The 288358-nt window shown below is 42.3% G+C and overlaps 2 protein-coding genes across 30 annotated transcripts in view; both read left to right on the top strand.

Annotated features, from left to right (window-relative positions):
• ate1 (arginyltransferase 1) overlaps window positions 1–93115 on the top strand; it is a 186290-nt gene extending 93175 nt beyond the window's left edge. For all 4 annotated transcript variants that reach the window (XM_036980814.2, XM_036980807.2, XM_036980801.2 and 1 more), the window contains 4 exons: window positions 12591–12772; window positions 25387–25486; window positions 55525–55645; window positions 86246–93115. In XM_036980814.2, the coding sequence (XP_036836709.1) occupies window positions 12591–12772; window positions 25387–25486; window positions 55525–55645; window positions 86246–86424 (582 nt within the window). In that variant the 3' untranslated portion in view covers window positions 86425–93115. The remainder of the gene's footprint in view (window positions 1–12590; window positions 12773–25386; window positions 25487–55524; window positions 55646–86245) is intronic.
• A 63632-nt stretch (window positions 93116–156747) lies between these two features.
• On the top strand, window positions 156748–274577 carry LOC110525582 (fibroblast growth factor receptor 2). Of its 26 annotated transcripts, none has more exons than XM_021605840.3 (18): window positions 156751–157527; window positions 160028–160304; window positions 187353–187622; window positions 188205–188279; window positions 200697–200866; window positions 205231–205354; window positions 208278–208468; window positions 209941–210085; window positions 218300–218499; window positions 219490–219632; window positions 226280–226401; window positions 226995–227105; window positions 232542–232732; window positions 233553–233675; window positions 247496–247566; window positions 265270–265407; window positions 266016–266121; window positions 271080–274577. In XM_021605840.3, exons 2-18 carry the CDS (start codon window positions 160115–160117, stop codon window positions 271242–271244), a joined length of 2535 nt encoding a protein of 844 aa, XP_021461515.1. In that variant the 5' UTR covers window positions 156751–157527; window positions 160028–160114; the 3' UTR covers window positions 271245–274577. The 26 variants fall into 26 exon arrangements, with proteins under 26 accessions (XP_090091397.1, XP_021461515.1, XP_090091315.1 ...); XM_090235189.1 differs by having other exon boundaries at window positions 218300–218506; window positions 219491–219632; XM_021605847.3 differs by lacking the exon at window positions 209941–210085 and adding an exon at window positions 208916–209054.
• Window positions 274578–288358: the final 13781 nt, after the last annotated feature.

The raw sequence follows: 288358 nt of genomic DNA, 5'->3' as shown, positions 1-288358 counted from the left end.
CTAATTTTACATTGGCGCGTTACTTTCAGTAGTTCTAAAACATGCGGTGATTGTGCAGAGAGCCACATCTATTTACAGAAATACTCATTATAAATGTTGATGAAAATACAACTGTTATACATGGAATTAGAGATATACTTCTCCTTAATGCAACCGCTGTGTTAGATTTCAAAAAAGCTTTACGGAAAAAGCAAACCATGCAATAATCTGAGTACAGCGTTCAGACAACAAAGCAGCCAAAAAGATATCCGCCGTATTGGGTGGTCGACATTAGTCAGGAATGGCATTATAAATATTCACTTACCTTTGATCTTCATCAGAATGCACTCCCAGGAATTGCAGTTCCACAATAAATGTTTGTTTTGTTCGATAATGTCCAAATAGCTTCTTTTGTTAGGACGTTTGGTAAACAAATCCAAAAGCGCGTTCAGGTCCAGCCGAACGTCGGACGAAAGGTTCCGTTACAGCCCGTAGAAACTTGTCAAGCTAAGTATAGAATCAATCTTTAGGATGTTTTTATCATAAATCTTCAATAATGTTCCAACCGGAGAATTCCTCTGTCTGTAGAAAAGCAATGGAACGAGAGCTAACTCTCGTGACCGCTCCTCAGAGCCTGTGGAAATCTGCCAGACACCTGGCTCATTCCTCTCTCGTTCAGTTCCACTTCACAGTAGAATCCTCAAAGTTCTAACGACAGTTGACATCTAGTGGAAGCCTTAGGAAGTGCAACATAACCAATATCCCACTGCATCTTCAATAGGGGCTGAGTTAAAAACTACAAGCCTCAGATTTCCCACTTCCTGGTTGGATTTTTCTCAGGTTTTCGCCTGCCATATGAGTTCTGTTATACTCACAGACATGATTCAAACAATTTTAGAAACTTCAGTGTTTTCTATCCAAATCTACTAATAATATGCATATCTTATCTTCTGGGGATGAGTAGCAGGCAGTTGAATTTGGGAATGCATTTCATCCGGATGTGAAAATACTGCCCCCTGTCACCATTTTTAAAGTAACTAGTGTTCCATTTATTAAGGTGGCCAATGATATCAAATCTGTAGGTAGGTAGCCGCTTCTGTGTTAGTGGTGTCTGTTTAACAATCTGATGGCCTTGAGATAGAAGCTGTTTTTCAATCTCTCGGTTCCAGATTTGATGCACCTGTACTGACCTCACCTTCTGTATGGAAGCGGGGAGAACAGGCAGTGGCTCGGGTGGTTATTGTCCTTGATGATCTTTTTTGCCTCTGGAGAGCACTGCAGTTATGGGCGGTGCAGTTGCCGTACCAGGTGTTGATACAACCCGACAGGATGCTTTCAACTGTGCACCTGTAAAAGTTTGAATGTGCAAATTTTTTTTCAGCCTCCTGAGGTTGAAGAGGCGGTGTTCTGCTTTATTCACCACACTGTCTGTGTTGGTGGACCATTTCAGTTTGTCCGTGATGTGTACACCGAGGAACTTAACTTTCCACCGTCTCCACTGCTATCCCGTCGATGTGGATAGGGGGGTGCTTCCTTTGCTGTTTCCTGACACCACACTCCGAGGGCCCTCACCACCTCCCTGTAGGCTGTCTCGTCGTTGTTCGTAATCAAGCCTACCATTGTGGTCGTCTGCAAACTTGGCGATTTGAGTTGGAGGTGTACATGGAGGTGTACCACGCAGTCGTGGGTGAACAGGGAGTACAGGGGGGAGCTAAGAATGTGCCCCAGTGTTGAGGATCAGCAGAGTGGAGATATTGTTTCCTACCTTCACCACCTGTGGGTGGCCCGTCAGGAAGTCCAGGACCCAGTTTCACAGGGTGGGGTCAAGACCCATGGATGCTGAGCTGTAGCCAATGAACAGCATTCTTACGTAGGTATTCCTGTTGTCCAGGTGGGATATGGCAGTGTGATAGCGATTGCATCGTCGGTGGACCTATTGGGGAGGTAAGCAAATTTAAGTTGGTCGAAGGTGGCAGGTAAGGTCTAGTTGAAATTATCCTTGACTAGTCTCTCAAAGCACTTCATGATGACAGAAGTGAGTGCTACGGGCCATCTTAAAGCATGTGGGGACAGCAGACTGGGTTAGGGATTGATTTAATTTGTCCGTAAACACACCAGCATGCTCTGAGGACGCAGCTAGGGATGCCGTCAGGGCTGGCAGCCTTGCGAGGGTTAACACATTTAAATGTTTTACTCACGTCGGCCACGAAGAAGGAGAGCCCACAGTCTTTGGTAGCGGTTCGCGTCGGTGGCACTGTGTTGTCCTCAAAACGCGCAAAGAAGTTGTTTAATTTGTCTGGGAGTAAGACGTCGATATCCGCGACGGCTGGTTTTCTTTTTGTAATCCGTATTGTCTGGAGACCCTGCAACATACGTCTCATCTTTGAGCTGTTGTATTGCGACTCCACTTTGTCAATATACTGACACTCTTTCTTGTTTATTTTCGGCCATATTCCCAGTTGCCTTGCCACGATTCAATATCGGGGTACGTTAAGTTTTCCTATTGGTCAGACCTATTGGATAGACCTAAGTACGGGCACTTCCTGTTTTAGTTTCTGCCTAAAGCAGCGTTTCTTAAGCTTTTTCAGTCTGGGACCTAAATTAGAAATTCTGTTTTCCTGGGACTCAAGCTTATGAAAACATGCAACTATATGTATAACAAATAAAGACAAATAACAATGAAATTAAATATAAATAGCTATTTCATGTTTATTTTTCCCAGTTAAAAGCACTGTCTAGGTTGGAACTGTTGCTGTTAAAATATAATAAATTATTTTAATTCTGAACTGGAATCAACTGATTCATCACATCAGATAGATGTAAACCAGAACACAAACACAAAGCACTAATGAGGGGCGGCAGGGTAGCCTAGTGGTTAGAGCATTGGACTAGCAACTGAAAGGTTGCAAGTTCATATTGCAAGTTCATCTCCCCGAGCCGACAAGGCAGTTAACCCACTGTTCCTAGACTCATAGATATGTGGTGCCAAACTGGATCAGAACATCTACCTCTTTTTCAGTCAAGCAGGAGACCACTTCCTGTTGTAGATGAGCAATCCAGAACTGCTTGAGTGTTTTCCTCAAAAACATTTTGGTTCAATCTGTTTATTCCAGTTCAGAATACATTGTTTTACTCTATTTTAACAGCAATAGTTCCAACCTATACTTGTTTTCTTCAATAATTTCTATAGTAAGATGTACAGTAGAGTAGGCCTGCTCATTTTTCATCTTCATATGTACTGTTACTTTGGGTTGCACTTTCAGTAGCTAGCTAGCTTGCTTTGGCTAAATTTACCTTGCTAGCTGTTAGCTATTAAGGGGATTGTTTTACTATTATGAGAGATAGTGCTCCCCTATTTCTGCTGTGATCATCACCTGTTATAAAATAACAATGCCTTGCTTGCTGACTAACTATTCCACTGTCAAAAAACTGTTTCCTGAGGCATTCTGCCCTGTTCTGAAATAACTCCCTGTGTTTACTGTCATGTTCAGTGTTGCCAGATCCATCTAAAATTTCTAGCCCAATGACCTCTGAAAACCTGCACACAAGGCCTGAAAACTAGCCCCCAAAAAATGTTTTCGCAGCAAGAGAGGAGTTGACGCATTTATCCATGAAACCCTTTTTCCATAACGTTATCGAGCGAATTAAGGAATTTCTACATGCTTTTTAACGACGAAGAAGCTAAATGAGTTTTTCCATCAAAATAATAAATCTTGAACGTTTAAGAATGTCGCAAGACAAAAAATCAATCACCCTTAAACTCTCCAGATCATTTTCTATCAATGGATGTCAATTTAACTGGTTTTGACTGCTATGATTAAACAATAAATCCCTAGGAGGTGTGGTATATGGCAAATTTACCACAGTTAATGGCTGTACTTTGGACATAGCCCTTATTAGCCATGGTATATTGGCCATACACCACAAAACCCTGAGGAGCCTTATTGCTATTATAAACTGGATAACAATGTAATTAGAGCATACTCCTGAGTGGCACAGCGGTCTGAGGCACTGCATCTCAGTGCAGGAGGCGTCACTATTGAACCTGGTTCGAATCCAGGCTGGATCACATCTGGCTGTGATTGGGAGTCCCATAGGGCGACGCACAATTGGCCCAGCGTCGTCTGTCATTATGAATTTGTTCTTAATTGACTTGTCTAGTTAAATATATAAAAAAATATCTATATTCTATATGGTACAATCTAGTTAGCGGACACAAGCACAGGTCTAATAACAGTTCGGTAGGCAATCAGAGCTTTAGTATTGTTTATAGGCTACCTGCATCTTGCTGAGCTAGATGCAGGTAGTCTATAGCCCCTGAAAAGGCCAACATCTAATTTCAGCGAAAAGTCCACAATGAAACTAACATTAAATGTGGAGAATGATACATTCACGATAGTGCTGTGACCATGATCACAATTGACAACTTCCCATTTTCCCCATAACAGATGCATGTGAGGGAGTTCCATAACATCCATTTTAAATTTCCACTCGCTTAGCGCTCCAGTACCTTAGAACTGAGCACGAGTAAAACACTTTGCTTGATACGGTTATCCATTAGAAGTCGACATTTGAATGCCGTTTACTTTAAACCACCTGTGAGCAAACGTATCTAAAGAGCTGTAGTGCGCCAACAGTCCTTTTCCAATGCCTTATCGCAGTTATCAGTTCTTGGCGTTAATGTTTTACGGAAAAGGGGTGTCTTCATAATGACCAATATAAATAGCCTACCTACAAATGGTAAAAGGTTGTCACCATGTGCGCGTGTGCTGCTAGTAGCAACCTGCTCACTGCCTGGTAGTCAGCAGCAGCAGGCTATAGTTAAATATATATTATTATTATTTTTAAAGAGAAATACCGGGGTGGCGCTGTGTGATTTAGAAGTAGGCCCAAAACCCGCCACCAATACATTTTCACCCACAACATCGTTTTCAAAGTTGCCCAATTTTGCGAGAGAACCGCAAACATGGTAACTCTGGTCATGCTGTGGATGTTTGGCCAGGACGTGTCTTTTTAATTTGTTCGTTTTGAGTGACTCATTACTAAACACTCACCCACACAAAACACATTGTGGGTGCTCCTCATTATTTCTCAAAGCTTGGATGAAACAAAGAGAAACTCATCGCTGTATTTGTGTTTCAGGGCAATTGACCTGAGCAGAATTGAGCAGAATTTAGACAACGGCGAGTGGGAATGACAAGTCATTGGCTGTCATTCGCTGCAGCATTTAGGTTGCGGAGTGATCTTAAAAAGATCTGGTAAACCGCGAAGCACATGCATCTCCCTCCGACACGCTCAGCTGCCAAACTGACACGGCTGCTAATCAGAGAGCGCTGTTGCACTTGGAGGCGCACAATACCTTGGAGTGGCCATCATCATTTGTTGTCCTTAAGCCATTTTGCCACAACTTTGGAAGTATGCTTGGGGTCATTGTCCATTTGGAAGACCCATTTACGACCAAGCGTTAGCTTCCTGACTGATGTCTTGAGATGTTGCTTCAATATATCCACATAATTTTCCTGCCTCATGATGCCATCTATTTTGTGAAGTCCACCAGTCCCTCCTGCAGCAAAGCACCCTGACAACATGATGCCTCCACCCCCGTGCTTCACGGTTTAGATGGTGTTCTTCGGCTTGCAAGCCTCCCCCTTTCTCCTCCAAACATAATGATGGTCATCATGGCCAAACAGTTATATTTTTGTTTCATCAGACTAGAGGACATTTCTCCAAAAAGTACGAACTTTGTCCCCATGTGCAGTTGCAAACCGTAGTCTGGCTTTTTTTTAATGGCGGTTTCAACCACATTAGGTGTCAGAGCCTCGTATTAGAGGACCTGTTCTTCATAAATCCTACTTGGTATGATATGGTATGATATCCTACTTGTTTTATATTAGGTAGGCCTTCTCTAAGCGTATCGCAAAGGTCTTAGTAAGAATCTTACAATCCACATTGAGGAGGCTGATGGCTCTAACATTCCCAGGTTCTGTCATATCTCTGTCCTTTTCAGGGATCAACGACATCAAACCCTCATTAAAGGTGTACGGAAGGGAGGCATTTTTAAATGGTACAATAATGTCAATATACTTTTTAGAATATTCTACAGGAAGGTCATCCAGACCAGGTGACTTCCCTACGTTCATAGATAAAATGGTGGCTCTAACCTCTTCTGTTACAGAACAGTCTAAGTCCTCTACCTAGTTATCTGATCATCTAGGTAATTCTATAACAAGCAAAAAAGTATGGGGCCCGCTGAACATTAGGCTGCATAGAAATCTTCATAAAAATGCTGAAACACAGTTTCTCTTTGGATAAGGTTAGATTTGGATTACATTAGAAGGGTTCTGCATTTTTTGTGTTGCTCGTAGCCTGCCTGTATTCTCACCTTCCTCATTAAAACGTGTTCTAATCCTAAACAGTGCATGTTCTGCCATTTTTGTTATACATTTCATGCAACTGAAATTTCTGTTTGCAGGCAGTTTGAAATGTGTTATCTGTGAAAAAAAGGATCTAAGATCATCTGCTACTGATTTGACTCAATATCTCATCTTGTAATGGCATGGTGTTTAGTCTAAATCTACCCTTCCTCAGATATTCAGAGTTTATATCAACATGTAACTACTGTAGCATGATCTGTGTGGGCCATGGGCCAAATCTTGCAATCAATCACATTATTAACCATGAAATTAGATATCAAGAAGAAATCTGTTCTCTAGTGTGTCTTATGACAGTGGGAGAAAAATATATATTCTCTGTCATTAGGATGGATTAATCTCTCAACCAGCTTCACCTGTATCTCCATGACATATGCTAGCAGATGATATAGGCCTTGCAGACATACAGGTGAAACTGGTTGAGAGAATGCCAAGTGCAAAGCTGTCAAGGCAAATGGTGGCTACTTTGAAGAATCTCAAATATAAACTTTTTAGATTTTTTTTTTACACTTTTTTTGCTTATGTGATTCCATATGTGTTATTTCATAGTTCTCTCAACCTTTGACTGTATATAATTTTCTTATTCTATTAAAACGGTTATGGCGTTTTGTTTTATTTTCATGACTGTGTTCATCCATAATCGTCAGTTACACGATTATACAATTACCGTGCCAGACTGTGTGTCTGCCCAGATTGCTCTTCTCTTCCCCAAACCAGACCATGAGCAGCAACCTAATGAGTGCTCCACTCCACTTTGGCCACGGAGCCTTCTGAAAACTCATGGAGCACTCAGGCAGGAATTCAATCAAACCTGCCATAGCAATGTTTATGCAGTGTCGTTGTTTATAGAAACCGCACAGACTTCTTATTCTGAAAAGTGAAAGCATACCTGTGAGGGGAGTCTACCTGGTAGTAGTTGTTGCTAGGTTTTTCATCTCAGATTTTATTTGACCATAGGGAACAGTTGCTCCTACTCCAATACTGCAATGTGCATTTGTTTGAGTTAAGAAATTACACTTTTACTCCCCTGCACTAGACCAGAGGGGGAGAGCGTGGAGAAGGGGGAAGGAAAGGGGGAGTTTGGAGGCCCATCAGAGGGATTTGGGCCCCTTTTGAGGCCTCAGAGGCAGTTTACTGTTTAGCGGTAGAGAATGTTTACGTTGTTGTCATTGTGGCAAGGACACAGCCATTAGGCTGACCTGGGAGGTGACGCGCAGGTTAGAGTGAGACAAGATCTACCTCTTAAACGTGTCTGCTGCATAAACACACACAAGTGCACACATACATACCCGTGTGTAAACGCACACGCATATGAGTGCACACACATACCGAAAGTAAATAGACACTCAACCATTCACTGACAGACACTCATGGCCATGCTCAGAGGGGGTAAGAAAAATCACTCTCGCACACATATGGAGACCCACTCTCTCACTTCTGACTAAATTCTAAGTGAACCTAGGCTCTGACAAAGACTCCAGTGTTTGCTGCCAGAGCCTGTACCAAGAAATTTACAGGCTGCATGCCTTCCACTGACGGGCATTTTCCCCAGCCCCAGACAGACTGCCACAGCTCAGGGGCCCCACCCAGCCTCCAGATGTGGTGCCCACTAGGAGCCCCAGAGGTATACTACCAGTTCTGTGTTTTAAAAGTTTTAGAACACCTACTCATTCAAGGTTTTTCATAATTTGTACTATTTTCTACATTGTAGAATAATAGTGAAGACATCAAAACTATGAAATAACCAAACGTTTTAAACGAATCAAAATATATTTGATTCTTCAAATAGCCACTCTTTGCCTTGACAGCTTTGCACAGTCTTGGCATTCTCTCAACCAGCTTCACCTGGAATCCTTTTCCAACAGTCTTGAAGGAGTTCCCACATATGCTGAGCACTTGTTAGCTGCTTTTCCTTAACTCTGCGGTCCGCCTCATCCCAAACCATCTCAATTTGGGTTGAGGTCGGTGGATTGTGGAGGCCAAGTCATATGATGCTGCACGCCATCACTCTCCTTTTTGGTAAAATAGCCTTTACACAGCCTCGAGGTGTGTTGGATCAGTGTCCTGTTGAGACATATGATAGTCCCACTAAGCCAATACCCAGAAGAGATGGTGTATCGCTGCAGAATGCTGTGGTAGCAATGCTGGTGATGTGTGCCTTGAATTCTAAATATATCACAGATAGTGTCGCCAGCAAAGCACCATAACACTTTCTCCTCCATGCTTCACGGTGGGAAATACACATGCGGAGATCATCTGTTCACCCATGGTATTTGCGACCGCACTTGAAGAAACTTTCAAAGTTCTTGAAATGTTCCGTATTGACTGACCTTCATATCTTAAAGTAATGATGGACTGTCGTTTCTCTTTGCTTATTTGAGCTGTTCTTGCCATAATATGGACTTGGTCTTTTACCAAACAGGGCTATCTTCTGTATACCACCCCCACTTTGTCACAACACAACTGAATGGCTCAAACGCATTAACCTTTCTGATCTCCCCATCCCGGATCCGGGTTCGTGAATACAGACTCAAGCTCATTACCATAACGCAACGTTAACTATTCATGAAAATCGCAAATGAAATGAAATAAATATGCTAGCTCTCAAGCTTAGCCTTTTGTTAACAACACTGTCATCTCAGATTTTCAAAATATGCTTCTCAACCATTGCAAAACAAGCATTTGTGTAACAGTATTGATGGCTAACGTAGCATTTAGCATTAACATTCAGCTGGCAACATTTACACAAAAAAACAGAAAAGCATTCAAAAAAATCATTTACCTTTGAAGAACTTCAGATGTTTTCAATGAGGAGACTCTCAGATAGCAAATGTTCAGTTTTTCCTGAAAGATTATTTGTTTAGGACAAATCGCTCCGTTTTCTGCGTCACGTTTAGCTATGAAAAAAACCCTGTATCCAGGATTGTGTAAATCTATCAGCAAGCTCATTAGCATAACACAACGTTAACTATTTATGAAAATCGCAAATGAAATGAAATAAATATGCCATCTCTCAAGCTTAGCCTTTTGTAAACAACACTGTCATCTCAGATTTTCAAAATATGCTTCTCAACCATAGGAAAACAATAATTTGTGTAAAAGTAGCTAGCTAGAGTTAGCATTTCGCGTTAGCATTTAGCGTTAGCATTAGCGTTAGCATCCAGCACGCAACATTAACAAAAACATAAAAGCCTTCAAATAAAATCATTTACCTTTGAAGAACTTCTGATGTTTTCAATGAGGATACTCTCAGTTAGATAGCAGATGCTCAGTTTTTCCAAAAAGATTCCTTGTGTATTAGAAATAGCTCTGTTTTATACATCACATTTGGCCACCAAAAAAAATCCATAAATTCAGTCCTCAAAACGCAAACTTTTTTCCAAATTAACTCCATAATATCGACTGAAAACATGGCAAACGTTGTTTAGAATCAATCATCAAGGTGTTTTTCACATATCTCTTCATTGATACATCGTTCTTGGACACATGCTTTCTCCCCTGAATCAAATGGTAAAGTGGAAGCAGCTGGCAATTGCGCACCGAATTCGACGCAGGACACCAGGCGGACACTTGGGAAATGTAGTCTCTTATGGTCAATCTTCCAATGATATGCCTACAAATACGTCACAATGCTGCTAAGACCTTGGGCGAACGACAGAAAGTGTAGGCTCATTCGTTGCGCAATCACAGCCATATAAGGAGAGAATGGAAAACAGAGCTTCAGAAATTCTGCTAATTCCTGGGTGATGCATCATCTTGGTTTCGCCTGTAGAATGAGTTCTGGGGCACTTACAGACAAAATCTTTGCAGATTCTGAAACTTCAGAGTGTTTTCTTTCCAAAACTGTCAAGAATATGCATAGTCGAGCATCTTTTCGTGACAAAATATCGCGCTTAAAACGGGAACGTTTTTTATCCAAAAATGAAATAGCGCCCCTAGAGCTCTAAGAGGTTAAGGAAGTAAATTCCACAAATTCCAGGTGACTACCTCATGAAGCTGGTTGAGAAAATGCCAAGAGTGTGCAAAGCTGTCATCCAGGCATATTCTGCAATGTAGAAAATAGAAAACATAAAGAAAAACCCTTGAATGAGGAGTCGTTCTAAACCTTTTGACTGGTAGTGTAGCTAATACAGCCACCAACCAGACCCCCCCCCCAATTCCACCTCCACTCTCCCAGCTTAACACTCTCCATTTTACCCCCGGCCTCCCTCTCACTCACTCCCATCTGCTGAAAGTCTGCCCCATGCTAGTCCTCCTCTAGTCTTCTCTCCTCTAGTCTGCTCACCACACACAAACACTTCACCCCCTAGCCCACATAGTGAACGGATACCCCTGTCCCCGTCTCCAATGCTCTGTTGTGTCGCCCAGGTAATCAGCTAGCGTTTGGTAACACAGCAGCCCGGCGCTGGAGCAAATTTGCCTTTCTTTTTACGGTAAGCTTCACCTAACACAGCTCCGCCAAGGGGGTACAAGAGGAATGTGGAGCCCAGGACCGGTGGAGGTCTTCTGGGAAAGATAGCTGTGAGTTTGTAGGGGTCCTGGAGGTCCAATTATAGGTATTGGGAGGAGGGGGGGGGGTTATATTTAGACAGGTTTAATTGTGTCAAGGTGGTTGTTGCTGGTCAGTGGCCAAGCAGCATTCTGGGGGTTTTCACACTGTTGGATTAACAACGGCAGCTCTCTCTGTGTTGTGATAACAAGCGGCGTCTGCCCCGGGCCCAGATGGGCCGTGGGGAAGGATCCTGTTTCAACCGTTCTTTCACACATGCACATACACCAGTCCACCTCAGGCTTAATATGCCCCCTAGCCCCACTAGCTGTCTAAAGTATGTGTGATGTAAAGCAGTTAAGCCAGTTGATTTGAAAAACCCAGCATGCAATCTGTTGGGTACTAAACAGGAGTTGTATTGCACACACACATCCAAGAGTAAGCTTGGCCACATTCCACACCCTGCCTGGCGAGATGGATTTCATACAGGGTCTTTTATTAAAAGGCGTCCCCCATGTGTTTCGGTGGCTAGCACACACAGCTCTACCTACACCCCAGCCTGATCCCCCTCCACATTTGGGAGCTATTAGCGGGCTGAGTGCGGGCTACTGTACACCCCTGTGCATTTATTTATTTAATGGAACCTTTCTTTTGACATGGAGTCAAAGCTGAGCCCTGTATGAAACTATACACAGCAAAATACACATCGAACTTCACATTCATATAGACAATATACACAAATCAAAACACAATCAATCATAAAAAACAAACATTCTCCTTGAGTGAAAAGGTCCCCTAACAGCTGTCTGAAATGCCCTGGACGTTAGCACAAGAAGGCCTTATAAACAAAAAGAGAGCAGTGTATTGATCTACGAGACTTGAGAGGACCTGCCTACTTTCTGATACAGAATGCATTGATGTGTAATGAACCTATCGTCCAATGGTTTAAATAGTGGCATCTGCATTCATATAGACTATATCGCCATAATCTAAAGCCGAAATGAATGTCGACTAAATTATTTGTTTTCTGCTATTTAACGAAAGGCATTCCTGTTTTTAGGAAGCCCATTTTTATTCTTACCCTCTTAACTAACTCATCAGTATGCTTTTTGAAAGAGCTTTTTCCATCAATCCAGATACCCAGATATTTATAAGCAGGGACACGATAAATGTGGGCACCATCCAATGTCTCACTGAGCTCGAGCTGTTTTGCAAGGAGGAATGGGAAGAAATTTCAGTCTCTCGATGTGAAAAACTGATAGAGACATACCCCAAGCGACTTACAGCTGTAATCGCAGCAAAAGGTGGCGCTACAAAGTATTAACTTAAGGGGGCTGAATAATTTTGCACGCCCAATTTTTCAGTTTTTGATTTGTTAAAAAAGTTTGAAATATCCAATAAATGTCGTTCCACTTCATGATTGTGTCCCACTTGTTGTTGATTCTTCACAAAAAAATACAGTTTTATATCTTTATGTTTGAAGCCTGAAATGTGGCAAAAGGTCGCAAAGTTCAAGGGGGCCGAATACTTTCGCAATGCACTGTAAATGTGTGTGTGTGTGTGTGTGTGTGTGAAACCTGCTAATGCCAAAGCACTAACAGGGGATTCATATGATTCAGTCACTAGGTCAATTCCATTTTTCCAGTTTGTATTTGTGTTTGTACTATTGTGATCTATAACCTCTCTCTCAGATGGAGACGCCTCCGGATGGACCAGCGGCGGGCTACGGTTCCTTCCACCAACAGTACTGGCTGGATGGCCGCATCGTGGCAGTGGGAGTAGTGGACATCCTGCCCACCTGCGTGTCCTCTGTCTACCTGTACTACCACCCCGACTTCGCCTCTCTGTCGCTGGGCTCCTATTCTGCACTCAGGTCAGTAGGACTGGAGGGGCTAAGGATCGAGCTTCGCATTTGGCAGTGTTTCCATTGCGCCGCTTTTTGTTGTAGTGCAGAGGTGCACAATTGGCGGACCTCGTGTCCAGGTCCGGACCGAGTGAAGGTCCTATCTGGACCTCGACACATTTCTCATAAATAATTTTAAAGTTAAATACTGATGAAGCAACTGTTTTTTTCAATGTACACATACTGTACTGGCTCAGCACAGCTGGGAATGTCCAGACAGCATTCCATACTACTGTGTGTTGTCCAATCACATGCGTTATTTAAATCACTTCACGAAACTCAGCCAATCAAAGCGAATGTTTACAATGCATGTTAGGAGACTGATGTTGTCAGAGAGAGACAGCGAGAGAAGCAAAGCCGGAGCGAGAGGCGAAATTTATAGAATGGCGTGTGCAAAAGTCAGGAAAGTTGATACAGAAAATCAAGCTTTCAAAGAGGAGTGGACAGACAAATATGCCTTTATCCTCCCGCAGTGAGTGTCAAACCACTCTGCCTGATATGTTCAGAGACCGTGGCTCTAATAAAAAGTGCCAACATGAAGAGTGCCACTACGAAACAAAGCACACATCTTTTGAGCAAACATATCCACAGCAGTCTGAGGTGAGGTCACGCAAAATATACAAACTCAAAGCCCAGTATGATCGGTCCACCAGTGTCCTCTCCCATGCATTCGCTACCCAACAACGTGCAAACGAATGTTCACTAAAAATAGCTTGGATTTTGGGTCAACACCAAAAGCCATTTACTGACGGGAATGGAGTGCATGAATGCTGTTGCTGAAACTTTACTTGACGGTAAACAAAAAGACGAGCTGTGAAAAGATCAAGCAAATCCCAATGTCACATAACACAACCGCAAGAAAGAGTGAAATACTAACAGAAGATGTATTAACACCGCGGGATGAAGCTATTCGGAGTGCGCCCTGCATAGCACTAGCTGTTCATGAATCTACTGATGTGAGTGATAATGCCCAGCTTCTGGTGTATGTTAGATTTTACCACACAGAGAAGGAATTCTGTGAAGACCTGTCAGGTGTAACACCACTTCGAGACACATGCAAGAGGAAAGGACATATACATGGCCATAGAGGAGATGCTGAGAGAGGGGGATAGATCTAAAACAAGTGGTCTCTATAGAGAGAGAGGTGCTGTGGCAAGACAACCCTGATCTCACAGCTTACCACTGCATCGTTCATCAGTCTGTCCCGTGCGCCAATCTGTCAGAAGAGTATGCTGAAGTGTGAATATAATGATGAAACTTATCAACTTCCTCAGGGCATCCTCATCTCATCAACATTGCCTGCTGACAGAATTCCTGAAAGAAGTTGAGGCAAAAATCAAATGACCTATTGCTATCGAAAGGAAATAACAGCTTTCCTAGTACAGCTCAAGAGTCAGAAGGCGACACAGTTTTCACTTTTTTTGCAAGACGAGAGCAAAATGGATTTGTTGCTTTTTTGGTAGACATCACACCTTAACAATCTCAACGTGAAATAACAGGGCAATTCAGTTAGGTTTGATGACATCTATCTGCTCCTTCCAGAGAACTGGAAATTGTCATGGAATATCTTCAAGGAAACTGTGCACACTTCCGAAAGTGTAGGAACAGATTCAGGCTGAGAGAGATGTTTCTCCTCATGTGGACTTCATAGATAAGCTGATTGGAAACTTCAGACATCGATTTGACAGCTTCAGGCTTGGACAGCAGCTCCTTCTAATTGAGAATCCGTTCCTCATCACAGATGTCAGAGGATTTTCAAAAGGAGATGACACAGACCTTCAAGTGGGCACATGGTGGGTCTCTACAGATGGAACTGATTGATCTGCGAGCAAATGTTGCACCAAGAGAGCACTTTCAACTAACTGATCATGACGCTTTCTGGCTGCAGGCTGTGTCTTGAGACCGTTTTCCCTGGTCTAACCAAAGTAGCACTACACACCTTGACCATGCGTGGCTCCACATACAGTTGTGAATCTTCTTTCTCCACTATGAACATCATTAAAAATAAGTACCGTTCTAGACTCAACAATGAGCACCTACATATGTGTATGAGAATGGCACGGATTCCATTCCAGCCAAGGTTCAAATTAGTGACTGGGCAAGCAAAAGACAACTTCTCTCGCTAAGAAGAGATATGGAGAAGTGACGTGGGAGAGAGTAGGACAGATAAATATTGTCTGTCGTTTCTTATTTGTTCAAAAATCAAAGCACTTTTTTCAGAAACAGGCACTTGTTATTTTTTTGAAGATGCAGTCTTGTTTTGCTTGAAATGAGAACATTTGTAATTGGCCTACTTTTATTTATGATTAGGATGCATATTTATTTTGCCTCATATGTAAGGTGGCTGCATTGAAAATTTGCAATAAATATTGTTGAAATGTAGTACTTTGTTTATTAGCTATACATATACAAGAACTACATATGCCCCCAAATCATAGCGCACGTTAGACATTTTAATGGTTTGGACCTTTTGGGAGGAGAAAATGTTAGTCACTGGACCTCTTTGAATTCTATTTGTTGTAGCGGATGTTCATGGGCTGGAACATAATTACAAATAATTTGTAGACTGCAAAAATCCTTTATAAATATGTTTGACTAAAACATAATAATTTCAAATCTTCCTCACATTTATGTACAATCATGTGTGTCTCTCTTATGCGTGTGAATAGTTGTAAACAGATTTCTTAAACTAAAATCACCTGGAGCAGATTTTCTGTTGATTTTAGTCTTCTGTCAAAGAATGAAAATTCCAAATTCCAAATTTTTTTTAACTTCCAAGCCCGCGGGTCGCCAGTTGGGGTACCCTGGCCTAGATGATATCCAAAACAGCTAACACACTCAATTCATACATTTTAAGTCATTTTAATTGTGTCATGTCTTTCTACTCGATACCACAAGTAATTTTACCAATCTGGTGAAGTCATATAAAAAATGAAGTATTCAATAATTTAGCTGTGCATTTCAGATGGAAGCAAGGTCTTTAGAATGTTCCAAACGCCACAAAATAGAGCTTGTTCTGAAGAAAAAAAGAAGAAAAAAATCCTCCACAGCCTGGAAACTCCCTGGCTGGTTACTTTTTCTATTTGGCTGGCCACTTTACTTGCAGAAAACACAATCTTTTCACTTTTTGTTCTCTCTTTCGCTCCTATGTTTTTTTCTTTACCTCCCTCATCCCCATCTCTCTCTTCTCTCATTTCTCTTTATTTTTTCTCTCTTCTTTCAGGTTCTTCTTCCCTAATTAACCTTTACACTCTCTCTCTGTTTCTCTCAATCTCTCTTGATTTTCCCACCTCTGTGGGCAGTAGAGGTACAGTATAGGTAATACCTAAGGACTGGGTAGGTAAATACTGCTCATCTGTCAGTATTGGATGAGGCAGTGGGGTGTTTGTGGTGCGGCTGACGACAGCACTGTTTGCTGGTATGAAATAAGAGATCACACACACGTAGCACGCACATACACACACATCTGACGCTTCCTGTAAAGTGTAACCCAATAATGTGAGAAAGCGTTTAAGTATTTCTGCACAGATGTTGAAGGACTGGGTGATTTACAGAGTTGGCCGTGTGTATGCATGCATGTGAGAGACTACAGATTGTGTGTGTGTGACTAGTAGAGAATGTGCAGTTTGTACATTTGCGCTCACACACACAAGCCTGAACAGACCCTGGTCTGCATTTCTTATATTATTATTGCAAGAGTCTGTCTCCAAGAGTAACAGTACTCCCTGTATAGATAAAGCCCAGACGAGGTTATTTGATTAGGTTTGATTTGATTTTATAAGACTTCCTCTGTCAGATATACACATTTTCTGCCATACACCTTCTGAAGCGTGTGTGTGAGGGGGAGGGGGTGTTGTGTAAGAGTGAGTGAGTGAGCTAGAGAGAAACTTGGTGTTCCATGGGGAGTGTGTGTAGGTGTGATTCTGTGCTAAGAACAGGAGAGGGAGATGTTGAGATGTTCTGAAGAGGGGCCCCAAGGAGAGGGGGATAAAGAGGGATTGGAGGACTGGACATTGCGCCAGAGGCACTGTTATCCAAAAAGCAGCTGGTGTCCGGCATTGGAGTAGTTTTGTGTGTGCGTTAGGGGTGGGCGATATTACGATAGCATCGTCTATCAACGATGATTGACAGCCATCGTCGATGGTGACGACATCGTGATGTGACAGTCTCTCGCAGGGCAGCACAAGTGACATTCCAAGTAATTTGCCTATTCCTATTTGCTAAAGCCTATTTCAATACATACTGTGTGTGATGCAGAACTCGAGAGGAATATAGGCCAGATAGTGGAGAATTCCACCAAAGCAGCACAAAATGTCCAGTCAGAAAATATTGTTTCTTTCTCTGTTTCTGTCAGCTGCATGGGCTTTAGGCTATTCATTTTTTATGTAGTCTATATTTTCTGCTCTCTCCATTCGGTAGGCAGTTATGATTATGACTGTATGCATGGTTTTCTCCCGATCAAACAATGAATGTAACCAAGTTCAATTTCAAAAGGTTATTATGAATAGCCTTAAACTTAAAGTAGCCAGGTGACTAATAATGAGAGAACAAACAATACCAATAGTCTATAGAAAAATTTAATGTAAAGTTGAATCAAGTTTAAGCTTATTAAGAGAAATTATCCATGCGGGCCAAGAAAGTACCTAATTTTTTAAATGTTTATTAAATTTTTTTAACCCCATTGATACCAAGTTCTCATTCACAATTGTTAACATTCCAAATAAAACAAGGAACAATTTCAATACTACAACTGCATACTCAATTATTTAATACCAGAGTCCTAAACTGACCTACCGGCACCAGTGAATCAAGGAATTTTGCACGTTATTCCAACAATAGGGTGTTCACTAAAACAAAAAAAAGGATTTACCCTGCAACTGGGTTTGGTAGCTCATTCTTTTATACTTTAGCAACAAATCAAATCAAAGTGTATTTGTCAAGTGCACTGAATACAACCTTAGTGAAATGCTTACTTACAGGCTCTAACCAATAGTGCAAAAAATGTATTAGGTGAACAATAGGTAGGTAAAGAAATAAAGTAACAGTAAAAATACTATAGGCTATATACAGTAGCGAGGCTATAAAAGTGGCGAGGCTTCATACAGACACCGGTTAGTCAGGCAGATTGAGGTAGTATGTACATGTAGATATGATGAACCGAGAGTAGCAGTAGCGTAAAAGAGGGGTTGGTGGGTGGGACACAACGCAGATAGGCCGGTTAGCCAATGTGCGGGAGCACTGGTTGGTCAGCCCAATTGAGGTAGTATGTACATGAATGTATAGTTAAAGTGACTGCATATATGATAAACAGAGTAGCAGCAGCGTAAAAAGAGGGGTTGGGCACACAATGCAAATAGTCCGGGTAGCCATTTGATTACCTGTTCAGGAGTCTTATGGCTTGGGGGTAAAAACTGTTGAGAAGCCTTTTTGTCCTAGACTTGGCACTCCGGTACCGCTGGCCATTCGGTAGTACAGAGAACAGTCTATGACTGGGGTCTTTGACAATTTTTTTGGGCCTTCCTCTGACACTGCCTGGTGTAGTGGTCCTGGATGGCAGGCAGCTTAGCCCCAGTGATGTACTGGGCCATACGCACTACCCACTGTAGTGCCTTGCGGTCAGAGGCTGAGCTATTGCCATACCAGGCAGTGATGTAACTAGTCAGGATGCTCTCAATGTTGCAGATGTAGAACCTTTTGAGGATCTCAGGACCCATGCCAAATCTTTTTAGTTTCCTGATTGGGAATAGGCTTTGTCGTGCCCTCTTCACGACTGTCTTGGTGTGTTTGGACCATTCTAGTTTGTTATTGATGTGGACACCAAGGAACTTGAAGCTCTCAACCTGCCCCACTACAGCCCCGTCGATGAGAATGGGGGCGTGCTCGGTCCTCCTTTTTCTATAGTCAACAATCATCTCCTTAGTCTTGGTTACGTTGAGGGATAGGTTGTTATTCTGGCACCACCCGGCCAGGTCTCTGACATCTCTATAGGCTGTCTCGTCGGTGTCGGTGATCAGGCCTACCACTTGTGTTGTCTGCAAACTTAATGATGGTGTTGGAGTCATGCCTGGCCATGCAGTTGTGGGTGAACGGAGTACAGGAGTGGACTGAGCACGCACCCCTGGAGAGCTGCAGTGTTGAGGATCAGCGTGGCAGATGTGTTGCTACCTACCCTCACCACCTGAGGGTGGCCCGTCAGGAAGTCCAGGATCCATTTGCAGAGGGAGGTGTTTAGTCCCAGGATCCTAAGCTTAATGATGCACTTTGAGGGTACTATGGTGTTGAACACTGAGCTGTAGTCAATGAATAGCATTCTCACATGAGTGTTCCTTTTGGCCAGGTGGGAAGCGGCAGTGTGGAGTGCAATAGGGACGTTGGAAGCTTGTGTAGTAGTGCTTTGTAAACAAAGATGGCGCTGTGTTAGACGGCATCCAAAAGTTTAAGAGTAGTGGCTGCTGCAATTTGGTAAATGGTGTCCCCATAGTCAAAAACTGCCAGGAAAATGTGTGCTGTACAATATGCTTCCTGCTATTTAGGGAGAGGCAGGATCTTTAAAAAATGATAATAAGCCCATGTTAAAGCTTAGCGTTTTAACCAGCTCATTCGTATGTTTTTTTTTTTAAACATTCAAACTTTGTCAGTCTACATGCCCAGATGTTTACAGGCAGGAAACCTATCGATGGGAGAACCATCCAATTAATACATATGTAGTCCATCAGATTTTAGTTTTTTGAGAATTAGAGAGCAACATGTATTTAATCTTGCCCGTATTCATTTTTAAACTAACCAGGGCTTTCTGTAAGGCAACATAGTCAGATTGCAGCTCTATGGGGCAATGGCATACATGCCAGAATGATTACCACCCTGTAGCACTCACTTATGTAATCATGAAGTGCTTTGAGAGACTGGTTATGGCACACATTAACTCCGCCACCCTTGACCCACTCCAATTTGCATACCGCCCCAACAGATCCATAGACGACACAATCTCAATTGCTTTCCGCACTGCACCAATCTTAGATAAGAGGAATACCTATGTAAGAATGCTGTTCATTGACTACAGCGCAACGTTCAACACCATTGTCCCCTTCATGCTTGTCACCAAGCTTAGGACTCAGGGTTCTGAACATCTTCCTCTGCAGCTGGATCCTGGACTTCCTGACGGGCCGGCTTGGATGGTTCTCCCATAGCCACAGAGGAACTCTGGAGCTCTGTCAGTGACCATCGGGTTCTTGGTCACCTCCCTGACCAAGGCCAATCTCTCCCGATTGCTCAGTTTGGCCGGGCGTTCAGCCCTAGGAAGAGTTTTGGTGGTTCCAAACTTCCATTTAAGAAGGATTGGAGACTTTCAATGCTGCAAACATTTTTTGGTACCCTTCCTCAGATCTGTGCCTCAACACAATGCTGTCTGGAGCTCTACGGACAATTCTTCGACCTCATAGCTTGTTTTTAGTCAACTGTGGGACATTATATAGACCGGCGTGTTCCTTTCCAAATAATGTCCAATCAATTGAATTTAGCACAGGCTGACTCCCAAGTTGAAGAAAGATCTCAAGGGAATCAATGGAAACAGGATGCACTTGAGCTAAATTTCGAGTCTCATAGCAAAGGGTCGGAATACTTACTTGACACTTTTTCAGTTCTGCCCACAAATGTTCTATGGGATTGAGGACAGGGCTTTGTGATGACCACTCCCATACCTTGGAGTGGCCATCATCATTTGTTGTCCTTAAGCCATTTTGCCACAACTTTGGAAGTATGCTTGGGGTCCTTGTCCATTTGGAAGACCCATTTGCGACCATGTGTTAACTTCCTGACTGATGTCTTGAGATGTTGCTTCAATATGTCCAGATAATTTCCTGCCTCGTGATGCCGTCTATTTTGTGAAGTGCACCAGTCCCTCCTGCATCAAAGCACCCCGACAACATGATGCTGCCACCCCCGTGCTTCACGGTTGGGATGGTGTTCTTCGGCTTGCAAGCCTCCCCCTTTTTCATCCAAACATATAACAATGGACATTATTTCCAAACAGTTCTATTTTTGTTTCATCAGACCAGAGGACATTTCTCTCAAAAGTACGATCTGTGTCCCCTTGTGCAGTTGCAATCCGTAGTCTGGCTTTTTTATGGCGGTTTTGGAGCAGTGGCTTCTTTCTTGCTGAGTGACCTTTCAGGTTATGTCGATATAGGACTCGATTTACTGTGGATATAGATACTTTTGTACCCGTTTCCGCCATTATCTTCACAAGGTCCTTTGCTGTTGTTCTGGGATTGATTTGCACTTTTCGCACCAAAGTACGTTTATCTCTAGGAGACAGAATGCGTCTCCTTCCTGTGCGGTATGATGACTGCATGGTCCCATGGTGTTTATACTTGCGTACTCTTGTTTGTACAGATTAATGTGGTACCTTCAGGCATTTGGAAATTACTCCTAATGATGAACCAGACTTGTGGAGGTCTACAATTTTTTTCTGAGGTCTTGGCTGATATCTTTTGATTTTTTTTCTGCCATGATGTCAAGCAAAGAGGCACTGAGTTTGAAGGTAGGCCTTGAAATACATCCACAGGTACATCTCCAAATGACTCAATTAGCCTGTCATGGCTTTAGAAGCTTCTGATATCATTTTCTGGAATTTTCCAAGCTGTTTAAAGGCACAGTTAACTTAGTGTATGCAAAATTCTTACCCACTGGAATTGTGATACATTGAATTATAAGTGAAATAATCTGTCTGTAAACAGTTGTTGGAAAAATTACTTGTCATTCACAAAGTATATGTCCTAACCGACTTGCCAAAACTATAGTTTGTTAACAAGAAATTTGTGGAGCGGTTGAAATATGAATTTTAATGACTCCAACCTAGGTGTATATAAAGTTCTGACTTCAACTGGAAGTAAATAAGGTTTTTCTCTTTTATATTTTGAATATTTAGCAACAATGTCTAATCCTGTTTTTGCATTGTCCATTATGTGGTATTGTGTTTAGATTGATGAAGAAAAAATATTTAATCAAATTTGTAGTAAGGCTGTAACGTAACACAATGTGGAATAAATCAAGGGGTCTGAATACTTTCCGAATGCACCGTAAGCTGCATGTGCACACACGTGCATGTTTAGCATATGACAACAACAAGATCATATTAAGGATAACATCACAAATGAATACATAAATACCACTTGCATCTTGACAATGAGCTGATCATTTGAATCAGCTGTGTAGTTCTAAGGCAAAAACAAAAATGTGCACCCCTTTGAGTCCCCAGAACTGAGAACCACTGCTCTTCATTGTGACCTCTTCATTTGCAGACAGGCTTTCACAGCTCTCTGTATCTGAGGACAGAAAAATATCACAAGAAAAAGGCTCAATTATACTCAAATACTGAAATGTTATGTTACTATTATCTCTGTGCTCACTTCTAGGGACTTGAACTACACAAAAGTACCTACCTTATAAGGAATAGCTTACTCTCTCACTTTGACAGGGGGTTGCCATCCTTTCACCCTCTTCTTTGGGTGTTAGCTAGCGAACTACAAATGCATTTGGAGTTTGTTTTTTACATTGATGAATACATCAATATAGCTAGCTAATATGAACTTAGATAGCTGGGGATATATGTAAAGCTAGCTAGCTAGCTACGTCAGCAGCTCATTTGATTTAGCCTGTACGTTATCTAGTTTGCTAATATTATTAATTTTTTAAAAACATTTTCAAAATATATTTACTTACTTGAATAAGTTCTCCCAGCCATGTGGACGATTGGAAACAGGGCAGCAAAGTTTGTCACCAGAGAGGTTGAGAGCATATTACTATTTACTTGTGAATAAATTTGTGAAATGGAGAATGGATTAAACTATTAACCCATTTAATAACCAGAGCTGTGCTGTGCAAAACCTGCTGTGCTGAATTCCTTATACACAATCTAACACAATCTAATATGTGACTGACCGGCTCAAATCGGTCTTATGTAGCAAAATTAAAAATTGTGTTTTTTACGTTGGATAAAAGTAGAGACTCAGAGCTACAAAATGGTATATCATACACTGCATTTGAGGAACATTAGGGAAATTAATTTTGCTTTGAAAGTAAACTTGTAAACTCACTTTTGAGAAAATGGCCTTGAATGTTTTGGTACTACTATTGCAGAGCCCTTCTTTGTATACACCCATTCAGCATTGTTCACATCCTCTTAAGCTTTAGCCCCACCCATCTCTTTAAGGGTTAATCCGAATGTACTAACCGCAGTCAAGCGCCAAAGCTAACTTGCTAGCTACTTCCAGACACATCTGAGCGAGAGCAGCTCACTGAACATTACTCGCCCTAGCAGAGCTGGTTAGGCTGTTATGTTATCCAGAGCGTTGTTGACTGCAACTGTGCTGTCAGATTGTCCGTTTGTAAATTCAGAGCATTTCACATTCAATTTAACAATTGTTTTTGTATTTACAGATGGCATACAAGTTTTGTTATTAAGGCACATGAAAGTTCACATGTAAAAAAAAATAAATACATTTTTTTTTTTTAAACGCATTTTGATTTAAAAAAATATTTTATTCAAATGGCTCTCCTGTGAAGTAGTGACCCGCGACATATGCCTAGTTTCCTGAAATGGGTTACATATGCTGCCAGCATACCCACAAGTGAGCCACTCTGGTAGTGGCACGTGGCAATTTACTGCTTACACAAGCTGTAAGGGTGGGTATTGGGATTAAGCCTTTATTTTATGCACTCCTTAGCCTTATTGTCTACCTCCCCTCTCTGCTCAATATTTCAATGTTTTTATCCAATGTAATGTGAACACTGGGGAAACGAACTGCGCACTATAAGTTAGTTGTTGGTTGCTTCCTAAATGGCACTCTATTCCCTACAGTACATAGTGTACTATATATAGCGAATACTGTGCCATTTGGCATCTAGATGTTTACTTTCTTGTTTTATAAATGCCAGTTGGTTTTACTACTCTGAAATAGTCATATGATTATAGGGCCTATGTGATTATAGTATGTTATGATTATACTATGATAAGTGATTGGCTAAAATTACTCTTCTTTGCAGCAGATTTCTAAAACATTTATACAATATTACAGATGAGACTCATGTTCTGTGTAGTACAGCTGTTTATTAAAACCTTTTAGGTCAAACAATACATATTTAATTAATATAGTGTTCTATATCATTATTATATGGGTAAAGGACTTTGCTGAAGAGTTCATACTATAAGATGGGTATTGAACCAGCAACCTGCTCAGGGATCTGTCATGCCACTCCACTGTCCCCAGACCCTCAAGGGCATTCTGACTACCTGTACTAAACTCACAGAATTAAATCCAATTGATATTACTTCATTGTAAATCTTTGTGAGAAACAGACAGGCAAAAAACTACTATCACAATAGAAAACTATTATACCGTATCTGCATTACTGCCTGGACTAAGCTCACAGAATTAAATAGGACAAAATAGATACTTTTGGTCATGTAGTGTATGTGGACACCTGCTTGTCGAATGTCTTATTCAAAAATCATGAGCGTACATTTGGAGTTGGTCCCCTCTTTGCTGCTATAACAGTAATTAGGCCTGGCTCACAGTCAGTGTTCGTATTCATCCCAAAGATGTTTGATCGGGTTGAGGTCAGGGCTTTGTGCAGGCCAGTCAAGTTTTTCCACGCTGATCTCGACAAACCATTTCTGTATGGACCTCGCTTTGTACACTGGGGCATTGTCATGCTGAAACAGGAAAAAGGTCCTTCCACCAAACTGTTGGCACAAAATTGGAAGCACAGAATTGTCTAGAATGTCATTTGTATGCTGTAGCGTTAAGATTTCCCTTCACTGAAACGAAGGGGCCTAGCCTGACCCATGAAAACAGCTCAGACCATTATTCCATCTCCACTAAACTTTACAGTTGGCACTATGCATTCAAGCAGGTAGCGTTCTCCTGGCCAAACCAGATTTGCCCTTTGGAATACCAGATGGTGAAGTGTGATTCATCACTCCAAATAAAGCGTTTCCACTGCTCCAGAGTCCAATGGCGGCGAGCTTTACACCACTCCAGCTGACACTTGGCATTGCGCATGGTGATCTTAGCCATGCGCTGCTCGGACATGGAAACCCATTTCATTAAGCTCCCGACTAGCAGTTCTTGTGCTGACGTTGCTTCGTGGCAGTTTGGAACTCAGTAGTGAGTGTTGCAACCTAGCACAGACCATTTTTACATGCTTCAGCACTCTCCGGTGCCGTTCTGTAAGCTTGTGTGGCCTACCACTTCATGGCTAAGCCGTTGTTTCTCCTAGACGTTCCCACTTCACATTATAACAGCCCTTACAGTTGACCGGGGCAGCTCTAGCAGGCCAGAAATTTGACGAACTGACTTGTTGGAAAGGTGGCATCCTATGACGGTGCCAGGTTGAAACTCACTGAGCTCTTTAGTAAGGCTGCTCAACTGCCAATGTTTGTCTGTGGAGATTACATGGCAGTGTGGGTGTGGCTGAAATAACCAAAATGCACTAAATTGAAGGGGTGTCACATGCTTTTGTATAAATAGTGTACTTTATTATATTGTCTGTCTGGGACTAAATCCTCTATCTCTTTTCTCCAGGGAGGTTGCCTTCACCAGGCAGCTGCAGAAACAGTCCCCCAAGCTGTGCTTCTACTACCTGGGCTTCTACATCCACTCCTGCAACAAGATGCGATACAAGGTACGATAATGACAGATACTTTGTTCTGTTATACTCTGCTCTACTTGACTTCTCTACTGTACTCGGCTGAATTGTATACTGTTGTACTCTACCCAACTATATTCACCCTAGTAGGATGCCAATAACTTCTCCAAAATAGTAGAGAATATTTCACGACAGTATTTCTATTATTCTGTATGATATCAAACAGAGAACTGGAGTTTTGCCCCGCTCCTTAACATGTCAGTGTGATTAATGGCTGAGGCTTTGATGTGAGCGCAGTGTTTTCCCTATTCTATGTGTTTGTTATTTTCATCTCTGTGCCTCACCTCCATAAAGACATTTGTGTGCAGTGCACTTGGTGGAGGGACAGATTGGGATGGATGTCTCCTCATCTATGTTCCAAATTGCACCCTGTTCCATATAGTGCACTACTTTTGACCAGGGCTCTGGGCTTCGGTCAAAAGTAGTGCATTATGTACGAAACAGGGTGTCATTTGGGTTGCACACCTTTTCTCTTACGGAGAATAGGGTGAGAAATTATTCGATTTTTAAAAAAAATATTATCATCATCATCATCATTTGGAACCGTGTAAAATGGTGTTGATGCCCCCTTAGACTCCACTTCACCCTCCCCCCGCCTAACCTCTCCGACTGGTGGCTACGGCGTGGCTACGGCGATGTCTCTCATTGAAACCCCAGTACATTCAGAGCGCCACGTTCCTAAAACCCTATCTGGCCCTCATGGAGAGCTCTCCCTCCTCTCCTTTTTCCCCCTCTCCCTCTTTTCCTGTCTTTCCCTCTGTGTTATTCTAGGTGCAAGGGTATCAACAGGGAGACCAGTCGGAACTAGTGCTCTGGCTCTCTCTCCTTCTCATTTTCACTCATTAGCTCCTACTCCTCTGTCTCTGTGGGCCCCTGTACTAAGGAGTAAGGCTCTGGTCCAGAGCCATAGCTTTGCTCTAGTCTATACATTATGTAACAACAGCCCACTGAGAGCTGTGTTCTCTTACTGAATGTGCTGTTACTGTTCTCACTCAGTGTGCAGTTTTTCTACTGCACTGTAGCTTCAGACAGCCAGTGTAGAACCCTTATGCCCCAACAACTCCCAGTTGAGGTAGAATCATTGACGTCCAGGCCTAGGTTGGCATTCAACTCAAACCCATAATCAGTCTATTTTGAGCTGGGCAACGGAGAGACCAGAGGGTTGTGGGTTTGAGACCAGGGCCCAGGGCATCTTCGGGACATAAACAGACATGTCAGCCATTCCATTGGTAAAGTGTGTGCGCGTTAAGAGATGTTTAATTAAAATGAAGCCAGGGGGATTCTGAATGGTTAATTCTCACATTCTCAACACTAATGGTTATGCTTTATCCAACACTCTTAAGGCCTGGCTGCCTGACATTTGGGACTGTTTAAAGCTGGTTCTAATCCTTCCCTATGGTAGCCTGCTATGACATGGTGAAGCACTGGAAAGGAGGTTTATAAGAGATGGAGCACATATACACAAATACAAACACACATACACACACACACACACACTGTTCTGCTCTTAGAGCAGAACAGCTGATTCATATACAGTAAAACTGTAGGGAGGGGAAGAATGTCAATAAAAGTGATGGACTGAAAGAGTAAGGGAGAGCAGACTGGGCTGCTAGAACCATAAGCAGTTGAGGATAGGTCACAGTGGAGATGGCCATTGTAAATCAGCAACACTAGGAGTGTGTGTGACACACACCCACTAACGCATGGAAACATACACACAATCATCTCGCACACACAGAACCATCTGTCTTTCGCATACACACACATACTGGGGACATCCACATAACATTGACTAAGACTGGATGGTTTTGAGGAGGTTGGGTGAAAGTAAGCAGCCTTTCCAAGTCTATTAGATTGGGCGAGAAATGTCTCGTTAATCCCCCCTTTCTCTCATTCATTTCTTCATTGCCTCCGTATTTCATTATCTAATTCCTCTATTCCCCCATTGGTTCATTCATCCATGTCTTATTTCATTCAGGTATTCCTCCCAACTTTTCCCTTTCTGTCGAAGACATTGTGATGTCTTGTTGAGGATTATGGCAACATGCCATTTTCACACTCCTTCCTCCCCCCCAGCATTTATTATAGGTCCGCTTGATGGATCTTCCATTTTCTGTGTGTGTGTGTTTGGTTGCCTCTGCAATGTTGTATATACGTAGAATCCTAAACACACTGGTGTCTGTTGCCACAGTTTCCTGCCCCTTCACCATTGGTATTTATCCCCCCCCCTATATCTGATGGGGGGATACCCATTCACTACCTTATTTACCTCGCCCCATTTTATCCCCGGGAGAAACGGAGCTGGGGTGAGAAGGTTGCCCAGTTCCCACCTTCTTGCGCGCTCACTCACTCTCTCTCACTCACACTCACACGCACACTCACACACACACACATACATGCCCACAGTGTCCCATTACGAGCTTATTTGCATATGTGACCAAACTAGCTAATTAATGCGTAGACGCGCTGTGCGCTTGTTCTGGTCACAAAATGTCCCCGTTTGGAGTCCCAGCAGGATAATGATGTATTGGAGGCCCCCTGTGTTCTGGGACTTAGTGAGGGCCTCTCAGTCCTAACCCTCTCTCACAACATGACCACTTGAACTCTGCTGGACACCTCTCGGCAGTGAGCGGTCTCAAACCCCTCTCTCTATCGCTCTCTCTCCTCTTTTATTGGTGAATATCTGGAACAATTTGTACTGTCTACGAGTGTCAGTGAAAAGAAACCTAGAACACTTTATAACACTGAAGTTCCTTGTGGAATTTAACTTTTTTAGCACAGTTAATGTAATTCCAGCAGTAGTCCCTGTGAACTTTTTTGAAGCATTTTGTTTCGCTAATTGTTTGTTTGGACTTCTGGAAATGGATTGTATCTCGGTGGAGTCTAGAACATAGCCTCATCAAATGTTATTTGTCACATGCCAAATACAAAGGTGTAGACTTTTCCTTGAAATACTTACTTACAAATGCTTTCCAAAAATGCAGAGTGAAAAAGTAAGACAATTTGCAAAAAAAATAAATAATTGGAATCACAATAAATAACAAATACAAGACTATATACAGTGGTGACTCCTTTAAAAGTTGAGAGCTTGCGCCACGGGATTTAGAGGTACCCAGCGTCATGGCTTTATAGCTCCAGACCACCGCGGGGGGGGGGGGGGGGGGGTTAGAGCACTCATTATGCATTTGGGTCCCAAGGTTTTTATATGACCAATCATGTCAAGTGGTTCCAATGAAGAATTTGACATTATGCCACTCGTCGCTGGTGACTTTCTTCAGCAAAGATGTCTGACAAAAACATAAAATGTAAGTAATTATAACGTCATAACGAGTCAAAGAAAAAAAATACAATTCCACCATAATTTGCAAATAAATTCATAAAAAATCCTACAATGTGATTTTCTGGATTTTTTTTCCCTCATTTTGTCTGTCATAGCTGAAGTGTACCTATGATGAAAATTACACAATTTGCACAATTGGTGGCTGACTAAATACTTTTTTGCCCCACTGTATCTCTTGATGATTTCTTCCTCAAAGAAATCTCGAGCCTTGATGCCTGAAAAAGTAGGCAAGAGTGCATTATTGTGGAACACAAAACAGTCCGTGAGTTGTAGGCTTCAATATTTTATGTACCTTTTGCTTTGTAAATAGCCAAACTTACCATCAATAATCAAATATGGGCCTGGTCCCTGGTGAGAAATTGCCCCCCCACACATGGAGTTTGAACAGATGCTTTGGACCCGGCTTGCTTGATTTTCTTCCTTTTTTTTCTGTAGCAGTTTTCAGCAAATTGCTCAAGGGCCACGGTTGAATCGTCTTTGAAGATGACGTCATTGAATGTCTCGTACGCATGCCTGGGCCTGCAGGACTCAAAGTTCTTTGTTTGTCAGACGAATCATTCGGTCGAAACTACAGAACAGTACAAAACAAGCGAACACACATGGTTAATGTTCTAAGAATGAAAAAATAATAATATATAATTAAATAAAACTTTTCTTACCGAGCCTTTCCATAAGTCCACTCAAGTTTCTTCAACTGTCTTCTGACTGTGATTTAGAGTGACTGTTGCAACCCAAAAAAGCTTTAAAGACAGAGTTAATGAGGTCACCGAGAAAGTCTGGACATGGCCTGCTCTCCCTTGTACGGAATTAGGCACTTTCCCGTGTTTACTACAGTATGTACTGTAGGCTGTTTACTTGTCAGACTGCACAGTAGCGTAATAAACAAATGCAGGTGCCTTATATCTTCTAAATGCTTTATTATCCAAATGTAAAAGCATATACTGTACAGTACTGTATTTCTTCACCAGCATCTTTATGGTTTCGTTAATAAAATAATGATTTAAAATACTCTTTCAAAATGCTAATGTTTATTTAGTCATAACGAATTACTATGGGAATAAATATCACTGAATTACAGAAATATTGGAACAAAGTTTTCTAAGGAAGGTAAACTAATTTAGAATCCTCCAATCCTATTATGCTGTAGCCTAGCCCTGATCGTCACGTTGTACAGCGCCATATTTTCCATTCCATCCTAACGGAGACCCTGAGGTTTTCATTTCTCTTCAAATAGAAATATCATAATATTAATAAAATAGTGCATTAACAGAAAAAATGTCTGACAATTAAATAACGTGCCACAGAATGCTGCAGCAGCCCGCAATGTATGCTGCAGTATGACATAACATTTAAAGGAGGAACCACTGTACAAGGAGTACCGGTACCCAGTCAATATGCAGGGGTACAAGGTAATTGAATTAGTATGTACATGTAGGTAGGGGTAAAAGTAACTAGGCAATCAGGATAGCATGTAACAGAGTAGTGGCAGCACAGTGTGAAATTGTGTGTTTTTATGTGGCGTCAAAGGGTAATTGTAATAGTCAGGGTAGCCATTTGATTAACTGTTCAGCAGTCTTATGGCTTGGAGGTAGAAGCTGTTCAGGTTCCTTTATGCAGATACTGCATGTAATTCATGGCTTTTGGTTAGGGTACATAGTCACTGTGGGGACGACATCGTCGATGCACTTATTAATGAAGCACGTGACTGATGTGGTAAACTCAATGTTATCCGATGAACCCCGGATCATATTCCAGTCTGTGCTAGTGAAGCAGTCTCGTAGCTTAGTGTCCGCTACATCTGACCAGTTCCGTACTGAGCGCATTACTGGTACTATGTATTGTAGTTTTTGCTTGTAAACAGAAAGCAGGAGGATGGAGTCATGGTCTGATTTGCTGAAGGGAGGGCGAAGGAGGGCCTTGTATGCGTTTCTGTGGATAGAGTAAAGGTGGTCCAGAGTGTTAGCGCCCAGTGGCGCAGGAGACGTGTTAGTAAAACGCATTTCAGTCTCCCCACATGAAGGTTTCCTCCCACTATAAATGCTGCATCTGGGTGTGTTTCTTCTTGTTTATTTATGGCCCTGTACAGCTCGTTGAGTGCCTGCTTAGTGCAATTCTGGTTTTGGGGTGGGATGTAGACCGCCGTGATGATTACATATGAAAATTATCTGAGTATATTAAAAAAGGTCTGCAATTTACCATGAGGTATTCTATTTGAGATGAGCAAAAAAGCTTGATATCCATCGCACCAGATGTTGTTTACAAAGAGACACACCCCTCCCCGATTGGTTTTGCCTGAGTCCGCTGTCCAGTTGGGACGAAGCATGGAGAAACCCCTCGAGTTTCATGTCCATATCGACCGTCGGCAAAGTTTCTGAAAAGCATAGAATATTACAGATTTTCACGTCCCTTTGGTAGTAAACTCTCGTACGGATGTCGTCCATGTTGTTCTCAAGTGACTGGACATTTGCCGATAAAACGGAAGGGGAATGCCGAACAATCTTCTCTACATCTGAGTCTAACAAAGACTCCTCTTGCATCTTCTCTTGCGGTGCTTCGGGAGCCCGAAAAATGGAGTTGGGCCCGGTGTAAGCAAGGGAACAGCTGAGTCAGAGTTGAAGTAGAAGCCAAAATCAAGGTTGAATGTGAGGTTAGTAGCTGTCGACTTGTAGTTCAAAAATACTTCAGTCATAGATGATAATGGTGTGAGCTTTCTGGAGGAAAAAAAGTGAAGATAAACACGAAAAAGTCACTAAGTAGCAAAATCGGGTTGGAGCACGTAAGATGTCAACCGTCTCCGTCTGCACCATCTTATCTCCAGCCTGGTCCCTGGTCTGTTTGTTGTAATGTGGTCATTGTTTGGCATGACAAATCATACATTCTCTAAAGAAACAAATGGCTGTAAGTTGATACTTTAACTCTGACAGTATCAACATTTCAGTTTCCATTTTTATATTTCATACCACTGTCTATTTGAAGACTGTTTGGTAGTACTGATTTACAATTTTGTTGCTGATTTGGTGAAGGACTGTGTACAGTGCATTCGGAAAGTATTCAGACCCCCTTTTCCACGTTTTGTTACGTTACATCCTTATTCTAAAATTGATTCAATTATTTTTTTTACCTCAATCTACACACAATACCACAATGTTTTTAAAAAAATGTAACAAACGTATAAAAAAAACAAATAAGATACCTTATCTATCTCTCGAAATTGCGCTCCGGTGCATCATGTTTCCATTGATCATCCTTGATGTTTCTACAACTTGATTGGAGTCCACCTGTGGTAAATTCGATTGATTGGACATTATTTGGAATGGCAAACACCTGTCTATATAAGGTCCCACAGTTAATTAACAGTAAATGTCAGAGCAAAAACCAACCACTGAGGTTGAAGGAATTGTCCATCGAGTGGAGCGGGTCGAGAGTTTCAAGTTCCTTGGTGTCCACATCACCAACGAACTATCATGGTCCAAACACACCAACACATTCATTACGAGGGCACGACAAAACCTTTTCCCCTCAGGAGACTGAAAAGATTTGGCATGGTTCCTCAGATCCTCAAAAAGTTCAACAGCTGCACCGTTGAGAGCATCCTGAACGGTTACATCACCGCCTAGTATGGCAACTGCTCCGCATCTGACCATAAGGCTCTACAGAGGGTAGTGCGTACGGCCCAGTACATCACTGGGGCCAAGCTTCCTGCCATCCAGGACCTATATAATAGGCGGTGTCAGAGGAAAACCCATAAAGTTGTCAGAGACTCCAGTCACACAAGTCATAGACTGTTTTCTCTGCTACCGCACAGCAAGCGGTACCGGAGCGCCAAGTCTAGGACCAAAATGCTCCTTAACAGCATCTACCCCCAAGCCATAAGACTGCTGAACAATTAATCAAATGGTCACCAGATATTACATTACAGGACCTCAGACAGAGGTGAAGGTTCATCTTCCAACAGTACAATGACCCTAAGCACACAGCCAAGACAACGCAGGAGTAGCTTTGGGAATGTCTCTGAATGTCCTTGAGTGTCCCAGCCAGAGCACAGACTTGAACCCGATCGAACATGTCAACTCTGGAGAGACCTGAAAATACAGTGCCTTGCGAAAGTATTCGGCCCCCTTGAACTTTGCGACCTTTTGCCACATTTCAGGCTTCAAACATAAAGATATAAAACTCAGTGAGGTTGGATGGAGAGCATTTGTGAACAGCAGTTTTCAGTTCTTTCCACAGATTCTCGATTGGATTCAGGTCTGGACTTTGACTTGGCCATTCTAACACCTGGATATGTTTATTTTTGAACCATTCCATTGTAGATTTTGCTTTATGTTTTGGATCATTGTCTTGTTGGAAGACAAATCTCCGTCCCAGTCTCAGGTCTTTTGCAGACTCCATCAGGTTTTCTTCCAGAATGGTCCTGTATTTGGCTCCATCCATCTTCCCATCAATTTTAACCATCTTCCCTGTCCCTGCTGAAGAAAAGCAGGCCCAAACCATGATGCTGCCACCACCATGTTTGACAGTGGGGATGGTGTGTTCAGCTGTGTTGCTTTTACGCCAAACATAACATTTTGCATTGTTGCCAAAAAGTTCAATTTTGGTTTCATCTGACCAGAGCACCTTCTTCCACATGTTTGGTGTGTCTCCCAGGTGGCTTGTGGCAAACTTTAAACGACACTTTTTATGGATATCTTTAAGAAATGGCTTTCTTCTTGCCACTCTTCCATAAAGGCCAGATTTGTGCAATATACGACTGATTGTTGTCCTATGGACAGAGTCTCCCACCTCAGCTGTAGATCTCTGCAGTTCATCCAGAGTGATCATGGGCCTCTTGGCTGCATCTCTGATCAGTCTTCTCCTTGTATGAGCTGAAAGTTTAGAGGGACGGCCAGGTCTTGGTAGATTTGCAGTGGTCTGATACTCCTTCCATTTCAATATTATCACTTGCACAGTGCTCCTTGGGCTGTTTAAAGCTTGGGAAATCTTTTTGTATCCAAATCCGGCTTTAAACTTCTTCACAACAGTATCTCGGACCTGCCTGGTGTGTTCCTTGTTCTTCATGATGCTCTCTGCGCTTTTAACGGACTTCTGAGACTATCACAGTGCAGGTGCATTTATACGGAGACTTGATTACACACAGGTGGATTGTATTTATCATCATTAGTCATTTAGGTCAACATTGGATCATTCAGAGATCCTCACTGACCTTCTGGAGAGAGTTTGCTGCACTGAAAGTAAAGGGGCTGAATAATTTTGCACGCCCAATTTTTCAGTTTTTGATTTGTTAAAAAAGTTTGAAATATCCAATAAATGTCGTTCCACTTCATGATTGTGTCCCACTTGTTGTTGATTCTTCACAAAAAAATACAGTTTTATATCTTTATGTGTGAAGCCTGAAATGTGGCAAAAGGTCGCAAAGTTCAAGGGGGCCGAATACTTTCGCAAGGCACTGTAGCTATGTAGCAACACTCCACATCCAACCTGACACAGCTTGAGATGATCTGCAGCGAAGAATGGGAGCAAATCAAATTGTATTGCTACCAATGACTTGAACGAACTACAAAAATCTCTGAAACTGGAAACACTTATCTCCCTCACTAGCTTTAAGCACCAGCTGTCAGAGCAGCTCACAGATTACTGCACCTGTACATAGCCCATCTATAATTTAGCCCAAACAACTACCTCTTCCCCTACTGTTTTTATGTATTTATTTATTTTGCTCCTTTGCACCCCATTATTTCTACTTTGCACATTCTTTCACTGCAAATCTACCATTCCAATGTTTTACTTGCTATATTGTATTTACCTCACCACCATGGCCTTTTTTTGCCTTTACCTCCCTTATCTCACCACATTTGCTCACATTGTATATAGACTTATTTTTCTACTGTATTATTGACGGTGTGTTTGTTTTACTCCATGTGTAACTCTGTTGTTGTATGTGTCGAACTGCTTTGCTTTATCTTGGCCAGGTCGCAAGTGTAATTGAGAACTTGTTCTCAACTTGCCTACCTGGTTAAATAAAGGTAAAATAAAAACATGCACCAAATACAACAGGTAGACCTTGGAGTGAAATGCTTCCAAGCCCTTAACCAACAATGCAGTTTGAAGAAACAAGTGTTAAAGTATTTACTAAAATAAACTGAAGGAGAAAGAAAATCAAGAAGAACTAATAGTAAAAATTAAAATTGACTAGGGTTTCTGAAGTCTGGCAAATTTTTTGGGCTTTTCTTTGACTCCACCTGGTATAGAGGTCCTGGATGGCAGGATGCTTGGCCCCAGTGATGTGCTGGGCCGTACGCACTGCCCTCGGTAGTGCCTTGCGGTCAGAGGCTGAGCAGTTGCCATACCAGGCGGTGATACAACCAGCCTGGATGCTCTCTGATGAATCCCAATCCTCTTCACGACTGTCTTGATGTGTTTGGACCATGATAATTTGTTGATGTGGAACACTAAGGAACTTGAAGCTCTCAACCTGCTCCACTACAGCCCCATCGATGGGAATGGGAATGGGGGGGGAGGGGACTGGGCACGCACCCCTGAGGGCCCCAGTGTTGAGGATCAGTTTTAGCAGATGTGTTGTTACCTACCCTTGCCACCTGGGGGTGGTCCGTCAGGAAGTTCAGGATCCAGTTGCAGAGGGAGGTGTTTAGTCCCAGGGTCCTTAGCTTAGTGATGAGCTTTGAGGGCACTATTGTGTTGAACGCTGAGCTGTAGTCAATGAATAGCATTCTCACGTAGGTGTTCCTTTTGTCTAGGTGGGAAAGGGCAGTGTGGAGTGCAAAAGAGACTGTACCATCTGTGGATCTATTAGGTCGGTATGCAATTTGGAGTTGGTCTCGGGTTTCTGGGATGGTTGTGTTGTGAGCCATGGCCAGCCTTTCAAAGCACTTCATGGCTACAGATGTGAGTGCTTCGGGTCAGTAGTCATTTAGGCTGGTTACCTTGGTGTTCTTGGGCACAGCGACTATGGTGGTCTGCTTGAAACATGTTGGTATTAGACTCGGTCAGGGACAGGTTGAAACTTGCCAGTTGGTCAGCGCATGCTCAGAGTACACTTCCTGGGAGTCCTTCTGTGAATTCTGTCCTGTTTAAAGGTCTTACTCACATCGGCTACGGAGAGCGTGATCACAGTCTTCTGGAACAGCTGATGCTCTCATGCATGCTTCAGTGTTGCTCCCCAAATACAGGTGTGCCAGGCTTGTAGTGTCATACCAAAGACGACTCGAGGCTATAATCTCTTCCAAAGGTAAAATGTTTACATATGTAAATGTGATTTCAGGTTTTTCTATTTAGTACATTTGCAAAAATTTCTAAACCTGTTTTTGCTTTGTCATTATGGGTAATTGTGTGTAGATTGGGGGGGGGGGGGGGATAATTTAATCAATTTTAGAGTGAGGCGAAAATGTAACGAAATGTGGAAAAAGACAAGAGTTCTGAAATCTTTCAGAATGCACTGTATCATCTCAGCATCCTGCCTACACAGCCCATGAGGAGACAGACAGGAGCAAGACCTTCTGCATTTTCTCTAGTCTCCACTGATGATGAGCAAAAGGACAGATTAGGCAATAAAAAAGTTAGGGAACAAGGGAGTGAGGAAAAGGTGTGTGGTCAGGTGGTGAGATCAGAGCTGAGATGACTGAACACTTCTCTGGCACAGAGCGAGAAGGAGCGAGGGCACGTCGTTAGCCTCCCCTGGATTACCCAAGACTCCCTCCCCCCAACCTATCTTGCTACTTCCACTCCATTAGAGCGGTTCCCAAGGCTGTGGGCCACATGGCCAGTCAGTGGGGCTGGCAGAGGATGAACCCTAACTGACCATGGCCAGGCTCGGGCAGGATGTCACATCCAGACCAGCCAAGCAAACAGCCTCTGTGAGATGCTCAGTCCCAGTTCCAAGCCCAGCTCTGCACAATTGAGTTGGCTGACACTCAACAGCCAGCTCCCTGGACCAGCTCCAGTCTATAGCTTCTTAGCAGGGCTATTGCAAAGGTCCTTTAGAGGGACTCCGGTCTGGTGTGAGGGTGTGGAAGCTACGGCACATAGAGAGGCCTTTTGGACAGGCTGAGGTGTGACTTGGCATGGACTGTCTCAGACTGGGGACAGGACCTTCTGGCTGCCACCTCACGACTCACGCTGTATCCTTTCACCTTCCACCACCCGCAGACAGAGATGAGTATTGTAGATATTGGTGTTTGATGGTGGTGGATGAGGTGAATTTCCCTTTTTACTATGTAAAGCACTTTGAGTTCTGCAAAAGCACTATATGAATTCAGTCGATTTTTATTATAAGCCTAGATGTTGAAGAGCCTTCTTTCCCCTCACCATCTCTCTTACCAAGAGCAGCACTTTAAGCAATAACCAGATGGTAAAGAATTCCATAGACACACTTCATTCCAGATAGCCTTGTCCCAGATCTGTCCATTGGTGCTGTTTAGCCAAACACCTACTCTAATACTGAGAAGTCTGTGGAAAGGTAACTCTAGTGGTAATGGAGGGGAATTGCAGCCTGTCTGTTTTCTAAAGTATTTGGGTTCAACAAGTTGCCTCAGTACTCTCAGAAAGGTGGAGCCTGAACCACACTGACTGACTGATCATAGAAGTCTGGCATCGCTAATACTCTTACCACAGATCTCAATGTGGTAATAATAAAGATTCACAACTTCAAGCATTGAGTTGATTTGTGCAAACATGTTTTTATCTCTTTAGTTGCAAAACTAAAGCGGTTTCTCCGCTCTCTTTCTCCCTCTTCTCTCTCTCGCACAACAAACCTACATACAATTTCATTTACTACTGTTGTTTTTAGAATTTTGTACAGACAGGAAAGCTAAAAAAAACACTGGTCCGTGTTTCTGTAACTTTCCATTTCTTTTGAAGAGGTGTGGAGGTTATTTTTAAAGATTGACTAAGCAAGCAGACATTTGAAGGTGGTGATGATGATAAAGTTAAAGTACATAAATGAGGCAGTTGGTTACTTGGCTCGAGTTAATTTCCACAAGACCTGGGCTCGTAGGACCTGACAGAGAGCGCTTGTTTTCAAGGCCCCTTATTTCAGCAAACTAACACACAAATGTATGCACGCGCGCATAGACGGGAAAGACAAACATACACACACACCGGTTCCCAGTGGGGGAGGGAGGTAGTGAGAGTTGCTTAAAGTGGCACTTACTTTTGTTGTTATTGTTCCGTCTGAAATAATGTCTCGAACTGAGCCCAGGAAACCATTAAAGTTCCACAGAAAGGAAGAAAGAGCGAGTGAGTGAAATGAGTGAAATAGGAAGGGACAGATGGAGAGCAAAGCAGAGGGTGACAAAACGGTTGCCAATGACAAAAGGGAAGACGATAAAAAGAAGTAAGGAATATTTGTTGCTTGGGCTGGTAGTTGACGACAGCCTTTTTAAGGACTTTTTAGTAGCAGCTGTAGTTACCTACCTCCCCTCAGTCTCATTCAGCTCAGTTCTTAGTCTTGAAATACAAAAGCACACAGTCCGAGAGCAAGCCATCATCCATCACTAGTCAATAACAATCAATCTTCAACGTTGCCTTGGTGTGTGTGCATGTTAAGTAGGCATTTAAGTAGAAAGCTGAACACTGTAGAATTAAGTATAGAAAGTTGTTATATCGCTGACTTGCAGAAATTGAGAACATAAAAATGATCAGACATTTAACCAAAACTGGTTATAATACAGGACAAATGGAGAAAGTACATGATACAGTATGTCTTTGTGAGTAAGTAGAGTAGAATCTAAACTCAGCAAAAAAAACATTTCAGGACCTTGTCTTTCAAAAGATAATTTGTAAAAATCCAAATCGTTTCACAGATCTTCATTGTAAAGGGTTGAAACACTGTTTCCCATGCTTGTTCAATGAACCATAAACAATTAATGAACATGCACTTGTGGAACGGTCATTAAGACACTAACAGCTTACGGACTGGAGGCAATTAACCTCTCTGGGACGCTAGCGTCCCACCTGGCCAAAAGCCAGGGAAAATGCAGAGCGCCAAATAAATTACTATAAAAATCAAACTCATGAAATCACAACTCATGAAATCACACATGCAAGATAGCAAATTAAAGCTACACCTGTTGTGAATCCAGCCAACATGTCAGATTTCAAAAAGGCTTTTCAGCGAAAGCAGACGTTGCTATTATCTGAGGATAGCACCTCTGTAAACAAAGAGAAACCATATTTCAACACTGCAGGCGCGACACAAAATGCAGAAATAAAAATATAATTCATGCCTTACCTATGACGAGCTTCTTTTGTTGGCACTCCAATATGTCCCATAAACATCACAAATGGTCCTTTTTGTTCGATTAATTCCGTCGATATATATCCAAAATGTCTGATCCAGTTTGATCCAGAAAAACACTGGTTCCAACTTTCTCAACGTGACTACAAAATATTTCAAAAGTTACCTGTGCACTTTGCCAAAACATTTCAAACTACTTTTGTAATACAACTTTAAGTATTTTTGTTACGTAAATAATCGATAAAATTGAAGACAGGATGATCTGTGTTCAATACAGGAAGAAGACAAACTGAAGCTAGCTTTCTGGTCACGCGCCTCTATCTAACAGTACACTTCAAGTGACCCTCGTTCAAGATGGCCGTACTTCATTACACAAAGGAATAACCTCAACCAATATCTAAAGACTGTTGACATCCAGTGGTAGCGATAGCAACTGCAAGAAGGTCCCTTAGAAATCTGGATTCCCAATGAAAACTCATTGAAAAGAGCGTGACCTCAACAAACAAAAAAATCGGGATGGTTTGTTCTCTGGGTTTCGCCTGCTGAATAAGTTCTGTTATACTCAGACATGATTCAAACAGTTTTAGAAACTTCAGAGTGTTTTCTATCCAAATCTACTAATAATATGCATATTGGTGGAAGAGTGGGTTAACATCTCACAGCAAGAACAGGCAAATCTGGTGCAGTCATGAGCAGGAGATGCACTGCAGTACTTCATGCAGCTGGTGGCCACCAGATACTGACTTCCTTTTGATTTTGACCCCTCCTTTGTTCAGGGACACATTATTCCATTTCTGTTAGTCACATGTCTGTGGAACTTGTTCAGTTCGTCTCAGTTGCTGAATCTTATGTTCATACAAATATTTACACGTTAAGTTTGTTGAAAATAAGCGCAGCTGACAGTGAGAGGACATTTATTTTTTGCTGAGTTTATAAAACCGATGCATTCCTGTGTGATGGAGATCCCTGCTCTAATCCCTCTATGACTACCTCTAAGGTTTCGGTAATATAGGTCATTCTGTTCACTCTTGAGATTCTTAAAAGTTCAACAGGACAGAGGAGCAATACCCTCTCTCCGAGGAGACTAGCGAGCACACATACAATGCAGCCATAGTATATAAATCATCGCTCTTTTACTCCATTACCCCTCCCCACCATCCGTGTTCTAGACCCATCCACCTCATCAGTACAGGGGGGGGGGGGGGGGGGGTGGAGGTGCCGGAAGGTGGGTGACAGTTGTTTTCATAGGGCTGACAGGGTCCATAATGCATTGATTAAGGTACAGGAGGCGCCTGGACATGGCAAAGCCTCTCATTGTGCTTTCACTCACCGATAGAGCGGTTGAGAGAGAGGGAGGTGGGGACAAGCCCAGCACCATTAGATAGTTCAGAGTGTTCCATTATGAATTGAAACTATCCCGGATTTTTTTTCTCCATGCAATTTATTATTTTGCTGTACATGAAAATGTTTTGTTACATAGAATTTAAGTATTTCATTGTCTTCGTTTGCGGGACTTTCATTTTTACTGTCCCTTAAACATCTGCTTCTCCCATCTCTAGAAGGAGCAGTCCAGTCTTGTCTTTTTTTCAGTCCTTCCCTATCCTCTACTGTGTGTGTTCCTCCCCTTCCATCTCTCTGTGTATAACTCAAGGTATGCAGTGGCAGGTAGAAACATGCTTAGCAGTGCAACTCTCACGACTCAGCTTGTCCTACTCTTTCATTGTTTTTCACATGTGACTTCACACTCTGTGTCACTTAGATGTGCATCTCTCTGCCCAGATTAAGTGACTGTGAGTTTGAGGTATTCGTAGGCGGTCATTGGCTTTTTTTTCGGGGGGCTTATGCTGGTGTAGTGTTTGAGCATTGGACATGGTCCAAATGGCTTGTAGCCTGTATTGCTTATCAGGACTAAGTTTATTGCTGGTGATGTAATTCAAAGCATTAACTAGCCCTACTTTATGGCCCATCTACATTACCATCCATGTTGTATTCTTGCGCTCAGGAACTCGTTTGATCTCAGACCTGCTCTATAGCATCTATTTACCATTAACAGAAGTATACCTGATCCCAGACCTGCTGTTTAAAGTGGATGTGTCACATATCCAAAGTGACCTACAGTCATGCGTGCATACAGTTTGCATGTATAGGTGGCCCCGGGGATCAAACCCACTATCCTGGTGTTGCAAGAGCCTTGCTCTATCAACTGAGCTCTATGCTAGCTCTATGCTATTTATCATAAACAACTGTAGATATTATGTAGCAGCACTATGTGCTTATGTCTCATCAGCTCAACAGGTCTGGGCACAGCAACGTGTCCTTTCTTTTTCTCCCTCCTTTCTTTCTTTGTACTATGACCAACTGTGCAAAGAAAGCAGCCACCATGCAGGTTTGGATTAAAGGATGGATGGAGGGGGTGGGGAAAGAAGCTATTCAATGAATTTGATTATTTTAAGGAGAGATAAACTAGGGCCCTATAACATCTGTGATATGGACGCAATCACGGAATCCATACATTAAAACGGATTTCAATTCAACAATATAAGACATTTTATTGAGCTTAGTAGGAAATTGCTGGGCTATATTATTCTGTTGTGTGTTGATGACAGGATTTCTTATTGATCTGTTCTTTCTCAAATCTTTTATTCTCTCCCCAATGCTCTGCCTTAGTTGGCTCATTTCTGTACTGGCTAGACTGATTGTTCTGTTATGTGGGTGGAATACTGTGCTGCTGGCCCAGTGGCATACCCCCTAACCCCCCTCTCTTTCAGACGCCCCTGTCAGAGAACCTTTGGCCATCAAAACGAGATCAAACCAGCCCAGACCCATTTTCACCCTCTCTGTGAAGTTTATAAGCTAAACGCTCCCCCCTTCACCCCTTTCCCTTCCCTCTCTCCCCTAAATTGCAGCCTTTCTTTCTGGCAGTTAATTGTTGTTTGATTTAAGCTCAGCGAGAGACCACCAACAGTGTGCCTCACAGTAGAAACATTTGTATAACATTTTCAGTCATTTCTTTCTCGCTTTTGTCTCACAATCATCCTCTGTTTTCATTTTTTTTTATTAGTTTGCCCTGCTTACGTTTTCAACAAATCATTAACAGCCATGGTGTGGTGCCGCAGTCTGGGGCTAATTCATTCTCCCAGCCACTGACAGGGTTGACGGGTCAGGTGTTAGGGTTCACGAGGTTGGGTCAGATGATTGGCTCGTTGAGTCTTGCTGGGCGTGGATGAGGGGGGTGGAGGGAATAGATAGATTGAGACAGAAGGGGTGTGTGTGTTGTGGGGGTGAAAGGAAGGGAGTGTTCAAGTTTTATTAGTAACTCATCAAAAAAATAAACGTCCTCTCACTGTCATCTGTTTATTTTCAGCAAACTTAAATATACATAACAAGATTCAACACCTGAGACATGAACTGAAAAAGTTCCGCAGGCATGCGACTAACATAAATGGAATAATGTGTCCCTGAACAAAGGGTCAAAATCAAAAGTAACTATCAGTATATGGTGTGGCCACCAGCTGCATTAAGTACTGCAGTGCATCTCCTCCTCATGGACTGCACCAGATTTGCCTGTTCTTGCTGTGAGATGTCACCCGACAAGAATTGACTACAGCTCAGCATTCAAAACCGTAGGGCCCTCCAAGCTCATCATTAAGCTTAAGGCCCTGGTTCTCAACCCTGCACAGTGCAATTGGGTCTTGGACTTCCTGACGGCCCACACCCAGGTGGTGAATGTAGGAAACAACATCTCCACTCTCTGATCCTCAACACTGGGGCCCCACTGGTGCCCTCTTGACGAGTGGTGGTGTTGTCGGTCCATGACATGTCCTTCGTGATGTGGACGCAGAGGAACTTAAAACTTGTGACTCTACTGCAGTCACTCTGATGTGGATCGGGGCATGTTTCCTTTTTTTCTCTGCTTTCTGAAGTCAAAAATCAACTATTTTGTTTTGCTGACATTTGAAGGAGAATTTATTTTCATTACACCATAATGCCAGTTCATTTACCTCCTCCCTATAGGCTGCTGTGTCGTTGTTGGTGTTAGGAATATTATGAATAAATTACTAAACAATATCCTCATTTTAAATAGAACTGTAACTAAGTAAACTTTATACTCTGTTTTATTGTATCTGATTAACAATATGAGTTCATAAGAAGGGATTATGTGGCATGAACAAGGAGTAATTAAATATAACGAACACCATTCCTAACTAGTCTGGAGAGGAATGGGTTGTGGGTTAAGTAAGCAGATAGGTTAACGACCCTATGGTTGAACCGACAACTTAGCTCTGGGGTGTTTTAGATAAGACAGTGAGTGCATTCCTAGGTTTTCTGTTAATTAGAACTGTCAGCTAAGTGGTGATCAATAATGGTGAGGGTTCAAGAGTTAATTCAGTTATATTGTGTGTCCTGTGTGTGTGTTAGTGAGTTGGAATTCACTTTTAAACTCACTTAATTCTCGGTCGAAAGAAGGAGATTCATTCTAGAAGCAATGAAATGACGTCATGTTATTGTATATAAACTGTTGCTTGTGGTAACGTGGCAGCTCGCTCCGAGAATAAATTCTGTTACCTATTATTGACTGGTCTCCGTCTATTTTATGAAAACAAGAATCTTACAAATTCTCATAACATTTGTAATTAATGAAAACATATTGGAATAATTAAATTACAGTAACAGTTGGTTATCAGGCCTACAACCATGGTTTCATCAGAACTTTAAGTTGGTGTTGCGAAAAGCCATGCAGTCGTGGGTGAACAGGGAATACAGCAGAGGACTGATGACAGCCTTGGGGGGGCCCCTGTGTTATGAGTCAGTGTGGAGGGGTTGTTGCCTATCCTCTCAGCCTGTGGTTTGCCTGTCAAGATGTCCAGGATCGTTGCAGAGGGTGGTGTCCAGACCCAGGGCTCTGAGCTTTGTGTTGAGCTTGAAGGGAACTATAGTATTGAATGTTGAACTGTTGTCAATGAACAGCATTCTCAGATATGTGTACCTATTGTCCAGATGCGTTACGGTCATGTGAATAGCGACGGAAATGGCGTCTTCCGTTGATCTGTTGGAGCATTAGACAAATTGGTGTGGGTCCAGTGTGCCTGACATGAGTTTGGACGTGTTTGCCTTGCCATTTAACTCAGACTGGTTTATTTTTCAAAACAGTGGCTGCACCACTTGGTCTGAATTTTCTGAGACATGCAAGGCTTTTTTCTAGGGAGAGAAGGGGGATTCCAGAAAACCGATCAGCACTACTCGCAGAACGAGTTGGGGCCATAACATAATGGCTAAGTCATACTCATTCATGCAGAGCAGGCTGGGGGCTCAGGTGGCTGGGACTTGGGCAGTATATGTTTGTGTCTGTACTGTTTTCCTGCCCATAAAAGATCTTGGGCAATATAGAGAAGGCTGGGACTGTATGTCAGTGGCCCGGGTTGGTGCTGTATGTCTGTCTTTAACAGATAACATACAGCCATACTCCCACAGATGTGCTGGGGCTGGTCCTGTATGTCTGTAGCTGTCTGTGCTGCCTCCCTGCCCATAAAGACCTGGAGAGTTGAGGAGATAAAAGGGCCCTGTGAGTCTTGATGCCTGTAAAGCTGCTCGCTGCCTTCGGTCTGTCGGGCTCTATCGAAATAAGATCCTGTAAAAATATTTTCTCGTCATTAACCTGTCGCCCATGGAGCACTGATGCAGAGCCGTGCAGGGGCAGAAGGGGTGGGGCAAACCCTGGGAGTGGGGGTGAGGGTGTTTCAATTTGTGTGTGTGTTTGTCCATGTTTGTGTGTCCGTACCATGTGAGCGACAAAACAACTTGGAGTTTAGTTTGTTTGCATCTTTCATTGGTGCCATACCCCTCTTTCCGCCTCCAACAGCCTTCACCATTCTCACCCTGAACACTGATGTGTAGGTAGGTCTGTGTGTTAGTGTGACCCAGTCTGTTTACGTGTCATTCAGCAATGCATGGCAGGGACCCCCTCAGTCCTGTATATCTGTGGATCATGTGAATGTGTTTAAGACTCTGAGAGACAGAATGAGAGTGGGGTCATTGTGAACTGTGTGTGTTATAATTGGGAGGGACAGATAGGGTCTTTATTTGTCTTTGGCTGTGAGTGACACACACATCCAATTTGCTAGGTGATTGTGACCCTGTGTCAGAGCTGGCCTGGGTCTGAGTCATACTAAGCCCTCTGTGTCCAGTGTCAGTTCAGACACACCTGAGTTGTGTTAATTTGGGCATAATGTAGCAAAACACTTTGTAATGGAGAACTGGTGTTTCTTATTAGATAAGTTCGAGTAGTCCCTCCTTGCCAAATTAAATTGTATTTTAGTTGCGAAATGTATTCCTAGCTCCGACAGTGCAGTAATATCTTAACAATACACACATCTAAAAAGTAAAAAAAATTGAATTAAGAAATATGGAAAATATTAGGACAAGCAGTGTTGGAATCTGGAGTGTGTGTGTGTGTGTGTATATACTGTGTATTCAGACCCCTTGACTCAAGGACAGCCATCTGCTGCACTCCACCAATCAGGCCTTTATGGTAAAGTGGCCAGATGGAAGCCACTCCTCAGTAAAAGGCACATGATGGCCCCCTTGGAGTTTGCCAAAAGACACCTAAAGACTCTGACCATGAGAAACAAGATTCTCTGGTCTGATGAAACCAAGATTGAACTCTTTGGCCTGAATGCGAAGTGTCACGTCTGGAGGAAACCTGGCACCATCCCTACGGTGAAGTGTGGTGGCGGCAGCATCATGCTGTGAGGATGTTTTTCAGTGGCTTGGACAGGGAGACTAGTCAGGATCGAGGGAAAGATGATCAGAGCAAAGTACAGCAAGATCCTTGATGATAACCTGCTCAGGACCTCGGACTGAGGTGAATGTTCACCTTCCAGCAGGACAACGACCCTAAGCACGCAGTCCAGACAAGTCTCAATGTCCTTGAGTGGCCCAGCCAGACCCTGGACTTGAACCCGATCGGACATCTCTGGAGAGACATGAAAATATTTGTGCAGTAATTAGAGGTCGACCGATTATGATTTTTCAACGCTGATACCGATTATTGGAGGACCAAAAAAGCCGATACCGATTAATCGGAAGTTTTTGGGGAATTTTATTTGTAATAATGACAATTACAACAATACTGAATGAACACTTTTATTTTAACTTAATATAATACATCAATAAAATCAATTTAGCCTCAAATAAATAATGAAATATGTTCAATTTGGTTTAAATAATGCAAAAACAAAGTGTTGGAGAAGAAAGTAAAAGTGCAATATGTGCCATGTAAAAAAAGCTAACGTTTAAGTTCCTTGCTCAGAACATGAAAACATATGAAAGCTAGTGGTTTCTTTTAACATGAGTCTCCAATATTCTCAGGTAAGAAGTTTTAGGTTGTAGTTATTATAGGACTATTTCTCTCTATACCATTTGTATTTCATTAACCTTTGACTATTGGATGTTCTTATAGGCACTTTAGTATTGCCAGTGTAAAAGTATAGCTTCCGTCCTTCTCCTCGCCTGGGCTCGAACCAGGAAGACATCGACAACAGCCACCCTCGAAGCATTATTACCCATCGCTCCACAAAAGCCGCGGCCCTTGCAGAGCAAGGGGAACAACTACTTCAAGGTCTCAAAGCGAGTTACGTCACCGATTGAAACGCTATTAGTGCGCGCCCAGCTAACTAGCTAGCCATTTCACATCGGTTACACCAGAATAATCACGGGAGTTGATAGGCTTGAAGTCATAAACAGCTCAATGCTTGAAGCACAAAAGTGCTGTTTGAATGAATGCTTACAAGCCTGCTGCTGCCTACCACCGCTCAGACTGCTCTATCAAATATCAAATCACAGACTTAATTATAACATAATAACACACAAATACGAGCCTTAGGTCATTAATATGGTCAAATCCGGAAACTCATTTAGAAAAGAAAACGTTTATTCTTTCAGTGAAATACGGAACCGTTCCGTATTTTATCTAACGGGTGGCATCCAAGTCTAAATATTCCTGTTGCATTGTACAACCTTCAATGTTATGTCATAATTACGTAACTTCCTAAGGCTTCCACTAGATGTCACCCGTCTTTAGAAACTTGTTTGAGGCTCCTACTGTGAAGGGGGGCTGAGTGAGAGGGGAGTGAGTCAGAGGTCTGCCAGCAGCCACGAGCTGGTCACGTGCATTCACGAGAGGTAGCTCTTTTCTGAAGACAAAGGAATTCTCCGGTTGGAACATTATTGAAGATTTATGTTAAAAACATCCTAAAGAATGATTCTATACATCGTTTGACATGTTTCTACGGACTGTAACGGAACTTCTTGACATTTCGTCTGCAACTAGTGAACGCGCTTCGTGAGTTTTGATTTGTTTACCAAACGCACTAAGGAAAGTAGCTATTTGGACATAAATGATGGACATTATCGAACAAATCAAACATTTATTGTGGAACTGGGATTCCTGGAAGATCATCAAAGGTAAGTGTATATTTATCATGTCATTTCTGACTTCTGTTGACTCTACAATATGGCAGATATCTTTTTGGCTTGTTGGTTCTCTGAGCGCCGTACTCAGATTATTGCATGGTTTGCTTTTTCTGTAAAGCTTTTTTGAAATCTGACACAGCGGTTGCATTAACCTGTAGTGACACCCCTACCCAGTGAACGGGACCGTTGTCATCATCTGACACTAATTAGCATAACGCAACGGACAAATCTTCCTAGAAAATATTCCTGTTCATGAAAATCACAAGTGAAATATATTGGAACACAGTTTAGCCTTTTGTTAATCACCCTGTAATCTCAGATTTTCAAAATATGCATTTGTCTAAGTTTATCATAGCCTAGCATAGCATTATGTTTTGCTAGCAGCAGGCAAACTTGTCACGGAAATCAGAAAAGCAATCAAAATAAATCGTTTACCTTTGAACTTTGGCTGTCTACCAGGTTAAAACATCCAAAGTTAATTTTTTTTTCTCCCAAAAATATTATTTTTGTAGGCGAAATAGCTTTGTTTGTTCTTCACGTTTGGCTGAGAAATCGCCCGGAAATTGCGGTCACCACAACGCCGAAAAAATATTCCAAATTAGCTCCATAGTATCGACAGAAACATGGCAAACGTTGTTTAGAATCCATCCTCAAGGTGTTTTTCTAATATCTATTCGATAATATATCCGTCGGGACAATTCGTTTTTCACTAGGACCGATTGGAATAATGGCTACCTCCTGTATTTTACGCGAGAATCTCTCTCGGAGCCACCATGTGACCACTTACGCAATGTGGCTGCCTACGGCTAATCTTCAACAGAAATGCGTAAAACTACGTCACAATGCTGTAGACATCTTGGGGAATACGTAGAAAGCGTAAGCTTGTTGATGGTACATTCACAGCTGAATAGGGAGTCATTGGAACGCAACGCTTTCAAAACCTGGGGCACTTCCGGATTGGATTTTTCTCAGGCTTTCGCCTGCAACATCAGTTCTGTTATACTCACAGACAATATCTTTACAGTTTTGGAAACGTTAGTGTTTTCTATCCAAAGCTGTCAATTATATGCATATTCTAGCATCTTTTCCTGACAAAATATCCTGTTTAAAACGGGAACATTTTTTTTCCCAAAAATGAAAATACTGCCCCCTAACACCAAGAGGTTAAGGATAAGTTTATCTATATTTCCATGTATTTTCATCAACATTTATAATGAGTATTTCTGTAAATTGATGTGGCTCTGCAAAATCACCAGATGTTTTTGGAACTACTGAATATAACGTGCCAATGTATACTGAGATTTTTTTATATGAACTTTATTGAACAAAACATACATGTATTGTGTAACATGAAGTCCTATGAGTGTCATCTGATGAAAATCATCAAAGTTTAGTGATTAATTCTATCTCTATTTCTGATTTTTGTGACTCCTCTTTGGCTGGAAAAATTGCTTTTTTTCTGTGACTTGGCTCTGACCTAACATAATCGTTTGTGGTGCTTTCACTGTAAAGCCTATTTGAAATCGGACACTGTGGTGGGATTAAAGATTACCTTTAAAATGGTGTAAGATACTTGTATGTTTGAGGAATTTTAATTATGAGATTTGTTGTTTTGAATTTGGCGCCCTGCACTTTCACTGGCTGTTGTCATATCGATCCCGTTAATGGGATTTCAGCCCTAAGTTTAACTAAATATGCAGGTTTAAAAAATATACCTCTGTGTATTAATTTTAAGAAAGGCATTGATGTTTATGGTTAGGTACATTCATGCAACGATTGTGCTTGTTTCACAAATGCGCTTTTGTTAAATCATCCCCCGTTTGGCGAAGTTGCTCTTCACACAGTTTGCAACGAGCCAGGTGGCCCAAACTGCTGCATATAGCCTGACTCTGTTGCACAGAACGCAAGAGAAGTGACACAATTTCACTAGTTAAAATAAATTAATGTTAGCCGGCAATATTAACTAAATATGCAGGTTTAAAAATATATACTTGTGTATTGATTTTAAGAAAGGCATTGATGTTTATGGTTAGGTACACATTGGTGCAACGACAGTGCTTTTTTCACGAATGCAATGGTTAAATAACCGTTTGAAGTAGGCTATGATTCAATGATAAATTAACATGCACCGCATCGATTATATGCAACGCAGGACAAGCTAGATAAACTAGTAATATCATCAACCATGTGTAGTTAACTAGTGATTATGTTAAGATTGATTGTTTTTATAAGATACGTTTAATGCTAGCTAGCACCTTACCTTGGCTCCTTGCTGCACTCGCAAAACAGGTAGTCAGCTTGCCACGTAGTCTCCTCGTGGAGTACAACGTAATCGGCCGTGATCGGTGTCCAAAAATGCCGATTACCGATTTGTTGTGAAAACTTGAAATTGGCCATTCCGATTAATCAGTCGACCTCTGTGTTCAGCAATACTTAAGTAGGACTGGCCTTGACTAGAATACAGTATATACATATGAAGTGAGTTAAACCGTATGTAAACTGTATATTATTTAAATTGACCAGTGTTCCATGACTAGGTGTACATGGGGCAGCAGCCTCTGAGGTGCATGGTAGAGTAACTGGGTGGTGGCCGTCTAGTGACAATGACTAAAGTTCAGGGCCGGGTACCTGGCTGGGGCTGGTTATTTAACAGTCCGATGGCCTTGAGATAGAAGCTGTTTCTCAGTCTCTCATTACCAGCTTTGATGCACCTGTACTGACCTCGCCTTCTGGATGGTAACAGGGTAAACAGGCCGTAGCTTGTGGTGATTGAATTGTTGTTGCCTACCTTTACCACCTGGGGGCGGCCAGTCAGGAATTCCAGGACCCAGTTGCCCAGGGCGGGGTTCAAACCCAGGGCCCGAGCTTAATGATGAGCTTGGAAGGTACTCTATTGTTGAAGGCTGAGCTGTATTCATTGAACAGCATTCTGAGATAGGTATTCCTTTTGTCCAGTTGGGATCGGGCAGTGTGCATTGCGATGTAGATTGCCTCATTCGTGGGTCTATTGGGGCGAAATGCTAATTGCAGTGGGTCTAGGGTGCCGGGTAAGGTGGAGGTGATATTATCCTTAACTAGCCTCTCAAAGCACTTCATGATGACAGAAGGGAGTAGTAGTAGTCATTTAGTTCAGTTACCTTCACTTTTTTGGGTACATGAAGCAACTGGGGACAACAGACTGGAATAGGGAGAGATTGAAAATGTCCGTCAACACTCCAGGCAGCTGGTCTGCGCATGCTCTCAGGACGCGGCTTCGGATGGCATCTGGGCCGGGAGCCTTACAAGGGTTAACACGTTTAAATGTCTTACTCACGACCGCCACGGGGAACGAGAGCTCGCAGTCCACGTAGCATGTGGTGGCCAGTGTTGGCGGCACTGTGTTTCCCTCAAGGCGGTGAAGGTGTTTAGCTTGTCCAGGAGCAAGACGTTGGTGTCCCCGGCTGGTTTTCCCTTTATAATCCGATTGTCTGGAATCCCTGCTACCTGCGTCTCGTGTCTGAGCAGTTGATTTGTGACGCCACTTTGTCTCTCTACTGAGGTTTTGCAGTTGTTCGCATTTTCAGTTTTGCGTGAATGCTGCCATCTATCCACGGTTTTTGGTTTGGATAGGTTTTAAATGTCAAAGTAAGGACATTTCCTGATTAACTCAGTCACTATGCCAGTGTATACGTCAATGTTATTCTCAATCTGGAACATATCCCAGTTCGCGTGATCAAAACAATCTTGAAGATACCGATTGATCAGGCCAGTGTTGACCTGACCTTACCACGGGTACTTCCTGTTTGCATTTCTGCCTATAGGAAGGGGTGTGATTTGATTTGCCAAAGTGAGGGCTTTGTAGCTGTCCCAGAAGGTAGAGTAGCAATGGTCTAGAGTTTTTTTTTGAAGCACGAGTGGCGCAGGCGATGTTGATATAACATCGCCAGCTACAATAAATGTGGCCTCAGGATATGTGGTTTGTACAACGTCCAGTGTAGTCGTGGTATCGGCTTGAGGGGGAATATGCACGGCTGTGACGTTGACCGAATTCTCTCGGGAGGTAATGCGGTCAGCATTTGATTGTGAGGTATTTCCAGGTCAGATGAACAAAATTACTTGACTTCCTGTACATTACCACAATCACACCATGAGTAGTTTATCATGAAACACACTCCTCCGCCTTTCTTTTTTACAGAGAGTGCTTTATTCCTGTCTGTGCAACGTACTGAGAACCCAGCTGGCTGTATGGACTCTGACAATATATCCGGTAAGAGCCATGATTCCGTGAGGTAGTTTTACTCTCCCTGATGTCTATCTGGAAGGAGATCCTCACCCTGAGCTTGTCTACTTTATTGTCCAGCGATTGTTCATTAGCGAGTAATATTCTCTGAAAGTGGGTGGTATGCACGCCTCATGAGTCGGACTAAAATTCCACTCTGAATATCTCTTCTCAGCTGGCAGCGTCTTGCAGCAGTCTCTGGGATAGGTAGACTTGCCTTGGGGGGGGCATGAACAAAGGATCCAAATTAGGAAAGTCATATTTCTGGTCGAAATGGTGGTGAGTTACCGCTGATCTAACATACATTTTTTCCTGCTGTATGTAATAATGCAAAGGACGTTATGAGCTAATAAGGTGAAAAATAGAACAATACTGCAAAGTTGCTTAGACCATGTCTATCGGCGGCATATTGCTTCAGTCTGTTGTCTTCCATTTGTTGCTCTTTGAACACCACCCTGTACTAGGGTCAGCCTCACTTTGTGTGCTCAAGAGCCGACATAGCTGGAGGCTGCCATTTTTGTCTGTTTATACGAATGTAGCCTAAGTCCGTGTGATAGTGTGTAATTGTATTTTTCAATTGTTTACTTGCCCAAACTAATTTTCCTGAAGTTCCCTGACTGTTTATTTTAATATTTTTGCAATACACTTCAATATACTCATTAAGCAAAGACCTATTCATAGCGCCAGAATGACATTAGTGATCCAGACAGTTTTGTAGTCATTGGTGGAGCCAGTCAGTCCAGCATTGTAAGGGAATAGATTACTAACAAACTTCTGAGCAATAGTTAGCCCTAGCTGTGCAGCTAAAACATGCAGTACTATGACGGTAATTGAATAACGGTGTAACTGACGGTTTTGGATGAAGACTGTTGTGAAAATAAAGTAACCGTCAATACCGTTTAAATCGGCCTGCATTCATTTTTATCGATGGCAATTTGAATGCATAGAGATACTGTGACGAAATCTTGAGGCCCATTTCGTGACATTAATCCGCCGCCATCACCTTATGTTTCAGCATGATAATGCCGCATGTCGCAAGGATCTGTACGCAATTCCTAGAAGCTGAAAATGTCCCAGTTCTTCCATGGCCTGCACACTCACCAGACATGTCACCCATTGAGCATGTTTGGAATGCTCTGAGTGTGTACGACAGCGTGTTCCAGGTACCGCCAAATCCAACAACTTCACCCAGCCATTGAAGAGTGGGACAACATTCCACAGGCCACAATCATCAGCCTGACCAACTTTTTGTGAATGAGATGTCACACTGCATGAGGCAAATGGTGGTCACACCAATGCATCCCTGGCATATCTGCTGGCCAGGCAAACTCTGTAAAAGTAATTTGTAACTGAGGTAAGAGAGAGCCTTAAAGCCAACCTAGGAAAGCTGTAGAGGAGAGAGAAGACACTGAGGATGGGGGGGAAAGAGTGACAGTGAAAAATAATGAGGGTTAGATGAGAGGGAGTGAGGAAGGAGAAGAGAAACACCTTGTGGTGGTGAGCTCAGGCCAACACTCCAGTCCAATAAGGAAAGGGAACAGACTCACAGATAGTGGCCAGACCTCTCTCTCTGACTCACAGATAGTGGCCAGACCTCTCTCTCTCGCGCTCTCACACACACCGGTGTTCTATTCCTCCTTTTTCCTTTTTGGATAAGTGCTGAGTTCTCTGACTGGGCTATGAGCCTCCTGTCTCCTGTTATTTTTGGTTATATAGGCCCTCTACATCTTTTACCTTTTTTTCATCACACAAATCTTTAAAGGCACAGGCATGTTATTCTGGGCTAAGGTTTGGACTGGGGCATAGAAATAGGCCTAAAATACTCTACTAATGGTCTGCTTTCCAAATGGCACCCTATTCCCGATATAGTCCACTATATAGGAAAGATATTGTGCTAATTGGGACACAGACATAGACCTTTTTATATTGCCCTGCATAAATTCCATGTCATTCTGTGTCTGTTTCTTGCCATGGTATAGGAGAGTACAGAGAGAAGCCTGTCCTTACACGTTGGTTCACTCTCTCTCTGATTAGGAAGTATTCTGGTGCTACAGAGTGTAACTGTGGCTTACTCACTCTATCTATGACTCACTCCATCCCATCCCTCTCTCCTCGTGTCCCTTCACTCATCCGTGCCCACGGCTGTTTTCAAGAGGTCCAGTGTTGGGGTGAAGGTGTGTGTGCATGTGAGAGAAACATGTGGAGGTGTGCTTTTGCTGAGCGATGATGAGGGAACCCATAGAGTAGTTGTGGTGAAGTGTAAGAATGTCTGTGACGGTTGACAGTCAGAGAATGTCAGTGGGTGTGTAGCGTGTCCACTGCAATGCCACTACCACTCTATTCATCTGTTGGCACCAGGATAAGTTAACTCCCTAACACATCCCCTTCAGCTGGCCCTGGTGACCCTGTTTGTCCCCATCGTGGGTTACGTGTCCGGGGTTGTATTCATTTGGCACCAAATGGAGGCTGTGTGTGTGTGTGTGTGCGAACGTGTGTGTGCGAACGTGTGTGTGCGAACGTGTGTGTGCGAACGTGTGTGTGCGAACGTGTGTGCGAACGTGTGTGCGTACGTGTGTGACAGAACGTGTGTGTGACAGAGAACGTGTGCGTACGTGTGTGACAGAACGTGTGTGCGTACGTGTGTGACAGAGAACGTGTGTGCGTACGTGTGTGACAGAGAACGTGTGTGCGTACGTGTGTGACAGAGAACGTGTGTGCGTACGTGTGTGACAGAGAACGTGTGTGCGTACGTGTGTGACAGAGAACGTGTGTGCGTACGTGTGTGACAGAGAACGTGTGTGCGTACGTGTGTGACAGAACGTGTGGGACAGAGAACGTGTGTGACAGAACGTGTGGGACAGAGAACGTGTGTGACAGAACGTGTGGGACAGAGAACGTGTGTGCGTACGTGTGTGACAGAGAACGTGTGTGCGTACGTGTGTGACAGAGAACGTGTGTGCGTGCGTGTGTGACAGAGAACGTGTGTGCGAAGTGTGACAAAGAATGTGTGTGTGTGTGAGAGAACGTGTGTGTGTGTGTGTGTGTGTGTGCGCGTCCGTGTTTTGAGATGTGGCAGAAGGCCTCATGGAGGCGCCTGCTTTTTTATTGCATAATCTCTTGTTTGTGTGTTTATCAATATATGTGTGTCTTTGGTTTGAGCATGTGTGTGTACAATGTGACTGTGTAAGACAGTGCAGCATGCCTGTTGGAGACGCCTTCTTGTTTACAGTGTAATCTGTGTGTTTGTTTGGAGCCATGTGATCAATTCAAGGCCTTTGATAACAGGCCAAAGGGCTAAGGTTCTGCTGCACTCTCCTCTTTCCCCCTGTTCCCGATTTCTTTCTCTTCAGCCTTTTCCTCTACATCCGTCTTTCCCGATGATCACTGTCTAGTTCAGTTTATAACGATGTCTAACACTCAAAATATTGTCGCAACTTCATCAAGATGTTCAGATCTCTTGTAGTAACTTATTAAGTAAGGTGTTGGGTAGATATTTGCTGCACCCTGATTCCAGTCCCGGTTCCAGTCCCCAAATTTGCCGCAATATTATGTTTGTTTGTGTCTTTTGGCGTAACGGCTAAGGCTAACATTTTATGGACCAGGGTTTGAGTCCCGGTTGGGACCACCCCCAAAATTTGCTGCAATGTTATGTATTGTAAAATAACAACCCCTTTCTCTGTCGCTCTCTCTAGGGGCAGTACCAGCCTTCAGACCTCCTGTGCCCAGAGACATATGTCTTTGTGCCCATAGAATGCTGCATCCCCAGCCTGGAGCAGACCCACTACGCACGCTTCAACCAGGACCCCGACGCAGGTACTGAAAACAACACCGCAACCTACAGTACACTATGAACGCTATACTACGGCACACTGACCTATATCAGTCATTCTTGTGGTCAGCAGTAGCCTCAAGTTTACAGAATTGGGCCAGTAGAAGGGTTGCTGCTTCCAATCCTCGGGGGGAAAATGTGACTGCAGTGAGACGGCAACCGGAGGGTTTCTGTCATCAAAATCTCAACTACCATTTACTGCCGTTGTGCCTGTGTGCGAGGCACTTAACCGCTACAACTGGTTCGGTTTGGGAATAACATGAAGCAAAAAAATAATAATAATTCCAATTGACATTGGACAACAATGTTTCGATTGTATTCACAAGCTGTTATGGATGAGTGTGTGCTCAGATGAACCTGTGTGTGTGAGCCGAACCAAACTAATCCGAGTCTGATCGTGCAGTATGTTGAAACCTCTGGCTTAGCTCCAGACATCGAGCTTTCCCTGAACCCAGGTCAGTTTGTGTGCTGGCTCCACTGTGGTCAGACACTGTCATTATGGAAGACTCGGGGCTGCATCCCAAATGGCACCCTGTTCCCTACATAATGCACTACTGGGCCCTGGTCAGAAGTAGTGCACTATGTAGGGAAAAGGGTGTCATTTGCGATGCAGATGCTGTTATTATTACCAGAATAATGATATCAGTGATAATAGCTGGGCCGACCAGCAGACGCCACAGCTGGGAGGGAGAGAGTGGAGAGGAGGACAAGGAGGAGAGGGAGAGAAAGAGGTTTCATTGCGGATAACTGCTGAGTGGGGTACTTGAAAGTACTCTCTCGCTCTTACTCACACATAATGATACACACACACTCCCCTCCCTCTCCCTGTTCTATCTATGTCCCGCTCTGCTGACTGTTCAGTTCTCTGTTAGAGTTCTATATCAGCACACACACTCCTTTAAACTGTTTTTACCTCACCCCACACTTCTACCCCCACTGCCGTGTCTATAGTAATCCTCTCCAAAACTATTTAGCTCTTCCAAGATGAGCCTGGCTCCGTTTAGGCGAGCCTCACCTCTACTCACTGATCTGGCTAAGTAAACAACAGGCTAATATGTACAACTACCAGATCTTGAGATGGAGAGAAAATCCTCTAGAAACCATTCAGAAGAGTTTAAGTATTTGTCTCCAGTGTGTATGGCAGCCTGCAAGCTGAGAGAAAGAGAATCGCTGCATTTTCACACACACACACACAGACAGTTGATTTGGCTGTTTCCAGTGTCTAACACACTAATAGTGTGGCGCAAGCGGTCACATTGGTCTTGGTAGGCAGAGGTGTGCGTAGTTTCAGGTGTTTGGTGTGTGTGTGCGGTGCGCACGCAACGGTCTGTGTGACTGTGACTGTGTGCCAGGGTTTCCTTTAACTGATCATTGTCAGCTTTTGGCAAGAAAAAAAAAGAAATTTTATAAAAGATTGCCGCCGGTCAAATTCTTTGGGAGAAATTATGGAAATACCAGTCGATGTAAATACATTTTATCGGTCGATTAGGTTAATTTGCATAATTTTGTGGCATTAAATTGGTTTGTGTCTATTTTTGTTAGTCGTCATTTATTTTATCACACACGCACAGCATATGCTACAGAGTCTAGTAGGCTATGAGCGGTATAAAATTAACTTCCTTCAAACTGCACGCAGACATAAATGGTACCCAAGAGTTCGTCTGATTCTGGGGAAGTAGATGAAGGGCGTCATTGACAAAATCCCAAGGCATCCCTTTGAAGGACAATTTGTAAATAAGTCATTTTGACTGAACATATGGACTTATTACACAGTAAGTCTGACCCCTCAAATGTCAATCATTGGCAAAGGTCATTTAAAAAATGTATATATACAGTTGAAGTCAGAAGTTTGTATGATGGCAATTTGCATACAGTGGGGAGAACAAGTATTTGATACACTGCCGATTTTGCAGGTTTTCCCACTTACAAAGCATGTAGAGGTCTGTAATTTTTATCATAGGTACACTTCAACTGTGAGAGACAGAATCAAAAATCCAGAAAATCACATTGTATGATTTTTAAGTAATTAATTTGCATTTTATTGCATGACATAATTATTTGATCACCTACCAACCAGTAAGAATTCCGGCTCACAGACCTGTTAGTTTTTCTTTAAGAAGCCCTCCTGTTCTCTACTCATTACCTGAATTAAATGCACCTGTTTGAACTTGTTACCTGTATAAAAGACACCTGTCCACACACTCAATCAAACAGACTCCAACCTCTCCACAATGGCCAAGAGCAGAGAGCTGTGTAAGGACATCAGGGAAAAATTGTAGACCTGCACAAGGCTGGGATATGCTACAGGACAATAGGCAAGCAGCTTGGTGAGAAGGCAACAACTGTTGGCACAATTATTAGAAAATGGCAGAAGTTCAAGATGACGGTCAATCACCCTCGGTCTGGGGCTCCATGCAAGATCTCAACTCGTGGGGCATCAATGATCATGAGGAAGGTGAGGGATCAGCCCAGAACTACACGGCAGGACCTGGTCAATGACCTGAAGAGAGCTGGGACCACAGTCTCAAAGAAAGCCATTGGTAACACACTATGCCATCATGGATTAAAATCCTTCAGCGCACGCAAGGTCCCCCTGCTCAAGCCAGCGCATGTCCAGGTCCGTCTGAATTCTGCCAATGACCATCTGGATGATCCAGAGGAGGGATGGGAGAAGGCCATGTGGTCTGATGAGACAAAAATTGGGCTTTTTGGTCTAAACTCCACTCACCGTGTTTGGAGGAAGAAGAAAGATGAGTACAACCCCAAGAACACCATCCCAACCATGAAGCATGGAGGTGGAAACATCATTCTTTGGGGATGCTTTTCTGCAAAGGCGACAGGACGACTGCAAACCTGGTCAATAACTACAGGAAACGTATGATCTCTGTAATTGCAAACAAAGGTTTCTGTACCAAATATTAAGTTCTGCTTTTCTGATGTATCAAATACTTATGTCATGCAATAAAATGCAAATTAATTACTTAAAAATCATACAATGTGATTTTCTGGATTTTTGTTTTAGATTCCGTCTCTCACAGTTGAAGTGTACCTCTAATTAAAAAAATGACAGACCTCTACATGCTTTGTAAGTAGGAAACACTGGTGATTTTGCAGGTTATCAAATACTTGTTCTCCCCACTGTATGCAAATTTGATTTGGGGCATCTGGAAAAAAAACTACTCCCATCCAGGAACAGTTTGGTGACGAACAATGCCTTTTCGAGCATGATGGAGCACGTTGCCATAATGCAAAAGTGATAACTAAGTGGCTCTTGGAACAAAACATTGATATTTTGGGTCCATGGCCAGGAAATTCCCCAGACCTTAATCCCATTGAGAACTTGTGGTCATTCCTCATTAGGCGTGTGGACTAACAAAAACCCACAAATTCTGAACATCTCCAAGCATGGATTATGCAAGAATGGGCTGCCATCAGTCAGGATGTGGCCCAGAAGTTAATTGACAGCATGCCAAGGCGGATTGCAGAGGTCTTGAAAAAGAAGGGTCAACACTGCAAATATTGACTTTTTGCATCAACTTCATTGTCATTAAAAGCCTTTGACACTTATGAAAGCCTTGTAATTATACTTCAGTATTCCATAGTAACATCTGACAAAAATATCTAAAACACTGAAGCAGCAAACTTTGGAAATTAATATTTGTGTCATTCTCAAAACTTTTCCATTCACCTACTCTGTGTCTCAGACACGGCGGTTGTAACCAAAAATTTCACATTTTAACAAAGGACAGATTTTCACCGGTCTAATGTCCATTGCTCATGTTTCTTGGCCCAAGCAAGTCTCTTATTGGTTTCCTCTAGTCGTGGTTTCTTTTCAGCAATTCAGCAGTTTCATCATAGCGCTTGATGGTTTGTGCGACTACACTTGAAGAAACTTTAAAAGTTCTTGATGTTCCGGATTGACTGACCTTCATGTCTTAAAGCAATGATGGACTGTCGTTTCTCTTTGCTTATTTGAGCTGTTCTTGCCATAATATGGACTTGGTCTTTTACCAATTAGGGCCATCTTCTGTATACCACCCCTACCTTTCCACAACGCAACTGATTGGCTCAAACGCATTATGGAAAGAAATTCCACAAATGAACTTTTAACAAGGCACACCTGTTAATTGAAATGCATTCCAGGTGACTAACTCATGAAGCTGGTTGAGAGAATGCAAAGAGTGTGCAAAGCTGTCATCAAGGCAAAGGGTTTAAAGAATCTCAAATATAAAATATATATTTTTTAAATAAGTGCATTTTTCCCCAAAAAATGTTTTTATGAATATCGCTGGCAACAGAATAAACAAAACAGTAGAAAAGCTGAATTTCTTATTTCTTTATTCCTCAGCTAGTAATATGGGCTCCCGAGTGGCGCAGCGGTCTAAGGTACTGCATCTCATTGCTAGAGGTGTCACTGCAGACCCTGGCTCGATTCCAGGCTTTATCACAACTTACCGTGATTGGGAGTCCCATAGGGCGGCACACAATTGGTCCAGCGTTGTCCGGGTTACGGTTTTGCCGGTGTAGGCCGTCATTGTAAATTTCAATTTGTTTTTAACTGACTTGCCTAGTTAAATAAAGGTTAATTAAAACAATTTTGAGAATATTACACTAATTGGAGCCAATTACACTCACTGGAGTATCTGACATAGGATTTGAAAAATCACTCAGGAATACGTTACCAGTGCAGCAAGTGCAACTTGCTTACTGCTGCTGGTAAGCTTTCTTGACTTAGTTTTATTTTGGTCACACTTTGTTTGGGTAGTCGATCTGTAGATGGACTACAGATGGTCATACTATCTGTTGATAAGCAAGGTTTAGGGTTAGTAGATAGTTACTGATAGTCCATTTGTAGATGCTCTACAGACTATCCAAATAAAGTGTTACCATTCATTTTTGCTGACCTTAAAACAAAGGTCCAATGCAGCCACTTTTATCTCAATATCAAATAATTTCTTGGTAAATTGGGTCGCCAATTTGCATGGGAGGGGGTCCCTGGGCAAGAAAAGACTTGAAGACCCTTGCACCGAATTACACTGAACAAACGTGACCGACTGCCTCGATTTGGTATTATGTAGCAACATTTGAAATTGTGTTTTTTTTACGTTGAATAAAAGTAGTCTCAGGGCTAGAAAATGGTATATAATATACTACAGTTGAGGAACATTAGGAAAGTAAGCAGCTTGGTTTGCTTTTAAAATTGATAAACTTGTAACCCCACTTGAAAAAATGGCCCTTGAGTGTTTTGGTACACCTACTGTAGAGCTCTTATTTGTCGACACCCATTCAGCATGCTTCACAACCTCTTAAACCTTAGTCCCACCCATCTTTTTAAGGAATCACATGTAAGGCCATGTGGCAAACACACACTTTATCAAATCTATGTTTATTTGTCAAATGCACAGTATACAGGTGTAAACGGTACAGTGATAGTACTTGCATAGGAGCAATATCAAAAACAGAAAGTGTCCAGATAAAATTTTAAAAAATTGTTATTAGATGACACCCAACACACTTGTCTAAATTGATGGGCCATGTGAAGGAAATGCTATAACCATCCCTCACTGTCTGGGTCCCTATTGTCTAGACATGTACACATGTTCATGAAATACAATCGATGGCTGTAAATCACCCCCAGACACACCAGCTAATTTGATGGATCATGTAATAATCCTGCCGAAGTGGAGTCTTTTTAGATATGTAGCTAGCTAAACAATGAACCGGCATAACCCCAACTCATACTACTACCAATACAAACATTGCCATAGCTGTATGACAGTATGTAACGCCAGTATGTAACTATCTCTTGACATTTTTAGTAGCCTACAGCATAACTCTTATAGACAGATATGACTTGTTTCACCCGTGCACATTACCATTAACCCCTTCATTATAGTGACGATGAAATGTTCACCAAACGTCACCCCAATCCGTTAAGCAGTTCTTTCATATAAATAGGATAAATAATTTGCAAATTTGTCAACCGTGACACTCGAATCACAGAGTCAGATTCATTATGACCTTGAACCCCCATTTGAATACTCAAGAAAGGTGTTGATATACTTAAAACCAGTAGCAGGTAATAAGCTGAGTTTGCTCTAAAACTTAGGGTAGGGCTGCTCATCGGAATTTCCTGTCTTTTTTTTGTCTATTGCCTACACAAAACATGTCACTTAAAATGTTTTTGTATTTAATACACAGTAGCTACATGTACTCCCTTGTAGAGCAGTCAAGTGGACTATTTAGGGCCCTGGCCTCACCTTGGGGGTTAGAGGATAGCTGCTGGGGGCGGTCTCTGGTTGTCAGGATGAGGAGGCTGGAGGCCCTGTCTTAATGAGGTGTGTGTGGTGTGCTAATCTATACATTTATGCTGACGTGTCGAAAAACAAGGGCGCACACGGGTTACATGCCTCCCGCGGAAAGCCTAGGCCTCTCTCTGACCTCAGGCACGTTTTAAACACTGGCTCATTCACGCGCATGCACACACACATACACTTTGTCACAATCTGTTTGATTGACATAGACATAGGAGAATTGCCCTCTCCACAGGGTAAACGCTTATGCTGCAGCCAGGCGCCAACACACTCCTCTCTACCTACACACGAATACACGCACACACTTCTCTCTCTCCCCACCCAGTGTATGTGGTCTTGCTGTAACTGGTGCTGTTTATTGAAAGTGTGTGTTTGGGTAGTAAAGCCAGGCGATATGGTGCTAAGTCGCTAGGAGAGACTGAGGCCTTCTATTCTCTTCCATCTTTACAAGTCCCAGTCTGACAGCACCCATAATAACAGATTCCCTCTGGAATAACACGTACACACATTTGCACGCACACGCACAGAACTACACTCATGTAAGGGATAGTTGATTGGTGCTGTGATTAATGCGATAACGATTATTTTATCAAATCAATTAACTATGTTTAATTATTACGATGATTAAATGAATCATATAACAATTAGTTAAGTAGTAATCTGGGGCACCATTGGAAAAGTTTATTTAACGAGTTACTGTTTCCCAAATTAACTAAAAAATATCAGAATATCTTGATACACTATCTGTCATCCATCAATCATTTGCTCCTATTTCATTCTAATTCTGAACGTCGTAATATCCTATAAATCTGCACGAACCCTAGTCTCCATGATGAATCAGCAATACACAAATTTGCTTATTTATTTACTAACTACACTGCTCAAAAAAATAAAGGGAACACTTAAACAACACAATGTAACTCCAAGTCAATCACACTTCTGTGAAATCAAACTGTCCACTTAGGAAGCAACACTGATTGACAATAAATTTCACATGCTGTTGTGCAAATGGAGTAGACAACAGGTGGAAATTATAGGCAATTAGCAAGACACCCCCAATAAAGGAGTGGTTCTGCAGGGGGTGACCACAGACCACTTCTCAGTTCCTATGCTTCCTGGCTGATGTTTTGGTCACTTTTGAATGCTGGCGGTGCTTTCACTCGTGGTAGCATGAGACAGAGTCTACAACCCACGCAAGTGGCTCAGGTAGTGCAGCTCATCCAGGATGGCACATCAATGCGAGCTGTGGCAAGAAGGTTGGCTGTGTCTGTCAGCGTAGTGTCCAGAGCATGGAGGTGCTACCAGGAGACAGGCCAGTACATCAGGAGTTGTGGAGGAGGCCTTTAGGAGGGCAACAACCCAGCAGCAAGACCGCTACCTCCACCTTTGTGCAAGGAGGAGCAGGAGGAGCACTGCCAGGGCCCTGCAAAATGACCTCCAGCAGGCCACAAATGTGCATGTGTCTGCTCAAACGGTCAGAAACAGACTCCATGAGGGTGGTATGAGGGCCCGACGTCCACAGGTGGGGGTTGTGCTTACAGCCCAACACCGTGCAGGACGTTTGGCATTTGCCAGAGAACACCAGATTGGCAAATTCGCCACTGGCGCCCTGTGCTCTTCACAGATTAAAGCAGGTTCACACTGAGCACATGTGACAGACGTAACAGAGTCTGGAAACGCCGTGGAGAACGTTCTGCTGCCTGCAACATCTTCCAGCATGACCGGTTTGGCGGTGGGTCAGTCATGGTGTGGGGTGGCATTTCTTTTTGGGGGCCGCACAGTCCTCCATGTGCTTGCCAGAGGTAGCCTGACTGCCATTAGGTACCGAGATGAGATCCTCAGACCCCTTGTGAGACCATATGCTGGTGCGGTTGGCCCTGGGTTCCTCCTAATGCAAGATAATGCTAGACCTCATGTGGCTGGACTGTGTCAGCAGTTCCTGCAAGAGGAAGGCATTGATGCTATGGACTGGCCCACCTGTTCCCCAGACCTGAATCCAATTGAGCACATATGGGACATCATGTCTCGCTCCATCCACCAACGCCACGTTGCACTACAGACTGTCCAGAAGTTGGCGGATGCTTTAGTCCAGGTCTGGGAGGAGATCCCTCAGGAGACCATCCTCCACCTCATCAGGAGCATGCCCAGGCGTTGTAGGGAGGTCATACAGACACGTGGAGGCCACACACACTACTGAGCCACATTTTGACTTGTTTTAAAGACATTACATCAAAGTTGGATCAGCCTGTAGTGTGGTTTTCCACTTTAATTTTGAGTGTGACTCCAAATCCAGACCTCCATGGGTTGATAAATTTGATTTCCATTGATACATTTTTGTGTGATTTTGTTGTCAGCACATTCAACTATGTAAAGAAAAAAGTATTTAATAAGAATATTTCATTCATTCAGATCTAGGATGTGTTATTTTAGTGTTCCCTTTATTTTTTTGAGCAGTGTAAATAATCACACAGAATTACATAAACACACACACAGGATAGATTATACATTGGTTACTAACATATGATGAAATGAAAAGTCCCTAGTGGACTAACCCGATATGACTGCTTGTTACACAATGAAAAGGGAGGTGGGGGGAGAAGGGACACAGGAATACAACTATCGTACATACAGTTAAATAATAAGCTCAACGTAAATATGGATATATAGCACTACTATCAACCGCTCACTCGGATTTAGAAATACAATGTACATATTTATGCTTGTATGTCTTTGTTGTCTCTCTCTGGTGAAATCACTCGATCCATCTACTCGATCCAAGTCTCTGGTTGTGTAATTCTCTGCTTTGTCCACCAGAGGTCACCATGTCCTTTGTAGTCATAGCTTCTTGATCTCGGAGTGTCTGTTAGAGTGAATCTTCATTCTGGAAGTGTTCGTTAGAATGGGTCCTTCAAAGTACTACCCGGTGGTTCTCGGTCGAGTTTACTAGACTAAAGTACTTAAACAGCTGCAGACTGATGTTCCTGTGTTGTCTTCTTTGAGAGAGAGTTTCAGAGTTTCTAACCATTTCGTATCTTTCAGCTCATGCTGTCGGTCACACTGGTCTTTAGTTTTAAACCATTGCTCAGCCGTGTATCCACCGCTTCACACTGTCTGGTCTCTATAGAGATTTAAATTCCTACCATTTCAACGTACAGCCACCGCTCCACGTTTTTCTGGTCTTTATTGTCTAACCATTCGTGACGTCCTGCTTACCGTCCGCCTACTTGGTCTAATGTAAATTCTTCAGCGAGTCCTTTTAAACACTTTCGGGAGAAGGGCATTCCCTCCTTTTGTCAAAATGTCTGTGCTCACATGGGCATGGTTACTGACTTACAGTGGCTTGCGAAAGTATTCACCCCCCTTGGCATTTTTCCTATTTTGTTGCCTTACAATCTGGAATTAAAATAGATGTTTGGGGGTTTGTATGATTTGATTTACACAACATGCCTACCACTTTGAAGATGCAAAATATTTTGTATTGTGAAACAAACAATGAATAAGACAAAAAAAAACAGAACTTGAGTCAATACTTTGTAGAGACCTTTTTCAGCAATTACAACTGCAAATCTATTGGGGTATGTCTCTATAAGCTTGGCACATCCAGCCACTGGGATTTTTGCCCATTCTTCAAGGCAAAACTGCTCCACCTCCTTCAAGTTGGATGGGTTCCGCTGGTGTACAGCAATCTTTAAATCATACCACAGATTCTCAATTGGATTGAGGTCTGGGCTTTGACTAGGCCATTCCAAGACATTAAAATGTTTCCCTTTAAACCACTCGAGTGTTGCTTTAGCAGTATACATTGTCCTGCTTGAAGGTGAACCTCTGTCCCAGTCTCAAATCTCTGGAAGACTGGAACAGGTTTTTCTCAAGAATTTCCTTGTATGGGGCCTCCCGGGTGGCGCAGTGGTTAAGGGCGCTTTACTGCAGCGCCAGCTGTGCCATCAGAGTCCCTGGGTTCGCGCACAGGCTCTGTCGTAACCGGCCGCGACCGGGAGGTCCGTGGGGCGACGCACAATTGGCCTAGCGTCGCCCGGGTTAGGGAGGGCTTGGTCAGTAGGGGTGTCCTTGTCTCATCGCTCACCAGCGACTCCTGTGGCGGGCTGGGCGCAGTGTGCGCTAACCAAGGTGGCCAGGTGCACGGTGTTTCCTCCGGCGCATTGGTGCGGCTGACTTCCGGGTTGGATGTGCGCTGTGTTAAGAAGCAGTGCGGCTTGGTTGGGTTGTGTATCGAAGGACGCACGACTTTCAACCTTCGTCTCTCCCGTGCCCGTACGGGAGTTGTAGCGATGAGACAAGATACAACAATTGCTGTAGGTACTACAGCAATTGGATACCACGAAATCGGGGAGAAAAAGGGGTAAAAATTTTTTTTTTAATTTTAAATTATTTTTCCCTGTATTTAGCGCCATCCATCATTCCTTCAATTGTGATCAGTTTCCCAGTCCCTGCCGATGGAAAAACATCCCCAAAACATGATGCTGCCACCACCATGCTTCACTGTGGGGATGGTGTTCTTAGGGTGATGAGAGGTTTTGGGTTTACGCCAGACATAGCTTTTTCTTTGATGGCCAAAAAGCTCAATTTTAGTCTCATCTGACCAGAGTACCTTCTTCCACATGTTTGGGAAGTCTTCGCCTTTTGGCGAACAACAAACATGTTTGCTTATTTTTTTTCTGGACACTCTTCCTTAAAGCCCAGCTCTGTGGAGTGTACGGTTTAAAGTGGTCCTATGGACAGATAGGCCAATCTCCGCTGTGGATCTTTGCCGCTCCTTCAGGGTTATCTGTGGTCTCTTTGTTGCCTCTCTGATTAATGCCCTCTTTGCATTGTCCATGAGTTTTTGTGGGCGGCACTTTCGTGGCAGGTTTGTTGTGGTGCCATATTTTTTCCATTTTTAATGGAATAATAATAATGGATTTATTGGTGCTCCGTGGGATGTTCAAAGTTTCTGATATTTTTTTATAACCCAACCCTGATCTGTACTTCTCCACAACTTTGTCCCTGACCTGTTTGTAAGCTTTTTGGTCTTCATTGTGCCGCTTTCTTGGTGGTGCCCCTTGCTTAGTGGTGTTGCAGACTCTGTGGCCTTTCAGTACAGGTGTGTATATATACTGAGATCATGTGACACTTAGACGGCACACAGGTGGACTTTATTTAATTAATTATGTGACTTCTGAAGGGAATTGGTTGCATCAGATCTTATTTAGGGGCATCATAGCAAAGGGGGTGAATACATATGCACGCACCACTTTTCGTTTGTTTATTTTTTAGAATTTGAAACAAGTTTAAAAAAATAAAATAAAAACATTTCACTTCACCATTTTGGACTATTTTGTTATTGTCCATTACATGAAATCCAAATAAAAATCCATTTAAATTACATGTTGTAATGCAACAAAATAGGAAAACTGCCAAAGGGGATGAATACTTTTGCAAGGCACTGTATCAAAAGACTATATGAAAACCCATTATCTCATTTAGAAGGCTAAAAATCACATTTCATCTTCTCACAAATTGTTTCATTTTTAATCATATGAGCCACAACATTTAGATGTAAATCTGATAAACTGTATCTCTGAATGTGTATATTTCTCAGTTATGTTCTACTGTCCTTAGTTCCATCACAAATTAGAAACTTATTTGACATGATTGTTTAGAGCCACACGAACTATTCACCACATTTGTTAGAAATGTCCAAACTTTTGATGTTACAGTACCGCAAAGTCTCTCTGTGGTAACAAAGGGATTTTTAACTTCCATTTCTGAAGAGTGGGAGAGGAGTTCCTGCAAGGTATTTATGACCTGGTTGTTAAGTCATAAAACTCATGAGAGAGGGGGGGCGCTGATCTGCCAACTATGATTCTTACCCAAGAGGGCAAGTCATGACATTGGTCAAGATCACTGTCTCTCCGCTGACCCAGTCAATCAGTAAACAGAACAAAGATGTTCTAAGATTCAATAAACCACCTTGTTATTCAGAAGAGGTAGGACTAACAACCACATTCTACACGATGCGGAAGAAAAGGACAGAAATAAATTGCCTGTTTGAATATAGAGCCTCTCCTAGGCAATTAGTACAGGGAGGTGTGCTCGCCACCTCTGCTAGGCAATTTGTGTTAGCTCTTCAGGCTCCCCTGGTTTCTCAGCGGCAGCTGTTTATCGGCAGTCGTATCAGTGACGGTTTGTCGCAAAACTAAGACTCACCGAAACAAAGACTGTTCTGCCGAGTTGTTCGAGGAAGGAAAGAGAGGAGGGCTTCACACCACTCTCACTTGAGTATCTTACCTAGTTGTTTACAGTGGAACTAATTTAGCTATTTTGTTGCTTTGTCAACTGTGTGTGTTTTCTTTACCTGTTTGCACCTCTCCCTGTAGGCTTTACAGACACTCCCCAAACCTTTGTTGCAACCCTTCTAATTTAGTGTAGCCTGCATGCACAACCCATGTAGAATTCCAGGTCTCTGGCAGCGTTTGGAACTGCCGATCTGCAGTCAAGAACGCTGAGTTAATTTCAGCCGATGCTACCCTTCAGTCCCTTGACTTTTTCGCCCTGACGAGCACTGCTTCTCCAGCTGCTTTTCATCTGACTGTTTTCTCTTATAGTCTGAGAGCATCTGGTCGTGGTGGTGGTGGCACAGGTCTACTAATTTCTCCTAAATTGAGATTTTCTCCCTCTCATCTGTCCATCTACTCATTTAAATGCCATACTGTCACTTGCCCACTCAAGCTTAACATTGTCATCTATCGCCCACCAGGTACCCCTGGAGAATTCCTCAACGAGCTCCCTTCCAACTCACAAGGCAGGCAATATGCTTGACCTCATCTTTACCAAGAGGCTGCTCGCCTACTACTCTCACTGCAACACCCCTCCAGGTCTCTGATCACTACTTAGTTTCCTTTTCGGTCTGCCTTTCTCCCAACCCTAACCACTCAGCCCCTATCCAGATGGTCACCCACCGTCACAATCTTCGCACTTCTCCTCTTCTATCCTATAATCTCTCCCTTCTGCTAAATCAAATAAAATGTATTTATATAGCCCTTCGTACATCAGCTGATATCTCAAAGTGCTGTACAGAAACCCAGTCTAAAACCCCAAACAGCAAGCAATGCAGGTGTAGAAGCACGGTGGCTAGGAAAAACTCCCTAGAAAGGCTAAAACCTAGGAAGAAACCTAGAGAGGAACCAGGCTATGTGGGGTGGCCAGTCCTCTTCTGGCTGTGCCGGGTGGAGATTATAACAGATCATGGCCAAGATGTTCAAATGTTCATAAATGACCAGCATGGTCAAATAATAATAAGGCAGAACAGTTGAAACTGGAGCAGCAGCACGGCCAGGTGAACTGGGGACAGCAAGGAGTCATCATGTCAGGTAGTCCTGAGGCATGGTCCTAGGGCTCAGGTCCTCCGAGAGAGAGAAAGAAAGAGAGAGCGAAATAGAGAGGGCATACTTACATTCACACAGGACACCGGATAGGACAGGAGAAGTACTCCAGATACAACAAACTGACCCTAGCCCCCCGACACATAAACTACTGCAGCATAAATACTGGAGGATTCTCCCTTTTGTCTTATGATTCTGCCTCTTCGACCCTACTCTCCTCCCTTTCCGCATCCTACGACTCTTACTGTCTCCTTTCTTCCAGGCCGGATCGGCCTTCCACTCCTGCTCCGTGGCTGAGTGACTCATTGCGAGCCTACAGAACAGGGTTGTGGGCAGCTGAGTGAAATGGAGGAAAACTAAACTTTTAAAGAACCTTCTCTTCCTCTATCAGCTGCTAAAGCCACTTTCTACCATGCTAAATTTCAAACTTCTGCCTAACCCTAGGAAACACTTTTCCACCTTCTACCTCCTTAATCATCCACCCCTTCCCTCCTCCCTCTGCGGACGACTTTGTCAACCACTTTGAAAAAAAAGTTGACAACATCCGCTACTCATTCACTCAGCCGATTGAGTCCACTGGTCTCACTCACACAGAACTACCCTACGCCTTGACCTCTTTCTCCCCTCTCCAGATGACATGCTGCGACTGGTGGGTCTGGCCATCCGACAACTTGCCTGCTCAATCCCATCCCCTCCTCCTTCTCCAGATTATCTCTGGAGACCTTCTCCCATTCCTCACTTCCCTCATCAAATCCTCCCTGACCACTGGCTGCGTCCCCTCTGACTTTAATTTATTTTCTTTCCAAAACACTTGAGCGTGCTGTCTGATCAACTTTCTCGTTATCTTTCTCAGAACAATCTTCTTGACCCTAACCAGTCAGGCTTCAAGACGGGTCACTCAGCTGAGACTGCTCTTCTCTGTGTCACGGAGGCTCTCCGCAATGTGCGCGCTCTCTCTCTCTCGCTCTCTCTCTCTCGCTCTCTCTCTCTCGCTCTCTCTCTCTCGCTCTCTCTCGCTCTCTCTCTCTCGCTCTCTCGCTCTCTCACTCACTCACTCACTCACTCACTCACTCACTCACACACATCCTCCTAGATTTATCCGCTGCCTTTGACACCGTGAACCATCAGATCCTCCTCTCCACCCTCTCAGGGCTGGACGTCTCAGGCTATGCACACTCTTGGATTGCATCCTACCAGGCATGCCGCGCCTACCAGGTGACGTGGAGAGGATCTGTGTCTGCACCACGTACTCTCTCTACTGGTGTCCCCCAGGGCTGGTTCTTAGGCCTCTTCTCTCTATACATCAAGTCACTCGGCTCCGTCATATCCTCACATGGCGTCTCCTATCATTGCTATGCGGATGACACTCAACAACCTTTCTCATCCCCCCCCCTTCTGACACCCATGTGGTGACACGCATCTCTGCGTGCGTGGCAGATATCTTAACTTGGATGTCGGCCTACCACCTCAAGCTACACCTCGACAAGATGGAATTGCTCTTCCTCCCGGGGAAAGCCTATCCACTCAAAGACCTCCATCACGGTTGACAACTCCAGTGTCACCCTCCCAGAGTTCAAAGAACCTTGGCGTGACCCTGGACAACACTGTGTCGTTCTCTACAAACATCAAAGCAGTGACTCACTCCTGCAGGTTCATCCTCTACAACATCTGTAGAGTACGACACTACCTCACACAGGAAGTGCCACAGGTTCTAATCCAGGCACTTGTCCTCTCCCGTCTAGCCTACTGCAACTCGCTGTTGGCTGGGCTCGCCGCTTGTGCCATCAAACCCCTTCAACTTATCCAGAACGCAGCAGCACGCCTGGTTTTCAACTTTCCCAAGTTCTCTCATGTCACCCCGCTCCTCCGCACACTCGTCTAGCTGAAGCCCGCATCCACAACAAGACCACGGTGCTTACCTACGGAACAGCAGGAGGAACTGCCCCTCCCTACCTTCAGCTATGCTCAAACCCTACACCCCAATCCGAGTACTCCAATCTGCCACCTCAGGTCTCTTGGCCCTCCCACCCCTAAGGGAGGGCAGCTCCCACTCAGCCAAGTCCAAGCTCTTCTCTGTCCTGGCACCCCAATTGGGGAACCATCTTCCTGCTGAAGCTAGGACAGCAGAGTCCCTGCCCATCTTCCAAAAACATCTGAAACCCTACCTCTTCAAACAGTATCTTAAATAATTATCCTCCTCACCTCGACCCACCCCCAAAATACAAATTAAATAAACACAACCTGCACTTGACCCCCACCCCCCTTCTAGGTCTGACTCTACTGACAGCTACATTATTGAGGAACAGTTTACTTTCTATGCCTGTGATATGTGGTTGTCCCACCTAGCTATCTATTTTAAGATGAACGCACTAACTGTAAGTCGCTCTGGATAGGTGTTTCTCAGTGACTCTTAAAGAAAGAACATTATTCTCTCTCTCTCATGGGATTAAAGAGTTCCATGAAGAGAGCGGAAAGACATTGTCATTGAAGACAGTTTTGTGCTCGAGTCGCTTGTTTATTTAGATAAACGCGACTGAATTGAAACAACTTTTCTTTTGACAGTGTTATCCGTGACCTAGTTGCAGGTTATCTGATCATCAAAGGTTGATTATCCACAAGGTCATGGTTTGATGACTATTTGATTATTTCACCAACTTGTATTGAATTATTCTGGTATTAGTTATTGAAGGTCTGTGTGAGAAATACTTTGTTACACCTTGCTGAGTACTGTATGTGGTTTTGAGAAGGCTGCTGTTGTATTTGAGTGTTATAATGCTGATTGTTTGGGAAACCAATCCACTGCTCTTTATTATTTTCTTTGAGTGTTATCAGTCTGAAGCTATATCACAGTGAGTGATTGTAGATATTGACTATTGAGACACCATACTGTTGCTTTTTTGTTTTGCTGTGTTGACTGTCAAGACTCAACCATACCACTGCTCCTAGTAGATGCAGACTGTTCATGTGAAACATTCTATAATTATAAAATAATAATTAAAGAAACTGGTACACTTCATGTGAATTGATGGAATTACATCAAACAATCCTAAATGTTTATCTGGACTCACCGTGTGGATTGATTTAATAGAGAACGTACCATTGTACTCACACACACACACACACACATGATAATCCCCCTCTCTCGCTCTCCATGTGTCTGACTTCCTATGTGTCTGGCTCACGTCCTCTTATCAGTCTCTGTCTCTGACTGGTTGTCAGAGGTACTTTAGTTGTGTTCATCACAAGTGCCACTAACTAGGTCTGGCTCTAACACTAATGCTCTCCTCCTGAGTGGATCATTATATCCTTCTGTTCTGAGAGAGATCACTCCACCTCTTCTTTCCTCTTCTCTCCAAATCCCCTGTTAGAGCTGAGATGAGAGGGATAGAGAGGAAAGATGGAAGTAGTTAGTGAATTAGGCTTAGAGGTGTTTTAATGAGTGAGACATTTGGTTTTAGTCTGAATCTGTGGCACCTCTGCCTTATTGACATCCCTATAGATGCATCATGTTGTATTGATCAATGTTGATGAAACCACATGAAACAGACCACACTGGATCCACAAATCAATTCTGTATGCTGCTTTCTTGGCCAGGGCTCACTCGAAAGAGATGCCAATCTCAGTGACTTCCCTGGTTAAATAAAGAATACATGAATAAACACGGTTGTCAAAGCCCTGGAGCCCCTCGTCTCGGTCCTGACCCTCTCACTCCAGAGACACTACCCAATTTACCTCTGACCTGGAAGAAGTTTGCCCTCTCCGCAGACCCATGTCAGTGGACGTCCGGTGGTCCTGACGGACCGTGGGGGTCTGGAGCCGCTCACCAGGCAGGAGCCCTGGAGGAGAGAGGGATGGATGTAGGGAATGAGTGAGCGAACGTGGGAAGGAGGACTGGGGATGGATTTGTTTATAAGGGGAGCGGATGTTTGGATTGTCTGACGGAGGAAGGGGGAGAAGGAGAGACCTGGTCTCCTCTCGTGACAGCTCTGCTCAGTGTTATTGGCAAGGTTAATTGGGCAGCTAAAATCCTCAGCCTCTCTGTCCTCCAGCTCTGTTGGACTGTCTGGATGCGTCCCAAATGGCACCATATTCCCTACAGTGACTATATAGGTAATAGGGTACCATTTGGGATGCAAACGCTGTTTAATAGTCCCTCTGTTTTTGCTCTCCACTGGGGGGAAATAGCGTGTAGGCTCCATTCTGCTGTCAACTCTGTGATGGACATGCTCAGGAATGTCTGTGTCCCTCCTAACAGAGCTCCGTTCTTCTTTTCACTGCCAGATAGCATGATGCTAACAGAGCTCCATTCCGCTTTACACTGCCAGATAGCATGATGCTACCAGAGCTCCATTCTGCTTTACACTGCCAGATGGCATGATGCTAACAGAGCTCCGTTCTTCTTTTCACTGCCAGATAGCATGATGCTAACAGAGCTCCATTCCGCTTTTCACTGCCAGATAGCATGATGCTAACAGAGCTCCATTCCGCTTTACACTGCCAGATAGCATGATGCTACCAGAGCTCCATTCTGCTTTTCACTGCCAGATAGCAGATGCTAACAGAGCTCCATTCCGCTTTTCACTGCCAGATAGCATGATGCTAACAGAGCTCCATTCTGCTTTTCACTGCCAGATAGCATGATGCTAACAGAGCTCCATTCCGCTTTTCACTGGCAGATAGCATGATGCTAACAGAGCTCCATTCTGCTTTTCACTGCCAGATAGCATGATGCTAACAGAGCTCCATTCCGCTTTTCACTGCCAGATAGCATGATGCTAACAGAGCTCCATTCCGCTTTTCACTGCCAGATAGCATGATGCTAACAGAGCTCCATTCCGCTTTTCACTGCCAGATAGCAGATAGCTCTAACCTGTCCCCAAGACCAAAAAAAAGAGTGCTCATTTAGGATCACCCCACACACACACACACACACACACACACACACACACACACACACACACACACACACACACACACACACACACACACACACACACACACACACACACACAAATTCAGGACTTTATGTCCTGAATACAAAGCGTTATGTTTGGGGCAAATCCAACATAACGCATCACTGAATAGCAGTCTTCATATTTTTGATGTATGGTGGTGGCTGTATGCCAAGAGTGTGCAAAGCTGTCTTCAAGGCAATGGGTGGCTATTTTGAAGAATCTAAATATGTTTTATATTTGGGTGGCTACTTTGAAGAATCTGAATTTGTTTAACACGTATTTTTGGTTACTACATGATGCCGTATGTGTAATTTCATAGTTTTGATGTCTTCACTATTATTCTACAATGTAGAAAATGGTAAAAAATAAAGAAAATCCCTTAAATGAGTAGGTGTCCAAACTTTTGACTGGTACTGTATGTCAGCTTAAATCTATGTATGGCTGTGTAGCAATGATCAATAACCAACTTGACAGAGCTTGAAAACATTTGCAAATATTGTACAATCTTGGTGTGCAATGCTCTTAGACTTACGCAGTAATCACTGCCAAAGGTGATTCTATCATGTATTGACTCTTGAATACTTATGTAAATGAGATATTTCTGTATTTCTAAACATTTCTAAAAACACTTTCACTTTTTTGTTATGGGGAATTGTGTGTAGATGGGTGAAGAAAATATGGAAGTCAAGTGTTATGAATACTTGTTTACTCTTGTGAAGCCACAGGCGTAAATATTCAAGTTTTGAGATATTGCTGATTTTGTTTTTCGTTTCAAAAGATGAAACTGATACAGTGCCTTGCGAAAGTATTCGGCCCCCTTGAACTTTGCGACCTTTTGCCACATTTCAGGCTTCAAACATAAAGATATAAAACTGTATTTTTTTGTGAATAATCAACAACAAGTGGGACACAATCATGAAGTGGAACGACATTTATTGGATATTTCAAACTTTTTTAACAAATCAAAAACTGAAAAATTGGGCGTGCAAAATTATTCAGCCCCTTTACTTTCAGTGCAGCAAACTCTCTCCAGAAGTTCAGTGAGGATCTCTGAATGATCCAATGTTGACCTAAATGACTAATGATGATAAATACAATTCACCTGTGTGTAATCAAGTCTCCGTATAAATGCACCTGCACTGTGATAGTCTCAGAGGTCCGTTAAAAGCGCAGAGAGCATCATGAAGAACAAGGAACACACCAGGCAGGTCCGAGATACTGTTGTGAAGAAGTTTAAAGCCGGTTTCCCAAGCTTTAAACATCCCAAGGAGCACTGTGCAAGCGATAATATTGAAATGGAAGGAGTATCAGACCACTGCAAATCTACCAAGACCTGGCCGTCCCTCTAAACTTTCAGCTCATACAAGGAGAAGACTGATCAGAGATGCAGCCAAGAGGCCCATGATCACTCTGGATGAACTGCAGAGATCTACAGCTGAGGTGGGAGACTCTGTCCATAGGACAACAATCAGTCGTATATTGCACAAATCTGGCCTTTATGGAAGAGTGGCAAGAAGAAAGCCATTTCTTAAAGATATCCATAAAAAGTGTCGTTTAAAGTTTGCCACAAGCCACCTGGGAGACACACCAAACATGTGGAAGAAGGTGCTCTGGTCAGATGAAACCAAAATTGAACTTTTTGGCAACAATGCAAAACGTTGTTTGGCGTAAAAGCAACACAGCTGAACACACCATCCCCACTGTCAAACATGGTGGTGGCAGCATCATGGTTTGGGCCTGCTTTTCTTCAGCAGGGACAGGGAAGATGGTTAAAATTGATGGGAAGATGGATGGAGCCAAATACAGGACCATTCTGGAAGAAAACCTGATGGAGTCTGCAAAAGTCCTGAGACTGGGACGGAGATTTGTCTTCCAACAAGACAATGATCCAAAACATAAAGCAAAATCTACAATGGAATGGTTCAAAAATAAACATATCCAGGTGTTAGAATGGCCAAGTCAAAGTCCAGACCTGAATCCAATCGAGAATCTGTGGAAAGAACTGAAAACTGCTGTTCACAAATGCTCTCCATCCAACCTCACTGAGCTCGAGCTGTTTTGCAAGGAGGAATGGGAAAAAATGTCAGTCTCTCGATGTGCAAAACTGATAGAGACATACCCCAAGCGACTTACAGCTGTAATCGCAGCAAAAGGTGGCGCTACAAAGTATTAACTTAAGGGGGCTGAATAATTTTGCACGCCCAATTTTTCAGTTTTTGATTTGTTAAAATGGTTTGAAATATCCAATAAATGTCGTTCCACTTCATGATTGTGTCCCACTTTTTGTTGATTCTTCACAAAAAAATACAGTTTTATATCTTTATGTTTGAAGCCTGAAATGTGGCAAAAGGTCGCAAAGTTCAAGGGGGCCGAATACTTTCGCAAGGCACTGTATGTAATAGATTTCACAAATCAGCATTTTTAGAAGAAATGAAAACAACTTAGTGTTTAAATAAAACATGATGCAAAACTGTGGATTCAATAATATCTCACTCAAAATATACATATCCCCTTGTAGTAGAGGAAGAGAGTGAGGGAGAGGGAAAGAAAGAAGTTGGGAGCCCAAGGGCATTTTCCAATTCCTCCCTTTTTCTCATTAAACCCACGTGGAAATATTATTTAATAAAATGTTGTGCTGAGCTGTGGAAGAAACAAATCTTGACCAAAGTCAGAAACCATCTAGAGTGGGTCATTATTGGCCACACTATATTCGTGCATTCGGTTCCCTCTCTACTCCTCATCTTCCTCTTCTCTGCGCCTTTAATAATGAACATGAAGACTGGATTTGAAGCATTAACTATATCATATTGGTTGACTAAGGTGGTCCCCTCTCTCTTCCTTCTCCTCGTCCTCCTTAGCTCCGCTTCTTTATCATTTTCATCATGGAGTGTGAATGGATCTGAAGCATTGTTAGGGTTCTCTGTCTGGATCACGTTGGTACACTAATGCCCTACAAGTGGAGAAGTGGGCAGTTTATCAAAAGCTAACTCCGTCAGTCGTCGTTGTGGGAACAGAGCAACGGAATGTAGAAAGTAAAAGTCGAGAGGCAGAAGTGCCGTGATGCATGGTCAAGTCAACACTATATAATAATAGTACTGTCTGTCTGTTTTGTCTCTCTCCCTCTGTCTCATCTCGTCTCATAACTCTTCAGCTGGAGAGCAGAGACGGGCTTAGTTGGGTGAATATTTGTGTGAGTTCATTTAAAATTGGAACAATAAGAGGAAACACACAGTCCATACACCACCCTCAGCTGGGTACCACATGTGCCTAGCTCTAGTTTGGAGAGTAACGTAATGAAGAGTGGGCGGGAGCCTTTTTTGTCTATTAATAACAATCATAACTCTCCTCCTGTTTCGCTCATTTCTCGCCACGTGGCTGCACTGCCTGTGTGGAATCACCCTGTTTATTTTCTCCCTCCTGGCTGACCCTACAGTGCGTGGCTGGATGGTCAGTCTACCTCACGTCCTGATAGGGAAACGGCCATTGGTGTTCTACTGATTTGATAGACAGATTTGGGCCCTCAAAGTGTACGGGTTGTATTGTATTGACCTGATTCCTACTAGAGATACAGTAAGCGTGCACAATTCAGACTTTCACGTTCATTGATGTCAAAGGGAGACATGCCACAGGTGTAAAAACAAGTTGGGCTTTTAAGTCAGAGTATGGCCCTTAATGTGTATGTAGAAAGGTAAACCCAGGTGACAATGCCCTGTATGCCCTGTACCGCCTCTCTGACTGTTGGCACTATTGTGTACTAGCTGGCACGGCTCTTCACCGCTGGAGAATGGATTGTGCCTCGAGGTGTGTGGACCAGGGGTTACCTACCTCTTCACCCTTTTTTCCACCCAAATCTGCGAGGACCATTTTTAGTGCTTCACTGCTCTTCGGGAACTCACTGTCAGCCTTTATGACTGAGCAACTAGTTTCGCAAAGCCGGGCCAGGAGTGAGGCCTTATAAACAACCGAATGTCAGACCAACACACCTCCATTGCTCTAGGTTAGGGGAATTGGGGCGGGAGATGATGATGATGATGATGATGATAATACATGGGATACTGTACAGCAAGAGTAAAAAAACAAGCATAACAACAAAATCCAAATTTTATTACGTTACAGCCTTGTTCTAAAATGTATTAAATATTTTTTTTCCCTAATCAATCTACACACACTACTCCATAATGACAAAGCAAAAACAGGTTTGTTGAAGCACCTTTGGCAGTGACAGCCTCAAGCCTTTTTTGGTATGAAACTACATGCTTGGCATACCTGTATTTGGGGAGTTTCTCCAATTTCTTCTCTGCAGATCCTCTCAAGCTCTGTCAGGTTGGATACGGAGCGTTGCTGTACATCTATTTTCAGGTCTCTCCAACGATGTTTGGGCTCTGGCTGAGACACTCAAGGACATTTAGAGACATGTCCCGAAGCCACTACTGCGTTTTCTTGGCTGTGTGCTTAGGGTTGTTGTCCCGTTGTGGAAGGTGAGTCTTCGCCCCAGTCTGAGGTCCTGAGCACTCTGGAGCAGGTTTTTATCAAGGATCTCTCTGTACTTTGCTCTGTTCATCTTTGCCTCGATCCTGACTAGTCTCCTAGTCCCTGCCACTGAAAACAATCCCCACAGCATGATGCTGCCACCACCATGCTTCACTGTAGGGATGGTGCCAGGTTTCCTCCAGAAGTGACGCTTGTCATTCAGGCCAAAGAGTTCAATATTGGTTACATCAGACCAGATAATGTTTTTTATCATGGCCTGAGTTTTTAGGTGCCTTTTGACAAACTGGAAGTGTGCTGCCATGTGCCTTTTTACTGAGGATTGGCTTCCATCTGGCCACTCTAAAGGCCTGATTGGTGGACTGCTACATAAATGTTTGTCCTTCTTGAAGGTTCTCCCATCTCCACAGGGACTCTAGAGCTCTGTCAGAGTGAACCATCGAGTTCTTTGTCACCTCCCTGACCAAGGCTCTTCTCTGGGCAGCCAATTCTAGGATGAGTATTGGTGGTTCCAAACTTCTTCCATTTAAGAATTATGGCCAGTGTGTTCTTGGGGACCTTCAAAGCTGCAGAAATAGTTTGGTACCCTTCCCCAGATCTGTGCCTCGACACAATCCTGTCTCGGAGCTCTACGGATAATTCCTTTGTCCTCATGGCTTGGTTTTTGCTCTGACATGCACTGTGGGACTTCATACAGATGTGCCATATATACAGATGTGCCTTTCCAAATCATGTCCAATCAATTGAATTTACCTCAGGTGGATTCCAATCAAGTTGTAGAAACATCTCCAGGATGGTCAATGGAAACAGGATGCACCTGAGCTCAAATTTGAGTCTCATAGCAAAGGGTCTGAATACTTTTGTAAACAAGGTATTTGTGTAGATTGAGGATTTTTACTTAATCCGGTTTTGAACAAGTCTGTAACATCACAAAATGTGGAAAGGGTAAGGGTTTCTGAATACTTCCCGAATGCACTGTAGTTAAGCTAATCAGCTTTTTATTTATTTTTAAATTAACAAGAGCTGAGGAAGGCTGAGCTAAGCTGAGGGGAAATCCAGACGGTACCCGTGGTATTTGAGTGTTTTTGAAAGTAGCTTTAGAGTCAGAGTTGTGGGTGACTGGGGGGAGAGAGTTTGGAGGCAGGGGTGCAGAATGCAGTCTTGTTTTTGGGATGGTTAGTAATCCAGTCAGAGTCAGAGTATAGACAGCGGGAGGGTGTGTGTATGTGGAGGATGTCTGAGTGGTATGAGGGGGTAAGGCCATGGAGGGTGAGGAGTAGGATCTTATAGGTGACGTGGAATTTGACTGGGAGCCAGTGAAGTTGGTGCAGAGTGCAGGTGATGTGTTCTCAGTGTGTGAGAACACTGGCAGTGGCGTACTGGAACCTATCCAGGGCTTTGCTAGACACCCCAAATAGGACTCCATTGCAGTAGTCAAGACATGATGTGACAAAGGCATGTAAGGGTCTCTACTACCGGATTTTTGAGGGATGGTCGGAGTTATGTATGTGTTTGGTTCCTGTATTCCTTTAACAATTGTCCATGCTCTAACAACCTGTCCATGCCAACAGAAGTATACGAGAACGAATGTGTTATGTCTACGTTTATATATGTCTTGTGATTGGATTGAGCCTTACCCTGGGGCCTGTTCATAAGGATGTAACAGAACGTTACAGTTCCACTTTAAACAGGTAGGGTAGGGCCTCCCGGGTTCTGGGTTCGAGCCCAGGCTCTGCCGCAGCCGGCCATGACTGGGAGGCTCATGGGGCGACACACAATTGGCCCAGCGTCATCCGTGTTAGGGAGTGTTTGGCCGGCAGGGATATCCTTGTCTCATCGCACACTAGCGACTCCTGTGGCGGGCCGGGCGCAGTGCAGGCTGACCAGGTCGCTAGGTGTACGGTGTAGAGGTCGACCGATTAACCGGAATGGCCGATTAATTAGGGCTGATTTCAAGTTTTCATAACAATCGGAAATCTGTATTTTTGGGTGCCGATTTGCCTATTTTTTTATTATTATTATTTTTTTTACAACTTTATTTAACTTGGCAAGTCAGTTAAGAACACATTCTTATTTTCAATGATGGCCTAGAAACGGTGGGTTAACTGCCTCGTTCAGGGGCAGAACGACAGATTTTCACCTTGTCAGCTCGGGGGATCCAATCTTTCAACCTTACAGTTAACTAGTCCAACGCAATAACGACCTGCCACTCTCCCGTTGCACTCCACAAGGAGACTGCCTGTTACGCAAATGCAGTAAGCCATGGTAAGTTGCTAGCTAGCAATAAACTTATCTTGTAAAAAACAATCAATCATAATCACTAGTTAAAACCTCTCTGATCTCCCCATCCCGGATCCGGGATCGTGAATACAGACTCAAGCTCATTACCATAACGCAACGTTAACTATTCATGAAAATCGCAAATGAAATGAAATAAATATGCCATCTCTCAAGCTTAGCCTTTTGTAAACAACACTGTCATCTCAGATTTTCAAAATATGCTTCTCAACCATAGGAAAACAATCATTTGTGTAAAAGTAGCTAGCTAGCGTAGCATTTAGCGTTAGCATTAGCGTTAGCATCCAGCACGCAACATTTCAACAAAAACATAAAAGCCTTCAAATAAAATAATTTACCTTTGAAGAACTTCGGATGTTTTCAATGAGGAGATAGCAAATGCTCAGTTTTTCCAAAAAGATTCTTTGTGTATTAGAAATAGCTCCGTTTTGTACATCACATTTGGCTACCAAAAAAACCCGAAAATTCAGTCCTCAAAACGCAAACTTTTTTCCAAATTAACTCCATAAATTCGACTGAAAACATGGCAAACGTTGTTTAGAATCAATCCTCAAGGTGTTTTTCACATATCTCTTCGATGATATATCGTTCGTGGAAGCATGGTTTCTCCTCTCAATCAAATGGAAAAATACTTGCACCTGGCTTTGCGCACCAATTTCGACGCAGGACACCAGGCGGACACTTGGAAAATGTAGTTTCTTATGGTCAATCTTCCAATGATATGCCTACAAATACGTCACAATGCTGCCGACATCTTGGGGAAACGGCAGAAGGTCTAAGCTTATTCCTTTCGCATTCACAGCCATATAAGGAGACATTAGAAAACAGAGCTTCAGAAATTCTGCTCATTTCCTGTTTGACGTTTCATCTTGGTTTCGCCTGTAGAATGAGTTCTGGGGCACTTACAGACAATATCTTTGCAGATTCTGAAACTTCAGAGTGTTTTCTTTCCAAAACTATAGTCTAGTCAACTAGTCAATAATATGCTAGTCAATAATATGTCAATAATAGTCAATAATATGCATAGTCGAGCATCTTTTCGTGACAAAATATTGCGCTTAAAACGGGAACGTTTTTTATCCAAAAATGAAATAGCGCCTCTATAGATCCAACAGATTAACTACACATGGTTCATGATATTATCTAGCATGTCCTGCGTTGCATATAATCTGACTGAGCATACAAGCATACTTCGATACTTGTATCTGACTGAGCGGTGGTAGGCAGATGCAGGCGCGTAAACATTCATTCAAACAGCACTCTTGTGCGTTTTGCCAGCGTCTCTTCGTTGTGCATCAAGCATTGCGCTGTTTATGACTTCAAGCCTATCAACTCCCGAGATGAGGCTGGTGTAACCGAAGTGAAATGGCTGGCTAATAGCGTTTCAAACTTCTCTCGCTCTGAGCCTTGGGGTGGTTGTTTCCCTTGCTCTGCATAGGTAACCCTGCTTCGATGTGGTGGCTGTTGTCGTTGTGTAGCTGGTTCGAGCCCAGGGAGCAGCGAGGAGAGGGACGGAAGCTATACTGTTACACTGGCAATACTAAAGTGACTATAAGAACATCCAATAGTCAACGGTTAATTAAATACAAATGGTATAGAGGGAAATATTCCTATAATAACTACAACCTAAAACTTCTTACCTGGGAATATTGAACATATGAATAACATATGTTCTCATGTTCTGAGCAAGGAACTGAAACTTTAGCTTTCTTACAAAGCACATATTGCACTTTTACTTTCTTCTCCAACACTTTGTTTTTGCATTATTTAAACCAAATTGAACATGTTTCATTATTTACTTGAGGCTAAATTGATTTTATTGATGTATTATATTATGTTAAATAAGTGTTCATTCAGTATTGTTGTAATTGTCAATATTACAAATAAATAAAATTTTAAAAATTTTTTAAAAACGGCCGATTTAATCGGTATCAGCCTTTTTGGTCCTTCAATAATCGGTATCGGCGTTGAAAAATCATAATCGGTCGACCTCTAGTACGGTGTTTCCTCCGACACATTGGTGCGGCTGGCTTTCGGGTTGGATGTGCGTTGTCAAGAAGCAGTGAGGCTTGGTTGGGTTGTGTTTCGGAGGACGCATGGCTCTCAACCTTCGCCTCTCCCGAGTCCGTATGGGAGTTGCAGCAATGAGACAAGACAGTAACTACTACCAATTGGATACCACGAAAAAGGGGTGAAATATATTTTTTTAATAATTAAAAAAATTAATGTATCTGGTAGGTCAGATAGGATTGTCTGTCAGGTATAGCGTTTAATAGCGGGAACCGGGTTACCGAAATTTGCTGCGACAACCAACTCCTGTTTCCCGTGAGATTAACTGCGAGAAACAAGTCAATGATCAGCATTATCAGCATTACGTGAAATTGAACTGTTAAATTATATCCAATGCCTTCTCTGCTCTATCTGCATGATCAATCAACACTCAGGGTGGGCGGCATCTCAGTATGGTGCACAGTTCACAATGCATGCATCATCTCATCAGCTGGTAACTTTTTTCCTTCTGACAGGTATACTACAGTAAATTAGGCCTAATACATCTGAATGATAGACTAATATAAATGTGTGTCTAATTTACACATTTCCATCTGGCTTTCGGGGGTTACCTTATTTTTTCATTGTGAAGATCATAAACAGTATCACTCGAATATTGTTACTTTAAATCAGTGTGCACACAAGCACTCTGTCTTTCTCCCTCTCCATCAATTGCATTCAAATTGCATTTAAAAATATAAATGCAACATGCAACAATTTCAATAAATTTACTGAGTTACAGTTCATATCAGGAAATGTCAATTGAAATAGATTCAGTAAACTCTAATCTATGGATTTCAAATGACTGGGAATACAAATATGCGTCTGTTGGTCACAGGTACTCTACCTTAAAATAAAAGGCAGGGGCGTGGATCAGAAAACCAGTTAGTATCTGGTGTTACCACCATTTGCCTCATGCAGTGTGATACATCTTCTTCACATGGAGTTGATCAGGCTGTTGATTGTGGCCTGTGGAATGTTGTCCCATTCTTTTAATGGCTCGAACTAGAACAAACTGTCGCACACAATCAATCCAGAGCATCCCAAACATGCTCAATTTGTGACATGTCTGGTGAGTATGCAGGCCATGGAAGAACTGGGACATTTTCAGCCTCCAGGAATTGTGTACAGATCTTTGTGACATGGGGTCGAGCGTTATCATGCTAAAACATAGGGTAGTGGCTGTAGATGAATGGCACGACGATGGTCCTCAGTATCTTGTCATGGTATCTCTGCAGCCAAATTGCCATTGCCGTAGCTTATTCCTGCCCATATTCATAACCCCACCGCCACCATGGGGCAATCTGTTCGCACCATTGACATCAGCCAACCGCTAGCCAACACAACGCCATACACGTTGATTAATCCGCGAAGAGCACGGTTCTCCAGCGTGCCAGTGGTCATCGAATGTGAAACATTTGCCCACTGAAGTCGGTTACGATCCCGAACTAAAGTCCGGTCATGACCCTGGTGAGGACAAAGATCATGCAGATGAACCTCCTTGAGATGGTTTCTGACAGTTTGTGCAGAAAGTCTTTGGTTGTGTAAATCCACAGTTTCATCAGCTGTCTGGGTGGCTGGTCTCAGACAGTCCCGCAGGTGAAGAATCCGCATATGGCGGTCCTGGGCTGGCGTGGTTGCACGTGGTGTGAGGTTGTGTTGCTGGTTGAACGTACTGCCAAATTCTCTAAAATGATGTTGGAGGTGTTTTTTTGAAGAGAAGTTAACATTCAGTTTTCTGGCAACAGCTCTGGTGGACATTCTTGCAGTCAGCATGCCAATTGCATGCGCCCTCAAAACTTCAGACATCTTTGGCATTGTGGTGTGTGACAAAATGGCACACTTAGAGTGGCCTTTCATTGTCCCCAGCACAAGGAACACCTGAAATAAGCTTTTTATGCTTATGGACAATTTCTGGGATCTTTTATTTCAGCTGAAACATGGGACCGACACTTTACATGTTGAGTTTATATATTTTTGTTCAGTTTAGATAATCCTGTTCAAGATTGTTGGACAGTTCACTGTTTTCTTGCGCATTTATGCATCTGCTCTGCACTGGCCCCTCTCCTCCTTAGCTCCTAGAATAGCTTGTTGGAAATTTGAGCGTTTCTTATACTAATAGACTATTCGAGGAGGGATGCAAGTTTGCTCTTGTTTGTTGAACGTTAAATGAAGCAGCCAAAAGAGTTTGAAAGAAGAGAGAGCGTGCGATGGTGAAAGGCTAAAGCAAGTAAGCTATTCATTCAGACCCATGAACATTCAATCCTCGTGAAGAGAAGCCATCTGCATCTTTTTCTAGTCTTATATTATTCAAGCATGTAATTACAATGAAGATAAGGACACGGAAACATATTTAATTTAACGGTTGAGAGCGAAGAAGGAATAAAGGAACAATAGATGGAAGAGTAGGTAATACGCACAACATGGTTATTCCAGTCCATATAATACAGTATATTACAATACAGTAGGCCTACAGTAATAGTCCACACTCAAAAAGGTTACTGAAGCTTGTTTAATTTATTTTTCCCATAGGCTACATCTATGGGCTTTTATGTTTTTCTGTTGTGCGGTATAGCTGTTATATGTAGCCTATTAGATGATGGCACAATCATTTGGGATATTTTGGGCTCATCTCGCTCAGGAAGCATCAGGCTCTTATCCAAACATATTTCAAATGTCCTGCCCACGGGCCCTGCTCCTTTCCCCTGGCGCTATCAGGACCACATCAGACTATGATTTGCTAGTTGGGCCATGGGGTGGGGGGCGTTTCAATGGGTTGGTTCTGGTGGTGTGGAACTAAATCTGATGGTTGTCTGACTCTGCTGTATATAATTTGAACTTTAGAATGGCACACGATTCTGTCCGATGGTTTTATATGCTTTAGAATGACACGTCCGGTTTTGGCTGGAAATACCAGGGAGGAAAGTGATAGATTTATTCTCTGGATGAAACAATTGTAAAACACCGGGAAAATATTCAACCTGTAGTCAGATAGAATATGGAATCAATCATCTCGGCTCAATTCAGTCTATTTCTATCTGCAATGTTCAGAACGTTTCACATCACTGAATTCACCACTTGTCTGTCTTTCTGTCCAGGTGACACACACGTACTGAAGGACCTGGGTCGTGCTCTGGTGCTGTACAGACGGACGGTCATGCCCTACGCCGCCTACGCCCGCAAACGCAAGTGCTCCAACGACGAGATGGAGGTGGCGCAGTACGCTGGCCTGGTGGGCCAGGTCTGTGCTGAGAGGATCCTGCTATACCGGGCGTAACCCACTGGGGGCGCCACCGCCACCCTGCACCTTGATCCGCTCGTGTCTCTGTCTGTCCCGCTGTCTTTGTAAGTGCTTTCCACTGCTTCACTCTACAATAGCCTCACCAAGTTTAGCTCTACTACACATAGGCCGAACCAACACATTCAAGTATGTACCTGCTTTCAGGAAGAATTCACACCCCTTCACTTTTTTTCACATTCTGTTGTGTTACAGCCTGTATTTTAAATGGATTAAATTGAGATTGTGTCACTGGCCTAAACATAATACCCCAGAATGGAATTATGTTTTAATAAATGTTTAGAAATTAATTAAAAATGAAATCTGAAATGTCTTTGAGTATTCAACCCCTTTGTTATAGCAAGCCTAAATAAGTTTAGAAGTAGAAATGTGCATAACAAGTCACATACTCATTTGCATAGACTCTGCATAGACGCTGGGCCTGGAGGGACCAATTTTCAAGCTAATGAGCAGTCATTCTGACTGCAACATTCTAACAGTATAATGAATACATTTCATATACAGTACGCTATCGCAAAAATAATAATTTTGGTTGCCTTTAAGAAGGCTTTGGGGGAAAAAAAACACAATAGCATTTTGATTAGTTTGTTACTGTAGGACAGTCAAGATCACTTTCGCAGCCAAAAAGCAAGCGGCGATCTACTGCTCAGAATTTTCTTAAAACATAACTTAAGACATGAACCTAATAAAAACAGTTGTGTAGGAATGAAGTCTGTGCAGTAGGTCTAGTACATTATCACAGCATATAGGCTATATGCCTGGCCTGCCAATATTGTTCTTCTCAGACCATATTATATTTCAAAACTCAAGCTTTGATAACAAAATAAATCAGTTGGTGTAGCAAGGCACATCTGAGCATGAATTTAAATATATTTTTCAAATAATTCGCTTTTTTATTTTACCAAGAGTATGTGGACACCTGCTCATCGACCATCTCATTTCAAAATAATGGGGATTAATATGAAGTTGGTCCCCACTTTGCGTCTATAACAGCCTCCACTATTCAGGGAAGGCCTTCCACTAGATGTTGGAACATTGCTGTGAGGACTTTCTTCCATTCAGCCACAAGAGAATTAGTGATGTCGGGCACTGATGTTGGGTGGTTAGGACTGGCTCTCAGTCGGCGTTCCAATTCATCCCAAAGGTGTTCGATGGGGTTGAGGTCAGGGCTCTGTGCAGGCCAGTCAAGTTCTTCCACACCGATCTCGACAAACCATTTCTGTATGGACCTTGCTTTGTGCATGGGGGCATTGTCATTCTGAAACAGGAATGGGCCTACCCCAAACTGTTGCCACAAAGTTGCCAGCACAGAATTGTTTAGAATGTCATTGTATGCTGTAGCGTTAAGATTTTTCTTCACTGGACCTAGGCGGACCATGAAAAACATTATTCCTCCACCAAACTTTAGTTGGCACTATGGATTTAGGCAGCTATTGTTCTCTTGGCATCTACAAAAATCAAGATTAATTTGTCAGACTGCCAGATGGTGAAGCGTGATTCATCACTCCAGAGAACGCGTTTCCACTGCTCCAGAGTCCAATAGCAGCAGGTTTAACCACTTCAGCCGACGCTTGTTATTGCGCATGGTGATCTTAGGCTTGTGTGGAAACCGTTCTTGTGCGGACGTTGCTTCCAGAGGCAGTTTGGAACTCAGTAGTGAGTGTTGCAACCGAGGACAGGCGATTTTTACGTGCTTCAGCACTCGGCGGTCCCGTTCTGTGAGCTTGTGTGGCCTACCATTTCACGGCTGAGCTTTTGTTGCTCCTAGATGTTTCCACTTCACAATAACAGCATTTACAGTTGACCAGGGACAGAAATTTGATGAACTGACTTGTTGGAAAGATGACATCCTATGACGGTGCCAGGTTGAAAGTCACTGAGCTCTTTAGTAGTAAGGCCATTTTACTGTCAATGTTTATTTATGGAGAGCTGTGTGCTCAATTTTATACACTTGTCAGCAACGAGTGTGGCTGAAATAGCCAAATCCACTAATTTGAAGGGGTGTCCACATACTTCTGTATATATAGTGTGCCTGCATCTAATTGTAATGGTGCTTTCAAGACTCTTGGAACTCTGGAAAAAAACGAGGCAAATCATGACGTCATTTAACTTCAAGTCGGAAAGTCGGCTCTAGAAAGTTGTCAGAGTTTCCGAGGTGTAAGACCAGTATATATTCAGTTGAAGTCAGAAGTTTACATACACCATAGCCAAATACATTTAAACTCAGTTTTTCACAATTCCTGACATTTAAACCTAGTAAAATTTCCATGTCTTAGATCAGTTAGGATCACCACTTTTATTTTATGAATGTAAAATGTCAGAATAATAGTAGTGATTTTATTTCAGCTTTTATTTCCTTCATCACATTCCCAGTGGGTCAGAAGTTTACATACGCTCAATTAGTATTTGGTAGCATTGCCTTTAAATTGTTTAACTTGGGTCAAATGTTTCGGGTAGTCTTCCACAAGCTTTTGGCCCATTCCTCCTGACAGAGCTGGTGTAACTGGGTAAGGTTCGTAAGCCTCCTTGCTCGCGCACTCTTTTTTCAGTTCTGCCACTCCAATACCTTGACTTTGTTGTCCTTAAGCCATTTTGCCACAACTTTGGAAGTATGCTTGGGGTCATTATTCATTTGGAAGAACCATTTGCGACCAAGCTTTAACTTCCTGAGTGTTGTCTTGAGATGTTGCTTCAATATAGCCACATAATTTTCCATCCTCATGATGCCATCTATTTTGTGAAGACCACCAGTCCCTCCTGCAGCAAAGCACCCCCACAACATGATGCTGCCACTCCGTGCTTCACGGTTGGGATGGTGTTCTTCGGCTTGCAAGCATCCCGCCTTTTTCCTCCAAACGATGGTAATTATGGCCAAACAGTTCTATTTTTGTTTCATCAGACTAGAGGACATTTCCCCAAAAAGTACGATGTGCAGTTGCAAACTGTAGTCTGGCTTTTTTTATGGCAGTTTTGGAGCAGTGACTTCTTCCTTGCTGAATGGCCTTTCAGGTTATGTTGATATAGGGCTCGTTTTACTGTGGATATAGATACTTTTGTAGCTGTTTCCTCCAGCATCTTCACAAGGTCCTTTGCTGTTCTTGGATTGATTTTCACTTTTCGCACCAAAGTACGTTCATCTCTAGGAGACAGAACGTTGTCTCCTTCCTGAGCGGTATGACGGCTGCGTACTATTGTTTGTACAGATGAACGTGGTACCTTCAAGCGTTTAGAAATTGCTCCCAAGGATGAACCAGACTTGTGGAGTTGTGATTTATTTTTATTTTCCCAATGTCAAGTAAAGAGGCACTGAGTTTGAAGGTAGGCCTTGAAATACATCCACAGGTACAATTGACTCAAATGATGTCAATTGGCCTATCAGAAGCTTCTAAAGCCATTACATAATTTTCTGGAATTTTCCAAGCTGTTTAAAGGCACAGTCAACTTAGTGTATGTAAACGTCTGACCCACTGGAATTGTGATACAGTGAAATAATCTGTCTGTAAACAATTGTTGGAAAAATTGCTTGTAGATTACAAAGTACATGGCCTAACCGACTTGCCAAAACTATAGTTTGTTAACAAGAAATGTGTGGAGTGGTTGAAAAAACGAGTTTTAATGACTCCAGCTGTGTTGTTTTTTTTAGGAGTTCCCAATTGTCTTGAACATGGTATCAGTCTCAGCGGAGGGAGGGAGATAGCAGCAGAGGGTCCGCCTCTCACGGTCCCTCTTTCTTTGCGTTCCTCCGATGTGACTGACCATTTAGAGGGGACACAGTCTTCCACTTGATTGTGCCTCGGGCACAAATTCAAATTCCAGAAAAAGTTAAATACTCTGCGATATTGAAATGGACAACGAGCTGCTAATAATTATAAAACGCAGGGCTATCGATACACTTGACTACTCATTCAATGCAACTGCAGTGCGAGTGGAAGTAGAGAGAAGTGCTTTATGTTTTGTAATAGTGTTGAATTAAAACAGTGTTGACAGTGCTGAATAAAACTTCGACATGAACTCACTCATAAAAACAGCAGCTATTTGCTGTATTATTTGACAGTATCTCTAATGGTAATGGTTTTAAAAGTTATAACATCTTACCTAAGCTAGTATCAATCTTTGCTGTGGTTGGGGTCGTGGAAGCTGTAGGTAGGCACAGTGATTTGAGCTATCTGATTGGCCAGCGCAGTATGCACACTCGTTTTAGCCACAGATCTCCATGTCTGCCGGGTAGGCAAAGTTTGTCTTTTCAGACAAATTCAATGATTCCAAATGGATACATTTTGCCTACCTGGTGCGCAAGGACTTCTGAAAAAAAGAGGCATCTACCGCCAACAGCACAAAACAAAAAAAAAACACATGCCTCTGACTTTATCGTTGGCTTCTACAGAAATGTTTGGTGATCGACTAACATGCTGACCAGACCAGACACGTCGGGTGCGCGAGCGTCGCAAAATACATTTTGAAATTTGTGTTATTCAATTATTGCACCCACACTGCTTGCGCGCGCCAAAGAGTGTCTGCGATGCCAAGGGCTAAAATATAACTTTCTATTTCTGACGCAGATCGCGCTGAAAGTCCTGCCTCTCCCATTTCCTCATTGGTTATTCCCACGTGGGTGATTGAAAGAGCAACTTTGTTTCCGGTTGTCGTGGTAATACTATGAAAGTGATCACCATATAAGTTCAAAGATGAAAAAGCCTGGAAGGAGGAGAGATGACTAGAAACAATTTGGTTGGCCGTTTTATGTGTGGATTAATTGTCGGAGTAGAGGTCCATTTTTTGTGCATTTCAGGTAAAATAACAACTCAATGTTTATATCCCATGACAAATTAGCTAGCAACAGCAAGCTAGCTAAATAGGACAAATTAACACATACAATTAATTATCTGTAAGGTCCCTCGAGCAGTCGAGCAGTGAATTTCAAACACAGTTTCAACCGCAAAGACCAGGGAGGTTTTCCAATGCCTCGCAAAGAGCACCTATTGGTAGATGGGGGGGGGGAGAGAAACCAGATATTGAATATCCCTTTAAACATGGTGAAATTATTAATTACACTTTGGATGGTGTATCAATACACACAAATATACAGGCCTCCTTCCTAACTTAGTTGCCGGAAAGGAAAGAAACCACTCAGGGATTTCACCATAAGGCGAATGGTGACTTAAACTACTTGTTTTAAAGACCTGTGATAGAAGACTGAGGATGGATCAGCAACGTAGTTTCTGCACAATACTAACCTAAATGAAGGAAGCCTGTACAGAATAAAAATATTCCAAAACATGCATGTTTGCGATAAGGCACTAAAGTAAAACTGCAAAGAATGTGGCACAGAAATGTACTTTATGTCCTGAGTACGAAGTGTCATGTTTGGAACAAATCCAACACAACACATCACTAATTACCACTTCATATTTCCAAGCATGGTGGTGGCTGCATCATGTTATGGGTATGCTTGTCATCGGCAAGGACTAGGGATTTTTTGAGGGGGGATAAAAAAATAAATGGAATAGAGCTAAGCACAGGCAAAATCCTAGAGGAAAACCTGGTTTATTGTGCTTTTCAACAGACACTGGGAGACACTCACCTTTCAGCAGGACAATATCAAATCAAATTGTATTAGTCACATGCTCCGAATATTAAACATTAAACACAAGGTCAAACATACACTGGAGGTGCTTACCAAGACTACATTGAATATTTCTGAGTGGCTTAGTTACAGTTTTGACTTAAATTGTCTTGAAAACGGCTGTCTAGCAATGATCAACAACCAACTTGACAGAGCTTGAAGAATTTGAAAAATAATATGCAAATATTGTACAATCCAGTGTGCAAAGCTCTTAGACTTACCCAGAAATACTCACAGCCTTAATAGTTGCCAAGAATGATTCATAACATGTATTGACTCGGGTGTGAATACTTACGTAAATTAGACATTTCTGTGTTTCATTTTCACTACATTTGCAAAAATGTCTAAAAACATGTTTATACTTTGTCGTTATGGGTTGAGAGATGGATGGATGAGAGGGAAACATATTTAATCCATTTTGAATTCCAGCTGTAACGCAATAAAATGTGAAATAAATCTAAAAGTATGAATGCTTTCTGAAGGCATATTGCACTCACCTGGCGGCCTCGTCTATGATATTATATCTGAATCACGTTTGGTAGATGTCAGTTTTATCCATAATACGCAAGGTTTCAGTTTAACAAAGTATGTTGTCTATTTAGTTCACAACTATCAATCCAGTTGATTAAGACTCAGAAATATTGGTTACTGGGAACATTAATGTCAGTGTAATTTTGATTTCATAATGTTTGACTTTCACCCCACGGAAAGCAGCAGTAGCCATCATCTTCACCCTAACCCAGCACAAGTCATGGTTCTCCTCTGTACTGATATGGGATCAGACTATTTACTGATCTAGAATCAGTGAAGTTGAGGAGAATCTGAAAGTTGCTGCTTCACTCTGAGGATTGGGCTCATACACGCCACACCCACAAACCACACTGAAATAAACATGATCTGGTTGTATTCCTGTGACGCAAACATTTGTGTGTGTGTGTGCTGTATGCTTGTTTGTCTGTCACTGATATTTATAGCTTTATTTGCTCCTTTATTATTGATACTATTATTTTGTTTCAAACAAATAAAGGGATGAAATATCCAAATGCTTATTTATGTTTGTGGTTTTCTCTCTATGCAAATCATGTACAGGCCAGCCTGCAAGGGATCGTGAGAATGGGGTTTTAGAGGTATTTCCTTGAATGGACGGACAGGCACATGCAGGAGGACAGGCGCATGCACGATCCATTCCAAAGTGCACACAAGCACAAATAAAAGTGTACATTTGCACAGACAGACACTGTATAAAACTAACACACACAATGATGTGGTCGAGGCTTGTTTGAGTTGGGCAAGACGACAGGTGTCATATGTGAGCTGGCAGAACATGAATGCAATTGGCCCTCTGTGCTTCCAAAAGAGTGTCAACGGCAGGCAGCTCCAGAGCAGAGCCAGGCCAGACCCACGTCAACAGGCTAGCCTCCAGCTCTGAGCTAGGCGCTAGGCTAACACTGGGTCAGGCTTGTTTTCGTTAAGGCACATAAAAAAAATTTGCAATGGAAAATTACAAATAAGGTACCTCTTATTGGAAGAATCCAGATAGTCGATCCCAGCATCGGTCCTTTTTCTTTTCTGTTAATTTCGTGCCTAATGAACACTACCCAAGTCTGCGCTATCCCACGATACACATGCAGGGCCAAAGGTCTAATCAAAGTGAAAATTCAATTAGAAGGCAGATGTGTTAAAGCCATTCCTAATGCTGGGACAGTTGGTAATTTCTGTTGTGCCTTTAACCGAAAGCAACGACTGTGTGGCCCTCCTATAAACCAAGGAGCTTCAGCTAGCCTTGGGTTAAACTAATACACACTCGCAAACACATACACAAACACACACTCTTAGTACAGTTGTGTTTTAACCACAGACAGAGCTACAGCCAGCCTCGGGTTAGAGCAACACACAAAGAACAGTTGTGTTTTAACCACAGACTCTGGGAGTGAGTTAGTGAGTTTGACCCTGGACAGTATCTATCTGTCTAGCAGGCCTGCTCAGCGCTCTGCTGTTTTCCAGAGGCTGTTTCTGCAGCCAAGTTTGAAAAGCAACCAGCTCACTGAAAGTAAAAGGAACAAACCTATCCTGGTTCCAGGTCTATTTGTGTTGTCTTGCCAACTTCTATGGCCATTGCAATGAAATGACTAAGGAGTTGTCAAGATGGCACAAACATATCTGGAACTAGGCTAGAACATACTCTTGGGGGGGGGGAAACACTTTCTTTAAGACCTGTCTATTTGTGTCCCAAATGGCACCCTATCCCATAGTGCACTAATCTTGACCAGAGCCGTATGGTCAAAAGTAGTGCACTATAAAGGGTTAAGGGTTCCATTTGGGAGACAGCCACAGAAATGGTTTATAGAGTGACAGGCAAATTATCCAGGAAGAAAACACTGGCACTGACTGGAGCTATATTGGATCCAGTGTTCCTCTCCCATATTAGCCACGTTTTTCCCCCGGACCTCAGTCGCACAATCGTCCATCCCCTGTGTGTGTGTGTGGTTTTTGGAGTAAAGGCAGTTTTTGTTATATTTGGACCACTTACATTTGATCCTGTCTTACCATAGGCTACACTATAGATATCCTCCTTCTATAGATATAGGGTCTATAAAACATATCTATAACTACCTGGGTCAATAACCTTAATTTGGATCTCATTTACATGCTACATTTTTATCACGTAACGAAATCGGTCCATTCGACAGACCTGGGTTTTTTCCCCTATTCCAAGTTTATATTTATTTGATACTGTATGTCAGTGTTACACGGCTGCCTACTATTGTTTATTTCGCCGTAGAATCAAAAAGACGATACCGAGCCAGCATACCTTGTGTCGTAGTTTAGAATACGGGTTCACATCTTTTCAAAATAAAAGTACATTTGAGTGGTCACAAGTGTCTGAGGTCAGAACTGAGATTGTAGGATACTGCGTCATCAACCAGTATGGTCCTATGACACGTGCATCTACCCACAAACTGTGTACACAGTATGAAAGTCAACCTGGAAATTCCATGGAACATCTGAATAATCTGCTAAATAAAGGCTTTCTTTTCACTGTTTATGTTGCAAATGACACCCGTTTCTCTACATAGTGCATTACTTTTGACCAGAACGCAATACTTTTACATAGAGCCCTATGGGACCGAGTCAGAAGTAGTGCACTATATTGGGAATAGGGTGCCATTTGGGACGCATACACTGTCTTCCTGTTTGTTAATGGTATGTCTCTGTCACAATACTGTTTGATCTCTTTTTTTTCTGTCCTCTGAGTTTATTTTTACTCTATTCAGACTTTGTCACTGACTGCGGGGACAGTGAGTGTGTGTGTTGTTTACTCACTCTGGCCCTTGTGTAAATGGTAAAAGCTTGTAGCTTGTTTTGATTGGCCACATTAGGACACTATCAATGCACAAGTGTTTGTGTGTCTGTCTGCATGTTTGTGTGTGTGCCTGTGTATGCCTGCCTGTGCATTTGCACGTACACACATGTGCACAACTATGTGTATGTATACAGTGTTTGTTCAATCTCGGCCTCTGTGGACGTGTTGTTCATGGTTGTAGCATGTTTGTACTGGCAACCCATGCCAGCCCCCAGCCACCCAGCGGAAGTTCCCAGGCCAGAGGAAGTGCTGGGCTCCTTTGTGAACAAGGCCCCCGGATTAAGCGTATCGCAGCCTAAATGCAGGCCCTTTCTGCTGAGGATTAACAGAGGGACAGAGGGGCGCCCACTCCCACTGGGTACTGTCACACAGATTCAACACACCACTACCAGCAGCCCCGGAGCCCGTGGACTACGGAGCTTGCTGCCTCTATCTCTCACTCCAGGGCACAGGACATGATGATTGGCCGTATTGTACAGAAAGAGACCGTGTTTAGTCAAAGTGATTACAGAAGCATGGCGAATGTGCTTTGACATGGTGGAGACTATATATGCAAAAGTATGTGGACACCCCTTCAAATTAGTGGATTCGTCTATTTCAGCCACACTCGTTGCTGACAGTTGTATAAAATCAAGCACAATCTCCATAACAAGTCAGTTCTTCAGATATCTGTCCCTGGTCAACTGTAAGTGCTGTTACTGTGAAGTGAAAGGTCTAGGAGCAATAACAGCTCAGCCACCTGAGTGGTAGGCCACACAAGCTCACAGAACAGGACCGCTGAAGATGCCTCTGGGAGCAACATCAGCACAATGACTGTTCGTCGGAAGCTTCATGAAATGGGTTTCCATGGCTGAGCAGCCACACACAAGCCTAAGATCAACATGCGCAATGCCAAGCGTCGGCTGGAATGGTGTAAAGCTCGCCGCCAATGGACTCTGGAGCAGAGGAAACGCGTTCTCTGGAGTGATGAATCATGCTTTACCAGTCCGAGGGACAAATCTGGGTTTGGTGGTTGCCATGAGAATGCTACCTGCTCCAATGCATAGTGCTAACTGTAGGAGGAATAATGATCTGGGGCTGTTTTTCATGGGTCGGGCTAAGCCCCTTAGTTCCAGTGACGGGAAATCTTGACGCTACACCATACAATGACATTCTAGACAATTCTGAGATCCCCAAAGATTGGAAAGCTGCCGCGGACATCCCCCTCTTCAAAGGGGGAGACGCTCTAGACCAAACTGCTACAGACCTATATCTATCCTACCCTGCCTTTCTAAGGTCTTCGAAAGCCAAGTTAGCAAACAGATTTATGACACTTTCGAATCACCCCGTACCTTCTCCGCTATGCAATCTAGTTTCAGAGCTGGTCATGGGTGTACCTCAGCCACGCTCAAGGTCCTAAATGATATCATAACCACCATTGATAAAAGACATTACTGTGCAGCCGTATTCATCGACCTGGCCAAGGCTTTCGACTCTGTCAATCACCACAGACTCAACAGCCTTGGTTTCTCAAATGATTGCCTCGCCTGGTTCACCAACTACTTCTCTGATAGAGTTCAGTGTGTCAAATCGGAAGGCCTGTTGTCCGGACCTCGGGTAGTCTCTATGGGGGTGCCACAGGGTTCAATTCCCAGGCCGACTCTTCTCTGTAAACATCAATGATGTCGCTCTTGCTGCTGGTGATTCTCTGATCCACCTCTACGCAGACGACACTATTCTATATACTTCTGGCCCTTCTTTGGACACTGTGTTAACCTGTTATGGCTGCATCCCTTTGTTCTCAATTTCTGCCTGAAGACATACCCAAATCTAACTGCCTGTAACTCAGCCCCAGAGGCAAGGATATGCATATTCTTGGTATCATTTGAATGGAAACATTCTGAAGTTTGTGGAAATGTTAATTGAATGTAGGAGAATATAACACGGTAGATCTGGTGGAAGAAAAGAGAAAGAAAGAGCATACGTTTTCTGTTTTTTGTTGTAGTATCATCTTTCACATGTACTAGCCACACAGTCAGAGGATGCTGGAGATACTTTTGATGGATAACACAAGAGGGCAACTGTATGTGTGTAAAGTTTCAGACTGACAACTTCAGGAATGGGTGAGCTACATGACATTTAGCATGAAGTCACCCAGGTGTCCCACACAAGTTGCCCAAATGTACCCAAGTGGCCGAATTGGTGAAATGACCTATAACTATATACAGCAGTGCAAATAACTATATACAACACATCAAAAAGCAATTCTAACACACACACAAAAAAAAACGTTTAAAAAATATTAAATAAATATAGAAAAAAAAAGTACACCCCTTGGAAATCCTCGTCACAGTATTTCGCTGCCTGTGCCCTGTCCCATAGCAGTCTCTTTCTGATGTAAAGCAGAGGCAAACTGAACAAGTGGTGCATTTCATGCAACACAGAACACAACGACGCCTCCATGCTGTGCCCTTTTGGCCCTGAGGCACAGTCATGCCTGCAGTAATGAACTGTGGCATATCAACACCACTGGGGGCACAGGTAGAGCGGGCAGCTTGGCACTGGGGCCTCCCAGTCGGAGTTGCTATCACTGTGAAAGAAAACATTAAAAACATATTTGTATTGTATGAGCCTTTTATCATCACATAAAGTAAACAGATATGTATTGATTGTATAGAGCAGAGGGCACAGTCACTAAGGTGTTCCATTCAACTCCGGCCATTGTTTTATATATATATACACACACACACACACACACACAAAAACAAACGACACATTTCATTGTAAAAATGTTTTTTTTTAAATTATATATAATATATATGTATATTTTTATATTTCAGAAAACGGCATTAGCACTTACCCGTCCAGAAGTACGTCCTGTCCTTGCAGAAACAGCTCCTCTGTTCGTTTGAATCATAACACTCCAAGATTCCTCAAACAAAAAATCTCTCACTTTCACTTTTACTTTAGAGTTTGACTTCGCTTTACATGATGTAATTCGCCAGGATATCTTCATTGAAATCGTTGAAACTACAACTTTCCGAAATACAGCTGCGCGTAAAAAGCCTTACAGCAACTGCTCTGATCGTCAAGGCAAAAATGGAGTTCCCTGCGCGTGCGATTACAACCAAGGAATTGTGGTCCAACCCCAAACCATTACATACTGGCGTTTACCTCAGCTCATTGGCTATCTACCCAGCTAGATTTCAAGAAGATCAGTGGTCATTGGGCAGAAATATAGTCAATCAATGAAGCTTCGCTAAAATTATTGGTGCGTAAGGTAGTCATTGATCCTTGTCTTCAAATCAGCTCACTTCGGTCAATTCTCCCTGCAAAAAAACCAATGATGTTTGACTGTGTTGCAAACATCCAGAGGAATGCACTGAAACCCACCATGACTATATAAACGATTGTTTACATGGGCGAATCACGCCGAATGCTCCGTAAAAAAATGATAGAGATGGAATTCACGGCACAAATAGTTTACAAAATGTTTAGATTTAGGCTATAAAAATGGATTTTATCAAAGAAAACGGCACTTCATTTGATCAATGGGATACTCAGGAAGAGAAATAAGAGCAAGATATCAGAATGTAAGTCATAATTTTACCTTCAGATGTAAAAGTCTAAAAACTGTCATGGCGGAAAATGTTTCTGTTCTTGATTGCTCTTCTCAAACAAAAGCATGGGATTTGTTCTCTGTAATAGCTATTTTAAATTGGAAAACATAGTTTGATTACCAAGATTCTAATCTTTTGAAGGGTGTAAACATTTCAAGAATGTTTAATGTTACGAAATTGTATTTTTAGTTGTCACTGAAATTTCCCCTGATGTTGGTCCCTGTACGGGGACAGCAGCCATAACAGGTTTTAACAACCCTCCAGACGATCTTCAATGCCATACAACTCTCCTTCTGTGGCCTCCAACTGCTCTTAAATGCAAGTAAAACTAAATGCATGCTCTTCAACCGATCGCTGCCCGCACCCACCCACCCGTCCAGCATCACTACTCTGGACGGCTCTGACCTGGAATATGTGGATAACTACAAATACGCGCACCAACGACTCCTGTGGCGGGCCGGGAGTGCGCGCTAACCAAGCTTGCCAGGTGCACGGTGTTTCCTCCGACACATTGGTGCGGCTGGCTTCCGGGTTGGATGCGCGCTGTGTTAAGAAGCAGTGCGGCTTGGTTGGGTTGTGTATCGGAGGACGCATGACTTCCAACCTTCGTCTCTCCCGAGCCCGTATGGGAGTTGTAGCGATGAGACAAGATAGTAGCTACTAACAATTGGATACTACGAAATTGGGGAGAAAAAAGGGGTAAAAATAAATAAAAAACAAATTGGATGTAGTCTATCACAGTGCCATCAGTTTTGTCACCACAGCCCCATATACTACCCACCACTGCGACCTGTACAGTCGTGGCCAAAAGTTGAGAATGACACAAATATTAATTTTCACAAAGTTTGCTACTTCAGTGTGTTTAGATATTTTGGTCAGATGTTACTATGGAATACTGAAATATAATTACAAGCATTTCATAAATATCAAAGGCTTTTATTGACAATTACATGAAGTTGATACAGAGAGTCAATATTTGCAGTGTTGACCCTTCTTTTTTAAGACCTCTGCAATGCGCCTTGGAATGCTGTCAATTAACTTCTGGGCCACATCCTGACTGATGGCAGCCCATTTTTGCATAATCAATGCTTGGAGTTTGTCAGAATTTGTGGGTTTTTGGTTGTCCACCCGCCTCTCAAGTTCTCAATCGGATTAATGTCTGGGGAGTTTCCTAGCCATGGACCCAAAATATTGATGTTTTGTTCCCCAAGCCACTGTTGCCTTATGGCAAGGTACTCCATCATGCTGGAAAAGGCATTGTTCGTCACCAAACTGTTCCTGGATGGTTTGGAGAAGTTGCTCTCGGAGGATGTGTTGGTACCATTCTTTATTCCATTCTGTGTTCTTAGGCAAAATTGTGAGTGAGCCCACTCCCTTGGCTGAGAAGCAACCCCACATGAATGGTCTCAGGATGCCTAACTGTTGGTATGACACATGACTGATGGTAGCGCTCACCTGGTCTTCTCCGGACAAGCTTTTTTCCAGATGCCCCAAACAATCAGAAAGGGGATTCATCAGAGAAAATTACTTTACCCCAGTCCTCAGCAGTCCAATCCCTGTACCTTTTGCAGAATATCAGTCTGTCCCTGATGTTTTTCATTGAGAGAAGTGGCCTCTTTGCTGCCCTTCTTGACACCAGGCCATCCTCCAAAAGTCTTCACTTCACTGTGGGTGCAGCAAAAAACACTGAGGCAGGAGACTCATATCTCCCTCACTAGCTTTAAGCACCAGCTGTCAGAGCAGCTCACAGGTCACTGCACCTGTACATAGCCCATCTGTAAATAGCCCATCCACTACCTCATCCCCATACTGTATTTATTTATTTATCTTGCTCCTTTGCACCCCAGTATCTCTACTTGCACATTCATCTTCTGCACATCTACCATTCCAGTGTGTAATTGCTATATTGTAATTACTTTGCCACCATGGCCTATTTGTCTTACCCCCCTTATCATCCTACCTCATTTGCACATACTGTATATAGACTTCTTCTATTGTATTATTGACTGTATGTTTGTTTATTCCATGTGTAACTGTGTTGAACTGCTTTTCTTTATCTTGGCCAGGTCGCAGTTGCAAATGACAACTTGTTCTCAACTAGCCTACCTGGTTAAATAAAGGTGGGGAAAAAAAGAGCCGTGTTGAGCAGCTTGACCGTATGATACGTAAGAAGTGCCCTTCAAGCAATCCAACTTGTGGGGAGGTGCTTCAGGAAGCGTGGGGTGAAATCTCTTCAGATTACCTCAACAAAGGCAACTAGAATGCCAAAGGTCTGCAAGGCTGTAATTGCTGCAAATGGAGGTTTCTTTGAGGAAAGCAAAGTTTGAAGTACACAATTATTATTTATAACCTTGTCAACATCTTAACTATATTTCCTATTCATTTTGCAACTCATTTCATGTATGTTTTCATGGAAAACAAGGACATTTCTAAGTGACCCCAACCTTTTGAACGGTATTGTATGTGCCCTGGATTGCCTTTTTAAGAACCTCAGGTAGAGGTGAAGCTATCCTCCCAGCCTCTCCCTCTCCTTCTCACCGCCTCATCCCCCCTGAACCCATGAAATGGAGCTCCTAAATCTTGGCCTAGTGAATGATGCTGTTGTTGTAGAGGGAGTGCTTGGCATTTCAACGGTAACCTGCTGGGTCTGAGGGGGAGCTGGGCCAGGGAAGAGAACACTAAAATGTCTGTATAAATAAATATAGAAAAATATGCCGATGTTTACAGCTTGCCCAGGCTTACACGGGCTCGGCAGGGTGGGTTAACTTTTAGTAACACACTGAGTGATTCAGATGACTGTTTTTCTATGAGTGTTTTTTTTTTACCTGACCCGGTACCGCATCCATCGAGTTTTATCAGAAAATAGAACGTGACATAATTTGAAAGCTACAGTCCTTGTCTTTTTGGAAATCTAACTAAAAACTTAGTGCTGGCAATGTCATAACAAAATATATATCTTTAGGAACAGCAATATTTACATTTTATTTGTATTCCCTAATATGAAACAGGGTCGTACACAGGTAGGAAAACAGGCAGGTGAATCAAAACTAGGACTTAAGGCTTTAACTGGTTCTCACAAACGAGCTAGGAAAAGGCCTAGTAGAGTCAAAACGAACAATACCTCACAAAGGCACAAACAGAATGAACTGAACTAAATAAGGAGCTGATGTGACCAGGTGACTAACACAGGTGAAATCAATGAACAAAAATGAAAGACTGCTACTTTCAAGAACACAAGGTTGACTAAGAAAATAAATACAGAACCTTACGTATGACTTGTAATTTTGAAATGTACTTTTGGTGCCACGTTGCCAACAAAGGGTGTCAGGTAGAGGTGACTGATGTTTTTCTTTGTCTCAGAAAAAACACCCGACACAATTTTACTGTATCCTTTTTAATGCAGCAAACATTTAATTCTCAATGACTGTTTGTAATGTATTTTTGTGTTGTTTTGCAAGGTCCTGTGGATGTTTACATTTATATAATTGCCTTCATTGTAAAAAGCAACAAGCGTACAACTGTTCACTTCTATAAATTTCCTTTGTCTACTAAAGACTTACCTCAGCCCTCACTCTCTCAATTTTCTCCCATATTCACACTTCATTTAATGTTGTAAATTCAGCTGGCTCTCATATCTATCCAATAAAGTGTACATTTTCCCCACTAATAGCCTATAATAACTTAATAAACAGTTTTTCCTAAAGGCAGCTATTGTTCTACAGATTATGTTTCACTTAAGTCGTTTTACAGTATGTACCTTTGTAAATGTAATCCCAAAAAAAAAGAATCTGGAAAGGCAACTCTGGAAATAACCAGAAAATTAATAGTTATATACAATATTCTATATCATTGTCATTGTATCATATCTGCCTTCATCATAGAGGAACTATAACCATTTGTACAGTATGCAGGCCAAGAAAGGGAATGAGAATATAATGCATCTAGAGTGGCCAAAGGACACGTCATTGGTGCTTATGGTTTTGGAATATTTTGTTCAACAAATTTCATGATCATGAATGTTCTGAAAGTGTTGAGTTTACTAACCACTAATATACCCATCAAAAGACATGTTGGCCTATTTAATGATATAAACATATTTATTCTGTAGTAAACCTATAAGATACCCCCCTCTCTCGATCTCAATCACTCTTTCCATCTCTCGCTCCCTCTTTCTTTCCCACTTAGAGAATCCCACAGATGTAAATTGTCATTCCTGATTAACCACACATTTGACATATGTTTCATGCACTGTCTCAGCTCTAGGCCTCTAGTCTGACATTTTATAGGAGTTAGAAAGGCCAATGATCTTTGGCTTCGAGTTCACAGAGGAGTGTGTGCATGACATGGGCATTGTTTGTTTAGCATGTGAATCTAAGCTTGGACCCATAAAGATAAATTCATATATGCTTGTACCCACCTTTTCACTTACTTTGCTCTGTATTGACTAGAAGACCTGCACCCCAGTTGATTAACACCCAGCAATGGTCCTATGGGCAATTTGCAGAAACACTTAGCAAGATAAATATTTTCATTTCTGGCTAACGCCCGCTAGGCACCCCAATGCCCCGGCTCTCAGCAACAGAAGAGGGTGTGGTTATGGCCAGTCTGCCTGGCATGTGCGAGTGGGGGGCAGCTGGGATGGAACCACGCCCTCATCCAAGGGCCTCATCCAAGACCACCACAAAATGGACGCCAATGGAAGCCAGTTCACTTTGGGCTGTGAATAGTACCATCATCACTCCTTGTTTGTATACCATGAAATCAGTTCATTACTGACTGAGCAGGGAGGGAAACATGGTCCAAAGGGGCCTGGCCACCTCAAGTGTTTAGGAATTAGTGGGCTATGTTACGATTGCTGGTATAGTAACGCCCAATAAGCACACTGATTACACCTCAAATGGGTTCCTAGGTGTGGTTCACTTGAGGAGGGAAAGAGTTCACATCTGTTTTATGAGTTCTGTGGTTACCACTCTGCTCCCATAAATCCAACCAAATAAGGAGCACCAAACCACATTTCAGATATAAGGGGAGATTCAGTGAACCCAGAAACCCTAGTCGGCATGCAGCTTAGCCTGCCCTGCTTTCCCCTCTGTCTCTCCTTCAGCCTCCAGCTAGTGTGGCTCTTGGATCAAGGCCCATCAGTGGCTATGAGACCCGATTAGGTGGAGACGAGACTACTTTCTCTCCCCCGTCCGTTCTGGGTTCGCAGTGTGTGCATGAGCTGACAGGTTTAATGCCACTTCCAGAAGCGTATTACTATGTATTCCAAAGCAAATCCCTTGGCTCACATACCAACCACTCACTGCCCTACCTGCTTTGATTCCACCTCCTTTGTTGTCTTTTTCTACTCCCTTGCCCATATAAGATTTCCAATGATGTTGCAAAAACAAATGTAGGATTGACAGCTACTTTAGTCCAATAGTGTGGGTGGTAGCCATTTGCGAAATAATCAATATTTGCTTTCACTGAGTTGTGAAGGCCTGAGTACAGAGGGCCTTCACTACAGTGGCTGCATTCCTAAATGCTTTCAGGCAGCCATATTGTTACGAGGGGTCGCTGCAAGACAAAGACGGCAGCAAGTGAGTGAGTAGGTTTAGCAACCGATTGCTTAGGTCAGTATACGAGGCCGCAGCAACACAGAAAGCTGTTGGCAAGAGCGGTTTCCCTGAAAATATTCCCATCCGCTGGTGAGCAAGCAACACCAGCCAAAAATCCCTGCCTTGGACAGAGAACGTTCTGAATGTGCAAAAATAAAAAAGGGGGAGCAGACCAAAAAAATGTAGAAAAAATATAGTTGGCTGCCATGCAAATTAAATGCAGATTCTGTGTATATTACTTTTTTCATGTCACAAGTCAAAAAAAGGGAAAGATTAAAAATGTAGAGCAATAAAGTGGGGCTGGCAGGGGCCCTTGTTTCGTTTGGCGGAAATGATCCCAGTACGGTTACAGCCCGATCATTATCCAGGAATCCAGGGAAACACAGAAACAACCCCAACGCCTTTCTCTCCTTCTCCTCCTTCACTATTATTTATTTATCTTCCTCATTATTTTTCTCTTCTCCTTCTCACTCTGTCATTCTCTCTTCCTCTCTTTCTTTATCCCTCTTTCTCTCCCCCCCTCACTCTCTCCCTCTCTCATTCTCGCTCTCCCCTCTCTAACTCAAATCAAATCACATTGTATTTGTCACGTGCGCCGAATACAACAGGTGTAGACTTTACTGTGAAATGATGCTTGCTTAAGAGCCCTTCCCAACAATGCAGAGTAAAAAAATACAAAATATTGTAACACGAGGAATAAAAGACTCAAGAATGAAGCTATATACAAGGAGTACCAGTGCCTGATCTATCTGCAGGGGTATGATGTGTTTGAGGTAGATACAGTGCCTTCAGAAAGTATTCACACTCCTTGACTTTTTCCACATAATACCCCATAATGTCAAAGTGGATTTGTGTTTTTCAAAATTTCTACAAATGAATTAACAATGAAAAGCTGAAATGTCTTGAGTCAATGAGTGTTCAACTTCTTTGTTATGGCAAGCCTAAATAAGTTCAGGAGTAAACATTTGCTAAACAAGTCACATAATAAGTTGCATGGACTGTGTGCAATAAGTGTTTTTAACGTGATTTTTGAATGACTACCTCATCTCTGTACCCCATACATACAATTATCTGTAAGGTCCCTCACTTTCAGAAGACCTTAATTGGTAGATGGGTACAAATCTTAAAAAGACATACATTGAATATCTCTTTGAGTATGGTGAAGTTATTAATTACACTTTGAATGTTTTACTCTATCAATAAAAACAGACCTCAAAGATACAGGTGTCCTTCCTTACTCAGTTGCCAGAGAGGAAGGAAACCGCTCAGGGATTTCACCATGAGGGCAATGGTGACTTTAAAACAGTTCGAGTTTAATAGCTGTGGTAGAAGAAAACTGAGGACGGATCAACATTGTAGTTACTCCACAATACTAACCTAATTGAAATGAAGGAAGCCTGTACAGAATACAAATATTCCAAATAATGCATCCTGTTTGCAATAAGTCACTAAAGTAATACTGCAAAAAATGTGTCAAAGCAATTCACTTTTTGTCCTGAATACAAAGTGTTGTGTTGTATTGGATTTGCCCCAAACATATTACCACTCTCCATATATTCAAGCACAGTGGTGGCTGCATCATGTTATGGGTATGCTTGTAAGCGTTCAGGACTGAGGCGATTAAAAAATAAACAGAATAGAGCTAAGGACAGACACAATCCTAGAGGAAAACCCGGTTCAGTCTGCTTTTCACCATACACTGGGTGATAAATTAATCTTTCAGCAGGACAATAACCTAACACACAAGGTCAAATCTACATTGGAGTTGCTTACCAAGAGACAGTGAATGTTCCTGAGTGTCCGAGTTACAGTTTTGACTTTAATCTACTTGAAAATCTATGGCTAGACCTAAAAATGGTTGTCTAGCAATGATCAACAACCAATTTGACAGAAATGTAAGAATTTTTTAAGAAGAATAATGGACAACTGTTGCGCAATCCAGGTGTGAAAAGCTCTTAGAGACTTACCCAGAAATACTCACAGCTGTAATCGCTGCCAAATGTTTTTTCTACAAAGTATTGACTCAGGGGTGTGAATACTTGTATAATTAGACATTTCTGTATTTCATTTTCAATCATTTCTGTTTTCACTGTCATTTTGGGGTATTGTATGTAGATGGGTGAGAAAAAAAGTTATTTAAATCATTTTGAATTCAAGCTGTAACACAACAAAATGTGGAATAAATCAAGGGGTATGAATAGTTTCTGAAGGCACTGTATGTACAGTACCAGTCAAAAGTTTGGAGACACCTACTCATTCAAGGGTTTTTCTTAATTTTTACTATTTTCTACATTGTACAATAGTAGTGAATACATAGGAAATAACACATATGGAATCACGTAGTAACCAAAAAAGTGTTAAACAAATCAAAATATATTTTCTATTTGAGATTCTTCAAAGTAGACACCCTTTGCCTTGATGACAGCTTTGCACACTCTTGGCATTGTCTCAAGGCACACACCTGTCTAAATAAGGTCCCTCAGTTGACAGTGCATGTCAGAGCAAAAACCAAGGCATGAGGTTGGAATGTGTCGAGGCATAGATCTAGTGAAGAATACAAATAAAAAAACATTTCAGCAGCATTGAAGGTCCCCAGGAACACAGTGGCCTCCATCATTCTTAAATGTAAGAAGTTTGGAACCACCAAGACTCTCCCTAGAGCTGGCTGCCCGGCCAAACTGAGCAATCGTGGGGAGAAAGGCCTTGGTCAGGGGGGTGACCAAGAACCTGATAGTCACTCTGACAGAGCTCCAGAGTTCCTCTGAGGAGATAGGAGAACCTTCCAGTAGGACGACCATCTCTGCAGCACTCCACAAATCAGGCCTTTATGGTAGAGTGGTCAAACGGAAGCCACTCCTGACAGCCCGCTTGGAGTTTGCCAAAAGGCACCTAAAAGACTCAGACCATGAGAAACAAGAATCTCTGGTCTGGTGAAACCAAGATTAAACTCTTTGGCCTGAATGCAAAGCATCACGTCTGGAGGACACCGGGCACCGCTCACCACCTGGCCAATACCATTGCTACGGTGAAGCATGGTGGTGACAGCATCATATTGTGGGGATGTTTTTCAGCAGCAGGGACTGGTAGACTACAAACCCTTAACCAACCATGCAGTTCAAGAAATAGAGTTAAGAAAATATTTACAAAATAAAAAGTAACACAATAAAATAACAATGCAAGCCTATATACAGGGTACCGGTACAGAGTCAATGTGCGGGGGTACAGGTTAGTCACGGTAATGTGTACATATAGGTAGGGGTAAAGTGACTATGCATACATAATAAACAGCGAGTAGCATCAGTGTAAAAACACTGGGCCATACGCATATAAGGCGGTGATGCAACCGGTTAGGATGCTCTCAGTGGTACAGCTGTAGAACTCTTTGAGGATCTGGGGACCCATGCCAAATCTTTTCAGTCTCCTGAGTGGGAAAATGTTTTGTCAAGTCCTCTTCACGACTGTGTGTTTGGACCATGATAGTTTGTTGGTGATATGGACACCAAGAACTCAACTCGACCCACTCAACTACAGCCCCGTCAATGTGAATGGGGGCGTGTTCTTCCCTCCTTTTCCTGTAGCCCACGATTAGCTCCTTTGTCTTGCTTAGGTTGAAGGAGAGGTTATTGTCCTGGCACCACACTGCCAGGTCTCTGACCTTCCTATAGGCTGTCTCATCGTTGTCTGTGATCAGGCCGACCACTGTTGTGTCATCAGCAAACTGGTGTTGGAGTCGTGTTTGGCCACGCAGTCGTGGGTGAACAGGGAGTAAAGGACGGGACTAAGCACGTAACCCTGAGGGGCCCCGGTGTTGAGGATCAGCCTGGCAGATGTGTTGTTACCTACCCTTACCACCTGGGGCTGGCCCATCAGGAAGTCCAGGATCCTGTTGCAGAGGTAGGGTTTAGTCCCAGGGTCCTTAGCTTAGTGATGAGCTTTGTGGGCACTATGGTGTTGAACGCTGAGCTGTAGTCAATTAACAGCATTCTCACATAGGTGTTCCTTTTGTCCAGGTAGGAAAGGGCAGTGTGGAGTGAGATTGAGATTGCATCATCTGTGAATCTGTTGGGGCGTTTTGCGAATTGGAGTGGGTCTAGGGTTTCCTGGGATTATGGTGTTGACATGAGCCATGACCAGCCTTTCAGGTTAGAGGGAAAGATGAACGGCTCAAAGTACAGAGCGATCCTTGACGAAAACCTGCTCCAGAGTGCTCAGACTATGTTGAAGGTTCATTTTCCAACAGGACAACGACCCTAAGCACACAGCCAAGACAACGCAGGAGTGGCTTTGGGACAAGTCTCTGAATGTCATTGAGTGGCCCAGCCAGAGCCGGACAAGAACCCAATCAAACATCTCTGGAGAGAGCTGAAAATAGGTGTGCAGCAACGCTCCCCATCCAACCTGACAGAGCTTGAGAGGATCTTCATAGAAGAATGGGAGAAACTCCCCATATACAGGTGTGCCAAGCTTGTAGCGTCATACCCAAGAAGACTCAAGCCTGTAATCGCTGCCAAGGTACTTCAACAAAGTACTCAGTAAAGGAGCTGAATAATTATTTAAATTATTTACACTACTGATCAAAAGTTTTAGAACACATACTCATTCAAGGGTTTTTCTTTATTTTGTACTATTTTCTACATTGTAGAATAATAGTGAAGACTTCAAAAACTATGAAATAACACACATGGAATCACGTAGTAACCCAGAAAGTGTTTAACAAATCTAAATATATTTTAGATTTTAGATTCTTCAAATAGCCACCCTTTGCCTTGATGCAAATGCTTGGCATTCTCTCAACCAGCTTCACCTGGAATGCTTTTGCAGATGGCGTTCCCATATATGCTCAGCACTTGTTGGCTGCTTTTCCTTCACTCTGCGGCCCGACTCATCACAAACCATAGACATTTGGTTGAGGTTGGGGGATTGTGGAGCCCATGTCATCTGATGCAGCAATTCATTACTCTCCTTCTTGGTAAAATAGCCCTTACACAGCCCAGAGGTGTGTTTTGGGTCATTGTCCTGTTGAAAAAACAATTTTAGTCCTACTAAGCCCAAACCAGATGGGATGGCGTATCGCTGCAGAATGCTGTGGTAGCCATGCTGGTGAAGTGTGCATTGAATTATAAATAAAGCAGACAGTCACCAGCAAAGCACCCCCGCACCACAACACCTCCTCCTCCTCCATGTTTTACAGTGGGAAATTCCCACTGGTCTAATGTTCATTGCTCGTGTTTATTGGCCCAAGCAAGTCTCTACTTCTTATTGGTGTCCTTTAGGAGATTTGACCATGAAGGACCAATTTGGACCCATTTGACCATGAAGGCCTGATTCACACAGTCTCCTCTGAACAGTTAATGTTGAGATGTGTCTGTTACTTGAACTCTGTGAAGCATTTACAGTGGGGCAAAAAAGTATTTAGTCAGCCACCAATTGTGCAAGTTCTCCCACTTAAAAAGATGAGAGAGGCCTGTAATTTTTATCATAGGTACACTTCAACTATGACAGACAAAATGAGAGAGAAAAAATCCAGAAAATCACATTGTAGGTTTTCCATTCATGTGGCGATCCTCATGAGAGCCAGTCTCATCATAGCGCTTGATGGTTTTTGCGACTGCACTTGAAGAAACTTCAAGAAGAAGAAGAAGTTCTTGAAATGTTCCATATTGACTGACCTTCATGTCTTAAAGTAATGATGTACTGTCGTTTCTATTTGCTTATTTGAGCTGTTCTTGCCATAATATGGACTTGGTCTTTTACCAAATAGGGCTATCTTCTGTATACCGCCCTACCTTGTCACAACACAACTGATTGGATCAAACACATTAAGAAGGAAAGAAATTCTACAAATGGACTTTTAAGGCTGCACACCTGTTCATTGAAATGCATTCCAATAACGAGCATATGTTGGGTTAACATCTCATGAAGCTGGTTGAGAGAATGCCAAGTGTGTGCAAAGCTGTCATCAAGGCAAAGGGTGGCTATTTGAAGAATCTCAAATAGAAAATATATTTTTGATAGGTTTAACACATTTTTGGTTACTACGTGATTCCATATGTGTTATTTCATAGTTTTGATGTCATCACTATTATTTTACAATGTAGAAAATAGTAAAAATAAAGAAAAACCCTTGAATGAGTAGGTGTTCTAAAAATTTTGACCGTGAGTGTACATTTGCACAACATTTTTTTTTACCTGTTTTTGCTTTGTCATTATTTTGTGTAGTTTGATCTGATTGTAGATTGTTGAGGGAAAAAACGATTAATCAATTTTAGAATAAGGCTGTGCATAGAGTCAGTGTAAGATTTGGTCAATGCAGATAGTCCGGGTAACCATTTAATAATCTATTTTGCAATCTCATGGATACGTCTTGGGGTCTTACGTCTTGGGGGCAGAAGCCTGTTGGTCCGAGAGTTCTTGCTCCGGTACTGTTTTCAGGACGGCAGCAGAGCGAACACTCTATGTCTTGGATGGCTGAAGTCTTTGCCAATTTCTGGGGCGTCCTCTGATACTTGCTCTCCCACTCTCTTTTTCTGGGGTAGTTTAAAGGCAATTCGAATTCACTTACATGTCTCTAAAAGAACCACGGTGTGGTGCAGCGGGGGACTTTTTGGCGGTTTGAGTAAAGCTGCTGGTGTAAGGTCGGACGCTAAGAGTTTTTAAATTAGCCCCCCCCTCATAATAATAAGCGACCAGAACTGAAAGAGCTTCCTTTCCCGCAATAATGCAGATCAGCTTTAAGACAACAGAGATGGCACTCTGTTGTCTTAAAGCTGATCTGCATTATTGCGGGAAAGGTAGCTCTTTCAGTCCTGGTCGCTTATTATTATGATTTCTAGATGAACAGGGGGAATTCTGAGGGAATGTGGTGATTTAGTATGGCCCCATGGTGGTCTGGGGCTTTACAGTAAACAGGAAAGGGGAGATGGGCTCTTACAGCACAAACCACATATGAATTTAACCAAAACCCATGTGGTTGAATTAAAACAGGAAAAGTCCCCAAGTACAGTACTCGCTTTACCACTTTATTTAATCTAAACCGTAGTAGCCGTTTAGACTGTAGAGTAGTCAAAACTGTAGGGTAATCAGAATGTAAAATCAATGGGGTGTCTAGAGAAAGACTGGTTGTCCTGTGCCACCAAGTCCACACAGCAAGCATTTGGGTGTATCTGTAAAAATAACAAGTGGGTCTGGTCCCTTTTTTTTCCTGTGGCATAACATGGACACACACACACACCAGAGGAAGGCGTATCTCCACCCCCAGTAGTGTGTGAGGTAATGTCTCCACTGCCTGCCTGGCCCAGTGCTGCCTGAAGGGCACTGGCTGAATCCCAAATGGAACCCTATTCCCTATATCCTGCACTACTTTAAACTGGGCCCATTATAAGGCTCTGGTCAAAAGTAGTGCACTATGTAGGTAATATGGTGCCATTTAGGTGGCATCCACTGAGACATTTGGTTCCTTTTTCCAACACGTGCTTCCTGCATTATAACTGCATCTATTATCTTTAATTCGTAACACTGGAATTCATCTATCATTACTGATGAGGGCAAACTAGTTCTAACTGCTGATTATTATATATTATATTATTCATGGCAAAGAAAACATAAATCATAAGATAATAAAAACCCTAAGCGGCTTATATCCAAAATAACCAAAACATTGCATGATGATTTTTATTTTTGTATTTTTTACCCAGTGAACCTGAGTTTGTGTTTTTAAAGCTGTCCCCCTCCTTTATATTATCTAATCTCCTGTCAAAGAGCCTTCTGTCTCCTCCTCAGTCTACTCTTAATTTTTCTCAGCTCTTTAATGCATCTGGACTTAGAAAGAGAGCTGAGGTTCTGGCCTCTGCTGTAGCATCAGACCATCACCCTGATGGCTGTCTGGAGCCGGGCCCTGCCTCAGCTTGCTGGGAGGCCCAGAACTAGGCCTGTTCTTTGTGCTGGGAGATTGGGCTGAAAAGCCATTGGCCTGGAGGTGGGGATTGGTGTCTGGAGCCAGACCCTGCCTCTTCTAGCTGTGAGGCCCAGGACCAGACCTCATCTTAGGGATGAGAGCCGCGGTTGTGGTGCCATGGGCCTGGAAGTGAGGATAGGAAGTAGGGAGGTGTTGGAAATGGCCTTGATGAGTAGTGCTACTCTTACGGAAAAAGCACATGATTTCACGTGCAAAATCACGTTTTGCACATGTAAAATGGTATTTCACGTGAAATTTCACACAACAAAGTATTTATAACCATGTGCTTTTGAAACACTTCAATCTGATGATATTTCACATGACGTTTCACATGTGAAACCATGTGGTTTTGGAAGTCTTCACGTGATGATATTTCAAATTTTCACATGTGAATATCTTTCACATGAGATTTCACAGGTGATGCCCTGCAAACAAAAATGGGTCGTTTAGGATGACCCCTTACATGTTGTCAAGTTACATTAACTTAAGATCACTTGAAAAACATGATTAAATGTGATGTGGTTTCTCCATAAGGGTATAATAACCTTCAACCTCGAAGAGGAAGGAGATGTGAAGCTTGAACAATGGCTGTTTCTCAACTAATCATTACTCAATTCCTGGAGGCTCCTCAGAGGAGGAAGGGGAGACCCATCCCCCACAGTGAATTTCATAAAAATTTAAATTGTAAAACCGTAAAAAAGTTATCCTTTTTAGACAAAAATATACTAGATATATTCACAATACCAAATAATTTATTTAAAACACGCTGTTTTGCAATGGAAGTCTACAGTAGCTTCAACATAACTCTATAGCGTAGGACCATGGTGTAGCCAGAGGACAGCTAGCTTCCATCCTCCTCTGGGTACATTGACTTCAATACAAAACCAATCATACACCCGCAATAACAAATGCTAAACACATGTATGTGACCAATAAACATTTATTTAGGAGGCTCATGGTTCTCACCCCCTTCCATAGACTTACACAGTAATTATGAGAACAAAAATGGGAGAGAGAGAGATTTTATTAAAGAAAATCTGTTTCACTAGCAAATGAAGCTAGCTAGTTTAGCCTACTCAAACACCGTGCTCAAACAGAGGGATGCTATGTTAGCTACAGTAGCTGGCTATGACTATCCAACACAACACTGGAACTTCCAATATATATTTTTTTATTTAACCTTTATTTAACAAGTCAGTTAAGAACAAATTCTTATTTTACAATGACGGCCTACCCCAGCCAAACCCTCCCCTAACCTGGACGAAGCTGGGCCAATTGTGCGCCACCCTATCGGACTCCCAATCACGGCCGATTGTGATACAGCCTGGTATCGAACGAGGGTCTGTTGTGACGCCTCTAGCACTGAGATGCAGTGCCTTAGACCGCTGCGCCACTCGGGAGCCACTTACAAGGTAAGCTTTTGGTTTAACTAATTTATTGCCACTGGGGCCAGCCGGTGTAACTGCTAAACTGCTTACTGACTATACACTGTAACGTTACTGCATGATTGTCCACAAACAAAGGGAAAAGGGGAGAGAACATAGATGCGAGAAGGAATATGACGTGGCTGCTATGAGAGTAAACTGTGTTTACACGTGATAAGGTGTGTATTCATTCTGCCGATTCTGTTGCAAAAGGTTTCTTAAACGGAAGCGGAACGAAACAGAGATAAACATACCTGAATTTTTCCAATAGCAACTCTTGTTTGCAACTGTTGGACTAATGATTACACCTTAGGTCAGCTAGATGCAGGCAAGAGTGTTTGTCCATGTATCACTGTCTGTCACCTCACAGTTTTCTCTTGACCCGTGTGCACCTATGTTGTAAACTTTCATTCATAGGCAAGGTTGTGGCAACCTCATGATGGGTATAGGGGAAATTACAGTATCATGTAGTAGCCTAAACCTATCGGTGTTACATTGAACTGGGTGAATGGAATATGAATGACAGTCATCCAATATGCTATAATAGAAATAAGGCCATGCTCATGAAAATAAAAATGTGTCCTCCCTCATCTTAAACGGCACAACTGCCACTGAATTCCTTGTATCCTCTGTCCTCGCCTCCTTGAACCTTCTGATAAGGAGGCGAGGAGATAGGATGTGAAGAATTGCAGAAAGATAAATTGAGAAACAGCCCCTGACCTTGTGTGACTAAATACGTTTCCCTTCTGCTGTGAAGTGAGTGACACACAGAGGGTTGACAGATAGTTTGAGAGAGATACATGAATTGTTTTTCTATACCCAGGATGTCACCCAAACAGAGTTTTCAATGGTCCATAATACTGGGTGGACCTTGCCAGGCTTGCCAGGAGCATCTGTGTTATTGTGCCAGGGGGAGGGTGACATCCGGGTGGCATTAGTGTTGCCCCTTTCAGACTGTCTGCCAGCCTCTATGGGCAGATTTTGCATGGTGCATTCTTCTGTTTCAAAGAGTGTCTGCACAGAGAGAGAGAGAGAGAGAGGGATAGACCCTGGTTCTGATGGGACAGACAGGGTGGGATCACTGGGCTCCACGCCCATCCCTTCTCCCTCCACTGACAGCCTGTCAACTGTGCAGGGTGGGGGGGCAGGGTGGGGGAACTACAGGGTTTGGGGTTGGAGGTTTTGTCAGTCAAGAAGAGAATGACAGGGCAGTGTGAGGGTGGGCTGATTAGTGTGTGCGTGCGTGCACACTTTCTTGCTTGCGGATGCTTTTGCCTGCCTGCGTGCATGCATGAGAGGGGTGTTTAGAGGGGTCAGGGAAAGGGTGACTGTTGTCAGTTAGTAAGAGTGACAGACAGGCGGGCTGTGGGAACCAGTGACAGGGGCCATCAGGGGCCTTCATGGTGTAACGTGGATGCTTTATGTGTTTATCAAACTGCTGACCTCATCCGCCCCATAGACAGGAAGCACACTGGCAGAGGGAGGAGGGGTAAGCAGGGGTGTAGAAGGGGGGGTGGAAAGGATGGGGGTACAGCATGGCTTTGGGGTGAAGGCGGAAAGGGGAATGAAGGGTTGGGAGTCTGGAGTCTAGCCAGTGGAGAGGGAGGCCAGGGGCCCGTCTGGGTTAGGTGCCCTCCCCTATCTGGGACCAGGCTTATTTACGACCTGAACAGGCCCAGTCCAAAAAGAGGGAGAGATGGAGGAGAGATGGAGAGTACATACCCGTCTAGTGTATTATCTACACACTCACACACATGCTGCTGATAAGGCAGAGATGGAAAGATCTCTCGTGATCTCATATCACAAGTCCATGCTTGAGCGTAGGCTGCGTCATTTTCCCCCTGACTGCTACTCGCTCCTCATCTTGCTCTCTCCTTCTCTCTCCCTCATTCTCTCTCTCTCTCTCTCTCTCCAGCGCTGTAACCCTAGCCTTCTGTAACAGGCTTATTACAGCTCTCTGTTATATAACACCCTTCTTTTATGACTGAAAATCCCTCTTTTATTTCCATAATAACTCTGCCCCTAAACCTCTATGACCGACCCCTGCGTAGAACTGAGGAATCATACGCTGTCAATTATACAGGAAGTTAAAGAGTTATAGAGAATATCATATGATGTCAGCGATCCTTATCTGAAATAGGGGACGCTGGCGCTTGCTTCCATGACATGGTGTGGGTTCAAAGGGGATGCTGTTTGTTGAGTGTAGTCATGTGTGATTGTGGAGTGTGTGTGTGCGTGTCTTTTCATCTTTCTTCACATATGGAGATGGAAAGTCCTATCTATCTTCTTACATCACTGTTCATTTATCTCTGTATTGCTAGGGAATAGGTTACAGTAGGTAGTTTAGACAGCACACTACCAATTCCACACTCCATTCCTCCAGGGGGCAGCAGCAACCTTGTCCAGGTGCTGAGCCTGATGGATAAGCACATCAGGTGCTTGGACTATCCGACCAAGAGGTCAAGATAGACATACATGTAGCTAGCCCTGTACCAAGGTAAGGTTGCTGTCTCCCTGGACACATGTACATTCAACACCTAGGCGCATAAGCCGATTTCTCACATACAGTAGATGCATGTCTTAAATCAGGTTACATACACCAGTTAACTAGGCCTACAACACCCTAGACTTAGCAAGTGCAACAATATTAGTAGGCCAGTTAATCAGTTATGCATGTGAATTCTCAAATACAGTGGCGTGCCTGGGGCCTGGGCCTTCAGTGAGGTCCTACACAGTCCCACCCGAATTAATCCACCTCTAATTACCATCATTATGATGCCATGGCTCTAGACACTATACATTTAGACAGAAACGCAGTATAACCAGGCGTTGCGTCACCTTGAAATTGCCATTTTTATTCAGAGAATTGCAGGGGAAGAGTACAATACCTTTTCATTGTGCAGCTCCCGTTGCCCTGCGCGCTTGTTCGTTGAGCTGTAGATCCACTCGGGTGTCCCCAAAAGTTTTCAAAAGCACCATTGCTTGTAAGTGCCCAGCAGTACTTTGGTATCTCGTTGCTGCCTTGGTTAGACAACTCAAGTTTGCAAAGCCAGTGTGGCTCCAAACACCAAATCGATCACTTGCATATAATAGGGATTCCCAGCAGTACAGTTTGCAATGCTTCTCAGAGCCTGTGAGCCATTGATAGCGCTCGTAGTTGGAACTTTGAAAGTGGCGAACGGACCCCTTTCCCGCCTGTGACAGGCTTTGTAGCGTCGGCGTCGGGCGACCTCTCCTGACGATGTCTAATTTTTCTTGAAAAGTTTGTCTTGAGAATGGTGTTATAATTATATCCTCGACCAAATCGATATCTTCTCCTCCTTCCGCCATTGTGGGTTGAAAAAACAGCTTAGTAGTACGCAAATTAATTTGATTATCAAATTCAGTTTCCTAGTTCTGAGGTTCTGCATAGACCTGCGCATATAGGACCTGCCTCTCAATATTGGTAATCCAACCAAAAGACGTGCACGCACTACGCCTGCTAGCTGGCTCCTGTGTATCACTGGAGCCAGCCAGCAGGCGTACAATAGCCAACTCTAAAGCTGATTGGTTGACACTCAATTTTCATTTCCATTCACTTTAAGCTACAAGTGCCCGCACTGTTGATTCTGAAGGCCTGAGGGGCAGATTTTAGACCCCTGGCAACACATGATGGCTGAATATGATTCCAGCCCTCCAAATCTCAACCTGGGGCTGGAAGCAGTGTAACCAAGAGGAAAGCTATGAAATGAAGAGTATAACTCTTACTCTGGGGAATCATTTAATACATATTTGTGGGAAAATATATATATTTTTTAATTATATTCTGATGATGTTTAGGCCAGCAGAGAAGGCCTTGTAGGCCCTGACGGCCCACCACTGCTCAAATACCATTGTGGCTCTATGCTAGTGACAAAAAGGCCCATATGCCTGCCTCAGTGCCTCCACTGTGTCAGCCAGGCCAAAGCATCACAACAACAGGTGGGGTGCGAGAAAGTGAGTGCAATCTTTTTACCTTTTAAACATTGGCCTTTTCAGACATGTTAAAGAGAAGGGGATGAGTAATAGGGACGGGAGGCCACTGTTGCACCTCGCTTTTCATTCAGTCATTTGACCCCCTTTTTTTGTGGTTAAATTCTGTGGAAAATTGGATGGCTAGGCATAATCGAGGTGGATGTTTTCCCCGGAATGGAGCGGAGTGCAGATGAAGCACATTCCTTGGGAAAGCTGTGTAAATCCCTTCATTGATTTGGGGGGAGAACCTCCTGACCTCTGGAATACATTATCAGATTAGCAGGGGAGCCCATGAGCAAACACACACATGGGCCTGCGAACATAGACGTATATAGAAGCACAAATGCACACATTCACAAACACACACACGCACCAATGACTTTTAGCTCAGCCACTTGCTATTCACACACCGCACCAGGAGCACTCACATCACAGGCCACAAATCCAGCACCCAACTATCAGGGGCATATGGACTGGCACTCACAAACTCGCCTTACAGACTCAATTATCAGTGTGTGTGTGTATTTCATTAATAGTTGCACGTTTTCCTATTTCTGTATGCTGTTGTACATTTCAGACATGAATTCTGACACTCTTGCACTTCAAGGCCCAGATTCACAAAACCGTCTTAAAAATAAATGTAATCCTTAAATGCCATTTTTTCCTTGACTATATACTTATGAAGAAAGTTAAGCAAAGTTGCTATTCCTCAAAAAGGTTATTGGAAATTTTCTTGCACTATTTCTTATGTTTCTCCTTAAGCAAAAAGTGAAGAAGAAATTAGATTCTTGAAAATAAAGTTTTGGGATTTGTTTTTAATTTCAAGGTAGCTAAAATCCTGCGTGTTATTACATACAGCCGGGAAGAACTATTGGATATAAAAGCTATGTCAACTTACCAACATTACGACCAGGAATACGTCTTTCCCGAAGCGGATCCTTTGTTTGGATCTCCACCCGGACATGGGATCTTATCCTAGAAGCCGATCCAAAACAACCCGGTCGCCGCAGGAGAGGCAGACGGAGCAGCCTACTGGTCAGAATCAGAAGGTGATCACGCCATCCACCACTTCCGAGCATATTACTTGCCAATGTCCAATCTCTAGATAACAAGGTGGACGAAATTAGGGCACGAGTTGCCTACCAGAAATACATCTAAGATTGTAACATTCTGTTTCACGGAAACATGGCTCACTCGGATATGTTGTCAAAGTCGGTACAGCCACCCGGTTTCTTCATGCATCGCGCAGACAGAAACAAACATCTCTCTGGTAAGAAGAAGGGCGGGGGTGTATGCCTTATGATTAACAACTCATGGTGTAATCACAACAACATTCAGGAACTCAAGTCCTTTTGTTCACCTGACCTAAAATTCCTGAAATCAAATGCCGACCGCATTATCTACCAAGATAATTCTCTTTGATTATAGTCACAGCCGTGTCTATCCCCTACAAACATCGGCCCTGAAAGAACTTCACTGGACTCTATGTAAAACGCTTTTTTTGGAAACCATACATCCTGAGGCTGCATTTATTGTAGCTGGGGATTTTAACAAAGCTAACCTGAGAACGAGACTTCCTAAATTCTATCAGCATGTCGAATGCGCAACACAAGCTGGTAGCATTCTGGATCACTCCTAATCTAACTTCCACGATGCATACAAAGCCCTCCCCGACTCTGCCAGCTACCATAGATTGATGGCAGCATTCGCGCAAAATTGAAAGCGCGAACCACCGCTTTTAGTCATGGCAAGGCGACTGGAAACATGACCGAATACAAACGGTGCAGCTATTCCCTCCACAAGGCAATCAAACAAGCAAAGCGTTAGTATAGAGACAAAGTAGAGTCGCAATTCAACGGCTCAAACACGAGACGTATGTGTCAGGGTCTACAGTCAATCACGGATTACAAAAAGAAAACCAGCCCTGTCACGGACATCAACATCTTGCTTCCAGACAAATGAACCTGTTTGGGGTAGGGTGCAGCATTTTCACTTTTGGATAAATAGCGTGCCCAAACTGAACAGCCTCCTACTCTGTCCCAGATCCTAATATATGCATATTATTATTAGTATTGGATAGAAAACACTCTGAAGTTTCTACAACTGTTTGAATCATGTCTGTGAGTATAACAGAACTTATTTGGCGAAACCCCGAGGACAAACCATTTAGAATTTTTTTTTTTTAAGTCACTGTCTTTTCAATATGTTTTCATGGGGAATCTAGAATTCTAATCAACTTTCCTACAGTTCCTACCACTTCCACTGGATGTCACCAGTTTGTAGAAATTGGTTGGGGTTTTTCCTTTGAGTAATGAAGAAATACCATAGCTCAGAACGAACGTCACTTCATGTGTACCTTTTGATAGAGGCGCGGAACCAGAAAAGTAGCATCAGTTTGTTTTGCTCCTGTATTGAACACAGATCATCCCGTCTTCAATTTGATTGATTATATACGTTTAGAAATACCTTAAGTTGTATTACAAAAGTTGTTTGAAATGTTTTGGCAAAGTTTACAGGTAACTTTTGAGATATTTTGTAGCGACGTTGCGTAAGTTGGAAGCGGTGTTTTTCTGGATCAGACGCGCCAAATAAATGGACATTTTGGAGGTATATTAACTGAATTAATCGAACAAAAGGACCATTTGCGTGCGATGTTTATGGGACATATACGAGTGCCAACAAAAGAAGCTTGTCAAAGGTAAGGCATGATTTATATTTTATTTCTACGTTTTGTGTAGCACCTGCAGAGTTGAAATATGCTACTCTCTCATTGTTTACTGTTGTGCTATCATCAGATAATAGCATATTATGCTTTCGCCGAAAAGCCTTTTTGAAATCTGACATATTGGCTGGATTCACAACGAGTGTAGCTTTAATTTGCTATCTTGCATGTGTAATTTAATGAAAGTTAGATTTTTATAGAAATGTATTTGAATTTGGTGCTCTGCATTTTCCCTGGCTATTGGTCATGTGGGATGCAAGCGTCCCGCTACCCCCAGAGAGGTTAAACAACTTCTTTGCTCACTTCGAGGACAATGCAGTGCCACTGACACTGCCCGCTACCGAAGCCTGTGGGCTCTCCTTCTCCGTGGCCAACTTGAGTAAAACATTTAAACGTGTTAACCCTCGCAAGGCAGATTGCATCCCTAGCCGCTTCTTCAGAGCATGCACAGACCAACTGGCTGTTGTGTTTACGGACATGCTCAATCAATTCTTATCCAAGTCTGCTGTCCCCACATGCTTCAAGATGGCCACTATTGTCCTGTTCCCAAGAAAGCTGAGGTAACTGATCTAAATGACTCACTTGAGTCATCATGAAGTGCTTTGAGAGACTAGTCAAGGATCATATCACCTCCACCCTACCTGATACCCTAGACTCACTCCAATTTGCTTACCGCCCCAATAGGTCCACAGACGATGCAATCGCCATCACACTGCACACTGCCCTATCCCATCTGGACAAGAAGAATACCTATGTAAGAATTAAGTTCATTGACTACAGCTCAGAATTTAACACCAAAGTACCCTCCAAATGAGTCTATAAGCTTGAGACTCTGAGTCTCGACCCCGCAAACTTAACATGTGTAAATATTTGTATGAACATAACAAGATTCAACAATTGAGACAAACTGAACAAGTTCCACAGACATGTGACTAACAGAAATTGAATAATGTATCCCTGAACAAAGGGGGGGTCCAAATCAAAAGTAACAGTCAGTATCTGCTGTGGCCACGAGCTGCATTAAGTACACACTGCCCCAGACCATGACGGACCCTCCACCTCCAAATCGATCCCGCTCCAGAGTTCAGGCCTCGGTGTAATGCTCATTCCTTCGATGATAAACGCGAATCCGACGATCACCCCTGGTGAGACAAAACCGCGACTCGTCAGTGAAGAGCACTTTTTGCCAGTCCAGCGACGGTGGATTTGTGCCCATAGGCGACGTTGTTGCCAGTGATGTCTGGTGAGGACCTGCCTACAACAGGCCTACAAGCCCTCATTCCAGCCTCTCACGGACAGTCAGCACTGATGGAGGGATTGTGCGTTCCTGGTGTAACTCGGGTAGTTGTTGTTGCCATGCTGTACCTGTCCCGCAGGTGTGATGTTTGGATGTACCGATCCTGTGCAGGTGGTGTTGCACATGGTCTGCCACTGCGAGGACGATCAGCCGTCCTGTCTCCCTGTAGCGCTGTCTTAGGCGTCTCACAGTACGGACATTGCAATTTATTGAACATGGCCGTATTCCGCTGGACCAACTCTCTGAGCTCTTGTCGTTGGGTCGGGCTGAAGTCTTCCCCCATTGCAACTTCGACCAAGGGCGGGCCCTGCTGTGGCCGGGTCCACGTTACACACAGCACCTTGTGTGCTTGACATTTCTTCAGTAAGTTCACATGGTAAAGCTGGAGGGGTTTTCTCCGCCCCAGTTGGTGGACCTTCTGGTTGACGTTGCCTACCCACTCAACGATGTCGTAGGGCCCAGGCCACATAGCCAGGAATTGACTCTCCGTTGTATGAGTAATTGAGTAAGTATGTAATTCAATAAAGGCTCATGGTTACAAATGATTTTCTGCACTGTAGATCATAGCATGAGTATCAATTAATAACACATGAGGTGTTTGTGTGTGTGTGTGTGTGTGTGTGTGTGTGTGTGTGTGTGTGTGTGTGTGTGTGTGTGTGTGTGTGTGTGTGTGTGTGTGTGTGTGTGTGTGTGTGTGTCTGTGTGTCTGTGTGTGTGTGTGAGATCAAGTGTCTGGAATGGGAGGTTGAGGGTAACAGTCCTCATGGTCACGGACTGCAGAGCCCACCAAGACCCCCTTGGTGGAGACACATGGCCCCACACCTCCCGACAGATCTCCACACCACAGGGTTACCTTACCCATCAGCCAGCCTGCCTGACACCCAGATGGAAGCTGCTCACACACGCGCATGCACACACACACACACACACACACACACACACACACACACACACACACACACACACAATGGCCAAAAAAGCCAAAAACATATCCATCCTATTACTAAATCACTTTACCAACATAAAACAACATTTCCCATGGGGATAATAAAGTCAGCACTACTTATCGGTAATCAATGGGGTCAGCCACATTGAACACATTGCAAAACACTAGTCAAAATATTGTGAGCCTAGTTGATTCTATTGACGTTCATTCTATTCACCATGGTCACTGAGGAATTAGCTGACATGCAGAATGCAGTATCATTAATCAGTCCCAGAACAACCTTGTTTTCTTTAACTCCAGAGGAGTTGTATAGGATTTCTGTTGACAGTGAAAACACACAGTGCACATCATACACATTCTATTTCACTAAAACAATGACAATAAGTACAATCAGAGGACGACTATGTGTCCTGTGATCACCACCTCCACTTTTGGTCAGTGTTTGGTCCAGTGGCGGTCGGTGCCGTTTAAGATGAGGGAGGATGATAATTTTTTAATGAGCATGGCCTTATTTCTATTTTAGCATATTGGATGACTGTCATTCATATTCCATTCACCCAGATCAATGTAACATCGATAGGTTTAGACATGATACTCAAATGTTCCCTATACCCATCATCAGGTTGCTACAACCTAGCCCGTGAATGAAAGTATACAACATAGGTGCACAGCTTGAGAGACATTTCAGTAATAAATGTGACAGACAGTGACACATTCAATACATCTAGCTGATCTATGGTGTTGTCATTAGTCCAACAGTTGCAAACTAGAGTTTATTTTGGGCAAATTCAGGTATGTTTATCCCTGTTTCGTTTCGTTTGGTTCAGTTTAGAATGTTTTTCACACACAAACATGGTTAACTTTTTATTGCAGCCACATACAAACAGCATGATCACTTTGATCATTGTAGCTATAATTCCTTATTGCATCTACGTGCTTTCCCTCCTCTTACCTTCTCCCTTTGCTTGTGGACTTCAGTGCACAACACAAAACCTTTCCAAGCCAATCCTTCATATCATAACCACTAACCGCTACACACAACCTACATCATTGTCACCATTATTAGCTAACGTCATAGTCAACATAGCTACTAGAACTAATGTGTTAGTAAACCTGACTACAATCATGCAGTACAGTGTACAGTCAGCAAGAAGTTTATCAGTTCCACCAGCGGGCCCTGTGGCAGTAAATTATTAAAACAAAGATTTTACCTTGACTTGGAAGGGTTCCAATGTTGGATAGCCATAGCCAGCTAGCTAACATAACATCTATCTCTGTTTGAGCTGGGTGTTTGAGTAGGCTAAACTAGCTAGCTACATTCGTTAGCTAAGTGAATGTGAAAAAATACAATGAAATAGAGCTAGCTCTCTCTTTCTTTTGCTTAATTTTGAAGAAATTCATTTGTTAACTGTTTGTTCAACTATTGTTTTTCTCTCTATTTGAGTCAACTACTCACCACATGTTATGCACTGCAGTTCTAGCTAGCTGTTGCTTATGCTTTCATGGTAGATTAAAAAAACATTCCCTGCCTGGCCGCCCATGCCAAGTGTGAGTGAATCCACACTTCAACCTGGTTAATGTTTACAGGTTTATTGATTTGGGCTCTTCGGTGTAATGTTAGACAAACAACAGATCAATATCATTAGCACATCAAACATTGAAAGTCCCCCTGCCTCGTGAGAGAATCATTTGTCCACTTCAATTTTAAAACACAAAAGGGAACCCGAAGGTGCCATGTTTCACGCCATCTTTGATTTACAGTATGTCGCCTCTCTCCTTTTAAACCTGATGTCACGTTCCGCTAGCTTTCTCTCTTTCCCTTCCTTTCTCATTAAAATTATTCTCCTTTCAGTAACTTGTGGCACAGTGGTCTAAGGCACTGCATCTCAGTGCTTGAGGCGTCACTACAAACACCCAGGTTCGAATCCAGGCTGTATCACATCCGGCCTGTAATTGGGAGTCCCATAGGGCGGTGCACAATTGGCCCAGTGTCATCCGGGTTTGGCCAAAGTAGGCCATCATTGTAAATAAGAATTTGTTCTTAACTGACTTGCCTAGTTAAATACAGGTTGAATAATTTTAAAAAATGTTTTAACTTTCTTGGCTTCTCTTGAAGTGTTGATTCACCCTTTTCCCCCCTGAACTTTTTGGGCGTCTACTTTCAGTAATTTCTCTCCGTGGGATGGACATTGCGCCTCACACTTTTACAAAAACAAGCAGGGAGAATTCCACTTGAGAAGGGATGTGAAACCTAAACTGCAACCCTCCTACCACTCTCTATTCTCTACTTCACCCGGAGGTCAAAGACTTACGGCTCCTCAACCTATTATCTCTCTGACAGGACCAAGATGATTCTCAGCCCCTCTAAGTCTTTTAAAATAATTAGAACCATAAAAATATTAACCGGTAAGAGGTTACGGCAACTTCACCCAATAATTTACAAGACAGAGCAAAACCAAGCAGAGCAGTGCAACTGGAAACAATAAACGGAAAGAAAAAATGAAAGTGAGCTTTTTAAAGGCCCATCTTAGAGGAAGTTACCACACCCATTTTGAGTAATTCCCAGTGGTGTAGTACTTAAGTAAAACTACTTAGGTTGTTTTTTGGGGTATCTGTACTTTACTTTACTATTTACTATTTTGACTACTTTTACTTTCACTCCACCACATGGGCGACAGGGTAGCCTAGTGGTTAGAGCGTTGGACTAGTAACCGGAAGGTTGCGAGTTCAAACCCCCGAGCTGACAAGGTACAAATCTGTCGTTCTGCCCCTGAACAGGCAGTTAACCCACTGTTCCCAGGCCGTCATTGAAAATAAGAATTTGTTCTTAACTGACTTGCCTGGTTAAATAAAGGTAAAATAAATAAAAATAAATAAAAATTCCTAAAGAAAATATGTACTATTTACTCCCATACATTTTCCCTCAAACCCAAAAGTACTCATTACATTTGGAATGCTCAGGCAGGACAGAAAAATTGTCAAATTCACGCACCGATCAATTTAACATGTTGTCATCCCTACTGCCTCTGGTCTGTTGGACTCACTTAACACAAATACTGTGTTTGTAAATTATGTCTGAGTGTTGGAGTGTTCCCGTCTGTCCGTGAATAAAAAATAAAAAATTGTGCCGTCTGGTTTGCTAAATATAAGGAATTTGATGTATAGAATCTCCTCTTACTTTTTAGTTTTACTCAAGTAGTTACTTTTATACTTTTACTCAAGTACTATTTTACTGGGTGACTCTCACTTTTACTTGAGAAATTTTCGGTTAAGGTATCTTTGCTTTTACTCAAGTATGACAATTGAGTACTTTTTCTACCACTGGTAATTCCTGTTCTAGAGTGGAAGTAGAGAAGTAAATACAAATAAGTCACTGACTGACAGCTGTCAGTGTAATTCGCTAGAATGCTAACCTTAGCTAGCTAAGTAAAGTTAGGTGAGCACCATTTCAGTTAATACAGGTATACTGTAAATCAAGTGGGAAAATTATTATTTTAGAAAAAGACTACCATCCTACCTGTCAAAAGATGAGTCTCGGCTAAACCGTGCCAATACGAGCTGTTGACATGACTTTTGATAATTACAGTGAAACTGTGTTGGATTGCAGATGTCATTAACATTTGGACATGCACATGGACATGATAGCTATATTCTTTGTGCTCTCGATCATTTCAGCAAGCTAGCTATACACTGAGTGAGAACACCTTCCTAATATTGAGTTGCACCCCCTTTTTCCTTCAGAACAGCCTCAATTTGTTGGAGCATGGACTCTGCAAGGTGTCAAAAGCGTTCCACAGGGATGCTGGCCCATGTGGATGCCAATGCTTCCCACAGTTGTGTCAAGTTGGCTGGATATCCTTGGGTGGTGGACCATTCTTGATACACACAGGAAACTGTTGAGTGTGAAAAACCCAGCAGCGTTGCACTTCTTGACACACTCAAACCAGTGCACCTGGCACCTACTACCGTACCCCTTTCAAAGGCACTTAAATCTTTTGTCTTGCCCATTCACCCTCTGAATGGCACACATGTCCCCATGTCTTAATTGTCTCAAAGCTTTAAAATCCTTCTTTAACCTGTCTCCTCCCCTTCATCTACACTGATTTGAAGTGGATTTAACATGTGACATCAATAAGGGATCGTAGCTTTCACCTGGATTTACCTGGTCAGTCTATGTCATGGTCTTGGCCAGGGGAAGATGGGTGTTGGGATGAGCGTTAAATAGACCAGCACTTAAATGTTTTTTCAATGGTAAACAGCCTTAGTGAACTATCTTCATTTATCCACCATATTTGCTGCCAATGATGATCTATACTGAACAAAAATATAAATACAACATGTAAAGTGTGAAATAAAAGATCCCAGAAATGTTCCATGTGCACATAAAACGTATTTCTCTCCAATTTTGTGCACAAATTTGTTTACATCCGTTAGTGAGCGTTTCTCCTTTGCCAAGATAATCCGTCCACATGACAGGTGTGGCATATCAAGAAACTGATTAAGCAGCATGATCATTATACAGGTGTACCTTGTGCTGCGGACAATAAGAAGCCACTCTAAAATGTGCCGATTTGTCATGAAACAATATGCCAAAGATGTCTCAAGTTTTGAGGGAGCGCGCAATTGGCATGCTAACTGCAGGAATGTCCACCAGAGCTGTTGCCAGTGAATTGAGCAGTACGTCTAACCGGCCTCACAACTGCAGACCATGTGTAACCACACCAGCCAAGGACCTCCACATCCGGCTTCTTCACCTGCAGGATTGTCTGAGACAAGCCACCCAGATAGCAGATGAAACTGAGGAGTATAAAGTTCTTATGTGGGGAAAAAGGCCCACCCATGGCTGCGCACTTGCCGAATCATGTGAAATGCATAGATTAGGGCCACATTTATTTCAATTGACTGATGTCTTTTTTTCAGTATATTAGATTGTTTGACTCAGTCGTGACTCGCAAACTTTGAGGGTCTTTCTCATTAATAAATAATGCCATACTGGTGGATGGTACCATTCAAATAAAACCCAGCCATGAAACAAAATGTAAGTGAAAAATCATTTACACATCATTTCATAGGAAAAGACACGTCTTTGGCATGAATTTGCACGAATCGGCAGTTTGTGTCACTTCAAGCCAAATATATCATACTCTGACTAAAACGATGACTTCAACGTGCAACATCATGGGTAAGCTCTGGCGATCATCTTTCAGCTCAAAAAAAGTGGCTTCTTCTGCTGTGGGCGTGTAACACACAAATACACACACTGGTGTGGGCAGTTGTTTGTTGTCACAGTAAATTACGGTGACACACTGGAGGAGTGACAGCTCTCGCTGGGTGGGTCTTGGCCAGGGGAAGATGGGTGTTGGGATGAGCGAGGGGGAGTGGTGCTTTCGAGACATTAACTGCAGGGAGGCCAGCGGGGAGGGGGAAGGGAGAGAGAGTCTGTCAATGTGAACATCACTGTTCTCAGGGACTCATTTACAAGGTGTGTCTCCTTGACTTTCACTGCCTACTGTAATTACTAGTGTAAACCCTGTACTTTTCCCACATTGGTAGAATGACTCCTATAGGATTTATGTGTATTCATTACAGTAAGGATTAGGTGACATCATATGAATGAAAGTTATAGATATACCATAATCACACTGTATGTCAGCTGTAAGATGTATGTTATCCATAGAAATAGACATTCCGAATGTATGACAAAATGTAACGCTTTATATGGCCTTCTTTTATTCTGTTATCAGTAACAATAATAATATGATGTACATATATGCAGGTGCTTTTATCCAAAGTGACAATGAGCGCTTACAATTTAATAAGTGATCCCTGCAGGAATTGAACACACAATCTTGGTGTTGCTAGTGGCACACTCTTAGTTCAGCATTGGTTAGCCAAAGCAGGAGAGTTTGAGTGAGTGAATGTGGGTCCAAATCCTTGTCTTTCCTCAAGTGAGTAGATTTAATATCACTTTATTGTCCAACCAGTTATTAGGTGAGTCTCATGTAATCTCCTGACCCATTTTGAGAAGAGAACAGTTGAAATACACAACAGTCAACTCATCCATCTACCATACACCTCTGACTCAAGAGCTTCAGCGTTTACCTACCACTGTTTATAAAATAGTCAAGGACTAAAATACTGTGAAGTCTGGAAACAATGTTTATGCAGCCGGAAAGATCAAGTTCAGTGTATTGGCCAGGTTCTGTGTTTCCAACGTGATTCCTCCATGATTGATGGAATATTCCCTAAAATGGCAGCTTGTAGTTCTTAACTTGCTTAATTTATTTATCCAGCACAGTTTTTCAAAAAGGGATGACTGGAGTGTACCTGCACACGTTTAGCCTTCACATGAAGAAAATCGTGCCAGAGGAGTGATTTCCCTGGGGAGACTACAGGCCTCTACCAGTGGAGGGATATTCCATTGTATATCCAATCAGTCAATACTTCTTTAGTCTACAAGTGTGTTTGGTATTGCAGCACCCAATGTTTCCCCAACCCATGTGATAAATGCCTTACTAAGTACTTGACTCCAGTTGCTCCATAACACAGTGACTTAATAGTCTGAGTTTTATTCAACGATTCTCAGCTTGTGTACCATGGCCATGGGCATGACTGGAGACAGAGAGGATGGTACACACACACAAACTGCTGCGAGATTGTCTTTTCAAGAGCTGCCATTGCTCAACAGCAGGGTAATTAAGACAAGCAAGTGCAGAACGCTGGGGCAGACAACAATGTAAATCTGTCAGTCTGTGCTCTGGAGGTATGCATGCTGCAACGTGAAGCCCCGCAGCAACCTGACCTACCTTACACACAGACACCCTTTTGTTACTGAGTGGTGTTGAGAGCTGGAGACCGTATAAACAGAGGTACAAAAGCACACACACACACACACACACACACACACAAAGTCTGTCTCTTAAATGCTGGATTTAACAAACAACAAGCCTAATACATACAGTATACACTTTAATTTAGACTCTCATGAAGTTAGAGAGAAACACAGACATACTAGTGTCTTGTTTAACTGACCTTGTGGACACACACAATTGATTCCCATTCAAAATCCTAAACCCTAACCCAAACCCCCCAATGAACATCAGCACTATAGACAACTCCCACAATCAAAATCCACATGCACATACCTCCAGTCCTATCCCACAACGTATGGCCATTTAGAGAACCAACATTGTCTATGCCATAACATGAATACTATGTGACAACATTTATATAGGAGAAACCAGCCACACCGTATTGACACTCCGTAAACAACACCTCTGCACAATAAAAAAAATAAAAACACACTACAAATACACGCCACAACTTCTCTCCGCATCACCGTTCTGGAGATGAAAGCCTCCTGAACCATATCCCAAAGAAGAGCGGCTGAATCCAGGTGGATAGCCAAACATAAGACCTTGGCTCCACTTGTCTTGAATGGTAAAGAATAGTATATAGACCCAATTGTGAGAGCCAGAGGAGTTTTATTAAATGTTTTCTTTTATTAAGCACTTTAACATAGCACTTCTTTTTGCAGCTCTTAATCCCTTTATCCATTGTTGTGATTTTTCATTATTTACTATATTATATACTTATTTATCTATTAATTTATTGATCCAGCTTGCATGCTTTATTGATTATTATTATATTTTCTAATTGCTTACCCTCATAATTTAATCAATCTCTTGTCTTCCTCTCATTGTTGTCTTCCTAACCCCACTGAGCTCTTGGCCCCCATTGAACTCTTGGGCAAATAACCGTCCAATGTTCTCCCACCCTCTCCAGACCAGACTGACTTGTAACATGCAGACAGAGCAGGAAGTTGCAATAGGCCCATGAAACACAAGGTTTGATACCTGCACAAACAGAAACCCTCTTAAACCTAACCTTATCCTAACCCAAAACCTTAAATTCTAAGATTTACACTAATTCTAACCTTAACCCAAAACTCCCTAGAGCCAGAGAGGCCACCAACACGAGGAGGAAGTTCAGGTTTGTTTTTTATTTGTGCCGTCTTGTTTTGTCCATTACATAGATTATTTCTTATATAAAGCACCTTAACAGAGCACTAATTTTTGCTACTCTTAATCCCCAAATCCCTTTATCTCTTGGCGTGAATTTTCAATCATTACTTTATTATTTACTTATTCAATTATGTATCTATCAATTTATTGATCCAGTGTGCATGATTTTTTATTTTTTATTATTGTATTTTCTCATTATTTACCCTCAGAACTTAATCAATTCATTGTCCCCTCCTCTCATTGTTGTCTTGATCTCATTGAACCATTGCAGGGGACCCCTCTGAGCTCTCGGCCTCCATTGATCTCTCAGGAAAATAACCTGCCAATGTTCTCCTACCCCCTCTAGACCAGACTTGCGCCGGAGAGGATGGCTGCTCCTTTATGGGCTCCTGTCCAACTGTGCTATTCTGTTTGTTTTTTTGCATTGTTTGTAACTTTTTTTTCAACTTATTTTGTACATAATGTTGCTGCTACCGTCTCTTGTAACCGAAATAACTTCTGGACATCAGAACAGCGATTACTCACCTCGAACTGGACGAAGATTTTTTTCTTTAACGAGTCCGACACAGAGGATATACTGCTTTCTCGTGAAGGGGCGGAGAAAAAGGGGGCGGTGGTCTTGCTGCCTTCTGAGAATTCATAAGCGAGTGAGTAAACCTCCACTACCATCCTTTCTATTGGCCAATGTGCAATCACTGGAAAACAAAATGGATGATATACGATCAAGACTATCCTACCAACAGGACATTAAAAACTGTAGTATCTTATGTTTCACCGAATCGTGGCTGAACAACGACACGGGTAATATAGAGCTGGCGGCATTTTCCATGCATTGGCAGGACAGAGAAGCTACATCTGGTAAGACTAGGGGTGCTAGTGTGTGTCTATTTCTCAATAACAGCTGGTGCACAATGTCTAATATAAAATAAGTCTCAAGGTATTGCTCACCTGAGATAGTGTGGTCTACAGTTTATCATAAGGTACTCTATCTACCAAGAGAGTTCTCATTTATATTATTCGTAGCCGTCTATTTACCACTATTTACAAACCGATGCCGGCACTGAGACCGCACTCAACGAGCTGTATAAGGACATAAGCAAACAAGAAAATGCTATTTTTTTATTTAACCTTTATTTAACCAGGTAGGCCAGTTGAGAACAAGATCTCATTTAGAACTGCGACCTGGCCAAGATAAAGAAAAGCAGTGCGACACAAACAACACATGGGATAAACAAACATACAGTCAATAACACAATAGAAAAATCTATGTACAGTGTGTGCAAATGGAGTAAGATTAGAGAGGTAAGGAAATTTAAAAAAATTACAATTTGAAATAAGAATATGGGGATGAGGTAGTTGGGTGGGCAATTTACAGATGGGCTGTGGACAGTACAGGTGCAATGATCGGTAATCTACTCTGACAGCTGGTGCTTAAAGTTAGTGAGGGAGATATAAGACTCCAGCTTCAGTGATTTTTGCAATTCGTTCCAGTCATTGGCAGCAAAGAACTGGAAGGAAAGGAGGAGTTGGCTTTGGGAATGACCAGTGAAATATACCTGCTGGAGCGCGTGCTACGGGTAGGTGCTGCTATGGTGACCAGTGAGCTGAGATAAGGAGGGGCTTTACCTAGCAAAGACTTATAGGTGACCTGGAGTCAGTGGGTTTGGTGACGAATATGAAGCGAGGGCCAGCCAACGAGAGCATACAGGTCGCAGTGGTGGGTGGTATATGGGGTTTTGGTGCCAAAATAGATGGCACTGTGATAGACTACATCCAATTTGTTGCGTAGAGTGTTGGAGGCTATTTTGTAAATTATATCGCTGAAGTCAATGATCGGTAGGATAGTCAGTTTTAAGAGGGTATATTTGGCAGCATGAGTGAAGGAGGTCTTGTTGCGAAATAGGAAGCCGATTCTAGATTTAATAATAGATTGGAGATACTTAATGTGAGTCTGGAATGAGAGTTTACAGTCTAACCAGACACCTAGGTATTTGTAGCTGTCCACATATTCTAAGTCAGAACCGTCCAGAGTAGTGATGCTAGATGGATGAGCGGGTGCGAGCAACGATCGGTTGAAGAGCATGCATTTAGTTGTACTTGCATTTAAGAGCAGTTGGAGGCCACAGAAGGAGAGTTGTATGGCATTGAAGCTCGCCTGGAGGTTAGTTAACACCGTGTCCAAAGAAGGGCCAGAAGTATACAGAATTATGTTGTCTGCATAGATGTGGATCAGAGAATCACCAGCAGCAAGAGCGACATCATTGATATATACAGAGAAAAGAGTCTTCCCAAGAATTGAACCCTGTGGCACCCCCATAGAGACTGCCAGAGGTCCGGACAACAGGCCTTCCGATTTGACACACTGATCTCTATCTGAGAAGTAGTTGGTGAACCAGGCAAGGGAGTCAATTGAGAAACCAAGGCTGTTGAGTCTGCCGATAAGAATGTGGTGATTGACAGAGTCGAGAAAGCCTTGGCCAGGTCGATGAAAACTGCTGCACAGTATTGTCTCTTATCGATGGCGGTTCTGATATCATTTAGGACCTTGAGCGTGGCTGTGGTGCACCCATGACCAGCTCGGAAACCAGATTGCCTAGCGGAGAAAGTACGATAGGATTCGAAATGGTCAGTGATCTGTTTGTTAACTTGACTTTCGAAGACCTTAGAAAGGCAGGGTGGATAGATATAGGTACCAGTTTGGGCCTAGAGTGTCTCCCCCTTTGAATAGGGGGGTGACCGTGGCAACTTTCCAATCTTTAGGGATCTCAGACGATATGAATGAGAGGTTGAAAAGGCTAGTAATAGTGGTTGCAAAAATTGCGGTGGATAATTTTAGAAAGAAAGGGTCCAGATTGTCTCGCCCAGCTAATTTGTAAGGGTCCAGATTTTGCAGCTCTTTCAGAGCATCAGCTATCTGGATTTGGGTGAAGGAGAAGTGGGGGAGACTTGGGCAAGTTGCTGTGGGGGGTGCCTGGCTGTTGATTGGGGTAGGGGTAGCCAGGTGGAAAGCATGGCCAGCCGTAGAAAAATTGAAATTCTCGATTATCGTAGGTTTATCGGTGGTGACAGTGTTTCCTAGCCTCAGTGCAGTGGACAGCTGGGAGGAGGTGCTCTTATTCTCCATGGACTTTCCAGTGTCCCAGAACTTTTTGGAGTTTGTGCAACAGGATGCAAGGATCTTAACTTCCCTGAAAAGTTGCATATTGCGGGGGCTATTCGATGTTAATGCAGTACGCCACAGGATGTTTTTGTGCTTGTCAAGGGCAGTCAAGTCTGGAGTGAACAAGGGCTATATCTGTTCTTAGTTCTACATGTTCTGAATGGGGCATGATTATTTAAGATGGTGAGCAAAGCACTTTTAAAGAGTAACCAGGCATCCTCTACTGACGGAATGAGGTCAATATCCTTCCAGGATACTAGTGTGATATATAGTGTGTACAGCCCAGTACATTACTCGGGCCAAGCTTCCTGCCATCCAGGACATATATACTAGGTGGAGTCAGAGGAAAGCCCATAAAATTGTCAAAGACTCAAGTCACCCAAGTCATAGACTGTTCTCTCTCCTACCGCGGTACCGGAGCGGAGCTAGGACCAAAAGTCTCCTTAACAGCTTCTACCCCCAAGCTATAAGACTGCTGAACAATTAATCAAATGGCCACCCGGACTATTTACATTGACCCCCCCCATTTGTTTTTACACTGCTGTTACTCGCTGTTTATTGTCTATGCATAGTCACTTTACCCCTACCTGTATGTACAAATGACCTCGACTAACCTGTACCCCCTCACATTGGCTCGGTACCAGTACGCCCTGTATACTGTATAGCCTCGTTATTTTATTGTGTTACTTTTTATTATTTTTACTTTAGATTATTTCCTCGGGTGGCAGGGTAGCGTAGTGGTTAGAGCGTTGGACTAGTAACCGAAAGGTTGCAAGTTCATATCCCGAGCTGACAAGGTACAAATCTGTCGTTCTGCCCCTGAACAGGCAGTTAACCCACTGTTCTTAGGCCGCCATTGAAAATAAGAATTTGTTCTTAACTGACTTGCCTAGTTAAATAAAGGTAAAAAATATATATATATTTGGTAAATATTTTCTTAACTCTCTCTTAAACTGGATTGTTGGTTAAGGGCTTCTAAGTAAGCATTTCATGGTATGGTCTACACATGTTGTATTCGGCGCATGTGACAAATAAAGTTTGATTTGATGTGCAATATGCAGACAGAGCAGGAAGTTGCAATAGGCCCATGCAACCCAAAGTTTGATACCAGCACAAAATAAACCCTATTAGACCTAAACCTCTAAGCCTAAAATAGCTGTTTTCCTTGTGGGGAACAGCGAAATGTCCCCACTTGTCAGAATTGTCCTTGTTGTACTATCCTTGTGAGGACTTCTGGTCCCCACAAAGATAGTAAAACTAAACATACATACACATACACACACACACACACACACACACACACAGTGTTTAACTTTCACCCACCTTCCATCTCTAGATGTAGTGCAGAGGCGGGCGGAGAGGTTAAGGGTCAATGTCTATGGTGAAGAGGTTACACTTCAACAGACAGCTCGGCTGAAATTAGGCTTTAAATTTGTAGTCCATGGTCAAAATATTTAACCCCCGCTCACCTCATGGTCTCCTAAGAAAACATATGCTTTGTCTCAACGACCAGCCCCAGTCGCGGTTATCACACACAGAAGTACAAACACACACCTTTATAGATGTTCACTTAGACATACAGTACCAGTCAAAATTGTGGACAAACCTACTCATTCAAGGGGTTTTCTTTGTTTGTCCTATTTTCTGCATTGTAGAATAAAAGTGAAGACATCAACTATGAAATAACACACATGAAATCATGTCGTAACCCAAAACGTGTTAAACAAATCAAAATATATTTTATATTTGAGATTCTTCAAAGTGGCCACCCTTTGCCTTGATGACAGCTTTGCATGCTCTTGGCATTCTCTCAACCAGCTTCATGAGGTAGTCACCTGGAATGCATTTCATTTAACAGGTGTGCCTTGTTAAAAGTACATTTGTGGAATTTCTTTCCTTAATGCGTTTGAGCCAATCAGTGTTGTTGTGACAAGGTAGGGGTGGTATACAGAAGATAGCCCTACCTTTTAAAAGACCAAGTCCAGATTATGGCAAGAACAGCTCAAATAAGCAAAGAGAAACGACAGTCCATCATTACTTTAAGACATGAAGGTCAGTCAATCCGGAACATCAGGAACTTTGAAAGTTTCTTCAACTGCAGTCGGAAAAAAAACATCAAGCGCTATGACGAAACTGGCTCTCATGAGGACCACCACCGGCAGCTCAGCTCAAATTACCTTGACTAACCTGTACCCCCGAACATTGGCAGGGATACCCCCTGTATATAGCCTCGTACCGGTACCCCCTGTATAAAGCCTCGTACCGGTACCCCCTGTATATAGCCTCGTACCGGTACCCCCTGTATATAGCCTCGTACCGGTACCCCCTGTATATAGCCTCGTACCGGTACCCCCTGTATATAGCCTCGTACCGGTACCCCCTGTATATAGCCTCATACCGGTACCCCCTGTATAAAGCCTCGTACCGGAACCCCCTGTATAAAGCCTCATACCGGTACCAACCGTATATAGCCTCGTACCGGTACCCCCTGTATAAAGCCTCATACCGGGAACCCTGTATACAGCCTCGTACCGGAACCCCCTGTATATAGCCTCGTACCGGTACCCCCTGTATAAAGCCTCGTACCGGTACCCCCTGTATACAGCCTCGTACCGGTACCCCCTGTATACAGCCTCGTACCGGTACCCCCTGTATATAGCCTCGTACCGGTACCCCCTGTATATAGCCTTGTACCGGTACCGCCTGTATACAGCCTCGTACCGGTACCCCCTGTATATAGCCTCGTACCGATACCCCCTGTATACAGCCTCGTACCGGTACCCCCTGTATAACGCCTCGTTATTGTTATTTTATTGTGTGTTACCTCTGCAGAGGATAAATGAGAGTTTTCCAGCCTAAGAAATTGCAGCCCAAATAAATGCTTTGCAGAGTTCAAGTAACAGACGCATCTGAACATCAGCTATTCAGAGGAGACTGTGTGAATCAGGCCTTCATGGTTGAATTGCTGAAAAGAAACCACTACTAAAGGACACCAATAAAAAGAAGATACTTACTTTGGCCAAGAAACACGAGTAATGGACATTAGACCGGTGGAAATATGTTTTTTGGTCTAATGAGTCCAAATTTGAGATTTTGGGTTCCAATCGCCATGTCTTTGTGAGACGTAGAGTAGGTGAATGGATGATTTCCGCATGTGTGGTTCCCACCGTGAAGCATGGAGGAGGAGATGTGATGGTGTGGAGGTGTTTTGCTGGTGATACTCTCAGTGATTTATTTAGAATTGAAGGCACACTTAACCAGCATGGCTACCACAGCATTCTGCAGCAATACGCCATCCCATCTGGTTTGCGCTTAGTGGGACTATAATTTGTTTTTCAACAGAACAATGACCCAAAACACACCTCCAGGCTGTGTAAGTGCTATTTGACCAAGAAGGAGAGTGAAGAAGTGCTGCATCAGATGACCTGGCCTCCACAGTCACCCGACCTCAACCCAATTGAGATGGTTTGGGTTGGACCGCAGAGTAAAGGAAAAACAGCCAACAAGTACTCATTATATGTGGGAACTCCTTCAAGACTGTTGGAAAAACATTCCAGGTGATGCTGGTTGAGAGAATGCCAAGACTGTGCAAAGCTATCATTAATTCAAAGGGTGGCTACATTGAAGAGACTCAAATGGAAAATATATTTTAATTTGTTTAACAATTTTTGGGTTACTACATGATTTCATGTGTGTTATTTCATTGTTGGGGATGGACGGTTGAGGGAGGAGGTTGGGAGTAGATGTGCTGAGGGCTTGGGTGTTAATGAGTTGCTGTTGCAGGACACAAAGCAGAGTCTTTCCTTGCCCTGGGGGGGATGGGGTCAAAGGTCAGGCAGCCCATTTACTGACCCTCTGATTTATATCACTGGGCCTCTATCTCACTTTAAAGGATGAAACAGTGTATGTTGGGAATGTAGTATGCCTCTATCAGGAGTATCCTTGGAAGTAATGTACACCTTAAGGCGTCCTTCCAAACTGTTTCGGCATGCTTCCCAGCCAAAACAGTTTGGAAGAGTTTGTCCATATATTCAAGGCAAGCCGAAGTCGGTAGCCGAAGTCTCCGCCCCTTTGTTGGTGATTGGTAGGAGTAGGAGTTCTTCATTAAAGTCTTTGTTGTCATTCAACAGGAGATGACTTGTTTTCATGCGCTATTTTCACTGACCCAAACATCTTTAGTTAGATGTAAAATTGAGGGACTAATATCTCCTCAGCAAAAACAGCAGATTTCTTGAGTTATCCTAGATTAATTCTAACTTTTTTGAGGAAGCTACTGCTTCTCAAAATGGACAAACAGAATGGACAAAATGTATATTTAATTAATTAATGTATGTTATGTTATGCTACTTTCCATGATGTAGACAGTATGTGTTACTACATTACACAAGCTGACGTTTTGACAACATCGAATTGGGGGGAATTATGCATCCTTTTTACCTAAGATTGGTACCAAGAGAGTTCACATCTATATTATTCGTAGCCATCGATTTACCACCACAAACTGATTCCAACACTAAGGCCAGACTCAACAAGCTGTATAAGGCCATAAGCAAACAAGAAAATGCTCATCCAGAAGTGGCGCTCCTAATGGTCGGGGACTTTAATGCAGGACTTTAATGACCTAATTTTAACCAGCATGTCATATGTGCAACCAGAGGAAAATACCTCTAGACCACCTTTACTCCACATACAGTGACCGTACGTACATATCCCAACCAGAAGCTATGGACTACAGGCAACATCCGCACTGAGCTAAAGGTTAGAGCTGCAGCTTTCAAGGAGCAGGACACTAATCCTGACGCTTAAAAGAAATCCCACTATGCCCTCAGATGAACCATCAAACAGGCAAAGCATCAATACAGGACTAAGATTGAATCCTACTACACTGGCTCTGATGCTCGACAGATGTGTCAGGGCTTGCAAACTATTATAGACTACAAAGGGAAACTTAGCCTTGAGCTGCCCAGTGACGCAAGCCTATCAGACGAGCTAAATGCCCTTTATGCTCGCATCGAGGCAAGCAACACTGAAGCATGCATGAGAGCACCAGCTGTTGAATTTAAAATGCACAATGTGGACCCAGAGGATACCACTAGAAAGTATTAATTAAAACGCTTGTTTCCAAAGTGGTCCTCGATTGTAAAAACCAATAACACATATAATGATTAAAAGACAAGACAAAATTACAAAACAACCATAAATATATTAATTTATATTGACATCCAAAAAAGTGGCACTATTCACTGCACAATCTGTTAATTTCACATCATACCAATCCTTCAAATAAATACACCTGACCAGCGGCACAAGGGGCAGTGGGGTGGTTTCCCTTACGTAGACAACCTTGTCCAAATGAAAAACTTTGTTTTACTGCTCTTCTTGTGGAGAGTGGGACCACCCGGGCTGTTTTGAGATCCTTGGGAAATGTACCACTACTAATAGTAAGGTTTACAATATGTGTTATCATTTTAGCAGTGACACAAGCACTATCCTTTATGAATATTGCAGGAAGGTTATCCAGCCCAGTTGCTTTGTTTATGCTCATTAAGCATAGTAGATTGCAAACGTTGTCCTCTGTTATCATGCACAACTCAAACAAATCATTAGTGATCCTTTGCTGTGGTAAACGTTGTTAATGAAAGACTGGTCATAGTGTCCAGAGCAGGTGGTTAACTTCTTAACCAGAGATGAGGCTATAGTGTTAAAATAATTTGCAACCTTGGCCTGGTCATAACATAAACCATCATCAATATTCAGGCCCATATTACAGGATTTTACCTTATGGGGAGTTTTTGAGCCAATGTCCTTTAAAATGATCTACAGTTTTCAAGACTGATGGAAGTTATTATTAACAGCGTCTATATAATGTTGGGATCTGGTCTTATCCATTTTGTATCTTGCCTGGTTTCTACAGTTAATATAACCATCATAATCTTGTTGTAGATGTGTCCTTATGAATCTGGCCAGGTAGCGATCCCTTTTACTTATGAGGTCTAAGATCTCGGGAAGTGATCCATTTCCCTGACCGCTGTTTGATTCAAATTTGTTTCATCTGAGCCAGAGAGTCGAGTGCAGACAGAAACAGATCTTTAAAAAGATACTTCTGCAAAACGTTCCTTTGAGTATTGTTTCATAGACCGTACCTTAATGTATTTATTACCTGGATCTAGTAGCATTTTCGATGTCTTAAAGGTACAGTAGGTTACCATATGATCACTAAAACCAATATTTAAGACGCCTGATTAACAGACGTTCTCTTGATCAGATACAATAATCAAATCAAGTTGATTTACTGTCAATACACACCCGGGTTGGCTGAACAATCAGTCGATTTAGACCAAATAACTGATTAAAGTTATACAGGACATTACTAGTGTACTTTTCTTGGGTGATAACTGCACATATGTATTGAAATCGCCAAGCAGAATACATTCTCTGTCAGCAAATATTTTGTGATCACAGCAATTTGATTCAAGTAAATCATAGAAATCATTCTGCTTAGGAGGCCAATAGCACACACCAACAAGTACAGGAAGACATTTAGGAAGAAGTATATCTACCCATGCAACCTCAAGACCAAACATTTTCAGATCTGAACGAGGGTTAAAATGCAAATCAATCCTAGTAAAAACACACACGCCGCCACCGTTTCAGTTTTGATCAATTCTATGAATGCTAGAACCTGGTAACTCAACCTCATCGTCCACAATAGACCCATCGAGCCACGTCTCAGTCACAGCAACTACTACAGCAACTACTGCAGCCCGTGTGTTAGAAGCAAGGAGTTTTAATTCCTCTAATTTCGGCAGCAGGCTCTGTGCGTTCACATGGATAAAATGAAGTCCTCTTTGATTGAAACAGTCAAACATGTTATTTTCTGTGCTCACTGCTGATACATATACTATCTCATCTAGATTGCACTCATCCCTGTTTTTGCACCACATTTAAACAGCATACATTGCAAACAAGAGAAATGTTACTTTGAGATTTTACAGCTTCATCATATGACAAGGGGTTGATAGCTCCACACTTTATGTGAGAAAACCACAGCTTTTGAGGCAGAGTTTGGGCAGAGTTGTGTTGATTGCTTTGTGGTGTTTGGGCCAGGACAGGGTTGTACATTGCCACAGAGTAGCAGGCTGAAGGTAACAAGCAGCTTGTTGAAGTTAACACCGGTCTCAACGGCGCTGCAGCGTTTCCTGTGTACCTTCCCCAAGCGGCTCAGCTGTTCCCGTAGGAAAGGTGATATCAAGTGCCGGTAAAATTGTTCATGGCTGAAGTTCACAATATGAAAGTGAAGATCTCCATCCAAGTCTTTTGGTGTAGGTGGAACAGGATTGTGGGATAATCTCCATGTTTGAATTGTAGGAATAAATCAGAAACGCAGAGGCAAATGGCTAGAGCCAGAATAGTTTTTCACGTTGCGATATACAAACAAGCAATACTGATATACAAACAAACAGTGTTCCAGATGACCGTGTGATCACGCTCTCCGTAGTCGATGTGATTAAGACCTTTAAACAGGTCAACATTCACAAGGCCACGGGGCCAGACGGATTACATGGGAGTGTACTCACGGACCAACTGGCAAGTGTCTTCACTGACATTTTCAACCTCTCCCTGACCGTGCCTGTAATACCAACATGTGTCAAGCAGACCACCATAGTCCCTGTGCTCAAAAATGTGAAGGTAACCTGCCTAAATGACTACCGCCCGTAGCACTCACGTCGGTAGCCATGCTTTGAAAGGTTGGTCATGGCTCACAACAACAGCATCATCCTGGACACCCTAGACCCACTCCAATTCACATACCACCCCAAAATATCCACAGATGACGCAATCTCAATCGCACTCCACACAGCCCTTCCCCACCTGGACAAAAGGAACACCTATGTGAGAATGCTGTTCATTGACTACAGTTCAGCGTTCAACACCATAGTCGCACAAAGCTCATCAACTAAGCTAAGGACCCTGGGACTAAACACCTCCCTCTGCAACTGGATCCTGGACTTCCTGATGGGCCACCCCCAGGTGGTAAGGGTAGGCAACAACACATCTGCCACGCTGATCATCAACACTGAGGCCCCTCAGGGGTGTGTGCTTAGTCCTCTGTTTACCCACGACTGCGTGGCCAAGCACGACTCCAACACCATCATTATGTTTGCTGACAACACAACAGTGGTAGGCCTAATCACTGACAATGATGAGACATATTTGCTTAACTCTATTTCTTAAACTGGGCTTTTAAGTAAGCATTTCACTGTAAGGCTTACACCGGTTGTATTCGGCGCATGTGACAAATAAAATTTGATTTGAGTTTGGTGATATACGAGTGAACCCCCGTATCAAAATGCAACATTCCAAAAAGTATCTGACTGTGTTCTGCAGGTTGTCCTCTAACCAGTGATATATCTAGTTTCCATGTGTTTTTGAGTTGTGGTAGTTTCAACAGCGCATATCCCCCCTATATTTAGGAACATAACTTGAACTTTCATCATTAATTTCCAATGGTATTTTACTTAATCAGGTAAAAACTGCTGAATGATTTAAAAAACGTGCTGTGATTGATTTATTTTGACAATATACCAGAAATCAACTAAACTGATATTCCCTGTATAATATTAGTGGCAAATCAGACAACAATGTCAGTTTTTGACACATGGAATCTATTCCAAGAACTAACTTATAATCGCGCTAAAAGTTAATTACTCCCCCTGACCTTTACCTATTCAGTTAAGTGAGCGCAAATGCTGCAGGCCAGGAAGTCTTACCTATCGGAGGAGAGCAGCACCTCTATCTCTTCACAGACAGAGAGGAGATGTGTCCTGCTAGTGAATAGGTGAAGAGAACATTCTAAGACTCATCATTCAAAGAGAGCCGTGCTGGGTTTCAGGAGCTGTTAGGAACCTATACGTACTGAATATCGGTCGCAAATGGCACACTAATCTCTATATAGTGCACTACTTTTGACCAGAGCCCTATGGACCCTGGTCAAAAGTAGAACACTATAAAGGGAATTGAGTGCCTTCTGGGACTCATCCAGACAGTAATGTTTAACCCTTCTTCCTGTTGATCCAGACAGAGCAAGTGCATGGATCACCAGCATCAGCGCTAATGCCTAACTCCCTCCACCATGGCGCAAACAAGAATGAGCTCTTACAGTCACTATTACTATGGAGGCCTGTGTCAATGTCTGGTAATGAGCAGTAGGCATAGAGAGTGAGTGAGTGTGTGTGTGTGTGTGTGTGTGTGTGTGTGTGTGTGTGTGTGTGTGTGTGTGTGTGTGTGTGTGTGTGTGTGTGTGTGTGTGTGTGTGTGTGTGTGTGTGTGTGTGTGTGTGTGTGTGTGTGTGTGTGGGTACGAATGTCAGGTGTGGGTTTGTGTGTTTGCAGTCTGGCCAAGCATGTTTGATGTAAATCCTATAACTCAAAATTGGGTGAGTCATATCCTGTATAGAATCTGAAACGCGCATAGAGAGTGTGTGTGTGTGTGTGTGTGTGTGTGTGTGTGTGTGTGTGTGTGTGTGTGTGTGTCCTACAGAAGGTATGAATGTCAGGTGTGGGTGTGTGTGTTTGCAGGCTATCCAAGCATGTTTGATGTAAATCCTATAACTCAAAATTGGGTGAGTCATATCCTGTATAGAAACTGAAATAGGTTTGAGTTCATTTGCAACAAGACAAATGAATGTCCATCTCCTTTACCTTAAAACAGAAAAACATTGATATATTCGGGCGGCAGGTAGCCTAGTGGTTAGACCGTTGGACTCGTAACCGAAAGGTTGCAAGAATGAATTCCCGAGCTGACAAGGTTAAAATCTGTCATTCTGCCTCTGAACAAAGCAGTTAACCCCACTTTTCGTAGGCCGTCATTGAAAATAAGAATTTGTTCTTAACTGACATGCCTAGTTAAACAAAGGTAAAAATCGAATTGGTTCTTCTCAAAAGGCCTGGACTCCAAGACTCATATTGTAAAACCAACTTTGGAGACTCTCTCCCTTTTGTTCACACCCCAATGTAAGCCAAGCATCCAGGCATCCCAGCTATTCCAAACACTACCAAGAACTGTGGCGGAAACATGAGGAATATGGATGACTGACCCTCTACCCCCTCACTGAATCCCTGCTCTGTCTCTTACCTGACTCATGGTTAGGGGAGTGAGGAGGGTTTGGGCAGTAGAGGGTCTTAAGTGACCTAATTGGGTTGTTAAGAGATATTGGGGATGCTGAGAGGGGGTAGCTACCTGTACTTCTGTATCCTATCCAGGGTCGTGTTCAGTAGGCATGAAACGGATTACATTTTTTTATAAATGGAGTGAAACAAAGATGTACTATCTGAATTTGTCCAATAAGAAACACTAGTTATCAAAAAAACAAGGACCAAGGCACTCTTCATATGATTAAAATGTGTTTCGGCAGCATGGCCTTCGTCAGGGAGTAACTTCCATGTTCAATTGAGCATGCCGTAAAAATAAAGGCATTTTAATTATATGAAGAGTGCCTTATTCCTATTTGTTTTTTATGGTTACTCACTGACGAAGGCCATACTGCCGAAACACGTCAGACTTTTTAAGACTTTTATCCATAAGAATAAAGGCATTTTAGTTACACTATATGTCTTGGTCCTCATTTGTTTTATGACTACTTAACCCCTTTGCCAAAGAGCAACCTCTATCTACAAGATTGTGTACCCTAGCAGCGATTCCCTTCTTTTTCCCCCTACAATAAACAGTAGTTATCGTTTTAAATTGCACATTTTAAAATGTTTTGTTACGGTGTGCCCTAATGAACACATGCCAGGATATGTAGTAGAGGCTGGGTTCTGGAGTCTACAGTACTGAAAGCAGAGAACCACTGCTAATCCACATTCCTTGGGATATCAGGGAAGGGAAGAGATCTGACCTCTTGGCTGACCCTATCTGGAGGGCTGTGATATTGGTCATGGGTGCAATATGGTATCAATACTATACCTCTCTTCCCCTCTGTCTCTCCTTCCCTCCACCCCAATACGATAACATTTATCTCTCACACCTTCTACGGAATGTCCAATAGACTGGTCTCCTTCAATTTAACATGCAATTATATCAGCTCTTGATTTGTGTAGGCTACTAACTGTTTCCCTTACACCAACACTATCCCTCCTGCAGTGACTCCTCCCCCTTCCATCCCCACATGGCTGCAAAGTCAAAGTTATATGGTTCAAATTAAACCCTGGGGCATACTTTTCCTTCTCTCTTTGTCCCCCCCTCCTCCACACACATACACATTTGTTTCAGGTTCTATACAGGATATGACTCACCCACTTTTGATCTTTTAATTATAACGTGACAAAAATATCAAGAGAAAAATCTGGGAGAATAAGAAGAGAGGAGGGGCCCTAGGGCTTTTGGAAGTAGTAAAGTTATACATACCTTTCATATCACTAGGGAAGGGAAACAAAGTTTATATTTTGGTGAGACATGGAATCCAAACCTAAATCACAGTCCAACTAATGTGTCACCCTATGGGTTTACCTCCAAAAATTATATAAATTCTTTACATTGCAAAGAGGATACGTTCATTAGAGTTACCAGACTCAGAAATTGCGTCCCAAATAAATGCTTTGCAGAGTTCACGTAACAGACACATCTCAACAACTGTTCAGAGGAGATTGCGTAAATCAGGCCTTCATGGTCAAATGGCTGCAAAGAAACCACTACTGAAGGACACAAATAATAAGAAGAGACTTGCTTGGGCCAAGAAACACGAGCAATGGACATTAGACTGTTGGAAATATGTCCAAATTTGAGATTTTTGGTTCCAACCACTGTTTTTGTGAACGGATGATCTCTGCATGTGTAGTTCCCACCGTGAAGCATGGAGGAGGAGGTGTGATGGTGCTTTTCTGGTAACACTGTCAGTGATTTATTTAGAATTCAAGGCACACTTAACCAGCATTGCTACCACAGCATTCTGCAGCGATACGCCATCCCATCTGGTTTGTGCTTAGCGGGACTGTCATTTGCTTTTCAACAGGACAATAACCCAACACACCTCCAGGCTGTGTAAGGGCTATTTGACCAAGAAGGAGAGGGATGGAGTGTTGCATCAGATGACCTGGCCTCCACAATCACCCGACCTCAACCCAATTGAGATGGTTTGGGATGAGTTGGACCGCAGAGTAAAGGAAAAGCAGCCAACAAGTGCTCAGCATATGTGGGAACTTCTTCAAGACTTTTGGGAAACCATTCAGGTGAAGCTGGTTGAGAGAATCCCAAGACTGTGCAAAGCTGTCAACAAGGCAAAGGGTAGCTACTTTGAAGAATCTAAAATCTAAAATCTATTTTGATTTGTTTAACCCGTTTTTGGTTACTACATGATTCCATATGTGTCATATCATAGTGTTGATGTCTTCATAATTATTCTACAATGTAGAAAATAGTAAAAAAATAAAGCAAAACCCTTGAATGAGTAGGTGTGTCCAAACTTTGACTGGTACTGTACATGTTGGTTGTTTTGCTCAAGGAAGCCCACTAGACTCATCTGAAGGTAGCCCGGTGAATTCAGTTCATTCAAAGTAAAATAAGTAGCATATCTGGATGTGATTTACAGTAGATAAATCTGTCAACCCAGTCATACACATGATGTATAATCCTGTAATATGATTCTGGCCCGCGATGACAAAAATATATTCTAATGTGGCCCTCCGTAGAAAAGAATTGCCCAGGCCTGAGCTAAATGATCCTTGGCATGACCATCTGAAAACAATTCCTTATGCTAGTTTATTATACCTTATTTTCCATGGAGGGCCACATTAGAATATATTTCTGCCATCGCGGGCCAGAGTCATATTACAGAATTATACATCATGTGTATGACTGTGTTGACCAATATATTTACTGTAAATCACATCCAGATATACTACTTATTTTACTTTTTAAAAATGCACAGAAATAAACCACATCCATGTTCTCCTTTTGGTAGGTATTTTCACTATTTCACTAAACATGCAATGAACTACACGGAGGGAAAAGTACACTGCATTCAGCACCACGGACAGAACTCTTGTTAACGGGTATGCACAAAAACAAAAGAAAGAGAGAGAGCTCAACATTACATTTAAACTACTCAATCAGTGTGAGGAGTGAAGTCACTGATGGGCATGGACTAGAGCAGTGAAGTCAGGTGTAGTTTCTGAAGTTACTATGAGCAGGATTGCTGAGAGGTGAGAGTCAGTAAGAGATGATCTGTGCCTTGACTTGTTATATTTCATCACTGAAAATGTCTGTTCACATATATAGGTTGTACAAAAGTACAAACATCTTCTGAGCATGACTCCTAATCTTTGGAAGGTTTGTTAATCGAGAGATGCATAGAACCTCGTCAGTGACATTGTTTTGAATAGTTCTCAAATTACTGCATCAGACTGAAGATCGATAAACTCAAGTTGCAGGTCAGTGGAAGCGTTATCCACATTGAAGGTGACAGGAGAGGAAACCAATAGCATGTCATTTTCCAACACTTTGAAATCCTCAAAACGATGAGAAAACTCACTGTTCAAAGCATGCAGCAGCGTTGTATACTTCTCCCGCTGGTCATCTGATAGGGAACAGACTAGTAGTGTCAGAAGGTGGGTGAGATTAATGACTTCTACTTGGCGGGTCAGGAGGAGTCATTTTCCCTTGAAGGCTTTGACAAGGCTGTACATCTGATGTGCAAAAAGCCTTGTAGTTTGGAATTCAGTTCATTCATGAGGGCCATGATGTCCACGTTAAAGGCAAAATCAGCCAACCATTCTTTATCTTGCAGTTGACGGAAATCCACATATTTTCCTTCCATTTGCAAAAACTCAGCAATCTCCGACTTCAGGTCCCACACCCTTTTTAAGCACCTTCCCCAAACTCAGCCGTCTCACGTTTGTGTGGTAGGGGAGATCTGCACGACACAACTCTGTCTCTTCCAACAGTGAGACAAACTGCCTGTGGTTTAAAGATTTTGCTCTTATGAAGTTTACCACTTTAGTGACTGTATCCACAACATGGCTCATTTTCAGAACACATTTACAGAACACCTCCTGATGAATAATGCAATGCAGGAAAACCATTTTATGATCTGGATTTAGCTCAGCTACTAGATCTTGTATCCTTTTCAAAAGGCAACGTTTTTTCCTGTCAAGTTTGGGCACCCATCAGTGGTCACACTGGATAACTTTTCAAAATTCAGTCCCAGCTTTGCCACATACTTATTAACCTCCTCCAATAAATATTTCCCTGTGGTTGTGCTCTTCACTGACTGCACTGAAGCAAGGTCCTCTGTCATTTCAAAGTCTGGGGTTATGCCTCGTAAGAATATCTACAATTGTGCCGTGTGATGTTCATCACTACTCTCATCCAGGGCCAAGGAGAAATCATTTACCTTGTCTTTCAACTGTTGTTCCATATTCTCTGCAATGTCCAAAACACGCCGTGTCACTGTTCGTCTTGACAGGGAAACATTTTCAAACAGCTCTTTTTTTTCGGGGCAGTATTGGTGCAGTCAATTAAACATTATTTAATGAATTCGCCCACAGTGAATGGCTTGCTATATTTAGCTATTTTGTGGTACAGAACATAGCTAGCTCTCGCAATTCTGTTGTTTGCTGAACGCAGTTTTGTGAAAAGTCCTTGCTGTTTTCCACCCGAGAAGGCAACTCTTTCAATGCACTTGCCGTCTGCTCATGAGACATATTCCTATATTTCTCTGCTCGCTTCGTCTGGAATTGTCGGGACAAGTTGTAGTCTTTCAAAACAGCGATGCTCTCTGATACCTCAATAAAGAAATATTTCGATGTCCACTCTTGCTGGAACACCCTACATTCATTGTCTACTTTCCTTTTCTTTGAAAAACTAATAACAAATACGTTTTTCAAAACTTTACTATTGCAAATTATTTGATCTGAGCATGATTCTGCGGACCGTATCAGGTCGCGGGTCGCATATGGGCCCTGGGCCGACCTTTGCCCAGGCCTGAACTAGCTCATGTTCTGGTTGGTCAGGGGTTAAACAAGGGCTTTTTGAAGTTATAGTATTTCCGAAGTTGTAAAGATTGCATTGCTGTTTCAAAGTACTAGGTTGCTGATGAACATCACTTAGAGCAATGGTTCTCAACTGGTTTTGCCTCAGGACTCAAATTTAGCCTGGTTGTCTTTGACGCAACTCAATACTCACATCTCTTTTTTGTTGTTGTCGAAATCCAATCTGGAAAACTATTTTTAATGCTATATTGACAGTAACATTCCCACCTTTCTCATTGTAAGTAATTCCATTTTGCTCATGTTCTTGATGTAGAATGTTGGCAGGCTCACTTGTTTGAGAACACAAAATCAACCAAAGCTGCTAAATAGTGCTGCTAATATCTAAATACTGTGACTGAATATTTTTTTTTTTAGAGAAATAAATTATTTTTATTTTATTTTTATACAGTGTGTGTGTGTCTGTCTATCTCCCATTTGTTTATTCTCTTCCATTGCTACGGGTGTTGGGGCAGAAGAAATGGGGGAGGAAATGGGAGAGGGGAGGGATGATATTTTCCTTTTGTACATTGTACAACAATGTATATAGACATAATATGACATTTGACATGTCTTTGTTCTTTTGGAACTTTTGTGAGTGTAATGTTTAGAGCGAGCACAGCTCTTGGGAATTGGGTCCATCCAAGTCAATAGCTTAAAGAAACATAACTTGATGAGGTTTCTTTCCAAAATAAATGATGTTCAAAAGGTGGAGAAAATGGAAAGCGGTAAATAGCGTAAGGTGAAGGAACGGGGAGTTTGCTTGAATGACTGCCTTGACGCTCTTGTATTAGGAGAAAACTGCAGCAGAACTCTCCCTCTCCCCTCACCCAATCTTTGTTTCAAACGAAGCTGTCATTTTCACCTCTCTCATGGCTTTATTGCAAGAGTGAGAGATGGGGGAGAGAGAGAGAACCCTCCACTCACAGTACAGACCCTCGCTTTTGGTAACAGCCTTATTAGCTGCTCTATTCATCCTGAATGCGAGGTTTTTCCCTCTATAAACAGAGCTAGTCCTCTGCCTCCCTCCTTTCCTCCCTCTGTTCCACTCCACTCTCTCTTTCAGAGCCATTGTAAAGGCCTGAACTAATGAGGGAGACTGCTTGAGGCAGAGTGAGAGGGGAGCTACAGGGTGGGCCTATCCTGTGTCTCAGAGGTAGTTGATGAGGTGAGCCTAGGATGTGTGTGAGGGGCTTCTGGGAAGATATACACTGAACAAAAATATAAACGCAACATGTAAAGTGTTGGTCCCATATAACAGGTATCATAAAATAGATTCCGCTGCGGGCCAATTTTTTATTGAGTGGATGATCAGGGGGCCGGAACCTAATTGCAAAAATATAGTAGACTGCAAATTGACCACAAGAAACTCAAATATATACATTTTTCTAAAACATAATAATTTCAAACCTTGCATACATTTGTATACAATCACGTCAGTGGCGGTCTGTCCCATTTAAAACGAGGGAGGATGATTTTTTTTTCTTCATTGGCATGGCCTTATTTCTGTAACAGCATATTGGATGACTGTCATTCATATTCCATTCACCCAGTTCAATGTAACATTGATAGGTTTAGGCTACTATGATACTCTAATTTTCCCAATACCCATCATGAGGTTGCTACAACCTTGCCTATGAATGAAAGTTTACAACATACTGTAGGTGCACACAGGTCGAGAGAAGAATGTGAGGTGACACATGGACAGACAGTGACATATTCAATACCGCCTTGCACACTCAAATAAAATGTTATTGTATTAGTCACATGCGCTGTATACAACAGGTGTAGACCTTACAGTGAAATGCTTACTTACGAGCCCCTAACCCACAACGCAGTTTAAAAATAAAAAGAATAAGAAATAAAAGTAACAAGTAATTTAAGAGAATCAATAAAATAACAATAGCGAGACTATATGCAGGAGGGTACTGGTACAGAGTCAATGTGCGGTGCACCGGTTAGTTGAGGTAATATGTACATGTAGGTACAGTTATTAAAGTGACTATGCATGGATGATAACAACAGAGAGTAGCAGTGGCGTAAAAGGGGGGGGGAAATGCAAATATTCTGGGTGGCCATTTGTTTAGATGTTCAGGAAGCTGTTTAGAAGCCTCTTGGACCTAGACCTGGCGGTCCGGTTACAGCTTGCCGTGCTGTAGCAGAGAGAACAGGCTATGACTAGGGTGGCTGGAGTCCTTGACAATTTTAGGGCCTTCCTATGACACCACCTGGTATAGAGGTCCTGGATGGCAGGAAGCTTGGCCCCAGTGATGTACTGGGCTGTACGCTTTACCCTCGGTCTGTATGGCCGAGCAGTTTCCATACCCGGCAGTGATGCAACCAGTCAGGATGCTCTTGATGGTGCAGCTGTAGAACCTTTTGAGGATCTGTAGTCCACAGTCATCTCCTTTATGTTGATCACGTTGAGGGAGAGGTTGTTGTCCTGGCACCACACGGCCAGGTCTCTGACATCCTTATTGGCTGTCTCGTCGTTGATCACGCCTACCACTGTTGTGTCATCGGCAAACTTAATGATGGCGTTGGAGTCGTGCCTGGCCGTGCAGTCATGAATGAACAAGGAGTACAGGAGGGGACGCACGCACCCCTGAGGGACCCCTGTGTTGAGGATCAGCGTGGCGGATGTGTTGTTGCCTACTCTTATCACCTGGGGGCTGCCCGTCAGGAAGTCCAGGATCCAGTTGCAGAGGGGGGTGTTTACTCCCAGGGTCCTTAGCTTACTGATGAGATTTAAGCGCACTATGATATAGAACGCTGAGCGGTAGCCAATGAATAGCATTCTCAAATAGGTGTTCCTTTTGTCCAGGTGGGAAAGGGCAGTGTGGAGTGCAATAGAGATTGCATCATCTGTGGATCTGTTAGGATGGTATGCAAATTGGAGTGGGTCTAGAGTTTCTAGGATAATGGTGTTGATGCGAGCCATGACTAGCCTTTCATAGCACTTCATGGCTACAGAAGTGAGTGCTTCGGGTCGGTAGTTATTTAGGCAGGTTGCCTTAGTGTTCTTGGGCACAGGCACTATGGTGGTCTGCTTAAAATATGTTGGTATTACAGACTCGGACAGGGAGCGGTTGAAAATGTCAGTGAAGACATTTGCCATTTGGTCAGCACATGCTCATAGTTCACATCCTGGTAATCTGTCAGGCCCTGCGGCCTTGTGAATGTTGACCTTTCTAAAGGTCTTACTCACATCGGCTGCGGGGAGCGTGATCACACAGTCTTCGGAACAGCTGGTGCTCTCATGCATGTTTCAGTGTTATTTGCCTCGAAGCGAGCATAGAAGTAGTTTAGCTCGTCTGGTAGGCTCGTGTCAATGGGTAACTCTCGGCTTTGCTTCCCTTTGTAGTCTGTAATGGTTTGCAAGCCCTGCCACGTCGAAAGAGCATCAGAGCCGGTGTAGTACGATTCGATCTTAGTCTTGTATTGATGCTTTGCCTGTTTGATTGTTCGTCGGAGGGCATAGTGGGATTTCTTATAAGCTTCGGAGTTAGAGTCCCGCTCCTCCTGTCCACGCCCTATTTTTCAGTTTTTGATTTGTTAAAAAAGCTTGAAATATCCAATAAATGTCGTTCCACTTCATGATTGTGTCCCACTTGTTGTTGATTCTTCACAAAAAAATACAGTTTTATATCTTTATGTTTGAAGCCTGAAATGTGGCAAAAGGTCGCAAAGTTCAAGGGGGCCGAATACTTTCGCAAGGCACTGTATACTGTTACACCTGTAATCCATGGCTTCTGTTTGGGGTATGTACAGTAAGTACGATCACTGTGGGGGCGACGTCATCAATGCACTTATTGATGAAGCCAATGACTGATGTGGTGTATTCCTCAATGCCATCAGAGGAATCCCGGAACATTTTCCAGTCTGTGCTAGCAAAACAGTCCTGTAGCTTAGTATTTGCTTCATCTGACCATTTTTTTATTCATCGAGTCACTGGTGCTTCTTGCTTTAAATTGTTCTTGTAAGCAGGAATCAGGAGGATAGAATTATGGTCAGATTTGCCAAATGGAGGGTGAGGGAGAGCTTTGTATGCATCTCTGTGTGTGGAGTAAATGTGGTCCAGAGTTTTTTCCCCTCTGGTTGTACATTTAACATGCTGACAGAAATTTGGTTAAGACGGATTTAAGTTTCCCTAAATTGAAGTCCCCGGCTACTAGGAGCGACACCTCTGGGTGAGCGTTTTCCTGTTTGCGGAATACAGCTCATTCAGTGCGGTCTTAGTGCCAGCATCAGTCTGTGGTGGTTTATAGACAGTTACGAAAATTTGTGATGAAAACTCTCTAGGTAGGTAGTGTGGTCTACAGCTTATCATGAGATACTCTACCTTAGGCGAGCAAAACCTTGAGACTTCCTTAAAATATCGTGCACCAGCTGTTATTTACAGAAATACATAGTCCGCCGCCCCTTGTCTTACCAGACGCCGCTGTTCTGTCCTGTCGCTACAGCGTATAGCCATCCAACTGTATATTGATAATGTTGTCGTTCAGCCACGACTCCGTGAAGCATAAGATATTGCAGTTTTGAATGTCCCGTTGGTAGTTTAATCTTCCGCATAGGTTGATGATTTTATTTTCCAAAGATTGCACGTTTACCAGCAGAATGGAAGGAGGTGAGGGTTTATTCGATTGCCCACAAATTTTTAGGAGGCAGCCCGCCTTTTTCACTGCATTATCTTCACGCAAATAACGGGCCTGTTCCCGGGAGAGCAGTATATCATTCACGTCAGGCTCATCGGCTCTTTAAAGGAAAAAAAGGATTCTGCTAGTCCATGGTGAGTAATCGCAGTTCTGATGCCCAGAAGTTATTTTAGGTCATAAGAGACGGTAGCAGCAACTCTTGCCTGCAACTCCTCAACACTGGAGCTCCCCAGGGGTGCGTGCTCTGTCCCCTCCTGTACTCCTGCAGACGACACAACATTGGTAGGCCTGATCACCGACACCGACGATGCAGCCTATAGGGAGGAGGTCAGAGACCTGGCCGGGTGGTTTCAGAATGACAACCTATCCCTCAACGTAACCAAGACTAAGGAGATGATTGTGGACTACAGGAAAAGGAGGACCGAGCACGCCCCCATTCTCATCGACGGGGCTGTAGTGGAGCAGGTTGAAAGCTTCAAGTTCCTTGGTGTCCACATCAACAACAAACTATAATGGTCCAAACACACCGAGACCGTCGTGAAGAGGGCACGACAAAACCTATTCCCCCTCAGGAAACGTAAAATGATTTGGCATAGGTCCTGAGATCCTCAAAAGGTTTGGCGCAACATTGAGAGCATCCTGACTAGTTACATCACAGCCTAGTACGGCAATTGCTCGGCCTTCGACCTCAAGGCACTACAGAGGGTAGTGCATACGGCCCAGTATGGGGCTAAGCTGCCTTCCATCCAGGACCTCTACACCAGGTGGTGTCAGAGGAAGGCCCTAAAAATTGTCAGCCACCCCAGCCACCCCAGTCATAGACTGTTCTCTCTACTACTGCATGGCAAGATGCACCGGAGTGCCAAGTCTAAGACAAAAAGGCTTCTCAACAGTTTTTACCCCCAAGCCATAAAACTCCTGAACAGGTAATCAAATGGCTACCTCGACTATTTGCATTGTGTGCCTCCCCCCACCTCTCTTTTTACGCTGCTGCTACTCTCTGTTTATCATATATGCATAGTCACTTTAACTATACATTCATGTACATACTACCTCAATTGGGCCGACCAACCAGTGCTCCCGCACATTGGCTAAGCGGGCTATCTGCATTGTGTCCCACCCGCAAACCCCCTCTTTTATGCTACTGATACTCTCTGTTCATCATGTATGCATAGTCACTTGAACCATATCTACATGTACATACTCCTTCAATCAGACTGACTAACCGGTGTCTGTATGTCGCCTCGCTACTGAACCTGTCTTTTTACTGTTGTTTTATTTCTTTACCTACCTATTGTTCACCTAATACCTTTTTTGCACTATTGGTTAGCACCTGTAAGTAAGCATTTCACTGTAAGGTCTACCTACACCTGTTGTATTCGGCGCACGTGACAAATAAACGTTGATTGATTTGATTTGAAAGGAAAGGAAAGACAGTAGCAGGTGACCCAACTGTGGTTTGTGACTATTATGATTTCCCATTGTAGCAAATTTAATTGCAGTAAATCTGTTACAGATTTTTTTGGTAAAGGGATTACGAGTTTTAATCACTTAATAATTCATAAACACAATTTATATAACTAATTGGTATGTCTACCATTACTTGTTACTTCAGTGAACTTTTATTATCCTTCCTCCTCATCAGGGAGAGACATTAGAAAAGACGTGGGTTTTTGGAAACGGAATTACAAGGTAAAACTAAATATCAGTGTGGATATTAGTTGGCAGGGGTCTTTTTATCAACATTATTGTGTTTTGATGTATTTTTTATACCTTATACAACTTTTTCTGGTAGATGTTTTTAAAGACCCCTTTTCCATTTGTTTATACAGAAATCAAATCCTTTACTTATGCCAAATTTCTTAGATGGAAAATGGTTTAAACATTTATCTATGCCTTAATTTCCCCAAAATATAGACTCTTAGCTCTCATTTGACACTCAATTTGATATACTCCTATGAACTTTATTTGTTGGTGCTCATGGGTCCTTTTCAATGTAAATGCCCTATTGCTATTATGTACTGTGCATTCGGAAAGTATTCAGACCACTTGACTTTTTCCACATTTTGTTACATTAGTCTTATTCTAAAATGGATTAAATTGTATTTTTTCCTCATCAATCTACACACAACCATAATGACAAAAACAGCTATTTAGAAATATATGCAAATCCATTAAAAGAAATCTACTGAAATATTACATTTACATAAGTATTCAGACCCTTTACTCTTTGTCTCGACACAATCCTGTTTCTGAGCTCTCCGGACACATCCTTCTACCTCATGGCTTGGTTTTTGCTCTAGCATGCACTGTCAACTGTGAGACAGGTGTGTGCCTTTCCAAATCATGTCCAATAAATTGAATTTACCACAGGTGGACTCCAATCAAGTTGTAGAAACATCTCAAGGATGATCAATGGAAACAGGATGCACCTGAGCTAAATTGTAAGTCTCAAAGCAATGGGTCTGAATACTTATGTAAATAAGGTATTTCTGTTTTTTTTATATTTTAAAAACCTGTTTTTGCTTTGTCATGATGGGGTATTGGGTAGATTTAAAAATGTATATCATTATTTAACTAGGCAAGTCAGTTAAGAACATATTCTTATTTACAATGACAGCCTACCCTGGACAACGCTGGGCCAATTGTGTACGCCCTATGGGACTCCCAATCAAGGCCAGATGTGATACAGCCTGGGTTTGAACCAGGGACTGTAGCAACGCCTCTTGTACTGAGATGCAGTGCCTTAGACCGCTGCCCCACTCGGGAGCCCTGAGTGAGGAAATATTTGTATTTAATCAATTTTATAATAAGTCTGTAACATAACAATGTGGAAAAAGTAAACGGGTCTGAATTACTTTCCAAATACAATGTATATGATTCGTGCGCATCGGGTGTTTTGTCCGCACGGGGGCGTAGTTATTGCGAGTTGAGCCTAGCCAACGAAGGGCGGAGGACCCCTGTACGGGACCAAGTTTGTAGTGAGCTCCGTAAATTGAGCACTCTCTCCTTGCGCACGGAGCAAGAAAGGCTCGTCGTTTCTTTCGAGGCAAAAGCATAGAAAGAGAGGGGGCCACTGAGATTTGATTGGCTGAGGAAGGCAGAGCCAAAAACACTGTGGCCAGGAAACGGCTCGAATTTCGGGGGACGTAAGGAGGAGAAAAAATCTAGTAAACCTGACAAAGCGTCTGAGAACAGTACTAGGATTGTCTGGGAAGAAGACGCTCTGCCGCGAGGGATCATATATTGATGGATTCTATGTTTTTGGAGAGTTTAAGTTCTTTTTTTACCCATTAGTTCATCATAAATTGCAGACCTTTCGTTTGGATGAAGAGTGCGCTCGCTCTGGTACACTGACATTTGAGTTGACTAGCAACTTGGTGAAGAAGTTTCAGGGACGTAGCTATGTTTTTCTAGTTATTTTTCAAGGATATGGATTTAAATTCTGATTTTTTTTAAAGTGCCATGGAACAACAATGACTTCGTGATTTAATAATACATTTTCAGTGATTTTCTTTTGTTGCTCGTCCAATTTGGGGAAAGTAAAAAAAATCGCTGCTTGGCATTTTTGGTGCAGTGGGGTGAATTTGCTCCATCGGGACTAGGCTACACATTCCTCTCGATTCGGCACAGGCACTCGCCTCCTGCCTTGTCCATGCATGCGAATCGGAGTTCTTCCAGACTTTAGGTAGTTATTCGTTGTAAGTATTTTGGCCGTATTTTGGCAAATTGTGTGCATAGATCTCAAATGGTTATTGTTCTATTCGTCCTCGGACCAACGAGAATATAATTGAATAGAATCAATTCCTGATGTGGGCTTTCCGCATCTGAAATAGAAAAGCCTGGTCAAGCACATAGGGGTAGTATTCCACGGCAGTGAAGTTTGTAAGACCTGTTGTTTTAGCCATATTTGTTATTCTAAGCAGTTTTGAAAGGACTAATCTTATCCATAGGCTAATTAAAATAATACGTTGATCTGACAGTCAAATTATAATAAATTGCCATATAATGTAGCCTACCCCTTTTATACTACGAAGCAAGAGCTCTTGTTTTCTTATTTGGGGGAAATACTGTTTTTCATTCAACAACAACAGCCTATAAGGCGATGTTTACTATGTTTTCCCCTCAATTAGGAAAACATATCTAAGCAGTGGATGCAGCACCCATGCATGTTCATTAACAACACTGTTCTGGTTATTTATTACTTTGCTTAATTTTCTACATCGCATTAATGGTGCCCGTGACCGCACTTTGTGTTTTTACTGCATGGACTCACTGAGCACTGAGTCCAAAAGCCAACTGATTTGAATATCAATAGGATTAAAATCAGCGCTAAGAAATTTCATTCGGAAGATTTGGTTTAAATGGGGGCCAGGGAAACCTGTGGACATGCATATGTGGAAAAGCCCTGGTGTCTGAACTTATTGGATGTCATGTTGTTGACAGCAGCAACTCATAAATGGGTTTTCAAAGCTGTAGGCTATACATGTGGTAGTTAGATTTACCACAGCAAAATCCCCAAAAGATGGCTAGACTTAGGTGAATTGTCGAGCCTAAAGAATTGTCCATGGATTGTCGGTTACCTTGCAGTGCCGGTCTGAAGTGTCCATTTTGCTTAGCAAAAGTGTTCCCGACTATACGCATCTGAAATAGAATAGCTAATTTTTAATGCTGGTAAGAACTGTTGTTTTAGCCATATTTGTTATTCTAATGAGTTTTGAAAGGACTCATCTTATCCATAGGCTAATTAAAATGCTACGTTGATCTGACAGTCAAATTATAATAAATTGCCATATAATGTAGCCTACCCCTTTTATACTACGAAGCAAGATCTCTTGTTTTCTTATTTTGGGGAAATACTGTTTTTCATTAAACAACAACAGCCTATTACTATGTTTTCCCCTCAATTTATTACGTTGCTCAATTTTCTATGTCACATTGATAGACGAATTATTTTTTTTTTAAATAAACCATAGTCCTAAACCAAGGTAGTCTGCCCACTCTAGTTACGTTGTACGTGCGGGATGCATCCAGGCAGCATCCCATGATGTAGTGCGCGCGGTGGACATAAACGTTTGCTTGCAATCCGCGCGTGCTCTCCCCTCTCCAGTCAATATATATGAACCAGAATCTCTCAACACATTTCAAAGTTGCTGTTTACGCCTACATGTCAAATTACATGCATCTTCCTGGGTAAACCAATCAATAAATCGCAGCTGGAGCAGAAGGCGCTTGAGGAAGCGTGACTATGGGCTCTTTGCAGCCGCTCCAAACCCCCATAGATTTCTAAAACGGATTGCACCGCAGATGTTTGGCAATGGCCAAATAGATTGATGTGTCCTAGTGTATTCCATTTAAATTACAAGTCGCATAATCCTAGGGCTACAATGAATTAAGTGAATTTATTTTGCAACAGAAAAGTATGCATATTCACTAAACTAATACTAACCTCAAATGGAAAGCAACAGGTTTGGAGCATCTAGGATAAAACTCAAATAGGCTATTCAGTATTGGATGATTTACATATTAATTGTAACCTACTCTCTGATCAGAAGAGGGTGATGTTTGATGGAATTTGATATTCCACAATTTCAGTAATAATAACAATAGGCTAATAATTTCATTAGTGAAACGGTATAATACAATACATAGGTATAGATAGCCTTGTAATAAAGTTATGTTTTTCACAACTAACAATGCCTATTCTATGCAGTTTCAATTTTTTATTTTTTATAAATGTATGTCTTTTATAAAGGTGATTTTAGCCTAGAAATGCAAGCGCCAAGTCCACTTAAATGAAATGCTACGTGCTCAGACGGTAGTATAGTAATAGGGAACATGAGGATTTGTGACAATGGGTCTGGTGTAAAGGTAGCTGTAGTGTGGTTGTGTGCTGAGCTGAGGTGCATCAGAGTTTCGGTATGTCTTGTTTGACAGCAATTTGTGTCACTCTCTCGCTCTTACTCTCTCTACTCTTTCTATTGGTGTTATTGTAACTGAAATGAATGTAAAAAGTCAGTAAACAAATTAGAATAGGTGAGAATATAACTATAGTATTTTTCTCTTTTGGTTTTCTCCCTATTTCTCCCTCTCTCATCCTTTCTCCCCACATTATTTAAAATGTTCATCCCTACCTACCTTTTTCTCTCCATCTTCACCTATTTACCACCATTTTTCCAACTTTATTGCTCCTCCCAACAGCCTTTCCTCAGCCCAGGTGATTGGGGGAATTCACAGTGAGTGACAGGCTGGGCAGCCTGCAGTTGATGGTTGGGTGGAGCCCCTCAGATGGGATCAGTGTCCAGGGGGAGGCAGAGCCTGAGGAGGGGGGGATGGGGGACGGACTCACCCTCCACTAACGGGATGGCCTCGTGGGCCTGGCTGCTCGCCACCATCCTGCTGTCCCTAGCAACGGCTACTTTGGCAAGGCCGCCGTACACTGCCGCCGAGGAAGAGGAGGCTACGCTAGAACCTGAAGGTAAGATACTGGCTCCTCATTGACGGTATTATATACATTGTTGCCCCTAGATACTTATCTAAGGTCAGTTTAAAGGTTTCCCCCTTCAGTGTTTAAGGTTAGGATTTTGGGAAAGATAAGCTGATCCTAGGTCTGTGCCTAAGGGCAATAGGCACCTGTGCCTAAGGGCAATGGTGGGATAGAGAGAAGGAGGTAATGTTGTTGTAAGACTCAACTTGTACACTGTAAGGGTGGTTATTGTGGTTTGAGTTGGGGAGGAGGAGAGCTGGCACTTTTGAGTTGTACTCCTATTTCTTTTCCCTAAAATATGCCCTCACCCTCATATTAACAAATCTCCACAGCATTATGGATTCATTAGAAATAAAACATGTGGAATTGAGAAATTGGGGCACATAAAAAGGAAAACTATAAAATGTGGAAACTAACTAACCTTGGCATGTGTGATGTTTGCCACACCATGAGATACTTACTACCATGGCACATAGCTTTGGTTCTTACTTCTTTCCCATAGTCACTTTTTCTTTGCCTGTTGTTGTGAATTTTCAATCTCAGGACACTATTTGTGTCATCTAAAGTTAAAAACTGTCAAGAAAAGCTTATCAGGCGGTGGTGCTTTAAATTGCCATGGACAAAGCCTAGCATGTGTGAAATACTGGTCCGGGACCTGGAATGATAGGATGAGTGGGAAGGTGAGTGGGACAGTGTTTTTTGCTCTTTTTTTCTTCTCTGCCAGTCTCTCTCTCTGCTTCTTCTGAGGGGAGGAGTGAGGACCAGACATTTTAGCCTGTTAGTCTATGTGTAGCCTATTTTCCACCAAGCAGCCTTTTGTTTGTTTTTGGTTAACAGTGTGAATGCGAAATGATATACTTTCCTTAACTTTACACAGTTTTTTTGGTTCCTTAGACCAGGGTATGTGGTTTGTCTTTTAAAAACAACCCCATGCCTAAAGTCGCTCCAGCTTGTCTCCAGCTAAATTACCTTCCATGGCCATTTTTTTAACATCTTTTTGGTCTGCTGAACCCTGAGATGGTCGCGTTTTATTTTAGAAACGGTCACTTCTTGAAATACATTTTGAAAGATGCTTTGTAATACAGGCAGTGTTTGTGGGTACTATGTATTTTGTCGCTAGCCTCCAAGGAGCCTGGAGATTCAGAGAAGTAGGCATACCCTAATTAGAGCTGTTGTGTTGGCTAGTCAGGCAGTAAGTTTTGATAAGTTGGGCCAACACGGCATGATTTTTGAATCCCCCTTCACAGTTTACACACACACTCAGCCCCTGCTCTCTTGCCCTTTGGCCTAGGGGTCGGGAGTTGCCCACACTTGCCCAGACAAGGGTTACCTCACTACCTCATGTTTTCACTCTTGTTTTTGTTGTTTACAGAAAGAGAGTCCTCTTAGCTCCAATCAGCTCCATTTGAAAAACAGATTTATTGGACATGCCTTTGTTGTAAGAGCCTGCAATTTTCCCCTTGTAATCCAATATTTGCAAATAGCAAAATGTTTTAAGAGTATTTGTGCATAGTTGACTTTTCCTGAATTTTCCTTCAAATAGGGGAGATTACGGAGAAGGAGGAAAAGTTGGGAAGTCATGTGACGGGGATTAAGTGGGCTGAACCTGGGGCTCACATGATGACGGATCAACAGGGCAGGTTTCTGAGGCTTATTTAAAAAGCCCCGTTATCTGATTTCAGATCAGTTTTTGTTAGCTGACCCTGGTCAAGCACATAGTATTCCACGGCAGTGAAGTTTGTGTGTGTTTTGTGTGTGAACCAGCGTTTTCATTGGATTTATTTGGTTATTTAAAAACACAATCCATACCAGCCACACACACAAGTGTATACACTACATTTTAAACCACCAAAGATGCACCAAACAGTTTTACAATTTATTTCCATTTGGCTCATATGAGAATGAATCTTTCATCTCTCTCACTCTGATTGGTTGTGGTTGTGGTGTCCCATCTGTACTGACAGAAACAGAGGAATGTGAAAAGAGACAGACTAGACTGTCTGTCCCTCTCTTAATTACCCCCCAGAGGTTGACTTGACAGTAATGGCCTTTGGCCCCACCCCCTCTGAACACTAGAGCGCCCGGGGCCACAAGTGCATGCACCACTGTCTCTATATACCTCTCTGGAAAGGGAGGGATATTGTCATAGAGTACATATCAGTGTTACTGCTTGCTTTGAACAAGGAAGGAACCCATGAGAGCTCTGTTGCTAGTCTTTTTTCCTAATGTATGTGCACGCCATCCCTTGACTTAGTTTCACTTAAGCATGGGCTGTTGGTGCATTTTCTCAATCTCACTCTTTATGCAACATCTTTTTGTGTGCAGACCCATAAACTGAAGAAGTAGAGCGAGCATGGTTGTGAAAAGGCTATACATTACTGGTATTGCTGTTGTCGTCAGTCACCCCGAACGTTCTGTATTTATGGAACTCTTTGCCTTGTCCAGAAGCTAGGCTGGATTTGCAACGTGAAATGAACTGGGATAGTGGAGCAGAGTAACAATAATATGGAAACGGGTTACAAACGCTGGTATGTGTCCCTTTACAATGGCATTTATGCTGCTTGGCTCCGGGGCCTGTTTAGATACTTGTGTTGAATGAACGAATGTGGCACTGTGTGTGTGTAGTCTGTACGTTGAAACTTGCGTGCCGATGGAACTGACAAAGTACAGGTGTTCTAGAAGGTAAACCTAGCTATCTTCACCATAAAAATACAATCTATTCATTCAATTTCTATGGTCCTCACTCTTACTATACTTGTGGTAGTAGTTAAGTGGACTGAATGATAGTCAGGCGAAATCAATGTAAATATGCATGGGCGTGACAACCCATTGTCATGGAAAACACGTAAATTGTGATTCATTTTGATTGATTGCTACTCATTATGTGAGCAAAACAATCATTATGTGAGCAAAACAACTTGTCAGCTAGTGATATACTGTAGGACTCCTACCTGCAAGGCTAGTATAGCTGGGAGGAACATGCTGAAACGTACTGTGTTACACTTCTGTCCCTCATCTTGTGTGGAGCAGGAAGAGGCTGCTACTGACATTAAAACACAATTTAGTAGGGCTGGGACGATACCAGTATCGCGGTACTCGTTAGTATCATGGCCAAGAAACAAAACACGAAGCAGATTTAGCTTCCTAATGTTAGAAACAAACATTATGTTTTCATCCAGAATCACATTTATTTATTTTCAAAGTTATAGCACACACTATTTTATATACAGCAGGTTTTTAAAGGACCAACGAGTTTGGTCTGCTTCGTGTTTTCATTTTTGCCATGGGAAACATATTGCGATGCTGGTATTGTTCGTCTCAGCCCTACAATCTAGTAATTATATTTATTGTCTTTATTTCTTTAATTATGTTACTTTAAAATCTCTGTTCAGGTTTTCATAACATGATACATGCATAGGTATAGCCAGTTCAATTTGAATAAGAAGAACCCAATTTTATTGCATGTTCATTTTCATAAAAGTGGGTGGTGGAGAAAAGATTGTGGCCATATGACTTACCTCAAACACAGTGATATCTAAACAACAGTAGGATCCAGGTTGTAAAAGTGTAAAAGTGTCATCCTGTCTGCCTGCACCTGGCCTGTTAATGATGTGTGTGTGCGTGAGCATGCTTACTGTGTGTGTGTGTACTTGTGTGGGTGAGCGTGCTTATTGTGTGTGTGTATGCCCCAGTGGCAGTGGAGCTGAACTCTCTAACTAAACAAACTATCCTGAGTCCTGCTGTCAATGTGGCCAGGCAGTTACCCTGATAGCCTCTTCTATACAATGGACTTTTATAGGCCCCTACTTGCCTGCCGTTAGGCCTAGTTAGTGTGGAGGTGTATCGGTGTTATATGGACTGTTGTTTGCCTTGGCCGATGCAGCAGAAAACGCCTTGTTGTCACTCCACCACTACCTCACACCTGTCTGATAAGAGGGTGGTAGAACTGAGAGTGCCTGTTCCAGGCTGTGACCAAGGGATGCTACAAGTTGACCACAACACAGTATGCCTTCCTTGTGTGTTTGCCATGGGCAATGATCAGCTCAAAACATATCTGGGCCCAGTCTAGGCATGACTTGGGTAGGAATGAACTCCAGAGCAGGGTGGGTTGATAGTGACTGGAAATTGCATCCTGAGCCCCCATGAAAGAGCGGGGGCAGGGTTCGATGCGGTGACCAAAACAGTCGCATTTGCGAGGGTTTGACTTGGCAGTGCAACACACATTTTGAATTGGTCGCAAGGGTGGGTACCAGTGCATTTCTTTTACCTGGTCACGTTAGTTTTTGCTTCGCAATTTGTAAACATGTTTTCATTATGATTTATTCATCAGTACTGTGCAAATGACCAAAAATAAACCAACTTCCTGAACAGGCAACAACGGCGCGGGAATGCCCGTCTGTGTGTCAGGGCTCAACTTAGAGGGGGGGTTTTGGGAAACCCCCGGGCCAGTCGTTCATCCCTGTCTTTAGTGAATATTTCAATAATGCAATTTTTAATCTAGGCTATGTCATTTATTTAAAAAAACAGATGGATTCCTGAAGCTGGTCGTTTGCTGTTTCGATTATTTATCACCTGCTCGCTACACACATATAGCCTATAGATGATCTGTTGGGCAGAGAGAGCACACAGCTCTCAAACAGCTAGTTTTTGCTTGCACTGATGACCGACAGCGGTAGCAGTTCCAAGTTATGAATTCTACCTGTAAATGCTAAGGCAAGAATGGGTACGCAAACCAGGTATTTAAAAAGTTCAAAGTCTTGGTTGAATATTTGCGATGCACAACTCCGTCATCATGGAATAGCCTACCTTGAAAATAATTTCCTCGAGGCTCTTTGGTCCTTGAAAAGTCATTGAAGTTATGGTAGCCAATTTAGAAGTTCTGCAAGCATTTCGTTGCACCTACGATAATATCTGCAAATCTGTGTACGCAACCAATAAACTTTGAATTGATTTGCTCCAATATTATTATTCAACTTGTCACTTTCTCGTTGTAAAACAAGATACAGTAACCCCTCAATAACTCTTCAACATCTCAAATGGCGAGAATGACTAGCTACCACATGGACAGACTTCATTAATGTGTTTGTGTCGGGAGCATGCTGTCTATTTAGTCAGGAAATGCTCACATTATTCAGACATATTTTAGAATGTAAATGTATAATTCCATTGGGTAGGTAGGCCTATTGAAAAATGCATTATGGTAATGTATGGTAATGTGGTAATGCATACTTTTTTGGCATACATTTTGGGAGTTTGTTTTTCTATTGGCTATTACAACAATTAAATATAAAATGTAGGTCCTTGAAAATTGCAATTTAATCCTTGAAAAATAATTGAAAGTCCTTGAATTTGACTTGCCAATGTCTCTATGAATCCTGCTATTGAAATTATACATAATTTGCTTTCCTGGCAAATTTACCTGAATGTCGTGACCTGCTGTGTGCGGTTCTATAGGGCCTATATGTATACCACTTTGTGTAGCCGTTAGCGATGCTAATTATATATTTAATGTTTTTATTTATTTCACCTTTATTTAACCAAGTAGGCTAGTTGAGAACAAGTTTTCATTTACAACTGCGACCTGGCCAAGATAAAGCAAAGCAGTGCGACACAAACAACACAGAGTTACACATGGAATAAACAAATATACAGTCAATAACACAATAGAAAAAGTATATATACAGTGTGTGCAAATTAGGTAAGATAAAGGAGGTAAGGCAATAAATAGGCCATAGTGGCGAAATAATTACAATTTAGCAATTAAACACTGGAGTGATAGATGTTCAGAAGATGAATGTGCAAGTAGAGATACTGTGGTGCAAAATAAATAAATTACAGAATGGGGATGAGGTAGTTGGATGGGCTATTTACAGATTGGCTATGTACCGGTGCAGTGATCTGTGAGCTGCTCTGACAGATGGTGCTTAAAGTTAGTGAGGGAGATATGAGTCTCCAGCTTCAGTGATTTTTGCAGTTCGTTCCAGTCATTGGCAGCAGAGAACTGGAAGGAAAGGCAGCCGAAGGAGGAATTGGCTTTGGGGGTGACCAGTGAAATATACCTGCTGGACTGTGTGCTACGGGTGGGTGCTGCTATGGTGACCAGTGAGCTGAGATAATGCTGGGCTTTACCTAGCAAAGATTTGTAGATGACCTGGAACCAGTGGGTATGGTGACGAATATGAAGCAAGGGCCAGCCAACGAGAGCATACAGGTCGCAGTGGTGGGTGGTATATGGGGCTGTGGTGACAAAACGGATGGCACTGTGACAGACTACATCCAATTTGCTGAGTAGAGTGTTGGAGGCTATTTTGTAAATGACCGCCGAAGTCTCAAGAATCGGCTGGATAGTCAGTTCTACGAGGGTATGTTAGGCAGCATGAGTGAAGGATGCTTTGTTGCAAAATAGGAAGCCAATTCTAGATTTAATTTTGGATTAGAGATGCTTAATGTGAGTCTGGAAGGAGATTTTACAGTCTAACCAGACACCTAGATATTTTTAGTTGTCCACATATTCCAAGTCAGAACCGTCCAGAGTAGTGATGCTGGATGGGCGTGCAGGTGCGGGCAGCGATCGGTTGAAGAGCATGCATTTAGTTTTACTTGCATTTAAGAGCAGTTGGAGGCCACGGAAGGAGAGTTGTATGGCATTGAAGCCTTTTTCTAAAGGACTGTAACAGAATGGTGTCATCTGCGTAGATGTGGATCAGAGAATCACCAGCAGCAAGAGCGACATCATTGATGTATACAGAGAAAAGAGTCGGCCAGAGAATTGAACCCTGTGGCACCCCCATAGAGACTGCCAGCGGTCCGGGCAACAGGCCATTCGATTTGACACACTGAACTCTGTCTCAGAAGTAGTTTGTGAACCAGGCAAGGCAGTCATTTGAGAAACCAAGGCTGTTGAGTCTGCCGATAAGAATGTGGTGATTGACAGAGTCGAAGCCTTGGCCAGGTCGATGAATACTGCTGCACAGTATTGTCTCTTATCGATGGCAGTTATGATATCGTTTAGGACCTTGAGCGTGGCTTAGGTGCACCCATGACTAGCTCGGAAACCAGATTGCCCAGTGAGAAGGTACGTTGGGATTCGAAATGGTCGGTGATCTGTTTGTTAACTTGACTTTCGAAGACCTTAGAAAGGCAGGGTGGAAAGATATAGGTCTGTACCAGTTTGGGTCTAGAGTGTCTCCCCCTTTGAAGAGGGGGGGACCGCGGCAGATTTCCAATCTTTGGGGATCTCAGACGATACGAAAGAGAGGTTGAACAGGCTAGTAATAGGGGTTGCAACATTTGCGGGGGATCATTTTAGAAAGAGAGGGTCCAGATTTTCTAGCCCGGCTGATTTGTAGGGGTCCAGATTTTGCAGCTCTTTCAGAACATCAGCTAGCTGGATTTGGGTGAAGGAGAAATTGAGAGTCTTGGGCAAGTTGCTGTGGGGGGTGCCTGGCTGTTGACCGGGGTAGGGGTAGCCAGGTGGAAAGCATGACCAGCCGTAGAAACCCCTCGACAACATTCCTCTGAAAAGGCAGCACGCGAAATTCAAAAATATTTTTTTAAATATGTAACTTTCACACATTAACAAGTCCAATCCAGCAAATGAAAGATAAACATCTGATTAATCTACCCATCGTGTCCAATTTCAAAAAGGCTTTACAGCTAAAGCACAACATATGATTGATTATGTTAGGTCATAGCCAAGTCGAAAAAACAAACATCCATTTTTCCAGCCAAAGATAGGAGTCACAAAAAGCAGAAATATAGATAAAATTAAATCACTAACCTTTGATGATCTTCATCACATGACACTCATAGGACATCATGTTACACAATACATGTATGTTTTGTTCGATAATGTGCATATTTATATCCAAAAATCTCAGTTTATATTGGTGCCTTACGTGCAGTAATGTTTTGATTCCAAAACATCCGGTGATTTTGCAGAAATACTCATAATAAACATTGATAAAAGATACAAATGTTATTCACAGAATTAAAGATAGAATTCTCCTTAATGCAACCGCTGTGTCAGATTTCAAAAAAACTTTACGGAAAAAGCATAATCTGAGAACGGAGCTCAGAACCCAAAACAGCCAGAGGAATATCTGCCATTTTGCAATCAGCAAAGTTAGAAACAACACCATAAATATTCACTTACCTTTTATGATCTTCATCAGAATGCCCTCACAGGAATCCCAGTTCGACAATAAATGACTGATTTGTTCCATAAAGTTCCATCATTTATGTCCAAATAGCCACTTGTTGTTAGCTTGTTCAGCCCAGTAATCCATCTTCATGAGGCGCAGGCACTTCATCCAGACAAAAACTCGAAAAGTTTGGTTACAGTCCTTTAGAAAAAGGTGAAACGATGTATGGAATCAATCTTTAGGATGTTTTTAACACATCAATAATGTTCCAACCGGAGAATTCCTTTGTCTTCAGAAAAGCACTGGAATGAGAGGTAACTCTGTCTGGAGCGCGTCATGAGACCAAGGCTCTCTGCCAGACCACTGACTCAAAGAGGTCTCATGAGCCCCTCCTTTATAGTAGAATCCTCATTCGTTTTTTAAAGACGGTTGACATCTAGTGGAAGCCGTAGGAAGTGCCACTTTATCCATATCTCAATGTGTATTCGGTAGGACAAGCTTTGAAAAACTACAAACCTCAGATGTCCCACTCTCTGGTTGGAATTTTCTCAGGTTTTCAACTGCCATATGAGTTTTAGAAATGTCAGTGTTTTGTATCCAATACTAATAATAATATGCATATATTAGCATCTGGGACAGAGTAGGAGGCAGTTCACTCTGGGCACGCTATTCATCCAAAAGTGAAAATTCTGCCCCCTATCCCAAAAAGGTTAAGATGGTGAGGTAAGCAGTTTTAAAGAATAACCAGGCATCCTCTACTGATGGAAGGAGGTTAATATCCTTCCAGGATACCCGGGCCAGGTCGATTAGAAAAGCGTGCTCGGTGAAGTGTTTTAGGGAGCGTTTGGCAGTGAATGGGGGGGTGGTCGTTTGACCGCAGACCCATTATGGATGCAGACAACGAGGCAGTGATCGCTGAGATCCTGGTTGAAGACAGCAGAGGTGTATTTGGAGGGCAGGTTGGTTAGGATGATATCTATGAGGGTTCCCGTGTTTACGGATTTGGGGTTGTACCTGGTGGTTAATTGATCATTTGTGTGAGATTGAGGGCATCAAGTTTAGATTGCAGGATCGCCTGGGTGGCATGTCCCAGTTTAGGTCACCTAACAGCACGAGCTCTGAAGAAAGATGGGCGGCAATCAATTCACATATGGTGTCCAGGGCACAGCTGGGGGCAAAAGGTGGTCTATAGCAAGCGGCAACGGTGAGAGACTTGTTTCTGGAAAGGTGGATTTTTAAAAGTAGAAGCTTGAATTGTTTGGGCACAGACCTGGATAGTAAGACAGAATTCTGCAGGCTCTCTCTGCAGTAGATTGTAACTCCGCCCCCTTTGGCAGTTCTATCTTGTTGGAAAATGTTATAGTTAGCGATGGAAATTTCAGGGGTTTTGGTGGCAGTGAATAAAACAAACTTGGAGAGGAGGCTTCTAATGTTAACATGCATGAAACTAAGGCTTTTACGGTTACAGAAGTCAACAAATGAGAGCGCCTGGGGAATGGGAGTGGAGCTAGGCACGGCAGGGCCTGGATTATAGAATAGATTCAAGTCATAATGTACAGACAAATGTATGGTAGGATGTGAATACAGTGGAGGTAAACCTAGGAATTGAGTGACGATGAGAGAGATACAGTGACTTTATATTCACACAGCTTCTAAGGACATATACAGTGCATTTCGGAAAGTATTCACACTTTGGTGCCAGGTTTCCTCCAGGCGTAACGGTTGGCATTCAGGCCAAAGAGTTCAATCTTGGATTCATCAGACCAGAGAATCTTGTTTTTCATGGTCAGTCGTTTAGGTGCCTTTTGGCAAACTCCAAGCGGGCTGTCATGTGCCATTTACTGAGGAGTGGCTTCCGTCTGGCCACTCTACCATAAAGGCCTGATTGGTGGAGTGCTGCAGAGATGGTTGTCTTTCTGGAAGATTCTCCCATTTCCACAGAGGAACTCTGGAGTTCTGTCAGGGTGACTATCGGGTTCTTGGTCACCTCCCAGACTAAGACCCTTCTCCCCCGATTGCTCAGTTTGGCCGAGCCGCTAGCTCTAGGAAGAGTCTTGGTGGTTCCAAACTTCTTCCATTTAAGAATGATGGAGGCCACTGTGTTCTTGGTACCCTTTAATGCTGCATAAATGCTGTTGTACCCTTCCCCAGATCTGTGCCTCGACACAATCCTGTCTCGGAGCGCTACGGACAATTCCTTCGACCTCATGGCTTGGTTTTTGCTCTAACATGCAATGTCAGTGGAAACAGCATGCACCTGTCAAAAGTTTTTGTGTTAGCCCCTAATGCTAATCGCTAGCTAGCTGGCAAGCTAAATCCACTGAGATAAGGCAAATCTTGCTAGTAAACTTTTGCTCTTATACATGCCGGTACCAGTGGTGGAGTATATCAGCATTGTTTGTGCAACAGCTTGTTCTTAAAATCTTTGTCTGAATGTATCTATCTATTTAAATCTAATTAGGGTCATATGGGAAACACTGATCAACACTTTGGTTGCTACTCTGTCACAACAATCGCCTCCCTTACATTTTCTTTCATTGTCATGCCAAACAAAACTACATTCCAAGTGCCCTCTGTATTCCAACAAAAATGTTTTAATGATCATTATTTTTCTATTATTCCAGCAGTTTACCAAAATGTTTTGATCTATAATCGCAAGTAAAATTGCAATCACAATATTTTGTAAAATGTTTTTCCCAAATCGTGCAGCCCTACACTTACCTATTCCCAAAGTAAGTTAAGACATGTACCATAGGCCTACATTAAACATTTGGTGTCATTTGGTTCTATGGTTCATGAGAAGTAGTTTTATCATATTTTATCATATTAGCATGTGCTAATATGCATTTACTGGTATAGTGTGGCAATGTTCGAGTGCATCAATATTATTTTCTCAAACTCTTTAGGGACTATTGTAGGGCTGTAACAATTCACCGATATGCATCAGTCTCTGATTCAAATGTTTAAGATACAAGTGCATTGGTCCACTGACCCCAAAACGCATTCACCGGTCAGAAAATGTATTCAAATGTTATGAATCACCGGTTAAATGTTTTTTTGTGTTTACCTTCCGAAAGTACCATGCTGACCAACGGGAGGTAGGCGACCTGTCCCTGTTCTTGCTCATCTGCAAGGAATCTTCAGCATTCAAATACTAAAATGGCATGCCTGATATTAGGCTTTAATAGTTGAGTGACCATCTACAGTTGAAGTCAGAAGTTTACAAACACCTTAGCCAAATACATTTAAACTCAGTTTTTCACAATTCCTGACATTTAATCCTAGTTAAAATTCCCTGTCTTAGGTCAGTTAGGATCACCACTTTATTTAAAAATGTGAAATGTCAGAATAAAAGTAGAGAGAATTATTTATTTCAGCTTTCATTTCTTTCATCACATTCCCAGTGGGTCAGAAGTTTACATACACTCAATTAGTACTTGGTAGCATTGCCTTTACATTGTTTAACTTGGGTCAAATGTTTTGGGTAGCCTTCCACAAGCTTCCCACAATAAGTTGAATGAATTTTGTCCCATTCCTCCTGACAGAGCTTGGTGTAACTGAGTCAGGTTTGTAGGCCTCCTTGCTTGCACACGCTTTTTCAGTTCTACCCACACATTTTCTATGGCATTGAGGTCAGGGCTTTGTGATGGCCTCCAATATCTTGACTTCGTTGTCCTTAAGCCATTTTGCCACAACTTTGGAAGTATGCCTGGGGTCATTATCCATTTGGAAGTTAATTTGCATCCAAGCTTTAACTTCCTGACTGATGTCTTGAGATGTTGCTTCAATATATCCACCTAATTTTCCATCCTCATGATGCCATCTATTTTGTGAAGTGCACCAGTCTCTCCTGCAGCAAAGCACCCCAACAACACGATGATGCCACCCCGTGCTTCACGGTTGGGATGGTGTTCTTCGGCTTGCAAGCCTCCCCCTTTTTCCTCCAAACATGATGATGGTCATTATGGCCAAACAGTTCTATTTTTGTTTCATCAGACCAGAGGGCATCTCTCCAAAAAGTATGATCTTTGTCCCCATGTGCAGTTGCAAACCATAGTCTGGCTTTTTTATGGTGGTTTTGGAGCAGTGGCTTCTTCCTTGCTTAGCGACCTTTCAGGTTATGTCGATATAGGACTCGTTTTACTGTGGGTATAGATACTTTTGTACCCGTTTCCTCCAGCATCTTCATAAGGTCCTTTGCTGTTGTTCTGAGATTGATTTGCACTTTTTGCACCAAAGTACATTTGTCTCTAGTTGACAGAACGCGTCTCCTTCCTGAGCGGTATGACGGCTGTGTGGTCCCATGTTGTTTATACTTGTGTACTATTGTTTGTACAGATGTACGTGTGGTACCTTTGATAATTGCTCCCAGGGATGAACCAGACTTGTGGAGGTCTACAATTTTTTTGGCTGATTTCTTTTCATTTTCCCATGATGTCAAGCAAAGAGGCACTGCGTTTGAAGGTAGACCTTGAAATACATCCACAGGTACACCTCCAATTGACTCAAATTATATCAATAAGCCTATCAAAAGCTTCTAAAGCCATGACATCATTTTCTAGAATTTTACAAGCTGTTTAAAAGGCACAGTCAATTTAGTGAACTTCTGGAATTGTGATACAGTGAATACAGATAAGTGAAATAATCTGTCTGTAAACAATTGTTGGAAAAATTATTTGTGACATGCACAAACTAGATGTCCTAAATGACTTTCCAAAACTATTGTTTTTTTAACAAGAAATTTGTGGAGTGGTTGAAAAACAAGTTTTAAAGACTCCAACCTAAGTGTATGTAAACTTCCAACTTCAAATGTATATAATTTGCTAGATTATTGTTATCTGCTTGGTTGAAAATTGTGTTTTACCGGAATACAAATAAGCTGCTGGAGGCACAATTCTCATCTGGATATACCTGCTGAATGGGCTTACAAAATATATTATTTCGATTTTTCAGGTTCTCCATCAGGAATAGTTTTGGTAGGTTTTCTTTAAAACAAGCAGTGTCATGTTTTGATATGAAATGATCAACTTTGCCCTGTATAACAAGGACAGCAATCACTTTTGAGAGGAGAGGGAGGAGAAGAGAATATAATATATTCATTGGCTATTTCATAGCTAATATACAGTGCCTTGCGAAAGTATTCGGCCCACTTGAACTTTGCGAACTTTTGCCACATTTCAGGCTTCAAACATAAAGATATAAAACTGTATTTTTTTGTGAAGAATCAACAACAAGTGGGACACAGTCATGAAGTGGAACGACATTTATTGGATATTTCAAACTTCTTTAACAAATCAAAAACTGAAAAATTGGGCGTGCAAAATTATTCAGCCCCTTTACTTTCAGTGCAGCAAACTCTCTCCAGAAGTTCAGTGAGGATCTCTGAATGATCCAATGTTGACCTAAATGACTAATGATGATAAATACAATCCACCTGTGTGTAATCAAGTCTCCGTATAAATGCACCTGCACTGTGATAGTCTCAGAGGTCCGTTAAAAGCGCAGAGAGCATCATGAAGAACAAGGAACACACCAGGCAGGTCCGAGATACTGTTGTGAAGAAGTTTAAAGCCGGATTTGGATACAAAAATATTTCCCAAGCTTTAAACATCCCAAGGAGCACTGTGCAAGCGATAATATTGAAATGGAAGGAGTATCAGACCACTGCAAATCTACCAAGACCTGGCCGTCCCTCTAAACTTTCAGCTCATACAAGGAGAAGACTGATCAGAGATGCAGCCAAGAGGCCCATGATCACTCTGGATGAACTGCAGAGATCTACAGCTGAGGTGGGAGACTCTGTCCATAGGACAACAATCAGTCGTATATTGCACAAATCTGGCCTTTTAGGAAGAGTGGCAAGAAGAAAGCCATTTCTTAAAGATATCCATAAAAAGTGTTGTTTAAAGTTTGCCACAAGCCACCTGGGAGACACACCAAACATGTGGAAGAAGGTGCTCTGGTCAGATGAAACCAAAATTGAACTTTTTGGCAACAATGCAAAACATTATGTTTGGCGTAAAAGCAACACAGCTGAACACACCATCCCCACTGTCAAACATGGTGGTGGCAGCATCATGGTTTGGGCCTGCTTTTCTTCAGCAGGGACAGGGAATATGGTTAAAATTGATGGGAAGATGGATGGAGCCAAATACAGGACCATTCTGGAAGAAAATCTGATGGAGTCTGCAAAAGACCTGAGACTGGGACGGAGATTTGTCTTCCAACAAGACAATGATCCAAAACATAAAGCAAAATCTACAATGGAATGGTTCAAAAATAAACATATCCAGGTGTTAGAATGGCCAAGTCAATGTCCAGACCTGAATCCAATCGAGAATCTGTGGAAAGAACTGAAAACTGCTGTTCACAAATGGTCTCCATCCAACCTCACTGAGCTTGAGCTGTTTTGCAAGGAGGAATGTGCAAAACTGATAGAGACACACCCCAAGCGACTTACAGCTGTAATCGCAGCAAAAGGTGGCGCTACAAAGTATTAACTTAAGGGGGCTGAATAATTTTGCACACCCAATTTTTCAGTTTTGGATTTGTTAAAAAAGTTTGAAATATCCAATAAATGTCGTTCCACTTCATGATTGTGTCCCACTTGTTGTTGATTCTTCACAAAAAAATACAGTTTTATATCTTTATGTTTGAAGCCTGAAATGTGGCAAAAGGTCGCAAAGTTCAAGGGGGCCGAATACTTTTGCAAGGCACTGTATAAATGATAAATATTGATACATTACTAGCTCACACACTTAGTCACGAAAAATGGCAGGTTAATTAGTGGGTGATGGTGATGTCAAAACCAAAGTGTGGGGGGACAAAAAACATAGGCTAATCTGATAGTGGTAGTGGGGTGGTAGATGGCTAGTCTCCCTTATGGCTCAGCTCCGGTGCCTGCATAGTACATACAAGGGGTGTGAACAGTTAAACGTTAAAATGTTGTGATCCTTAACGTTAAACATTTTTTATTTAATTTTTCCCCCAACTTAAAGCTATAAAGTTATCACAAATCATATATATTATTTTCCGTGTTATAGGCTATGAAGGCCTGGGGAAGTTGTGTAATTAAAATAACACCAGAGAGGAAGAAGCAAACTTTAGGATACTTGGTGAATTTGCAAGGCATGCAAGACAAGACCTGAAATACAGATTACCAAAACATATGAGCAACGCTTGCCTGCTCTGTCTAATGATGCAAGTGTGTGTTCAGTCTTCGGTCTGTTGCGTGCAGAATATCCTAGCTTATTCATGGCACCGATGTCTTCGGGCCAGTCTTGCAACCACAGGGTTGCCTACTCTTAGTTTTTTACCTCATATTAAATTACAGACATAATGAAATGTGGCCCCTCGAAAGTGCCTCGGCTGCGGCCTGTTTGTTTTTCTGTTAGGGTACACTACGTTTAAAAAAAATTGCCGACACAAAACCTTCTCTGGTGATATGAACGGACATTTTACTTGTCTGTAAAAATTAATGCCTCTTCTGAAGGGACTAAAGTCCATTACTAGGCAACCAGAACTGTAAATCAAATAATCCTGACACTATTGACATGTTACTGTAGCTGCGTTCTCTGTCTGTAAATGGTTGCGGTAGCTTCATTCCCCGGCCCTATGTAATAGGACCATTATTCTGAATTGTAAATTGAAGGAGTTTTATGATTTTTTTCTTATCGATTATTACGGCTCGGATCCTGCTAGCGGGGGAAAAAAATAAGCTTATTCTTGTTAATCCAGCCACTTTGTCAGATTTCAAAAAGGCTTTACGGAGAAAGCACACCATGAGATTATCTGAGGACAGCGCCCCACACACAAAAGCATTACATACATTTCTTACAAAGCAGAGGCGTCACGAAAGTCAGAAATAGCAATAAAATAAATCACTTATCTTTGAAGATCTTCATCTGGTTGCAATCACAAGGGTCCCAGCTACATAACAAATGGTCCTGTTGTTTGATAAAGTCCTCCTTTATATCCCCAAAAAAGTCAGTTTAGTTGGCGCGCTTAACCGGTTTCCGTCGTTCAAAATGCATACAAATGAATCCCGTAAGTTACCAATAAACTTCTTCCAAACAAGTCAAACAACATTTATAATCAATCCTCAGGTACCCTAATATGTAAATAAACGATACAATTTAAGATGGACTATAGTATTGTCATTACCGGAGATAAATAACAAAGTGTGCGCCCTCACCGGAACGCGCTACAAACACTACAGACAAAATGGGAGCCACTTAGAAAAACTACAAATTCTAGCTAATTTTTCCAAAAAAAAGCCTTAAACTCTTTCTAAAGACTTTTGACATCTAGTGGAAGCCCTAGGAACTGCAATCTGAGAGGTATTACTTTTATATACCCATTAACAGCCCCTAATTAGAGTGAAGAGAAGGAAAAAAATAATAGTCCTGAGATTTAAGTCAAAGGACAGAGAGAGAACACTGAAAAAGGGGAGATAGGCAGCCTATAGCATAGTTTGAGGCGTGTGTGTGCATGTGTAACCGGTGCTGTGCTGCACCGCTGTAATTCTGCGTTGTGTGTGTGGTTGATTGAGACTATAGACGTCGACTGGAGATCAGGTTGTTTTAATTCATCAGAATTCACTCTCTGCATCCTGCATCCAAAAGAAAATAAAACATTTGTAGAGCACATATGTTCTACGAATTGTCGCCCCTTTCTCTCATAGTGCATCAAAATGAGTACGGCCTCTCCTTATTATGCATCAACACATAACATATATTTTACATAGATAAAACCACATACCTGCATCCCCCCAAAAATAAAACATTTGTAGAGCCACATATGTTCTGCGAATCGTCGCCTCTTTCTACAACAGATGCACAATACAAGGGACTGTGATCATTCGATGAGCTATCCATCGTTCACACATACAATAGCCTGCTAATACCTTAGCTAGCTATTAACCACATGTTGAAATCAGAATGTAATCCTAAAAAGTACAATCACAAGTGCATCTTAACAATACCATCCACTTATGAGTAACCTCTAAATATACAACATTATTTATGAACAAAACACTGTTTTTGCTTTGTGCTTAAAATAAGCAAACTTTTCTGAACAGAAAAAGCTTGCCTCCCTCTCATAGTGCATCAAAATGATTTGAGCACAAGCACGCAGGGCAAAACGTAAGTACACACTCCCCTATTCCCAGGATGCAGGAATGCATAATAACAAGTCAACATGCGATTAATATATCAACCTGGTGAAATTCACAAAGTACTTTAACAACTGCTACACGTGTGCATGCTTATGCATGTGTGTGTGTGTACACTTTGTAATGACTTTCAGTCCTACCATCCCATTATCCACTAAACTAAAGGCGAGAGAGATGGGCGGGAAGAGCTAGCTGGTTTACAGCAGTGTCTTGTTTTATGATCACACACCTTTTAGAAAATCAAACTGCTCTCTATGTATGTATCTCATGCTCCTTTGATACTTGTACTGTTGGTGCTTAGTCTGCTCACAGATATGACAGACAGTTGGACAAATGGAGTGAGAAAGACAGATAGACGAGTGTATTCTGGTGTGCGAATTGGTTGCAGCACTTTTGCCGTAGTCTCTCAGGGAGCATGATTACTTCTTGTCAGGATGGTGTGAATGAAGAGAGGAGAGGAGTGCGACAGCGCCAGTCTGTCACACTTGATAGACATGCTAATAATAACTGTCACCAAGGGGGGGGGGGGGAGCGTGAGAGAGAGAAAGAGAAGACAGGCTATGTGCCCACTGCCCACAAAATGAGGTGGAATCTGGGATGCACTTCCTAAACTCCTGGCAAATTTGTGACCATATTAGAGACACATATTTCCCTCAGATTACACAGACCCACAAAGAATTTGAAAACAAATCCAATTTTGATAAACTCCCATATCAGGTGAAATAACAGTGTGCTACTACAGCAACAAGAATTGTGACCTGTTGCCCCAAGAGAACAGCAACAAATGGACCACAAACACCATTGTAAATCAAATCAAATCAGACTGTCACATGCGCCAAATAAAACAAGTGTAGACCTTACTGTGAAATGCTTACTACAAGCCCTTAACCAACAGTGCAGTTCAAGAAGAGTTAAGAAAATATTTACCAAATAAATTAAAGTAAAAAATAATAAAAAGTAACACAATAAAATAACAATAACGAGGCTATATACAGGGAGTGCTGGTACCGAGTCAGTGTGCAGGGGTACAGGTTAGTTGAGGTAATTTGTACATGGTAGGGGTAAAGTGACTATGCATAGATAATAAACAGCGAGTAGCAGCAGGGGTGGGGGGGGGGGGGTGTCAATGTAAATAGTCTGGTGGCCAGTTGATTAATTGTTCAGCAGTCTTATGGGTTGGGGGTAGAAGCTGTCAAGGAGCCTTTTGGTCTGAGACTTGGTGCTCCGGTACCGTTTGCCATGCGATAGCAGAGAGAACAGTCTATGACTTCGATGACGGGAGTCTCTGACAATTTTATGGATTTACCTCTGACACCGCCTATTATATAGGTCCTGGATGGCAGGAAGCTTGGCCCCAGTGATGTACTGGGCCGTACGCACTACCCTCAGTAGCGCCTTATGGTCAGATGCCGAGCAGTAGCCGTAGCAGGCGGTGATGCAACCGGTCAGGATGCTCTCGATGGTGCAGCTGTAGAACTGTTTGAGGACCTGGGGACCCATGCAAAATCTTTTCAGTCTTCAGGGGGGGAAAAGGTTTTGTTGTGCCCCCTTCACGACCATCTTAGTGTGTTTGGACCATGATATGGACACCAAGGAACTTGAAACTCTCATCCCGCGCCACTACATCCCCATCGAAGTTAATGGGGGCCTGTTTGGCCCGCCTTTTCCAGTAGTCCACCATCAGCTACTTTGTCTTACTCACATTGAGGGAGTGGTTGTTGTCCTGGCACCACACTGCCAGTTCTCTGACCTCTCTCATTATTGTTGGTGATCGGCCCTACCACTGTTGTGTCAGCAAACTTAATGATGGTAATGGAGTCTTGTTTGGCCACGCAGTCGTGGATGAGCAGGGAGTACAGGAAGGGAGTAAGTACACACCCCTGAGGGGCCCCAGTGTTGAGGATCAGCGTGGCAGACGTGTTGTTGCCTACCCTTACCAACTGGGGTCCGCCCGTCAGGAAGTCCAGGAACCAGTTGCAGAGGGAGGTGTTTAGTCCCAGGGTTCCTTAGCTTAGTGATGAGCTTCGTAGGCACTATGGTCTTGAACACTGCTCTGTAGTCAGTGAACAGCATTCTCACATAGGTGTTCCTTTGTCCAGGTGGGAAAGGGCAGTGTGGAGTGCGATTACGTAGTCTGTGGATCTGTTGCGGCGATATGCGAATTGGATCTAGGGTATCCGGGAGGATGCTGTTGATGTGAGCCATGACCAGCCTTTCAAAGCACTTCATGGCTACCGACGTTTCGGCAGGTTACCTTCACTTCCTTGAGCACAGGGACTATGATGGTCTGCTTGAAACATGTCGGTATTACAGGCACGGTCAGGGAGAGGTTGAAAATGTCAGTGAAGACACTTGCCAGTTGGTCCCTAGATGCTTTGAGTACACATCCTGGTAATCCGTCTGGCCCCGCAGCTTTGTGAATGTTGACCTGTTAAAAGGTCTTGCTCACATCGGCTACGAAGAGAATTATCACACAGTCATCCAGAACAGCTGGTGCTCTCGTGCATGCTTCAGTGTTGCTTGCCTCGAAGCAAGCATAAAAGGCATTTAGCTCGTCTGGTAGGCTTGCGTCACTGGGCAGCTTGTGTCTGGGTTTCCCTTTGTAGTCCGTAATAGTTTTCAAGCTCTGCCACGTTCGATGAGCGTCAGAGCCGGTGTAGTATGATTCAATCTTAATCCTGAATTAACGCTTTGCTTGTTTGATGGTTCATCTGAGGGCATAGCGGGATTTCTTATAGGCGTCCGGATTAGTGTCCCGCTCCTTGAAAGCGGCAGCTCTAGCCTTTAGCCCGATTCGGATGTGGCCTGTAATCCATGGCTTCTGGTTGGGGTATGTACGTACTGTCACTGTGGGGGGGACGTCTTCGATGCACTTATTGATGAAGCCGATGACTGAGGTGGTATACACCTCAATGTCATTGGATGAATCATGGAACATATTCCAGTCTGTACCGACAAAACAGTCCTGTAGCGTAGCATCCACATCATTTGACCACTTCCGTATTGAGCGAGTCACTGGTACTTCCTGCTTTAGTTTTAGCTTGTAAGCAGGAATCAGGGGGATAGAATTATGGTCAGATTTGCCAAATGGAGGGTGGGGGAGAGCTTTGTATGCATCTGTGTAGAGTAAAGGTGGTCTAGAGTTTGCTTTCCCTCTAGTTGTACATGTGACATGCTGGTAAAAATTTGGTAAAACTGATTTAAGTTTTCCTGTATTAAAGTTAACTAGGAGCGCCGCTGCTGGATGAGCATTTTCTTGTTTGCTTATGGCCTGAGTGCTGTCTTAGTGCCAGCATCGGTCTGTGGTGGTAAATAGACGGCTACGAATAATATAGATAAGAACTTTCTTGGTATATAGAGTGGTCTACAGCTTATCGTAAGGTACTCTACCTCAGGCGAGCAATACCTCAAAACTTATTTATTAGACTTGTTACCCGTGGTCCTTAAATGAAACTGGTACATATTTTTATTTATCACAATTTTGGTCTTTAATCCAGGGCCGACAGACAAGTTCCTTACTTTTAATGTTTTTTTTACTGAAATTGCAACCAACTTTCTGTGGCTTGTTATTAAAAATAACGATATTTTGGAAATTATTTTGTTTCAAATAACCAAAAGTGAGCGATTGTAATGTAAATAATGGGGAAACGGACATTCTTGAAAATGGGGTGAGACTTTCTTACTTATATGTAAATAAAGCCAGTTTGTTATTTAGAATTATTTGTTTCTGTTTTTAGAGGGAGAGAAACCAAAAGCCCACTGTGCGTATTTTTCGAAATTCCTCATTCCACATGTCAAGTGAAAATCCCCCTAAGTTCTCTTTTAACTCCAGGACCACCAACAGTTTGTTGTTGTTGCCTGATGCAGGACTCTAGTGCCAGAGGAGAGACTATTAGACTAAAAACGCCTCCATTAATTGCCACAGTTTAGACTATCGATAGATCAGCGCTCTAACTGCCCCTTGTGATAGTGTGGTGCAATGACAGAATGCCACCATCTACCACTAACGGTCGCGACATAAGCTCGTAACTTTTAAAGGAAGAATCACTGTATCTGACAAGGATAAAGAAATGCATGTCGGTGTCATAGCATGTAGCCAGCATCTCTCTCTCTCTCTCTGGGGCTAGACCTAGGCTTCTTTTCCTTTAAACATATTTTTCAATATTAAAATCATACAGTGGACGCCTACGCCCATAGGCCTATGCATGCAATACCCTGATGCATTTATGGCTCAAATCTCCGACAGCTGAACCATTAGGTGGACAATTATTGTTTTAGGTAAGTAAAAACCAATAAAACAATTGGCTTTAAAGTTTTGCATTTGCTAGACATTGAAACACAAGGAATAGTGTTTTTGTTATTAAGTTATAGGCTGTTTTTAAGAACACATACTGTAAATGTGGCTCATCTAGCAAATATCCCTTGGTTATTGATGGCGCTGGCTGCTTGGGTTACGCACCCAATGCATATGGACGTACGGTACATTTCTCAAATGTCCGATAAATGAAAATCTTCTCAGTCATTTGGACAGCGCCAAATTTTCCTGCCAGAAACCCTGGTGGGTGTGTGTGTGTTTCAAGGTGTGATTGTGGTGGTCCCCATGGTTCACATGAATAGTTGGGAATCCTGAAGGTGTCAACATGTTTAGCGATGGGATCAGGGTCAGGTCAACAGTGTCATGGGGGGAGGAAAAGGACAGGAGGAGGGGAAGAGGACGTGAAAGAGCGGAATGAGGGAGGGGAGGCCTTCATGGAGAGGGACAAATGCACACAAAGCGGTTTTGTACGTTAACTATTTGCACATCGTTACAACACTGTATATAGACATAATATGACATTTGAAATGTCTTTGGAACTTCTGTGAGTGTAATGTTTACTGTTAATTTGTATTGGTTATTTCACTTTTGTTTATTATCAACTAATATCAATTTAAGGGCCACTAAAGCCCTTAAATTGAAATTGAATTGATATAGAACACCTAAAAGTAACACTTAAGCATGCCTTTCGAAGTGCCACCATTTGGAGTGAGGGAGCCCCTCCCAGTTCTTCTTCTTAGTTTACCCTCCATCTCTGCTTTCATTTTCCCAACATGTCTTTTTTTTACCATGACTTGCCCCACCCCCCCCCATTCTGGGTGTGTGCAATGCATGGTCCCTGTCATAGTATATGACCATCCCCTCTCAGTTCTGTGCATATCGGCTTTCTGTACACCCGTTCTCTCTCTTCTCTCTTCTGTGTTAACAGACAGAGAGAGAGAGGCCTAGCTCCCTAACTGAGGCCAAGGCCTGAATCAGGCAACAAGCTAACACAACAGCTCTTTCCAAAGTCTTTGATTACACAATGGAGGGAAATGCAGATTCAATAACTATTAAATTAAATTACAGAGTGGCCCCCGCTACTAGGGAAAACAAAGGTGCTGAATATAGCCCCCATCAAATAACACACACTCCTCTCCAGACCAAACACACTGGGTGGTGGTGTTGGGTAGAGAGGGAAAGGTTCATTATTTCAGGAGTAAAGGAAAGAGAAAAAGTTGTGCTGAGGCACAGGAATGGTTGGGAATGCTTCTATACCTGGGGTTGCAGGTAGCCTAGCGGTTAGAGTGGAAAGCCAGCAACCGGAGGGTTTCTGCATTGAATCCTGGGTCCGGCTGGAAAAATCTGGTGGGAAATTAGCTGGCAACCGAAGGGTATCAAGTCCTATATGCCATTTCCTGCCATTGTGCCCTTGAGCAAGGCACTTAACCTCCCACAACAACAGCTCCTCGGGCGTCCAGTGTGTCAGCCCCTGTACATCTCCCAAAAGCTGTATCATGTATGTATGTGTGTCTTGCGGAGGGGTTGGGTTTAAACGTGGGAACAAAAATGTCAGTTTGTATGCGACTGACCAATAAAGTAATCTTCATCAACTATGCCTGTAAATATTAGTGTACAATTAGCCAAATGTAGACAGTCAGCCAAAAGACACTTTAGACACATACAGAACTGGAGATTTTAATAAATGTTTTCCTTGTTGTTGGGAGTTTATTTTCCCCTTAAATCCTTTTTATCTTTCCCAGCTCAGCCCCTTTCCTGAGAAAGAACACACATGCACAGACATGCACGCACACAAACACAGTGTTTTGCTCATCATTAAACATCCCAAAATCTTGCACCTCTGCCAAGTTTTTAATTTTTTTTTATAATAAATGGGTTTTACTGAGTGTTGAGATCTGTAGACTGAGTTGATCCAGAGAATCCTCTCTCTCTCTCTCTCTCTCTCTCTCTCTCTCTCTCTCTCTCTCTCTCTCTCTCTCTCTCTCTGTGTGGGGTCACGCCGGTGCTAAATCGTGGCTGCCACTGCAAACAAAACATTGTTTTGCGGGGGTGGGTGGAAAGATGTATGCCCCAGAAAGACCCCATCTTCTGCCACCCGCAGGAAGACCCTGCATTTACCCACTCCCCCCAGCTAACTTTTTCCTAAGGGAAACACTTGTGTGTAGGTGTTATGTCAGAATGTGTGGGAGAGCCTGGGGGTGACTGGGCCTGGATTCAATATACATTGCAATATGCAATTTACATTGGCATCATATCAGTGTCTAAACTATTAGCCTAATGGTTTTCCATGCTCACTCGTAATGCTTTCAGAAAGGTGGATTGTATCCATGCAGCTGTGGCATCACAGAGAGACATGGGAACAGGAATGGGAGTGAAGTTCTAAAGGTTAGTTTGGGTCAGGATCGACAGTCCACTGGAATGGGCAGTACAGGGGGTAGGGGGTTAACAATATGTCATGCATTTCATAAATAAAAAACAAATATAGTTGTAGCCACTGCCAGTCACTACTTTATCTCAGATGCCAACGTACGTCAGGGAATGATGAAGCCTTCAAGAGAGGAATTGCAACATCTCATTGCAGCCTAGGACCCATCACTAACATTAGAGTCATTAAAAGGAAAGAGTGATGTTTTTGCTAAAGTTGATAGATGTCTTTGACAATGAAGAAACGGATTACACGGCTTGTAAAAAAATGCAGCGGTTTAATCAAATACCAACCGGAGAGTGGGACAAGCGGCCTGAAGCGGCATAGCTGCTGTAGTACCAACAACGTTACCGGTCAAGCCCAATTGTTTGCGTATTTAACTAAACCCATGCCATCTGAGGTAAAGAGTAGGGTGGCAGATATGTGCGGCATTTAATCTTGTTGAGGCCAAATGTTTCGAAATCGTGACCCAACGTTCCATATCCATGAGTTCATCCGACTCTGGGTAAGTAGAAGGGCTGCCTTCATTGCCAAAATCACGTAATGTGGTTGTTATCAGCTGTGTGTGCAGGCAAGTGTCTTATGAGCGCTATGCAGCAGCCAAACGGAGCAGTTGCTATGGCTACACACATGCAGAGCAGGGGACAGACGGACGAGTAGCTGAAGCAGGAAGTTATTCCTTTTTTATGTGTGGAAAAATTAGCAGGGACAGGATGGGAGTGAATTTTGATCGGGATAGGATAGGGAAGTACCCGGGGTTTTATAACTGTTGCAGGATCAGCACAGTACCCGGAAAAATTTGACAAGACGGGACAGGAATTAATTTTCACTCCAGTGTCAACGTATAGGTAGCATCTCAAAAGGCACACTATTTCCTATAAAATTGTGCACCAATTTTGACCAGGGCACATAGTTCCAAAGTAAGGCTCTGGTCCCATATGGCTCTAGTCAAAAGTAATGCACTGCAGTACCAGTCAATAGTTTGGACACCTACTCATTCAAGGGTTTTTCTTTATGTTTACTGTTTTCTACATTGTAGAATAATAGTGAAGACATCAAAACTACGAAATAACACCTATGGAATCATGTAGTAACCAAAACAGTGTTAAACAAATCAAAATGTATTTTATATTTGACATTCTTCAAAGTAGCCACCTTTTGCCTTGATGACAGCTTTGCACACTCTTGGCATTCTCTCAACCCGCTTCATGAGGCAGTCACCTGGAATACATATCAATTAACAGGTGTGCCTTGTTAGAAGTTAATTTGTGGAATTTCTTTCCTTCTTAATGCGTCTGAGCCAATCAGTTGTCTTGTGACAAGGTAGGGGTGGTATACAGAAGATAGCACTATTTGTAAAATACCAAGTCCATATTATGGCAAGAACAGCTCAAATAAGCAAAGTTAAATGACAGTCCATCATTACTTTAAGACAAGAAGGCCAGTCAATCCGGAAAATGTCAAGTACTTTGACAGTGCAGACGCACAAACCATCAAGCGCTATGATGAAACTGGCTTTCATGAGGACCGCCACAGTAAAGGAAGACGCAGAGTTACCTCTGCTGCAGAGGATAAGTTCATTAGATTTACCAGCCTCAGAAATTGCAGCCCAAATCAATGCTTCACAGAGTTCAAGTAACAGACACATCTCAACATCAACTGTTCAGAGCAGACTGTGTGAATCAGGCCTTCATGGTCGAATTGCTGTAAAGAAACCACTACTAAAGGACCGAAATAATAAGAAGAAACTTGCTTGGGCCAAGAAACATGAGCAATGGACATTAGACCAATGGAAATCTGCTCTTTGGTCTGATGAGTCCAAATTTGAGATTTTGGGTTCCAACCGCTATGTGAGACGCAGAGTAGGTGAACGGATGATCTCCGCATGTGTGGTTCCACCGTGAAGAATGGAGGAGGAGGTGTGATGGTGCGAGGATGCTTTGCTGGTGACACTGTCAGTGATTTATTTAGAATTCAAGGCACACTTACCCGGCATGGCTACCATAGCACTCTGCAGCAATACGCCATCCCATCTGGTTTGCGCTTAGTGTCACTCATGTCACAATGACCCAAAACACACCTCCAGGCTGTGTAAGGGCTATATGACCAAAAAGGAGAGTGATGGAGTGCTGCATTAGATGACCTGGCCTCCACAATCACCTGACCTCAACCCCATTGAGATGGTTGGACCACAGAGCGAAGGAAAATCAGCCAACAAGTGCTCAGCATATATGGGAACTCCTTCAAGACTTTTGGAAAATCATTCCAGGTGAAGCTGGTTGAGAGAATGCCAAGAGTGGGGAAAGCTTTCACCAAGGCAAAAAAATAAATATATTTTGATTTGTTTAACACTTTTTTGGTTACTACATGATTCCATATGTGTTATTTAATAGTTTTGATGTCTTCACTATTATTCTACATTGTAGAAAATAGTAAAAATAAAGAAAACCCCTTGAATGAGTAGGTGTGTCCAAACTTTTGACTGGTACTGTATATATTTTCATTTTGGAGGTATCTGGCTTTCCCTGCTGTTTCACACTGGCTGCCTGGTATTTCTTCTGAAAGGGAGGTCTATCTGTCTATCTGTCTGGGCACAATTATTGGTTGTTATTCTTACAGGCTCCACCTCCACACCACTTTCCACTCTCCACCTTCTCCTTTGGGCCATAACTGCATGCTCTACTCATGAAAGTACAACCCAACACAAGATAATGTTTAGAGTGTGGCTGACTGATGGATCCACAAGGGGTTATGGGGTTGATGTCTTAATTTATGGTTTTAAGATTAAAGTGTTTGGGCCTCTTCTCTCTCACTGTATCGCTCCTCTTGGCATGATGTTGATTTAAGTGCATCCATGGGGTTATGTGTTTTTTTTTTACACTATTGCTTATTTCTTATTCTCCCACCTTTTCCCCTGAGTTTCCTTCCTCCTTTCTGTGCACAACCCTCCTCACTTTCCTCCTCCCCTTCCTTCGCTCTGCAGAGCCTCCGACCAAATACCAAATCTCTAAGCCCACCGTGTGCTCGGTGCACCCGGGGGAACTGCTGAAGCTCAGCTGCCTTCTGGCCGGGGAGCCCGGGGCCATCACCTGGACTAAGGATGGTTCCACTCTGGGGGCCAACAACCGCACCCTGATAGAACAGGAGGTTCTGCAGATCCGCGACGCCACGCCCAAGGACTCTGGGCTGTACGCGTGCAGCACTGTGGGCCCTCAGGGCAGCGACACGCTCTGCTTCATAGTGAACGTCACAGGTGAGTCAGGGTGCCATGAAGGAGGCAGGACAGAGAGTAACCAGCCAGTCAGCCGGCCAGCTTGTCAGGGCAGGACAAGGGCATGGTGTAGGTCTTACACTATGCTTTTATATTGCTCTGGCATACACATACGCCGTGTCATGAAAAGGACAGTCAGTGTAGGCAGAGTGGATAGTCGCTGGACTGCAATGTGGCTTCAGCTACTTTACCTGTGAGGGTTCGAGTTGCACCTACATCCCTGTTCTTGGGAGGTGGTGCTGCCTTTGCAATGGTGTAGTTGGGGAATGGCCATGGAAGGGCTGTGGACTGGGTGTTTATTTTTTTGGTTCATGTAGTTCAATTATAGTTATTTAGCTTTTCTTACATAGGTTAGTGACTCATGTAAATGTCAATATTACATCACCTGATCCTCAACCAATCAGTGCACGTATGAGCATGTGCTGCAGTGAGCGTGTGTGTACTGTAGTAGTGTGCATGCGTGCGCGTGTGTGTGCCTGCCTAGCAGTGTGAGTGTATATGTTTGGCTGCAGCTGTCCTGAGGGTGCCAGAGATGGCAGTAAGTAACCGTGGTCATCTCTACAGATGCCATCTCGTCTGGGGACGATGAGGACGACACAGAGCGATCGGAGGACGTGGGGGCGGACGGAGAGCAGATAAGTGAGTATGGGCATTGTATTGTGGGGACAGTGTGGGCATCAGAGGCCATGAATATTGTCTTCTGTAGTGGGGGCCTGTGGGCAATATGTGAACTCAGCAAAAAGTTAGGTTTTTTTGGTTGTTTTTACCCTCCTTGTTATATGATAACACTGTTGTGGAACTGAGGGCAAACGCTTGGACTATCGACCATGAGATCAAATGTCATCATGACTAAAGTTACTTTTTAAAATTCTACGGGAAACAGAGAAGACAGTTGTGTTGTATGTATATTACCTACTCTGGTTATTTTATATTATTTAAAATCTCTTGCGAGGTATCAGCTATACCGTTGTGTTCCTCTGTATGTACTGAGTCTGGAAGTCTGTTTGTGCTGTGAATGTATGTTTGTTCTGAGGGTGTTTGTGACCCACATTCAAAAAGAGTACAGTTTAGAATTCTATAATAAAATGTAGTATACTGTGGAATACTATACTACATACTGTAGTATCTCTCGATCATGTGTAGTACTTACTATATAATGTTGTAATATAGTACATATTATTGTATTATCCTGAAATAAAACACTGTAGTAAATACTACAGTACTGTCCGCAAAAACACTACAGTCCGCAAAAAATACAGTTTTATATAGTAAATACGACTGTATATACTTAGATTTTTTTCACAGGCCTACACACAATATCCTATAATGTCAAATTGGAATTATGTTTTTCAAATTTTTACAAATTGACCCCTTTGTTATGGCAAGCCTAAATAAGTTCAGGAGCAGAAATTTGCTTAACAAGCCACAAAACAAGTTGCATGGATTCACTCTTTGTGCAATAATAGTGTTTAACATTACTACCTCATCTCTGTACCGCACACTATACAATCTGTAAGATCCCTTAATCAAGCAGTGAATTTCAAACACCGATTCAACCACAAAGACCAGAAAGGTTTTCCAATACCTCGCGAAGGGCACCTATTAGTAGATGGGTAAAAATAAAAAAAAAGCAGATGTTGAATATCCCTTTGAGTATGGTGAAATTATTCATTACACTTTGGATGGTGTATCAATGTATCTTCAGACACCAATGGAGGATCCTGAGGGGAGGACTGCTCATACTAATGGCTGGAAAGGTGCCAATGGAATGGCATCAAACCATGTGTTTGGGGTATTTGACACCATTCCAGAAATTCTGCTCTAGCCGTTACCACTAGCCCATCCTCCCCAATTAAGGTTACACCAACACTCAGGGATTTCACCATGAGGCCAATGGTGACTTTAAATACAGTGGGGCAAAAAAGTATTTAGACAGCCACCAATTGTGCAAGTTCTCCCACTTAAAAAGATGAGAGAGGCCTGTAATTTTCATCATAGGTACACTTAAACTATGACATACAAAAAAAATCCAGAAAATCACATTGTAGGATTTTTTCTGAATTTATTTGCAAATTCTACTTGAAAAGCTATGACAAGACCTGAAAATGGTTGTCTAGCCATGATCAACAACAAATTTGACAGAGTTCAAACATTTTGGAAGTATAATGGGCAATTGTTGCATAATCCAGGTTTGGAAAGCTCTTAGAGACTTACCCGGAAAGACTCAACACTGTAATCACTGCCAAGGTGCTTCTACAACGTATTGACTAAGGGGTGTGAATACTTATGTAAATTAAATGTTAGTGTATTTAATTTTTCAATAAATTCGCAAACATTTCTAAAAACATGTTTTCACTTTGTATTGTGTGTAGATGGGCGAGATTTTTTTTTTTTACTTAACCCATTCCGCAAAATGTGGAATAAGTCAAGGGGTATGAATGCTTTCTGAAGGCACTGTACCTACAGGTAATGGAAAATGTGTGTTCTTTTCCGTATTTCTCCAGTAGGTTTCCTAAAGGAAAAAGTCTCCACATCTATTTTAAAGATAATATAAGAAAGACCGTATAGTAAGTACTACATTAATGTCCGCAAAAACACTACAGTAAATACTACAGTATAGTACAGTCTGCAAAAACACCAGTAAGTACTAAAGTATACTACAATCTGAAAAAACACTACCTGAATTACTATAGTATATACTAGAGTTTTCTTTTACTACAGTATTTAAACTATAGTTAACTGTAAATACTACAGTATACTTTTTTTTCTTCATTATTTTATTTTACTAGGCAAGTCAGTTAAGAACAAATTCTTATTTACAATGATGGCCTACACCGGACAAACACGGATGACGCTGGGCTAATTGTGTGCAGCACAATGGGACTCCCAGTCACTGTAGTGACGCCTCTAGCACTGAGTTGCAGTGCCTTAGGTTGCTGCGCCACTCAGGAGCTACATTATACTACAGTAAAAACTACAGTCAGCAAAACACTGCAGTTATTACTATTGTATTTATACCATCGTATACTATTGTATTTTTTTAATGTCGGGAGCACCTGGGGTAGTCAGGCCATATCTCTATCAGACCTTCTAGGCACTCTAGGGAAGAAGAATTTCTAGCATTCCTGCTGTAGCCGGAATCTCTCAGGTTGTCAGGCCCGAAGGAGCCAGTCAGCTGGACTCATCCATTATGTAAACTCTCATCTGGACTGGGTTTGGGACCTGATGGGGGATGGGCTTTGTGTAGTGTGTGTGTGAGAGTGTATAGTGCAGTCAGAAAGTATTCTGACCCCTTCACTTTTTCCACATTTTGTTGTTATGTTGATCAACCTTGAGATGTTTCTACAACTTGATTGGAGTCCACCTGTGGTAAATTTAATTGATTCGACATGATTTGGAAAGGCACACACCTGTCTAAATAAGGTCCCGCAGCTGACAGTGCCTATCAGAGCAAAAACCAAGCCATGCAGTTGAAGGAATTGTCCGTACAGCTCCGATACAGGATTGTGTCGAGGCACAGATCTGGGGAAGGGTACAAAAAATGTCTGCATTATTGAAGGTCCCCAAGAACACAGCGGCCTCCATCATTCTTAAATTAAAGAAGTTTGTAACCACAAGACTCTTCCTAGAGCTGGTCGTCCAGCCAAACTGAGCAATCGGGGGAGAAGGGCCTTCTTGGTCACTAAGGTGACCAAGAACCATTTGGTCACTCTGACAGAGCTCCAGAGTTCCTCTGTGGAGTTGGGAGAACCTTCCAGAAGGACAACAATCTCTGCGGCACTCCACCAATCAGGTCTTTATGGTAGAGTGGCCAGACGGAAGCCACTCCTCAGTAAAAGGAGTTTGCCAACAGGCACCTAAAGGTTTCTCAGACCATGGGAAATAAGATTCTCTGGTCTGATGAAACCAAGATGGAACTCTTTGGCCTGAATGCCAAGCGTCACATCTGGAGGAAACCAAGTGAAGCGGTGAAGCATGGTTGTGGCAGCATCATGCTGTGGGGATGTTTTTCAGCGGAGGGGCCTTCGAGACTAGTTAGAATCGAGGGAATAAACGGAGCAAAGTACAGAGAGACAGAGCAAAGTACATAGAGATCCTTGATGAAAACCTGCTCCAGAGCGCTCAGGACCTCAGACTGGGGTTAAGGTTCATCTTCCAACAGAACAATGACCCTAAGCACACAGCCAAGACAACGCAGGAGTGGCCTCTGGAGAGACCTGAAAATAGCTGTGCAGCAATGCTCCCCATCCAACCTGCCAGAGCTTGAGAGGATCTGCAGAGAAGAATGGGAGAAATTCTCCAAATTTTATTTTATTTTACTAGGCAAGATTCTTATTTTCAATGACGGCCTAGGAACAGTGGGTTGTTCAGGGGCAGAACGACAGATTTGTACCTTGTCAGCTCGGGGATTCGAACTTGCAACCTTTCGGTTCGGTCCAACGCTCTAACCACTAGGCTACCCTGCCGCCAAATACAGCTGTGCCAAGATTGTAGCATCATACCCAAGAAGACTAGAGGCTGATGTCGCTGCCAAGGGTGCGTCAAAACAGTACTGAGTAAACGGTCTGAATACTTATGTAAATGTGATATTTCCGTTTAAAAAATATATATATATTTGCATTTTTTATTATTTTTTTGTAATATTTGCTTTGTCATTATGGGGTATTGTTTGTAGATTGATGAGGGGAAAAATCAATTTTATTAATTTGGCTGTAACGTAACAAAATGTGGAAAAAGGGAAGGTTTCTGAATACTTTTCGAGTGCAATGAATGTGTGTGTGTGTCACAGGGCTGAAGTGAAGATGAGATCTTCCACATCTTCTTAAAATTTTCCACAGGCATCCTGCCTGGGCGGCTGAACCCCCCTTTAGGGCCGACTGTAATTACCTGAAATCCATTTAATACGGTGGATAGGAACTCTGCAAGGAGAGGAAAATGGAGAGGAAAAATCTATAATTCTGGTGGTAATAAGCTGTTTGAAAACAAAGTAACAGCTGTTTTGGCAGCTCTGTCCAATTTTCTCCTGTTGTTTTTTCTATGATTTCAAAACCCGGAATATAAAAAAGAAAGAAAGAGGGAAGAGTGGGGGAAAATGAAAAGGGAAAAAAAGGGGAAGGTTGGGGCCTTTAACTACAGCGTTCTGGTTTGGATCAGCACCAGCACTTCTCTGTGTACGCTGTGGAGCTCTGTTCCCTGGCCCACTTCTGGCAGGGGGATGTGGAGGTATGGGAGGGGGAAAAAGGAAGGACATAGGGGGGTGGGGATTAGGTTTTAGTGTCTGCCTCAGCTTCTACTCTGAACACTTTTATTCCACTTTCTAAAAAAGACATTGAACAACAACACAACACAATCACAACCCGGCCCCCCCAAAATACAAGGAGAAAAAGTTACGAGCTAAGTTGTACCCACTGCCCAGCATCAGGAGGTTGGGTGTGATTGGAGGAAACAAACAAGGCCCAGCGGAAGGATCATGTTGAAGGCTTTGTTTTTCGGGGGAGCATTGACGTCAGTACAAGGTCAGAGTGGATGTGGGGTTCCAGTCCCGTTGGTTCTGTTGTTCTCTGGTCTGTTAAGGAGATCAACCTTAATTGCTCCCATTTGTTTTCGTTTGACACATCTGTAGGGTACGTAGACCGGACAGTTGATGTAGAATTACTGGATTTGATGCCTCAATTTTATAAAATCTAATATAATTTGCTGTTTTGTTATGTTTGACCTATGTACTGTATATATGTAGCTCTAGTATTGTACTACTAAATTAATGTCTACAGTATTGGGCAAATTTGTGGATTTCATGCCCTCGTGTTACAACTTTAAGCAATTGATGATTATGATTTGCCACTTATGGTTGTGCCTCACTTCTCATTTTGAATATACAGTACGTTCTTCTTCTAGAATAACATGGGCTTACCCCCGAATGCCACAGAGTAAACAGTGAGATGAGCTGTCCGGATCCAGAGGTCTTAAGGGTCATAGTTCACCCGAGAGAGACAAGCTCCCGACGGGGGCATACACCACCTTAATCTGTCTGTATGGCGGAGTGTTGAAAAAGAGAAGAAGATAGAGAGGGAAAGATGATGAAAGTGAGAGAATACTGAATGTCTGTACAGAAAATACGAGTTGAAAGATAGAGAATATGGGGAGAAATGGAAAGAGGGGGTAGTGAGATAGTGAGAGTGAAGGAAAGGGGCTGAAGAGAAGCTAACTAGCCTAATTATAGTGTGTTAGTTCATCCCGGAAGGAAGAGCATGGTTTACTTCTGTATCAAAGTATGTGTACTGCTCAGTTTGCATGCCAGAGAAAATTATGGGAGGTGACTGACTCCGATAGTATTCTGATTGCACTGGTGGGCGGGAAAGGGAGAGAGGAGTGGGAAGAGAGAGAGGGGTGGAAAGGGAAGCACAGAGGCCCAAGAACAAGAAGGCTAAACTCCTGTCCATTCCCTCAGTGGTCAATCTGATTGAAGCAAGGTCAGGAGTGTCTCAAAGCCAGTGTAACCCTGGAGTGTTCCCCATGTTCTCCCTGCTCCTGTCGAAGAGATATAGGAAGTGATGGTGGGGTGGCCATTGGTTGTCTTGTTGTTTTGCTCCAAGTTTCTCTTCCTCAGTGAGTTCATCTGCTTATGCAATCACTCTCCCAGGTGCAGAGAGCGTGAGAGGGAGATAAAGAGAAGGGTCTTCAGTGAACTACAGCTGACTGAGAGACCGAGGGGCGGGGGCGGGGGGGGGGGGGGGGGGAGGGAGGGAGGGGTGGAGAGATATGGGGTTAATGAGCTGCAGTTATGTAGGCCAAACAGAAGAGTGGTGTTCTTAATTTTCTATATGTGATCGACCGGCTCGATTCGGTCTTACATAGCAAAATTTGAAATAGTATTTTTTTAAATTGGATAAAAGCATAGACACAGCTACAAACTGGTATATCATACACTACAGTTGAGGAACAATGGGAAAGTAATTATGCTTTCAAAGTTGACTTGACTTGTAAAATCACCTTTGAGAAAATGACCCTCCAATGTTTTTGTACAGATACTGCTCTTCTTTGTCTACACCCATTCAGCCTCGTTCACACCCTCTTAAGCTTTAGTCCCACCCATCTCTTTAAGGACTCACGTGAGGTTATGTAGTAAACAACCAAAGGTTTAAAGACTAAAGGCTGGTTTACTACGGTGTGTTCGTAAATTTAATCTGGAGTGCCAGAGGGTTTTCTGGGCGTTCGAGTGTTGTCAGATTTTCCATTCGTAAATTCAGAGTGTTTCGCTCTTGGCGCGTTTGGAGTGCACACTGGACGCTCTGGCCGAGGAGTAGGGTTGATTAGAGCGTTCTGACCTAACATCAGCAGTCAAGCACCCAGGCTAACTGGCTAATGTTGGCTAGCTTGCTAGCTACTTCCAGACACAATTGAGAGAGCAGCTCACTCTGACAATTTTACTTGCCCCAGCAGAGGTGGTTAGGCTGTTTTTATGTTATCCAGAGTGTTGGTGACTGCAACTGTGCTGCTGGCAACAATTTAATAAAGCTTTTTTGCCAATGCTTACTGACACCGGCCTTATTCAACGGGTGTTGAGTGTTCGTAAATTTGTCAGTTATTCTGCGCTCTGGCACACTCAAACGAGAGTGCTCTGAAAGCGAATTTACCAGCTACGTCTAACAACAGTTTTTGCAGTGACATCATGAACATTCTACTGAAATGGTTACTTGTATAGTGCTGTCTTTTGTTTAGACATGTAGCTAGCTAGCTAAACAATGAACCATAATCCCAACTCATAACTTTACTACTGTGCTTGTTGTATCTGCAGGTAGCTAACCAAGCAGGTTCAATGTTAGCTAGCTAACATTAGGCAATAACTAGCAATGCAAATGGCTCTGAGATACAAATAATATTACTACACAGATCATACATGTAACGTTAGCTAGCGAGCCAGCCAGATAATGTTAGCTTGCTAGCTAACAGAACACTTGAAATGAAAATGACTTTCTGACAAAATTAGAAACGTGTAATATCTGAAAATGTAGCTAGCTAGACTCTCTTAACTGTATACATGGATGGACACATCTCTCTCTCTCTCTGTCACAGATGCCATGGTTGCCCTTAGTTTGAAGATGTACTCCGGAGACAGGTGTTTTATACAACAACCTTCTGTGTGTTCTCTTTTCGACTGTCTGCATATTTGCAATCAAACGGATGGAATTTTCTTTATCTCCTTAGCTATCATACTCTAATTCCACTGATTTCAAAACTCGGTCCTTCAGAAAGTGGAGAGTAACACTTATGCAGTTCTACTACGTGATATCTATAAAAAAAAAGCTGCATTAGAAAGGATTACCTACATATACTGACCCACTCATGTTATAGACAGAAGTGTGTTACATGGCAGACCAATCCAAACTTATATCTCGGCATGTCCGGCCCACTCATTGTCTCAGCCAATCATGGTTGGCGGGAAGGTAGATTACTTTTTCCATGGCTTAATCAACTAGGCTCATAATTTAGCAATTGTATAAGTTGTATAAGTTACAGATGGCTTACAAGTTTGTTATTAAGGCACATAAATGTTCACATGTTCCCTCCTGGAACATGTGAAACACATTTTATGTTCAAATTGCTCTCCTGTGAAGTTGTGACGCGTGACAAAAGCCTAGTTTCCTGAAACGAGTCACATATGTCCCAATGGGGGTGTGTTTGAATGATGGACCGTGATCAGTGTGTGGGTAACTTACCCTCTACAAACCAAACATTGCTCACTCACAACAAACATGACATTTTTTTCCCCTTCCTGAACATAATGATTATTTACGGGTGATAAGTATTCCTTCTCCCCAACATACATATCTTCTCCGATGATAGGAGGATGAAAATTGTAATTTGAGCAGGGTTGGGCTCATTTCAGAAATGTTGAATTGACTACCATTCAATTCAAGAGTTAAAATTAGAATTGAATTGGCCGACATGATGTAGAATTTGAGTTTGAGGGACAGGAAGAAAAATGTTATTCAATGCAATTAAAATAAATTCCACTCAGTCTTAGAACATTAGTTTTATTGAATCTGACAGTTCACACTTCCAGATACCAAATAATATATCACTTTTCTCTGGAAACAATGTTCATATACTCTATTAACCTCAGTGCTTAGAATAGCCAATTATATTTCCATCAACCATTTAATTTGTTTAGCTTTTAAATCAAATCAAATCAAATTTATTTATATAGCCCTTCGTACATCAGCTGATATCTCAAAGTGCTGTACAGAAACCCAGCCTAAAACCCCAAACAGCAAGCAATGCAGGTGTAGAAGCATGGTGGCTAGGAAAAACTCCCTAGAAAGGCCAAAACCTAGGAAGAAACCTAGAGAGGAACCAGGCTATGTGGGGTGGCCAGTCCTCTTCTGGCTGTGCCGGGTGGAGATTATAACAGAACATGGCCAAGATGTTCAAATGTTCATAAATGACCAGCATGGTCAAATAATAATAAGGCAGAACAGTTGAAACTGGAGCAGCAGCACGGTCAGGTGGACTGGGGACAGCAAGGAGTCATCATGTCAGGTAGTCCTGGGGCATGGTCCTAGGGCTCAGGTCAGTTGAAACTGGAGCAGCAGCACGGCCAGGTGGACTGGGGACAGCAAGGAGTCATCATGTCAGGTAGTCCTGGGGCATGGTCCTAGGGCTCAGGTCCTCCGAGAGAGAGAAAGAAAGAGAGAAGGAGAGAATTAGAGAACGCACACTTAGATTCATACAGGACACCGAATAGGACAGGAGAAGTACTCCAGATATAACAAACTGACCCTAGCCCCCCGACACATAAACTACTGCAGCATAAATACTGGAGGCTGAGACAGGAGGGGTTTAGTGACTAAAATTTTAGTCACACACCTATTTTTCAGTGGCAATTGATGAGACTATAACTGACTAAATAGACCAGAAAAAAATATAATGAAACAAAAAATATTTTTCATTTCAGTTGACTTTAACGAGACGAGACAAAATTATCTCTGTGACTAAAATATGACTACTAAGTGGACTGGACATGAGTTTTTGGGGAGATGAAGAGCTTTCGGTGATAAGCACAATATTAGCAGCACAGTTCTGTTCAGAAGTGGGAAGGACGCCTCACACCTGGCACAGCCTACATTAAATAGCCATCATTAGCACATTAGAGACTGCTGCCTATATACATAGACTTGAAATCACTGGCCACTTTAATAAATCGAACACTAGTCACTTTAATAATGTTGACATATTTTGCATTACTCATCTCATATGTATATACTGTATTATATTCTACTGTATATTAGTCTATGCCGCTCTGACATTGCTCGTCCATATATTTATATATTCTTAATTCCATTCCTTTACTTAGATTTGTGTGTATTGGGTATATGTTGTGAAATGGTTAGATATTACTGCACTGTCGGAGCTAGAAACACAAGCATTTCGCTACACCTGCAATAACATCTGCTAAACACGTGTATGTGACCAATCAAATTGGATTTGATTTTATCAGCTGTTGAGCTGCTGGAGACAAGTGATGAGTGTGGGCAGACAAGCTCCGCTCCGGCTCCGCTTCCGATTATACACATCGCGCAGGCTACTTTCTTGCTTCACCTTAGCTAACCATCAGCTTTCTAGTCAGCTACCCTTTGCCTGGTTAAGAAACACAAGCTGCTTTATGAAATAAAAACAATAGCAGCATTGAGATTAATAGTAAAACAACAGTCAAGCTATTTCTCTCCAATGAGTAGTCTATAGGAAAGTATGTTTTTTAATTTGTAGTCTTGCCCAACCCTCCCACTTTTCCTCAGAGAAAACAGCTTGATTCTAGCCCTTAGGCTACCGTTCAAAAGACATGACCCATAATACTAGCGCTATGTTTTTTTCTGTCTATCGTGCATTGGCGGGCCGCATTTTACGTTCACAAAGCATATCGCGGGCCATTCTAAACTAGGCTACTTTCGGACTGGACCATTAACCATTTGTTTAGGCTACACCTTGTTCAGTCATGCGATCTTATTAACTCGCCATAGCTAACAACCTGGGGTGCGTTCAGCAGGTGGCAATGTTTTGGATTGTTCAGATATGCAAATAACTGCCAATCTCATGGTAATTACCCGTTAATTAACAAACACATTTAGCTTCTCCTGGCTTCCATGCGTAGCCTACAAGCCACTGATGCAGACCGTTGGAACATCTACATTTTAAAACGTCTAATAAATCCATGTAATACAGCATGTAGTCATTTTCAGAAGAACAGAATAGCATGCTCTGAGTTGTCGTTATGTTAGGCCCTGATCTGGCTGTGGTTTATGGCTGTGGGATACACTAGTTCATTTAGCAGACAAGATTTGATTAGAATTAAATGGCATGATTTTATATTATGAAGAATACAATTGAACATAGCTGAATAAAATAGAAAGGATATTTTCTCCAAACAATTTGGGGGGGGGGGGGGGGTTCGCACATACAGTTATTCTGTGTTGATAGGCTAACAAAGAAACTGGTACTCCTATATGCTTAATTTAGAGTTATTTATGTAACTTTAGTTGAGATACAAACTCTGGGCTATATGTTTAGATTTAGATTTTAATATCCCATTTTTTTTACTCATTTTTTTCTCCTCAATTGGTAGTTACAGCCTTTTTCTGTTGTGCCCTAGGGCCAAATATAATAATTATTATTCCCTTCTCCCAGCTGGGCGCTCCAAAGCACCTCTGCCTTTCAATGGCTCTCTGTCACGTGATCGGGTCTTTCTCACAGGCTATAAGTGAACACGGAAAATCGGGGACAACTGCGCAAGTTGTTATCCAATTCTGATATTGAAGATATTGGAAGAACTGTACACATTTACTTTTCATCAGCCAACAAGATGAGTAGACCTAACGAACAGAAAAAGCATTATCCTATGTCAATCTACTATCTCCCATGGTACAAAAGTTGACCTTTTCTATTCTGTGCAATAAATAAATATTTCTAACATAGTTTGGGTGTAAAATATAAAACTCAAATATCACATTTACATAAGTATTCAGACCTTTTATGCAATTCTTTGTTGAAGCACCTTTGGCAGCGATTACAGCCTCGAGTCTTCTTGGGTTTGAAGCTAGAAGCTTGGCACACCTGTATTTGGGGAGTTTCTCCCATTCTTCTCTGCAGATCCTCTCAAGCTATGGCTGGACCACTCTAGGATATTCAGAGATTTGTCCCGAAGCCGCTCCTGCGTTGTCTTGGCTGTGTGCTTAGGGTCGTTGTTCTTTTGGAAGATGAACCTTCACCCCAGTCTGAGGTCCTGAGCACTCTGGAGCAGGTTTTCATCAATAAACTCTCTGTACTTTGCTCTGTTCATCTTTCCCTCAATCCTGACTCGTCTCCCAGGCCAAGCCGCTGAAAAACATCCCCACAGCATGATGCTGCCACCACCATGCTTCACTGTAGGGATGTTGCCAGGTTTCCTCCAGGCGTAACGCTCGGAATTCAGGCCAAAGAGCTCAATCTTAGTTTCATCAGACCAGAGAATGTTGTTTTTCATGGTGTGAGTCTTTGAGTGTCTTTGGGTGCCTTTTGGCAAACTCCAAGCGGGCTGTCATGTGCCTTTTACTGAGGAGTGGCTTCCGTCTGGCCACTACAATCAAGGTCTGATTGGTGGAGTGCTGCAGAGATTGTTGTCCTTCTGGAAGGTTCTTCCTTTCTCCACAGAGGAACTCTAGAGCTCTGTTAGAGTGACGACTGGGTTCTTGGTCACCTCTCTGACCAAAGCCCTTCTCCTCCGTTTGCTCAGTTTGGCCGGGCGGTCAGCTCTAGGAAGAGTCTTGGTGGTTCCAAACTTCTTCCATTTAAGAATGATGGAGGCCACTGTGTTCTTGGGGACAAATATCAGTAAAGTTTTATTTTACAATCCGGTTTTAAGCTGCTATTTACATGGTAATAACTAATTCACTATGTGGTAACAATGGATACTTTCTGGTACTTACCAAATATAATATGTTACATGTTCCTGTTTTGCTATAATTCGGTTATTGGGTTTAGAATGGACAGAATATGACTTGATTGGTCGTGTCTTTTCTTTAGGGGCGCCCTATTGGACGATGTTGGAGAAGATGGAGAAGAGGCTGCACGCGGTGCCTGCTGCCAACACAGTCAAGTTCCGCTGTGCTGCCGGGGGCAACCCACGTCCTAAGATGCGCTGGCTGAAGAACAGCCGACCATTCCGACAGGAGGACCGCATGGGCGGGTATAAGGTACGTGAGAACCCTGCGCTGCAGCATGCACGGAGTTTCTCACGACTAGTGTCTTGGAATGAGTCTATGTTGTTAAATGTTTCAATTCGAGTTTACATTTCAATCAATCAAATTTGATTTGTCACTTACACGTGTTCAGCAGATGTTATTGCGGGTGTAGCGAAATGCTTGTGAACTGTTGTTTAGAAAGGATTTACTCTTCCAATGCTATTTTCTGCTTCTTGATCTTGATGCAGACTGTTGCCCTTCCCGTTTGGCTCTTAAAATCCGCTAATCACATTTCTCTGTCACCCAACCCCTCTACACCATCACTGGAGACAGAGGAGAGGAGGGCAGGGTTGCTGGTGTGAAATTGGACTCAGACATCCGTGTGTGTGCTCTCGATGGGACATTTTACTCACTCTCTCTCCCCCAGCTTTAAATGTCTCTCAACTCCCCCAATTAGAAAACCCAAACATACAGTAAAACTTTAGGTCACATAGACAGTAAGCAAGTAGAAAGTGACACAAATTAAGAGAACAACAATTGGTACAATCAGGGTTCACGTTAGAGTTCCAAAATGTGCATTTTCAGAATGCAGATCTTCAAGAAATCTCAGTTTTAAACCATTTCCCGTGTTTTATATAAAGTCAAGTGTTTTCTTCTTCAATAGAGTGAGCAGGGGCATGCAACTATAGTGCAACACATTTGGTAGAAAATAGCTTCATTTTCATCAGATGACAACAGAAGTGTAACTCGTGGCCTTCATATTTATCATAGAAAGAATGTAGAAGAAAGTTCCTAATGTTTTGTTTGAAGTTAATCTAGCATTTTACCGGAGAAAAGTTGGCTACACTGAGAAAAGTACCGGAGAAAAGTAGCTACACATCAGTCAGAGTGCTGTCTGCTGATAGAATGCCCATTCATGAGTTCTCGTCCAATTGGAGAAATGCAACTGAAGCAAAAAATGTGTCTGATGCCGAACATAAATTATAATAAGAAGCATTTTAGATCTGCAGAAATAGCCACGGGATGGTTTTTCAATACCGCCAATATTGTTGAAACTTTATATTTTACTTGTTTAAATAAAGCGCCGGCCCGCCACAAGGAGTCGCTAGAGTGCGATGAGCCAAGTAAAGCCCCCTCGGCCAAACCCTCCCCTAACCCAGACTGGGCCAATTGTGCGCCGCCCTATGGGACTCCCTGTCATGGCCGTTTGTGACAGCCTGGGATCGAACCTTGATCTGTAGTGACGCCTCAAGCACTGCGATGTATTTATTGCCCTGTATCTACTTTTTAAGTAAATATCTGCACCTGTCACATTATTTTACATTATGAAGCTTACCGGTAGTTCCCAGTCACAGTTTGTTTACAAGCACACAACGACGAGAGACATGAGCCTTACCGAATATCCCAGGATGGCAGAAGGTCGGTATGAAGGCATGATAATCTGAAAACCGCCCAAGCATTAAACACACCCAAGAGGTGACCTAGGATTCAACTGTAAATGCAAATGTAGTCCTGAAGGTTTTTTCTCAAGACTTTTGATTTCAATATTTTTCAATTCGATATCTATGTATTCTATTTCTATTCAATATTTTAAATATATTTTAAAAATGTCTTTAAAAAAAAGGCCAGGAGACTTGATACAATTGCACTTCACGTTTTTTTAAATATATATTCCAAATTGACATTTTTTGTTCCAACAGAGGAAGTCTGGAGAGAAAGTTTCATAATCATTTCACTACAGCCTCTGTGGTACTTATAAGATTACAGTTAGTGAGTTGATTTATTTGTCCTGAAAATACCTGAGGCCACATGTAATGGGAAACAGGGAAAGTCAAACTGGGCCCGGTTTACTGACAGCAATGGAATTTTGGCTTACGAGTGTTTTAACAATGCATCTTTCCTACAACGGCCAAATATGTAACATGCATTTCCCAAAACACCATGCTAAGTGCGTTGTTGGAGCATGTGTCGATACGGATAGGATCGGAAGAAAGTTAGTGCTGTTCTTGTATCAGCTTTCTCAATTCATATCTTACCTTAACATTATACATATTTCACACTTCTGATGACGAATCAGCTCCTAGAGAGATATTACCAGCTTATTCTAATTCTTACCCCCCAAAAAATGTGCATGTTAAGCTACACCATTAAATATATTGAGACAAATTACAGACAGTATCAAAATATAACTGCATTTATTGAACATTAAATGTATTTCAATATGATTAAAATAGGCCTATAGCCTACTGTATTTATATTTTAATTCAGTCATATTTTAATTCAGTAATTTTAAGCATATTTTTACACGTTGCTTGTTTGTATCAATTGCAAAGACATTGGCAACTTTGTATTTGTAATCAACTTTATTCTGAAGTTGTCAGCGGTCACAGAGAGACGGGTAAACCATGAGATTCTATGTTTAGTAGAGATATTCTGTGTATAAAGTGACACGAGAGTGGCCTGAGGCTGGCATAGATGACGAGCATTTTCAAGTGCAGCGTTAATAACAACGGTTTTGGAAACAGCTCAGAGATTTAATGATGCTCCTACGAAGGTTCCAACGATGAACTTTGCCTTAAGATGCTTTTGAGAAACCGGGCCCTGGCCAGTAATGTTTTATTTCCTCTCAGCATTAAATGGATGTTAAGAGCTACATTTCGTCTGAAAAACCTGAAGTCCTCCCATCTGTCATAGTCTATTTGGGTTGGAGTTCAACATTTGTGTTTGGGTCAGAGAGAACCCTCTGTCACTTTTTACAAGCTTCACAATAGCCTCAAATATATGTAGATACTTAAGCTGAATTAGATTGGGGAATCATCCAATTCTAATTGCCCTAATGAACTGCATTTGATCAAAATCGAATCAAAACTCACATCACACATTACAGTGATAGATTCATTTGCAAGTTATCCAGTGTGCTTGGATGTGATAGGGAAGGAACAAAGTAGTTAATGGGTGATCGTTTACGGGAAAACACAGCCATCTCTTCATGGGGATTTCCGGAGAATATGTTGATGTAGCCACAAGCTAGCTAATATGTTTCCCCTTGTCTTTAATTCTAGTAAATAGTGGTGTCACGATACCAGAATGACTTTAATACCGATACCAGGTTTAGTATCACAATTCTTGATACCATCACGATACTTCATATCAAAACGATACCACAACAAAAAAAGAATGTGTATTAGCCAAAGAATGGCACTTGATCCAGCCATGTATGCATTCATTAATCAATTATACAATCAATTTGACTTTGTTTTTATCAGCTACAAAACAACATAATGGTCATCACTTATTTGAATGGTAAATCTCTATTGATAAACTGGGTAAAACAACAGTGACACTTCAGTAAACACACATACACATCACACTTGACTGGCCCCTGCTACAATAGAGGACCATGGTCAGTGAACGGGGCTGAGATCCTTGCTTGTCTGTGTGTAGTCACCAGTGCAGGCCACAGCCACAATGACCAAATGACCACATGTGGGATTATACAGTACCAGTTGATTGTTAACGGAGAAAACAAGTGCCTTAAGATACAAAACAGAATGTACAGTGCAGTGTAACGACTGTTTGATTTTCTATAAGTAGTAAAAAGTCAAATATTTGGAATCTTTGGTGTTTTCTAAGGCAGTGGTTCCCAAACTTATTATAAAACCTTTACCAATGTTATAATTTTTTTTAATGGGGGGGGGACTCAGTCGGGCCTTCAACTTTCTTTTGAAAATTGTGATAGTAGAATTTCGAAATTGGGTAGTGTATCATTAGTTTTCCTCTCGTCAGTCATTGCATACCTTAATAATAACTTTTTGGATATGGAATTGTCCATATCAACTAGCCCGTTTTTTAGCCCATTGATTTTGTTGTATTGTTTGTCACTCAGATATCACATGAACACACATAAGACATGGCAAAATGTATAGAATTGTAGGAAATGAGCTTTTAGATCTGCTCAATGTCCTCTCCGCCAACAAGAGGGGTGTGAACAGTTTGTGTCATCGACAGTGCTTGTGCCCATAGAAATAGACGAGGCAGGTACGGGGCCGCGAGTGAAAATGATGGGAGGGGGGCTAGAGTAAAACATTTGGGAACCACTGTTCTAAGAAGTAGAAGGGTAAGTGGTAGCTTTAGGAGCTTTCCATTCCACAGTCCCAGCAAAACAGTGAACTTCCTTGGTAAGGTGTAGAAGCTCACCTTTGGACCAGTCTGTCACCACCCGTAATATTGTTTTTCACCATGATGTACTAGTGAGAACAGACCTGACCGCCCGTCACTCACCGTGCCTCCTCACTCACTCTCAATCTTATATAGTACTCTACAATTGTCTATTTTGGTCTGCATCCTTCCATCCCATGCATTGTTTTCCCTCTCAGGTGCGTCACCAGCACTGGACCCTGATTATGGAGAGTGTGGTGCCGTCAGACAAGGGCAACTACACTTGCCTGGTGGAGAACGCATACGGCGCCATCAATCACACCTACACCCTGGATGTAGTGGGTGAGTACTGTACTGGGCTTGCCCTGGGATGGAGGTTGGAGCATTTGGGGCACACGGACATATTTTTCATCCTGTTGGCTCTGGGATTCGAACCTTTTGGTTACTGGCCAAATGAGCTAACCTCAAGACTACCTGCCACCCCTACCTAAACGTTATCTGTTTGGGCCAGCATTAGGGGTTCTGATGGGGGGGGGGTTAATACTGGCTGTTTTGATCCCCCAGGTGCACGCTACTATACTCTATGCAGGTGCAGAGAGGGAATGCTGCCTAGGTGTGCCAGGTCTGTTTCTAAGGGCAGTATTGATGCATGTACTGTATGTAGGCAGGGCCCTGGTCATTGCTCCTTGGTCACAATAGCCTGATTCACACCAAACCAAGTCAAACTAAACTGGGATTTCCTGGTTACGTATCAACCACATTTACTGGAACTTTGCCGGAAAGGAAATATCCAAGCCAAGAGAGTACGGTTTGGGGTTGGCCCTACAGTGTTAATCAGGCAACTGTCAAGTGGACATAAGGACCAGGGATGTGACCGTCAGAGGAGCTGGAGAGGGACAGTGGGAGTGGCATGCTGCTGTGCTTCTCTCTGGGGGCAAACATAACCAATCGGTTATCAGTATTACAAGGGGGCACAGCAAGTTCAAACCCAACTCACTCAACCCCTTTGCGCTGACCTTTGGAGCAAGCAAGAGTGTGTGTGTGTGTGTGTGTGTGTGTGTCATAGTCACCATGCTATCCATGCATTTATGGAGAGACCTACTCCCGACACATACCATACATGCAAACAAGCATATATTTCACAGAAACACTCAAGTCACGAACATACGGTTGTTAACCTTTTACTGCAGTGGGCTGAATCAGGTCCACGTAGAGTGTTTCTTGGTAGTCTTAAACAAATCTATTTTGAAACAAAAGTATACACCTCACACATGGCTATAGTCTTAAGAAAAAGACACCTGTTCCATGTCAGATATAGAGTTGAAATGTATTCAATTTTGAGTTTGCATCCTAATATTACACTTTATATACATCACAGAAGACGGAAGTATAACAAAACCGTTTGACATAAAAACACTGGATTTTCAGTGGTTTAAAAATAAGAATGTTTATGAAATTATGAAACATTTTAATAATGTTCCACCCATGAGGCCCCTAGAGGGCGATTTGGTCATTTGACTGCAGGAAAATCAAATAAATATAATTTTGTGTTGTCTTGACTAGCTGTAAAGAAATATATTGTATTGGACAGCTTGCTAGCTATCATGCTTCTGAGTTGTTTGTGTGTAAAGGGAGAAGTGGGCACAGAGAGGGAGTAAGGTGTTTGCATCTGTTTGTGGTGTAGGGTACCTCATTCTCTCCATGTTAATATGCGTGTGTGTGTTTGTGTGTGTGTATGAGAGACAGAGAGAGGTGTGCATGTGAACGAGAGGGATGGAAGGAGGAGGGGCGGGGACAATAAGCACGCTGAGCCTAAGGAATGCGTAGGGAGGAGGGAAAAAGAGATAGAGACAAGGGAGGGGTGGGAATCATCTGATCTGACAGAGAGAGCGAGAGTAGCACTTTGGCCTACTGACTGACAGACAGAGAGCAGAGGACTATTGGCAAAACCCTGACAGAGACAGACAGACAGACAGACAGACAGACAGACAGACAGACAGACAGACACAGACAGACAGACAGACAGACAGACAGACAGACAGACAGACAGACAGACAGACAGACAGACAGACAGACAGACAGACAGACAGACAGACATGGAAGTAGCCACTGGATACAGACGTCAATTCAATATCTATTCCACGTTGGTTCAATTTCATTGAAATGATGTGGAAACAACGTTGATTCAACCAGTGTGTGCCCAGTGGGTATTCTCTCTACCTTCCTTTTCTTATTCATTCTCTTTACCCCTCTCGCTTTCTCTTTTCAATCTCCATCTGTTAAGCTCCATTTATTCTCTCTTATTATTTTTCCACCCCTTCCCCCTCCTCTCCTTTCTCTGTCACCTCTCCCCACCTAAAAACCCTCCTTCTTTAACCCATCCAGTGCCCTGGGGGGGGGGGGGGGGTTGTGCAGGGTAGTGAAGGGGAGGCAGTGGTAGGGTGTGAAAGGGGGCATTGTTCGGCAGGTCTTGCTCTGTTTGGATTTCCAGGCCAAATGTTTGCTTGCAAAAGAATGCAGATAGTTTTTAGTGAAGGAAAATGAAGGTGTTTCTCCAAGACTGGTGCATATTTGAGTCGGAGCGTGGCTGTATAATTTAACCCTTACCAGGCCACAGTGTCTGCTAATGTTTACTTACAGTACTTCAAATAGTTGCCAAAGTTGCCAACATTTTGCAATAAAAGGCATTTTGAAATAGCATCGGCTCAGAAAGTGACTGAAGTGAGTTTTTAGATTAAACTCCTACTACAGGTGTGTTTAGTCCTTATCAGTAGAGATAACTCCTCTTTGTTTTGTGTGAATGATCTAAGTGGTGTGGTGAAAAGAGACAGGCAGTTCTCTTGTCTTGACTCTGCTTGTCTCCCGGTTGTGGGATATTCACACATGTCCACTGTTCTCCTAAACATCTAGACCAGGCCCCCTTCACAGCCTCAAAACTTAAAAAACACAAGCATATAGTAAGAAAAGTTATTTTTTACCATACTGTCCCAAGCCTTTGCATCAGGCTTTTGGCTAGTATTCTGTGCTCGTTTTCAGTTCCTTACACATAAAGTGTCTGTGTCTTAATGCTTAGTCTCAAGGTACCCAGTGGTGATCGAGCTTAGTTGATTAATTGACTGTCATTGACATTAGTAATACGAACCTGTCTATTCCTTAAGGGTGTACAGAGCAAGGTTGGAGTTTGAAATGGCCATGGAGAAGTCTCAATGCACAAACTAACATAACTCATCATATCACATCTTCCCCTTTTCTCTGTCCATCTTAGAACGGTCCCCCCATCGGCCCATTCTCCAAGCAGGGCTGCCAGCCAACACCAGTGTGCAAGTGGGGGAAGACGCACGCTTCGTGTGTAAGGTGTACAGCGACGCTCAGCCCCACATTCAGTGGCTGCAGCACATCCAGAAGAATGGTAGTCGCACTGGCCCAGACGGACACTCCTACGTCCGCGTCCTAAAGGTACTTTCCAGCCCTCCATGGCCCCTCATTGGCTGTTCTGACCTGAGCGTTGAAAATTGCTGGCTCCTCCTTCCTGTGACATATTCCTTTAAATATTATTTTTTCAAAGTGTAGGCTAATAATGATTATGTTTTCAGGTTACCTTTTTGCCATTTGTAAAAGCTTTTTGTTAGTGTCCAATTTGTATTCCTATAAGAGAGTGAAACTGAAAGAAAACTACATTTTCCCCCTTTACGAAGAGTAATAAATACACATTTTCCTTCTATACTATACTACTGGAGCACTCTAGCTGTGTTCCTGTCTGGGTGGTGGCTCCTTTACTCTCCTCTCCCTGCACTTAGATTGCAGATGTGACAGTTAACAGGCTTTTCTGTGTTTTATCCCCTTGCTGCCGTGTGTGTGTGTGCACATGCGTGTTTTTGTATGTGTGTGGCTCACACACTCCAGCGCTCGGGCATCAATAGCTCGGACGTGGAGGTGCTCACGCTCACCAACGTGACGGAGGAGGATGCCGGAGAGTATACCTGTAAAGTCTCCAATTATATAGGGGCGGTCAACCAGTCGGGCTGGCTGACCGTCATCCCAGGTAACCACTGACGCCTGACCCTTGACCTCTGTTGACCCCCTCCCTTATGGTCTCTCTGACCCGGTTCAGTGTGGTTTGGTGGTGTGCTGGTCTTGGTTCCTGCTGGGTTGTGGACTGACCTACTCTCTCCCAGTGTTCTACTGTTTTACTCCCAGCTGCTCTACTGTGCTGTGTCTGACTGTGACTGTACAGCCATGGAAATGCCCACTGGACCTGCACGCCCATGCACTAACCTGCCATGTCCATCACGTGCCTAATCTCGCTCGCTCTCGCTCTCTCAGTTGAAAGGTGTGATGTGTCATTGTATAGGCTAGTGTTGGGTGCTGCAGTGGGGTGATCTCCATATCTTCTCCTGTGGTTGTGTGCACTATGCATACACAGGCCTGGTGTGGACTTACTATTGGGCTCTGGTGTTGTGGGTGAAGGGATTTTTTTTACAGTGTTTTTGTGTATTGTGTTTCCTATTTTTCCCTGTGGTACGAGGTGCTCTTCTTGTTTGTTTTGAAAGCTCCTCCCATCTACTCTATCTCTATATATGGGTCACCAGTTCTCCTCCCAGTGATGGACGCCATCCAGCTTCTCCTCTCTCCTGGTGTTGTGGATTTAATTGTTACATCTGCTTCCTCCTGCTCTCTTCTTCCCTCCCCTCTATTCTTACTCCGACTCCTTTCCCTTTATCTTACTTTCTTCCACTTCAACCCCCTCTATCCTCAAATATCCATCCATCCTCTACTCTAATCCTTCATCTTCCCTTCTTTTCCTGCATCCTCCCTCCCTTTGTCTTCCTCCTTCTTCCACCCCTCCTGTCCCATTCTCCACCCCCCTTCCTTTCTCTTCCTTTCCTCCTTTTCATCGTCCTCCACCCTTCCTCCTCTCCCTCTCCCAGACCGCAGGTGTTAACACCACGGACAAGGAGATTGAAGTCCTCTACCTCCCCAATGTCACTTACGAGGATGCTGGGGAGTATACGTGCTTGGCGGGCAATTCTATTGGGATCTCCTATCACACTGCTTGGTTGACGGTGCTTCCAGGTATATACACTCAACTATACTGCGCTCCCTTTCCCCCTTTCACTATCAATGTTGTCCACTAATGGTTTAATGTTCAGTCAATAAAGTTATTTCGATCATTTCTATGGGAGGACGAACAGAGAAGTGAAAAGTCCCTCTGGAGTGAAAACAACCTAACTCAACGAAATAACAAAATATCATAGGGCTCCCGAGTGGCGCTGCGGTCTAAGGCACTGGATCACAGTGCTAGCTGTACCACTAAAGATCCTGCGCTCTAGTGACTCCTGTGGCGTGCCGGGCACATGCACGCTGACACGGTCGCCAGGTGTACGGTGTTTCCTCCAACATATTGTAAGGCTAGCTTCCGGGTTAAGCGGGCATTGTGTCAAGATGCAGTGCGGCTTGGCTGGGTTGTGTTTCAGGGGACGCACGGCTCTCGACTTTCGTCTCTCCTGAGTCCGTACGGGAGTTGCGGCGATGGGACAAGACTCTAACTACCAATTGGATACCACGAAATTGGAGAGAAAAACGGGTAAAATAAAAATGTAAATATCAGATTACTATGATGAGCTTACACAGTCAACAACTCAACATCTAACTCCGTGTAATAGACCCCTTTCCGTGTTTAACATGGCTGCACAGAGGGCGATGCGCGCAAGTTGTCGGCAGAACAAGGGGGAGTTCTTATTTACATGTTGCTTATGAGTACATTTCACACTACTTTTTGATTACAATTGGATTTTAAGGCTCGTATGAATGTCCTGCGTAATATAATGTTTGTCATCATCGCAAGTCGAGGTTATGTTTAATGGGCGCAGATGGTGATTGCTTTCTTACCGCTGCCAAGAGTCGCACACATCTATACGTGACGTCAGTGTGTCGTGTACTGGAAAAGGCTCTATACTAGAGCAGGAATATGTATTCCATATATTCTGTTATCTTGATTGGCAACGTTTTGAAAGCTAGGGGCCTAATAGAGGGACATTTGCTCAAGGCTTATTATAACTCCAGAGCGGAAGTCGACTTCCCCGAATGGCTCAAGTACAGTGCATTCGAGAAAGTATTCAGACCCCTTGACTTTTTCCAGATACTTTTCTAAACTCACTGGATTACAACCAAATTATGATAAGTGTACTACTATATTACGTATTGGATCACAAAAAAACATTACTTTTACATTACTGTGTAGGTTACCAATAAAATGGTCTGACGGTGAAGTGCAATATACTCTGTGTTCACATCCCGAACTAAATAAATGATCTCGCTACAATACATTTTAATAGAAAGTTGTCAAAAATAGATATGATATGTCTATTTGTGTAAAAATCACCCTGATTGAACTCTTTAGTCATATCTCAGTTTACTAATTTGCGTATGGCATTGCCTACACCTAGCGAATTATTTGTAAAATTATATGAGCAAAAATATTCCATTTTATTTGGAACGGCAAGCCAAACAAAATTAAACTTGCCTATTTATATGAATATTAATTCGGGGGGCAGAACTAATTTAATATAAAATCATTAGACCTCTCACTAAAGGCTTCAGTCATACAAAAGTTATACTTAAATCTGAACTGGTTCTCACGCAGATTAGTAAGAATGTCTCACCCCATGTTCAAGAATGCCCTTTTTCCCTTTATTCAGATTACAAGAGAAAGGCCATAATGTATTATTCCAGCCCAGGTGCAATTTAGATTTTGATGGCCGCAGTGTAAGTTTTACACTGATCGAATGAACCATTGCATTTCTGTTCAAAATTTTGTATGAAGACTGCCCAAATGTGCCTAATTAGTTTATTAATAACTATTCATGTTCAAAATTGTGCACTCTCCTCAAACAATAGCGTGGTATTACTTCACTGTAATAGCTACTGTAAATTGGACAGTGCAGTTAGATTAACAAGAATTTAAGCTTTCTGCCAATATCAGAAATGTCTATGTCCTGGGAAATGTTCTTGTTACGTACAACCTCATGCTAATCGCATTAGCCTATGTTAGCTCAACAGGGGATCCACCGATCCTGAAGAACTTTTAACTGATTATGACAAATGTTAAGAAAATGTTGAGCAATGTAATAAAGTGATGACTTTTCAAATAAGTTACTTTACACATTATGTTGGCTACGCTATCCTTACGAACTGCATAGCATATCATTTCAGCAGTATGTACTGGTATGTTAGCTAGCTACGTAACGTTAGTCGGTTACTAATACATTGAACTTGCCAGTATATTAATTAGATGCTATCTAACTAACTACCCAATGTTTATTGGCTTGATTATTCAACTCATTCCTAGTTGTGTGCGTTCTCAATGGACATTGTTAATTCGGGTGCGTTCGTAAATTCCTTCTGGCTATCTACTCCGATTCCAGAGCACTCGTCTGAGTGTGCCAGAGCGCAGAATAACTGAATCATTTACTAACGCTCGTCATCTGTTGAATATGGCCGGTGTCAGTCAAAGTTGGCAAAAAAAGCATAATTCAGTTGTTGCCAGCTGCACAGTTACAGTCACCAACTCTCTGGATAACACGAAAAGAGCTTAACAAGCTCTGCTAGGGCGAGTAAAATGGTAAGAGTGAGGTGTTCTCTCATTTGTGTCTGGAAGTAGCTAGCCAATGTTTGCCAATTAGCTTGGGTGCTTGACTGGCATCCAGTGCATGCTCTGAAAGCTCCGAGAGTAAAATGCTCTGAACTTACTAACGCCCAGAGCGCACTCTGATTGCACTCTGGCACTCCAGATTGAATTTACCAACACACCCGAAGTCATAAAATGTCTAGCTAGTAATATGTTATGCTAACAAGATAGTAAGAGGTTGAATAGCAACAGCATCAAATTCCGGTAGACAAGCACCATGAACGCTCAACTGAAAGGATACCGTTTGTTTACAGTATACTAAAATGAACTAATAGTACATAGTGTGACATATATACTCATTAAGTATGTAGTATACAGAATGTTAGTATGGGTATTCAAACACAGCTATAGTCAGTCGAGCAATAATAATAATACTCTTAGCAAACAATTTTGTCTTTAATTTACAATCAGTAGAATCTATGAGAATCGAAAGGTTCAGAACTTTTGTGAAACATCACAACAGAGTTAAAAATATATGGAAAATATAAATCAAAACTGGATGGTGTTCAGAGATAGATGGGAGGTGTTGAGCGGAGCTGAAGGATGGGACAAAATCAAACAAAAGATAACTACTGTAAAATGTATATAGTATGTATAAGTTGGAAGTAGAAGCCTAAGGGTTGTTGTTCATTAGTTTATTCCAATTAGTGGAGGGATGGTAGGGTTAGGGGAAAATAATAAAGGAAAGTATATTTAAAAAATATATATAATTTATATATACAGTGCATTCGGAAAGTATTCACACCCCTTGACTTTTTTCACATTTTGTTACGTGACAGCAATTCTAAAATGTATCACATATTTTTTTCCCTCATCAATCTGCACACAATGCCCGATAATGACAAAGAGAAAACAGGTTTTTACAAGTTTTAGCAAATATATTAAACATTTAAAACAGAAGTATTCAGACCCTTTGCTATGAGACTCGAAATTGAGCTCCGGTACATTCTGTTTCCATTGATCATCCTTGAGATGTATTTTAAACTTAATTGGAGTCCAGCTGTGGTAAATTCAATTGATTGGACATGATTTGAAAAGGCACACACCTGGCAATATAAGGTCCCACAGTTGACGTCAGAACAAAAACTAAGCCATGAGGTCGAAAGAATTGTGGAAAAAGTGTGGGACAATTCAAGGGGTCTGAATACTTTATGAATGCACTGTATCTCCTTACTCGAGGGGTTTTGTCTCTCTCTCCTCCCCTTCCTCCCTCGTTTCTTTCTCTTTTTCACATCAAATCTCTTTCTCTCTTCTGGTTCTCGGGGAAAGTTGGGAAATTTTGGCTCGGACTGCATGGTTTTATAAAAGCAGGGTGTCTGTCTGTCTTGATGATATTGTCTGTCGGTGTTAATGGGTGCCCTGAGATTGGATGCCAATTCCCTCATGGCTTCTTTCCTGGGTCTAATAATTTATTTCCTTTTTTATTATTTCTCCTTGAGATAATACAAAAGAAAAAAAAAGTCCCAGCCTCAATACTTACGGCTTGACTTTCTTGAATATCATTTTTTTCCCTTCAATGTATTCAATGTATTTGATATAGTGTGTGTGGCTGCGTGTGTGTGTTTAAATGTATGCGTGTCTCCCTGTGTCTCCGCGAGTGGCTGTGTGTGTTTAAATGTCTGTGTCTCTTTGTGTCGGCGCGAGTTCGTGTGTGTCTGTGTCTCTTTCACTACCGGTCAAAAGTTTTAGAACACCTACTCATTCAAGGGTTTTTCTTTATTTTCACTATTTTCTACATTGTGTAATAATAGTGAAGACATCACAACTATGAAATAACACATGGAATCATGTAGTAACCAAAAAGTGTTAAACAAATCAAAATATATTTTATATTTGAGATTCTTCAAAGTAGCCATTCTTCAAAGGCCTTGATGACAGCTTTGCACACTTGGCATTCTCCCATTCAGCCTCATGTGGAATGCTTTTTCATCAGGATAACCAACGAGAGAGACAATTGAGTGGTTTAACTCATTGGAAGTCTGGTTTTAATAACCTTGCATTTCTTATCTTGCCATGTGACTCTGCTTTTAGAGGATTGTGGATAATTCAAAAAGTTTTGATTTTATGATTTTCACACAATGTTGTATGCATGTTTGAAGAAGGAAACGCATATTTCTATGTTAGTATTAAACTCGTTGTGCCATGAGGTGTAATGGATCATGAACGGATATCAAAACCGTCATTCAAAGAGGACAGCACCCATTCACACATTTGTGATTGTCAATTGAAAAGGCATGTGCAGAATCCTCAATTCTTGCAGTTTAACCTCCAGTTAGTGCTGTTCGTTTGAACACGGTGCTTTACATTGCCTTCCAAAACGGTATAAAATGGCAAACGATTAAATACAGAAAATAAAGTAAAACATCAAGACCCTTCAGAATAAGTTTTGAATCCTAGACAGGATTCAAAACATCATAATAGTGTTTAGAAGCTTTAGAGAGAGGAAACTGCACCAAAAGAGAACGTATCTAATTCTGCACTAAACAGGACTCTAAATACCAAAATAGTATTTTCAATATTTGCCTCTCCTATATCAGAGATAAAAGAAAGGTCAGGAAAGGTCAGGAAATCTCTCTCTCTCTCTCTCTCTCTCTCTCTCTCTCTCTCTCTCTCTCTCTCTCTCTCTCTCTCTCTCTCTCTCTCTCTCTCTCTCTCTCTCTCTCTCTCTCTCTCTCTCTCTCTCTCTCTCTCTCTCTCTGTGTCTATATATATATATATATATATATGGTTAAAACATAATTTTTTACAGTGCATTCTGAATGTATTCAGACCCCTTGACTTCTTACACATTTTTTTACAGCCTTATTCTAAAATGGATTAAATACATAATTTTGCTCATGAATCTACACATAATACCCCATAATGACAAAGCGATAACAGGTTTTTAGAAATGTTTGCACATTTATTTAAAAAAATAAAAGAATAATGACCTTATTTACATAAGTATTTAGGCCCTTTGCTATGAGACTCGAAATTGAGCTCAGGTGCATCCTGTTTCGATTGATCATCCTTGATGTTTCTACATCTTGATTGGAGTCCACTTGTGGTACATTCAATTGATTGGACATGATTTGGAAAGGCACCGACCTGTCTATAAGGTCCCACAGTTGACAGTGCCTGTCAGAGCAAAAACCAAGCCATGATGTCAAAGGAATTGTCCGTAGAGCTCCGAGACAGGATTGTTTAGAGGCGCAGATCTGGAGAAGGTCCCCAAGAACACAGTGGCCTCCATCATTCTTAAGTGGAAGAAGTTTGGAACCACCAAGCCTCTTCCTAAAGCTGTCCGCCCGGCCAAACTGAGCAATCTGGGGAGAAGAGCCTTGGTCAGGGAGATGACCAAGAGTTCCTCTGTGGAGATGGGAGAACCTTCCAGAAGGACAACCATCCTTGCAGAACTCCACCAATCAGGCCTTTATGGTAGAGTGGCCAGACGGAAGCCACTCCTTAGTAAAAGCCTGCTTGGAGTTTGCCAAAAGGTACCTAAATGACACTCAGACCATGAGAAACAGATTCTCTGCCCTGATGAAACCAAGATTGAACTCTTTAGCCTGAATGCCAAGCGTCACGTCTGGAGGAAACCAAGTGAAGCGGTGAAGCATGGTTGTGGCAGGGCCTGGGAGATTAGTAAGAATTGAGGGAAAGATAAATACCTCAAACTGGGGCATAGGTTCACCTTCCAACAGGACAGTGACCCTAAGCACACAGCCAAGACAATGCAGGAGTGGCTTCAGGACAAGTCTCTGAATGTCCTTGAGTGGCCCAGCCAGAGCCCAGACTTGAACCCGATCTCTGGAGAGACCTGAAGATAGCTGTGCAGAGACACTCCCCATCCAACCTGACAGAGCTTGAGAGGATCTGCAGAGAAGAATGGGAGAAACTCCACAGATACAGGTGTGCCAAGCTTGTAGTGTCATACCCAAGAAGACTTGGAAGGCTGTAATCACTGCCAAAGGTGCTTCAAAAAAGTACTGAATAAAGGGTCTATATACTTATGTAGATGTGATATCAGTTTTTTATTTGTAGTAATTTTGCAACAATTTCTAAAAAGTTTTTGATTGGTTGTTATGGGGTATTGTTTAGATTGATTAGGTAAAACACTATTAAATTAATTTTAGAATAAAGCTGTAACGTACTGTAACAAAATGTGGAAAAAGTAAAAGGTTCTGAATACTTCCTGAATGAACTATCGGAGGTTGTAAATTCACTCGCAGGAGATGATGAAGAAGCATCATGCTCTCCCTCTGTGTAAAGAAATTAGACTGCAGCCAACCACATCACACAAAAGTAACATGGATACCAAGACGCGGGACAGACAGCAGACTGACAAACCAGCAGTGTTTCCCTGTCATCCCTCGCTTTGTGACTGACGGTAGATCACTAGAATATGCATATCGTTCATTCTAGCTGGAGATAGATATACGGACTTTACTGACTAGTGACTTTAAACTTTTAAATGAAAAGAAGCCTAGTTAATTTATGAAGTGGAAAAAGTAGCCGAGTGACAATGTCTGTTATTGGCTGTTTAGCTGACAGCCGACGGTGCTTCTTGAAAACACTGCCTTTATGTACTCGCAGAAAATAGCTTTGTTTTGTCTCTAAACAAAATCAAATTATCACAGGCAGCCGAATAATAATTCCTTGGGGAATAATATCTTTGATTTATTGCCCTAGTTCCACGTATCTGCTCTGGTGGCGCCTGTATGGCGCTGCCTGCTGTCTGTGTTGCGGCTGTTTGCTGTGATTTTTGGACCAGGGGATACAATGCTGACAGGAGAAAAGTTCCAACATGTTATTATTTCCCCTGACTGCACATCACAAGGGCCTTGTTTGTAGCTGTGGGTGGATGGCATGCATTATGGAACAGGCTGTGGTCCTATAGCCACTCAGAGACAGACGCAGACCCGTTTCTTTCAGACAGGAAGCTCAGGCCATATACAACCACAAAGGGCATCACTCACTTGTTTGCCATCTGAAGTGAGTGTCTGTGTGTGTGTGAAAGGGAGAGAGCGAGAGTAAGCGTAGCGTGTGTGTGTGTGAGTGCGTGCGTGTGTGTGAGTGCATGCGTGTGTGTGAGTGCATGCGTGTGTATTTGAGAGAAAGAGAATGTGTGTCTGCACCCTGCATGTGTGGTTGTCAAGTAGACCTAAATGTAGGCGCATAGTACGTACAGCCTACTGTTTGAGCTCAGTCAAGATGTACTCTCCAACAGACTGTGTTTTCCCACTTTGATCTGGTTTACCCCCTCTTCTCAGATCAATTCCATTTCCTGTCTGTCCTAGATGGGCAGTAAGTATATGGTTGTTTGATGAAGAGGAGGAGGAGGAGGAGGGAGAGAAAAAAAATGTTGCGTGTGCGTCTTTGTCATTATTTACATTTTGTTTGTCTATCTAGCGATGACGTGTGAGTGTGTGTGTATGTTGTTTCCATGTCGTGTGTTCTGTTTATACATGGGCGTCTATCAGATGTAGTGTGTCCGTGTCTGTTTGTTTACGTGTCCGTGTGTCTCTCAGTGTGTGTGTACATATGTCAAGAGTCAGCATGTGCCTCTACGTTCCACTTTTTTAAAAATTCCTCCCTGACCCTCTCCCCTCCCCAATCAGCCAGTAACGACGAGACGGTGACGGGTCTGATGTCACCTGACTACGTGGAGATAGCCATCTACTGCATCGGGGTGTTCTTGATCGCCTGTATGGTGGTCATCGTGGTGGTGTGCCGGATGAGGAATACGGCTAAGAAGCCTGACTTTGGGAACCAGCCAGCGGTCCACAAACTCAGCAAGCAGATACCTCTGCGCCGCCAGGTAACAGAAAGTAGATAAGGGGTTACCAAGGCCTTTAACACCTGTAGAAACACAAACTCCACACACACATGCATTCATACATAATTATGTTTTCACACTGTCGTTCTGACCCGGACTAAACTGTACTGACTAGGATATTATAATTTCATGGTTTCAGCTACTATGGTGGATGTGTAACCAGGCCGGCTCAGCACAGCTTGGTTTGGCTCGGCTCGGTTTCGGATATAGCAGTGTGAAAAGCCCTATATACTCAGATTTCTATGCAAATTACAGAAAATAGTCCAAAGTTTACCCACCAAGAGCGGAAAACACAAAAAAAGTTCCACCAAATTTGTACTCCTGACATAGATCTTACTTACCTTACCAATTGGGTTATTGGTACTCTAATTTGAGAGCCCACGAAATGTAGCTGTTCATGGGAAGTGGATTTTCATAACAATACTGTAACTAATACATCGCACTGCTTGAGGTGCTAAGCCCCAGTTAACTCTACTGAAAGACAACTAGCTACAGTGCATGGCGTCTGAGCATGTTAGCACTGTTATCCATCACCTTTAGCTCCTGCTCTAGCTCTTCTACTTCTCTGTGAGTGATGCTTTTCCCTCAAGGGGAAAAACACAAACTCCAAGAGGTACAAAAAGTGTTGGATTACATTCCTGCGAGAGACGGGTGGTTCCTGTGTCAAGGTAAGGTTAGGACGAAAGGAGATAGGAGCCCTGAGGACAATGACAACAGCATGATAAATGGATACATTCATCAGATTGAACGTTACTCTCTAGCACTGAGTTGTTGCTCAACTCTAATGATTACTGACATGCAATTCACTCTTTTTTAAATGGAAAGGAAAATATGTTGATTTGCACAATAACAATCCATATCGGTATTATTTGATCTTTAGTTATGGAGACACGTGCATACACACACCTACACTCCTTTTTTTAATATGACCCGTGTATCGAGACCGGTGATCAGCCAATCTGTCTCCTACAGGTGTCAAATGACTCCAGCTCCTCGATGAACTCCAGCACTCCTTTGGTCCGCATCACCACACGACGCAGCTCGGCTGGCCACGACGACCCCATCCCAGAGTATGACCTCCCTGAGGACCCACGCTGGGAGTTCTCCAGAGACAGGTGAGGGACAGAGACAGGAACCGAAGTAGGAATAGGGGGGGGGGGGGGGGGGTAATAGGGTGTGGCACCTCATCGGTATGGCTGCATTTCAGGTTTCCTACATAGCAGGCGCTCGGCAAACTCCCGCAACGCCTAGATACGTGCTTGCCACGTCAGTAACTACATCACTGCCTGACTCAATGCGAGACTGCAATATAGGACATTTTGTCTTTCAATCATTGGTTAATTTGTGTTGCTTAACTGCTTCACAGACCCCCTGGAATGTGGCCTACAGTGGCTTTACCCTCAGGTATTTCTCTGAGAATCGGTGAGGCCCAAGGCTGGCTGCATGCTGTTGTAAGCTGCAGTCAGTGAGGTTTTTGCTCAGTTGGAATGGACAGTATTTCTACCTAACTTCAAACACCCCCAGAAATGAATTCAGTGCAGGGACCCATTTGGAAGAGCATGAGGCAGTGTTTTTGCAATTTAAAGTGAAAGTTGCTCCTTACTTAATTGTCTCCTAACTATATGCATTATAGTAGCAGATTACCCCCCCCATCACGGTATAATGATGGCAACTTATGCAAACATTTAGCTAACTGATTGTATCGGCAGGCTGTTACATGAGGCACTGTTGTCTGGTGTAATATACCATTAAGCACCATTGAACATGGTTTATTATCTGTAATGATTAACCAGTGAGTAATGGCTATGACTGTGATAAAGAACAATGAGTCATTTCTGAGTACTACACTGTACCAGGGTAGTGTTCATTAGGCACAAAACAGAAGAATGAGGGACTGAAAGAGGAAGGGACAACCTGGACTTGTCCAATATGCAACCCTAATTTTTGTTTTCCATTGCAAAATGTTTTCAAATGTTGAGCCTAATGATCAGGACCCCGTGTTGAAAAAGTTTAAACAAAATTGGGATTGTACATTTTTTTTTGCCTATAAAAACAATGTTAGTTGTTGCAGTTATCACAAAACTACCACTAACAGGTCCTCATCATAAAGGGGAAAATACAAAAACAAACAAATACCCCAAACAACAATGCTGTAATATTAGGAGGATCCATTTTATTATTTTAGCTAGTTTATTAACCAGAGATGTAATGCAGGAAGGAAAGAGAAGCTCAAGTAAGGAGCGAGGGAGGGGCGGTGTGCATCTGTGAGTGACGAGGGGAGCAGGAAAGGGGAGAGAGATAGCAACCAAGTGGACTCGCGCTGGTAGACTTACTAATTGCTTGGTATTTATCATCTCATCTGAATACATAGTACCTGTCTTGACTGCATTAAACCGAGAGACGCTAGCTGAAAAGCAAGAGCAGCAACACCATAAATGATAACATTTTCTCTTTCTCTCCTCGGGAAACGCGATGTAGATCGTCTGGTTTGTAAATTCACATGGAGTTTTATGCATTTGTCTCATTGTTTTAACGGAAAACCGATAAAACATTACTGTTTAAACATTAACAAAATGTTTCCATGTATCACATCCCTAGTGTGTGTGTGTCATGGCTATAGTCTGTCTGTGTTTGTGCTGTGACTGTTTGCTTTGCCTCATACCAGAACAGTTAGTCCCTACGAGTTGAACTAATGGCCTCAGTCAGCTTCAGTGGAAAGTGTCAGGCTTAGGGACACAACACTTATACATGCAGTGCATTCGGAAAAGTATTCAGACCCCTTGACCGTTTCAACATTTTGTTACGTTACAGCCTTATTCATAAATGGATTCACACATTTTGCTGCCACCACCATGCTTCACCGTAGGGATGGTGCCTGGTTTCCTCCAAACGTGACACTTGGCATTCAGGCCAAGGAGTTCAATCTTGGTGTCATCAGACCAGAGAATCTTGTTTCTCATGGTCTCAGAGTCCTTTAGGTGTCTTTTGGCAAATTTCAAGTGGGCTGTCATGTGCCTTTTACTGAGGAGTGGCTTCCATCTGGTCACTTTACCATAAAGGCCTGATTGGTGGAGAGCTGTAGAGATGGTTATCCTTCTGGAAGGTCCTCCCATCTCCACAGAGGAACTCTGGAGCTCTGTCAGGGTGACCATTGGGTTCTTGGTCACCTCCCTCATCAAGGCCCTCCCCCGATTGCTCAGTTTGGCCAGGCGGCCAGCTCTGGAAGAGCCTTGATGGTTCCAAACTTCTTCCACTTAAGAATGATGGAGGCCGCTGTGATCTTGGGGACCTTAAATGCTGCATAAATGTTTTGGTACTTTTCCCCAGGTCTGTGCCTCGACACAATCTTGTCTCCACACTTTTTCCACAATTCTTTCGACCTCATGGCTTGGTTTTTGTTCTGACATGCACTGTCAACTGTGGGACCTTATATAGACATGTGTCTATGCCTTTCCAAATCATGTCCAATCAATTGAATTTATCACAGGTGGACCCAATCAAGTTGTAGAAACATCTCAAGGATGATCAATGGAAACAGGATGCACCTGAGCTCAATTTTGTGTCTCATAGCAAAGGGCCTGAATACATATGTAAATAAGGTATTTCTTTATATATTTGCAAAAACTTCAACAAACCTGTTTTCACTTTGTCATTATGGGGTATTGTGTGTAGATTGATAAAACAAAATGTGTGAATCCATTTTAGACTAAGGCTGTAACGTAAAAAAATGTGGAAAAAGGGGTCTGAATACTTCCGAATGCACTGTAGTGATTTAGCTGTGGTGAGGTCTTTTGTTGTTAAGCAATAATGAAAACCCAGGCCGTAAAGCACACTCTGGCTCTTTGGTTATTAACATGCCTTCGCATGTGGTGTAAGGCCAAGCCATGTTAGTGTGAATATTTAACAGTAGAGGATCAAAAGCATTCCCAGAAGAATTCCCTTATCTCTGAAAAGCATTTCTCATGTGTTCTTTTCTGTACTCGGGATTGTCTGTTTGCGCGCTAGTAGAATTGAAGTTGCATGGCAATAAAAGTGACCAAGTCAGTTCTAGCAAATGTAATTGATATGCCAATGAAAGGAACTGTTTGTGCTGTGTGAGTTATGGATGGAATGCAAACGTTTTGCGAAAATGTAAAATGTTCTCCTTAGCATGCTCAGTTGAGCCCTTTCTCTCTCTGTCTCTCTGTCTCTCTCTCTCTCTCTCTCTCTCTCTCTCTCTTTCATTCATCTCTGTCCCCCTCCGCTCCTCCTCTGTCATTCCCAAGTGCACAACATTCAGGAATGCTAACATTTGTGGTGGCGTGAAAGGAAAAATAACATTGATTATGTGTGGTGGGCCAGTGCAGAATGGGTGCCATTGAGCTAGGGGTGGGGTAGTTGGGAAGCATGTATGTGGACAGAATAGGGATTGTGTTTCTGTGATGGGGTGCTGGCCTCAGGCCCCTGAGCCAGTGTGAATGTTTAGACAGCCGCAAGACTGGGCTGCAGGGGCGGGGCCACCACCTTTCAATCAAACTAAGATCAGAGGGTCAATCTATGACCAAAGAGTCATAGGTCAGGGAGGTGTTGTGACCATGAGTAATAGTGGTGTGGAGTGTGTGGGGCTTGGTCTAGGGGTGTGTGTGTTTGTGTGTGTGTGTGTGTGTGTGTGTGTGTGTGTGTGTGTGTGTGTGTGTGTGTGTGTGTGCCGGTGTGAGTGTGTATAAAGGAGAGCTATTAGAAATTCTATGTGTAGCTATTCAGACCTTTCTCTTACAAAGTTTTCCAGAATTTTATGCAAACTGAGTGAGTGACTTACTTAGATTTACAGTTGAAGTCGGAAGTTTACATACACTTAGGTTGGAGAAATTAAAACTCGTTTTTCAACCACTCCACAAATTTCTTGTTAACAAGCTATAGTTTTGGCAAGTTGGTTAGGACATCTACTTTGTGCATGACAGGCAGTGAGTTTGAAGGTAGGCCTTGAAATACATCCACAGGTACACCTCCAATTGACTCAAATGATGTCAATTAGCCTATCAGAAGCTTCTAAATCCATGGCATCATTTTCTGGAATTTTCCAAGCTGTTTAAAGGCACAGTCAACTTAGTGTATGTAACCTTCTGACCACCTGGCATTGTGACACAGTGAATTATAAGTGAAATAATCTGTTTGTAAACAATTGTTGGAAAAATGACTTGTGTCATGCACGAAGTAGATGTCCTAACCGACTTTCCAAAAACTATAGTTTGTTGAGTGGTTGAAAAACGAGTTTTAATGACTCCAACCTAAGTGTATGTAAACTTCCAACTTCAACTGTATATAAAATCACATTAAAATAGGGTACTACACAAGAAACCATTATTTGGAGGATCAGAGGATCCTTAGCTTCTTAAAAAAAGCTGTGGATTGTTTTAAATCAAATAGATGATTGTTAAGTTGCAAATGTCAGTGAATGACAGGCACAGCCAGGCATATCGCAATATTTCAAAATACAATCGCGGGAAAACTTAGTTTGGATAGCAATTGGCTATTGATGTAAGGAGAAGACAATTAAAACACTAGTCTTTTCGTTATCTAAATTCTCAACTTAATTGAGCGAACAGTATTGATTGGTGATTGAATTTTTCGCGATTGAGTTATTAGCCTAAGTTATGACTATCCAATTTACTCAGCTGACTATTTCTAGTGTGATCTTACATAAGCCTGCAAATGTGATGATGCATGGAATGCTTTATATTTTTTATGGTGAAAACTTGCTTCCCAAAACCTGAGTCTATGAGCAAGACAGTTAGGCCTATATGCGCTAATGTTTTTCCATTGTCTATATGCACTAATGTTGTGTGCCCCCTGTTGGCTGTCAGTTAGGTCAATGACTGTGTACATATGCCACGCCAGTCACTGACACCTGTAATTCCATGATTGTCACAGCCCTAGTGTGAAACATGTTAATTCCTTAGTGATGTGGACACGGCGGAACTTGAGGCTCTTGATCCGCTCCACTACAGCCCCATCGATGTGGATGGAGGCATTGTCGCACCTCTTTTCCTGTAGTCCACGATTAGCTCCTTTGTCTTGCTCACATTGAGGGAGAGATTGTTGTCCTGGCACACTGTCAGGTCTCTGACCTCCTACCTATAGGCTGCCTCATTGTCATTGGTGATCAGTCCTACCACCGTCAAGTCGTCAGAAAACTTGATGGTGTTGGAGTCGTGCGTGGCAACGCAGTCATGGGTGAACAGGGAGTAGGCTAAACACCCATCCCTGAGGGGCCTCCATGTTGATGGTCAGCATGTCGGATAGGCTGTTGCCTACCCTCACCACCTGGGGAGGCCTGTCAGGAAGTCCAGGATTCAGTTGTAGAGGGAGGTGTTTGGTCCCAGGAACCTGAGCTTGGTGATGAGTTTGGAGGGGACTATGGTGTTGAATGAGCTGTAGTCAATGAACAGCATTCTCACATAGGTATTCCTTTTGTCCAGGTGGGAGAGGGCAGTGTGGAGTGAAATAGAGATTGCGTCATCTGTGGATCTGTTGGGGCGGTTTTCGAATTGGAGTGGGTGTCTGGGAGGATGGTGCTGATGTGAGCCATGACCAGTCTTTCAGCAAATTCCTTGGCTATAGATGTTAGTGCTAGTCATTTAGGCAGGTTACCTTGGCGTTCTTGGGCACGTGGACTATGGTGGTATGCATGAAACAAGTTGGTATTACCGACTGGGTCAGAGAGAGGTTGTTAACCTTGTGATTGTTAACCTGTTTAAAGGTATTACATCGGAAAGCGAGATCACACTGTCATCCGGAGCAGCTGGTGCTCTCATACATGGTTCAGTATTGCTTACCTCAAAGCGAGCACAGCTTGTTAGGTGTGGAAACACTGTTGCTTTTATGTATTTTGTTTTGTTGCATTTTGTGCTATTGCTCTGTCTGGATGCTACGTGTCGCTTGTCCTATGTTGCTCTGAATGTGCTCACTGCTGATTGTCTGGATTGTTATTGTAATTGTTTTTAATAACCTGCCCAGGGACTGGGGTTGAAAATCTGCTGGCTGGCTAAAACCTGGCTGAAACATTGAAAAATATGCACTGTCCCTCTAAAAAAAATGTAAATAAACTCAATAGAAGTCTGGTAGGCTCGTGTCACTGGGCATCTCGCCGCTGGGTTTCCCTTTGTAATCCGTGATAGTTTGCAAGCCCTGCCACATCCGTTGAGTGTCAGAACCGGCATAGTAGGATTCGTTCTTAGTCTAGTATTGATGCTTTGCCTGTTTGATGTTTCGTCAGAGGTCATAGTGGGGTTCACATAGACGTCCGGATTAATGTCCCTCCTTGAAAGCGGCAGCTCTAGCCTTTAGCTCAGTATGGATGTTGCGAGTAATCCATGGCTTCTGCTTGGGATACGTACGGTCACTATGAAGATGTGGTCATCGATGCACTTATTAATGAATCTGATGTTATCAGATCAATCCTGTATCAGGGCATTATGTCCCTACCACCCTGGCACAGTCCACTGCCACCACATCGAGCCAATTAAGCACTCACACAACCTGATTGAAATGGAGAGGAAGTGGCAGAGAGAGCGAGAGAGAGAGGAGCGTGGAAAACGCTGGCCTAGTGCCTGTTCGCTCTCTGTTTACCTCTCTTTCTCGTTCTCCTTATCTCCGTCTTGCAATTGCTTTCTCAATCTCGCTCTCTTGTTCTCTCTCCTTCACTCTCTTTTCTCTCTCGAATATGACTCAGGTGTTTGAACATGAACTGTTTCTCTAACGTTTCCCCTTTTCTCCTCTACAGGTTGACTCTGGGCAAGCCGTTGGGCGAGGGCTGCTTTGGCCAGGTGGTGATGGCTGAAGCGTTAGGCATCGATAAGGACAAGCCGAAGGAGGCCATCACAGTGGCCGTGAAGATGCTGAAAGGTACGTGTGAGTGTGTGGGTTGGGGTGTATGTTGTGGCTGGGGTGTGTACATGGGTGTGTTTACTTATTTACGTCTTATGTACACTACATACACTGGATATATGTGCATACGTGTGTGTGTACCTGTATGTAGGGGTTGTCGAGGTGGGGCTTGGGGGCCCAGGTAATGGTGCTGACAGCGGAATAAATCCAATGCCATTGTGTCTGACTGACTGGTCGCCTCGATCAGACCCATGAAACAGAGACTCATGTGCTGCTGGAGACAATAACTTCAGATTGACTGAATGTCTTTTAATTCCCTGGCTGCTGAAAGAATAGAGGCCTGTGTTTAGTTGTCAAACTGCTATAATGTAATCTAGACCACCGCTGTCAGTGAAGCATGCTTAATAACGGCACAGATTAAGCTTGTCTGCTTGGACTGTAGGACAGACGGGCTGGGGCGTCCTGGGTTATGGGTTATGGGGAGAGATGTGGGTAGTGTGTGTGCGTGCACTTGTCTCTATGCATGAATACATTTGTGTGTGTGATTTTTTTTTTTTATGTGTGTCTGTTTTGTCCTATACAGTATATTGATGCCTTGTTTCCCCCTCCAGACGATGCTACAGAGAAAGACCTGTCTGACCTTGTGTCAGAGATGGAGATGATGAAGATGATTGGGAAACACAAGAACATCATCAACCTACTAGGGGCCTGTACACAAGATGGTGAGTATGAGGGGCTTTACCTTAAAGGGACAATCAACCCAAAACCACAAATTCGTATGATTAACAGTGCGAAAACAAATATTTTTTGTGAACTAATCTTTCCTTTTGCCGTTATAACAACGTTGTTAGCAAAATGTGAAAATCATTGTGTTAATCTGTTCCAGCTCAAGTCGACTACAAAACCCACAGTGCAATGCTCTCTCTGGGCCGGCTGGCTAGCTAGCTAGCTAGCAAACATAGCTACACACAATAATACCAAAGTCAATATCAGCATGTGGAGCTAGCTAGCTGTAAAATGGCATCAACAAACTGGACGATCAATTTACCCTTGGTATATTTTTCTATGATACTACTATGGATACTTTCATTCATATCCTGGTACTACTATGATACTTTCACTTATACCATCCCATAGTCTGAATCATGGAAATGTACCATGGTTTTGGCTTTGAAGTATGATGGTACTACTATGGTATTGCCATTGTACCTAAATAGTACCATGGTATAAATCTGAATCATGGAAATGTACCACGGTTTTAGATTTGAAGTATTATGGTACTGCCATGCACCTAAGTAATACCATGGTATTGCATAATTTATACCATGGTAAATGTGGATCATTGAAATACCATGGTTTTACCCTGCATTATACATTATACCATAACGCACAATTATGATAAATGGTAACAATAATTATCATAAGGTACCATCTTTATTAATTGTGGCAGTATAATGCATTAAATAAATAAACCTCCCAAGGTAAAAAGAGGTTGTTTGGTATTATATTGATTAATTTATATACCAGTGTGGACAAGTTTCTGATAAAGTCAGGCTACTATTGTTGGTCCTAGTTTGTCTGTAACATCAAAAGAAAAAGGGAAATAGTTAGTGTGAAAAAGGGGTAGTACTTTCTGTATATGCCTAGTTAGTAAGTCAGTTGAACGAGAGAGCCAACTGAAGAGAGAAGCACCATATAAACTAAATATAAACTAAATATTTTAAACGTTATCATTATAGTTAGCGAGTTATAAAGCATGTGATTAACTTGACGTTTCAAATCCTGTGTAATTAAGCGAGTGAAATGATAAGTTGTTATTTTTGGATGATGTTTTCATGGTTTAATTAATTTCTAAAACCCATTAGCATAGATGGTAAAGTTAGCGCCAGTCAAGCTAGCCTGTCGTAGTCATGTCAACAGGACCAACGAACGTGTAATCAAAGGGAAACATTGTAACTTACTGTTTTTAGGGATATGTTGAGATTTAGATTTTGAAAATGTATCTATGTGATAAGGTGATAATACCTTTTTACACATATTTTTTTAGTATATTGGCTATTTAGAACTGTATAAGAGTAGTCAAGTCAGTTGATTGATGAAGAGCCAACTGAAAACTGTATTGAAGAGAGAAGCACCAGATTAACTATCGAAAAAATCTAAGGTTTCAGACTCCCTTCATTCTTCTCACCATACCTTATTCAGGTCCCAAGGTTTAAGAGGGTACACTACACTACCAGACAATATGTTGTGGTTTTTCACATTGAGCTAAAGGGGTTTAAGAGGGTACTAGGCCTACGCTTTGCCATTGCAGAGTGAGTAGTAAATGTTGCATTTTGTGAGTACCATAAATTACGATGTTTTTGGTCACTTTAGCTGAAAAACGTTGGGACACAGACCATCATAATGCATTGTAAACAACTACCATGCTTTCGTGTTTCACTACATGCTGCTAGTACAAAACATTGGTATTTTTTGAAAAATATAGAATGTTTTTGTGGTCACTACCATGGCAGGAAAATACAATGGTATTGGTACAAATACCATGATATTTTCCTGCCATGGTATTACAATGAATAAAATAGCATGATACTATAATGTTTTTTGGTTCACTACCAGGCAGCAAAATACCATTGTATTGCAACAGTACCATGGTATTTTCCTGCCATGGTAGTGACCAAAAAAACATTATAGTACCATGCCATTTGAATTTTTTTCATTGTACTACCATGGTACATTTTTGTAAGGGTAGGAGTCTCTCAACGAGTTCAACTTGCAGTTTGTCTCTGCCCCAGAGCGAGTGCAGAGTTTGTTGCTATGTCAACAATGGCCCTGTCCCGCATTTCCCACAAACACACAGGGTGCATTGCAAGATGTAACTTTAAGGAGAAACTGAGTTGGGAAAATTAGGTACACTGTTTAGATTGAGCACATATAAGTGAAATATATACTTTGTTATGATAATAAACAGATGCACGTATTCAAGACAAGTATGCCCTTACCGTCTATTGGCAATCTGGACTGGACTGTTTTAAAAGTATTATGAAATGTGATAGTGTGTTATCCCTATCTCCACTGACAAGAACCATGTAGCTATGACACGTTCCTACACGATTTCATGATTTCATAGACAGACCACTTAGAAGTTAAATCATGGGGGAAGTTGTTATTTTAACCACTGATAGAACATAGGCTTTCACCAAATTATAAGTTTCATGATGATTAGTGGAATCTGTGTGGGTAGCTGGACAGGTAGGATGACTGACAGTGAAGGTGAACAGGTGGTCACGTGTCAGGTGACAGAGGAATGGATGAGACTGAGGCAGGAATTCCTTTAACCATAAAGTGGCATATTTACTGAGTAGTCTGTGCTGCATCACAAAGGAAACAAATAACATGTATCCAATCAAATTCATAATCAAAGATCAAATCATATCATTCATTATTAACATAATTTAGGGAATTCAACAGTCCAGTTCATTAAGAAGTCAATAGTAATCATCCGCGAGTCATTTAGGCTCGTAACTATTTATCATAAATTATGAAAGAATTACAAACAGTGAATGGTTATACAGTCTATAATCCCCATTATCAAAGTCAATCAGTTAGCAACAATGACGTTTCTCATTTCACTCTTTCAATTGTCTTCATGTGTACATATAATTAATTTCAATACACATGAACCATGTCGATTGCATAATTGGCCTATGAGGATCCGTAGGGCCGTGATCATTGACAATTCACATTACAATATGTTTGAAGCTGCGCTCCAAGCCGCGCTCCGCGGTAATAACTATTAACAGTAACTGAATGGCCCACTCTCCCGATCGCCACAGATAATTCAGATGAAAGGTAACATAGTCGGTGGACTTACGTGGATTCATGGACGCACAGAACTTGTGGATCAGATGGAGTTAAGGAAGAGAAAGCAGCGAGATCAGGCGATGGCAATTTCCTCCTTTTATGGTGTTGAGATCTGTCGGACATTTCCACCTGACCTAATTAAAGCGCCCCTGGCCCAGCTGAGTAAATGGCAATGAATTAAATGTATTTCTGAGGTGGATTATCCCTTTAACCTGTCTAGTCGGAACCACAGCCAGTGAAAGTGCAGGGTGCCAAATTCAAAACAACAAAAATCACATAATTAAAATTCCTCAAGCATACAAGTATTTTACACCATTTTAAATATAAAATTCTCGTTAATCCAGCCACAGTGTCTGATTTCAAAAAGGATGTACAGCGAAAGCACCACAAACGATTATGTTAGGTCACCACCAAGCCACAGAAAAACACAGCCATTTTTTCCGGCCAAAGAGAGGAGTCACAAAAATCAGAAATAGAGATAGTGATTCATTCTAACCTTTGATGATCTTCATCAGATGACACTCATAGGACTTCATGTTACACAATACATGTATGTTTTGTTTGATAAAGTTAATATAAAAAAATCTGAGTTTACATTGGCGCGTTACGTTCAGTAGTTCTAAAACATGCGGTGATATTGCAGAGAGCCATATCAATTTACAGAAATACTCATAATAAACATTGATAATGATATGACTATTATACATGGAACTTTAGATACACTTCTCCTTAATGCAACCACATTTCAAAAAAACTTTACGGAGAAAGCAAACCATGCAATAATCTGAGTACAGCCTTTAGACAACAAAGCAGCCAAAAAGATACTGGGTAGTCAACATTACTCAGAAATAGCATTTTAAATATTCACTTACCTTTGATGATCTTTGAATGCACTCCCAGGAATCCCAGTTCCACCATAAATGTTTTGATTTGTTTGATAATGTCCATCAGTTATGTCCGAATATCTTCTTTTGTTAGGGCGTTTGGTAAACAAATCCAAAAGCGCGTTCAGGTCGTGCCGAACGTCGGACAAAAAGTTCAAAAAGTTCCGTTACAGCCCATAGAAACATGCCAACCTTAGTATGGAATCAATCTTTAGGATGTTTTTAACATAAAACGTCATTAATGTTCCAACCGGACAATTCCTTTGTCTGTACAAATGAAGTGGAACGTAGCTACCTTTCACGTGAGCGCGCCAGACCGAGGCTGTGGCACTCTGCCAGACCACTCACTCAAAGAGCCCTTATGAGCCCCTCCTTTAGAGTATAATCCTCAAAACAGGTTCTAAATACTGTTGACATCTAGTGGAAGCCTTGGGAAGTGAAACATATCTAATTTCACCCTGTATCTTCAATGGGGGCCGAGTTGAAAAACTACAAACCTCAGATTTCCCACTTCCTAGTTGGTACTCATAGACATCATTCAAACAGTTTTAGAAATTTCAGAGTGTTTTCTATCCAATACTAATAATAATATGCAAATATTAGCATCTGGGATAGAGTAGGAGGCAGTTCACTCTGGGCATGCTATTCATCCAAAAGTGAAAATGCTGCCCCTTATCCCAAAAAGGTTAAAGGACTGGTTCACTTTTTTGATGTAAAGGGCATGTTATAGAAGGTTACAGACTTTTTGGGGGACGATTTCACTTGGTTTTGAAAAAATGACCCCACCCGTAATAGACTTCCTCATTCCTCGTTCTCCGGTTTCTCATATCACCACAATTAGAACGAGAAAGCACGTACATGCTCTTACAAGAAAATGTATCGCTTGAGTCCAACAAAATGAAATATAACGCTGTGGATAAAGTTTGGAATTGCATCACTTACAATAAGGAAGTGAACTACTCCTTTAATGGTCCAATGCAGCCATTTTTTATCTCAATATCAAATCATTTGGTGGCCATTAATAAACATGAACAATGCTCCCAAAACACCCAAATACGTCCTTTGGTTCCATTGTGGTGAAATGAGAAACAAGAAAGCACGCGCATTCTCACACACCGAAATGTATTGCTAGAGTAGAGTTGCCAAGTTCTCTCCCACACACCTACAATGAATATAGTGTTGAACAGAACTCTACCCTCCCATATATTTGTCATTAGTCCATGTTTGCCACTGTCCCCCACAAATTGTTTCAGTCAACATTTAAATCCTGATGCCCAAAATCCCTGCTTGACTCGGTTACTTCTCTCCTCCCCACTTTGGAAAGCAGTGGTCAGTCAGTGTGGTTGAGTCCCAAATGAGTGTGTCTCTCTTTCTCTCTCTCTCTCTCTGTGTGTGTGTGTGTGTGTGTGTCAGGCCCTCTGTATGTGATAGTGGAGTATGCCTCTAAAGGGAACCTGAGGGAGTACCTACGTGCCCGCAGGCCCCCTGGCATGGAGTACTCCTACGATATTAACCGCTGCTCAGACGAACAGCTCGCCTTCAAGGACCTGGTCTCCTGTACCTACCAGGTGGCACGGGGCATGGAATATCTGGCCTCGCAGAAGGTGCACACACCACACACAAACACACCATGTTCATTCTCACCATTCTGCTTGGTAGACAGACTTCCATGACATTGCACTGGGCCTTTGTGATAGGGCTTTATAGCTAAAGGTGGTTGTGTAAAAAGTGTGTGTTTATCATTGTGGGAATATTGTCTCCTAAAAACACATCTCTAGCCCTCTGTCCAAATCCCAGCATTGTCTCTCGCTATCACACAAAGCCTTTCTGTGCAGACAACTGAAGAATATATTTTTCACAACAGGGAATGGGCACATAGCCCAACACTCCATCATGCTCCCTCTCACTAGAGGAATCTGTCAGAGGCTAGAGCATACAATCACAGAGTATGTTAAGACACACACATACATACATACACACACACACACACACACTCTGGCACGCAGTCATGCACAGAGACACACATGCACACCTAGGCACACAAAACAACTTATGTATGTCAAAAATAGTTTTCAGATTCAGGCTTGTTTCTCATGCATGTGCAATGTCGTCATGGTATATTAGGTAGCATGTGGTTAGTTGAATGTGTGTTTTTGGGTTACTACACGTATAAAGTATAAAAGCATTTATTAGCATCGCTTGTTTGTATTTTAGCATTTGCATATGTATTTATTTGCACAATGAAGTAACTGTATCATGTTCTCTTCTCCTTTTCCCAATCTTTCCACTGGTTTTCCTCTCTTCTTCTACCCTCTTCTGCTTTTCTAACCTTTTTCTCTCCTCTCCATCCACCCCTGCCCTTTCACAATTACCACTGTTATCTTTTCTCCCCTTCTCCTATTTTATCTCCTTCTCTCCATCCAGTGTATACATAGAGATCTAGCAGCGAGGAATGTCCTGGTCACAGAAAGCAACTTTATGAAGATTGCAGACTTTGGCCTGGCCAGAGACGTCCACAACATTGATTACTATAAAAAGACAACTAACGTGAGTATTTTTGGGGGGGGCACATGCTATTCTGTGTGTAAGTTAGTGTTCTGTGGTGTTGTGAGGGGGTGTATGTGACAGAGTTTGGGGTCAATTCCATTTAAATTCTGTTAAAAGTCCAGGTAGTCGATAATGGACCGTAACAGATATGTATGTAGTTGGTGCTGTATATGAACTAATATATTGTACAATCTATGCTCCCTGCATATAAAATCCACGAAGACTGCCGGAAAGCCCTGAACGAACACAAGATTGTAATTTTTGTAAACTCACATGGTGGAGGAACATACATGTATTGCCTGTAGCCTACTGTACACAGTAAGCTGTAAATGGCACTTCACCGTTTACTATAAACAACAACTGTGAGGATTTTTCTACAATAGCCACAACAATCTTTATAGAATACACATGTAATTACATGTGGAAATACATATGAGTGAACATTAGCAAGCAAGCAGCAGATGGAACAGAAATGGAATTCTCTCTTCCTTCTCCCCAGTTTTAGGTTGTTTTAGGATATTTAATAGCCCATACCAGTGACAAACATAGCTATGTTATTAACATATGGCAATACACAAACAAAATCTAGCTAATTTATTTAGCTAACGTGACTTCAGGAAATAATCACACCCTTGACTTTTTCCACATTTTGTTGTGTTATAAAGTGGGATTAAAATTGTTTTAATTGTATTTGTTATGCAAATGTATATAATTGTAGTTCATAAAAGTTAACGAATTTGAAGTTAGAATAGCTTAAACATGTGAGAGTTGGTTTGGTGCCTCTAGCTTGAACGGTTCAATAGTTAATGTTGTGGAGTTATTCAATGGAAATGTGTATTATTACAGTTCCTAAAATGTTAAAATATTTTTTATTTAGGATAGCCTGAACATGAGAAAGTGGGTTTGGTGATGTTATGCTAATGTATGCTAATGTATTCTGACCCCAATTAGTCAACTGTTCTATTGTTTGGTCGTTAGGCTGTTGGTCGACCTTGAATGTTTTAGTTGAGCAGGAACAAATATATATATTTGTGCCCATCTCAGTAAACAAATCCATTGCGGAGGCTAAAAGCCAATTTATGCTTGATCTGAAAATGTGGTCAGAGCCTCCAGAGGCATGCAGAGGCCAAAGCGAGCTCTGTACCACATCGCCATGCTCCTCCCAAATGTTGTATTTTTTATTTATCCTTTATTTAACTAGGCAAGTCAATTAAGAACACATTCTTATTTACAATGACAGCACAATGCACTTAGGGTGTATCTATATTTTAAAAAATACACTTTTAAATAATGGGACCAATTGATATGTCTAAAGAACAAACGGCTTTAGGTCGACCAATATTTTTTTTGTCGGGGAGATCCCTAGTCTTCTTAAACTGGTTAGTATTTGTGTAGTTGGTCATTAGTTGTGTTGTTCAGTAGTTGTCTGTTTTATTATTTATTTAACTAGGCAAGTCAGTTAGGAACAAATTCTTATTTACAATGACGGCCTACCAGGGAACAGTAGGTTAACTGCCTTGTTCAGGGGCGAAACTACAGATTTTTACCTTGTCAGCTCAGGGATTCGATCCAGCAGCCTTTCGGTTACTGGCCCAACACTTTAACCACTAGGCTACCTGCCGCACCTGATTGTGGTCAGTAGTTGTGTGGATGTGGTCAGTAGTTGTGTGGTTCTGTAGTTGTGGTCAGGAGTTGTGTTCAGTAGTTCTTCTCAGGAGTTGTTGTGGTCAGTGGTTGTGACCAGTAGTTGTGTGGTTTTGGCCAGTAGTTGTAGTAAGTAATTGTGGGTTTGTGGTCAGTAGTTGTTGCTACGCAACAGTTGCCTTGGCTGGCCTGCTCCCTCTATGGCTAAAGCAAGTGTAAAAGACATGCTAACATATACAGTACATTTGTGCTTTTAAACTAAATAAGTACTGCACTTTAACTAGGGCTGTTGCGGTGACCTTATTACCGCCACACCGGCAGTCATGACCGCAGTCAAATTCCACGTGACCGCACTCTGGACATGGCTAACGACCATCAGGTCACACAGGGCTCTTGTCTCTAACCACTCTGACTTTAATGCAATGTATCACAACCGGCCATGATCGGGAGTCCTATAGGTTGGCGCACAACTGGCCCAGCATCGTCCGAGTTTGGTGAGGGTTTGGCCGGAGGGGCTTTACTTGGCTAATCGCGCTCTAGCGACTCCTTGTTGCGGGCCGGGCGCCTGCAGGCTGACCTCGATCGTCAGGTGAACGGTGTTTACTCCGACACATTGGTGCTTCTGGGTTAAGCAGGCGGGTGTTAAGAAGCACGATTTGGCGGATCATGTTTCGGAGGACGCATGACTCGACCTTCGCCTCCCAAGCCCATTGGGGAGTTGCAGCGATCTTGCTTTTTTTATGTTGACTCGCCTCATGGTGATTTATCAATTTGAAGAAAGAAGTTCAACAACAGGTCGAAACTGAGTGGAAACCTGGCCTGTGTGGATGTTGTTTCAAAGCTGAACAACGAAATGGACAGCGCTTTCTAAGGTGATTCATTCAACACCCATACACATATTATAGCCCAAGCCCAAAAAATACCCCGAATTAAAATGATTGTTATACAATACATAGCCTACCGCATGTTACACACAGCAGAAAAAAAAACTGATTTAAGGAGTCTTTGGGTCATAATTGGTTTTATTAATTATAGTAATCGCATTTGAGTGTGTATTATTATGCATACTGGATGGACTGGTTTCCTTATGCTGTGCTCCAAACTTAGTATCCATGAGTCTGGGAGAGAACATATAGGCCTAGGTGATGCTGTTGGTTCATTGAGTGTGCAGGGCAGTTTACGGAGCTAGCCTACATGTTTATTTGACACATTACCTTTAGCTACAGAATATCTCACCAACATTTCCATCTCCTCTCTTTCCTCCATTCCTTTCCTGAGTGCACAGTGATGGGGCTGTCAACAGTTAAATTAAATATGTTTTGTTGTGAAAACATTTTATTTGACTTCACTGCATCACATCCAGCCGTGATTGGGAGTCCCATATGGCGGCGCACAATTGGCCCAGCGTTGTCCGTGGTAGGCAGTCATTGTAAATAATTTTTTCTTAATTGACTTGCCTAGATAGATAAAGGTTCAAATTAAAAATACATAAAAAAAAAAATCCCAAACAGATTTCACTTGGTTTCCCAAATTAGGGACTGGGTAGTTGCAGGAACAGGGTTGGAGAGCCCATGGCATACAGAGTTTGGGCGTAACGTCACTTGTCGCGCAGCGAGAGGCTGCATGCTCCTCAAACAGTGGTTGATGCATGGAGTGAAATAACCAGAGTAGCCTACCCGCATGATTGAAAAGAGGGCTCTAGTCGCTATTTGAGTACACACGGATGACATGGCTTTACCCCCTGCCCATTTGATAATGGGCCATTCTAAATCGAAACAGAAGTCTGTTGGGGAAAATATATAACACTTGATGAGAGAACAGCGTGTGCAACCTGAGGCAAGGAACAGAGCGCACAACTTTTTGCGACTTTCTCAAATCATCGATAGTCTATGGTCGCATCATGCAGCCCATATATGTTTTGATTTCTAAAAGACATTAAGGTTTGTGTCATTCGCAACCAAAGTTGCCAAATAACTCTAAATCTAGCGTATAGGACCTGTTTCAAATGATCACTTTTACACTCAACATAGCCACTTCATATGCCCACTCGCTCCAGAATGTAAAAAATATCCTTTCTATTTTATTCAGCTTCAAGTTCAATTATATTCTTCTTACTATAAAATCATATCATGTAAAATAATGGCATTGGACTTAAGCATATCTTGTCTGCTAAATGAACAAGCCAACAGCTTATGCCATGGCACATAGTCAGATAACATACAGTAGGCCAACGCATACTGTTCTTCTGAAATACATATCATGTTTCTTTAGACCTGCCTAAACTAAATGGATTTATTATACTTTTTAAAATCTGACCAACAAAACGTATTTGCTAGATTCATGATAGTGTTGTTAGACAAAGCAAGGAAAGTGAACTTCAAAACCTGATGTCATTTTATTGGAATTAGCAGCTGTTGTTGGTAAATAATGAATCTGCTAGCTTCTGACATGACCTACTGCATCTAGAGAGAGATCAGTTGGTGTGTTACTAAAACAGCATTATCTATTGATTGGTCAAAGCTATTCCTAATATTTTTTTCAGTTTTGAAAAGCAAAGAAAGATTTTATACACTGTTTTTGTCTGACTTGTTCGGGGGGAGTGGTCAAAACGACAGTTGTTTGGAAACAGATGGGGGAAAAATGTGTTAATGCAGTTACTGAAACTGCTGTTTCATGAGATCCGTAGGGGATATTTTTGTTCCGTGAACAGATTTGAATAGCGGAGAAGGAGGTGAAGGTGTCGCACCCTCTCCAACAAGTTAGACAAAACGTTGGAAGTGTTCAAAATTTCAGCTGTTTATTGAAAGTTACAGAAAATGTTGTGGTTGCTAAAACAGCTGTAACTTTATCAAAATAAGATTTGTTTAAAAAAAAGGGTTAAATACATACAAATGTGTTTCCTGATCTTTCTTAAATCTCAGTGAATTTGTTATTCAATATGTTTGTTTGGGCTAATAGCAGTAAGGCCAATTTCTTTTCTCCATACAATATATATTTTTATACTTCAAGGCGTCTTACAATTTAAAATCAAAAAGCTAAACTACCCTGGCTTAGACTTATGAATTAAAATGTATACATTATATAAAAAAGTTATGTAATCACACTGGTCATCGCTAGTCTACACACAGTGGGGCAAAAAAGTATTTAGTCAGCCACCAATTGTGCAAGTTCTCCCACTTAAAAAGATGAGAGAAGCCTGTAATTTTCATCATAGGTACACTTCAACTATGACAGACAAAATGAGGGGAAAAAATCCAGAAAATCACATTGTAGGATTTTTTTATGAATTTATTTGCCAATTATGGTGGAAAATAAGTATTTGGTCCCCTACAAACAAGCAAGATTTCTGGCTCTCACAGACCTGTAACTTCTTCTTTAAGAGGCTCCTCTGTCCTCCACTCGTTACCTGTATTAATGGCACCTGTTTGAACTTGTTATCAGTATAATAGACACCTGTCCACAACCTCAAACAGTCACACTCCAAACTCCACTATGGCCAAGACCAAAGAGCTGTCAAAGGACACCAGAAACAAAATTGTAGCACCAGGCTAGGAAGACTGAATCTGCAATAGGTAAGCAGCTTGGTTTGAAGAAATCAACTGTGGGAGCAATTATTAGGAAATGGAAGACATACAAGACCACTGATAATCTCCCCCGATCTGGGGCTCCACGCAAGATCTCTCCCCGTGGGTTCAAAAATGATCGCAAGAACGGTGAGAAAAAATCCCAGAACCACACGGGGGGACCTAGTGAATGGCCTGCAGAGAGCTGGGACCAAAGTAACAAAGCCTACCATCAGTAACACACTACGCCGCCAGGGACTCAAATCCTGCAGTGCCAGACGTGTCCCCCTGCTTAAGCCAGTACATGTCCAGGCCCGTCTGAAGTTTGCTAGAGAGCATTTGGATGATCCTGAAAAAGATTGGGAGAATGTCATATGGTCAGATGAAACCAAAATATAACTTTTTGGTAAAAACTCAACTCGTTGTGTTTGGAGGACAAAGAATGCTGAGTTGCATCCAAAGAACACCATACCTACTACTGTGGCTGTTTTTCTGCAAAGGGACCAGGACGACTGGTCCGTGTAAAGGAAAGAATGAATGGGGCCATGTATCGTGAGATTTTGAGTGAAAACCTCCTTCCATCAGCAAGGGCTGATGAAACATGGCTGGGTCTTTCAGCATGACAATGATCCCAAACACACCACTCGGGCAACGAAGGAGTGGCTTCGTAAGAAGCATTTCAAGGTCCTGGAGTGGTCTAGCCAGTCTCCAGATCTCAACCCCATAGAAAATCTTTGGAGGGAGTTGAAAGTCTGTGTTGCCCAGCAACAGCCCCAAAACATCACTGCTCTAGAGGAGATCTGCATGGAGGAATGGGCCAAAATACCAGCAACAGTGTGTGAAAACCTTGTGAAGACTTACAGAAAACGTTTGACCTCTGTCATTGCCAACAAAGGGTATACAACAAAGTATTGAGATAAACTTTTGTTATTTTCCACCATAATTTGCAAATAAATTCATTAAGAATCCTACAATGTGATTTTCTGGATTTTTTTCTTCTCATTTTGTCTGTCATAGTTGACGTATACCTATGATGAAAATTACAGGAATCTCTCATCTTTTAAGTGGGAGAACTTGCACAATTGGTGGCTGACTAAATACTTTTTTGCCCCACTGTACCTTAAAGTTGCAACAGCATTTCTAGCTTAAACAGTGTAAGAGTTACGTGCTAAATATTAAAAAGTCAGGGGTATGATGACGAGTTAAACCCGGGACTTTTGCATCGCAAGTCCTACGAAATATGAAGCATGATGAAGATTTAGAACGGAACCACTGTTTTGTTCAAAAGCTGAGGAATTGGATGTGGAGAAATGTAACCACTCAAAAAAACAAACAAACAAAAAAAATTACAATTGAAAAAATCGGTGAGCTATGGATACAAAATGTAAATGTTATCCATATTCACAGGTTAAACGGTATCTGTTTAAAATTACATTGTTTAGAAACAATTGAGTAGAACAAGCATATTTTTAGGGTTCTGATGGGGTATGACAAATTGGACTAAGTGCATTTATTATATATAGTGCATTTGGAAACTATTCAGACCTTGACCTTTTCCACATTTTGTTACGTTACAGCCTTATTCTAAAATGGATTAAATAGTTTTTTCCCCCTCAATCTACACACAATACCCCATAATGACAAAGCAAAAACAGGTTTAGACATTTTTGTAAATGCATGGTGTTAAATATTTTTGTATTCATATATTCATGTCATTGACACTTACAAATAATTAAAATGTAGTTGCTAGTAGAATGTTACAATGCGAATGTCATGTAAAAAAAAAAAATGTTTTATACATTATACACCTCCCTTGCACTGCACTGCTTTGTAACACCTTTTGCTCAGTTGTTTCAGTGGGCTGGCCCTCATCTGCTCTGTAAGCAAATTATTCCCATAGTTCGCTTCTGGAGACAGTTTTGTCAACAAGCTACGGGCATGGAGGTATGATATCTTCTTTAGAAGAAGCCATGTTGTCTGCATTCTCTCTCCTCTCGCTTGCTCCTCAAAAGTGGCTTGCACTGTCAGCTGCAAGTGCAAGCATGGCTGGCTTACTACGGCCCCCTTAAGATTCAGACAAATTACTAGACATACAGATTGATGGATCGAGTCTATGACGTGAGACAGATTTGACTGAAGTACCGAAAGTAACAGAACGTCTAGTTCCGAACCGTTATTCGTGTTCTAGTATTTAATAAGTACAGAAGGGTCGGTGTACCGTGCAACACCAAAGTAAACGTTGTTAAACTGGAACCCAGTTGTGTCATTTCGAGTTAACACTTCCCTCCCTCCCTTCTCAGTCTTGGCAGAGATTGGAGGTTCCCAGACCATCAGTAAATGCAGTGCTTATAGAGTGGCTCTGTGCCTCTCTTGTTCCTTCACTTCCATAGCCACTTGTCCAAACAGCCCGAGAGAGAGACAGATACTGAAAGAGATGGAGAGCAGAGTGCTTGTCATCTTCATAGTAGACCCCCAGTAGCATTCATCCCATTCCCACTGTAGAGCATAGCACAGCCCGCTGCTTTTTCATTACACATACTATAATGCAGAGAACCTAGCCTAGTTGAAAACAACCACCCACAACAGCATGGGCCATAGACAGTGGGTGATGGTGAGGATGTAGTCTAGGAGAAAAGAGACTTATTTCAGAAGGTGTATTAAAAAGGTAGGGGCAGATATAATGTTAATCATCATGACGGTTCCTCTATGAGGACGGATATCATCACCATCTATGAGGGCCTCCTAACCCTATCTGGGAAAGCTGATTACCTTGCAGGTCAATCAAGGCAAAATAATATTGTAATAGATGGTATCCAGGAAAGTCAAAGTGAAATATGGCCAGAATCAGAGACAAAGTTCATAACTTGCGAGGTGAAGAGGAGGATTATTTAAAATACTGTTTGAAGAGGTAGCGTTTCAGAAGTTTTCGAAAGATGGGCAGGGACTCTGCTGTCCTAGCTTCAGGGGAAAGCTGGTTCCACAATTGGGCTGCCAGGACAGTAGAGCTTTGGAGGGCCAAGAGACCTGAGGTGGCAGAACTGAGTGCTTGAGTTGAGTTTGAGCATCGCCTGAAGGTAGGGATGGGCAGTTCCTCTTGCTGTTCCGTAGGTAAGCGCCATGGCCTTGTAGTGGATGCGAGCTTCGACTGGAAACCAGTGCAGTGTGCGGAGGAGCGGGGTGACATGAGAGGACTTGGGAAGGTTGAAAATAAGTTGCAGGGGTTTGATGGCACAAGCAGGGAGCCCAGCCAACAGCAAGTTGCAGATGTCCAGACGGGAGGGGGCAAGTGCCTGTATTAGGACCTGCTCCGTGTCCTGTGTGAGTCACTGCTTTGATGTTTGTAGAGAATGACAGGGTTTTGTCCTGGGTCACGCTAAGGTTCTTTGCACTTTGGGAGGGCAACACTGTAGTTGTCAGCCGTGATGGAGAGGTCTTTGAGCGGACAGGCCTTCACCAGAAGGAAGAGCAGTTCCATCTTGTTGAGCTTGAGGTGGTGGGCCAAAATCCAAGTTGAGATATCTGGGGGAGAGGGAGGGGGGTGATAGCAGAGATAGGAGAGACCATGTGAGGATATGATGGAGCCGAGTGACTTGTTGTATAGACAGAAGAGGAGAGGCCCTAGAACCGAGCCCTGGGGGACACCAGTAGTGAGAGTACATGGTGCAAACACAGATCCTCCTCACGTCACCTGGTAGGTGCATAGACTTCTCCACCACTGAGAGGGTGGAGAAAATGATCTGATTGTTAGATCTAGCGGTTAGCTCTAGGAGGATGAGAACAGAGGAGAGAGTCAGCTTTAGCCGTGCGGAGAGCCTCCATGACACAGAGAAGAGCAGTCTTGGTTGATTGACCAGTCTTTAAGCCTGACTGGTTAGGGTCAAGAAGATCATTCTGAGAGCGATAATGAGAAAGTTGATCAGAGACAGCACACTCAAGTGTTTTGGACAGAAAAGATGTGAGATGAGTCGAGTGTTGGTTTCTTGAAAAGGGGAGAAACTCGGGCCAGAGGGGATGCAGCCGGTGGTCAGGGATGAGTTGATGAGGGAAGGGAGGAATGGGAGAAGGTCTCCAGAGATGGTCTGGAGAAGGGAGGAGGGGATGGGGCTGGGTGGCCAGACCTCACTAGTTGCAGGATGTCATCTGGTGAGAGAGGGGAGAAAGAGGTCAAGACGTAGGGTAGTTCTGTGTGTTTGAGACTAGTGGACTCAATAGGCTTAGTGAATGAGTAGCGGATGTCATCAACCTTTTTGTCAGTGGTTGACAAAGTCGTCCACAGAGGGACGAGGGGGAGAGTTTCCTAGGGTTAGAGGTAAAGCTTTGAAATTTAGAGTGGTAGAAAGTGGCTTTAGCAGCAGATAGAGTAAGAGAAGGTAGAAAGGAGGGAGTGAAAGGACGATAGGTCCTCCGGAAGTTTCATTTTCGCTCAGCTGCCCGTAGCCCTGTTCTGTAAGCTTGCAATGAGTCACTCAGCCACGGAGTAGGAGGTGAGGGCCGAGCGGAAAGGAGACAGGGCGAGTCATAGGATGCGGGAATGGAGGAGAGTAGGGTCAAAGAGGCAGAATCAGGAGACAAGAGGGAGAAGGATGTAGCAGAAGGGAGCGATAGGATAGAAGAGGAGAGTGTAGTGGGAGAGAGAGAGCAAAGATTGTGACGGCACATGACCATCTGGGTAGGAGCTGAGTGGTTAGGGTTGGTGGAAAGGGAGATAGAACAGGAAACTAAGTAGTGATCAGAGTCCTGGAAGGGGTGGGGGGGTTGCAGTGAGATTAGTAGGTCCAGCAGCCTCTAGAAAAGTATAGCCTGAGATGAACTCTGCGTTCTTGACTGCAAATTGGCTGTCCAAATGCTAACAGAGACCCGGAATTGCACATGGGTTGTGCATGCAGGGTACACTAAATTAGAAGGGTTTGCAGCCAGGGGGTGGGGAGTGTCTGTAAAGCCTGCCGAGAGAGGTGCAAAACAGGAATAGAAAACACACACATAGTTGACAAAGCTACAAAAGAGCAACATTAGAAAATCTAGGTAAGATACTCAAGTGAGAGTTGTGTGGCGCCTTCCTCGAACAACTCGGCAGAACTGTTTTTGTTTTGCCGACTGTCTTTGTTTTGTGACAAAACTGACCTGACCGCCGCTTACAGCTGCGACTGAGAAACCAGGGGCGACTGAAGCGCTAACACTGATTGTCTAGGAGAAGTGAAACCACTCCCCCACCTATACAGCCACTGATTACCAAAGAAAGTCACACAGTTCCTGCCCCTTGATCCTGGTTGATGTGTCAACAACTATCTGAAAATGATGATCAGTCAGCAGTTCACACACCAAGTAGGCCACTGGAAAGACAGGCAGCACTTAAAGTAGATGGCCCTCGCTAGCAAAAATACTACTAGCTAGCAAAAACTAGACCACAACAGATAAAGAAACAAAAATATATACATATCACTCCTGGAGATATCAGGAGTCCTCTGTCTATAGAATGAAGCACGATTGTAGTGAAGTCCTTCAGGTTCAAGGACAAGCTTGAGGTTCTTGAAAGAGCGAAAACCCTTAAAGGGTCCAGCATCTTCATCAATGAGGATTTCTCTGAGGCAGTCCACCAAAGAAGAGAATAACTCATGCCAGCTATGAATGCTGCGGGAGAATGTGGGGACATAGCCTATGACAAACTGATTGTTCACCCTTCTCCCAAGGGCCTATGAGGAGTGACAGAAATACACCTTTGGGTTAGTAATCTAAGCCCCCCTCAGAGACTCATTTGAGGATGCAAAAATCTCAATACATGGATTATACACTGAGTGTACAAAACATTAAGAACACCTGCTCTTTCCATAACAGACTGACCAGGGGAATCCAGGTGAAAGCTATGATCCTTTATTGATTTCACTTGTTAAATCAACTAAAATGTAGATGGAGGAGATGAGAGAGGTGAAAGGATTTGTTTTGTTGTCTAGAGACAAGTGAGACATGTATTGAATGGGCAAGACAAAATATTTAAGTTCCTTTGAGCCGGGTATGGTACATTTTAGGAGGTGCCAGATGGACCGGTATCGAGAATGGTCCACTTCCCAAAGGACATCCAGCCAACTTGACACAACTTTGGGAAGTATTTACCACAGTTACCATTTCGATAGATGCAAGCATCAGTACCTAGGCTGATGATATCAGCAGCAGAAATGTATTTACAAGGATATGTTCACTGGCAGCTGGCTACTGTAGGAAAGTTATTGTAGCGATGTGCGCTGAGAGCCAAGAAGGAAGGAACCAAAGGGAGTGACATATATATATATAGGGCAGGTGAGTCCAGGTGAGTCTGATGACGCGCAGGTGCGCGTAACGATGGTAACAGGTGTGCGCCATAACGAGCAGCCTGGTTACCTAGAGGCCAGAGAGGGAGCACACGTGACTGCACCCCCTTCCCTGACGCGTGGCTCCAGCTGCAGGACGCCGACAAAAATGACGATCCCAGGGAACAGGTGCGGACCGGTCACCTCTGCAGAGGCGCAGCCAATCCGGCTGAGACGCAGGAGCATGGCGACCTAGAGCGCTGGAGAGAGAGCATATCTGACGGTACCCTCTCCCCAGCGCTGTCGGCTCCAGCCGCAGGACGCCAACCCAAGGGAAGATCCCAGGGATCAGGAGCAGACCGGTCACCCCCACTGATGCGGACCGGTCACCCCCGCTGATGCACAGGTGCGCGTAACGATGGCAAGAGGTGTACGCCATAACGAGCTGCCTGGTACCTAGAGGCCGGAGAGGGAGCACACGTGGCAGTTACAATCTAATGAAACATTTGTTACATTAAACAGGATCCTTTCAGCCCATATGTGTCATCCTATGAAGTGGACGTTATGTTGCGCACTCACTAGTCTGTCCCTCTCATTTTAGTAGATATATTTTGCCGTAATCATCTGGCAACATGCAACAAGGGATGTAGCCTACAGTCAGAGGGGGAAGATGGACACTGTTGATTGGCAGGTGAAATTATGTCCAACGGATTAGGTCGGCTCCTTTCCTCCTGGCTTGGCAGAAATCTCAAAAAAGGTCCAATTGTGAACTCGCGACCCAAATTGATCACATAGAATTGAGTATTTTTTCTGTTATATTTTTCGTAGATGGGTGTTATTCTACAAAGTTCTATCTAGCGCTGCAGTGAGTGGGAGGGCTCTGACAGATTTGCTAAAAAGTATGGATGACAGGAAGTTTGTGGGTGCAGTGTTGTTAGACTTTAGTGCTGCTTTTGATGTAATGGATCATGAACTGTTGCTAGGTAAACTCAAATGTTATGCTGCTCTATTCTGGATGGTAAGCTATCTATCCAGGAGAAGGCAAAAAGTATTATTTAGTGGTAGCTTCGAACAGTAAAGATTTACGCTATGGTGTTCCTCAAGTTAGCTGCCTAGACCCACTTCTTTACTAATGATTTACTGTACCCTCAGTAATGAATAAAGCAAGAGTGGTTATGTATCCTGATGACTCTACAATGTATAGCGCTGCATCAGCGTATAATGAGTTCACAAATGTACTGAACAAAGAACTAAGGACAGTGTCTGAGTGGGTTAACGTTAACAAATTGGTGTTGACTATTTCTAAAACAAAATGTGTTTTATTTGGTACAAGATAAATGCTTGCTGGTGACCCTCAATTAAACTTGTTGATGGATGGGTAGCCTGTGGAACCAGGTCATAAGACCAAACTACTTGGTGTCACATTGGACGCAGCTTTATCCTGGTTTGAACATATAGTTAACCTTGTAATCGAAATAGGTAGGGGCACTGCTATAACAAGAAAATGTTCTGAGTATGTAACATCCAGCACTCTTAATCAGGGAATTCTAGCTTTGGTTCTATCACACCTAGAGTACTGTCCAGTCATATGGTCATCTGCTGCAAAAAAACTAGCTCAAAACAGTGCTGCCTAATTAGCTCTTCATTGCGCTAACCGTATGAATGTCTACCGAATGCATCTTAATCTCTCATGGCTTCCTGTTTTTTTGGGGGAAGGGGGGTGTAGTAATATTCAAGAAACCAACATTTTTTTCTGCCCAACTAGTGTATACAAGTAACGAACATAACCACCACCAAACCAGACGGGCAAGTTAACCTTATACCCCCCAGACCAAGGACAAATCTCAAATCTAGAGTAATATTCAGAGCCATCACCGAATGGAATTCTTTACAAAGTCACAGACAAAAAGTAAATCCAACTTCAAGAAAACAATTAAAGAACATCTACTGCGATCGACCACATGACTGGACAGATACTAATCCCACTGAATGTTAGATGTATTACCTCTAAGGTATTTTAATGCTCTTTAATGTCTACTTGTTAAGTGTTTGTAATGTCTTAAGGTAAAAGGTAATTGTTTCTAATGTCTTTATAGTGTTGAACCCCAGGAAGATTATCTGACGTTATAGCGTCAGCTAATGGGGATCCTAAATAAAAAATAAAATTCCCAGATCTAATGATATTCCTGGGAATACCAAGAACCTGGAAGAACTGCATGATTGGTGAATAAATATTGGTCATAAAATACCCCAGAGGATGTCTATTTGCGCATAGATAACTTTTTCAACCCTGTGACCTATTGACCTCTCACCTGTGTGGGTTTGTCCTCAGGGTCGTCTCCCGGTGAAGTGGATGGCTCCTGAGGCTCTCTTCGACCGTGTGTACACTCACCAGAGCGATGTGTAAGTACTGTAACTTGTTTTTACTCTCTCTCACACCCATGCAGTCCACTGGGCACAGATGTCAATTCAACGTCTATTCCACATTGGGTTAACATAATTTTATTAAAAGCAGGAACTCAGCCTAGACTGTGTTCATTAAGGCAAGAAAAACAATTAAAACAGGGAGGGACTAGCTAGACCTGTACAATAAAACAACTTTTATATTCGTTTTCAGTTGCAAAACACTTTAAAACATTTGTCATTGTGTGCCCTAATTAACACAACCCTGGCCTATACACTCACTGGCTGTAGCTCTGTGATGCAAATTGTTTTGCAGCAAGACCGAGGGGGTAAGAGGGTGGGATGGTGGTTGGGGCTCGGGTACAGGAGGTCAGTGAGGTATTTTGATTGTGGTGGAGTTAGTGGGTGGGGGGTGGTATTTTTTGGGGGGGTGGGTTGTGTACCGGCCGGTCTGTGGCAAAAGTGAAAGTTTCACGCTAGACTTGCAGCCAATGCTGTGTTACTAATCTGCCTGTCTTCAAAGCCTCTGGAAGGGGCCAGAGCCCACCCCCTGCCCTGCCCTGCCCTGCTCGGAAGTCTCCCGTAGACCCCCTTCAAGTCTTTCACACATAACTGAATGCAACAATACCACCTCTCCCCCAACCTTCAAATTAGGCCTCCTCTCTCACCTCTCTCTACCCATTCTGCACACACTCGTCTCTCAGTCTTGAGTCTTCATTCTTTGAACATGTGGCTCATCTTTTTCGGCGGCCTTTTCCATGAACAAAATAATCCCTATTTGTTTTTATTTTCATTCATCTCGAAAGTGAATGGCAGCAGACCCGTCTTTCCTCCTTTCCTCATCTCTTTCAAGGACTACTTGCTCTAAAAAAAGGAAACCGAAGAACAAAAGAGTAGCCAAGTCCCCCATCTGAATCACACTTTAGGCAAAAACTGATCCATAGCATGACATCAGATGAAATGAGTATATGATGTCTCTTTTGGATTAAGTAATACCCGCATACCCCCATGGTCTGATGTATGTGTTTTGATCTGCTTTTTACAATTCATATACATGTTGTTGTTTGTCAAGGAAAATGTTAGAGTGAAATGCCCAACCAGCTAACAGTGTGGACTGATTTGAGCCACAGAAGTATGCTATTCTGCATAAGCTTAATTTATTTAGGCTAGTTAGCAGACCAGTCTCACCCCCCATTCCCCTGTTGTATGCTACCTTAGTGTGTGTGTGAGAGAGACAGAGAGAGAGCTTGTGTGTATACCTACATGGGCCAATGGAATGATGAGAGGTGAGCGATGGATACAAAGTGCCATTGAATGGAGCAGAGGAGTATGTAAACAAACAGAAAGATATGGTGGGAGATAGGAGAGAACAAATTCAGGGCCAGTTATGTTAACAGATGGATGGAGAAATACCCGCAGGACTAAATAAAAGAAAGGTGTGTCTGTGTCATGTCATGTCCTCTTTGGGTCATTAACGTAGGCTTGTAGCTCTGTGTATGTATGTATGTATGTGTGTGTGTGTGTGTGCCACATTTCCTTGCGTGTGCTATAATACACTCTTTGTTGCTCCAAACACACACACTGCCATGATGAATGATTGTTTTGTTGAGATATGCCATACACTGAAAACAGACAACACTTCCATTGAATATTTCCCCTAGGATCTTTCCCGCTGTTAAATTAATTTAGGGGAAACATTGATCTTGTGTATCACTGTATGTAGATACAGCATGCTATTGATGAATGTCAATATCAGGGTATTATTGATGCTTTAAATGAGTGTTGTAATAATGACCGGACACTGTACAGTACAGTGACAATGTACAGTAGAAGTGAGCTAGCTATTAACACAGTCATCCATTACAAAAATAGTAATCTATACTGTTAGCCTTGTTATCTCTGAGTGGGTGGTCCAGTTCACTGTTTGTTTTGGTGTGTCACTCTGACTAGTGCCTGGACAATGGGGGCCAGTGTGACATTGTGACTGTCCAGTATTGGGACAAAGGGCATCTTTGATGCCAGCATGGCACTACCCACCAGCTGTAGGAGTGGGTCGGTGCCGCGGGGTGGTGCGGGCTACCGGAGGGAGGTCAGAAAGAGGGCATTGATAGCTACACCCTGCTACAGCTCATCCAAGCTCATCACCAAAACCTCTCTGCAACTGGATCCTGGACTTCCTGATGTGCTGCCCCAGTTGGTGTGGGTAGGTAACAACACCTCTGCCACGGTGACCATCAACACGGGAGCCTTTCAAAGGTGTGTGCAGTTCAGAAGAGTTTGTGCATATATTATGACAACATTTTGTTTGTCTTCGGTGGCAAGCCAAAGCTCGGAGCCAAAGTCTAAGCCCCTTCGTTGGTAATTGGTCAACAGTAGATCTTTTTCAATAACGTCTTTGTTGTCATTCAACAAGAGACAATTTGTTTTCATGCACATTTTTTCATTGAGAAATACTGCACCAAACATCTTATTTAAATGTGAAATTGCGCAACTAAGATCTCCTCTGCAAAAATGTCAAAATTAATGATCTTAGATTAATTCTGACTATTTTGAGGAAGTGTATATTGGCTACGGCATCTCAAAATAGACAAACCGTACTAATGCCGCGTTTTTCTTGTTGTTCGACCAAAGGTATTTTAACCAGTTGCGACGAGCAAACCCGGATCCGGGATCCTATTTATAGCCTCAAGCTCATTACCATAACGCAACGTTAACTATTCATGAAAATCACAAATGAAATGAAATAACTATGCTAGCTCTCAAGCGTAGCCTTTTGTTAACAACACTGTCATCTCAGATTTTCAAAATATGCTTTTCAACCATAGCAAAACAAGCATTTGTGTAAGAGTTTTGATACCTAGCGTAGCATTTAGCGTAGCATTCAGCGTGCAACATTTTCACAAAAACAAGAAAAGCATTCAAATAAAATCATTTACCGTTGAAGAACTTCGGATGTTTTCAATGAGGAGACTCTCAGTTAGATAGCAAATGTTCAGTTTTTCCAAAAAGATTATTTGTGTAGGACAAATCGCTCCGTTTTGTTCGTCACGTTTGGCTACGAAAAAAACCTGTATCCAGGAGTGTAATTATCCCCGCAAGCTCATTAGCATAACGCAACGTTAACTATTCATGAAAATCGCAAATGAAATGAAATAAATATATTAGCTCTCAAGCTTAGCCTTTTGTTAACAACACTGTCATCTCAGATTTTCAAAATATGCTTTTGAACCATAGCTAAACAAGCATTTGTGTAAGGGTATTAATAGCTAGCATACCATTAAGCCTGGCATTCAGCATGCAACATTTTCACAAAAACAAGAAAAGCATTAAAATAAAATAATTTACCTTTGAAGAACTTCAGATGTTTTCAATGAGGAGACTCTCAGTTAGATAGCAAATGTTCAGTTTTTCCAAAAAGATTATTTGTGTAGGAGAAATCGGTCCGTTTTGTTCTTCACGTTTGGCTGAGAAAAAAAACAGAAAATTCAGTCATAACAACGCAAACTTTTTTCCAAATTAACTCCATAATATCGACAGAAACATGGCAAACGTTGTTTAGAATCAATCCCCAAGGTGTTTTTCACACATCTATTCAATGATAAGCCACTCCTGGCAGTTTGGTTTCTCCTCTCTTCAAAATGGAAAAATGCGCGCACCTGGAGATTGCGCAATAGTTTCGACGGAGGACACCCAGCGGACACCTGGTAAATGTAGTCTCTTATGGTCAATTTTCCAATGATATGCCTACAAATACGTCACAATGCTGCAAACACCTTGGGGAAACGACAGAAAGTGTAGGCTCTCTCCTTGCGCATTCACAGCCATATAAGGAGACATTGGTACACAGCGCCTAAAAAATCTGTCTCACTTCCTGTATGAAATTTCATCTTGGTTTCGCCTGTATCATTAGTTCTGTGGCACTCACAGACAATATCTTTGCAGTTTTGGAAACGTCAGAGTGTTTTCTTTCCAAAGCTGTCAATTATATGCATAGTCGAGCATCTTTTCGTGACAAAATATCTTGTTTAAAACGGGAACGTTTTTCATCCAAAAATGAAATACTGCCCCCAGAGTTTCATGAGGTTAGGGGAGTATGCAAGCATGCTGACACCTTTAGTCCTCCCCTGTACTCCCTGTTCAACCATGACTGCGAGGCCATGCACGACTCCAACACCATCATCAAGTTTGCTGACGACACGAAAGTAGTGGGCCTGATCAACGACGGCGATGAGACCGCGTACAGGGAAGAGATCAGAGACTTGGCAGTGTGGTGCCAGGACAACAGTCCCTCAACGTCAGTAAGACCAAGGAGCTAATTGTGAACTACAAGAAAAAGAGGGGAAAGTACGTCCCCATCCACATCGACAGGGCTGTAGTGGAGCGGGTCAAGAGCTTCAAGTTCCTTGGCATCTACATCACATGCTCCACACACACCCGCACAGTCGTGAAGAGGGCACGACAGCGCGTCTTACCCCTCAAGAGGCTGAAAACGTTTGGTATGGGCCCTCCCGATTCTCAAAAAGTTCTACAGCTGCACCATTGAGAGCATCTTGACTGGCTGCATCACAGCTTGGTATGACAAATGAACCGCTCTCGACCGCAAAGCTCTACAGAGGGTGGTGCGGACGTCCCAGTACATCACTGTGGCCGAGCACCCTGCCACCCAGGACCTCTATATCAGGCGATGTCAGAGGAAGGCCCAAAAGATTTCACCAGCCAACCAAGCCATAGATTGTTCACTCTGCTACCGTCCGGCAAGCGGTACCAGAAGAGCATCAGTTCTCGGACCAACAGGCTCCGAGACAGCTTCTACCGCCAAGCCATAACACTGATAAATAGTTAATTAAATAGTTACCCGGACTATCTGCATTGGCCATATCTTGCACTGACTCTCTGCACACTCACAAGACTATATACAGTGCATTCGGAAAGTATTCAGTCCCATTCCCTTTTTCCATATTTTTTATGTATTCAATAAATTTTTTTCCTCATCAATCTACACACAATACCCCATAATGGCAAAACAAAAACAGTTTTTTCGAAATGTTTGTAAATGTATTAAAATGTAAAAACATTATTCAGACCCTTTGCTATGAGACTCGAACTTGAGCTCAGGTGCATCCTGTTTCCATTGGTCATTCTTGAGATGTTGCTACAGCTTGATTGGAGTCCACCTTTGGTAATTTCAATTGATTGGACAAGATTTGGAAAGGCACACACCTGTCTATATAAGGTCCCACAGATAACAGTGCATGTTAGAGCAAAAACCAAGCCATGAGGTCAAAGGAATTGTCAGTAGAGCTCGGAGACAGGATTGTGTCAAGGCACAGATCTGGTGAAGGGGTACCAAAACATTTATGCAGCATTGAAGGTCCCCAAGCACACAGGGGCCTTGGTCAGGGAGGTGACCAAGAACTCTATGGTCATCCTGACTGAGCTCCAGAGTTTGTCTGTCGAGATGGGAGAATCTTTCAGAAGGACAACCATCTCTGCAGCACTCCACCAATCAGGCCTTTATGGTAGAGTGGCCAGACGGAAGCCACTCCTCAGTAAAAGGCACATGACAGCTTGCTTGGCCACGTCATCACACAGTGAAATATTCAATGTGCGCAGCTGAACACTGCATGCTGGAAACACTCAATTTGTTAACCAATATTTGTTCAATATAAATACTGAACTTGTTTTTGCATGGATTCCACGATGCTGTTTGCTTTTAACAGCTAGTCCTGCTATTTCTTGTCCCGGAATCCCACTTAATAGCCTGTTTGACAGAGCTGCTAGCCATCAAGCTAACAAAGTTAGTCCCAGATGAGTTTTGCAATGGAGCCCTTTTGTCTGGAGAAATAAATGAACGGTTCCAGCACTGTAGGAGCTGTATCTACTACGCTTTGTTTCGGTACAAACCGGATCACTCGGAGTTCCAATGCGGCAATTGTTTGCTTGCAGAGGATTATAGGCTTGAGGTGGCTTCCTTGATTACTCAGATCGCCAGCCTACGTAAGAAACTGGAGAAAGCACAGAGTGGAATGTTAACCTCTTCTACGCCGGTGGCTGGACGGCGTTCGCGCTTGTTGGATGAATCTCTGCCTTGTCGTTTGTCGTTATCCGACTGGCCGTTGTTGCCCGGAGATCCCATCTGATAGCGGAGTCGAAGGAGCACACCAAGAGGAGCATGGCAATCAACGATGGTCGCATGTCACGAGCCGTTGAAGCTGAAGACAGTAGCCAACCACAAAGCAGTCTACACTCCCAACGAGAGGCCTGGAGCGGATACAAACAACGAATAATTTTGCCGTCTTGGATCCTGATTTTGCTGCACCTTCATCACTTTTCTTTCTCTTCACAACTGGCTACGTGATTGCAGCTCAATTTGTGTAACTTTTGTTGACAATTTCGATACCTTTTTGAAACAAACACGTTTTATAAGGAGGATAGGATCCACCCAAATTGCGCCCTATGGGGCTCCCAATCACGGCCAGTTTTGATACAGCCTGGAATCAAACCAGGGTCTGTAGTGACGCCTCTAGCACTGAGATGCAGTGCCTTAGAGCACTGCGCCACTCAGGAGCCCACATTAACATATGTATCTTAAGAAACAAGGTTCATGAAATCAATGATTTGCTAGTAACTGATGACATTCATATCTCTGAAAGTCACTTAGATAATGCTGTTGATGATACAGTGGTAGCAATACAAGGTTATAACATTTACAGAAAAGGCAGAAATGCCAATGGTGGATGTGTTGCTGTTTATATTCAGAACCACATTCCTGTAAAGCTTAGAGAGGATCTCATGTTAAATACTGTTGAAGTAATATGGCTACAGGTTCATCTGCCTCACCTAAAACCCATTCTTGTGGGAAGCTGCTATAGACCACCATGTGCTAACAGTCAGTATCTGGATAATATGTGTGAATTGCTTGAAAATGTAGGTAAATGAGGTATATTTTCTGGGTGATTTAAATATTGACTGGCTTTCATCAAGCTGTCTACTCAAGAAAAAGCTTCAAACTGTAACCGGTGCCTGCAACCTGGTTCATGTTATCAGTCAGGTTAGTTACAAACAGCACAGGAATGAAATCATCAACATGTATTGATCACATCTTTACTAATGTTGCAGAAATTAGCTTGAAACCAGTATCCAGATCCATCGGATGTAGTGATCACAATATAATAGCCATATCTAGGAAAACCAAAGTTCCCAAGGCTGGTCCTAATATAGTGTATAAGAGGTCATACAAGAAGGTTTGTAGTTATTCCTATGTTGTTGATGTAAAGAATATTTGGTCCATGGTGTGTAATGAGGAGCAAACAGATGCCGCACTTGACACATTTATGAAATTGCTTATTCCAGTTACTAATAAACATGCACCCATTAAGAAAATGACTGTAAAAACTGTTAAATCCCTGTGGAGTGATGAGGAATTGTAAAAATTGTATGGTTGAGAAGGATGAGGCAAAAGGAATGGCAAATAAGTCAAGCTGCACAACCGATTGGCAAACGTATTGCAAATTAAGAAATCATGTGACTAAACTCAATAAAAAGAAGAAGAGACTACACGATGAAACAAAGTTAAGTGACATAAAGAATGATCGTAAAAGGCTTTGGTGGACCTTAAATTACATTTTGGGAAAAAAGGCAAACTCGGCTCCATCATTCATTGAATCAGATGGCTCATTTATCACAAACCCACTGATATTGCCAACTATTTTAATCATTTTTTCATTGCCAAGATTATCAAACATAGGCATGACGTGCCAGCAACAAATGCTGACACTACACATCCAAATATATCTGACCAAATTATGAAAGACAAGCATTGTAATTTTGAATTCTGTAAAGTGAGTGTGGAAGAGGTGAAATAATTATTGTTGTCTATCAACAATGACAAGCCACATGGTCTGACAACTTGGGTGGAAAATTACTGAGGATGATAGCGGATAATGTTGCCACTCCTATTTGTATTTTTTTACATTTAAGCCTACTAGAAAGTGTGTGCCTACAGGCCTGGAGGGAAGCATAAGTAATTATGCTACCTAAGAATAGCAAAGCCCCCTTTACTGGCTCAAAAAGCCAACCAATCAGCCTGTTACCAACCCTTAGTAAACTTTTGGAAAAAATTGTGTTTGACAAGATACAATGCTATTGTACAGTTAACAAATTGACAACAGACTTTCAGCACGCTTATAGGAAAGGACATTCAACAAGCATAGAACTTAGACAAATGACTGGTGATTGGCTGAGAGAAATTGATGATAAAAAGATTGGGGGTTGTTTTGTTAGACTTCAGTTCGGCTTTTGACATTATCGATCATAGTCTGCCGCGGGAAAAATGTACACTGCCGTTCAAAAGTTTGGGGTCACTTAGAAATGTTCTTGTTTTTTAAAGAAAAGCACAAAAAAATGTCCATTAAAATAATATCAAATTGATCAGTGTAGACATTGTTAATGTTGTAAATGACTATTGTAGCTGGAAACGGCAGATTTTTTTATGGAATATCTACATAGGCGTACAGAGGCTCATTATTAGCAACCATCACTCCTGTGTTCCAATGGCACGTTGTGTTAGCTAATCCAAATGTATAATTTTAAAAGGCTAATTGATCATTAGAAAACCCTTTTGCAATTACGTTAGCACAGCTGAAAACTGTTGTTCTGATTTAAAGAAGCAATAAAACTGGCCTTCTTTGGACTAGTTGAGTATCTGGAGCATCAGCATTTGTTGAGTTTGATTACAGGCTCAAAATGGCCAGAAACAAAGACCTTTTTTCTGAAACTCGTCAGTCTATTCCTGTTCGGAGAAATGAAGGCTATTCCATGCGAGAAATTGCCAAGAAACTGAAGATCTCGTACAGCGCTGTGTACTACTCCCTTCACAGAACAGCTCAAACTGGCCCTAACCAGAACAGAAAGAGGAGTGGGAGGCCCCGGTACACAACTGAGCGAGAGGACACATACATTAGGGTCTAGTTTGCGAAACAGACACCACACAAGTCCTCAACTGGCAGCTTCATTAAATATGTGACTCCGGGAATTCCTTGCCATATGGCATCACATGCAAACTTTCAATGTACATTTTTTTGTAACTTATAGTATCTGAGTCTGAGAGTAAATATATCAGTGTGGTTACCCTGTTACTTTTGTGTTCTGTAACACTTCAATTATGTTTGTTAAATTAAGATGACCTCAAATGACTCAGTCAGCAGGCTATCAAAAGGAGAGGAAGCAAAACTCCCTTAAAAATATAACAATAACAAACAGATTTTTTGTGTATTGTAATGTGCCGCAACACACAATATTCCCTTTCAAATCACCCAGTTCAACCCGCTCTTATTGCTAAAATAGCAGGGCTATGCAGGTAAATAATCATACCGTTAACTTGTATGCCCTCTAGTGGATTTAGTTGGTATGACATGTAATTTGTACATTTTAATTAATGTTTCATGGATCCCGGCTACACTGAGCTATGTAATAACGGAGGGGAATTACGAACTCGAACTAAACCAATGAAAGTAGAGACGAACCCACAATCTATAATGATAGCTTAGATGGGAAATTCCAAACTATGGAGGGGAAAGATAACAGCTATGGCTGTGTGTTGCGCTTGTAGCATGGATTAGCGACATGGGTTAGCTACAAGGTTAGCTCAAACAGAAGCAAAAGAGGAGCATTAAACCAACATTATAAGTAAACTGATGGTTGCCTCAAAATATGAGAGCTAAACAAACTAGTGAAATCCTTGCAATATATGTTTTTCAAGGTAGCCATCTAAGCAAAATAACAAGATAACTTAAATAATACTTTAGTATTGGTCTAAGCATCATGAATATTAATGCTCTAGTCCAAATTAGCTGAGATTGATAACAAGTGATGTCAGCTAATGTTAGCTAAAGAGGTCCGATCTGTAATGTAAATGTTAGCTAACTAGCTAATCTGGCATTAACATGTGCCATCATAATAAAAAATGCTGATTACTGGAGAAATTCACATAATGTTATACCCATCTTCTCCAGGTGGAGTTACAGTCCCTTGCAGCACAGGTAACCAGTCCGTTAACAGATCAATAACAGTAACGACCCATGCAGCTGGATTGCCCGGTTCAGTCCTTATACTGGCTAGTATAACTTGCCCCCATATAGCTAAATAGCCTGTTGCTTCCTAGCTTGGTTTGTTAGGCTAGAATTTCACCCAAAGTTGGAAAGAGAGAACTGATTTACTGTTGTGTTTGATCATCACTTCCGTGTCAAATTCTTCAGAATGAAATCCTTAGCTAGCGCTGGTTCTGAGAAGCTTTTCCAAAGCCGTCTGGGGTTGCTATCCTCAAATTCGCAGGATATCACAGGCCATAACAGATTCCCTCACAGCCCCTGAGCATAGCCCTCACCTCCCTGAAGGCAGTCCTCTGCTTGGTAACCGCCTGAGTGTAGTCAGGATAGATTCGGATCTGGTCTCCAAGTGTGAATATCACTTGTTTGACCTCGGCTGCTTTGCGGAGGATTGCTTCTTTCTCTTGGCAGTAGTGGCATCTTATCATGAATGCTCGTGGTGGCTGGTCATCCTCTCGTCTATCTCGTAAAATGCGATGTGCGCTGTCAAGCAGTGTGGGTTTGCCCAGGCCGAGTGCCTGTTATAGCATCTGTGCCATGAACTCTGTAAGGGCACTTGCCATCCTCTTGTCTTACTCTCACACCCGTGACACGTAAATTCGAATGACGGGATCTAGCCTCCAAATTTTAGTTTTTCTCTTTAAGTTCCATGATTTCCTTTTTCATTTGGAGAACATTTCTTTCCAGTGTGGTGATTGAGTCAGAGTGGCCATTAGCCGCGGTCTCCAGGCTGGTCATGCGGATGTCCAGTGCCTCGTGGTTGGATCTAGCCAGTTCTAAGGGCAGTTTTCAGCTCCTCTCTCAGCTGGCTAACCTGGTTTCGTAGCTCTGCCGACTGCATCTCTGCCTTTTTCGTCCATTTTGTCAATTCATTTCTGCTTCATTTCAGTTATTGCCTGTAGAATAGCTTCTTGTCCAGTCGCCTCGACTGTGCATTGTTCAGCCGTTGGGGTAGTCTCATGGTCCTTGGCTAGGCTAGCTGGTCTGTTAGCATTAGCCTTAGGCTGATTCTTGCGGTTGGTGCCTGGCATCGTTGACAAAAATGACAAAAACATGACAGTAAGCCTTAAAATTGAGTCTCAGATTGTAGAGTGGTATTTTGATCAACATTACAATCTGCCCGTATGTGTTGGAACAAACTATTCAAATATTTAAATGTTCTGATGAGGAGCTCAGAAAAGTACGTCCTCACATGGCGCCGCTCCTCATCTTCCCCTACAGGCCCTAGATTTGTCGCACCCGGACTACTATTCAGTCGTGTGGTCAGTTGCCACAAAAAGGGACTTAGGAAAATTGCAATTGGCTCAGAACAGGCCAGCACGGCTAGCCCTTGGATGCACACAGAGAGCTAACATTAATAATATGCATGTCAATCTCTTCTGGCTTAAAGTAGAGGAGATATTTACTTCATCACTACTTGTATTTATGAGAGGTATGTTGAATTCACCGAGCTATCTGTTTGAACTACTGGCGCACAGCTCGGACACCCATGCGTACCCCAGAAGACATGCCACAAGAGGTCTCTTCACATTCCCCAAGTCCAGAACAGACTATGGGAGCAGCACAGTACTACATAGAGCCATGTCTATGTGGAACTATATTCCACATCAAGTAACTGATGCATGCAGTAAAATTAGATTAAAAAAAACTGATAAAAATACAGCTTATGGAAGAGCGGGACTTTGAAGCAACACAGGTAGGCACAGACACATCCATACACACAAACACGATAACATACGCAAGTACAAATTCAAATGTTGTATTGTAGATATGTGGTAGTGGTGGAGTAGGGGCTTGAGGGCGCACAGTGTGTTGTGAAATCTGTGAATGTATTGTAATGTTTTTGAATTTGAAGCTGTTTGAGAGAATGCCACGAGTGTGCAAAGCTGTCATCAAGGCAAAGGGTGGCTACTTTGAAGAATCTCAAAGATAACATATATTTTGATTTGTTTAACCTTTTGCGTGTAGGGGGCAGTATTTGAAACTGCCCCAGAAACTAGAATATGCATATACTTGTCAGATTAGGATGGAAAACACTCTAAAGTTTCCAAAACTGTAAAAATATTGTCTTTGAGTATAACAGAACTGATATTGCAGGCGAAAGCCTTTTGAAACCTCTGTGTTCCTATGCATGCCTATCTTCCATTTAAAGGGATATCAACCAGATTCCTTTTTCTATGGCTTCCCTAAGATGTCAGTCTTTAGACATAGTTTCAGGCTTTTGAGCGTGAAGGATCACATTGCGTAAGTGGATAGGTAGGGGCTCTCAGAGTGAGTTTTGCGCAACTGCGTAAAGCGGACATTGTTTCTCCCACTGTTATTGAAAAAGCTACACACTCGGTTGATAAATGATCTAATATATATTTTAAAAACAACTTGAGGATTGATTATAAACGTTTGACATGTTTCTGTGGACATTATGGATATTATTTGGAATATACGTCTGCGTTGTCGTGACCGCTCTTTCCTGTGGATTTCTGAACATAACGCGACAAACAAACGTCTGTATTTTGGGTATAAAAATAATCTTTATGGAACAAAAGGAACATTTGTTGTGTAACTGGGAGTCTCGTGAGTGAAAACATCCGAAGATCATCAAAGGTAAATTATTTTTTTGATTGCTTTTCTGATATTCGTGACCTAGCTACTTAATGCTTAGTGTACATAATGTTATGTTATGCTATCGATAAACTTACACAAACGCTTGGATTGCTTTCGCTGTAAAGCATAATTTCAAAATCTGAGACGACAGGTGGATTAACAAAAGGCTAAGCTGTGTTTTGCAATATTGCACTTGTGATTTCATGAATATGAATATTTTTTAGTAATATTATTTGACTGTTGCGCTATGCTATTCAGCGGTTGCTGATGACAATTATCCCTGTACCGGGCTGGGTAGCGTCAAGAAGTTAACAATTTTTTGGTTACTACATGATTCCATATGTGTTATTCCATAGTTTTGATGTCACTTCACTATTATTATACAATGTAGAAAATAGTAAAAATAAAGAAAATCCCATGCATGTGTAGGTGTGTCCAAACGTTTGACTGGAACTGTATATACATTAGCAGAAATTTCCCCCAAAATGTTTTTGCTTTGTCTTTATGGGGTATTGTGTGTAGATTGATGAGGGGAAAATAACACTTTAATACATTTTAGAATAAGGCTGAAACGTAACAAAATGTGGAAAAAGTCAAGGGAGTGACTACTTTCTGAATGCACTGTATACATTTTATATACACTCACTCACACACATTACATTGACACTCTCACACAAACCCATAACACATTCACATACACTACATACGCACAAACATAACACACATATATGCACAAACATAACACGCATATATACCAATGTCACACACACACATACATTCACAATCATCATATGCTGCTGCTACTCTGTTCTTTATTCTTCTCTTATTATTATCTATCCTGATGCCTAGTCACATAACCCTGGCTTTATGTACATATCTACCTCAAATATCTTGAATCCCTGCACAGTGATACGGTACTGTTACTCCCTGTATATAGTTCCTCTTGTGATACTATTTGTATGTTTCCTATTTTCTTATTTTTAAGTCTGCATCATTGTGAAGGGCTCGTAAGCAAGCATTTCACAGTAAAGTTGTATTCGGTACATGTGTCCAATACAATTACATTTGATTTGTTCCCCACCACCTCTACACAAAACATCAGTTTGTCAAACTGAGTACCTAAATCAAATTAATGCTAGGGGAGAACTTTAATAGATGATGTTTAGCATTTTAATTAATGGAATCAATGGAATGACAGCAGCTGTGGGTTCTTTAAACAGTTACCCTTCAACCCTTTGGTTCTCTTAGCAGTACTTGTGGAAATCTTGTGAGGAAAAAATATATTATACGTCTCATACTTTCATCGCTATCAATTTATCACTTGTATGTATGTATGTATGTATATATGTATATATGTATCAATGGATGTATAACAAGATAATAGTGATGAAATCAACCATGTTGAATGTGTGTATTAGAGTTCTCATCTGGCCTGAAAATTGAAGCCTGGTCTGACCCAGACCCGATGAGCTGAAGCCCGAGCCCAGGCAAGAAATGTAATGCCAGATTTATAGACCAAGTTGCTATTTTGCTAAAGTTAACCAGAAGGTTATTCACTTACACTGGTGTTGACAACAAAGTGGCAGAGACATCATCAAGCGGAGTGAGGAGAGGGGGAAAAGCCCTTGCCTTGTCTAAGAAAAGTTAGGAGAGGGGGAAACCCAAATTGAGTATAATCAACTGTTATATGTAGACTCAGAGTTTATAAAACATCCATATATATTTTCAGAAATTAGACAGATGCTGCTTCTGTTGCCTGGTTAAGTGTTTGTTTGATTCTGTGAGCTCCAACTGCCTCAGACAACCACAACATGTAAGCTACACTATATATACAAACGCATGTGGACACGTCAGCACAAGCAACGTCATCAAAGAACCGTTCGTCGGGAGCGTCATGTAATGGATTTCCATGGCCGAGCAGCCGCACACAAGCCTTAGATCACTATGTGCAATGCCAAGTGATGGCTGGAGTGGTGTAAAGCTCCCTGCCATTGGACTCTGGAGCAGTGGAAATGCGTTCTCTAAAGTGGTGAATCACGCTTCACCATCTGGCTGTCCAGCGGAGGAATCTGAGTTTGGTGGATGCTAGGAGAACGCTTCCTGCCCAAATGCGTAGTGCCACCTGTAAAGTTTGGTGGATGAGGAATAATGGTCTGTGGCTGTTTTTCATGATTTGGGCCTAGGCCGTTTAGTTCCAATGAAGGGAATTCAAAACACTACCACATACAATGACATTCTAGATGTTTCTGTGCTTCCAACTTTGTGGAAACAGTTTGGAGAAGGCCCTTTCCTGTTTCAGCATGACAATGGGATGAATTTGGGATGAATTGGAACGCTGACTGTGAGCCAGGCCTAATCGCCCAACCTCACTAATGCTTTTGTGGTTGAATGGAAGCAAGTCCACACAGCAAGTCCCCACAGCAACGTGTAGTGGAAAGCTTTCCCAGAAGAGTGGAAGCTGTTATAGAAGCAAAGGAGGGACCAACTCCATATTAATGCTCATGATTTTGGAATGAGATGTTTGAATAAAATGTATGTTGAATAAAGCAATTTCACGAATTCCACTGTTTTTACACTTTGCCATGTTGTAGTAAAGATTTTAGTATTTTAAATTTTAGATTGTTTTCATTAGAATAGATTCTGTGATTTAAAAACAACAAATTATTCAGCATTGTTTTACGCTGTTCCAAACAAACATATTTTTTTGTTTTTATAATAGGCTTTTACACACATGGGTCACGCAGTGCTCACCGCTCTCTGTCTTCTTGATCGCTTTCTTCTTATTATTATCATCATCATTATAATAATACGTATGCTAATATCATCATCAGTAGGCTTAGTTTTAAAATGAAATAACAAAGGGAGCCTAGAATAATTCAACAGGTAAACTGCAACGTCAGCAATTGTAGGAATGCGACTGTGTTTAATCTTTGTAGTCTAATAAAACCTTTTATTCATTAGAACCGACTCTGGGATTTCTTATAATTTGTTAGGTGCTGTTTACACTGTTCCAAACAGTCAGAAAACACAAACTTTTGAATCTAACACCTGTTTGGCAGTGGCACACACACAGCGCTCGGTTTACCCACTTTCTCCTTCTTCGTCTTCTTCTTAAGATTATTATAATTGTTATTATTATTAAGTACTATAGTAGCCTATATAAGTATGAGTCATTCAGTCATGCCTTTAAATACACTCAAGTTTTTTATTTTTAAAATGAAATGTTCTGGATAATTAGGCTATGGCCTGTGTATTAAGACAACAATAATGAAATAATAAATACAGTGCCTTGCGAAAGTATTCGGCCCCTTTGAACTTTGCGACCTTTTGCCACATTTCAGGCTTCAAACATAAAGATATAAAACTGTATTTTTTTGTGAAGAGTCAACAACAAGTGGGACATAATCATGAAGTGGAACGACATTTATTGGATATTTCAAACTTTTTTAACAAATCAAAAACTGAAAAATTGGGAGTGCAAAATTATTCAGTCCCCTTAAGTTAATACTTTGTAGCGCCACCTTTTCCTGCGATTACAGCTGTAAGTTGCTTGGGGTATGTCTCTATCAGTTTTGCACATCGAGAGACTGACATTTTTTCCCATTCCTCCTTGCAAAACAGCTCGAGCTCAGTGAGGTTGGATGGAGAGCATTTGTGAACAGCAGTTTTCAGTTCTTTCCACAGATTCTCGATTGGATTCAGGTCTGGACATTGACTTGGCCATTCTAACACCTGGATATGTTTATTTTTGAACCATTCCATTGTAGATTTTGCTTTGTTTTGGATCATTGTCTTGTTGGAAGACAAATCTCCGTCCCAGTCTCAGGTCTTTTGCAGACTCCATCAGGTTTTCTTCCAGAATGGTCCTGTATTTGGCTCCATCCATCTTCCCATCAATTTTAACCATCTTCCCTGTCCCTGCTGAAGAAAAGCAGGCCCAAACCATGATGCTGCCACCACCATGTTTGACAGTGGGGATGGTGTGTTCAGCTGTGTTGCTTTTACGCCAAACATAACGTTTTGCATTGTTGCCAAAAAGTTCAATTTTGATTTGCAGTGGTCTGATACTCCTTCCATTTCAATATTATCGCTTGCACAGTGCTCCTTGGGATGTTTAAAGCTTGGGAAATATTTTTGTATCCAAATCCGGCTTTAAACTTCTTCACAACAGTATCTCGGACCTGCCTGGTGTGTTCCTTGTTCTTCATGATGCTCTCTGCACTTTTAACGGACCTCTGAGACTATCACAGTGCAGGTTCATTTATACGGAGACTTGATTACACACAGGTGGATTGTATTTATCATCATTAGTCATTTAGGTCAACATTGGATCATTCAGAGATCCTCACTGAACTTCTGGAGAGAGTTTGCTGCACTGAAAGTAAAGGGGCTGAATAATTTTGCACGCCCAATTTTTCAGTTTTTGATTTGTTAAAAAGGTTTGAAATATCCAATAAATGTCGTTCCACTTCATGATTGTGTCCCACTTGTTGTTGATTCTTCACAAAAAAATACAGTTTTATATATTTATGTTTGAAGCCTGAAATGTGGCAAAAGGTCGCAAAGTTCAAGGGGGCCGAATACTTTCGCAAGGCACTGTAAATAAATGTTCTGGATATTATTAGCTATTGGCCTAACAGCATAGCAGGGAAGGCACATTTAGCCAATAGGGAATGTTTTTGCAGTCTCAACAAATGAGGGATTTCGGTAACATAACTTTTCAGTCAGAGAAACAAGCAAGAAACAAATGAATAACTAATTAGATAGCAGCTTCAGCCCAACGGATAGCACAATACATCTTGTACTTTCTCCTGCAGCTGACGGAGGAGAGAGAGAGAGAGGGTGTGCCATTCACACAGGCACGCACTTTAAAAAATATATATATATAGGCCATGAAAAAATTATTGAAAACACAGGCCCCGGCCCGAACCCGTCGGGCCCCATCAGGTTCGGGCTGAAATTGAGAACTCTGGTGTGTATGTGTTTTTCTTCCCAGCTGGTCATTTGGGGTGCTAATGTGGGAGATCTTCACCCTGGGGGGTTCTCCGTACCCCGGCATCCCCGTAGAAGAGCTCTTCAAGCTGCTGAAAGAGGGCCATCGCATGGACAAGCCTGGCAACTGCACCAACGAGCTGTATGCTACCATCTTTATCTTTTTTTAAATCTCAAACACACACATATGCATGCACGCAGGCAGGAGCACAAGCACGAATGTGTGCATTCACGCAGGCAGGCACACACGCACACAAACACACGTAAACTTATTGGAGTCCCCACCCTCACCCCATCTCCATCAGATCAATGACCCTACACATCTGGCCTGGGTCTGTATCAATGTCCTCATTCACAATGGGGCCTGTCCAGTCACACAGAAAACAATGTTGCGGCCTACACCGGTACTGTAGGGCCTAATGTTCTCACACTGTACTGGAAACAGTGAAGTCCACAGTGGAGACAGACAGACAGACCTAGGATAGGATAGGATTGGCATTGGCGTCCATCAGTCTTGAACGTTAAAGAGTACAGAGAAATAGAACCTGCATAGCTCTGTGTTTGGATTGTCTGGTTCATACCTGGACACTTAGGCTCAGAGAAATCAGTCTTAATCATCTCACCCACTTTGACAGTGTTTTAGAGAAGAACAGCAGTCTGTTTAATGGGTGACAAGGAATGTACTTTGGAAATATATAATACAGGACTTTTGTTAACCTCTCTCTCTCTCTCTCTCTCTCTCTCTCTCAGGTACATGATGATGAAAGACTGTTGGCATGCCATTTCCTCCCATCGGCCCACCTTCAAGCAGTTGGTGGAGGATCTAGACCGTATCCTGACCCTGGTCACCAATGAGGTGAGGGCACAAACCAGAGTCATTCCGCTTAACCATCACACCTGTTCACACTAGGGCTGTGGCGGTCATGAAATTTTGTCAGCCGGTCTCATGGTAATTGACTGTTAAACCTCTTTGGGCTGCAATCCCGGGATTATATGACAACAGCCAGTGAAAGTTCAGGGCGCCAAATTCAAAACAACAGAAATCTCATAATTAAAATTCCTCAAACATACATGTATCTTATACCATTTTAAAGGTAATCTTGTTGTTAATCCCACCACAGTGTCGAATTTCAAATATGTTCTTCAGCGAAAGCACCACAAACGATTATGTTAGGTCACCACCAAGCCACAATAAATACAGCCATTTTTCCAGCCAAAGAGAGGAGTCACAAAAAGCACAAATAGAGAGAAAATGAATCACTAACCTTTGATGATCTTCATCAGATGACACTCATAGGACTTCATGTTACACAATACATGTGTGTTCTGTTTGATAACATTCATATTTATATCAAAAAATCTGAGTTTACATTGGCGCGTTACGTTCACTAGTTCCAAAAATATCCAGTGATTTTGCATAGACACATTGATTCAACAGAAATACTCATCATAAATGTAGATGATAATACAAGTTATACACATGGAATTATAGATATGCAACCGCTGTGTCAGATTTTAAAAAAACGTTACGAAAAAAGCAAACCATGCAATAATCTGTGATGTCGCTCAGAAATATAATACAATTAGCCGCCATTTTGGAGTCAACAGAAATTACATGATAAATATTCCCTTACATTTGATGATCTTCATCAGAATGCACTCCCAGGAATCCCAGGTCCACAAGAAATGCTTAATTTGTTCGATAATGTCCGTTATTTATGTCCAATTAGCTACTTTTGTTCGCGCGTTTGGTACACCTATCCAAACGCTAGTGCTGGTCGACCATTTCTTCGGACAAAAACTTCTAAAATGTATATTACAGGTCGAAGAAACATTTCAAACTAAGCACAGAATCAATCATTAGGATGTTTTTATCATAAATCTTCAATAAAGTTCCAACCGGACAATTCCTCTGTGTCTTGAGGAGCAACGGAACGCAGGAAGATATCATGTGGTATGCGCGTGACCGGGAAATGTCTCTCTGCCAGTAAGCTGACTCATTCCCCTCTTATTCAGTCCCACAACACAGTAGAAGCCTCATTCAAATTTCTATAGACGGTTGACATCTAGTGGAAGCCCTAGGAAGTGAATCTTCATTCATATCCCAATGTGATATCAATAGGGAATGGGTTGAAAATATACCAACCTCAGATTTCTCACTTCCTGTTTGGATTTCTTCTCAGGTTTTTGCCTGCCATATGAGTTCTGTTATACTCACAGACATCATTCAAACACTTCTATCCAATACTAATAGTAATATGCATATATTAGCAACTGCGACTGAGGAGCAGGCCGTTTACTCTGGGCATCTCTGGGCACCTTTCATCCAAGCTACTCAATAGTTCCCCTGCAGCCATAAGAAGTTAATGAACATGAACACATTTAGCATCTCCGGCTATCGTACTGCTTTCGGGGTAGGGTAAATTCTATGCACTTGAATAGCAGATGGAGGACTCTTTTGCTGCAATTAATTTTCATACCAGCCAGGTAGGCTACTCCAGTTTTAAAGCAACGCAAGGTGCTTAATATTAGAAAAGTTGAGAAAAAAATATAGTAGGCCTAATCTATGGAAACCTGATGGGAGCCTCGTCTTTTTAATAGAGGCCATCACAACTGTTGCATAGCCTATAGAAATGTTGCGCAACATGGGCTTATAGGAACACTTATTTCATTCCATGCATCAACCAGCTATGAGAAGCTGGCTCTCCTATTTTGCTCTAATTCTGAATGCCAGAGCTCTCAGAAGTGTTTTATTTGATTTTCTATTGCATTTGCATTGATGTTAGAATGATTAGTGGAACAATAGAGCGCTGAGTACTGACCATAAGCGACTGACCCTTAGCAAATTTGATAGGCTACTAATGACCATCAGCGGCATCAGAGAGCAGTTTTTGAGAAGTCTAGTTACCGTGACTGTCAAGTGGAATTTGACTGCTGTCATGACAAGTGACTGCCGGTGTGGCGGTAATGCTGTCACCGTAACAGCCCGAGTTCACAGTCACCTACAATCTGAAGTCTGAGAAATTCACTTGCAGTGCCTTTAGAAAGTATTCAGGCTTTTTCCACATTTTGTTACGTTACAGCCTTATTCAAACATTTTTTTAAAATCTACACATAATCTACCACATAATGATCAAGCGAAAACAGGTTTTTATAAATTTTTGCAAATGTATAAAAAAACGGATACTTTATTTACATAAGTATTCGGACCCTTTGCTATGAGCCTTGAAATTGAGCTAAGGTGCCTCATGTTTCCATTGATCATCCTTGAGATGTTTCTACAACTTGATTGGAGTGCACCTGTGGAAAATTCAATTGATTGGATATGATTTGGAACGGCACACACCTGTCTATATAAGGTCTATATTACACAGTTTACAGTGCATGTCAGAGCAAAACCCAAGCCATGAGGTCAAAGGAATTTCCCGTAGAGCTCTGAGACAGGATTGTGTTGAGGAACAGATCTAGGGAAGCGTATCAAAAAATGTCTGCAGCATTGAATGTCCCCAAGAACACAGTGGCATTCATCATTCTTAAATGGAAGTTTGGAACCACCAAGACTCTTCCTAGAACTATCTTCTCTAAAACAAACTAAGCAATCGTGGTGGAAGGGCCTTGGTCAGGGAGGTGACGGTGGTCACACTGACAGAGCTCTAGAGTTCCTCTGTGAAGATGGGAGAACCTTCCAGAAGGACAACCATCTTTGCAGCACTCCACCAATCAGGCCTTTATGGTAGAGTGGCCAGACAGAAGTAAAGGGTCTGAATACTTATGTGATATTTCAGTTTTCTACATTTGCAAAAATGTCCCAAAATTTGTTTTAATGCTTTTTTATGCTTTGTCATTATGGGGTATTATGTGTAGATTGATGAGGAGAAAAACAAATGTAATACATTTTTGAATAAGGCTGTAACGTAATAAAATGTGGAAAAAGTGCACGGGTCAGAATACTTTCCCGATTGCACTGTATGACATAAACCTGTGCTTTATAAAGGGTGGTATTAGCACCGCTTAATAAAGGCCTTATAAATATTAAAACATTTATAGGATGGCCCAACCTCTTGAAGACTTATGTAAATGTGATATTACCGTTTGTTTTTCTTTGTCATTATGGGCTATTGTGTGTAGATTGATGAGAGGGAAAAACAATTTAATCCATTTTAGGATAAGGCTGTAACATAACAAAAAGTTGGAATACTTTCCGAAGGCAATGTACGTACAGGGTTGGGGTCAATTCCCTTTCAATTCAGGAAGTAAACAGAAATTCCAATAAATATAAGCATTGAGGAAAAAATGGAATTGGAATTTAAGTTTACTTCCTGAATTGACAGAATTTAAATGGAATTGACCCCAACCCTGCTGACCTCGTATCCTTGGAAGTGCTCGGGCACTGAGAAGTATGACGTAAAAGCATGTCAGGCTTCTCCAAAAGCTTGGAAAAAGATGAACACGATACAGGCGCACAGACACTCCAATTGGGGGCAAGCAAAGTTGAACAACACTTTTTTTTAACAAGAATGTTCAAAAAGCATTAGAAGGAACCTGCGTTGGCTGACACATGACCTTTACAGTGACCAGAAAATGGCTGGTTGATGCAAACCAGGCCATGGCCACTGATGTTGCCCAATCATAGAGAGCTACTCCGAGCTATTCCTCGCCTCGGAATAATGGTTTGTGTTTCTCTCCGTTCCCCTCCTGTCGTGTGTGATATCCGTACACTGGTCTGAAAAGGGGCTGTGGATGGAAATCTGTCAGGGCTCATCTGGCCTCAGACCGGGACTCCATAGATAATGCCAAAAGCCCCAACTTCAAGGTTTCAGTTTGAACTTTTGAAATGTAATAAAGCGCCCCTTTTTCCCCTCCCCAAACCACTGGCATATGTGGAGCTCTTTAGTAATGTGAGATGCCTTGTGTTGAGCTGAGAAAATGGAAGCCAGCACTCTTTTTATGAAGAAAGCTCAAACCCCAAGAACACTTCTAAGGAGAGAGGAGGGTGCAGGGCTAAAGACAAAATGACTGGTTTAAGTCGAAAAAGCCCCAAAATGAATACAGAAAAAATATTTTTGTTTTTTATATTTTCCTCGTTTTTTGGGTGAGCGCTGAAGGTTGCCAGACTACGTTCAGCCACATTCCAATTTCAGATGTCAGGTTTGTTTGGATTGTGCTGGGGAGTGACGTTAAGCGGAGCGGTATAAATGTAGCCCTCTCTTTTAGTTTGATCGGTCTCTCTCTCTCTCTCTCTCTGGTCTGTCTTTCACTCACTCCCTCGCTCTCTCTCTCTCTCTATTTCTTGCCCCTCCTCTCTTAGTTTGAACTCTCTCTCTGGTCTCTTTCTCTCTCTCCCTCTCTTTGGTTTCTCTCTCTCACTGGTCTCCCCTCTTGCTCTTTCCCTCGCTCCCTCTCTCTCTTGTTCTCTCTCACTCTTTTGTTCCTTCTCTCTCTCTCTGGGTGCTCTGCCTTGCCCGCCCAGACACGTTGAACCACTTTATACTGAGACTAGCAGCAACCGGGTCAGCATTGTTCGATGTGAACCGTGCTGGAAAGTTCCCCTCGCTCCAGCACGCACCATTTATTAAGTATTATTTGTGCAAATATTCTTATACGGATCCGATTTAAGATTATTTTCTCTCCTGGTGCCGCAAATTTTTTTATGAATCTGTCCAACGTGATTTAGGAATAGTTTATAGTTTACATAATAGTTTATAGTTCTCTCACTTTCTCTTCTCTTTCTCTCTATCTCTCCTCTCTAAACCTGTGAGTGTTATAGTTGTCTTACCCCCTTCTTTCCTCTTACCCTGTCTATGTGTCCTGTAGGAGTATCTGGACCTGTGTGCCCCAGCGGAGCAGTATTCTCCCAGCTTCCAGGACACACGCAGTTCCTGTTCCTCCGGTGACGACTCTGTGTTCTCCCATGACCCCTTACCAGAAGAGCCCTGCCTCTCAAAGTACCAGCACATCAATGGGGGCGTCAAAACATGAGGCCTCCCCTCCTCAATCCCTCCATCGAGCCTGACCTGCCCCTCACCCTAACCCCCCCCCCCCCCCCCCCCAAAAGAGACATCTTCCATAGAGAGAAACTGAGATATACCCCCACAACTAACCCCCTCAAACCACAAACCTCCTGCCCCCCCAACCCCCCTCTGGCTCCCAATGGACTTTATTTTTTTATTTTTTATTTCACCTTTATTCAACCAGGTAGGCCAGTTGAGAACAAGTTCTCATTTACAACTGCGACCTGGCCAAGATGAAGCAAAGCAGTGCGACAAAAAACAAACTACACAGAGTTACACATAAACAAACGTACAGTCAATAACACAGTAGAAAAAAATCTATGTACAGTGTGTGCAAAGACAGAGTGTGCAAAGGACTAACGGACTGGATGAGACTGGGCCGGTGGCAGCGCTGCCGTTAGAACTGAACACATTCACCCACGTTCATACCCATGTTCAAGGTCTTAAGGAGAGGACAGGGACCCCCTTTCTTGCCGTTTTGTTATTTGTTCGGTTGTCTTCCACAAGAGTTTGGAATTTACAACTTGTGCCTTCCATGATTCCATTCCGCTGACTGCCATTCTAAGACTTTAGTTTGTGCCCAGAGGGAAAATATGGACCTTAATGAACTGAAAAAACAAGGAACTCAAAAAGAGGACAGCAAAATAGGAAGGGGAGTGAAAGAAGGCATCAACTAACAAAAACGGTTAAATAGGAGAAGAGCGCTTACAGACACGGCCTCTTGTTTATATTTTTGTAATATTGTCTTGTTTCTTTTTACCTTCTCTTGATAATCCCACACACATATTATTATTATGGCGAAAAAATAATGCATAAATATAGTGCTGAGTAAAATTGTAAATATATTCAAATATGTATAAATATATAAATAGTATATATTTACAGTTAATTATTTTTTGTATTGACTCCAGAATAATTCCCCCCTCTCCCATCCTCCCTCTTTGGGTTTGAGACAGGTGTGTCATCACCCAGGTTATGTTTCTGTTCTCTTGTGTTCTTTTAAAGACACAAACACAAGCATGCACACGTGTACACACACACACACACACACACACACACACACACACACACACACACACACACACACACAAACACCTGTCTCGCTCTCACTCAATGACACAGTGGAGTATTATTGGCTTTCAGGGAAAGAGATAGCATGTTAATTTATTTACTTTTTTTATGAAATCAAAAAGTTGAAAAAAGAACAAAAATAGTAAGAAAGAATTAATGCTATTAATGATGCTGATAACAAAGAATAAATAATTCATTATTTTTATTATGGTCATTTAAAAGTATCTTTCAGAGGTAACAGAAATAAAGCTATTTTTGGTAGTGGGTGTTAAAAAGATCCTGGTTTCGTACATTTTATATATAAATGTGAATATTAAGTTACAATTTAAATACTGTACATTTTATAGTTTGCTAATCCCTTTCTTATGTAGATGATGCAGTTTCTATCCAGTCATTTGACTCTTTCTTAGGTTTGCAAATGGAATGAGATTTCTGGATATTTACAGTACATTCAGAAAGTCTTCAGACCCCTTCACTTTTTTCACATTTTGTTACGTTACAGCCTTATTCTAAAATGTATTAAATAAATCATTATCCTCATCAATCTACACACATTACCGATAATGACAAAGTTAAAACAGGTTTTTGGACATTTTTGCAAATGTATAAAAAAAAAAAAATAGATATTTTTACATAAGTATTCAAACCCTTTGCAATGAGACTCGAAATTGAGCTCAGGTGCATCCTGTTTCCATTGATCATCCTTGATGTTTCTACAACTTGATTGGAGTCCACCTGTGGTGCATTTAATTGATTGGACATGATTTGTAAAGGCACACACCTGTCTATATAAGGTCCCACAGTGAACAGTGCATGTCAGAGCACAAACCAAGCCATGAGGTTGATGCAATTGTCCGTAGAGCTCCGAGACAGGATTGTGTCAAGCACAGATCTGGTGAAGGGTATAAAAACATTCTGCAGCATTGAAGGTCCCCAAGAACACAGTGGCCTCCATCATTCTTAAATGAAAGAGGTTTGAAACCACCAAGACTCTTCCTAGAACTGGCCGCCCTGCCAAACTGAGCAATCAGGAGAAAAGGGCCTTGGTCAGGGTGGTGACCAAGAACCCGATGGTCACTCTGAAAGAGCTCTAGAGTCCCTGAGGAGATGGGAGAACCTTCCAGAAGGACAACCATCTCTGCAGCACTCTACCAATCAGGCCTTTATGGTAGAGTGGCCAGACAGAAGCCACTCCTCAGTAAAAGACACATGACAGCCCGCTTGGAGTTTGCCAAGAAGCACCTAAAGGACACTCAGACCATGAGAAACAAGATTCTCTGGTCTAATGAAACCAAGATTGAACTCTTTGGCCTGAATGCCAAGCCTCACGTCTGGAGGAAACCTGACACCTCCTTACAGTGAAGCATGGTGGTGGCAGCATCATGCAGTGGGGATTTTTTTCAGCGTCATGGACTGGGAGACTATTCAGGATCGAGGCAAAGATGAACGGAGCAAAGTACAGATGACAACCTGATTGATGACAACCTGCTCCAGAATGCTCAGGACCTCAGACTGGGGCGAAGGTTCTCTTTCTAACAGGACAACGACCCTAAGCACACAGCCAAGACAATGCAGGAGTGGCTTCGGGACAAGTCTCTGAATGTCCTTTAGTGGCCCAGCCAGAGCCCAGCCTTGAACCCGATCGAACGTCTCTGGAGAGACCTGAAAATAGCTGTGCACCGATGCTCCCCATCCAACCTGACAGAGCTTAAGAGGATCTGCAGAGAAGAATGGGAGAAACTCCCCAAATACAGATGTGCCAAGCTTGTGGCGTCATACCCAAAAAGACTCAAGGCTGTAATTGCTGCCAAAGGGGCTTCAACAAAGTACCAAGTAAAGGGTCTGGATACTTATGTAAATGAGATACTTCCGTTTTAAATTTTTAATACATTTGCAAAAAAAATTCAAAACCTGTTTTTGCTTTGTAATTATGGGGTATTCTGTGTAGATTGATGGGGGGCGATTTAATCCATTTAAAAATAGGTCTAACGTAATAAAATGTGTAAAAAGTGAAGGTCTGAATACTTTCCGAATGCACTGTATATGATTGAAAACTACCCACTAGCAATCTGTTACTTCATTTAGGCTTAAAGATTAACACTAGAGGATTCAAAGCTGAAAAACAAAAGTATTAAATCATTTGTGTTTTTTTCTTCTAGTGGACCAAGTTTAAGATGTTTTTTTTGCAAGTGTTCTTGTCACATTTGAAAAATAAAAGATAGAAAAACAAGTGTCTGTGTTGACTATTCACTCAAAAATATGTTCATGTCCTTGAGAGAGGTCTGAGACTGGCTATATTAGAATATCAGACTATTGTCCGTTTTGTTTTGGTGTTGGCTGATTCTTTGATGGATTTTGTTCAGATCCGAATTAGTTTAGCAGAGTGAAATATTGATTTATGTAAACATGTAGGTAATCAGTGTTTATCATCAACTGTGATTGATAAAGGCTGTGTTAGAGGTTAATGGTGCTTTATTCATATAAGCAAAGCAATAACGTTAATAGCAACATACAGCAAGACACTGGCATTTCATAAAAAATACATTAGAGTTGATGAAAGTTTAGCCAAATTAATTGTAACAGATGAATGCATGGGTTAAAGCTTTAAATGCATGTTGTATTTGCCAGTCAGTCTATAGGAAGGTGGGGGAATGATGTGTCTAGTTTTAGGGCCTGGAATAAAGTTAGGAAAACTGACCAGAACAGGGTTCGCTGGAGATGCACTGTTGAGGCCTTTTGCTCCAGTAGGAGCTAAAAATAATAAGGGCTCTATTCAATTTAAAGACAATTTTCCCACGTTAGCGGAGACTGCATTCACAGTAAATGCTGCGTATGTCTGCTCAATCGGAAATTACCTTTATCTATAGCACAATCTGTCATGCTTCAGCATTAGAGATTGAATAGAGCCATAAGTCAAATCAGTCAAGTTTTAAGGCCGGTGATGTTAAGAGCAGACATTTACAGTTCCATTTTTTTGAGTAAATCTTGATTCCTCACCCTCAATTACCAGGCGTTGACCTGTTGACCTGTTTTTGTTTTAGACGGAATCTAAAACAAAAATCCAGAAAATCACATTATGATTTTTAAGTAATTAATTTGGATTTTATTGCATGACATAAGTATTTGATACACCAGAAAAGCAGAACTTAATATTTGGTACAGAAACGTTTGTTTGCAATTACAGAGATCATACGTTTCCTGTAGTTCTTGACCAGGTTTGCACACAATGCAGCAGGGATTTTGGCCCACTCCTCCATACAGACCTTCTCCAGATCCTTCAAGTTTCGGGGCTGTCGCTGGGCAATACGGACTTTCAGCTCCCTCCAAAGATTTTCTATTGGGTTCAGGTCTGGAGACTGGCTAGGCCACTCCAGGACCTTGAGATGCTTCTAACGGAGCCACTCCTTAGTTGCCCTGGCTATGTGTTTCGGGTCGTTGTCATGCTGGAAGACCCAGCCACGACCCATCTTCAATGCTCTTACTGAGGGAAGGAGGTTGTTAGCCAAGATCTCGCGATACATGGCCCCATCCATCCTCCCCTCAATACGGTGCAGTCGTCCTGTCCCCTTTGCAGAAAAGCATCCCCAAAGAATGATGTTTCCACCTCCATGCTTCACGGTTGGAATGGTGTTCTTGGGGTTGTACTCATCCTTCTTCCTCCAAACACGGCGAGTGGAGTTTAGACCAAAAAGCTCTATTTTTGACTCATCAGACCAGACCTTCTCCCATTCCTTCTCTGGATCATCCATATGGTCATTGGCAAACTTCAGACGGGCCTGGACATGCGCTAATGGTTTTCTTTGAGTATGTGGTCCCAGCTTTCTTCAGGTCATTGACCAGGTCCTGCCGTGTAGTTCTGGGCTGATCCCTCACCTTCCTCATGATCATTGATGCCCCACGAGGTGATCTTGCATGGAGCCACAGACCGAGGGTGATTGACCGTCATCTTGAACGTCTTCCATTTTCTAATAATTGCGCCAACAGTTGTCACCTTTCTCACCAAGCTGTTTGCCTATTGTCCTGTAGATCATCTCAGCCTTGTGCAGGTCTACAATTTTAACCCTGATGTCCTTACACAGCCTTCTGGTCTTGGCCATTGTGGAGAGGTTGGAGTCTGTTTGATTGAGTGTGTGGACAGGTGTCTTTTATACAGGTAACGAGTTCAAACAGTTGCAGTTAATACAGGTAATGAGTGGAGAACAGGAGGGCTTCTTAAAGAAAAACTAAGGTCTGTGAGAGCTGGAATTCTTACTGGTTTGGTGATCAAATACTTATGTCATGCAATAAAATGCAAATTAATTACTTAAAAATCATTCAATGTGATTTTCTGGATTTTTGTCTCTCACAGTTGAAGTGTACCTGTGATAAAAATTACAGACCTCTACATGCTTTGTAAGTAGGAAAACCTGCAAAATCGGCAGTTTATCAAATACTTGTTCTCAACACTGTATATGCTATGTTTTCCTCCAATGCTGAGGCAAGTTTAGGCAAACAGTCACTGATTATGACAAGTTCGCAGCAACCACTAATGCAATGGAAAAAACATTTCAAGAAAAGAGTGACAGATTTAACAAAGTTGTTAATTTAGGTCACAAATACTGATACAGCACATACAGACATGCCCAATATATTCTGCTTCATTCTCCTGAGATTCCTTTCATCATATAAACTACGAAGTTATAGTTTTGTATTTCTAAAATAATTTCTGCTAATCACTCTCACCGAACATTAATTCAGTGAAGTTATTGATATATATGTATTATCTTGCTGAGGTATTCATATATTGTTTTATTAAACTGCTCCCCAGGGATGATTGCATGATAGGACTTAGAGATGTTGTAAACCTTGTTCAATAAGATAGTTGTCAGATGAAGAAAATGCTAAGCTACAGGACTGTTTTGCTAGCACAGACTGGAATATGTTCTGGGATTCTTCTGATGGCATTGAGGAGTACACCACATTAGTCACTGGCTTCATCAATAAGTGCATCGATGACGTCATCCCCACAGTGACCATACGTACATACCCCAACCAGAAGCCATGGATTACAGGCAACAGCCGCAGCGAACTGAAAAGACGAGTGACCCAGGGATGTGTTTGCTTTGGGGACCTTTAACAGAATGTGACTGGCAGAACAGGTGTTGTATGTGGAGGATGAGGGCTGCAGTAGATATCTCAGATAGGGGGGGAGTGAGGCCTAAGAGGGTTTTATAAATAAGCATCAACCAGTGGGTCTTGCGACGGGTATACAGAGATGACCAGTTTACAGAGGAGTATAGAGTGCAGTGATGTGTCCTATAAGGAGCATTGGTGGCAAATCTGATGGCCGAATGGTAAAGAACATCTAGCCGCTCGAGAGCATCCTTACAAGCAACTAGATCCTGGACTTCTGACGGGCCACCCCCAGGTGGTAAGGGAAGACCCCCATGAAAAGTACAAAAATTAAAGGCAATTTATTGGCATTGGGTGAACCATATACACAATCGCAAATACCACTCAAATGGACGACAGTTCATCAAAACCATATTGCAACCGGAACATTGCAAGTAAACCAAAAATCCAATAGGGGATGAGTGTGCCCCACTGTAGATTTTCATATGGGAAATGATCACAAAGGCAGATCCCAAGGGTGAAATTTAGAAAATCTAAAAAATAAAAAAAAAAGTACACATTTTAAAACCTCATAAAAAGTGCTTTTTGGACCGTTCTTTAAAAAAAATTCATTTTTTTTTTTGTCAATTATGCATATGTAGTAACCATATGAACATTTGTCTTATTTTATTGATTTTGTCCATAAGGCCTATGTTTTGTCCATTTGCCATATATGATCATAGGAAGTCGGCTTCCGAACCCACATGTCAGTGAACCATGTCCAAATGGCATATATACTGACCAAATGATGTATATCACTATGATAAGCCCTGAATCAACCTAGAAGGTCTATTTGTCATGTTTGATCATAGGAAGTCAGAAGAAGTAAGAATTTCTCGTTGATGTTGATTCTGCATGTCCATTTTGTAATGGGAAGTCCTTATGGATATACATTGGCAATGGACACGGTCAACTTGCAGAAGAGCATGTTCAAACTGACAATATACAGTGCCTTGCGAAAGTATTCGGCCCCCTTGAACTTTGCGACCTTTTGCCACATTTCAGGCTTCAAACATAAAGATATAAAACTGTATTTTTTTGTTAAGAATCAACAACAAGTGGGACACAATCATGAAGTGGAACGACATTTATTGGATATTTCAAACTTTTTTAACAAATCAAAAACTGAAAAATTGGGCGTGCAAAATTATTCAGCCCCCTTAAGTTAATACTTTGTAGCGCCACCTTTTGCTGCGATTACAGCTGTAAGTCGCTTGGGGTATGTCTCTATCAGTTTTGCACATCGAGAGACTGAATTTTTTTTCCATTCCTCCTTCAAAACAGCTCGAGCTCAGTGAGGTTGGATGGAGAGCATTTGTGAACAGCAGTTTTCAGTTCTTTCCACAGATTCTCGATTGGATTCAGGTCTGGACTTTGACTTGGATATTCTAACACCTGGATATGTTTATTTTTGAACCATTCCATTGTAGATTTTGCTTTATGTTTTGGATCATTGTCTTGTTGGAAGACAAATCTCCGTCCCAGTCTCAGGTCTTTTGCAGACTCCATCAGGTTTTCTTCCAGAATGGTCCTGTATTTGGCTCCATCCATCTTCCCATCAATTTTAACCATCTTCCCTGTCCCTGCTGAAGAAAAGCAGGCCCAAACCATGATGCTGCCACCACCATGTTTGACAGTGGGGATGGTGTGTTCAGCTGTGTTGCTTTTACGCCAAACATAACGTTTTGCATTGTTGCCAAAAAGTTCAATTTTGGTTTCATCTGACCAGAGCACCTTCTTCCACATGTTTGGTGTGTCTCCCAGGTGGCTTGTGGCAAACTTTAAACAACACTTTTTTATGGATATCTTTAAGAAATGGCTTTCTTCTTGCCACTCTTCCATAAAGGCCAGATTTGTGCAATATACGACTGATTGTTGTCCTATGGACAGAGTCTCCCACCTCAGCTGTAGATCTCTGCAGTTCATCCAGAGTGATCATGGGCCTCTTGGCTGCAGCTCTGATCAGTCTTCTCCTTGTATGAGCTGAAAGTTTAGAGGGACGGCCAGGTCTTGGTAGATTTGCAGTGGTCTGATACTCCTTCCATTTCAATATTATCGCTTGCACAGTGCTCCTTGGGATGTTTAAAGCTTGGGAAATCTTTTTGTATCCAAATCCGGCTTTAAACTTCTTCACAACAGTATCTCGGACCTGCCTGGTGTGTTCCTTGTTCTTCATGATGCTCTCTACGCTTTTAACGGACCTCTGAGACTATCACAGTGCAGGTGCATTTATACGGAGACTTGATTACACACAGGTGGATTGTATTTATCATCATTAGTCATTTAGGTCAACATTGGATCATTCAGAGATCCTCACTGAACTTCTGGAGAGAGTTTGCTGCACTGAAAGTAAAGGGGCTGAATAATTTTGCACGCCCAATTTTTCAGTTTTTGATTTGTTAAAAAGTTTGAAATATCCAATAAATGTCGTTCCACTTCATGATTGTGTCCCACTTGTTGTTGATTCTTCACAAAAAAATACAGTTTTATATCTTTATGTTTGAAGCCTGAAATGTGGCAAAAGGTCGCAAAGTTCAAGGGTGCCGAAGACTTTCGCAAGGCACTGTAGCATATGTGTGATGGACACTGTCCAATCGCTCGTTGGTGTTGATATCAGCCTGTCCATTTGGTGATGGAAAATCCCTAATTAAATACATTGGAAATGGACAAATGTAAACTGTCCATTTGCAATGTCTTACAATGGCCATTTACCATCACGAATTGGACATGCTCTAATATACTGCAGAAATGCCAAATGGACTGGCTCGTTAACATTTCTAAGGCAGGCTAGCAGAACCCCTCGACAACATTCCGCTGAAAAGGCAGTGAGCGAAATTCAAAAATAATTGTTTGAAATATGTAACTTTCACACATTAACAAGTCCAATACAGCAAATGAAAGATAAACTTCTTGTTAATAGTTAGAAATAGTTAGAAATTGTTAATAGTTAGAAATAGTTAGAAATATCACTATAAATATTCACTTACCTTTGATGATCTTCATCAGAAGGCACTCCAGGAATCCCAGTTTGACAATAAATGACTGATTTGTTCCATAAAGTTCTATAAAGTCCATCATTTAGCCACTTGTTGTTAGCGTGTTCAGCCCAGTAATCCATCTTCATGAGGCGCGAGCACTTTGTCCAGAAAAGTTATATTACAGTCCGTAGAAACAAGTCAAACGATTTATGGAATCAATCGTTAGGATGCTTTTAACATAAATCATCAATAAGGTTCCAAGTGGAGAATTTCATTGTCTGAAGAAAAGCACTGGAACGAGAGCAAACTCTGTCGGGAGCGCGCTTCACAAGCCTGAGACCCCCTGCCAGACCACTGACTCAAAGAGCTCTCACGAGCCCCTCCTTTATCGTAGAATCCTCAAACCAGTTTCTAAAGACGGTTGACATCTAGTGGAAGTCGCAGGAAGTGCAACCTCATCCATATCCCACTGTGAATTCAATAGGGACTGGGTTGAAAATCGACCAACCTCAAATTTCTCACTTCCTGTTTGGATTTCTTCTCAGGTTCTTGCCTGCCATATGAGTACTGTTATACTCACAGACATCATTCAAACAGTTTTAGAAACTTCTGAGTGTTTTCTATCCAATACTAATAATAATATGCATATATTAGCATCTGGGACAGAGTAGGAGGCAGTTCACTCTGGGCACGCTATTCTTCCAAACGTGAAATGCTGCCCCCTCTCCCAAAAAGGTTACACTTGGGATGGCCGAGCGGTGATAGTGGTTTCTCTCCATCGCTCGTTGGTGTTGATTTCAGCCTGTCCATTTGGTGATGGAAAATCCCTCATTAAGTACATTGGAAACGTACACTGTACATTTGCAATATAAAATGTACAATGCCAATATATTATACTGCCATCAAGTCAGCCATCAGTCAATAAGATATCATACTGACACCAAACCCACATTGTCCATTTAGTTTAGAAGCCAGCAATCACATACTTCAGATCCGGCCCAAAATTCACAGCGCCTTCTGTCAAAACCATTAAAAATTATTAAAACACGTAGTTACGTTCTATCTGAGGTGACCCTCTATCTGAGGTGACCCTCAATCCCGAGTCTCGATAGGTCATTGGGAGCCCTGAGCAGCGACCTTAATTAGTGCTGAAAATAAACTTTTCCGGGCTTTGCTACGGGATCCCTGAAAGAGCTATCGGACAGAAACTTTAGGGTCCGTCTCTATGGGCCGAGACAGTTTCAATGAACGTAGTCTTGTGATTATGGGACTTTTCTAAATGTTGTAATTTTCGCGATGTTAAAAATGAATTGAAGTTATTGCAAATGGATGAGGCTGTTTCTCTGCCTGAGAACCTTCTAGAGCCACATAACTCACCGTGCACTACCGACGTAAGCTCTAGAATAGGTTTATAACGTTTCACAGCTCTAGGTCTGATGGTTCTTTGATGGTGCGAACGCCAGTAACTATTGCAGGCTTTGTGTCTATAAGCCCCACACTGTCATTCCATCATGGCTGTGTGTGTATGTGAGTTTTTTCATGGACATCTGATGGAAGAAATGACTGATTTACAGTTCATGAGGGTTGCCTAATCACGCATATGACATTTTGGAAAGATGTGGCCTTTTTAACGCTTCGAAATGGCCCCTATGACCCCAATGTAAGGCACTTCCGGTTGTCACAGGAAGCTGAAAGTAAACATATCCTCCTTGGTACAGGGTTTTACAGAATCCTGAGTTTCAAATCTTTACGTTAAGAACTGACTGATTTACAGAGGGATGAATAAGGTGTTTTTCACAAACTGTAGGTTGTGAAAACAAAACCACTTTTAGGGAAATTAAACCACTTCCGGTTGCTCCAGGAAAATTAAACTCAACACAGATAATCCTCATACCTGATACATTGTCATTGAAGACAGTTTGATATGGCAATCATAATCCACATAAGCATCCGGTTGAAGTCAGGGCAGCAGGCAATGTATCCCTATGGGGAGAAATGTCAACGTAAACTTTTAGAAGAAAACACCTTGATTTCACAGTTAAGGGCTAATTCCACACGGTTAAAACTTGTTGAGGATAGGGGGCAGTATTTTCACTTTGGATGAATTGCGTGCCCATAGTGAACTGCATCCTACTCTGTCCTAGATTGCTAATATATGCATATGATTATTACTATTGGATAGAAAACACTCTGAAGTTTCTAAAACTGTTTGAATTATGTCTGTGAGTATAACAGAACTCATAGGGCAGGCAATCTTCCAAACAAGAAGAGAAATTCTGAATGTGGGTCAACTTTGATGTCATCGCCCCCTCCTTTCCCAACAAGATATGGATCTGGTAGCACTTCCTACGCCTTCCACTGGATGTCCTCATTCAGTAGAAATTGGAATGGAGCTTTTGCTGTGAACTTTGACCGAATGGGAGGAGAAATAGTCACTGTCCCGACAGAATGCCATTTTCCTGTGGCGCATTTCTCTGTGGGTGCCACCGCCATTCCATTTGGCTGCAGCTGAAAACGTGTGATCCGGTTGGAACGTTATTGGATATATATGAAAATAACATCCTGAAGATTGATTCTCTACTTAGTTTGACCAGTTTATTCGACCTGGAATATATCTTTTTGAAGTTTTCGTGCGAGTTGTCCTGGACCAGCAGTCAGTTTTTGGGCACGTGAGCTGAAAGTGGTAGCAAATGCAGCTAATTGGACACTAGTATTGGACATTATGGAACAAAACAACAATTTATTGTGGAACTAGGACTTGCACTACATTCTGATGAAAGATCATCAAAGGTAAGGGAATATTTATGATGTAATTTCGTATTTCTGTTGACTCCAACATGGCGGAGAAATACTTTTACGTCTGAGCGCTGTCTCAGATTATTGTATGGTAGGCTTTTTCCGTAACATTTAAAAAAAATCTGACACAGCAGTTGCATTAAGAACCAGTGTATCTTTAATTATATGTAGAACATGTGTCTTTAGTCAAAGTTTATGATGAGTATTTCTGTTATCTGGCGTAGCTTTCTATAATTCCTCCGGATATTTTGGAGGCAGTTCTGAACATGGCGTCAATGTAAACCAGGAATGTGGATATAAATATGCATATTATCGAACAAAACATAAGTGTATTGTGTAACATGTCATATGAGTGTCATCTGAGGAAGATTTTCAAAAGGTTAGTGATTCATTTTATCTCTAATCCTGATTTTGTGACAAAAAATGGCTGTGTTTTCCCTTTGATTTGGTGGTGGTCTAACATAAATATATGTTGTGTTTTCGCTGTAAAACATTTTAAAAAATCGGACACGATGGGTAGATGAACAAGATGTTTATCTTTCATTTGAGGTATTGGACTTGTTAATGTGTGAAAGTTAAATATTTCTAAATAATATTTTTGAATTCCCTGCGACACCTTTTCAGCTGAATGGGGGGGTGGAGTTCCCCTCGGGGAACTACTTGCCATAACAGGTTTGCACAGATCGGGAGGACCTTAGGAACGTTCCTGTGGTTGAATTATACTTCTAGCCTTAACGGTTCTGCCACTGTCACCCAAAAGCACCTCAAATGTAGGTCATGCTTCATATTGGGCCTACTTTTTTGCACGGTCATGTAGGGCATCTCGTTGAACTTGGCACGGCCTTCAGACTATGGTGATGCCATTTGCTTCCCTTTTTGTGAAGGTTTAAGCCTCCCAATTTTGGGATAAAGTTTCAGAGCTCTAGGTCTGATGGTTCCTTGATGGTTTGAACGCAGGTAACTATTGCAGGCTCTGTGTGTCTGTAAGCCCCACACTGTGTCACTCCACATTGGCTGTGTGTGTGTGAGTACAGAAAATCAGTTCCGAAACTGAAACTTGCCTTAATGGATTCGCCTTAACACGCCACAACTGGATCTATAACTTTTTGGGAAAAAAAACTCACATTTGTTTAATCATCATCAAACTACGTTATACGATTTCTCATAAATTACGATAGATAAATGGCTGGTTCTATTTTTAGGTTTATGCACTTTGAATGACCGTTTTTGACCTTAGATCACAGAAAATGGGCATTAACTCAAAGAGCGTTGAGGCCTCGACGCCATGTTGTTTCTGGGCTAAAAGCACATTTGGCCAAACCTGTGCTCACCGAGGTTCATCTTCAAAGTATTTTCCGTTTACGAGAAACGGCCATGTCCATTTGGTGATTTTTTTGTCCATTTGCAATAAGTAAAAATTAAAAAAAAAAAAAAATGTCCGAGAGACTTTATTTGATGACTTCCCAGAAGACCGGGCCCTGGGGAACGACCTAAGGCCGTAAGCCTATTTTAATAACACCCGCGGATGTCGAGTAAGGGACCGGACATTTGCAATATGGAGATCCTCATCAACCATATGGGAAATGCCACTCACGTTCCTTATGTAGGTAAGGGAAGGTAACAACACATCTGCCACCCTGATCCTCCACACGAGGGCCCCTCAGGGGTGTGTGCTTAGTCCTCTCCTGTACTCCCTGTTCACTCATGACTGCATGGCCATGCAGGACTCCAACACCATCATCAAGTTTGCCGATGACACAACAGTAGTAGGACTGATCACCGATAACGATGAGACGGCCTATAGGGAGAAGGTCAGAGATCTGGCCGTGTGGTACTAGGACAACAACCTCTCCCTCAATGTGATCAAGACAAAGGAGATTATTGTGGACTACAGGAAAAGGAGGACTGAGCATGCCTCCATTCTCATCAACGAGGCTGTAGTAGAGCAGGTTGAGAGCTTCAAGTTCCTTGGTGTCCACATTACCAACAAACTATCATGGTCGAAACACACTAAGAAGGTTGTGAAGAGTACCTGACAAAACCTATTCCCCCTCAGGAGACTGAAAAGATTTGGCCTTGGTCCTCAGATCCGCAAAAGGTTCTACAGCTGCACCATCGAGAGCATCCTGACTGGTTGCATCACTGCCTGGTATGGCAACTGCTCGGCCTCTGACCGCAAAGCACTACAGAGGGTAGCTTCCTGCCATCCAGGACCTCTATACCAGGCGGTGTCAGAGGACGGCCCTAAAAATTGTCAAAGACTCCCGTCACCCTAGTCATAGACTGTTCTCTCTGATACCACACGGCATGCGGTACCGGAGCGCCTAAGCAATAAGACTCCTGAACAGCTAATCATAGGGCTACCCACACCCCTCTTTTGCGCTGCTGCTACTCTCTGTTTATTATCAATGCATAGTCACTTTAACTCTACCTACATCTACATATTACCTCAATTAACTCAACTAACCGGGTCCTCGCACATTGACTCTGTACCGGTACCCCTTGTATATAGCCTCGCTATTGTTATTTTACTGCTGCTGTTGAATTATTTGTTACATTTCTTTTCAATTTTTTCAACACTTATTTCATTCATTTCATTAAACCACTGAAAACCCTTCCACCTGCTGAAAACCCTCCCCACTTGCTGGCCAGCAGATTTTCACATGGAGTTTTCATTCAATAGAGTTTTCAGTACATTTATTTTAAAGCTGCCATACGTAACTATTCGACTGACCCTTCGAAATGCACATAGAAATGTGTTATGGATCTACCATTCTCATTGAAAGCAAGTCCAAGAAGCGGTAGATCTGTTCTATGTGGACTATTTCTATGCTTCCAGTGCTTACGTTTTGTTTTTGCATCTTTTACTTTCGGTTATGTACACCAGCTTCAAATAGTTGATGGTACAATGATTATCTATGCTGTACTTGCTTGTTTTGTCACGAAACTAAAATTGGCGAACTATTCGAATTTTAGCAACCTGTAAATGGTGGAGCAATTTCTACGTAGTGCATCTCTAAGCCATCTATTTAAATACGGTGTACCTTTTAATTTGAATGTTGGTTACATAATATATTAAGAGAAGGGGTTCAGAATATTAGGGATCAATGAAATATATTGATTAATAAAAAATAGTGGTTTGCCTCATCCTGAACGTTGCTATAGTCATTTATTTAACACATGGTAATGTTGGAAGATTAGTTACAGAAAGATATTGTACAATAGTAGGCGATACCCCCTATTGCCTGCAATAACTATTGGTTCAAACTGTTACGGCTTGGTCTGCACTCCTCTCCGTAATGATGTAATTAGCCTACATGTCATTGAAAAAATATATATTATCAACTGATACTAATCATCCTCAGCAATAACCACACAGCCGTGACGGCATTCACAGAGGAAGCAAATGAAGGTAAACGAAACAATTCAATTTAATTAAGTTGGAATGATAATGTAGGCTATACCAACTGAAGGGAACGAACAGTAAATGAATTGGCATTTGAATATGTGTGGTTATTAGGCCTACTGACGGTCGATAGTGTTAGTGTTTAATATTTAACTTGATAGAGATAGAAAACAGAGAAAGTCGGGGTTGTCTATAATTAAGACATACGAATATGCCCATCGCTGCAAGTTAAAAGGCCATACAATTTAAATGGCACAGCATTTCATAAACTTTACTGTGGGAAAACAGATATGTTGATATGCTTCAGTTTGCTGCTGTATGACTGGTTTCACATTGGTCTCCAGCGATTATAACGTACAATAGATTTCAAACAAATGTCATTTATATTCTCAATTCACTTTTCCAAACCGATTACTCATTTACCTAACTCTTATCAATATCTCTTATCAAATTGTATATTACAGTGCATGGAGGAAATGGAATTATTTCTATCGAAAAAAATTAAGTAGATGCTTTTTCCACTTCGAACCGTTAGTTTCGCTAGACCTCATGGTTTCCTTGGGCGTAAAAGTTGTGTAATTGAATAAGTTTGCAAGGCACTGTGTCTGGTTCTTCATGAAAGGATAAACAACGGGTGTTTGTGTGTGGGTGGGTGGGTGAGTGAGTGAGTGCACTGTCAAGGTTATTATAGTAAACTAAAACTGAAACTAATACGAAAACGAACCATACATTTTTTTCGTAAACAGAAATAAAATAATTAAAAGACCTGTTTGAAAAACTAAAACTATAGTGAAACTATTATCTTTGACTCCAGAATTAGCAAAAATAAATTCCCCTGCCCAGACGTTGCATGAATCACCAATGGTTGCGTGCTGCGTCAGCGACTTGCTATAACATAGATGTGGTATACTGATACGTAAAGGGACTACCTGTGTTTGTCCAATAAGAAACACTCATGTGCATTTTCTGTTGCAAAATGTTGTCCTAATGAACACGATCCTGGACTATTGCTCCATTCCATCCATGTTCTGTTCTGGGCTGACATCACCACCACCATCCCACCCCACCCAGCCTAGCCATCTGCCAGGGGGCTGTCTGGTTCTGGTGTGTTTGCACAAGGCTTGGTCCTCTGGAATGTCAACATGGGCTTTGTGTGAAGCCCATTCACTGGGCCCTGGGGACACAAGATAAGACCCTACCAACCAAGAACTGGGCAGGGAGCCATGGGGGTGACCAACTTAGGGGACTTGAAGTTTAACATATATATTTTTTACCCTCCCTACACTTAATCTCTGTCCATAACTCTACCCCCCCCCCCCCCAACTGGTTCATTGCTGGGTCAATGGCTATAGGAGGGAGGGCTCTACTTGAAATAAGGGTTTGCAAGGCACCGTGTCTGGTTCTTCATGGGAGGATAAACAAAACGAGTGTTTGTGTATGTGGGTGGGTGGGTGGGTGAGTGAGTGCATGTCAAGGTTATTATAGTAAACTAAAACTGAAACTAATACAAAAACTAATCATAACATTTGTTGGGTAAACTGAAATAAAATTATTAACAGACCTGTTTGAAAAACTTAAACTATAGTGAAACTATTATCTTTGACTCCAAAACTAGCACAAATGAAATAAAAACCATCATTAATTTAAAAAAATCCTAAGCTTTGGGCAAAAATCTAAACA

This window comes from Oncorhynchus mykiss, chromosome 1, assembly GCF_057628025.1.
Source record: "Oncorhynchus mykiss isolate SJ-2025 chromosome 1, ASM5762802v1, whole genome shotgun sequence".
Lineage (NCBI taxonomy): Eukaryota > Metazoa > Chordata > Actinopteri > Salmoniformes > Salmonidae > Oncorhynchus > Oncorhynchus mykiss.
The sequence above is the reverse complement of the archived record's forward strand: the minus strand, read 5'-3'. Positions and strand labels throughout refer to the sequence as shown.

Bases quoted from the DNA above. Each gene is read 5' to 3' on its own strand.
- LOC110525582 (XM_090235189.1), top strand. From the start codon at position 160,115: ATGGGATCAGTGTCCAGGGGGAGGCAGAGCCTGAGGAGGGGGGGATGG. The intron at 160,305-187,352 runs GTAAGATACTGG...TTCGCTCTGCAG, and splicing joins GGCTACGCTAGAACCTGAAG to AGCCTCCGACCAAATACCAA. The intron at 266,122-271,079 runs GTGAGGGCACAA...TGTGTCCTGTAG, and splicing joins TGACCCTGGTCACCAATGAG to GAGTATCTGGACCTGTGTGC.